The sequence below is a fragment of the Strix uralensis genome, chromosome 2 (assembly GCF_047716275.1).
Source record: "Strix uralensis isolate ZFMK-TIS-50842 chromosome 2, bStrUra1, whole genome shotgun sequence".
Lineage (NCBI taxonomy): Eukaryota > Metazoa > Chordata > Aves > Strigiformes > Strigidae > Strix > Strix uralensis.
In genome coordinates, this window is record NC_133973.1 from 66,596,786 (window position 1) to 66,862,604 (window position 265,819).

General features: G+C 40.3%; 7 protein-coding genes across 19 annotated transcripts; all 7 read left to right on the forward strand.

The window, feature by feature from the left end:
- The first annotated feature begins 6,406 nt into the window (after positions 1 to 6,406).
- IL1R1 (interleukin 1 receptor type 1) lies at positions 6,407 to 33,082 on the forward strand. Of its 4 annotated transcripts, none has more exons than XM_074859087.1 (14): positions 6,407 to 6,472; positions 7,826 to 7,907; positions 10,537 to 10,617; positions 11,810 to 11,950; positions 13,631 to 13,862; positions 15,932 to 16,121; positions 17,167 to 17,341; positions 18,546 to 18,611; positions 22,537 to 22,657; positions 25,620 to 25,765; positions 26,768 to 26,911; positions 27,982 to 28,146; positions 29,637 to 30,562; positions 31,813 to 33,082. In XM_074859087.1, the coding sequence occupies exons 4-13, from the start codon at positions 11,860 to 11,862 to the stop codon at positions 30,011 to 30,013; spliced, it is 1,707 nt and encodes a 568-aa protein (XP_074715188.1). In that variant the 5' UTR covers positions 6,407 to 6,472; positions 7,826 to 7,907; positions 10,537 to 10,617; positions 11,810 to 11,859; the 3' UTR covers positions 30,014 to 30,562; positions 31,813 to 33,082. The 4 variants fall into 4 exon arrangements, with proteins under 4 accessions (XP_074715188.1, XP_074715189.1, XP_074715190.1 ...); XM_074859088.1 differs by having other exon boundaries at positions 32,792 to 33,082; XM_074859089.1 differs by having other exon boundaries at positions 11,884 to 11,950.
- Positions 33,083 to 45,613: 12,531 nt separating this feature from the next.
- Positions 45,614 to 64,685, forward strand: LOC141939414 (interleukin-1 receptor type 1-like). Of its 3 annotated transcripts, none has more exons than XM_074859091.1 (12): positions 45,614 to 45,747; positions 46,633 to 46,819; positions 49,475 to 49,544; positions 52,839 to 53,082; positions 53,392 to 53,578; positions 54,398 to 54,560; positions 56,529 to 56,594; positions 57,140 to 57,260; positions 59,383 to 59,531; positions 59,829 to 59,972; positions 61,337 to 61,498; positions 61,996 to 64,685. In XM_074859091.1, the coding sequence occupies exons 2-12, from the start codon at positions 46,772 to 46,774 to the stop codon at positions 62,385 to 62,387; spliced, it is 1,746 nt and encodes a 581-aa protein (XP_074715192.1). In that variant the 5' UTR covers positions 45,614 to 45,747; positions 46,633 to 46,771; the 3' UTR covers positions 62,388 to 64,685. The 3 variants fall into 3 exon arrangements, with proteins under 3 accessions (XP_074715192.1, XP_074715193.1, XP_074715194.1); XM_074859092.1 differs by having other exon boundaries at positions 46,633 to 46,816; XM_074859093.1 differs by lacking the exon at positions 45,614 to 45,747 and having other exon boundaries at positions 46,782 to 47,214.
- A 5,739-nt stretch (positions 64,686 to 70,424) lies between these two features.
- Positions 70,425 to 113,808, forward strand: IL1RL1 (interleukin 1 receptor like 1). 8 transcript variants are annotated; one of them, XM_074859094.1, is made up of 13 exons: positions 70,425 to 70,549; positions 85,971 to 86,100; positions 90,512 to 90,607; positions 91,491 to 91,561; positions 93,805 to 94,006; positions 94,303 to 94,471; positions 94,559 to 94,721; positions 97,326 to 97,394; positions 99,234 to 99,366; positions 99,459 to 99,616; positions 106,142 to 106,285; positions 108,174 to 108,332; positions 112,182 to 113,808. In XM_074859094.1, the coding sequence occupies exons 4-13, from the start codon at positions 91,495 to 91,497 to the stop codon at positions 112,526 to 112,528; spliced, it is 1,611 nt and encodes a 536-aa protein (XP_074715195.1). In that variant the 5' UTR covers positions 70,425 to 70,549; positions 85,971 to 86,100; positions 90,512 to 90,607; positions 91,491 to 91,494; the 3' UTR covers positions 112,529 to 113,808. The 8 variants fall into 8 exon arrangements, with proteins under 8 accessions (XP_074715195.1, XP_074715199.1, XP_074715200.1 ...); XM_074859098.1 differs by having other exon boundaries at positions 99,459 to 99,610; XM_074859095.1 differs by lacking the exon at positions 70,425 to 70,549 and adding an exon at positions 85,763 to 85,882.
- A 6,088-nt stretch (positions 113,809 to 119,896) lies between these two features.
- IL18R1 (interleukin 18 receptor 1) lies at positions 119,897 to 145,225 on the forward strand. Its single transcript, XM_074859104.1, has 13 exons — positions 119,897 to 120,014; positions 120,952 to 121,162; positions 122,712 to 122,840; positions 123,799 to 123,916; positions 124,938 to 125,178; positions 131,732 to 131,909; positions 133,605 to 133,758; positions 134,272 to 134,334; positions 136,608 to 136,764; positions 136,939 to 137,072; positions 138,358 to 138,519; positions 140,104 to 140,262; positions 142,314 to 145,225. Exons 4-13 carry the CDS (start codon positions 123,868 to 123,870, stop codon positions 142,712 to 142,714), a joined length of 1,698 nt encoding a protein of 565 aa, XP_074715205.1. The 5' UTR covers positions 119,897 to 120,014; positions 120,952 to 121,162; positions 122,712 to 122,840; positions 123,799 to 123,867; the 3' UTR covers positions 142,715 to 145,225.
- A 4,985-nt stretch (positions 145,226 to 150,210) lies between these two features.
- IL18RAP (interleukin 18 receptor accessory protein) lies at positions 150,211 to 169,967 on the forward strand. The gene is made up of 11 exons (XM_074859103.1): positions 150,211 to 150,295; positions 155,667 to 155,798; positions 156,916 to 157,183; positions 157,284 to 157,458; positions 158,746 to 158,920; positions 161,169 to 161,237; positions 161,478 to 161,598; positions 163,331 to 163,485; positions 164,376 to 164,513; positions 168,356 to 168,526; positions 169,168 to 169,967. Exons 2-11 carry the CDS (start codon positions 155,675 to 155,677, stop codon positions 169,539 to 169,541), a joined length of 1,770 nt encoding a protein of 589 aa, XP_074715204.1. The 5' UTR covers positions 150,211 to 150,295; positions 155,667 to 155,674; the 3' UTR covers positions 169,542 to 169,967.
- Positions 169,968 to 171,768: 1,801 nt separating this feature from the next.
- SLC9A4 (solute carrier family 9 member A4) lies at positions 171,769 to 209,403 on the forward strand. The gene is made up of 12 exons (XM_074860962.1): positions 171,769 to 172,209; positions 175,307 to 175,770; positions 182,228 to 182,487; positions 185,607 to 185,824; positions 190,415 to 190,617; positions 191,731 to 191,817; positions 193,148 to 193,218; positions 195,527 to 195,688; positions 201,676 to 201,772; positions 203,734 to 203,865; positions 204,596 to 204,683; positions 207,150 to 209,403. The coding sequence occupies exons 1-12, from the start codon at positions 171,948 to 171,950 to the stop codon at positions 207,449 to 207,451; spliced, it is 2,346 nt and encodes a 781-aa protein (XP_074717063.1). The 5' UTR covers positions 171,769 to 171,947; the 3' UTR covers positions 207,452 to 209,403.
- Positions 209,404 to 230,183: 20,780 nt separating this feature from the next.
- Positions 230,184 to 262,897, forward strand: SLC9A2 (solute carrier family 9 member A2). The gene is made up of 12 exons (XM_074859105.1): positions 230,184 to 230,542; positions 236,011 to 236,474; positions 241,988 to 242,238; positions 246,965 to 247,182; positions 248,525 to 248,727; positions 251,541 to 251,630; positions 252,923 to 252,993; positions 254,455 to 254,616; positions 255,206 to 255,302; positions 256,214 to 256,345; positions 258,232 to 258,322; positions 260,423 to 262,897. The coding sequence occupies exons 1-12, from the start codon at positions 230,248 to 230,250 to the stop codon at positions 260,791 to 260,793; spliced, it is 2,445 nt and encodes an 814-aa protein (XP_074715206.1). The 5' UTR covers positions 230,184 to 230,247; the 3' UTR covers positions 260,794 to 262,897.
- The last annotated feature ends 2,922 nt before the right edge of the window (positions 262,898 to 265,819 follow it).

The window sequence follows — 265,819 nt, forward strand, 5'->3', positions numbered from 1 at the left end:
CCGAGGGTATCACAGAACCGTTGCGACTCCCTGAGCTCCCAGTCCTGTCATGACAAGAGGGGCACTCTGACACCTTGGCAGCAAGAAAGTTGGAGACTGTTTTAGCTTCTGCTGAGGGCTGTAAGACAAGGATAGGATGTAGGAGAAGCTGTTCTGCTGTAATTAGTTGGTCTCCTTAGGGTAAGACGAGAAAAATTGCAAGCTTATTCTTACAAAGTCTGAGCTAATGATTGTGTTTGAAGGACATGGGGAAGGAAAAGGAAAGAAGCAAAATTTATTGGGGTAGTGTTATGCGTTACAAATGCTGCTGATGACTAAAAGCCTACTGAGAAATTAGATGTGTCCCGATCAGTGTGCTACAATGAATGGCAGGGATGCTACAGGGTGGGTTCTGTCATAGGCAAACTTCTGTTTATATGTGGGAATGGCAACGAAAATCTGCCTCAAAAACTTTAAATCTGTCTGTTTTTAAGGTGGACCAATCTTAATTAGAGCTAATATGCCAGCACTGAGCAACAGCTATAGCATGACACAGCCATATCAGTCTTCTGTTTGAAGTATTTTTGTTCATTTCCCTCCACATGTACTGTTAAGTTGATGACTGAAGACCAGTTTCTACTTCTTATTTCTAATCTGACTCAGTTTCTACTGCCCTTCCTCTTTGCCTTTGGCTCCTTTTTTTGCAACTCAGGTTTACAGTAGGGTGGGTACACAGTGGTTGCAAAGAAAAATCACTGTGTCAAGAAATGCATTTTGGACTTTACATGTACTAAAGAATAATGGATAGGTGTTATTAATAGAGAAATAAAAATCTAGTAATAAGCATAATTTATGAGCCATTTTCTCCAAGTAGCCTGAGAGTATAAAATTTTTGAATGAGGCAGCATGTTGCAATTGCAGCTGTGTTCTCCATTCCAGATTACTAAGATTTCCTAAGATTTCCTTGAAATTAGGCTAGCATCGGATCCTTATTCAGTTTGTGCACACAGCTTCTGATGACTAATCAATTAAAAACTACTAACAATGGCACTACTGCTTATTTGTTATGACACTTCAGCAAAAACAAGGCGAGAAAATCAAAGCTTCTACAAGAACTCAGTGACAATGCCAGCACAGGACCCCTAAACATGCATGCAGCAGACAAAAACCCAACTGCTTGGCAAGATACTAAGCCGAGTATTCTGCCTCACCTTTGGATGCATTTGAGGCAGCAGTTAGCACAGTGATTTATGTTCAGCCAGTTAGAGCTCAGCCCTATGAAAGACAGTAAATTACTCTCCAAAGGGAAAGGGTTCATACTCCAGTCATGGGAAATCAATTGAAGTAGAGAATTAATTATCTTATTTTATCATGAGCATTATCTTCCACACATCTGCTGCTTTGATTTTCTTGCTTTTTTTGCTGCAAGGAATGTCATAGCTCAGGCAAAAGTAGCTCTGTATTTTGTTTCCTATGTCTTCTGCTGCTCTGAGGATGTAACTTGTACAGGTGGTAGGAGAAAGCAGCAGTACAGGAATTTCTATGTGCTTCTAAAGCAACTAATTCTTCCTTCTAATCTAGGGTGAAATCACCAACATTACCCTAGTGTCTCCTGGGACAGAGGTTTATTTTTCAAAGATCAATCCACTGCAAGTTACGTCTCCTAAAGATTCTTTCTTTTTCAATCACCATATTTCAGGGTCTGCTGTAATTATCTGCATCCTTTCAGTGCTCTCCTAGCAATTTAAAGAAGAATATTTTTGCATGGGTTTCCTCAGGCCACTTTGTTACTTCATTTTACTTGCTGCTTTTGTTCATGTAATTTTAATGGTATTCTAGCAAGGCATTGGATAATCTGATTATAGACATGAAGCCATTGTAGAGTTTGCCCAGATTTTTTTTGTGTACTGTCCCTTTCTGGCTGAGTGAGAAGGCTAAATCTAGGATTCCTTTGCTCACAGTTCTAGGTTCCTTCCCAGCACGTTGCCCTTTACTATACAGCACTGAAGAATACTTTCTGAGTGCACATTGTACACAGCAAATTGCAGCAGCAGAAGTTAGAGAGCTGCTCCATGATAACAGCAGACAGATCGTAGTCATTACAGATGAGGACATTTTAAACTCACACTAGCTATATATGAGGAATGAAATGCTGCACCCATCTTACAGACCTCACTGCAAATTAATTACAGCCATTTCAGTTGCACTTCTGTTGACTCCAAGAGCTCTAACCCACAAAACAGGATAAGATCTTGAGGTGGCTGCGTCAGGCAGAGATATGAAGTTGTTAAACTTGATTTTCATTCAAATGACTCACTTACTGGCTAGTGAAGCTGTCACTTGCTTTGGCTCTGATGAGTATTGTTAGTGCCAACATACTGTCTCCACCTCAAGGAAGTCCTAAGGAGACCAATAATAACCTTGAAGCCATTCCGGGATCTGCATTGAGAATTGCTTCAGTTCAAACCAGAACAACTAGTATCAAAAATATAAGCACAGCTGATTTACTTAAGTAGTAATGTGGTAAAGCCAAAAAAAGTGGGGTTTTGGACCTGCTTAGTCACATTGGAAATAAACAAGGCTATAGAGCTTCTGTGTGCTGAAGGCAAAACAGAAAAATCCCCAACAACTGTCAGCATTGCTCTCAGGAGGCATGGAAAAGAGTCACACAAAAGATAGAAGAGAAGCACTCTATGAAGAAATCCACAGTGATTCTGGGTGGACAGGAGGAGAAAGGTGCTTCTAGCATGCATTCCTGGTTAAGTGTTGCAGTAGCGGTCACATAACTGCAGAGACCTCCTCCGATTAAGATGCAGTTACTGCACATGGAAACATGTAGAACTGATGAAAGATCTTCTAGCTTTTTTAAAAAGAAAAATTAAACATCTATTTTTATTTTAAATGAGTTTCCAATTGCAAAAGCTGTCTTTTGAGGAAACTGGTATGTTCAGGTTTTTCACTTACTTAAAATGTCAATTTGAGATCAGTTGCTATATCCAGTATAAATTTGCTTTAAGTGTGGATGGGTATACCTGATCAAATAGGAACTCTCTCTCTTTTGTGTGGAAATGCTAGACAGTGTGAACAAGCCTCAATACATGAAAACATGTTTCAGGTTACTGCCATGTGTACGAAGTAAGTCTGACATGCCTTTGAAGGGGTAACTCTAAAAGCACTATCATGAGTACAATGTGATGCCTGTGTCTTTGTGTTTCAGTTGCTACCCTGTCCTCTCCGAGAAGAGTGAGGGCATTAAGGGAAGAGATCTAGTATCATATGTAGCTACTCAGTTTTGATTTAGACTTTGGACTTGGCCGACCAGAAAATCCACCATCTCTGCATTTATGATTTTCTGGAATGAGGATCTTGGTGGGCACAAGCTCTGTTGTGCTAAAACAGGTGTGTTCAGACTGTAGGAGACTCAGAACTGTTTTGTTTTCAAAGATCTGCAGCTTTTGGTGCTGCAGCAAGCTGTAGCAAGATTTAACTCGTGTAAATAGGTTCTCTGGAATAAATTTGTGTTTCTTGCTTGCTTTCCACATTGACCTATATTAAACTACAAGTCCAAAGAACCCTGTGGAGAATTTCAGTGGAATTACCAGACTGCCTTTGAATTAACTAGCGTGACATAGTCATCACTTCTAGCATCACTGATCGATGTGTCAGGAGCTGTACCTTTCAGGGCCAACTGGAACAGCTTACTGTGTTGCTCTGAAGTTCACTCTGACCAGTTACTCCAGGGTACTGAAGAACACAAACCTCTGTCTGGCTTCTTGGCGCTGACTGATTTCTGAACAATGCAGTCTGGCTAGCAGCAACCTGGCATCGGCCCAGAGGTTTGAGCCCTCAGAGGCCTGCAGTTGGAAGCAATGACAGGCTTTTCCCAATTACGTGTCAACTTGGCGCCTAGGTACACTCACGCAGTTGACTGTGTAACGGAGGTAACAGGTTGGGTTGTAAAACTCATTTGGGAAAACAGCTCTACAGTGGAACAAGAACAGAAATTCACAAAATTACTCCTCTCTAACTGGAGTCTTACCAGATGTTTCATGTTCAATTAATTCACAATGCTCTTAGGAAACTCTAGGAAACATCCTCTGCTTTGAGAAAAATGCATACTTTGCTCCTGAATCACAATTTGGCTGTGCTGACACTTGCGTGCGTTCTTTTGGAAGTGTACTTTTGGTTTGGAGTGATTAGTTTCTCTAAAATGAGTGCCAGAGACTTAGGGTTTTTATTTTAAAAGTGTGGTCATGACAGATATGGGATATCAGAATTATGGAAATAGTGATATGTGCCACATTCTACAAATGACCATTTTATCTTCAACACTTATCAAGTATTATATACATCCAATATGTGTGTTAACTCTTCCTTGAGACTGCTGGGGAGACTGCTGGGTTTCTAGCATGCTCCCTATTCCCCTGATACATGGTGGAGAGCTTTCCTGGTCATTGCTAGCTACTGGGAGACACTTCCTTCTCTGAACCCCCCTGTGTCACCAACTTTCAAACTTTGTGCAGCTTAATTGGAAGCAGTGCTGCTGTCCTTTGGATATTGTGGAACAAAGTATTGGGCAGATAAACACTTAGTGCACTCTAATATCTTTGTTCTTAAGATTGCTATGGCCTCTGAAGTACCCCCAATTTAGCCAGTCACTGTAACACTCAAAAACAGTGAAGGCAAAAGCAGATAAAAGCACTTTGCACAGCTAAAATAGACACGAGAGATTGCAAAGGCTTATAATCACATACAGCAACAGGAATAGAAATTTACCTATCCAGCTTATAAAGGGTTTTCTCCCCCTTTATATCACTGGATAAGCGGGTAAACATTTCACAGCTTGCCTCTCTGAGAGCACTGTGGCTCAAGCCAGCTCTTCATCCTATATTGTCAACATGGAAGAAGGCCAGTATGAGAATCCCTTCTTTCCTCTAATTAGTGTTAATGAAACCAAGAGGGAAGAAAACTAGCCCTTCTACCCAAGCTTCTTACTTGGGAAAGAGCAACGGTTCTGTGAGTCTGGAACAGAGGATCTCCTCTACCATTTAATAAGTCAAAACATGCCTTCCCACATTTTTCCAAACCCTTAACCAAGTTGACAGTCCCTTTACACTAGTTTGGAAATTGTTCAAACCCCAAGATGAAGCTTCTTCTTGCATTACGTTTTTGTAATTCATATTAAAATGTATTTTTACTTCAACTGGAATGTAAATGAAGTTAATGCATGTTGATCTTGAATAAAGGCAGAGATGGGGATAAGCAATTGCTCTGAGTACCCTACAGTCATGTCTTTGAGGAGTGACTAAAAGTAAGCTTATGGGAACCAAAATGAAGGCAGTGAAGGCAGACTCAAGGAGGAAAAGGTGCTGAATTGAAAACTATGGATGAGAAAACAATTCCAGAGAAACTTCTCCCTGTCCGGAAAAATTTGCCTTTCTATGTTTGAACACGTTTAATTTCACCATCAAACTAAAGAATGAGAACTATACAGAGCTACTACCCAAACCTTGAAGGAAGAAACTATTGTTTGAACCGAAAAAGTAATACCCTGGCATAGCGGAAGGGGCAGCTGACCAAACCAGATAAAAAGTAAACACTTACATGATGGAAAGCAAACAAAGCCCTGCTCCAAACAGAGAGGCTGAGCAACTTCAGGTGATGGAATACAGGAATGGTGGCACCAGGCACTGACACGTCTGTTCTGGTAAATACCAGTCATAAGTGAGAGTCCCTGCACTCACGAGTGGGGTGCCGAATTCGCCAAGGACTGGTTACACTTGTGCTACCACACGTCCCCAGGGCAGGTACTGCTACGTCCGGCATGCCCTGGATGCACCGTGGTGCGTGGGTAGAAACTGGTTATTTGAAGTTCATGACTTCATGTTTCGTGCACGTCTCCGCTCCCACCGGGTTGCCAAAGGGGCGTCAGCCCCACAGCGCGGCAAAGCCGGCACGCTGAGCTGGCCACAGGCCTCTGGCGCTTTCCAGGATCCGCCCGGCCAGGGCTTGCCGTGAGCCCCGGGGGCAGCCTGAGGGAACCCTGGTGTCCACACAGCCCTGCCCTGGGATCATGGCCTGAAGGGGAACGAAACCCAGGAGTGGCGGCTAAAGGAAGGGGGTTGATGCCAGAGAAAACGGGGTTAGCTCAAACGCCGGGGAGATGCCCCAAAGGAGGCCACAAAGGAGGCCACCACGGGGGCCAGCTCGCCTGCGCCTGCCCTCGGGGGTCGGCGGGGGCTGGCCGGCTCGCCGCTCCGCCACAGCCACTCGGCCCGCCCCGAGGCGGCCGGCCGGGCCCCACCCGCCGCCAGCGGGCAGCGGGCCGGGTCCCCGGGCGGCGCAGGCGGCGGGGCGGGCCGGGGGCGGCCGCTGGGAGGGGCGAGGCGCCGGCCGCGGCTCGGCGGGCGAGGCGGGGCCTGCTGCCCGCCCGCTATGTGGTGCGGGCCGGGCCGGGCTGGGGCGGCCGGCGAGGCGCGGGGAGCGGACGGAGGTGAGGAGGGGCGGCGGGGGGGCGGCTGCCTCGCTCCCCCCCGGGGCTCGGCTCGGCTTCCAGCGCCGCCGGCGCGACGGGGAGGGCAGCGGGGTGTCCGGCTGTGGCGGGGCGGCCGGGCTGCAGCGCGGCTTTTCCTTCCCCGCGTGTCTCCCGCCGCCCCGTGGCCCGTTTGACAGCGGCGGGAGGGATCCCCTCCCGCCCGGCGTCTCCCGGCCGAGCAGGGCGTCCGCGGGCTGCGGCCAAGGCGGGGAGCAGCTGCTCGGCAGGTAGCCTGCAGCGCTGGTGGTTTCCAAAAAACCAAACCCGTCGGTTTCTGTTAATTTCAGGCGTGTTTTGGGGCCGTTTTGATGCGCGGTGTGGTTGCATGATGCCTCTACTCCTGCGCGTGGCTGCTGGTTTTCCAGCTTTTAGTGGCCCCAAACAGCTTCCTTGGAAGTAATTTTTTATTTTGCGTTCGTGCCCGCTTCCCCGTTGTGTATCGCGTTATACAAACCCAGGTAGGAAGTACGGTAGAAAAATGAAGACTCTAGGAGTGCTGAACCCTGTCACATTTTTTAAAGTACTTGTAACAGGAAGCAGGATAAACCTTGGCGTAAATATTCTTGACCCGGTAAAACACTACAGCAACTATTTATTGCATAACCATGATCAAGGGGGGCACTTTTTAAACCCTTTGTAAAAGGATCAAAGAGCTGGCTGCAAAAATCAGTAGCAAACCTAGCGAGGAGCTGCGCTGGCAGCCCCGGACCCGGGCAGCCGCAGCTTGGTTGGAGGGAGCGAGCTACCCAAAAAGCTTCTGAGGTGAATCAAGGCTCCGGTTTGTTTTCAGCAGCAGCTCTTAAGTTTGGAGAGTTTTCATCAGGGACTCGAGCAAAATGCTGGATGTGTTTTGTTTTTCTTCTTCATAAACCTGGCCACTGCCCACTTGTTTGGCTTGGACCGTTTGTACGCGCTTGGATTCTCCAAAACCAGGCTGGAGTTGCTAAACGAACACTCTTGCCTTTCATATAGATTGTGAAATTGGAGTGCTGGAAAAGCTGAGAAATTGGCATAAAACTCTTGTACAAAAACTGTTTTATAATGCAGAATCCTTAATTCAGATATTTTAAATTAATCCTTAAATGAGAAATACCCATTACTTTTTGTTTGTAAACAATATTACTGATTTCCTCTCCTCCCCCCCCGAGAGTAATACATCAGTGTATTTTTGATACATACAGTTTTATCTGCATGAGCCCTTCTGAACCTTTTAAATGCCTCTTTAACTGTACTTTGAAAATTTTAGTGGAAAAGTAAGAACTTAAATAAGAAATATTCTACATTAAAATCTGCATTACTTTATATTAACAGGTATCAGGAGTTGAAACGACATAGAAAATTCTTTAAAACACTGATTGCGAAATGAGCTCGTTCCACTTGACGCTGAAAGGAGGTACTGTTTCCAATTTATTTAAATACTGATAAGATCGCTCATTTCAAGGTGATTTGGATGCTCTCATTGCCTACTGTTTGATGTGGGGTGGAAGTGGGTGAACAGGTAGCTCTTCACTGTATTGTACTAGAATTTTTTTCTTTCTTCCTCCCATGCTTTGGTGAAAGTTAAGGCAGTACCTGTAATAAACACTTTGTTCAGATTTAGAGTGGTTAATACTTTGTCTCAAAGTTGAACTGGAATTTAGCTTATACAGATTTACCTATTGCAGTCTTCTTTGTGAATATTATTCTTTGATATCCGTGACTTCATTTTGTTGTGTCTTCAACAGAATGTCTTGGATAATGGGTTTCCCTTAAAGGTATGATTTTTCTGTAGTCCTGCAACTTGTAGGATTGTCTGGAAAGGAGGCATTTAAGGACTAAAGTTTGTGGTCGTCATTTCAGTGTCAGAATACCACAGTGGATAACCAGATCCACTTCTAGAGGGTGCTTGTGCAGCACTTTGTGTGACTTAGCATTCATGCATGCCCCTGTAAAATGATAGCTGCATTTTGTTTATGTATTTAATATGTTAGACAGGAAAGTTGGGACCTCAGGGAAGTGGTAGACTGGAAACAAGGTACTAGTCTGTTAGAAGTTTTACCTTGCGTTGCTGTCGTGGTTTAACCCCAGTAGGCTGCTTAACAGCTTATCCCTGTTGACAGGAGTGAGTACAACAAGGAGCAGTGTGAACTGTATGAATTGTTGTAGTAAGTTGAATCTTGTCTTGGTGGCTGTACTTTGGAGCAAGTGGCCATACATAGGTTTGGGTCTCCACATCCTCCCCTCCGTTTCAGTCAAACTGTATTAAAGTTTTACTTTAAAAGTTAATGCAGTTCTTTCATATAGGTATGCCACTAAATTGGGACACTTTACACCTCTATGCTGTCATGTTGTTTGTGGAGATAATGAGGAGTTGCCTTTGAACCACAGTTTCTGTGTTCTTCTGTATGGCTCAAAGGCTAAGGATCTGTTGGTTGCCCTTGCTCTAATGAGTCCCCATAGACAGTGATCAACATTGAAAGCCACTTAAATTAACAGTGACATGCAGGTAGGTAATTGCGGGGCATAGATGCTTTCTATGCTACTGTCTTGAGCATTTTTTCATTCAGCCTTTGCAAGGATGTGCCATATCCATGCATTTATAAATTATTTGCAAGTAAAATATTTTAAAAATTGGAGACAGAAAATTCAGAAAACAAAGATACAGCTACGTGTTTTTGCACAGCTTCCTGAAGGACTAGTTTACCAATTCCACTGCATGGAGACTTAGGGACCAGTATGTCTTTAAACCTCTTCTTATGGCATTTAAAGTTGGCAGTGTGCCTAAGGCAAATAAGAGGACAAGTTCTGTGAAGACAGACATCCTGAAAAGAACAAAATGTCAGTATCTTAAATAAGGTCCATGTTTTCTATTTCTGTTTTCAAGATGGTAATTTTAGAAATTTGAAGGAGCAGTAGTAATTTGTGTTTTAACTATGGGAAGATAAATATTAGAAAGTAACTTGGAAATCAAACCTTTTATTTTTTAGTAGATTGAACCACAAACATCATTGCTTGGTGGTCTGGGGTTTTGTTTGTTGTGTTGTTTTTTTTTTTTTTTTCTCCTTATTTCAAAAGACTTCATGTACATTTTTCCTTTGAGCCCAGCAAGCTTTGAGCTGAAATAGTTTTCCAAACTAAGTATGTAGGTAGTATTATCAGTGAAATTGCCATTCCCTCTACATCAGTGAGATTTTTGAGCTTCTGTGGTTGTATCACAGGGGCATTTCATATTTCTGAGTGTGGGATAGAAGGCACTACAAGGCTAAAGTTGTTAGGTATGTGAATAAACGTGTACTTTTTAAACAAAGTTTGCTGTTTCACATTTGTGGATTTTTGGGTAGTGTTTCTCTGTATATTCTGCTTAAGAAAAAGTGTAAAAATCTTCTGTGGTCTCTTGAAGTTGTACTGGCCAGAATAGAAATGCTCCATATACTGTGAGGTATTGCAACTACAAAAGCTAGAGACTTCTTCCCTTCTTTCCAGAGTTTTTAAGCTTTACTGATGCAATATTTGAAAGGGGGGGGAGGGGGAGGGTGTGTGAAATTTGAAAGAATAGAATTTTAAAAGAGCTGAGCTTTAGCACACAATATTAGAAAGACATCCACCTTTGGTACAGGAGACCAGTACTGGGTGCAAAATGTAAAGCTTAACTTGTTGGATTGCTTAGTTATTCTTACCTTGCCCTAAATTAAAGTATTCTTTGTTTCCTTTTAGTGGTTAAATCTGTCTTGCAAAGTGGCTACTTATGTCTAGTTTTGTTGCTTGCTTGATACCTATGTAATGTTACCCTGTTTTTGACAGAGACTTTGTTTTCCAAAGCTCTTTGCTAGAATTCTTGATCAATCTTTACTGCAAGTTTTGTTGTTGCTCTTTTGTTTGAAGTCATCTATCTGGTGTAGGCAGAGGGATGCTCTTGCTTTTATATTTAGGATGTCTGTAGAAAATTTTAGGATGTCTGTAGAAATATATCTATGCTGCTGTCCAAATGATGTGTTTTGTAAAATCCTTTTTCCCTTCTCCGTCCTCTTCTCTACTCTTTACAGGTAAACTGAAACTCCAAGAATGATAAGCTCATTGGCAAGTTACAGGAAAACCACATACAAGGCAACTGAGTAAAGGCTATGGTATGAGAGTTTTGTCAGATAAACTGTCCAAAAGAAGTACATACTTGGAGGCTTTAATATAAAAGTGTTGAACTCTGCTCTGTGTGTCCCTCCCTACTACCCCAACACTTTGCACATGAAATGTTTCCAAAGACGGAGCTGGTATGGCTTATTTGTCACTAAAGAGAACTACATTGGATATAAAAATAAGTCAAGGCCATGTGTGTTTTTCAGGGAATGCCATCTCTTCTTCCCTCAGTTTCTAGCTGGGCTGAAGGCAAATATTAACTAGGACCTTTACAGTGAATGTTTTGCAACAGACTGCTGTGTGGGAAACCAGATTGCTTTAGAGTGAGAGGCAGCAGCATGCAAAATAGTCAGGAACTGAGGAAAGGCAAGATAGCTGAATGCAGACCTTAACCTACACGGAGCTGTCAGAAGAGAAGGGGGTTGTGTTTGCCAGCTGGCTGGCAGTAGAAGGCTTGGGAAGGGCTCTGATGACATCTTGTCAGGAAAAACCAGGCGCATCTGAGAGGGGGGCAGGACTTGGTTAAGGTGGTGAGGTTTAATGGAAGCTACTTGTGGGCCATGAGAGCAGTGGGTGTCTGTTCAGTCATGCCTTTGTTGGAGAAAGCTTCAAAGAAGACCTGAGGTGTGAAGTGAAACTACAAATCTTGAACACTTTGTTTTGTGTCTGGCCACAGCAATTCATATTAGCTGTGGTTTCCACACGTGTGGCTTTAGATGCCAATTTAAGTGCCACATCACACTGGAGTTAACAGTGTGCTTGTCCTCCTGCAAAGAACTACGAATTCATCTGCTCTTAAAAGCATTGCTGCCTCAACTGTACAAGAACAGTTCAAAGAATGAAACCTCATACATCTTGTGATTGTGTCTCTCATAAACATATGGAAGGAGGAGTAGCTTATTCAAGCCTGGTTTCAAAATTATACGATATAGCTTAAATCACTGTATGCTAGCATAACTTGTCTGTGCTAGAGGGTTGTTTTTTTTTTTTTCTTAACTATGCTAGCAGAAGAAAATTACACTTTATGCAAGAGTTATTCCAGGAGAAAGCTGAAAACTGAGCAGCCTTCTGTGGAGGCCGACAGTTGCTGTAGTTGAAATCTTCAGAGGCTGGGGCTCTGAAGAGCCCACTTTTCCCCTCCCCAAGATGACTAATATTTCTGATTTTTTTTTTTTTTTTTTTAAGGAGTAATGCAGGGTACAGAGGACAGTGCAGCTTGAACACTTACCACACTAATGGAAAAAAATTCTTCTTTGCAGCAAAAGATGACATCTATATTTTTGCTCATTGGTCATCTCATTCTACTGACACCTCTGTTCAGTGCTGGTAAGTTAAATACATTGTTGAAATTGCCATTTTAAAAAAGAAAACCTTCAAGAGACGAGTTGTGTGTTTTTAGTAGAAAGGAGTTACTGAGAGCAAATAGTGAATTTGGGGTTTGTTTTTGCTTCAGCATATTGACGATATGCTGAGTGCCTTTTTTTGGACTGAAGTTGCACTGGGGATGGAATGGATAAACTGGTATAAATTTATGTGGCTAGATTTAAAAATATTTAGGGTACTGAGGCTTTGATTAGTTGCTCCCTGATTCCTATGAAGAAAGTCCAAAGAGATTGCCTTCCTTGATTTAGCTGTTGAATGCCTTCTTTGAGACATGCTATAGCTCTAGTCCTGAAAGCAGTAGGGCTCAGTTTTCTTTACAATTAGTTAGTCATATTTTTACTGATAGATCCAATTTTTCAGTAAAGTTTAGAACTACATTAATTAATGATACTTGTCTTGCTGCTCTTGGCATAAGCAGTCTAATATTAATGTCTCTGAATTAGTTTAAGCTCCATAGGTACCTACTTGGAAGTCTTTAAATTAGATGATAGGAAGGTGGTGGGTCTGGAAAGATTACTGAAGACTTTTTTTATTTTTAAATTGTATACATTAGCTTTGTATTTATACAGTTATTCAGCAAGATCTGTAAAATCAGTTCAGTCATTTTGCAGTTTCATAGAAATTCAGTGTGGCACAGGTATGCAAAAGTTTGGAAGCTTTTAAAGTCTGCTTTATAGCCACATGGCCTCCTCTGTTCATGCTAAACTGGTATTCTCTAAGTAGTTTTCGCTTGCAGATTTGGGTTCTTGATGACTTCTTGCAGTATCTGTCCCTTCTTTGTGTTATTTTGGCTGATGTTTAAGAAACTTGCTTGCTAGGCTGCATGATTGTGTCTTGTCAACTTGTTACATAGCCATAATTATAAAAATTCTGTTTATGCTCACCGTTTATGTGATGTTCAGAATAATGTTGATAAATTAAAGGGCCTTCTGGATAAGAATGACAGAAACTGCAAATGTAGTAAGGAAATAATATGTTTTAGTCAAGACTTCTTAATTGAAATACTGTGCCTCTCCAAATGTCCTTTGTATTATGACATGTTGGTTCACCGACTTCTTTGTGTTGAGGTCTTGATCTCATTCCATATTGTCTTGTGCTTCAGGTCAAAAAACATCTTTCCCCCCCTCCCCCTCTTTTTTTTTCCTAATTTGTTTTTGGCCACACAGTCATAATGGCCAGAGTACTGTGAGGAGCTCTGCACTGCTACTGTCTGTGCCATGCTTTTTGTAGATAGTATCTAATTAAGTATCTGGTAATTCTGCAAAAGTACTAACATGCTTAAATAAGAAGGACACGACAGGAGAGTTGTGAAGCTCGTGTTGCCTGGTGAATGCTCATGTATCTTACACCCTGGTTTGCACTGGGGCTATTGGACTTACATGTGCTTCTTGCTGACAGCCTTAATACAAGGATGTTGTGACTTTAGCTTTGTAAAGCATGTGTTTTAGATCCTCAACTAGAAGGTGCTAACCAAACAAAAAATGGTAGCCTTGTGACATTTTAATGGTAAATTGTTACAGAAAGTTTGTTTTCTAATTTTGTGTAACTTGGAATGGATATTAATATTTCTAAAGCATAAAAGTATACAGATTAAAAGCATTTTTTCTTTTTTTTTTTTAATAGAAGAATGCATTATTTGTGATTACTTTGTGCTTGTTGGAGAGCCTATAGCTGTTAGTTGCCCAATAATTACATTGCCAGTGCTTCACTCTGATTACAATCTGACGTGGTATAAAAATGGTAGTACTACACCAGTAACCACAGAGAGAGATGTGAGGATCCATCAACGAGAGGGCTTGCTTTGGTTTATTCCTGCAATGCTGGAAGATGCTGGACTTTATGAATGTGATGTAAGGTAAGGAAGGGAGGAGGGAAGGAAGGAATGAAACAACTGGGTTGCTAATGCTTACAAGTGTGATATATATTCCTGGAACTGGAGTGTACAGAATTTTTTGTTTTAGGTAGAGAGCTTAAATCAGTTAAAAGCATGTCTTGACCATGCTTTTTGTTTCTGTGTGCTGCCTTTTTTTTCTTCTTCTCTTCCACTCATGTAGCATTGCAAAAGTGGTTCATACAGAAGACTCTTTATCTTAAAGCATGATAATATTAACAATATCCTGTGTGGGTTGGTTGTTTGTTGTGTGTGTTTGTTTTGGATGAAGCGTTAAAGTCACAGGGAAAAGTCTTAACTGCTTCAGCTTTTCCTGTGTTCAGATTGCTGTTTGATACTGACAAATCAGAAAAACATTTTGGTTTCTTCCTCGGGTGTAGTTAAATGAAAGAAGGATCTAAGAGGAGCAAACACTGCATGCTATCCAGTATCACCACATACAGACTTTCTGGAGAGCTTAGCAACTTTTTGTGAATCATTTAGAAATTTACAAATTAAAAGTCAGAAAACTATTCTTACATTTTATTTTAAAACATTACCAGATGTTACTGGTCAAGAACAAGAATGCATGTGAAGAGCAAAGCAATGTGCTAGACAGCTTTAGAGACAGTGAAAGTAATGAGTCCCCAGTACTGCTCAAAAGATCTGAGTGCACAGAGAAGACAAAAAAAGGAATAGATTCTTTTCAGCTCTTTGGTACTTTAAAGCTCTTGCCGTATTTACAACTCAAGATTAGTGCACTGGACTTCACCACTTCAGGTGGTCAAATCTCATTTATAATGGCTGAAATTCACTGTGTGCTGAACAGGAAATTAATTTTAGGACTGAACACAGAAATTGTTCTTTTCCTCGTGGTCTTGCCACAGCACATTGAGAACAGTCAATGCTGGCTTTTCCCATGACCCAAGATCTGGTTTAGTAGTTAATAGTTATGTGTACTGGTGTGCATACAGTACACCAGTTATGCTGAAGGCATTGGGGTTGTCAGTGATCAGCAGAAATTTCCAGTGTAGACAGTGGTCACAGGCCTTTGCACCTTCCTGGTCCAGGGTCAATAATGAAGCTAAAATTGGAAGTCTGAAGAAATGTAATCCTTTTAACTGGGTAGCTTTGAGGAATTTTAATTTAGTCTTTCCTGCTATGTTTCTAGTTACTCTAGAGATGTGTTCCCATGGGCACCTTGCATCCCCTGGCTTGCATAATAGCAGTGGGTCAAAAAAAACTTGCTAAAGTTCAGTTGTGTCAACTGTAAGCTACATTTTGTGCATCAGCCACTTAAACACTAATTACAGAGCTTGTTGAGGCGCAGTATAGAGAAGTTGAAGCCAGGACTGTCAAAACATGCAGTTTACTCTTCTGGAAGCTTCTCCCTTAACATAGCATTATGAAATGAAGAGTTGAACAATGAATTGACAGAGACTATTCCTTTACTCCTGGCATAGGCTTCTGGTTTCTAGTGCCATCTCTCCTCTGCAGAGCTACTGTACCACAGGTTTGTGAGCTCTTGGTTTGAAGTGGTTTCACATTGATATCACACCTTGATGTATATGCTATTCAAAAGCTCTGTCTCTCTTTTGCTGAGAGTTACAGTCTGGGTTTTTTTGGTGTGTCCCTCCAAGGAATGCTGAGGTGAACCTATCTTCTGTTCATTTGGCACCAAGGGTGTTCTAGTGCAGATACATTTTGGATTACCCTACACTACCGTGTGTTGGCAGATGTAGCGCTGAAAATGGCAAGGCTGGGTTGCTGCTGTGGGCTCCATGGGACTTCTCAGTTCTGGCATCCCCTCTGTTGCTTCCAGAGCAGACCCCACGTGTGCTCACAACACAGAATCAGAGCTTATTCCCATCTCTTGGTCTGGAACAGGGGTTGAGGAGCTGAGGGTGATGTTTAAGGGCTAGAGGGGCTGTAGCAGGGGTGTTAGAGGCAAGGCTGGTGGAGATGCTGAAGTCCCTCTCTGTAAACTTTCTGACTTGCTGGAAACAAGCAACCTTATTGTTAATGACCTGACTTGTCTGCTATTCTAATTACAGGAGCCTTAACCACTCTAACAAAAAAACTATAAATTTAACAGTTTTTAAAAACGATAACGGTTTGTGTTTTAACGGAAAAATGAAGTTTGAACAAAAAGTGATGAGCACAAATACTGGAAAGATTATATGCCCTGATCTAGAACATTTTAAAGATGAAGACAATAATCAGCCTGAAGTACACTGGTATAAGGTATTGTGGATGTGTGTTTTGGATATTCTGGAATATTCTATTTAAAATGTGTTAGGAAGTGACTGTGGAGAGAAGCTTTTGGAAGGGAAGGTTTATTTTCTCTACGATTTAAGTAAGGCACCTATCTTGCTACACTATTGGGGAGGTGTAAGGAGGTATGGGTGACATATTTTAAAAAAACAGTTGTCCATTTTTGGATTGCAAGTTTTTCCAGAGTCAAAAACATGTGTTTTAGTTTGTTGATTTGTGAAAATCTAGTTTATCCTTTGATTATTTTATGTAGATAAGATGTTTAAAAACTTAGATGTTTCCTTAAATGCAAGGATCTGCATAATTATTTCTGTTTCACAGAATATTAGGCTTGTCCTGTCTGTTGATCATGGTGTGATATTCTTTTGTTCCTTGCTCTGATTCTGTCAAAATGCTCTGTAGACTATGCAAGCTTAGAAACATTTATTTTGTCCGTGTTAAGGTAAAATTCTAAAGTAGTTCAAATCTTAATTCTGATGTTGGTATTAAAGTAGCTACGTGGGCCTGTACATGTAAAATAACCTTGGTGCTGCAGCTATACATCTTCTTTTGAGACAAAATGATTCTAAACTGCTTATCGGTCAGGGAAGAGAGAAGGAAGTTTTTCACTGTATTTGCATTGGCACAGAAACAGTAATACGCCCAATAGCATGAGGCACTGCTAGAGCAGCTCTCATTCATCTCGGTGAAGTAAGAATGCAGACATGTATTCTCAGAAACTCTGCTACATGTGTAATAACTTTTATTACACCTGAGATAGATAACTGTCAAGCTATTAAACGAAGGCAGCAAACTAAAACACAGCATTTGAAAACTTAAAGGATTGGCTGCAGTGCAAATGCAGCAAGACATCATCAGGATTCGTGTTAGAGTGTAGTGATGAGAGATAAGAACCCACATCGTGGCTTTCACAAAAATCAGTATTTGGCAAGTATTTTAATAATCACTGGAGTTCAGTAACTTATTTATCAGAGTATTAGTTCCCTTAAATCATGGGTACTTTTGATATGTTTAGGAATGTAAGCCTGGATTTCTTGAAGACAAGAGACTTCTTTTGGCAGAGGGTGAAAATGCTGTCTTCATTCACAACGTAACTCTACAAGACAGAGGAAACTACACATGTCATATGGTATACACATATATGGGAAAACAATATAATGTTTCACGAACCATGAGTCTAGAGGTTAAAGGTGAGTGCATTGAGGTTATTCTTGTCTCTTTTTGACTCTGCTGTAAATATTTGTATGCAGGCATAAGCTATTTGGCATGTTACTTTTCAGCTCTGTGAAATTAGAGTTGTAAATCTTCTTTATTTTTTTTGCTGAATGTAAAGTTAAAATACAATAATGCACGTTGCTATCCTTGAGCATTGCTTCTGAGGAAGAATTGTCATGGTGAAATGAGAAATGTGGGCTTAGGAATGAGAATTAGGAGGAGGCAGTGGTTAGTAGGGTGTGTGGGGGGTGTTTTTGCTAAAACAAATAATACACCATTAAATAAATCATTAAAAAAAAAAAAGGAATTTTTGCTGAGACCACAGCAAAACATGTGCTTCTGGCCCTGTTGGTGAGCTTGTTTACAAAGTTCACTTAAATATCAATTGATGGGAAAGGAGATGTGACAAGCTGTGTAAATACTACGAAGTTGTTCAGTCTTCCTCTGGAAAGGATTAGCTTACTGTTGGCACTTGGTTGAGCTTTTCTGCACACAGGACTCAGAATGGGCTGTTTCTCTCTCTCAGTACTGTCCTTTATTGCTGTGATCATTGTGATTGCATCTTTGTAGGCAGCATTGCTGACAGCCTGACCAGTACCATGATAGTGGCCCTATCAGAAAAGTGGGCTGGAGCTAGAGGGTCCATCTTTTCAGATTAAATAAAAATTCTGACTTTAGAGAGGTGATAGAAGAACAGTGGGTTGTTAGCAGTGAGTCTATACATCATGCAGAATGATACAGTTTCAGCCCAGTTTAAGTGTGTGCTTGTTTACTCTTTTACTTAAATAGATACTCACTTGATCTAGGAGGTCATTGATACAATCCCTCTTCCTCTTCCTTATCCATCTCTCTGACAAAGTTTATCACATTTTTTTGTTTTGTTTTCGTTTTCTGGTTTTGAGTTACTTTGATACCAACTGCCAGTAAATTTGAGATTTTTTTTTCTAAAGTATTTTTAAGGTAAGCTAAAGCTTTTTTTTTAACTTGGAAGCTAAAATAGAGTAACTTGGATAGAGTACAGCAAATCTTATATTTTCTGTTGTAAATTTGAAACTGGTAGTAAGTATGGCACTACAATAGTACCAAACAATAAAACAAAACCATTGTAAAACTATCAGTTGACGTATGTTGTGGAACTCTTCTTGCCTGAAGGTTTTATTTTTTCTTTGTTTCTGTTAGAAGGACCACTGCAGATGAGACCAGAGTTTATTTATCCGAAGAACAATACAATTGAAGTAGAACTTGGTAAGTAGTGACTATTTAAGACTTCATTAACATTCAGTAAAACAAATAAGCTCCTAGTCTTTCTGAGAGAACATGTGAACAGTTCCACTGACTTCAGCAAGACTGGGAGAAAGGCCCATGGATTGAGGATATCTGGAAGACAGATGGTAGAACATGATTCCCACAAGTAGTTTGCAGGGAGAATAACTGTGTGCCTAAGATTGGAGTCTCTTGACCAGCAGTGTTGGGTGGGATGCATTTGGTTTTGTTACTGTTGCCATCTGTCCTTGGTACTACTTCTAGGTGTCTGTGTCTTGAGGTATCCTCAGTATCAGTGGAAAAATGGTTACGTATATGTAACATGTTAAGATAGTTACTAGTTGACCACTTCAGGAGCTTTTCCTCCTCCTGTATGTTTCCTGTCTCCATTCCCTCTCCACAACCTGGATTTTATTTTTCATTATAGGGGATTAAAAGGTTTCAGATACTGATCTTCTGTGAAACAGTGAGCTGCTAGTTGATGGATATCCCAGATATTGTTTATCTTAGAAATCTCTTAAATAAGATTCTAGATAGAAGGAATAACTTCTTCCCAGTGAGGACAGACAGGCAATGCAGCAGGCTGCCCAGAGCAGGTGTGCAGTCTCTGTCCTTGGAGGTTTCGGAACCTGACTGGATAAAGCTCTGAGCAGCCTGGTCTGACCTCAGAGCTGGCCCTGCTTTGAGTAGGAAATTGGACTAGAGATCTCCCAAAGTCCCTTCCAACCTCAGTTATTCTGCAATTCTATGGGCCAAGTATATGGTATGCAAGTCTTTTTCTAAGCAAACCTATACATGTTTAGGCTGCACCGTGTGTCAGACAGAATTGTGTTCTACTGATGGAGTCCAGAAGAATGAGTTTTGGAGCTGCTTGAACTGTAACTTTTGTTCTCATTTTGCACCAAGGAGAACTGTTTCATACAAAGTATTTGACTAAAAAGGGCATCAACTGATTTTGGAGAAGTGTGATTGGCTGTCTACTAGAATTTCCCAGTACAGGACCTAAGCTGTTTTGTAATCTTTTGAGGAAGGATTATTACCAATTAGCTTGTGAGGGAAGCTCCGAGGAAAGGTTGCGTTGGGGCTCTGACACCATACAGCAGCTGAGGCCAGAGCCTTGTGGATTATTCTTACGTACGTCACACTGCTGGTAGTCTCAAGTAACACAGCTACTTTTGTTGCTGCTTTTTCTACATTGAGCTTGTAAATAATGTGTGTATCAGGTGTTCTTTTCTCATGTTGAGGCTTCATGCTTCTTTTCGCATCATGTGAAACACCTTGGCCCAAATTCTATCTGTGTATATGGTATTAAACTGAAGTGAACAACACTGAAATACTGGTGGGTTTTGTGGTTTTGTTTGTTTGGGGCTGGTTTTTGTTGCAGTTGTTTTGGTGCTTTGTGTTTTGGGTTTTTTTTTTTTTTCTTTTCATTTTGACCTCAACAGCTTGTGAAAGATATCTCATTCTGAAGTTGCCAGGTTCTGGTGAGGATCAGTAGATTTTGACCAGAATAATGAATGAGCTTTAATAGAAATGATGTTCCTCTGAAGTCCAGAAGGTCTTGTTTTAAACAGTGGGAATAATCAGGATCTGATACAAACAGTATTATTTTATAGATTTACAGTCCTGCAGTCTTCAGGTGGTTATTTAATTCTGTTGGAAATACTCTGAAATGGCTCAGCAGCCTCTTCTTTTCTGGTGATTACATCTTCTCTGGCTTCATTACAACTGAAAAGCTTGATTTGTACTCTTCCACTAATAAGGAAATCTGTTCACCAGATTTTAGACTGAAATAGGGAGACTTCCCACGGTCATTTTTTACCTTACGCAACCTTAATCTTTATGTGTGAAAACCTTCCTTTTCCTTTGTAATTGTAACTGTGGAAGAAACGAAGTAATATTACTATGAGGCTTCCCTGTACTGCCTCTCCCACCCATTAAAATATGTAAATCTCATCCCCAGTTCTGACTGGTAATTAGTTATGACTTCCCATTTAATTCAGAAAAATTCTTACCAATGCAGCCTCTACTCAGAAGGAGCCTGATCTGCATAGGCCCTTAAAAGTCTCTTTAATCTACTGAAGACATCCTATAGGATTTTCTTAATCCTTGATAGTACTTGCTGAGAAAATGGATAATTTAGCAATTATTAGTCCAGGGGCTGCCTGTGACTCTCAGCCTATATTAAGATGTGTTATGAGACATCTTGTTCAGACTCCTTATTTTAGAATAGCATTTGGTCCATGTTTGTTATGTCTTGGACACTCATTAATTAAAAGCTGCTGGTGTATTATTGGATGCCTTAGACCTGCTAAGATGAACAAACCTTGGTTGCCCTATAGACATTAGGAAAGCAGTCACACGTGAGACTAAAAGGAGACACAAAGCCTTCACCCACAAAGAGGGTTTATTGTGGCTACTGAACAACTACAAATGATTCCCTACTAGAGGGGGACCCTTTAAAAGAAGTTAGTGAAGGGGTTTTTTGGGTTTTTTTTTTGTTTTTTTTAAAAAGGCACTGCCATTCAAAAATAATATTCTCTGTCAGTACCTTTAATGGGATCTTGGGGAAAACAAATCTTTGCTGTTATTAAATGCCTGACTGTGGGGCAGAACCTGGAAACACCTGTATGCCTTTTGAATGACAAATGGCAGGAGAAGGATGTGTAGAAACTGAGCAGTACATTCATGAATATATGGAAATGGAGGGCATGGAACACTTGAGGAGTTTACTTCCTTTTGAAGAGCTGTGCAATGCACTGAACCACATCTTTAGAAAAATTTGTTATTGTGATGGAAGGACATGAGGGAAGACATTGGGGACCATCTGTGATTTCTATGTGACTTCTTGTTCAAGTAACTGCTTTGCATGTGAGCTAAAGGTTTATTCCATACTTTTGATAGAGATTATCCCTTGGTGGAAGCATCTAAATCTGATGTGGTTCTAGGAAGTGAAACACTAAGATCTTTACATAGGTGAACAGAGAGCCTACCTTCTCCTATCAAATCATAACTTCCATGGGTAAAATACAGAATGAAAGGACTCCAAGAAAGCTGCTTACCTTCCTGTAAATGGAGCTCTCTGAGGTACATAAATATATTCTGCAGCTTGTCTTGCTTTCTTAATACTGAGGTATTCTGTAAGATGTGGACTCTTGGTGGCAAAGGAGCTGAGTGACAGGTGATCTTGCTCTGGGAGCAGAGTGTGAGAGTATTCAGAAACCATCCCAGTGGACAGTGTTGGCCAAAAGACCCTGATCTGGGGTAAAGATATGCATGGTCACTACGAATGGGATTCTGCTCCAGGGTGTAGCTGTCTACGTGTGGGTATCTGAATATGAGCTAGCATCCTTAATTCATGCTATTATCAATGAGGAGGGGGAGGGGGCTCAATTCAGTTGCTTACACACAGATGACTAGTGCTGTTTTGGGTGGACTGGCTACTCTAGCAGTGCAGGTTTCTTGGAAGATCCGGAGTCCTGTCTGCCATCTCCAGACGGATGCCTCGGATGCTGGAGAGCATCTCAGATGTCACCATACTGTGTACGTGCAACTGATATGAGCTCTGGAGATCTTTCAGTGGAGTCCAGAGAGCCGTTCAGTTGATAAGGTCCAGGTGCCTACTTTAATGTGAGTGGATTTCAGCTGAGCTGAACTCTGTTACTAGCTTAAGCATCTAGCTTACATGTAGATGTGAACATTTAGACACCTACATTTAGAGTAGAATTTATATTCAGATTGGAGACACCCAAGGGTGGATTACAAATGGGTGAGTTTTAAGGACTCTGCTTTTCATGAGGTAAGTGGGCTTTTTGATATCCCTCCTTTTCCCAGCTGTTCCCATATCACTTGATCCTGCTTCTGTTACAAGACCTCCAATTGCCATGTTTAAATATTTTTTTTGTAGGCTCTCATGTAGTTATGGAATGTAATATATCAAGTGGCATAAATGGCTTGATTCCATTCTGGCAAGTTAATGATGAGGATGTTGATAGCTTTGATAGCACCTACAGGGAACAGTTTTATGAGTAAGTATCCTTATACATTGAATTGTAAGTGCATTTGTAGGTAAAGTAATCTGCAGTAATTTCCAGTGAATTCACCGTAAAGTTGACTCCTAGTCAAATGTCAGAAGTCACTGAAAGACTGATTAGAAGTCTGCATCAAGTACATTATATTCTTATTGCTTGGTTTTAAAAACAATAAACATTTATTATAAGTACTGATGTATCTGATACAAATGTAATGAAGCAGTCGTATGTAGGTTTTTATAATGCTGCTGTGAAACATATAATTTTATAAGGTTTATTTATGCATTTGTTCTTATGCAATCCTTTCTGCTAATACATTAAAGCCTGCCCTCTATCATTAATATGGAAAGGATAGATTGTTTGGAAACAAAAAATCACCCAACTTATTTTTATTTATGAAGTTGATCCTTTTCTAAGTACGGACACAGCTGCAAATCCTCAAGAACAGAAAGCAGAAGCTCTTGTTGCAGGATATTTTATGGGTTTTTTTATGGTCAGAAAATTTAAACACAAGCTGATAAAACCAGCAATTCTTTTGAGAGAGTAGGACCTTTGTTAGTGACTGTCTGTGCTGTAGCAGAGTGTGGATGTACTGTTTGCTTTCATTGTATCAATCACTGCTGTTAAATATAACCCTTAAAATGTAGTGCAAAGAAAGCAAAAAAAAAATCTCAGCTGATCAGTTCACACTCATGCAGAAGCATTGCTGTCTCCACCAAGTGCCACTATGGCTAGAGAGTTAGGCTTCAGACTGCTTTTAAAATAATATTTTAATTCATCTGTGTCTGGCCTCCAGAAGAAATCTTAGTTCTACTTTGTCCCCAAGCTCCTGTAGGGGAAATTACTACCTTCATTATAGATCTGTATACTTGGTTGTTTTGCCTATAAATATTAGGGCCCCAGCTTATCATCTCTTAAGGCATAACTAAGTCCATTATTCTTTAGGACATGAAATTCTCAGCTTTTACCGGTTAAGACACATGTGCAGCTCTGTATAGCTGTTTAAAGTTATAGTAACTTCAGCTTCTTCTGAAATCAACTTGATTCTGCTATTAAACACATCTCTGTGAAAAGCATTTAATATATTTAACTTAAAGCAATTCTCTGTTAAGATTTTTGGCTTGCTTGGAAGTGATCTCCATTTCTGATCACTACCTTGCCTGATAATCTCCCCATGCCAGAGATGGAGATGTGCAAAATACATCCTGTGCAAGTTCTAATTAGGGTTAATAGTTCAAAGTAAGTTATCCAGTATCAGAGAAATTAACCTAACTGCAATAATAATGTTTTATTTCAAAAGATAGTTGCAGTTTCTCAGCAATTAAATTTGTGAAGCATTTGCTATTAGCAAAGGACACTAGGAATGGCCAGCATTATGGGCTTGAGGGCTTACCCCTAGGAAGTAACTCTTTCCTCTGCTGGGAGGAAAGTTAAAACTGACTTGAACAATTCTGAACATGTTGTAAAATGATGGGCTTTGCATTGGTATCCCACGTCAGAAGTTGCTGGCAATTATTTATGTAATAGAAACCAGCTCTTCAGGGTGTTCTGCAAAATGAGCTCTTTCTCCTTGAGTACATAAGGTGACGTCACTTTGGTATATAGAGTAGGATACCAGTTTGTAGGTACCTTCTCACTGCGTCCCTTCCCACCTATACTGGTAAAAATCTACCTTAGAGCAGGATGGTATTTAGCAGGATAGCATATTATATGCCCAAGCCTCTTGTGACAATAAACACTGGACATAAAGGCAGTATCACCATGTTTGTTGTCATTCAACATGAGTCACCCAGCTTTTGTGAATTTTGTTCATAATTATTTCCTGTGTTGATTGGTGCCATTGACGATGGACACTGTGGGCTCAGGGAGTCTGTTAGTATGCTTAGACAGGTTTTGGCTTCATCATAGGTATAAAGAATCCTGGAAGATGATTTTTCTCTTGACACTTTTATTACTAGTTATTACTGGTTTGAATAGTCTTTCATTCACAAAATCATTTAGGTTGGAAGGGACCTCTTGAGGTTGCCTAGTCTAACCCCCCAGCTCAAGCAGGGTCAGACAGAGCAGGTTGCTCAGGGCTGTGTCCATCTGGGTTCTGAATATCTCCACAGGTGGAGACTTCACAACTTCTCTGGGCAACCTGTTCCAGTGTTTGACCACCCTGACAGTAAAAAAAGTGTTCAGATGGAATTTCAGACGGGAAAATGTTTGAGTTTGTGTTCATTGTCTCTTGTCCTGTCAGTGGGCACTACTGAAAGGAGCCTGGCTCCCTCTTTTCCACTCTCTCCCATCAGATACTTACATACATTGATAAGATCCAACCCCCTGCCCCTGAGTCTGCTCTTCTCCAGGCTGAACTCTCTCTCTGCTCTCTCATATGACAGATGCTTCACTCCCTTAATTGTTTTTATGGTCCTGCATGGTAAATCCCTGTCTCTCTTGTACTGGGGAGCCCAGAACTGGCCCACTGCTCCAGGTGTGACCTCACCAGTGCTGAGTAGAGAGGAAGGGTCATCTCCCTCAACCTGCTGACAGTGCTGCTCTTAATGCAGCCCAGGATGCCTGGGGACTGGTTATACCTCCTCAGGTGCAAGATTTGCATTTTGCTTTGAACTTCATGAGGTTCCTGTCAACCCATTTCTCCAGCCAGTCAGGGCAGCATGACCCTCTGGGGTTTTGAGTTTTGTATCATCTGCAAAACTGCTAATGGTGCACTTTGTCCCACCCAGCAAAAAAACCCCAACAACCCCACGTGTATGGAAAACGCCAAATCACCTCTGGTCATGAAGCTATTTGTTACAGGGTTGTGATACTTACTGTGCTTCAATGGCTTCTTAGATTTATAGAGGTAAAAAATGAATGCTCTTTTATTTGTGGATAGATGAATCTGTCTCATATTAAGCCCTGATACTTTAGTTTCTCTACAGGTGTTTCCTTTTTACCCTTTTTTTAATGACAGAGAGGGGATGCCTCATGGACTTGCTGTATCTGGAACAAAATTTAACATTTCAAAAGTGAAAGTAAAGGATTATGCTCATAAATTTTTCTGTCACTTCATATATGGTTCTCAACAATTTACAGCCTACATCAAATTGGAACGCCCAGGTAAGAGATCTCATCTTGATAAAATGGTGATCAATGATGCTTACTTCACAGTTAGTTTGTTATCACTGTCTTGATAGGCTCATGCACGTTGATAGGGAGCATCCTGCCACTTGTTGGAGTCTTGTGGCTAGAGGCAAGGATAAGTTTGACCTGTTGCTGGCTAGCATGAAGTTTTTTCTTTAGGAGATGAACTTAAAGGTAAAGTGAGCTTTAAAAACTCAGATGCAAGGTTGAAGAAACTAATGCTTTTCATTTAAAAACAGATACACAGAAAAGAAAATCAACAAATATAGTAAGTGCCCATTTTTTAAAAATTTACCTGCAGAAGAGCCTGAGAGCTTGTATGAGTTAGCTTTGTCAACCGTGAGCCAATCCTTTGACAAATATTCTCAAACTTACCTTTAACTAGCCACATTGTAAACAAATAATTGCTGAAGGTGGATCTGAGCTCTAGCTTGTTACATAAGTTCTTCATAAATATTGTCAGGGGATTTAATCTCAGAAATTCTTTAATATGCATGAACTAAAAGATGCAGTTTGGGGAGGGTGTGTGTTTGTTTTAAGGACAACAAATGTATTGAGGATAACAAATTAGTAGGTTCAATTACAGATTTTCCAAGAGGCTAGAGACAATGGAAAGCTGGTTGGTCTGGGGAGATTAGCATGGTCAGAAAATCGCCTCCCCACTAACTTTCTTGCTGACTGACAATATTTTCTACAAGAATTCTCACTCTACTGCTGCACTGGGATATATGTCAATATTTTGGTGTTTCAGCTGAAGAGTAGCCTCATTTGTCACATTACTAAGGTATCTTTTCTCTGAAAGATAGAAGTAGGCTTGTTAAATAACAGTATTTGCAGAAAGCATACATGAAAAACTTTGTTCTATTCATTCCTTTTTTTAAAAAAAATTTTAATGACTAAACACTTTTTTGAACACGTCTTTTGTCTTTCTCTGGTTCTAGTGTATAACTGTTTTCTTTGTTTTCTTTCATACTGCAGCTCAGAACATTCAGGGTTACTTAATTGGAGGAGGAGTTTCTTTGGTATTTTTAGTATTTTTCACTCTCTTTATCTACAAGATCTTCAAAATTGATATTGTACTTTGGTATCGGGACTCCTGCCATCCTTTCCTGGGTAAAAAAGGTATGTTTGTGTAACAGTCCCATGTGTCATAATGAGCCTCCACCTTCCTGTGCAAAGCAATGAGTTAACCTAATCACAGAATGTGATTGGTCTTCCTTGGGATTTTTGAAAGGGTAACATGTTCTTAGGATGTTTAGAATTAGTTCAGATAACAAAAGTATCTATGGGGGGAAAAAACAGCAACTTTCCAGGAATCCAGTACTATTATTCCTTTCTCTGAAGATCCACTTCAGTGGTTTGAATCCTGTTCTGACAGGAGTTGTTCAGATTTCTTTTAATTACCATTCTTACAGAAAGCAGTAATACAGTGGAATTGTTGGGTGTTTTTTATTTTCCATAGCCAAATCAGGACAAGTTTCACTTCTTTTGTTTTCTATTTGAAGGCACTTCTGATTATTTTACTTTCTGCAAATTCCTGGCATTCAGAAAAATGTTGATAGGGGTGCTGTCTATGAGAGTATGCTGAAGTATGGGTCACTTGCAAACATCTGAGAGTTGGTGCCTGGCTAGAGAAACAGAAAATATCTTCTAGAGGTATTGAGGTTCTGTTAGATTTTTTTGTGAAGTCTCTTAAATTTGGTCTTTCTGATAAGTTTGTTCCAAAATATCTAATACAATTCAGACCTTGAAATTTGTCAAATACTTAATTTTTGTTTTCATGTCTAAGTGGTTGCTGTGTTTTGAAACTCCAGGTTGCAAAAATGACCTGTGAGTTATATGGCAGCTGGAATTTTAAGTAGTCAGTTGTACTACTGGAACCACTATTTTCCAGATAATTCAGTGATAACATTTTTTTATTTAGAGTTCAAAAAAGAACATTCAAACCTACTTAATTTTGTAGGTCTTTTTTGCCTATTCAGATCCAGCATACTGAATTCTAGAAGGCCTAATTGTACAAATATTTCGGGCTTAGTATAATTATATATGCTTAGATGGTAGCGGGATTAGGACCTAAAACAATGATTCAAGTGGGGAACAAACAGGATTTAAAGGTTGGTTTGTTTGTTTGCTTGCTTGCTTTTGTGCCTTTAGAATCCATTTTTATATTACTCCTGTTGCTCACTTTTTAGTTTCAGATGGGAAGATCTATGATGCTTATGTTCTGTATCCAAAGAACAGAGAGAGCTGCTTGTATTCATCAGATATTTTTGCCCTGAAGATACTGCCAGAGGTCTTAGAAGGACAGTGTGGATATAACCTCTTCATATTTGGGAGGGATGATTTACCAGGAGAAGGTAAGCTATCTGAAGACAAGTTACACTTGAGTTTTCTCATTGGCAGCTGCAAATACAACTCAGAAACAGGCATTCATTCAGACGTGATTCTAAATATCTTCCACTATCTAATGAGTTATGATTTTCTTATTCTCTCTGAAAAATGAGAAATACAGCACTGGGTGCTGCCATGAAGTCTGTTTATCTCAGCCTCTCCCTTGTCATTATTTAGCTTTTCAGGTTTTTTTCAATGTCTGGCTAGCCTAGACATCTGGAGATGGAAGGATGCTGAGGGGCAGAGGTGTTGAAATTGTGGTTGTGAATGATGGATAATGGCAGGAAACATGGAAAAGTAGGTCTCGTGAGTGGTGTGAAAAGAGCCTGTTGCTTTGAGGTGCCATTTGACAGAATGGCCTCTCTACTGTTTCACTTGTTTGCTCTGAGAATTGCTGTCAAACCAGTGGGATGCTATAAAGGGTGTAATGAATGGTTAGACAGTGCAGGTGGAAAAAAAAGAACACAGAGCAACACTAAGTTATCAGGAACAACTGGCTGTATCAAAGACTACTTGTCCATGGTGGAAGTTCATACAAAGCATTGCCTTCCTTGCAAGGCTTTGAAATCATTGTGAAGGTTTCCTCTGTGTGCATATACACATTAAATTTAAGTTTCTAGCATCTGACACTGAAAATGACAATGTCTGTCCCACTGACCGCTTATGCGAGGTGACATGGTAAAAGTCTTCTGAATCCTTCCTGGTCTTATGATTTTAAAAAGATAATACTGAGACTGAATAAATTTGCAGAGTAGGCCTTAAATAGTAGTTTTTGTTTAAAAAACCAATTGGATGTGAACAAGCCTACATGAGGTGGTTCATGAATCACTTCTTTACATCTGAAGGCTTTTGGTAGTGGTTGGAGAAGGAAGGGTTCCCTGAAAAGTAGAATCTGACATGCTGCTTTATTTTTCTAGCTTGAAAAAACGCAATAATCTGTTCTCGGGGTTAACCTGTATGTGTTTGGGTTTTTTTGTGGAGTTTACCATATTTTGCTGTTTTAGAATTAATTGTCTGGAATGCCATTGAAGGGAGGATTCTTTGCTTTGTCTTCTGCTTACATGTAACAAAAACCAGTTAAGCATATCAGAACAAGCTGTTTAAAGAAAAAGGCCATAGTTTTATCTAGGCCTATATTTTTGGAACTTGTTTTTTTGCAATTGCACCTATGATGGTAATAAAATAGCATTAGAGAGATAAGTTGATAGGTCTTTTCTGTTTATGCAACACAAGAATATAGATATACAGTCTGATGGGGTCAGATTGTGTTGCATTGGCCCAATCTCAACTTGTTGGCTAATCCAATGTAACTGCTTGCATGCTCTTACCCTGTCCCTGTTTGTGAGCCAAAGTGTATTGGCTCAAGTATCAAACAGTGCGTGAACCAGCTGCAACATGTTGGTAACAAAAACTAGAAATGTACAGCCTTAATTTTGCACAACCTTTTTCTCTACAGCTGTGATCAGCATTGCTGATGAAAAAATCCGTCAAAGTAGAAGAGTGATAATTGTTTTAGTACCAGAACCTTCCTGTTACAGCATTCTAGAAGACATGTCTGAAAAGCATCTAGCCATGTATAATGCTCTTATCCAAGATGGCATTAAAGTAATTCTCATTGAACTTGAAAAAATACAAGATTATGCTACCATGCCAGAATCCATCAAATATGTTAAGCAAAAGCATGGGGTTATCCGATGGAAAGGGGACTTCTCAGAAAGGTCTCACTCAGCAAGTACCAGATTCTGGAAGAAAGTGCGCTACCACATGCCATCAAGAAAAAATGGATCTTCATCAGCATTGCATTTGGTACCAAAAAACCTTAATTCTCCCTAAATAACCAAAGAAAAATGACACTTGATGACTAATTCAGTTCACATAGCTGGTGATGGCTTGATTGAAGGTCACTTGTATCTGTTTTGTGCAGACAATCTTGTCCAAATTTTCTGGATTGAAGGTACTACAACTTCATCTACAGATGTGAATCATTTTTTCTTCTAACCAAATCAACAGAACACCTTGAAATGCTGTCAGCAGCACAGTGATGACATGGAAACTATGTAGGAAGTACATGAGGCCTTTTCCAAGAATTGCACTGTGATTTGATGGAATTCTTTTGGTATTAAAAATGGAAGGGGAAAACCATCAAAAAACCCAGAAAACTCATTTCTTGCAATTAAAGGCTGAATATGAAGGGAACTATATGAATTATAATTGTGATATTATATAATGGGCATGGATGCCAGTAAATGTTTTTATTTCAATTTTTAAAATGAAATGACACAAAACTTTTCTTTTGTTACAAGTTTATTTGCCTTGTTCAGTTTGCTGAAAGATAGATCCCTCTGTGTTACTGCATCAGTGTGTTATCGTCCAAGAGAAAAGGTAAGAGACAACCCCAGCTCCACAAAAGTGCTATTGAACCTGACAAAGCATAAATACTTTTCCCTGATCTTTTTTACATTCTAAATAACTGTACCATTTTTAGTCACTTGTCCCATGCAGACATCGTAAAAATACCATTGTAATGCTGTACTGAGTCAAAAAATTAATCTCCAGAGGATTTTTTTTTTCCTCAGTTAAGAGGCTTAATATATTTGTTCTTAGTTTTCTCAAGTGGAACAATTAGCTAATGACACAGACTCTCTCATGGGGAGTACAGGGTGGTTGGCTTCATCTGCCTTACCTTAAGGACCAGATCAAGGGGTTTCAGGGCACCCACTTTTCATGGGTCGCTGTTGCTGAAGGAGGGCAGGTCGTCCTTCCTGTTCCCAGCCAGGATGCTGGCTCTAGCATTTGTCAGCTCTGCAAGCTGAAGCTGGCTGAACAGACTAATGTGGCAGAAATTGTCTTTCCCTTGGGATAGTTTTGTTCCAGGTTAGTGAGTTTGTGGTTCCTGGAGGGTTCAGAATGCAATGGGAGAACAAAAGGGGTGGTGGGACCATGCTTTTTGGTTCCAGATATGTTTAGAAAACAGAGCTAAAATAGCATTGTTGTCCAGTGCTCCTTAAAGTGAGAGTTTGAGATGCCCTGCGTTACCCCCTGCAGCTGCTTGCTTTTCTCCTTTCCCTCTGCCCTGATGATGTAAGGAATCTGAGGTTGACTGTGTACTGAATTTGGCTGAGGCTGGATGAGTTGAGGCTGGATGAGTAGCTTCCAAACAGCTTGTTGGGAAAGGAGCTTGCTAAAACTTACTGTGTGTGTTGAATCCTTTATTTCCTTTTTTTTTTTTAAACAATATTATGTATGCCACAATTGTTAATTCTGAAGTTATGTTTGACTTGTGTGTAGGCAGTGATGTAGTTTGTAATGATCACTTCTTTATTGGGAGAGGAAATTGAGTTGATTGATTTTTAAAAAGTATCAAATCTGGTTTAATGCCATCTTTATAGCTACGAATTTTATAGGAGCGGGAGATGTGAGAGCCAAATTGTCTGTGTTTTTCAGTCCGTCCTTGAAAGTTACATTTTTAAGGTATGAGATCTAGTTGTATATGGAAGCTTCAGGATTTGACTGTTACTGCCTTTAACTGCTGCTTGCAACTCTGCATTCCTATGTGTGTCCTGTCAGCTTCTCTCTTGCAGCACCCTTTGTTCTCCTCTCATTCAAACTCCAGCCTGTCTTTTCCCTTGCAGCTCCCTTCTCTTGGAACAAGCAACTTACTGTTGTACTGCATCACTCTCCAAGATGTCCTTGAAGGCTGTTGCTAACACAGTATTAGGTGGAAATTTTCCCTTTGAGTTGGTCCTTTGATATTTCTACTTGTTCATCTGAAAATACTCATGTTCTGCATCCTTCAGAATTTGTCTATTCATTTTGACACTGTAGTAGTGGCTTTTTCTTTTTTCATGGCTCAAGCATTTATCTTCTTATGCCTCCATCCTCAACCAAACAAAACTGACAGTGTGAGGTGCCATCCCATGGAAGAATTTCTCAGTGAATGTGGGATGGTGTGAGCCTTGTGTTCTGCCTAATAAGTGACAAAACCAGTGGAAATAGGTTCCTAAAGTGCTTTGGTTACCTCAGTGTATGCTGGAAACTTGAACCTGTGCTTCTGAGAGACAGTGCCTTCTGAGCTTTGTGAATTGAGTGTGTGTTTGGCCAGAATGGAATAAGAATCTCTTCATTTCAGGATAGAAGGGAAAAAAGTGCATTTGAAACATCAGACTATTTCAAACTGTCATGGTACTGGAGTGTTTTATTGATGACTGTCATGTATGTATAGATCAATGTACATGCTTATATTCTGTTCTCATTCTGTGCTTTTGTCAAGACAGAAGTGTCAAGGGAGCATCAGTTCTGGTCATGAAGTGCCACATTCACTTAGCTGTTGCACACAGTCTGCTTTTAAATATGGTGTGTGTTCAGTGGCAGCTTATAGGGTAAAAGAGCCTTGAGATTCATCTGAAGTTACTGAGATCCATCTGAGCAAGGCTAATTGTTACAGTTCACATCGATAGAAGAACTTGGTAGGACAGAAGCAGTATGGTTTGGTCACAGAACTCTTCTGTAAGAAGATTCCTATATCAAATGTGAAGACTAGACACTGGAAGTATGGTATTTGTACTCTGAGGACTAGGGTATAATACTGACTTTGTGCTTCCACCTTGACAGCTCGCAGTATGCAGGCCAGCCAACAGAGTTCCAGCAACCTCGAGCCTCCTGAATTATTTTTGCTGACTGGAATAGATTGAATGAAAAACTGCAACTTGTGATCCCTACATTTAGGGATAGGAAAGTTACTTTACTGAGCCAAAATACTGTTTTTTTTAAAAAAAACCCTAATTGTTCCTTTTGATATATTTATACAAATGATGCTAAAGTTTTCATGTGTGTTATGTAAAGGCACTTTGAAGAAAGGTCCATTTTTTGATTCAATAAAGGCACTACATATTTTTTCTTACAGCACTGCTGTTTTTCTTACTCATTCTTCCACTAAAGCATGCTGAGAATGAGCGATGGGAAGCAGCAGGCTTGACTTGAAGTGTCTTGAACAAGACTGCTCTATTAGATCTTCATTCAGGCTGCTGAATGTGTGTGTGGGGAAGGGGTTTCGTTAGCCACTGTGTTAGTCTGGTCTTGGCACGACATTAGCACTAACCACCTCACACTGCCTGGGCAAACAGGAGCTGTGAGCTTGGTTCTGCTCTGTCCTGTACTCAGCTTGAAGTGGGGTGAAGCTAGAGCAGCCCCAAGGCTGCTGCCTTGCTCTGAGATCAGCATGGTCCCCAGCAGTGCCCCACTAAACAACGTTCTGCTGCACCTCCTCAAGAGCTGGGGAAATGCTGGAGACATCAAACAAAGGAAATGTGAGGGGCTTCTCAGCAGCGGTGGAGAGGCAGCCGTCTCTGCATGTCTCCTTGGACAAGCCCTGACTCTCTAATCTGCTCCAGGAAAGCCAGAGCCCTGGTCGTGGGGCTGCAGGGGCTGGCCTTGCACGAGACCTCATGTTGCTTTCAGAGGGGCTAATGTGCTTAGTATAGGGTTTACAGAGTAATTTTCAATCCTAATAGATAGAAGGAGCATATAAAAGTAGGAGTTTTAAATTTGGTCTGTACTTTTTGCATTCTGATTGTTTTGAACTTCTTGAAAGCTGTTGATGAATACCATTTCTGACCCTTTTTCTAGTACAAGTAATGCCAGCTCTGTTTACTTGCTAGTTTAATCCTGGGCTTATTTTTTCATGCAAGATAGATAAGCGGATATAAGGAAGCCATCAGAGGAGTTCTTCTGAAATGAGTTTTTATATACCTGTGTAACTCTCACAGAAGTTGTTTTCCAGAATCCAAGAACTTTTGTTAACTTCTGTATAACCAGCAGCAGTAAGTCTAATTTTATATTTAGTATAAAATGTATCAGCATTTTCATGTGAAATTTCCCAAATGAAATATTTTCAAGACCCACACTGATAATGCTTTTGCTTTTTATTAGGCCTAATCTATACTATACACCTGTCTAAAACGCAGGCAAGGGTTCAGGCTGTAAAGTAATGTGTGTTTGAAGGTCCCATGCAGTTGTTGCTTCCCTTAGGAAGGGGATCACTATAAGCATCAATTCCATGCTGACGGCAGCACAGCACAAATCCTTTTTAAATGGGAGGTGGTGGATGATTTGCTTCTGCTAAGGTGCTCTTTGTTCCCCACCTCTTCCAAGATACAGCACCTTTGAACTAAGTCTGTGTACATAGAGATTAAAAGATTGCTGTGGGCAGAGTCAAGTCGGAGAAAATCACTGTTCCCTGGTAACTGGACTCAGCATGGTTTATTGAGAGCTGAAGCCAGCCTGACCAGCAAGTTTCCTGCCTGGACTACAGGAACAGTAGGAATCCAGCCAGTACAGTGTCAAAGCCTTCCCATGTGAGCTTTTCAGGTCTTCTACATTAGTTTAGTCCTGTCCTCCTCAAAGCCATTGCAAGCACAGCTTTCCATTCAGTAAGGAGAATAAAGATCTCCACGTGAGGTGAGTAAAGCTAATGTAGTTCTTGGATGTCTTCACTGGTAATGAACTTAAAGGGAAGCAAGTTAACCAAACATGAAGCCCCTGGATGAAGGAAGAGAAAGAAAGTGGGGTGAAAAAAAAGAACGGTTGACTTCAGGAGGACACTAAAGCAGACATCCAGAGAATCAGTCTAATTTCTGCATGCAAAATGAACTCAGGAATAGGATTTTTAAAAAGAGGTTACAATGCTTATGATGTAAAATTTACAAGTTTTGTTTATTATATTTTGGGTTGTGTGCATTCATTGTTTGAATGTCTTGCAAGAGTATTAAAGATACTCTTCAGCAGCTACATATTTTTTTCTGTCGTTTTCTGCTTGCTCTTTTTAAAATTCTTGTTTGGTTTTGTTCCCATGAAATGGATCTTGCACTCTCTAAAAATATATAGAGAGATGATTTGAAGAAGGCATTGCATAATTCATGTTTACTGTTTGCAGAGAATGGGCAGTCTCTTCTTACTGATTGTGTATAAACATCAGAGCCCTGAGGGTGCTAATAAGCCTTACTGGCCCTCATCAGCCTCACCTTGGGCCCAGGAGGTCCATTTTTGCCTACCTTGCTGGGGATACTGGGATGGACCTTGGCTGGGAGGGAGCTGCCAGCCCATTTGGCGTCCTGACAGGTTGGTAGTGAAGTGTCTCTTTATCAAATGAGCTTTAGCTTGACTTGGTACAGAAGTAGAAGCCAAATGCCTGTGATGAGAGGGAGCCAGTCCAGAGTGCATCCCTGTGAGAAACTGCTTTGGTTTGTTCTTGCAGGTGCAGACTAGGGAACCTGTGAAAGTATCACACAGGCAGGAATGTCTCTTTCTCTCTGATTTGAATTTTGTTCTAAATGTGAGAAAGCAAAACCAAACCTACCCCTCCCAAACCCCCCAAAACAACAAAAGGAATTCTACCCAAAAGCCAAATGGATTTTATGGTGGTAATTCAGGAATACTTTTGTGTTTCTGTTCCTAAACACTGGTGGAGCCTTCTGTTCTAACAACCTTAGTTTTGCTGCGGCTGGTACCCGTCAGAGGTGAGCATCTCTAACTACCTTAAGAATTAAGCTAGCTCTATTGTGAGAGACATTTGAGCAAAGTTATGTTTCCAGCAAAATTTTTCAGATTAATGGTGATTTTATTTCTTTTTATTCCTGGCAAGTTCTCTATTTCCTGCGTTTTTAGAAAGCTAGGAAGAAGGTGATGACTCTTTTCTAAGCATTTAATTGCATACAGAAGGTTTGTGTCCCATTTTGTGAGCATGCAGCTTCCTGGAGATTCCTTGGGAGCTGGAGCTCTCTTAACTCTCAGTCTGCCATTTGATAGACTTACATGGTAAGCTTCAAATGAATATGATGGATGACCAGCAGACTTACCCAAAACACCCTCCAGTCATAACCATAAAGACCATCGTTCTACTGATGCAGGGGACTGTAGGCTCCAACTGACAGACCGGCAAGGACAAGCAACCTGGTGAGCTTGTCCTGGCCACCCGCCAGCTCAAGTCTTGCACAGGTTTATGCAGCCTGCATAGTGGCTCCAGTGCATCAATGCAGAGCTGTGCGAAGGAGAGTGCTGCACTATTTCTGCACCTGCCTGCTCTGCAGAGCGGTTTCGTTGCAAGATTCAGTTTTTCAGTGAGTATGAGTCGTTTGTCCCAAGTTATACCTGATCTTGTTTTTCTTTTTTTGTCTGAAGTTTCTCACATGATAGAAAAAAAAAAAAGGTAGTGAAATGAGAAAAATGATGTGAGGGAGGGGAGGATGGCAGGAATGGTAATTATTCTTTTTTTTATATGATTGCTTGTCTTGTTTTGGTACATCAGACAGGAGGAAATTTGCTTTTGAATGCATTGCTCCTTCCCTAACCTTGTGCACTGATTTAATGAGAAGTTGATGACAAGACAGTATTTAGAAAACAAGGCTGGAATAACATAAATGTGACATACCAGAATGCTTTCTCAATGGTTTTATTTTCATTACATGACAGGCTGTAACAAAATATGTTTAAATGTTGTAGTACTTAAAAATACTGCTAGCTTCTGTTATCATAATGGATTTTATTATGGTCAAGTGATACCAACACTGACAAGCTTGAATATTGTGTGTCCTTATCAGCACTGTTTCAGATATGAGAAAGAATACTTTGCCCGTTTATCAATATAGGGTGTAAGACATTACAATGACGGCCCCTACTTAATTTTTCATTAAAAAAATTTAATTTAATTTTAGTTTAAGAACTCAAAATGGGACAGAAGGGGAAATGAATAATCATATGATCTTTTTTATAAATAGTAGTGTAACTAAAATATTTTTAATTATTTAAATGCATTGTGATTAAATTGAAACTAAAGCCATTTTCTTTTCAGCTTCTGCTTAAATAGTAAATACATCCTGCCGTAAAAGACAAAGGTGTTACTTATGTAACAGGACTTCGTAAATCAAGGTGTTGTATCTCTGGTTGTTTTGATATGCTCAGTTATTTTCTCTGCTCCTCTTCACTCTTTAGATTACATTTGGAAAGGACACCTTAGTTTTACGTACATATATCCACACAAATGTGGGTGATAAAGTGATACTTCCCTTGGCTGGAATGGCTCTAGAAGCGAAGCCTGCTCAGTGCATCTGGGGCACATCAGTGAGCTCCAGTACCCTTTCCCGCATGCCTTGTCTTGATGGACTGCTCTGGCTTTGCAGAGTTTGTAGCAGGCTTGTCAGCACATCGTAGGCAAACCCAGCAGTTATCTGTGATATGCAAAGTGGAAAATAAAGAAGAGTTTTCAGAGATAATGTGAAAGGAATTATACTGTTACCAGCAAAATTACTTTCTGCATTCTTGAGAAGTAATATTATAGATTTTGAATTAAGTTCTTTTGTGTTATCTGTCCATGTTTTAATAATTATTACTGAATTTAGGAATGTAATCTGCTTAAAGACAAAAGGTTTCTTAGATTGAGAGAGGATCTTGCACTAACTGATATGACTGTAAAAGGAATTGAGGGAATTAACTTATGCAAAATCACATATAATCGCTTGGGAAAACAATATAACCTCTATGTAAAAGTTATTAGTCTACTTTTCAGTCTATTGTGTAACAAAGTCATGTGATTCTATGGATTTTCTATCATTTCTTTATCTAAATCCAAAAGTTTGACATGATGATTCTCTGTATTCATGAGGAATGTTGAATTGAAACACCCAAGAAAATGGTTTTCTTCAATTATAGTAACCCTTTCTAAAACAAAAAGTCTTAATAGAATTACTAACAATCTGTTAATAGTTTTGTGTTTTCTGTGTTTAGAAGCATATCCACTTTCAAATTCAAAGCCCAGGAACTCAGCCGTTACTCAGTTACTCTTTATTTGGTGCTCTTATTAGCAGCTACTTTTTCCTAGTCAAATTACATTGGTTATGAGTGGAGAGTGAAAATTTGAGGTGAAAATCACTGGCCTGGAAGTTCTATCAGCATGTGTTACGTTCTTGGAAGGCGAGTGTGCTGAGTATCAGGCAGGTTGCAGTATGAGGCAGTTCATCAGACTGTAGAGGGCGAATGTGGGCGGTTTGGACACCTTTCTAGCACAGCATAGCACCTTCATTGCCTCGGGAGTGGAAGAAATGCAAGTCTAGGCAAGTAAGTCTCTGGGGACAAGCGGAAGTGTAAATAAAACCTTAGAGAGCTCTCCAGGGCTATAGCTGTATTACAGGACATGTTAGTTCTTCAGTGCTGTTGAGTCTAGGTGAGCACCACAGCTGTATCCTGACCCCACACAAGGATGTAATGTGGATTCAAACCAGCTCTGTGGCTTTCCCTAGAAGAAAACCCTGTCTGCAGCTAGAAGGGAGTCATAAGCATGCTCTGCCCAGGTTTCCTCCAGTGGAGCCCCAGCATGCATCCAGGTGATGAACAGCCAGTCCTTTGAGAGGCTGAAATATGAGAAGTTCCAGTGCAAACACTTGATTAACATTGAGTTAAGGTTACCAGCCCCCATTTCCCACTGATCCCAAAGGAATAAGCAGCAAAGACCCATTCTGTCAGTTTGCTGGTGCTTCTTCTTTCAGTCCCTCTTTTCAGACTCAACTATTGCTTTATGCACTCAGGAGCTCTGAATGTTGTTCCTTCCCTGAGCAATCTCTGCTCTACCTAGGCTACCAGCATAAATATAAATATTGGTACAGTTCCAGGGTTGTGGATTTTTTCCAACAAACCACAATTTATGTGGAGACTTGGACAACTGAACCTCTAGAAAGAATATTAATGAGAACCAGAAAAATTTAAGGCATGTATTAAATAATTAAGTAGAACTAAAATAATTAATAAGTATAGAAAGAAAGAATTGAAGTTGTACCAAGCGCTTGTTTCTAAGTTTGTTTTTTTTTTTTTCCCAGTAAGTGAATCGAAATGCTCTCTTCCTTTGCTTGTACTGAAGATCACATGTTGTAATGACCTACAGTGAAGTTCTTACAAAGAAGCTGGAATAATTTCTTGAAAAAAACCCACCACAAGTGGGAGATTTGACTCTCTGTGAAATGCCCAGAGAACTCCCTGTAGGCAGCTTAAGGAGACCTAAATATCTGTGTTTTGTACTTGCTTGAAAGTTCCACTGACTGATGCAATACTTCCATTATGTCTTTGCTGGTTTAGCTCAAAATTCTTGTGGTTGCTTGGTTGCAGGACTCCTTGCACCAGCATTTTTAACTGTTGCAAGATGGAAGTGTTACTCTATGTATTTTTAAAGACTGATGCCGTGCCCTGGCATTAAACCCCCTGTCATCTTTGCCTCCAGATAGGGGATATGCTTGCATAATCATGCAGATAAAGTGCGTTATGCACTCCTAGGACTGCTAAGAACTCTTTAACAAAGTAGGCAGTTGTGAAGACTTGCAGTAAGTAAACAACTGGCCACGTGGCAATTTGCTACCGGTTAAGTTCAAACCACAACACCCTCCCATGCCTCCACCACCCAGCATCGGGATGGGGGAGAGAATTGGAAAAAAGAAAACTTGTGGGTTGAGATAAAGACAGTTTAATAGGTAAAGCAAAAGCTGTGAATGCAAGCAAAGCAAACCAAGGAATTGATTCACCGCTTCCCATCGGCAGGCAGGTGCTCAGCCATCTCCAGGGAAGCAGGGCATCACACGTAATGGTGACTTGGGAAGACAAATGTCATCACTCTGAACGTCCCCCCCTTCCTTCTTCTTCTCCAGCTTTATATGCTGAGCACGATGCCACATGGTATGAGACTGACCTCTGGTCAGCTGAGGTCAGCTCTCCCAGCTGTGTCCCCTCCCAACTTCTTGTGCAGCCCCAGTGTCCTTGCTGGTGGGGTGGTGTGAGAAGCAGAAAAGGCCTTGACTCTGTGAAAACACTGCTCAGCAGTAACAAAAACATCCTTGCATTTTGACACTGGTTTTAGCACAAATCCAAACCATGGCCCCATACAAGCTACTATGAAGAAAATTAACTCTCTCCTAGCCAAAACCAGGACAACATCGTTATGAGCCAGGCCTCTCAGTTACATACTTCTCTTCTAACTGTTGTGCCATTGATAAATTACATATGAAAACTTCAATTATTTTTTTTCTGCTGGCAGCACTGATGAAAACATAGATATGAAGGCAATGGCTGATCCCCTGGGGAGTTCCCTCCATGACAATTACTACTGCCACACCTTGACTCTTCCCTTTTCAAGCATCTGCTGTCATGCCTCATGAGCTGGCTTCCCACTCAGCCTTGCAATTCTGGTTTTGCAATATAACTCAGCTTTCTCCGCTCTGCCATGATAGTTGATTTCCAAGATGGTGATAAGCATATTGAAACAAAACAACAGACTAATGTGATGTAACCGAATGCTGCAACATTAGTTTTGCATTTTCCATTTCCAATTTTCCACTATTTTAACCTTTCTGGATCAAAAGTTCTTGCATACCCTGCCACTTACAGTTTGATTGGTTTTGAATATATCTTCCTCAATAGAAGAATTTCTGTTCTCCAATTGTATAATATATACATTTAAAAAAAAACTGTAGAATTTTTTTTCTGCAGAAAAGCTTGTCTGTTCCTCGAACTATTTTAGATGGCCCAAAGAAAGATATTACCTCTTGCAGTGGCTCTTGCCCTACTTCAAGATTACTACCTAACAGGCCTGCAACTTCATACACCAGTTACTCTGGAATTTAGGATAGAAACTGCTTGGCCTCCATGAATGAAATATGCTGAAAATTTAAGAATTTTGCTTTCTTTTTAGGTATTGTAATTTCCTGGATCATATCTTTATTTCTGTCAGTCTTGCTGCCCTCTCCTCCCATGGTTGCCATTGTGGCTCATTCTGATTGCACTGAATTCCTATTTCATTGGTCATTGTTATGCCTAAAGAACATTTAATAAAATGTCTTAATTTACCTTGTGAAACTACACTCCATCTGACTTTTGCCAGTGCTTGTGGTTATGACCTTTAGAACAGATCTTTGTTTACCAGTCAGTCCTGTGTCCCATTTCTCTAATGTTTCTTGCCAGGACAGATTCCCCCAGCTTTAAGCCTTCCGACATGCAGGTAAAGTAGGAGAAAGTAAATTTGTTGGAAGCGTGAAAACCGATGAATCATGTTCTTTGGGGGAAGGAAGGATAGATTTTGCCATAAAAAGTGTGCCTTCTACTAGAAACCTTCCAGAAGTACAAATTACTTCCTATGCTCTGCTGGTGAATAATTTGTAACTGCAAGATGCTTGATTACCACACTTACAAGTCCAGAGAAATCCTTGTAAGATGGATGTCTGCAAGGTGCAAATGCTAAGCTAGTTGCTCAGTGTTAAAACCAAAAGTGGGATTGCTCAGTAAAATGGAATTACACATTCTCAGCACTGCAAGCACATTTAGATGGCCTTGACATTCCTAGTATTCTGGTTAGGGATGATAGGTACCAGAACAGACTGTTTTATGCAGCTTTAACTGTATCTAACTAATCACCTGTAATTACATTTCTTGATATTTTTTCTTGTACCTTTAAAAGTTTTGTACATACAACAATATTCTTAATGTCTTTCTTAAAGTTATCTTGTGCAACAAAAATTAGAGTAGAAATGGCAGAAAAATATACATAAAGGGCTTTAAAATTTTGTTAGGTTTTTATTTGGCCTGTTCAGTTTCAGATGAGAAAGATATACAATCAATACATATTGCAGCCAAAACCAAAAAATAAGATTGTGGCTACAAACCACATAGTTTTGCCCTAAATATACTTCCGGATGTCTTAGAAACACACTGTGACTATAGTCTTTTTTCACGTAGAAGGGATGATTAACCAGGAGCAGGTAAAACACAAGATTACTGAATTCTATCATTTCCTTTTCAGAAGTAGCAATTATGTTTGCTTGTCATTGTCACTTGTCCTAAAAACAAATTAGGGCAATGCTTGCCCTGATTTTTGCAGATTGTCAGCTGGTGTGGAGGATCTGGTGTCCACACAATGCATGTTTCAAGAGCCTTTATTTCAGACAAACTGCTGTCAGGTACTGTTGACAGCATGCCCAAGTGGCTGGAGCTTGTGTTCAAGTTTTGCCTCTTCTGAAAAGAATTTGTTTCATGAGCTCCAGGATTGTTTGGTGATACACAGTGGGGGGCGGTGTGTGTGTGTGTGTGAGGCAGATGAGCTTTAAACACACGTTCCTGCTCCAAAAGAAAATGCTAATGCAGCCACACACATACACCTGAAGGAAATGAATACATGTGAAAAGGGAAAGTCATCAGTATTATAAATATAGGTGATCTTATAAAAAACTACTGAAGGATGCAGAAAACCAAGTTTGTGGTAATTAAAAGCAATGGTCTAAATTCATCCCAGGTACCTTCCATCCCATCCCTACCTAAGTGAATACTCTCAGTCTGATTTCTTTCTAACTCAAAAGGATTGAATTGTTTATTGCAGGTACCTTTCTCCCTTCATTGGTTATATAACATTTTTCAGATGAATAAAGCTGATGCGTGGGGCCATCTAGCAGAAAAAGGACTTCACAGAGATACCTTATTCAGCAAATACAACATTTTGGAAAAATGCAACATACCAAATGCTACCCCCAAGTCCAGCTGCTTCATCTGCACAGATGTAGCCTTCTTTCAACACCTCATCAGTTGCAGAAAAATAAGCCATGTCATGATCGTTGCTCTGCTGCAATCCATTTTCAAGGCTAGCACCGGTAAGTTGTGTTAGAGCCCTCCCTGTGTTAATTACAACAGATCATTCTATCTTGAAGCTTTATGAAACAAAATATTTCTGAAAGTTTGTATAGATTAAAAAAAAAAAAAAGAGGTAAATTCCACTGCCCAGATCTGATCAGGAGGGTGTTTGGAAAACTCTTTGCTTAGCATCACTTTCATTGCTGGAGCTGGTGGTTTTTGGTCTGCTTTGAAGTGTTCTTGGTGACCCCATCAAATATTCATTCAGGCTGGCATCAATGTCCGATTTCCTTGGACAACCCACGTCTCTGCTCCTTCCTGGAATCTTTCTCTTGTGACTGCCATGTTCTGTATATTTTGCTGTCTTGTGAAATCCAGCCATTTCAGCTGATATTCTGTCAGCTTTATTATAACATGTTTTTTCTAAATTCTGATTCACATTGATCACTGAATATTGGAATGACTGAATAGTTTTCATTTTACCTATTCATTCTGGTAATGTTTTAACTTCTTTTATACCAGAAAAATTTTTATTAGAAACATTTGTTCACTATTAATGGTATTATAATGAGATATGAGGAAAAAAAATACTGCATACAGCAGAACCTCTAGTGTGTATGTCTCAGAAATAATTCTTCAAAAATGTTTTTTTTCTAAATCAGTGCTTCTATAAAAATGTAGTAGATCAGAATAGGGAACACCTCACTTGCCTTTATGATATTCAGATTTAAGTCATAGATGTTTGTTGGTGGTGACAAATAACAATGCAGAGACTAGAAATCTTGTATAAAAATTATTTGACCCAATGCAGTGAGTTCATAAGAAACATTTCCAAAAAAAAATAGGCATATAATTGATGACCGAAGAGAGACTACCTGACTGAATAAATCCTGCTGTCTTTGCTGAGCCAGGAATGAACTCATTCCATGTTCCTCCCAACATTTTAATGTCTGGAGCTGTTACAACATGCCTCCAGCCAGCACCGCATACCTTGCATTGATGGAGGACAATATATGCAGGCATAGCAGGGTGTAATCTCTCATTTTTGCTTATCTGTGGCTACCACGTGGTGGGTGGGATGCTTGAACGTGTTTCTGTTTGGTAAATACAATAATACCAGAAAGTGGAATGAAAAATAAGGATGGAAGGAGCAGGACATGTCTGGATTATTCTCCACAGTTTTTGCAGAATACTTGTAATTTCCTTAGCAAAGGTGATAATGACGTATTTTAACAATAATGAGAACACCTACCTTGATAATTCTAAAAGGTCCATGATTGCTGCCTGCTTTGGAAGGAACCTAAGAAAGAGCTTTCCTCTACCTTACTATCTATTTTAGTAGTTAGTCAAGACAGTCAACACCTAAGTGACAATGCAGCCTTAAAAACGCCCATATCCGATTCTGTGTTCACCACGCTACATTTGAAGAACTTCTACTTTGAAGAACTCTGACGCCAGCATTGGTGTGCAAGTGAAACAAAGAACTAAGAAACACCAAAATGTAGTGAACATACTGTTCTCAGAACAGCCACAAGCTAAGTAACCTCTAGAAAAGGTCAGGGCTACTTAGTAGCTGTGAAGGTTGCAGGTAAACACTTAGGGGCTAAATGGGATTACAGAATCACAGAATCAGGTAGGTTGGAAAGGACCTTGAAGATCATCCAGTCCAACCATTAACCTAACACTGACAGTTCCCAACTACACCATATCTCTCAGCGCTATGTCAACCCGACTCTTAAACACCTCCAGGGATGGGGACTCCACCACCTCCCTGGGCAGCCCATTCCAACGCCTAACAACCCGTTCTGTAAAGACATGCTTCCTAACATCTAGTCTAAACCTTCCCTGGCGCAACTTGAGGCCATTCCCTCTTGTCCTATCGCTTATTACTTGGTTAAAGAGACTCATCCCCAGCTCTCTGCAACCTCCTTTCAGACAGCTGTAGAGGGCGATGAGGTCTCCCCTCAGCCTCCTCTTCTCCAGACTAAACAACCCCAGTTCCCTCAGCCGCTCCTCCTACGACATGTGCTCCAGACCCTTCACCAGCTTCGTTGCCCTTCTCTGGACACGCTCGAGTAATTCAATGTCCTTTTTGTAGTGAGGGGCCCAAAACTGAACACAGTAATCGAGGTGCGGCCTCACCAGTGCAGAGTACAGGGGTAAGATTAAACTTGTATGTTCAAGCTTCAGAGCCAAGTATCTCAGTGACATGTGGCAGTCTGGGGAACTGAGACCAAGCTGTCAAAGTAGCCTATTGAAGAAGCAAATAAAACATCTGAAATCTCTGAGATGCTCCTGCCAATAGCTCCACAGTCTTGAGGGGATCTTTCTCTTCCAGTGACATGGTCTCTTCAACTAGGGAAGCTGCAGCTGCCCGTACTACAGAGGAAAAAAAAAAAAAAAAAAGTCCGTCACCCCTGATCTTGCAGTCCTTCCTTGCAGGATTTCCTGCCGGCTCCCCCAGTGCCTGCCCTGGGGCGGAGGCCGAGCCCCGGCCGCGGCTGCGAAGGGCTGGGGGATGGCGGCTCAGGCGGTGGGTGAAGTGAAGCGGCCGCCTCGCCTGGCGCCGCCGCCTGCCTTTTTCAACAGAAAGCGGCTCTTGCTCAAACTCCTTGTTTTTCGCAGCCTGGGTTTAATCCGTGCGCCGGGACACTTGCCGCCCTGCGCCTGGGCGGGGAGGCGAGGCGAGGCAGCCCGGCCCGGCCCGGCCGTGACGCGGGGCACCGCGGCGCCGCGCGGGCACCCAGGTTTGCCAGCGGCAGGCGGGGGAGGGTGAGGCCTGGCCGGCAGGAGCTGCCCGTGCGACGGGGCGAGGGCCGGCAGCGGCGCCGCGGCTCACGGGCCGCCCGGGCTTTCTAGGAGACGGCGGCGGGAGCTGCCCCCGCCGGGCCGGGCCGCGCCGGCAGCCGCGCAGGAGGCAGGTAGGCAGCGGCGGGGATTCCCCGGGGCGTTGGCCAGTCCTGGGGGAAGCCGCCTGCCCTCAGCGCCGGCCGCCGGCCCGGGAGCGGGGCCACGGGGCTTCCCCGGGCTGGCGGCTGGGAGCGGGGTTCCTACAGCCCCTTTCACCTGAATGCTTCCGGGAATACGGAGAAATTTAAATGAAGACTATTGAAAAATGATTTCCTGCCGTACCTGGCGAGGGATGACAGCGAGTCACAGAAAAGCGACTACCGAGATAGTCTCAGTTCCATAACTACATCCCAGCGGCGGGGTAACCCGGCGCGTCGGCACCGGTTAGGTGTGCCCCAACAACCCAGGAATGTATGGATTTGGTGTAATCATTTTTTTCTAGATCAAAAGCGAGACACTTGAGTAAGTTCTCTTGAAGAGGTATGGCGTACCTTGCAGTTAATAGAGGCGTTTAAGGTAGTACGAATATATATATATATATTTATGATTTACAATGATCATGGATTTATGTAAAAGAAGTGGTGTGATACTCTGGCTTTTTGTCAGTTCTCTCAATTCTGAGAACAGGACTGTTGCATGCTTTAATCTGTTCGTGTTTTTGAATAAAACATTGAAAGAAAAAGTGCCACAAGTATGCAAAAAGTAGTGAAAGCCATGATTCTTCAAAGTTCTGATGAGACTAGTTTTTTAATTGAATAAGCTAACTTCGAAAGGACTAGAGAGCAGAGGAGAAGGTGGCTGTACTAATTTAATAACAGATTTGAATGGGAACTGTGCTTTACTATGTGCTGTCATGGATGCTGTGATTGTAATTCAGGTGCGTGTATCATTGAAGACCTTTCAGACGCTTGTCCTTTTTTTTTTAATCTTAAATTGATACAGATATTTCCTTTCAGGGTGAAACTTTATGGACATGGCCTCGGATACATGGAATTTTTTCCCCTCTGGAAAATTTGGGCAAAGTTAACTCCAGCTGAATTCTTTCCTGAGTGGTAAAGCTCCACAGGTCGATTGCAGGCTCAAGATGTGGACAAAATGGCTGAAAAAAGGGATAAATTTAGTTGTTTATCGTGGCGGAATGTGGTAGGAAAAACATTTGCATTTGACTTTGTAGTCATACATTTGTTATTTTCATCACAGTTTGTATGAATGCATATGCACAGAGCAGAGGCTAACTTTGCTATTGGGTATACCTTCTATAAAAATGGAAGTTTTTTCATCATGAAAAATTAGAGATAAGGAGGAGGCTCCTCAGAGCAGTTCCTGTGTCTGCTTTTACACAGGGCTATATATATTTGCGGGTCTTCCATGTTGGCAAAAGAGCAAGTTATAAATTTAAATAGAACGAACATTGAATTTATAGAGAAGCAGGATTCTGCAAGACTTTCCTTCAGAACATGGCAAAGTACTACTGCTGAATCTACTGATGGGGCAAAAAGCTGCTTGAGAGAGCACGTGTGAGACAACAGTAGACTAAGGTAACGCTGTAATGGAACAGAGCTTATGACAAAACAGTGATTCAGAGAGGTCATAAAGAAAATACCTGGTCATAAGTGGAGTCTATTCAGTCCCATTTTCTCTTTAAATGATTTTCATTATAATATTTGCATCTTTAAAATTTAAAACTGGAGATTTTAAGAGTTACTGTCCGTCACAATAGTGAAAAAAGTTAGAGCTTTTGTTCAAACACACATAAACCCCCTCTAGTGATTTTAAAGTTTTATATATTTATTTTTATACTCAGCATTCTTGTGGGGACTCATTCTTTCTTACAGCTAGGCAAGAAAAGACCTGCCCGGTAATTTGAGCGGAAATTTGCAATGAGGGAGGGGGGGAAGAGAAGGGGAAGGAGGAAGAAAGCAGGCACTGCAAGAAGTGTGGATGACTCAATATCTGGCACGTTTCTGAGTCAGTTTGGTGAAGGCAGACACAGCAGGCGGAAGTGTCATCTTTGACTACTGTAGAAATTGGTGATCAGCTAAAGATTCTTCACAACAGGGTGGGGTTCTCCTGCTCAGTTTGAATAATTGCATTTGTCCTTTCACAGTGCTGTAAAAACTGTGGTAGGCTGAATAGAAAAAAAGCAGTAAGGCAGGCCAAGTTAAGGAACAACCAGTCAGAGGCATGCAGCGAATCGATCCTTCTCCAAACACGTTAGGGATAAGAAGCCTACCAAAGAGTCCTGAGAGCAAATAGGTCATTCGGGTATAAAAAAATCCCCATGGGATGGGCTATGGGAAGATCCAAATATAGCAAGGGAAAAAAAAAATTTTTTTGCATTTGTGTTCATCTTGGAAGAGCATGGATTTCAGTGCCAGTACCTTTTCTTATGGCTAACCTTCCATGGAAGGATCTGACTCAAATTGAAAAGTCTGTAAAAGGCAGTTACAGAACGAACAAAGCACCATGACTGGTTGATACTAACTCTTGTGTTCTCTTGTTGTAAATGTCTCATTTAAAGCAGCTAAAAAAAGTGATAAATGTTTTTTTTTATCCTCCTTGGGTGATCAAAAGAGAGCCAGAAAAGTAGAGACTGGTGAGCCTGGTATCTGCAGCAGGTAGAAACTGATTTAAAGATTGGAACCAGTGGAAATAAAATAAATTGTGTACGGAAGGAGTCAACAGTGAGTTTTGTAAAGGGAAGTCATGGCTCTCAAATACTGGAATTGTGTTAGAATCGTACACGTGTATGTGAACACATTGGATACAGGGGACATGGCTCATACAATCTCCCTTAATTTCCAAAAGGCATTCAGCAGAGTCTCTCAATGAAGCCAGACTGCCATAATGTATTTATTCTCACATGTATAAATAAATAGGTAAAAGATAAATGATCAGTTCTTCAGGTGGAGGAAGATTACTACTGGAGTTCCAACAACTCTTGTGCTCAGCATATATATTTAATGATCTAGACAGAGAGAAACTGTTGCAGTGGCAGTATTTGCTAACAATACAAAGCTATTCAGGCTAGAACATGGAGGTGTTAATTGCAAAGATGGCAGAAGGATGTCATGATAGTGAATGACTGGGTAATAACAGCAGTTTTGTTGTAAAGAAAATCTAAAATGAAAACACACGGGCAAAATCCTAATGTCATGTGCTTAGTGGCTGACTGGGTTTACCTGATTTTTAACGATCAGTGATGAGATCTTGGGATTTTACTACATAGGCCCATGGAAAGATCAGGTCAATACTCAGTAGTACTCAAAGAACAAATAGATTGTTAGAAATTATTAGGAAAAAACACAGAAAAATTTATTGTTTTAGTTTATAAATCCATAGTGTACCTATGTTTTGAAGACTGTATGCAGAGTTCTTTTCTCTCCTCCCCACCTCAGACAGGCTGTGGCATAACTGGAAATGATACAGAAGAGGGTGGCAAAGATGGTCGGAAATATGAAATCAGATTTCATCTAAGGGACAGTTAGACTAAGACTGTAGCTTGGGAAAGCAAGAAGCGGGGAGGAGTGTGCTACAGATGTAAAAAAATCCTGAGTGCTTGACAGGCTGAATAGGAAACCTTTGCTCATTTTTTTCTTCTGGTATAATAATTAGGAGCTGTCAGGTAAAACAAGAAGGTAACATGCTCAAAATAAGCCAAAGACAATTCATTTATTTCCCGTGTCCTGTATTAACTCTGTAATTCCTGTATTAACTGTGTAATGCAAACATTGACTTTAAACTGTGGAAGTCTATATTGGAAACCATGAATTAAAGATTTTATTTCCATTTCTGCAGGGAAACATGACAGCAAGAACGTTGTTTTCATGTAATATCACGACAGCATTTCTGTCTTTAATTATTGCAGGTAAGTTTATTGGTGGCTATAGAAGGTCTTGTTCTAAAACGTACTTTTTCACACAAGTAATACTAATTTTCTGTGAAAATCACTGTAAAAGTCAAAGTTATGTGCATGCCAATGAGTTCTTTTAAACAGTCCTAAAAGCAGGAACCTATGAAACATGGAATATGTGATATTTTATGTACTACCTTATCACAGAATCATTTAGGTTGGAAGGGAACTCTTGAGATCATCTAGTCCAACCTCCCTGACCCCCCGCCAGGGTCAGCTAGATCTGGTTGCCCAGTACTGTGTCCAGTTGGATTTTGAATGTCTCCACAAATGGAGGCTCCACGACATCTCTGGGCAACTTGTTCCAGTGTTTGATCACCCTACAGTACAAAAGTATTTTCTTGTGTTCAGATGGAATTTTGTGTGTTTCAGTTTGTGCTCATTGCCTCTTGTCCTGTCAGTGGGCAATACTGGCAAAAGTCTGGCTCTTGGTTCTTCATTCCCTCCCGCCAGGTGTTTACACACATTGGTAAGATCCACCCATACGCTCCCCAAACCTTCTCTTTTCTAGGCTGGACAGTCTCTGCTCTTTCAGCCTCTCCTCATGTGAGAGATGCTCCACTCCCTTAATCATCTTTGTGGCCCTGTGCTGGACTTTCTCCAGTAAATCTGTGTCTCTCTTGCACTGGAGAGCCCAGAACTGGCCGCAGTACTCCAGATGTGGCCTCACCAGTGCTGAGCAGAGGGGAAGGATCACCTTCGACCAGGTCCTAATGCAGCCCAGGACATCATTAGCGACCTTTGCCGTGAGAGAGCCTTGGTTGCTTTGGCTCATGGTCAGTTTGTTGTCCACCAGGACCCCAGTGTTCTCTGCAGATCTGCTTTCCAGCTGAATGGTCTCCAGCATGTGCTGGTGCCTGGGATCAGTCCTCACCTGATGGAGGACTTCATGTTTCCCTTTGCTGAACTTCACAAGGTTCCTGTCATCCCACTTCTCCACCCTGTTGAGGTCCATCTGAATGGCTGCACGACTCTCTGGTGTATAAACTGATGAAATGAGTTGTAGTTTTAACTTTACGGAATGTGTCTCTAGGATTTTTTTCATATTGGAAAATATGGCCATTTGACAATAACATCTAGATTTTTGTAAAATTGCTAGGCTACTCAGTTGCAACTGCTTGTTTCTGCCCTGCAGCTGTCAACCAGCAATCCAGTTCATGTTTAAAATATTTCAGGTGGTACAAATGCTGTCGTAATCTTGTCATTCCATCTTGCAGCAGTGCCAGACTGTTTAAAAACTTCATGAATTTCCATTCCTTGAGTTTCTAGCAAGCCATTTGGTTGGAAATGATTCTGTTTTGGTTTGGTTTTTTTTGCCTATGGATGGACAAGCTGCAAGGTTCACAAATCCATTGGATAGTCTGGTTTTGGCTAAGTAATCATATGGAAAGGTGATTATTTGGCTGCCCTCCCCCCAGTAGCAGGGAGTTTTATTGTCTCTTTAGTTATGTGTGTACCTTGTAATTCTTTCCTGCTCCATGGAAATAATGGAAGGCATTGGGGGAGGGGGATTTCAGAGAAACTGAGGCAAGAAGTGTGTAAAAAAAATGACACTATTTCAGAATATTAGCATTTAGTGGCAGAAAAGGGTTATCAGTTCCTGTGGCCCCAGGATTTCATAACCATCAAAGTTATTTTGGGGCATTCAGTACAGATATCTGAGCAATTCAATATTTTGATAAGTAATTTGGAAAAGATTTGTAGTAAGGTGGTGAGAACTGTGGATGATACAAAATTATCCCTTGGTAGTTAAAACTAATGCTCACTATGAAGAGGATGTCTGGATATTGAATGGTTTAGAGATAGAATGTCAATAAGTAAAATCAAATGGATGTGGAGGGGCGTGGAGGGGTCATACATGTATAGCAGAAGGATGTATACTGTATGTGTGTGATGTGAGCATTAAGTTAGTTAATAACCACTTGGGAAAAATGCAACTTTGACATCTCTGGATGCTCTCTGGAAGGATTAGCTCTGTCATCAGCAGTGGTCTGAAAAGCAGAATTTTTGGGAAGAGGTAGAGTGGCAAGCAGGGCGTTTCAAATAACCCCATGGTGAATGTGCATCAGTTGAACTCTGCAATTCTCGTCATTCCATCTCGGAAAGACTGTATCAGAAGAGGTACAGGGATGAGTGACAGTGTTGTCTGATACGGGATGGCTTCCATATGAGAAGTCATTAAATGAATGAGGACTCTGAGGTAAAGAAAAGAGATGACTGAGGCATGATGTGATGGAGGTCTATAAAATTGTCAATACCATAGACTAGGCAGATGAGGGAAGTCTGCTTTCCCATTTTTCATAACAAGAAATACATGATACCCAGAGAAATGATAAAAGCCAATGAATGGTTTTTCATGCAGAACACAAGAGGAAAGAAAGGGGTCAAAAGCAAAGTATTACTCTACGTGTTGTGTCCGACTCTCTTCTTACATGCTTGACACTGGTTGTTATCAGAAACAAGGTTTTGGGCTAGACAGACACTTACATGACTCTGTGTGGCTGTTCTTACATTCTAAAGAAAAAAGGAATTTTAGATAAATATATTACTGACTCAGGGATGTGACCATGGTATCCAGAGTTGGTGCCTTTCTTGTCATATTGACAAAAAAATTTAAAAATCTCATGGTGGTGTTCTTTTCCTGTATGAATCTCCTTGGGTCAGGAGGAGAGAAAATGAGCTCATTGGTAAGTGCTTGTAATAATTCCTCTCTAAATGCTCATAAAATGAAGGATTAGTTGCAGTTTCCATAGCAAGCTTAATATTTGTGCAACAGCAGTTTTAACTCCAGTGTCCTCTTAGGACATTTGGGTATGGAAGGCATAGTCTGTCTTGAAGACTTACTTTGACTACAGTTAAGTGAAGTTAACAAAGACATTAAATGTGAAATTTGTGTGTGCATGTGTATGTTTGTGTACATCCACATGAAACACACTGGAGAAATACAAGTACTTTAGTAATTTGCATCTGAACTGAAACATACAAATGGTAGTCTGTTACAAACAAAGAGAGTCTACTGAGTGTAAATTTTGCATTAAAAATACAGCATTTCATTTCAGTGACATAACTATATCTGTATATCACTGAGTGGTACTCTCAACTGTAAAGTATTATAATTGTGTTCTTAATAGATGTCTTGAGAATGGAGATGAAAACTCCAATGAACTTTGTAAACGTTAACAAAAATTAGTTCAGTACATCCTTTTACAGTGTTTGAGGTTTTCTTTAATGTTTATCTCTTTCCTTTAGAGAAATGTGAAGCCTATAGTGTGATGTTGAGGCAAAGTCTTGTGCCTGACGGGCAGCCTCTTGCTATTAAATGTTCACTGGAAAAGAGCTTGAAAAGTGGAGACTACAACTTAACATGGTATAAAGTTGGTAACCAGACAGCTGTGCCTAGAGACAAACGTTCTAGAATTCATCAGCAGAAGAATTTAATTTGGTTTCTTCCTGCAATGTTAGAAGATTCTGGAGATTATGAATGTGTCATAAGGTGAAAGTTAAAACAAAATTATGTTGTTTTAGAAATGAGTTGCAAAGGGAATAACTTTTAGAAAGCAAGTAGAATTTGGGGGGTAAGAGAAATACTGATGAAGAAGGGAGAGTGTGTTCACAAAAACTAACTTTAGGTTGGGGAAAGTAAGTCTGATTTGGGGTTCTTTTTACTAGTAGACATAAGTAAATCTATTGGAGAAACTGTAAACTTCTCATCCTCTCTTTCTTCTCCAAAAAGAATTCCATATATTTTTGAGTGGGAAGACATTCCAAATAGTTTTATTTAATTACGTTACATTAATTGCAGGAATTTGACAAGCTGCAGGAAAATGTTTACAAAAGTAACAGTTTTTGAGAGGATTGATGGTTTATGCTTAAATGAAAAATTTGCTGTGGAGGAGGTGATATTCACATTATCATCTGCAAAGGTTGTGTGTCCACACTTGGATCATTTCAGGAATGAGAAGAATTTTCAGCCTGTTCATTGGTATAAGGTGAGAATGCTGTGTTCTGTACTGTCTTGTAACTGTCCATTATTTAAAATCTAAATCACTGATGTTTGTGAATTGTAGGAGAAAAACCAAAGGAGTTATTGTAAATGTGAGAAAAATGCTTTAAAAACATATTGGAAGAAGATGAAGACTTTTTATCTTTTAAAGGTGTATACAGGTTTTTTGATTAAGAAATTCAGTTTAGATGTAGGAGAGACGTTGACCCACGTATCCACCAGGTGGCATCTTTTAACCTGCTAGCAAACAGCACTGTCGAGAATTTCTTCTGTGCGGAAAGAGATTTAGTATGTCATTTGTGAGAGATGGCGTATCCATTATGTGCTCAATATTGTTACATTAAATAAATGCCATTTCATACTGTTCATGCTTATTTAAAGGTTCTTTCTGTTACAAGAATGTAGTGCCTTCTGCAGCGTTCCTGCCTCATGCCCCTGAAGTCCATATGGTACCAAGAGTATTTAAGTACTTGAAAAAATTAAGCCTAATTGTGGAGTGATTCATCATTAATGAATACTTTTACAAATCCTGACACTTGCATTTCACTTTTTTATTTCTCTAATATTGAAAGTTGGTTTGTATAGGAAATGAACTGGAGTGTCTTTGAATTAAAAACTCAGAGCCAAAATGTTTTGCCCTCGCTCTTCCTCAGCCTCTGCAAGGCATCCATTCTTTTGCTGTGGTCCATTGAAAGTTCAGATTGCATTAAAGAGAGATAAACCATGTTTCCATATGATAGTGACATGAATTCATATCACTATATGAGATAGTGATAAGAATTAACAGTTCTCTTCACACGTTTAGGACTGCCAGCTGCTGGAAGGGAAAAGGTTTGCCTTCTCAAACAGTGATCTTATAATTTTCAATGTGACTGTACATGATCGAGGAAACTATACATGTGAAACAACATATACCTACAATGGAAAACAATATAACATTTCACGAGACATCAGTCTGACCGTAGAAGGTAAGTAGGTGGTCTCATTGTGATTGTGTTCTTAATGATGACCAAATATTTGTCCAAGTTTCTAAAGACTAAAGCTAAAAGACGCCAATTTGTGGACAGACGAGCTTAGGGGTACTAGTTTTCACCTAAATATGAGGAAAAGAAATAATGACTGAGAGTTTATATATTTTGTCTGTTGTTGCCACCATGTTGAAGATCCATTCCCCTGTTCAAAGTTGTGGTATGTCAAAGCTTTGCTGCCAGACCAGCTGCCAAGGTCCCTAAACAGCTGCTCTCTAAGGCTTAGTAGGCACAATACTTCCTGCTGTAGCTGCACCCTCTATCCTGCCCATCTTACTTATCTTTCTTTTACATTATCCTCTTGATGTAAGAACAACAAACTAAACCAGCCCAAATTATAGTAGTATCTTGACTGTGTGTCCCATCTGTTTCCTTCAAACCTTTGTCTCTTTTTGGTTTTAAGCTCCTCAGCACAAGAACTGCTGATCTCTGATATTGTGTATCTAGCTCAGTTCACCCTGATTTATGTTGGGGGGCCACCAGCACAACAAAAACTGTAAAACTCCTTTGCTAGCACAGCATTATGAGATTGATAATGGATCACTGAAAAGGCTATGCTATATCAAGGTATGAAATACCAATACTGTTCTTACATTCCAGCTGATGAAAGATATTTTTAGGTTTACTAATAGATTGCATTGCTATTTAGTGATCTCTTTCTGTGCTTGCCTGTTTTGTCTGTGTGTGTGTTATATATATATATATATACACACACACATATTTATGTATATATGTGTATATATATGATATGAATTTGTATTTGTATAATGTCATATGTATATGATGTGGATAAACAAAGTATGAGGAACATAAGGTCAGATTAGATGAAATGATCATTCTGGTCTTAAAATCTCTCCCTAGAACTTCTCTCTTAGTGTAATTTCAGCTTCCACTACTCAGCAGAAGCAAAATCATATCACTCCTTTGCTGTAAATGACTGAAGGCAGCTCAACTATTTTTAAAGACTCCAGCTGAGCAAGTCTACACTAAAATGAGTAATTTGGGTCCAAACAATGGAGCAGACACAGTTTTCAGAAGGGGAGGGGAAGGATGTACCTGGGGCAATCCTGTGTGCTTTGCTAGGGAGTGCAAACTAGATGCTTTATGATTTCTTTTTGTTAATTTGGGCTCTTGGAGAAACTTCCTTGAACTTTGAATATCTGATAGGAAATACTGTAAAACATCCTACACCTGCCTGAGACAGCTGGAAATGGTATGTGTGTTCATTGAGGGACCCTCCAAGTTGGGATTTCTTTAGCCATACTGAGACATTTCTAATGTAGATGTCTAGATCTCCACCTGTTGGTTACTCTCCCTTTGTAGCCTGTGGAGAGAAATAAGCTTTTCAGAATGTCATCTATCTAGTCCTAATGTAAACATCTAAAAGGGGCCACTGGTGTTGTACTTCCTTGTAGTGGGAAGAATTGTAAGGCCTTTAACTACAGTACAGAAATTAAATTTCCCCCTTATAATAGTAAAAGCCTAAAATAGATGAATTGCACTTTGAAAGTATTTGGCTCCAGTTTGTATCTGTGGAATGCTGGGCAACAGGCTATCCCAAGCTGTAGAGGAGTAATACTGTAGATATTTACCCATACCCTTCTCAGCACCTGTACATGCAATATTACAGGATTTTTATGCCGTGAAACAGCCAGTCCACCAGGACTGTGTGGAGATATGTGGCGCTACATTTTGGAAGAGGTAGGGTGAAGAATAGTTTAGCTTCAAGTCAGAAGTAATGACTACTTGAGATACAATACTTTAAGTATTAAGTGATGTCTGTTATAAAATTGCTGACAACCTTGTCCATAGGACAGGGGTTTTTTAGGTTGTGCTTGGGTTGTAGAGCATAGAACGGACTGCAACTGCCTCAGGTTTTCTGAAAAGCACTTTCTTTCTTTTGGTTAGTGAGCCCACCAAAAAAGCCTCCCGAAATATCTTATCCAAGAAACAACTCCATTGAAGTGGAACTTGGTAAGTAGTTTTCTCTATAAGAAAATATGATTTTGTATTCTAGTGAAAATTTATACTTGAGGAGTGCCACATTCTGTGTTTTCTTGTTTTTGTTGTTTTGACAAAAACTAGTTCAGTGATCAACTCAGTTTCTCTGTGTTGATCTCCTGAAGGAGGAGTGTTTGGGGGTGAGAGGGAAAGAGACAAGGCATGTTGCTTACAAAGTTCTAGGGAAATTTCTCAGATGTGAAGAAAATTGTAGGGAACCCAAGTGTTTCTCTGTCACATCTGTTGCTTTCTGTCACTCTGGAAGAGATTCAAAGAACAGATCCATCTTTGAATCTGCAGGGAAAGTGATGCCCCTTCCTGGATTTAGCCTCTTCCATCCTACCACCTCTTTCTGAACCTGCAGATCACTGAGTATATAGACCCTCTGTTACAGTAACTTTTCTGAAAATGTATGGGACCATCCTTTGCTGGTCTGTGTGGGAGTCTGTGAACAGAATTGTATAGATTTTAATTAGATAACGGAAATTAACTTTTCACTTTGTAATACAATTTTATAGGCTCACAGGTTACAGTGGATTGCAATACAACAGGTGCTGATGGTTATGAGGTGTTTTGGACAGGCAACGGTGTGTATATTGATGTATTTTATATGAGCAGAATTTTTGCAAGTCCCTATGAGTAAGTATATTTTCAGATTAGAAAATACCATGTTGGCAACAAAAGTGGAACTTTCTCCCTTTGACATTAAAATATTTAGCAATGTTTTTCATGTGCTTAAATAGCTTTCTTTTTAAAAACTTTAATGTTTGCGTCCTCCAATTCACTTTCTGCTTTGAAGTAGAAACTTGAAACATACTAGATGCAGGGACTTCACATGTGATTGTGCTCTTTTTGGTCATTGTAAAAAACTGTCTTACTATCTGACCTTGAGAAAAGGTGTTTTGTAGACTTACAGTCTCATAATTGCAGTATAGTTTCTACTGAGCAGGCTCTGGCCTGGCAGAGACCTCTTTCCTTTGGATCAAGCATGTCCAGGCACACAGTCTTCACACTGTCTTTTTCTTCTGTGTTCTCCTTTCCCTTCACATCTGCCTCTGAAAGGTTGCAAGAGGTCAAACGTCAAACCTGTGCTTTACAGGAGAAATTGAGACTTCCAGGTTTGAGAGCCTTAAGTTAGAGAAATGTAACAGATCAGTGAAAGAGCTAATGGAAGACTTTGTTGAGGACATCTGTACTGAAGCTTAGTGGGGTGAGGAGAAAAGGGAGATAGATTTCCAGTGATGAGTTGGGGTTTGGGAGGAAAACAGACTTGGACTGACTAAAGCAAGAGAAGGGCAACTGGGAGATAAGGTGAGGGTGAAAAGTAGGTTAAATGGAGTTAGGAGAGAAGAAGTTAGACCTGACTTGAAAACGCAACTAAAATTGGAACAGAAGGCAATCTGAAAGTTTCTTAGGTATGACAGGTTGGGAACTAAAAATTGCAGGTTTTTTGTTAACCCTCGTCTCATGGTAGTACTATGAAGAAAAAATGTGATGATTTTTGTAAATTTCTCAAGCACTATCTATGACAAAGGAACTGATGAAGAAATGAGAATGGTATCTTCAAAGTAAGAATATAGGTGTGAGAAATAAGTCTCATCATAAAACAAAGGGGGAATTAAAATGCTGAATTCTTTGAGTGCTCACCAAGAGAAAACCCTATACAAAAGTTTTGTATTGTACTGTCATAAAGAATTGTAATGCCATAAACAATTCGGCCATAATGCAGAGGTACATGGTCACTGAATTGATATCACAAAAGCAATGTTATTTTGTGTACTTCTTAGCACTTCAATGGTCACCTTTGCAACCATTAGTCATTTGCATTAGTGATGTTGATTCATTCATTCCTTGTTACAGTATTCAAAGTAGTGTAACTTTTTGCTTAGAAAGTGAGTCATGTGGTCCTATATATGCCCTTTATGATATATTTCAAGCTTTTGTTTTGCATTTTAAATGGTAACTAGAATATGTTTTCAGGAAAGAATAGTGCTTGGCTAAGTAGACTAGTTAGTTAATTTTGCATTTGAGATCTACTGTTAACAAGGTAGTGGTATTCCTCATCTTGCTGGTGGTTAAAAAGTTGTTTAGTTTGCACATCAGTCACACATCACGGTACACATGACTAACTGAATGTGCGGCATAATGAGCGTTTTTGTGCCCTTGTACAACGTATGGGGATAATCTGTGTCTCCTAATGGTGCAGCCTGAAGCTTTAGCTCTTACAAGTCTGTTGTGATCCGTGGGGTGAAGCAGCAGTTTAGACTGTGCGCCCTGCAGCTGGCATTACACTGTGAGTTGGTGTTGTCTGCTGCAGGTCACCCACCACCTTTGGTGTCCTCCCTGTCCCAGCACTGCTTACCACAAGATGACACCCTTGTACCAGGGCCTCTTTTGTCATATCACGTTATGGAATTTCTCTCTCCACCTACCCTTAGGGGGGCTGGGAAGCCCGTAACAAGGGTTTGCTTAGGTTTGTAAGGTATATTTTTGTACTTCAGCCTATAGTAACCTTATATTCCTCTGGGGAAACACAGCTCCAGATACTATAAAGTCTTGATGTTTTCCAATGTCTATGCTAAATGTCACTAAGAAGCATGACTGTTGTTTGGGTTTCCTTCATATAATGTAATTGCTCATCTATTCTGAAGTGTTTCCATTTGCAGATGGAAACAACCGTTGTCATACCACAGCTGTTAGTGATGAAGCCATCCCAGAAATGGCTGTGGTTTTATTACTCTATTTGTCGCCTTTTGGATAGGGAGGAAACTTCTTACGACGGACGCCCTATGCATTCTGTGAAACTAATAATTTCGGAAGTGAATAGTGAAGATTATGAACAACCATTCATCTGTCAAGCTTCAAATGCCTTTGGGCAGGTTGCATCCTATATTATATTAAAACACAGAGGTAAGAAATACTGTTATTTTTGAGGCCTGTGTTTGTCTTGACTTCCCCAGAAGGGCTTTTGATACCAAATGCTCATATACCATGTTGACAGAAGACAGGTGGATTACAGTTTGCAATATGTGTACCTGTACCTGTGCATAGGGAAGGAGTCACTATAGTAGTGTATTTATCATTATTAAAAAAAGTAGGTAGATGGAAGTGAAAAAATGATACTCAAATTTGTATTACATTTGTGTGAAAGATCAGATTTGGACAAATTCAACACTTATAAGCCAATCTTTTTATATTTTTGTGCAGTTCCTGATATACAAAGGTGGCTGACTGGAGGGCTTGTCTCTTTGTTAATTTTAACATTTATTACTTTAATAATCTACAAGATTTTCAAGATTGACTTCGTACTTTGGTACCGTAATTCTATCTGTGCCTTTGCAAGTAAGGAAGGTATGTGAGTGTGACCAGGTATGTTAGTGTAACTAGCCTGTTGATTCTTTTCAGTTGCCATTTTTTCTAAGCAATAATGTGATTATTTAGAAGAATGTATGTGGAATTTCCTTGAGGAATTTGCAGATACACACAAATACAGTTTTGGAGGGATTTTTTTCAGTCATGTGGGTAAAATACATAATCATACTTGAGGTAGTAAGTACTGCATAATATTGAAGGCAGTTATGGTGAGATAGGTCAAAAAGAACTCGAGGTTATTTCCAAATTAGCATGTTGCTTTTTGCTTTTCTGTAGTTTCTTTATATGTGGATTTATGGTCACTCTGATGATGATCAATAGGTGTCAGCAGAGCTACATCCTGTAAACTAGCTGTTTAAAGACGTGCTTTAATATTTATATTGAAAATCGGACTCTCATTTTCTCAGAGATTAATTTTGTTGGTTTTTTTTTCCCCCCAACTTTTCTCTTTTACTTAATACTTTCCTTCTAAATCCTGTCAGTTATGATGTTTACATGCCAAAGATAAAAAATGCTACTAGTTCTCTATTCTGTGATTCTTCTTACGTGTTTTGATTGCTGTGATGTAGACAAATACATTGGACAGGTGTGAAAAAAGTGGAGTAAGTGCAACATTATAGATATATTGCATGGCAGCGCTCAGAATTAGACTGTCTGAAGTTCCCCATAGCTTGAAAGTAAATGGATTACGTGCATTGAGATAGTTAACATTTACTTGTGGCTGTTCTAAATGCTTTCACAGAAGAGTAATTTCAACTCCTGGTTAAAAGTTCAGTTTTCCCAGAACACTTTAATAGAGTTCTAATAAAAAAAAAAATCAAAGAAACTATGTTTTGTATCTTGTTGAGCTAAACCAGATTTTGGTTTGGTTTCTTTGTTACTGTTTATTATGCAATTTTAACTCTCAAAACCTCAGCTGCCTTCTGGCCTTTCCCCCCCCAGAATTATTACACAGAAGAATTGCCATTTTCCACCCTCTCTTGTGGTTAGTCAGAAGTGGACATAACTGCTGTTGAGTTTGTTTCAGGAGAGGTGGTGAAGAAAGTCGTGCAAGAGGACACTTCTTAATGTCCTGGCATCTCTGGGGTTGGGGGCTCCTTCCTGCACATCCCATGTCCTGCATCCAGCTCGCTTGCTGGCACATCTCTCCCCGTGATGGGAAAAGAAGTCAGGTTCTGTGGCTGATCATCTTTTGATTTGTAGAGCATTTTAGTGCTTTGACATTGTCTGATAGGTGAATCAGCCCCCCATTACTATTTTTAAACAGTCCAAAATGACACCTTGCTATAAGGGCATGTTGCTGATTTTTAATTTTTTCATAGAAACATTTGTGTTTGTTTTAGATGGGAAAATCTATGATGCATATGTCCTGTATGCAAAAAGCAGTGGAGACAGAAGTTTCTGTCGTCTGGAAACCTTTGTTCGTAGAATACTCCCTGATGTTTTAGAACAACAATGTGGATATAATCTCTTTATATTAGGAAGGGATGACTTACCAGGAGAAGGTATGCTTTAATTAGTAGAGTTAATAGGTTGTCTTTTGACACATTGTTCTCGGGTTAGAAGGTTATATATACAATATATCTATTTTTGGAAAAAAAAGCTGTATTTATTTATTTTTAATGGATAATTTTTCTATTTGTCCAATGGACAATTTTTTTTATTTTTAATTTTTTTGGTTTCTTACCAAAAATTCTATTCTGATGTTATGAGGGTCTGCACTTTCTTTTTAGTGATGAACAAATGAGGATTCATCAATGTTAATAATATTTTTGAGGTTTTTTTGAATCGTATCTGCTCCTGGGGACTGAAGAAAACAGTTTTTATCAGTAATTTCATGCAGTGGATCATGAATCACGAATGACAGTGTGGAGATCTTAAACCTACCAGTTGTCCTCTGAGCTAGCCACTGTTTCATATATATGCAATTTTAAAATTAAGAAATATTTTACATCAGTTAAAGTTTCTATGCAAATGTTGATTGTTCCTTCATTACTGACAGCTGTGATCAGTGTTGCTGATGAAACCCTTAAGCAAAGCAGAAGACTGATGATTATTCTGGGATCAGAAACATCAAGTTGCTGCCTGTTAGAAGACACCTCTGAACAACAACTAGCTATGTATAATGCTCTCATCCGTGATGGGATTCAAGTGATTCTTATAGAAATGGATGAAATACAGGACTACACAGGCATGCCAGAATCAGTCAGGTACATTAAGCAAAAACATGGAGCTATCCAATGGAAAGGGGACTTCTCAGAGAAATCTTGTTCAGCAAATACAAGATTCTGGAAAAATGTACGCTATCAAATGCCATCTAGGAAGAAGGTGTCTTATTCTGAAGTGTATTTGTTACCCCTAACTTTGAACAATTCTGCAGCAAAAGGAAGTTAAGGTGCACTTATTAAAATAATACTGAGAAGGTAATTCTGAAATGCGGGTTTTCTAACACAAATTCTTTATATTACAAAGTAAACGTTTTCTTCAGGGAGTAAAAACTACTGATCCCTTCCCCAAATTACACCCAAAAGAAAAATTCTGTGCAACTTTATTTGTGTTCTGGGTTTTGGATAGTGACACAATTTGTTGTGTTAGTCTCACACAGATATGAGACGTAAACATTACTGATGGTGGTAGGCTATTAAATAGTCGTGGTCCATATAAATGCAATATCCACTGAAGAAGCAGCTGTGAAGTCCATTTTTTAAAATTGAAAACTGCAGTTGATAAGTTAAAAATCTGTTTCTGTCGTCAGTATTTTCTTAGTCATTGTGTTTCTCTTTTTGTCACCTCTCTGTGATTGTTGGACTTCCTCATTACTGCAAGAGTCAGCACTGTGCAAGCTTTGGGGTCCCCTCCTGAGCAACAGGTCTTATCCTTGCTTCTTGAAGGAGTTGGGGAAATACATGACATAGCAGGTATATTTAAAACTCCTCACAACACTAAATATGTTTCAGCTGAACAGTTGGTACCAAATGTGTTCAGCAAATGGAATGGAATCCATGGCTTTTTAGACATTTGTTGAGTAATTCTGTGATACCTGGTCTCTGGGGTGTTTCTAAACTTAGTCTATTGAAATGGTCAGGAAACTGAAAATATTTCAGATTTCTTGTAAACGGGAAGCTTTTTAGACTGTGCTGCTACTCTGGAAATCAGATGTTCTCATTCCGTGTCTCAACTGTGCTATCTCCAAGCACAGAAGTTCACCGAGAATCTATCAAGGGACTGTGCTTGGGCTGCGTATCCTGGAGAGAGTGGAAAATGGCCAGTTCTGAAACACGACTAAGTGCTAATGACAAGAAATAATATCTTGTCGACTTGTGAAATTAAAAATTAGAGGCCTGTGGCTGTATCAGTCTGCTTGGGAGGAGCTTGGTATTCTGGACCCCAATCCATTGTTCTGTGTGCATCACCATGAGAAAACGACATGCTGCTTCCTTTTCAAGGTGGTCTGAAGTGGCAGGAGTTTTCATGCTCCAGCCTTGAAGAGCATCATCTGAATGCAAATGTGAATTCTGCTTGCTTTTTTTGTTCTTTTCTGAAGTAGGTTCTTACATTATCTTTATTGCCAGGATAGCATCTGTCACTGAATTCCTTTCAGCTGGTTCTCAGAAGTGTGTATGCTGTAGAATGTACTCTTTGTTGGGCTGTATTGATGGAAGAGAAAGCAAGGTCCAGGAGGTGAACATACGTTTAAAGTGAAAGATTTGCAATAGCATTACATGGTACCTTTTCTTGGAGAAGGTCTAGCAAATACTCCTTATGAGCAGTGTCTCATCCTCCTGGCTGTGTTCACAGCTGTGTAGTTTTCCACAGCCTCAACTGACTAGAGACTTCTGAGATGTTGCCATGAAAACCGAGAACAGGATAGATCCATCAGATGAGGTACCATTGTTCTAGTAGATGTTGACTCAGTCTTCTTTGGAAATGCATAACGTTTAGGCTGGAACCTTTAAAAATAAATTTAGGAACCCAGAGAGTTTAGATAATCATTATTGTCAAATTTTTACATTGTGTTTAGACTTGGACTTGCTCAGAAGGGTGTTGAAAAATTACACTTTCCTTCAGAGATTTTTTCACTTGTGTTTAAAAAGAGAACCCTCTTATTTTCCATGTAGAATGAGAGAAATAATAAAGAAAAGATGTTGAAACTGTGGTAGTTTTTTTTTCAACTTCCTAATTTCATATGCTTTGAAATAAAAATATACCCATGACTGTAGGATTTGCAGTATTACAGATAAGTAAGTTGTGCTGGTATTTTTTCTTTCTTCTGTGAATGTGCTATTATGATTTCTGGCCAATTTTTTCGTAGTTCATTTCAGAGGTTTGCTATAATACACAAAATAAGCATTTTCCCACTAAATGAAACTCCTAAAGACTCTTAAGTGACGACAGATGATTGTGAGTTAGCATTTATCTACCTGATACTTTCTTTTAAACACATTTAGTATGATTATGTAGGCATTTTAGTATTCTTGTGTGAAAATGAGTGTGGGAGAAACGTTTCAGTTATTGTGGTTAATTGTTAGCTAACTACTTGAATGCAGCATGAAGTGGCTTATCCTTTTATCATGGGACTTTATTTTGAAACTGAATTTTGTCTCTGTTTTCTCCCCTTGGAAACTTTTTTTTGCAAGTCGCGTAGGAAAACACACTGGTTTTTGTGGTACAATAAAAGAAATCTCATAGAGACAGATGTGCTGATTGCTCTTTATTAAAAAAAACCCCTCCACAAACAATTAGTTGGCCGGAGGTCTGCTTCTGGAAACTTGGTAGCTTCAGAAGGAAAAGACAAATGCAATGTAATCTGTGAAAAAAGTATTTGTTCACCACAATGCAGTAGATACATTTCAGTTTCTTGTCTGTCTATGGTGACAGAGAAGACAGTCGGAATGGTTTGTGGTGTAAGATACATTGAAAGCATTCTCTGCACCATTTTTTACTTTTCAACCATAAATATATTTCTTCTGTTGGCTTGTTCCTGTCAATTTATTTGGCACTCCAAATTGCCCCATCCCTTTCTTGTTTTGGGATTAACTTGTCTCAAATTTTCTAATTCCATTGCATTTTTCCATCCATACTGTGAGGCTAGTTTTTTTTCTGGGAGACACCTCCTTTCATAATTTTCCTCCCATATCCCAGTTTCTTACCTTTATGGCAGCTAGTGCTGAGATACGGCCTGTTTTACATTTTAATATACACATCTATGACTGTATTAATTAATGGATAGAGGCTTATGTGATGGGGAGGAGCATGTGCTCTGAGCCCAGTCCCACAATGAGTTGTTACAACCTGGTGGAGTCTATGCGATGGCCCCATACAGGACATCCCTGACTGACTTTTTCTTTTTTTCCTTTTAATTTACTTCTGTATTGCATCCTAGAAGGTAGAAGAGCACAAAGGTGATTTTACATTTCCCCTTTATCTTGGTTCCTTGACCTTCTGCTAGAGGGGGAAGGCCATTCTGCCTTTTGTTCAGAGGCTATGGTAGTTGTTTAACTACTCTACCTCCTTCCATAGCTGCAGTTAGCTTGAAGATGAAGCAGGCAGAATACAGTTAATGTTTATAAAACCTGGGCTAAGGAGAGACATTTTTTTTCCTAGAAATACTTGAGGATGTATTGCATTGTAGAGCTTCCGAATACGTGTAAGTAAAATCAATGGCTAGCAGCTTTACTCCAGAGTACTGCCAGTCTCTGGTTTAGTCATAGATGCTACAACGCACAAACACAGGAGCGTTTCATCCTCTCATCCCTACACTCATTATTCCTGAGAGTAAAGGCAAAGTACACCATTTGACTTGTATGCTTGTTCTCTTTTAAGATGGGATAATATTAACCAGGACTTGATGCATTTATTGAGACAAACTGAACATTAGTCACTAAAAGTGAACTAGAAAGTAGTACAAACCACTTGTGTCTGCAGCCCATTCTAAGATTGCTCGCCAAGTTGAAATTGATTGGAAAAAGGAGTCGTCTGACCTCTGGGCTTCAGGAGGCACAATTAAAAAGTACAGCTTGTGTGTGACTTCCTTTCAGAGAGCACCTGGGTTACTGTGGCTTTACAGCTGGAGTTAAAGCTCTGCTTGGCAATGACGGTGACTGTCAGGAGTTGGTATTTCACCCTGAAGAAAGGTAGGAAGCTCACTCAAGTCATTAAGGTGAATTTTCTGCCACAGAAAGGCTGGTTTTGAATTGCTGTTCCAGATCAGGTGATTTAGATGTGTAAATTCTTTTTCTGGCTCATTTTTGTCCCCAGCCACTCACTTGATCTTGCTGTAAATTTTTTTTGAGCACAGCAGTGGCTGTAGTAGAAGGGGAAATTTGAACACTGTCTCATTAGTTCATTAGATTTTTTATTTTTCACTAAGCAGTTTCCCTGATGGGCTTTATTTCTGTTGGCAGTTGTTAAAATCCATGTTCTCTCTTTCCCTTATCTCATCAGCAGTATGTATGAGGGGAGTGCTTCCTTTTCCTGCACTGGTAACACGCCCCAGTGCTGCCTCATCTCTCCTCCAATCTCTAATGTTTATTTTGATCTTTTGCACTTGCTCGGTTTATATACTGTGAATATATACAAATTCCCTGAAAGATAGGAAGGGGCACATTCAAGTCCTTAAAAACGTATTTTTTCTCTGAGTACATTGTTTCTAATATCCATATTGCTTGTTTGTTTGTTTTCTGTTTTTCAAATATGCATAACTAACTGTTTCTTGTGTGCCATGGAAGTGGGTGACTTGGACAAGCAGTTGAATTGGGAAAGAAATTCGAGTGATCTGCACATATCCTATCTCTCACTTGTGGGAAAGCACACTCAGACTGTATCAACAAGGTCTGTACTTTCTGGGTAAGGTGTGCCACGACCACATAATTTCAAATGGAGCATAGGAGAAGGGACAGGAGAAATGCATCTTTGTAGGAGTAAAGGAGTTACAGACAGGTAAAGGAGGTTATAAATTCTCCCACTTCTGAAATGGCAAATAAGCAGGGTATTTGGGAGTTAAAAAAATGAGATTCATCTGTCCCTTTAAAACAGAAAAAAAATTGGCAGTTAACTCCCCTACATATTGCCTACAGGAACAAATAGTGAAAAAGCTAAAGAGCTGTCTTGACAGGGACACTCACAGTGGGAAAGATCTTGTGTGCCATATGTCCCCCTACCATCTGTGTACGCTCTCTTCTGGGTCGTGACATCTGGTTCTGCTTCATATCTGGCTCCAATTCCTATATTTTTAGAGTAAATGGGACTTGATTCTCCTCAGAGACTGAAGAGAATAGACCACATGCTGACTTCTTCAAGAAAAGCCAAGTTTCTCATAAAAATATGGCTCCTCAGCGTAGATCTGAATGGCTTAGTACACGTATGTATTTAAATGAGCCAAGGATGTGCCAGCACCGTCTGCTGTCACTTCTTAAAAAACATCAACTTTGGCGTGTTTGACACTTACGGAGGGTTGGGCCATAAAGTTAGTTGGATACCTAAATTAGGAGATGAACTGGCTTATTATTGAGGAGAGGATCACATCCAAGAGAGCAGACAACTGAGGGTGGGAAAAGATCGGGGTCCCAGGGTGAGAGTTGGTGAGGGAGTAATAACATCTGCCATAGGAAGTGGCTGTGGGGATCCCGAAACCCCGCAGCAGTGAGCTGCACTGGCATTGCGCTGTGCAATGTCTCCACCTAGTGATGCCTCAGACTGAAGCTTGCCCTTTTTAAAAAAAGCCACTCTGTACATAAGATCATAACGAAGTTCTGTTGCTAATAATGCCAAGCCACAACACTATTAAAAAAAACACCAAGCGGGAGTCAAAAAAAGAAGATATTCTGATGACTGCTGTTCTGAATTATACTGTAATTATTATTTTTAGTACCTTCCCCATCCTTTGTAGGAACTAGCAGGGAATTTAGGGGAAAATGAGATTTTTGGCCTTTGAGTCTGTACATCTGTTAATTCAGTGCCCCAGAGTTAATTGCAAAATGGGGAGGAGTTGTTCTTCGTAGAACTGTGTTTCTTTATCAGCCTCCAGCATATGACTGCTTTATGTTGAGCAACACTTCCCATTGATTATTCCAAGAAAAACACTGTGAATGGAGACCACCTCATCTGGGATCTGCATTCCAGCAGATCAGCTGTGCATGATGGCTGGAGGACCATTACCAACCGTGTGCTCCCCAGGCAATTGAGAGTCCCACAGGTCACTTGACATGGAGAATTTGTGCCTAATTTAACTATCTAGCCCACAGAGCTGGGAACAAATGGATCCTGTGGTCACATGGTCAGAAAACCTTGGGAGTCTGGGATGGTGAAGTGTTTGTATAACCCAAGTTTGCAGATGACAGTAGGCAAGATTCAGTAGTCCTGGAGTCCCTGAAGAAAAATTGCCTCAGGGCTGCCATCAGAGAGGAGCGGTCAGGTGCATCATGAAGACTATCCGAATGTCACAATGTTCCTGTAGCAGGAAGCACTGTCCAGTTCTCCCTGGCTCTGATGATTTGGGAGTCCAATTTCACAGGCAGTCTCTCTGCCACCTGAAATGATCAGTCTCCAATCCTTGCCTTCGATGGTGTGCCCAGGCCCTAAGGGACCTTGCAAACCCTCTTTTCCCTGCTGGCATGTAGACTTTTTTTTGTACTTGGGTTAATGCCTGTCTTAATATTATCAATAATATTACTATTAATGTTAATAAGAAATGCAGCCAAATCAAAAATCCCACCATGGCTCAGGCAAACTGATTCTGAGTTCCAGAACTAATGGTGAAGATGAGACTGCAGAAAGTGATTAAAGCAATTAGCACAGGATAGCTGAGGCAGAGTGATTTGTAATGCTGTCATCAATTCAAGGAGCTCTCAGTAGTAGTTGGATTTTGTAGCCAGCACTCAGATGGCAATTCTTAAGTGTTGTAGGAGTATACGCATTAGGATACGTGAAGGTCATCTGATGACTGAAGGGTCCAAGAGCAGCCCCAGGTATGCTTTGTGTATAGGCCCTCAAATGTACAGTGCTGCTAAAGCTGAAATTTTCTGCTCCAGCTGTGGGAAGTCTATGAGCAGTCACTGGTATCCTGGGGGAGGCTGGGAGTAATGGGAGAGAGGGGTTCAGTGGGTTTGGTGGAGCTTCAGGAATCTGGGAGTCAGGCCATGCGCTTGTTTCTCTTCTTTTTCAACTTCTCTCTCTTTTCCTTGAAACCCACCAAAAGAGGCTGCCTCTTGCTTACCTCATACTCAGTGGCACACAGCTGCTTCTCACAAAAAATGACCACCTTACTCATAAGCCTGCACTTCTGACTTACAACAGGTTCTATCTGGAATTGGGCTAGAGTGCTTGAGAAGGGAGTCACTACATACACTACATATATCAAAGATGTGAATAATACAGGGTAGTGGCTATTTCCATTTACAGAGTAGTGTCCTGGTGGATAGTATGAGATGGTCTTTCATAGGAAATATAATGAGAATTCTTGACCATATCGTAATGGGAGTTAAATCAACGTCCATATTTTGCAAAAGAAAACATGCTATTTTTAAAAATAACCATATGACTTGTTCTTTGGCAGCTAAAAACCATCTCAACTGAGTAAGAGTCTAATTGGAAGAAAATTCCTTGTAATACTTTAAAAGTGTTTAGCCAATTTGACCTACACCTGGCAGCATTATAAAGTCTTTGTGGCCTGGCCTGGCCTGGGAGAGAAGGGAGGAAGTGAGGAGGAATAAATCCAGCAGCACCCTACGTAATTACTGATTAAGGTCATGTGTAGCATTTTGAGCTACTTATGGGACATGTGAAGTAGCAAAATACCGTTTTATCTTTGTATGTATCTCTCTCTAACCACAAATGTACTTACTATGAGCATATTTCACTGCTCTTGGCTTTTCTCTTTGAAGATAATTCCAATCAGCCTGATGATCTTCTTCTGATTTCCTGAGCAAGGCTACCTCCTGGATCACCATGTTTCTCTCACAAGACACAGTGTTGTGGAAATTCCCTTGTCTTAGATGCAGAGCAGAATTTTTCTTCCCCTAAAAGCTCCTGTTTTGTTGTCAGCAAAGTATTTTTAAGCAGTGAGTACAGAGCACTTTTAAGGGGACCTGTGGAAGCAGTTATTTTTGACCTACACTGAAAACTTGCACCTGTATTTCCTAACCCAGTGCTGGATGTACCCACTTGCAGGTGATCCTGAATGCCTCGGGGAGGAAAAAGAGGCTTTTGACATGCAATGAAATCTGGTTACAGATGCTGTGAGTCTCTGTGTTCCTCCAGTTAGGGGCTTGTAAGTGCTCAAGGGAGATGTGCTGGCTGCAATAGCTCCAGCTGACCTCAGGCCAAGAGCTGTCTCACAGCTAAAGGACCCAGTTTACTTATGAGGGCTGCTGGGAAAAAAGAGGAAAAACAAATGCTGGAGAAAAGCACAAGAAGTGCTCTGCAGAGTCAGGCCAGCAGCTGACCGAGCCAGGCGTTCTGTCTTCAACAGCGGTGAAAGGAGCTGCTGAAAATCAGACTGATATCTCAACAGCTGCCCCAAGCCGCTGGGCTGGCTCTCCAATTGCCGAGGCAGACGGGTAGGTTGCTGCTACCTTCTCGCTTCACTTCCCAGCCTCAGTGTGCTCCAGCTTCTAGCAGGATGCTCTGTCGTCATGGGAAAAGGGCGATGTTTCTGAGGGATCAAATGGGCGCCCAAGCTGAAGCCACCCTTGCTTTGGTGCTGCAGCTGCATGGACAGCCTCCCAAAGGTGCTGGCTCCAGTTGCACCTCTCATTTCTGTCAGCTCAAGCCAGCTTGGCTACCATGCCATGGTGGTGTCACTTCTGTACTGTGCCCACCCTGTAGCCTGCTTATGCAACGTCTCAGGTCTGATTCTGGGCCTGTCATCGTTATTGCTTCCTCATGCACTCCCTCAAGGCCAAAGAATGGAGCCAACAGCAGGCAGGCCCCTAAAAAGAGCCCTTCCTGTAGACCAGAGATGCTTCCACATGAAGTGCCTCTCCTCTTGCTTGATCCGACCTTACCAAGCTGCAGCACTGGTTGTAGAGACACCTTGTGCTGGCAGGCTAATGGGTTTTGTCCCCACTAGCTGGGGTGTTTTAGTGTCGCAAGTTTCAGAACGCAGTGGTGGTAGAGCAAAAGCAAGTGATGTCATATAAGCGCTTCTGGAGATCTTGGGGTGCTCTGAGCTCTTAGTGTGCTTTGGGGTCCCCATCTGCCTGTTTGCCTACAAATGTCAGCAGGGAGCTGTGCACATTTGCAGATGCTGGGCCATGGCTAATTCAGACTACGTGGATTTTATTTCCAACATTCAAGACGTGAAATGTCAGCTCCACTGAAACCCTGGGATCAGGATGACATTCTGGTGTCTGAACCCTGAAGTTTCTTTAGTATTTGTTTTCTTTCCCCCCCTGTAGCAACAAACAAAAACGGTGTGAAACCTGCTGGGTTTTGTGTAGCTTGTTTGGTCTGTGTTGCTCCAGTGTTTCATGGCATTTTGCCACTGTCTGTAGCACTAGGTGTCAAAAGAAGTTGTGCGTTTACAGTGAGATGCTTTTATCATGCTTACTCAGCAAATATTTAGACTTGGGCAGGCTGTTGACTTTCTCTCTTGAGATTGAAAAAGAGGTTTTTATGTTGCTATTGGTGGGAAAGAAAGTCCCCAGGGTGAAGTATCAGAACCCAAACACTGTTCTGTAAACCTTGAAAACTACACAGAGTGGAGGTGATTTCCATTCAGATACTATAATGCCGAGTTGATCTGTTGTTATTGCATTACATAATTAACCACATCCTCCCCCAGAAAAACAATAGAGCTGTCTTTCCTTATTAAGGTGACTTTGGACCCTGGAAAGTATTAAAAAAGTCAGCTTTTTGCTTGAAGAAAACAGCATTCTTCACTGGTTCTTGGTTAGCAAACACTCATGCAGCATCGAGTTACCGGAGAAATGTCTGCAGACATCATGCTGGTGCAGCCATCCATTGCAGCTGGATATCAGAAGAGTTGTGACACTTTTTTGCTGTTCTTCTGGCGTGGTCTTACAGGTGCTTATTCCCTGTCCTTACTAGTTTGGACTTTCCTGCTCCCTCTGTCTGCCCACACCTGCTCCAAGGCTGCCCTTTTGCCCACACCCACCCCAAGGCTGCCCTTTCTGTTATGCCAGCACAGCTGCCTGTCCATGAAACCTGCAGAAGAACCAGACCAGCTGAAAAATAAATGCTTTTGTTGTTCCTCTTGGCCAGTTATTTCTTAGGCAGATCTGTTTTCTGAACTGTCTGCCATCTAGGAACACAAAATATTTTTTTTTTCTTGCACGGAAGAGGCAGGGAAGGCAAGGGTGGATGATTAGGATGGTGTGAGAAGCACTGCTCCTAAAGAATAGCCTTGGTAGGTTTAAGCAGCTGTTTGCTGGCTTGTGTTCTTGTGGCTATACCATTTCCAGCACTCAAATATGGTCCTTTGGAGCCCCTTCTATAGATTGCAGTACCATGCCAGGAACACACTGAGGTAACATCTCTCTTCTTTGGCCACATGTTTGGGTTTAAGGGTTTTTTTCTATGCATTGCATCTGATAGACTTTCAGTTGCCCGGGTTAAGGGGTTGAGTGAAAAAGGTTGTATCCCACAGTAAGCAGCATGGTCTGAGACACCAGCTTCTGATGAGGGGTATTTTCTGAAACCAACACAATTTGTCTCATGGGATTAAAAAACCCATAAAAATGGGGTTTTACCCATTCCTTTATTAAGCTTCAGCACAGTCTCAGTGCCGGCCATCTGGCACATTAGAAAGAAAAATATGATGGATCTTCAGGAAAGAGATAGCAGTCCTGTGTAACTCCTTGCCAGAGGACTCAACAGAAATAAGAAGTCCACACGGGTTCCTGGGGAGACCAGACTTGGAAGAGATATCCAATAGGAGGTGAATAAACAGTCAAAACATACCAGACTCAGGAAATTCCTGGTGCTGAGAGCAATTGGAAGCTAGGAGAGTACTGAGGTGGAGTTATGGTATATGTTGGATGCGATCTTACTCTTAGTTTTGCTTAAAAGTCCTTACTACAGAAGAAGTACTAAGCTAGATGATCTGAACCAGCAGAGCTGTTGTCATGTTTCTATGACTTGAACTATAAAAGCAATACAAGGATGGAGCTATTCCACCAAAGTTTGCTACCACTGCTGTTGACAAGCATTCTTTCACGTCTTTTTTTCATGTATTTTGTTGATGGTTTAATTCCATATTTGGCAAGTCTTGGAAGGAATCATCTTGTCTGAATTGTAGACTCTTCGAAATTCATTGTCTACTTCTTTGGTCTATCACTGCCTGTTCCTTTGTGTCAACAAAGTTTGTCGTCATTGTCCATTACATTGCCTCAACAGGCTCCACAGTTGCTTTTTATCTTTCTGAGAGTTTGTCATTTTGCCATGATTTCAGTAACCCTAACCAGCTGTTTGTTGGTTCAAGATCTTGTATTTCCATTGTTCATTGCAGTGAATTTATTCTTTGTCTTTTCAAGCTTTAATGGACCATCTGAATGGACCCTCTTGGTGAAAACCACCTGGAAACATTTTGCTAGAGGAGGTTCTACTTCTTTTGTCATCACTATTATATTGTCTTAATCTTTGGAACATAAATATTTATTTTGCCCTGATTCATATGATACTTTTACTGCTTCCTATTGGATATTACATTTTGTTTGAAACTTCTGTGTGCTTCTTCCTTCTCATTAATTTACCTGGAATTTCAGTCATAAGAAGTTAGCTCCTTCTTTCCAGACATTGTTTGTCTCAGATGACCAAACCAGAAGAAATAGAAGGTAGTAATAATCGAGTACAAATGAGCACATTGATTTACAGTGAGTTCAGGTGACTTTGGCATATATAAAGAATGAAAAAAAAAGGTACCTGGAACTTCACAGACTCTTCTGATGGCATGGTTCAGGGAGATGCATGGACTACACATAAATGCAGTTATGAAAATGTGTTTGGAATTGAACTTCTAGAGTCAATATGAGCCGCTGAATAGTTATGACAAATGCTATTTACAATCTCCTTAAATTCCACCTTTTTACCTATGATGACTGGTAGAATTTTCCTTAACAATGATGTGCAGATGTTATTTAATGGTAGGATTTCCATTCTGGGCTTTCTGTTCTCCAGCTCAAAGGAGCAATGACAGCTACAAAAAAAAAAAAAAAAGAAAAAAAAAGAAAAAAAAAGATAATCAGAATTACTAATTTCCACTTTAGCTGAAACATAAGAAATATTTACTGGCAAATGGAATTTCCAGTAAAGAGTTAGAGGTAAAGTTGATGGAAAAAATGGTTACAGGTGGGAAGCTGATTGATTGACTGAAAGGAAACATAAGTGAAAGATATGCCCACTGAAGTATACAATCATCTCAGGGGTTTTTTTGCACATAATCTCATTCCTCTTCGTGCTGGCTAGAAGAGATTATGGTAATATTTGTTACAATACACAGTTGTGCATTTGAAGGTTTCTTATTCTGAAATGTGCAGACCTGCTTTCCTCATGATGTTTCTTGAAAATGTAGTTGAGGTGTGTTCTATTATGCTGGGTTGGTATGCTGATCTTCTGTTGTGATGATTATGCTGAAAAACTTGCCACAGTCTTGTTCGTTTTCTATTTCTTTTCCTAAGTGTATGTAGTTTCCATCTAGATTTAAAATGTTTAGAGAGAATTAATTTTTCTTTGATTTAGATTTTCTCATCAGACACATTCTTTTAGTGTAATTCAGTATTTTCTGAAATTTCATAGGCTACTCCAGAAAGACAACACAAACTGAACAGAATATTTTTAATAATAACTCAAGGACTTTACTATCTCCCAGCTATTGTTCAGAGAGTATATAAGTAGCAATTGCTTTACAGATATGTTTCCTTTATTGGCTTATCAGCCACAGAGTTGCTGTTCTACTTATGACTACTTTTAAACTGTGTCTTTCCACCCTTCAGCATATGAATTCATAGAAAAAGAGTGCTTTTGCTAGTGATATGGAGAGAGATTAAACCAATTTTCTGGTTTTATTTTGTATGATAGACTGCCATTTTTGCTGAGCTCTTAAAATGCAAACTTTGTGGCTACCCAAAGGTCAGATCTGACACCTGAGGTTTTGCTGGGGCAGAAAACGAACCTGACAGAAACTTTATGCTGGTTTAACAACATTGATAATCTTTGTGATAGCAGCAGGCGCAAAGTCTGTGGAAAGAGCTCTCCGCACAAGCACTCTTATTCAGAAAACTTCTGGTTGTCTGCAAAAATTAGTATAAATTAGTTTGCATGAACATAATATTGTTTCTGGGATATCCTGCAGAGCTAGAAATGTCAGTGCTTATGGCAATGTCTTTGACTGAATTTAGACACGCACGCTCCCCAAAGAGAAAGGAATGGTCTAATCTATTTAGTGGCAGAAGGTGAGGACCTCCAGGACCTTCTGAGGGAGCTCCACTTCCTAAATTGGCTACTCTTCACCCTTACTGTTGACTGTAGAAAGAACTAATAAGGAAATGCTAACTTCCACTCCCAGTCATGATGTAAGCTGGCTATGTGTCTTCTGAGAATAAACGCTAACAGAGCAGAAACAGCTCTGATGATACAAAAAATCTGAATGCATGGTGCACCTCCGCTCAGTTCTTCATTCTCATACTAGCCTTGTGGTTAGAGCAGTCGTCAGAAAACTGGTGACCTCTCTAGCCCTGAAGGAGAACGTGCTCCCTCAACTCCACCTGGGACACTTTCTGCTGCTTCTGACGTACCTGGGCCAATTTGTACCTGGTAGTGCAGTTTTGTGTGTTGAAAACAAATGTGAGGGAGCCCAACCCACTTAAGAGGAGTCAGAGCCTTGGAATAAAAATTTCTCATTAATATCCACCCACCAGGTGGCTAGAGCCAAATTTACTGTTGGCTGTTCTCTGTCTCACCCATGATTTATAAACCCCAACACATAGCATACTAATTTCAGTGGGCAGGGTGGAAGGTTCTTCCCGTGATGTAGAAGTCTCTGGAGACCTTAGAATCTGGGTCTTCTGGTTTCTTGACAAGTGTTCTGACTGAAAGCCTTGTCTGGGCATTGTGGATTGTTCTCAGTCTGAGTTGTAAATTATTTTACTTTGGAGAGAAATCCTTGTCCCTTCCAGAGGATGGGGTTCTGAGTGTGTAGAGTGCCTGTCTTAAGCACAGAAGAGACCTTGAATGAGTTCAGGCAATGCTGGACACCAGATATATGGGATTTTTGCCTGAGGTGTGGGTCAGTCCTATTTTCTAAATCCCAATTCAGGCAATATGTAGCTAGAAATACATGACAGCTGGAGCCTGAATGATAGACAATTTGTGGCCATGTCTACATTGTCTGGGCTTGAATAGCTTTTGGGAGTAGCAAACTGACTCTATCCTTTATAATGCACCAAAACAACCCTTTTTGTGGGTAATGGAAGTCAATACCAGAAAAGAAGTCTCCTGATAGTCTGCAACTTCTTTAAAGAAAACAGTAATTCTTATTACTGTCTGGATGTGCAGTGTCTGGACACAGGCTGTAGCACTCACTCGAGCAATTATCCAAACAAACCATGCAGGATGGCTGGCTCTTGCTTGGGAGTCCAGTACCTGACTCCGTGGAATCAAGAGTATGTGAGGACTTACATGCTATGATTTGTCAGTCTTTGCAGGGCAGATATTCACTGAACTCATACATTTTTAATAATTTTTTATTATTTTTATTATGTACTTCTGCATTAGGGATGTTTATGTACCCTGAGAGATTCCAACATGTTCAAATTTGGTAATAAAATTAAGAATTCTTGCATTTTCCTCCTTTTAGGCCTTCTTGTTTCAACTGCTCTTTTGTAAAGATAAAGGAAGTGGAATATGGTTTATCTTTGACACTAGTTTGACAAAGTTGTAGTTTCCCCAGCAACAGAGAGGCCCAGAAGTGCCCAAAGCAGCTGGTTTTGTACGCATGTTTTTTCCCAGATTCCCCACTTTAATGCAAATGAAGTCTGCAGTTAGATGGTGGCCCTGTCAATCTGTGTAATGTGTCTGCAGTCTAGACCTCACTTCTGTGGAACAATGTTCGCTTCATATTGCGATGGCAATTTGAACACAAGATAGGTTTTGTTTCCTATTGCACTCACAAAGTGCTGAGTGACCAGTTTAAAAAAAAAAAAAGGTGGAGTGATGGTCAGTGAGGCAATGCCTATAATGGAAGAGCATGGCTCCAGAACTGCTGAGCAGCATGCCCACAGGTCCTAATACCTAGCACAGATGAGTGAACTAGGTGAGGTTTCAACAGAGCTTAGTGCTGTGGTACTTAGTTGGCTAATAAGAAACACCAAAGAAGAGACTGTGCCAGAAAGTCCCTTCTTTGACACGTCACTGAAACTGGGATTTGGATCAGGGAACCATCTCTTGGCATAAAATAATAGGTTTCTTTCCTTAGAAATGCAAAAATTTGCTACCTTACATTTATTCTGAGTGCTCAAAATCCATCAGTTTCATTGGCTCCTCCCAGAGAAGCATTCTTCCATATAACTGCATTTCTCTCTATTTCTGAGCCACAAAGAATGGAAATTTGTTATTGTGAACTGCTTCTTTTCAGCAGATTTTTCTGCTCCGAAGCAAGAACAAAGGGGAGGAAAGGAACGAGACTTTTCAAGAAGCAAAACTTGAGACCTTATGGGAACAGATCTCCAGGCTCTGCAGGAATTCCTGGTTTCAGGGAAGGAAAATCACTCTTTTGGCTCTTAGCAGAATTATTAATCACAGTATTTGTGAGATGAAATGAAATAAATGACAAAAAAAAAATAACAGGAATTTAAACTCAATAAGTTACCTCCATTTTTGTATTTCTTCTGTTTCCCTATTAATATAAGAAAAAAACTATTACACCAGCTCGCACAAACGCCCCCAACTCCCATCCCCAGGTCTTTATCCTGTTGCTAACCAAAAGCACAAGCCATCAAAAACAGGCAAAGGAGAGGATGATGAACCCTGCCAGTGTCAATCATGAGGGATGGACATCCTCAGTTTAAAGTAGCTTTTCCAACAGCATCTTAAATGGTGATCAGTGTATCTCTCCTTAAATTTGAGTCATGCCTTTAGAACTCAGCTGTGCATCTACTTTTGACAACTTCATGTGGCAATTAGTTTCTGTTTTTATTTATGTGAAAGAGTACTGTTCTCTGCTTTAACTATGTGCCTGATAATGTCCCTATTTCTTTCATCATGAGTCATACTGAAAAATCGTTCTGTGTGTAATTTTTCCTAGTGCTGAAAGTCCTCCCTTTTCTCAGCTGCAGAGTGCTAGTCAATTTGGTTTATTCTTGTAGCAAAAGCTTTCTGTAACTCTGATATCCTTACTGCTCTTTTTAGTAACTTTTTTCATGCTGTTATATCCTTTTTGTCACTGGTGACCAGAATTACATCCAGTGCTCAAGATAAGGATATGTTGCATCAGTATAATAACATTTCCTGTTTTGTTCTCTGTTCTTTTGCTAAGAACTCCTCACAATCTGTTTGCCCTCTTGGCTGAACATAAGGCTGTTTTCAGAGAAAATCCAAAATGACCTCAAGATGTCCTTCCCAGGTAGTGAAACCTGATCTCTTTCTATGTGTTGGTAAGATTATTTCTCTGAGAATAGTGCTTTATGTAGATCAATGGCTAACAATAACAAACCAAATAAAGCTACAGCACACCTGATCTCATGGGATTTCTCATGAAAATTTATCCACTGTCCAAAAGCAATCATTCTGCTACAGCATTGACTGACTGGCCTTTGCATTTAAATTAGTTTCACAGGATCTAGGAAACTTCCAATATTTGGGTCCTATCCTAGAGCCCAGTCCTGGACTGGTATGTCTCGGAGCCACAGGTAGTTATTACGGCTGTTGGGCTCTGGCATGTGAGGCTGTGATGTGGTGAGAGGAGGACAGAGAGACGTACCTGCTCATGTTGTGCAATGCAGAGGACTCTCTTCACTGCTAATGTGGGAGGTCTCGGACAAGCTTGCTTCTGCAGGCTGTTAGCTGTAGAGCATAAGTCTCGGAACAGTTTGGCCTGTGGTCATGGACTCTGAGAACAATCAGGCAGGAGTGCTTGAATCCTGCAGCTCTTCAAGACACTGAGGCCCTCAGGAGCTGCTAGGAGACTGTGCAAGCTCTCCTGCTGGCCCTGTAAATGAGGTGGAACAGAGACGTTTCTAACTCAACACTTTTGGTTAAAAAACCAGACATGAACTGACCTCTATTTCTGGCTGAATCCATGCTGAGGACTCATATTTCTACTGTAGGCATTGATTACCTGTGGGTTAACCTCCTCACAGGGGTTCTGGGGGAACTTATGCTCCACTGCCTCAGAGAGCTGCCTCCCAGAAGTCATCCATGGACCCAAAATCCACAGAATAAATGGCTTTAAAAAAATGTTTGCCTAACATGAAATGACTCCACCCTTCAGCACTGAATTCCTGTGTAGTGGGTTGCCCGTAGTATACCGCTTACATCCTACAGGGAAAGCAGATGGGGTAGGGCTTCTCCTGTGTCTTCCCAGCAACTGTTTCTTATTGGCACCTGACAGGCCAAATTGTTGTACACAGATCTCTCAAATCTGTGAAGCAGCCCTGGTGAAGACCTGCTTGGGTTTGCAACAGGCCACAGTTATATACAGGTTGTTTTCCATGTAGAATCCTACATAATTAAAGAGTTTGACCTGGGGGACAATAGAAAGTTCAGCAACCAATACATCAACGCTGTGTAATGCAGGGCCTAGGCATGGTGACCATGGATGAGAACAAATAGCTCATTTTAGATTGATGGGAAAAGAAGCTTGGTTCTTGGAACGGGTCATCTCCCAAGAAGACTTGCAGGAAATCATGTGGAGAGCTGCAAGAATATTTTCCATAAACAGAGGAGTTTTGGTTAGTGAGGGGAGAGAAAAAAGGTTGTCTTGAGTCTATATTTTCATGGTGAAAGAAACAAGCCTGAAACCTCCAGTAATGAGTCTTGAAAGGAACTCTGCATGCCATTTGGTATCTCTACAGCTTACAGAGACAGACATCTGTCTATATTCCCAAAATTTCTTGCGGCTGGCCAAACTGGGTACATATAGTTCTACAATAAACAGTTCAATTGCTGACATACTCTGTCCTAGTTTCTATGTAACTAGCTCCTGGGAGCCAGGACCAGAGAAGGTTTTCATGCTCATAGCCCTCCCTGCTTTGACAGGTGCTCTAAGGTCTAAGGATTAGGTGCTCTAAGGATTTCTGAACTCTAGCAGGGGACTCCTTGGGATCTGGACATCTGGATGCTTCAACTATAGAAAAACTAACAATTTTTTATTCTAGAAAAAATAAGTGTCGTTTCCTTTTCATAGGAAAAGCTCAGAAGTTCTAGTTTTCATGAGAAGCTTTGTTTTTTCTTCCAAAATATTTTAAACTTTTAGGGAATGCAAACTCCAAGTTGCAGCCAGATCTGATAGTAAATACAATGAGATAATTATCACAAAAAATGTTCTTCTAAAAGCCTGGTACATAACCTATAGAAAAAATAAGTAATTTTTTAAAATAGTGATATTATTAAAAAAATATTTTTTACAACTAAAGCTCTGGTCCCATATGCTGTCACTATGTCATGACCCTCTTTTATCAGTAAGGCATTAACTTCCAGTAATTCATATACATCAAGGAACAAACAAGACCGTTTAGTAAGAAGTCATTATAAACAATATCTTTTCTTCAATTTTCTTCAATTATCTTCAATGACTTTCTAGAAAATCTCAATTCATTTTAGTTGTGTAAATTAATAAGAACTGTGTCTTTCAGATCCAAGATATGATTTCCAGAACGCCATGTATTTGTCGAAGTTTCTTCCTAAGAAATCATGTAGAAAAAACTCCTTATTCTCAGGGAAGAGGTCAGATAGAAACAACAGCAATGTGCTGAATAATATTCTGTTTCCACAGTAATGGGAAACAGAGTGGGTGCTGCACAAGAGGAGGTTAGCTTCCCGTGCACTCTGAGGGGAGGGTTGGCTGTAAGGGCCTGGGACTTCTGGAATTAATCTGTGCTGTTGCACCAAGCAATGACTTCTTGGATCTAATGCTCTTTGACTTAGCATTTGGAATATTTCACTCAGGCACATCTTGTCTGTGCCCTGAAGTTATTTAGACACAGGAGGGCTGCTTTATTCAGCTTTTCTTTTGTGGATAAACTTTGGATAGGTTTCTTGCCCAAAGATACTTGCCTGCTCAGACTCATTCTCATCTCTGTACTGTAAGGCATCCAAGGACAGGACCACCTGTGGGTATGGAAGATCCTGGAGAGTCAGCGGAGTATTTTTATTTCCATAAGAGCAACAGATGTACTGCACCGATACTCTCTCTGGTGGGCTTTGTGGTCTCCCCACAGGGATCCTGCTGGCTGCCTGGTGACATTCAGAACAGCTGCTGTTTTCTTCATTCTGGCTCGCTGTATCCTCTGTGGGATGGTGGCACAACTGCTTTCCTTTTGGGGAAGGCATGAAGCAGAGAAATTGAGAACTTCTTTAGAAAGGAAATCTGGTTTTAAGATACAAAGGCTTTGGTGATGACGTTAAGATTTTTGTTTGAATATCGTCCTTGGCCTGACAAACATAACTATCATTGTTCAGATGTTTTATAAACTGCTGGTGATCAAATAACTTCCCAAGTAATATATTAATGTGCAACCCTAAGGTGAATACATGCCAGCCACATTGAAAAGGGCAGTATAATTCTTGTCACTTTAGCCAGTTACTTCCTTTAAGATACCCTCACCTCCATTTTGCGTCCTTTGAACTTTAATGCACTAGTTGGCAACTATAGTGGAGCTGAAAACCTGATAAGAGATTTAATAGCTCTGCCTTGGTTGGGTGAAAGAGAAAGATGAGTATGATGAAAATACCAATGGCTTTGTAACACTTAAATTCTTCTTAACCCTTTTCTGTCCACATGCATGTCCTCATCTACTGTTGTGCAGGACCCTGCCATGTCAGTTGGCCTTAGTGGGCCACCAGGGGCCCACCAAACTGCTCTGTTCTTCCTCCTCCTCAACAGGAGAGGGGGAGGAAATACTATGAAAGCTCATGGGTTGAGATAATGACAGGGAGCTCACTTACCAATTACCGCCAAGGGCAAATCAGACTCAACTTAGGGAAGTTAATTTAATTTATTGCCAATAACAGAGTAGGATAGTGAGAAATAAAACAAAACTAAAACCACCTTCCCCACACCCCTCCCTTCTTCCCAGGCTCAACTTCACTCCCAACTCTTCCACCTCCTTCCCTGGAGGGGCGCAGGGGGATGGGGAATGGGGATAACAGTCAGTTCATACCATTTTGTTTCTGCTGCTCCTTCCTCCTCACATTCTTCCCCTGCTGCAGTGTGAGGTCCCTGCCATGGGAGACAGTCCTTCATGAACTTCTCCAATGTCAACTCTTCCCACAGGCTGCAGTTCTTCACAGACTGCTCCAGAGTGGATCCTTTCCATGGGGTGCAGTCCTTCAGGACCAGACTGCTTCAGTGTGGGTCCCCCACAGGTCACAGGCCCTGCCAGAAAACCTGCTCCAGCATGGGCTCCTCTCTGTGGCCTCAGCTGCTGCCAGGACCCTACTCCAGTGTGCGGTCTCCATGAGCTACAGCTTCCTTCAGGGCACATCCACCTGCTCCAGTGTGGGCTGCCCCATGGCTGCAGGTGGATATTTGCTACACTGTTAGCCTCCATGGGCTGCAGGGGAAGAGCCTGCCTAACCATGGTCTTCACCACAGACTGCAGGGGAATCTGCTATGGTGCCGGTGCCTGGAGCACCTCCTCCCCCTCCTTCTTCACTGATCTTGGTGTCTGCAGAATTGTTTCTCTCACATTGTCTCACTTCTCTCTTACAGTTCTGTACAGCAGTTTTTTCTCTTTCTTAAATACATTATCACAGAGATGCTACCAATATTGTTGATGGGCTCAGCTTTGGCCAGCAGTGGGTCTGTCTTGGAGGCAGCTGAAACTGGCTGTCTCACATGGGGGCAGCTCCTGGTGTCTTCTCACAGAAGCCACCCCTGCATCTCCCCAGGTCTTGCCACACAAACCCAATACACTCTGGTTAGGCATGTACCCCCCAACAGTGTCTTCTTGGGATAACTGTCTCAAACTTCTCAATGAAAGGAACCAGCAGAGCTATTTGAGGACTGGTCCATTCATCTTTATCACAATGTGGGTGGTAATAGGACTGCATGATTAGTGATAAAGACCAGGGGGAACTCTGAGCTTGGGCAAGAGGAGTCTATCCCCATCAGAGTACTATAACCTTTGAAAAATCTTTCTAATGTCTTTTTTGCACAAAGCATGAGATGCCTATCCTAGCCGCAAGTAAGGCACCACAACTTGGAGGAACAGGAAGGCCACTGAAACCTCATTAGGGTGGATCCCCACCAGCTAAAAAACGTTAGACCTGCCATGGGTATGGACACACCCAACAACAGCTTCCCCTGCCATCTGACCACTTGCTAACTCCACCAGTGCTCTCCCTAGGTTGGCCTCAGCAAATGTAGATAGCAAAAACTTCCCTGCCAGGTGTCCCCTACTGTGTGGAATGAGAGTCTGCAAGCAGGGTGCAAAAAATGTACACAGCAATTATTTCCTGGCTAATAGAGGTAGCTATTAGACAGCCAGGACTAATATGCTGCTAGACAGCACTGATTCTTGTAGCAGAGTGAACCCTGATGTTGCTGAGTTTCTGTTTTCTTATGTCTGTTTTTTATCTCAGGATTTTATCTTTTTTCTGTGTCACCATTTTTCCTCTTGAATGCTTGAACTCACAACTCTTACGATCTCAGTAAGTTAATTCAATCTGGGTTTTCCCTTTTTGTATCTAGCATGGCTTTAGCTAGCATAATTTCCACAGCTCAGGTGAAATTTTGCCAGCCCAACTGAGTTAAGTTCATATAGCCATGCTGCCTCAAAACCAGCCATTGAATCACAGACAGCTGAGTCTCTGGGCCATTGACTCCTAGTGCTGGTAAGGACCTGTGGGGCCAACTAGAGCATCTTGATACCAATACCAGATTTTTCTTTAAGGTCTGTCACCTAGTGGCAGCTCTACTAGGTTCCCAGCAAACTCTTCCAGTGCTTCACTACCTTTCCTGTTAAAAGATTTTTCCTGGTGTCTTGACTAACTATCCCTGCTTCAGTTTAAGCCCATTACTTCTTGAGCTCTGCTTGGAGAACAGATGATTCTCTTGCTTGCTGAAGTGCTATGCATACAAGATGCCGAGGCAGCATGATGCATCTAACTCCTCAAAGAAATTTATTGATATATTTCTGTAAGCACATTTTCCCATATACTTATCAAATAGGAATATTTTTAGAAGCTGTGCCAAAAGTTACAAAGCATTCAACATTGATTGTAGTTTCTTATGAAAGCTGCAAAATGGCTTTTGCTCAGCTGGCAACTATCCCCTTTAGCCAGGAGCTGTTTCCCACCTGTGTCATGATCTGGGAACAACCTGGGCATGGAGAATGGACAATAGGATGAAGGACTCTTCTGAGGTATGGAGCTACACAATGAGCATCTCTTATCTAAGTTTCAATTACCTCTATCATAGAAGAACTTACTCTGTATCCAGGCAATGGAAATTAGCTTGACCTGAATATATTTAACATTTCCCTAGAGTAACCTGACACGTCATGGTGAGAAGACACTCAATCTACCACTGAATGCAGATGGTTACTCCAGACTTTTGTCCGAGTCTCTAGAGTCAGGAAATGAGGATGGCCTTGATTCTGATGAAACTGCATGAACCTGAGCAGGGAGGGGTTTGTGAGATTTTCACGGTAAAATCTGAATTGACCCTGACCGGTTGACCAAAGCACTGTGAGATTTCATTGTTGCAGTTTGGGGTCTTCTATAGTTTCTGTGTCCTATGGGAAGTGCAATCCCCAGACCAGTTCAAAAAAATGCTATACCAAGCACTGGGGAAAGCATGGGTGTGACGTCAGTAAGATTTTTCCATACTGGCATATAATTGCTACATCTTCCTGTGTTGATGTGGAGTTGCTGCATCCTGACAGCACAGTCCAAGATATTCATAATTCTGCCGGGGAAAAGTAAGAGTTTGAAATACTGTAGTATAAAATCTTGTTTGGTTAAAGAAAGAATGAGCAGTTGATTCTCAAAATGGCTTTAGGGGTTATTCTGCTAAGATGTACAAGATGATTTTCCCCTGGAATTTGACTGATTTGGTACTGAAATTGCTGTTTTAGACTGGCTACTGCACAAGAAGGGGATAGTTTGGACCTTTGATCTGATGGGTCCAGGTTTAGTGCTGATGCTTGGAAGGCTGCTCAACAGTCTTAAACAGTGCTCCTTAAAAATGTCTTTCTGACATTTGGTGGCCCATAGGGTCTCCTGAATACCTGCTCTTGTTGGTCACTGTACACTGGGTCATGTCCACTGCTGTGGTGACTTCTCCCTCTCCCTCGTGCTCTCCCAGAGTTGCTTCTGGATTTCCTGTGGAACGGCTCTGCCCCTCCAGCCTTCTTTCCCTCGGAGACTTAGTTTAGCTGCTGGTGCAGACAACTGGTTTCTCAGCAGCCTTCTTTTATCAGCTTAGCTTCAGTGAAGCAGTTTCCTTCACCAAAACCTGCCCTTTTAGCGTTATTCTCTGGGAACTGCTGCCTGACTAGACCAGGCAAAGCTGTCACTTGTTTTCAAACAAAATCTGTTTCAAAGCACCCTCTGCCGGCTGACTGTCCCTTCTTTGTTCTCCCCAGGAAAAAGCCAAGAACCAGACAGCAGATTTGCATGCTATAACTGAGTAATTTGTGATTAAGGGAAAGGCTATGCTGTTGGTAAAAGATATCTGATTAATTGGAACTGTGAGATGTCATCTCTGATAGGTACTTAAGGTTACTACAGTAATTTGCATGTTCTGCTCTGTTCCGTGGGAGGTGAATCAAAATGAAGCTGTATATCTTGTTCCTACAGATATGAATTGCACAAGCCAGTTAAAAAGGGCTCCCAGTAATATCTGGTACAAACTACATCAGAGAAATCAGTGCAAAGGACCCAACCACGGAGAGCAAGCCACTTCTCTGCTTTCTGAATTTTCCAGATGGTAGGTCAAATTTTTATATTATCATTTAACCAAAACTAACTGAACTATTTTATACAAAACTTTATTTCAGTTCACTTACATGCTTCTTTATCTCAAGAAAAAATATTTGATTAAAATAGTGGATATGATTATGTGATAGAAAAATATTTTTAGGACCAAGATGAAGATTTACCTTATAATGAAGTAATTTTAGAAATTATTTTGCCCTCAGTTTTCTGGCAGATATTTTTACTAATTATTCAAAGACACAGAAAATATTTACTGTGGAATGGATTTTTCAGTTTAGTATATTTATGTACTTTCTTGCTTCAAAATGTTTTGTAAGAATAATATGTATATCAATTCTAGCATTTCCATACTTCAAATACCTAAATTTTACACTTACAACTGTAACTACTGTAGGTGTTAACCATTGTGAGTGCTGATTCTGGAATAAGTTCAGTGTTACTGTTGCTATTTTAATAGCCCATTTTCAGTCAGAATGGGTTTTCTGGTTTGGTAAAAGAATAAAAATAGCTTTCAATGAACAAATTCTATGTCTTAGTAAACAAAACTCACACAACTACTGTTTCATGGTATGTTTACGTTTTAAAGTCTTTTAAGCTTTTTAAAGCAGAAATTGCAATAATATTTCTAAGTTCTGTTAGTATGCAAGTTGTGGTACTTTTATAATGTTTGTTCACTTATATAAACAGTACTATAAACACTTTGTTGCCAAATACAATTTTGGAAAAAAAATCACAGCTGTCTTTAGAGAAGCAAGGAGTTAAGCCCTACAGATTACCGCTTCTGCAACATAAATAGGGTGTTCCCAGTTTTTTCATCTTCCTTTGATATTGGATCATTAGGGGTTAGGTTTTGACATACTCAGGTAGTTATCCAAAATCTGTATTTGGATCTAGTGCTTTTTCAGCATCATACTGAAGTTTTCCTTCACAGAAGTTAGACTTAAGTTCATAACATGCAGTTATTGTGAGCTACAGAAGGAAAGACATTTATGGAAAATGTCTCTTTATCTTTTTTCCACTGAATATTAACAATCTAAATTTATGGTATACTGATGGCCCAAAAATATGTTATTCAGGCGTCCTTCAGACAAATGCAATAAAACACAAGTTCTAAATAAATCTGCAAAAGCAGAAAGAAAACTCATAACCATCTCCAGAAATTAGGGACTTTGTCTCTCAGTGCTTTAAGCTACAGGAACATCTTCCTTTTGATTGCGGGACATGAGGTGTCTTAGTGCCTTTGTCTTATGCCTCATAATACCCTTTTTATTTGACCTAAGTATCACGGATGTGTGGATGCTTTCATTTTGCTTTGTACAGAGTAATGCCACAAGCTGTAAGACACTAGTGGACTAGTACTTCTCTTGTTATTTGCTGTCTAGAACTGCAACCTCTGCCTCTGTTTTTATTAAGGCAATTTGGCAGTTTGCTGCTAACTTTGCTAACTTTGGAAAATGCAAACAGAATTTAATTGCCTGAGCTCTTTGTATTTTCAGGGAACATTCCTCTTTAATTAAAGCCCCATATATTGCATGTATTCACACACACTAATCCCAAACTCTACTTAAGCTGCTGCCAATACTCAACAACTTAAAAATGGGGGGAAAAATCAATAAAGCAATCCTCAAATTTAGGCAAGGAGAATCTGTCCTTTCAGCACAACTATTTTGTACTGTTTTGGTGCAGGCTAGTAGCCCAGTATGTGTAAGATCTCTCAAAGACATACTTTTTCAAGAAACAGAAGACTAAATAAAACAATGGGCAAGTATGATGATAGGCAAATACAGATTTCTTACTCTTGGATCTTTTTGGCCCTTGTTAGAAGAGTTGATGAGGGCAAGTAATTGCCTGTCTCCATTCCCGGGAAAAGCTGTAGCTCAAAAACGGAGAAAGCACAACTCCCTGCAACTTTTTGTTAATCACCAGCCTTCCATTTCTAGGGCTGCAATAACACTGGCAATAAGGGACTCACCAATATCTCCAATAGTGGTATCAGCTGTGACCACATACAAAAGAGACACATATAAATAAAGTATCAAATGAGGAAGAACCTCATTTCAGACAGTCTCCAAATCTAGTCTATGAAACTGATTTTCCTTTAAAAATCAATTGGTTTACTTTTTGTCATCTTGCTGAAGTATCTGCCTGCTTAAACAAATATCTCTAAAAAGTAATAGGACAGTTAGTATAACTGCTGGTATACTTCATTGGGGGCAAGCAGGTTCATGGAACAGAACCAAACACTTGGAGGGAAAAGGCTCCAAGCAGAGAAGGAATATTCTGAATATTTTTTATGTCTATTTAATTACTTAGATAATCTAATCATATTAAATTCTATTTATTATTCAGCTTAGAGTTTTTCGCTTAGCTGATTCTTAGGGTCTGTTTGAAGACTTCACTGCAGAGAGTCAGTTGATATAGATGTATCTAATCTTGGTTGTATGAACTAGCCCTGCTGCAGCTAGTGTTCTGTGTATCATGTTAGCTTATGTGTATACACATACATGTATTTTGCACGTAGGAGGCATTCAGCATCTGATGGCACAGTGCTCTGGACGGCTGCATAAACTCCTTTTGGAGGGATTCACCTTCCCATGCTATGTTGCTAGTTTTGACTATGTATACACCCTGCCGCAGCCCCAGATGTGTCAGTCAGTCCCTCTCCAGGACAAGTGGGCCATGCCAAATGCATGTGGGTACCAAATAGTTTAAAGGCAGCTTGTAAAACTGGCCACCTGGCTGGAAAGAAGGACCTTTTAGGAAGAAAAGTTCTCTGCATAAGCCAATGCTCAGTCACAAAGTCACAAGAATATGGAGATGGTGAATTATTGTGAATGATCAGTAACGTTTCTTGTGAGCTGCAAGTGAAAACAGTCATTTCTGTGAGAAAAAATGAGTGAGACAGGCTAACCAAAGCCGATTTGAACCAGTAAGATTAGGTACAGTAACAGGTAATGAAAGACAGTTAACTAGAGTGGAAATCAGTGCAGAGAATGAAGTGGTGCTTTAGAACAGATACGTATCATGACAAGGCTCAGTGAAACCAAGTCAAGCAAAATCAGTTCTCAGACAGATTAGAGCTACATGGCAGTGTTTTGATTTTACCCAGAGAGACAGAAATGAAACTGGTAGGTATCTCATGAATTGTAGAAATGAGGTGCTCACTGCAGTATGCCAGAGAAACGTTCATCACTGGCTCCCAATGTGCTGTTCAGGAGATTGAGACACCATGTATCTATCAAATGTTGCTCATATCAGCTGAATAGTGAACTGATTTCCAAATATCAGGAGATATTTGGGCATTTCCACCTCCCTTTTCTTTCTCAGGAGAATATGGAGCCATGAGTCCCCATATAATTTTTCTGCTGTGATAGAAGTAGACCTTAGATGGTGGATGAAGTCAGCAGAGTTGCTGGCAAATACAAATCTGTTTAGGTCCTGAATTGGATTCAGGCCTCTAATAATTGGGATATGTGAAACTCAGGTCCTCATTCCCACTTGCCAATCTGCTTTGCTCCCTGGTAGTGTCAGAAATAAGTTCTAGGGACAAGCCTTCTGCTCTAAAGGATGAACAAAGACAAATGCTTTGCTGTGTTGATGCTGTGAATTTTGTTGTGTGCTGTTTTGCTCTGTATCTGTCTTCCCTGAGGACCTACCCTGTCCCAGGTCACTCCTGAATCCTCTTCTGGACCAGCTCATTCATTCCTTCCAGGACAAAACTCCCGATGTTTGTTGTATTGAAAAGTCCTTCTAAAAATCTATTAACCCGGTCTAAGGTTTCCTTAAAATTAGAGAAATCAATAGACTGCATGTGCTTGTACATGGTGCTTTTCTCCAGCTGTAATGAAAGTGAGCAGCTCCTCACATACATTGTTTCTAGGAGCTCCTGGCTGGTCATTTGCTTCTTGTAAAAGGCATGGTGTCAGCCTTGCTGTGATATTAATGTTGGGATGCTGCTTTTTCAGTCTAAACCCCATCTTTTCTGTGATTTGTGAGTATCCCTGCAAAATACCTACACTTAAATTCTCATGCTGTTCTCTTCCAACACTAAGTTTTGTTGTTATTTTTGAGTTTAAGAATAAGCCTCTGGATGTTATTAAACCTTCTAAAAGAAGAAACTTTCCATATCAATACAAAGCCGATGACATTTCTGAAAGCTCAAAATCAAGTTTGTTCTGAATTTCAGACTTGGCAGAAAAGTAGGTCTTGATAAGTGTTTGTTTAGTCTGGAAATCTTTGGCAGTGAAATAAGAATTCCCTGCAATAAGTATGACATCAGTACTTACCCTGCCTGTACATTTCTTGCCTATTTTTCACTACTCCTCTTGTGCTTGCTATCTGCAAGATAAATTATAATTTGTTTCTAACTTGATTTCTCTTGAAAACTTATCTGCCATCTGTAGTACCATGGGGCCTCTTCTTCCTCATACATGATAGTAGAACCCGCCGCTCTGTGATCTGCAGTGAAGGACAGCATTCAAGTGAAGGGTTTATTAACGGTAAGTAGAATGCTTACAGTTCTGTAATATAGCTGGATTGCATGTCTGCTGTCTCCTGAGATATTCCTAGATTAAGTCAACTTAATGTCCATGGACAAATAGCCAGTTTCTTTAATAAAGGGGTTTGCTGGAGAGTGCCTGAGCCACACAGTGAGGTGTGAGTTACAGCGAGTGCATATCAATTAGACACAAATGAAGACATCAGTGAGGCATAGGATCTGCCCTACTGCTGTTACACAAGTGTAATATATGTTCCTTTATCTACCTTTCCAATCCATTTCTTCAGTTCCCCTTCAGGTCAGCATTACTGATGGCACTCACCTGGTTTTGTTCTTACTGCTAAACACTTACCTAGAGAAGCTGTCACTGAAACTTCCACTTCCATAGAAAGCCAAAAAGGTGTTGTGCATCTAACCTAAGTTGGTTGGATGTAAGCTTAATTCAAAGCCAGCATATATGTTTTCAAATCCAGGATCTATCCTTTTCTAGACCAAGGTATAATTTTTTCTGCACTCGACTATGAAGAGAATGCAAATGTACATTTACCTTCACTAAAAAAAAGATCAACCAAACAAAACCAGGCTTTTGCCTGAGGCCCACCATGGGAGAGTAATTCCCCTACCCCCATTAAACTAATCCATAACATTAGTTTCAAAGGACCATCAACTATTGCATTAATTATAGAACAATGAGTATAATCTCAAAGCTGCAAAACCACTGCTACACACACACGCACGCTCTGTATAGAGCAGCTCACATGGTGTAGTTTATCCCTGCATGATACCGTTATCTGTTAGGAGATGTACATCAGTGCCATGGTAATAGCATGACTGATGCAGTCAGAGTACATTCTCAGATATCAATGTTTTTCTTTTTGGTTTAGAAATATGATGGAGTATGTACATTTAATCTTCCTATCTACCTTCCTCTCGGTTTCCATGACATCCGAAACATGTAAGTCACATTTTAAGAATACTTTCTGATGAGGTTTATTCTGTAGAAATGTGTAGGCTGTTCCCAAATTGGTGATTTTTTTTTAAACCTAAAATTAGCTAGTTTACCTCAAGCCACAAATCATGGTTTAAAAACTAGCTTTATGTGTTTTCTCTGTATATTAAAATGCACTGAGCACTCTCCACTTCTGTGACATTAAGTCTAGGTAGGTTCTACTTCTGCATCCTGGAATCTCTGTAAGCAGAAGGAAAAGGGTCTTTCTGAAAGGATTTGAGAGTAGCTGATGTTCCAGGCCCCAGCTGGGCAAAATCTTCAAGAGCATGTTTAAATTGCACTGAAGAGGGCATATGCATACGCACACCGCTGAACCAGGGATGTAACTGAGCGCTCTGCTCATTAAAAATGCTTTTTAATGTCCTGGTTTTGGGGGTGTTAACCCACATGTGCAATGTGACAATAACATTTCCCTGAAAATAGGGGAATATTGAAAACAGTAATCTCTTTCTGATGGATCAGCTCTGCTGGCTCAGCTATATAATGCTGACCAGTGCTGACCAGTGACACAGCATTACATAGCACTCACATAGTTCTAGTCTCCAGCTACACTGCTTATTTGTTTGAAAAATATTGTAAGATATGATCTCTAAATATTTCCCCATATTATCAATTTTACAATATGAATGCTAAGTTTCAAAGGAATTAGATTTATTAAGAGGCCAGATTCTGCTGAAGAATTTCCCAAGATAGTTTTCACTGATGTCACTGAGTTTAGATAAGGCCTCTCAGTTTCTATGTGTTCCCTTTTGTCCTCTGTTTTTCCCTGAAGAAAGCTGTATTTCCAATTGGTTCCTCCTTTCGTGGGGCAATGCCACCTTTCTTGACACCCCTGATACATCCCACTGGTTTTGGAAGGCTCATGGGTGGAATGCTGTTAAAATGATGGGGTTGGGGGGTACTCATACCTGATGTGGCTAATTTAGGTGTCTGAATTAGTAAGCAAGATGACATGTAATGTCAATGGAGATGGACCACTTCTTTAGAAAGCAGAGCAGAAGCCAAGTGTTCACTATGTAGAGAGACCCACCACCTGATTTGTGCACCTATGTGTCTAAAGCCAGGCGGTGGTAATACTCCATGAAGTGTCATTTTTGATAGGTATTCTCTATTTTGGTTAGCTATTTGTTACCCACTCCCGTTTTGATGCTCCTTTATCTACAGTAGCTCCTCTGCCAATCTCCATCTTTGTCCAGTCTCCATCCTTGCTTATTTTCTCATCTTTCTCTTCTCCAAAATGCAATTTAACTTTCAGATTAGCATTTCTGTTTTCAGCAGCCAGTTCACTACTCAGGTGCCTGTGCACTTAAATATCTGTCAAAATTGCTTGATTCAAGTTTCTCTGGACCAGTTTCAGTATTCAAAAGTAGAAATATAGTCAGATAAAAAAAAAAAAATAATTCAGTGTTTTACTCCCAACACATTCCTCTTTTTCCTCATGTGTGAGCATGTGTGTTTTGTTTTCCTAAGATTCTTATTTGTCTCATTGCTTTCTGGCATCTTTTCACCTTCCCATCAGATTCTTCCTTTTAGTAATTTTCTCTATTTTTTTTCACATTTTCATGAACTTCAAACAGAAGCTCTTCTGGATTTATTTTTTTTTTTTTAAATGTTCGTATCTACAGGCTTCCTCCTTCTACTATTTTTTCCTTCCATAAAAAAAAAAAAATTATTGATTTCCTTTTTCTGGATTAGAAAGGCAGAGCAAAAGCTCTTCTCTGTTGTATAAATAAATATTCATTATACTGTAAGCAAGGAAATCTAACATCATAGTACAGTATTAAAGTCAGTACTTTTTTTTGGTGTGTTAAATTCTTGTTTTGAATAAAACCTGGATTTCAAGCAAAGATTTGCATAAGAAGTTCATTTCAAGAAATCACTATTTCTTAGTTAAAGCCTTCTATTTTTTAGTGTATGTCTGGTTTGAATCTAGGGGTTTTTTTGTTTGTTTGTTTGTCCCACACATTAATTACTAGTTTTTCAAACGAGTGGCTCCATAACTCAAGGTAAACAAAATTTTATTGGAAAAAAATCTAGTGAGAATAAGTTTGCTATATATCATCTCTGAAAATCCAAGGAAGGTAGAGGGACATGACTGGCCTACTGATCCAGGAATGCCAAGTTCTCCTCTGTCTCAGCAGAGCTAAGGTTTAATTAATCTGAGATTTTTATCTTTTGCTCATTTGCAGTTGATGCAATGGAAGGTGAGGCTTTAGTTATAAAATGTCCCCGGTGGAGTTCAGCTGTGAATGTTGCCTGGTATCACACAGATACTAACAAAATAATTCCTGCAGAAGAAGAGGGATCACGAATATTTTCCTTAAAACGATTTCTTTGGTTTCTGCCAACTTCTAGAGAGGATTCTGGAAACTACACTTGTGTTACACGTTTGTAAGTGCAACATTGAAAAATGAAAGGTGTAAGACTGGAAAGAAACATACAAGCTTTAATAATACATTCTAATTATTATATGTGGAAATTATGACTTTTTTTCATGCGATACACCAATTCATGTAACTTTTCATCCTGCAATTGCTGTTTTTATGACAAGTCATTAAAATCAATCTGTGGCTGTAATGCAATAATCATCCATATGTTTATAAAACAAGATTCCCATTTGTTACAAATATTTAATATATTCCTTGTAAAAATACTATCATTGACATACCTTTATTTCATTTTTAAAGTTCAAGTAATAGCACAAAGTGGTTCAACATGAGTGTGCAGGTGCATCCATACAAGCAAGGAGTATGTTTCCCAAGTCAGATTCGTTACCCAAATGACACCGGAAGAGGAAAAATTGTTTGTCCTACAATTGACAATTATAAGAATGCTACTATCATCCAGTGGTATAAGGTAAATAAAACCCTGATAGTGCCAGTTGTAGATTAGATTACTGTGAGAAGCTATTTGCAGCCAAATAAAGAAAATTGTCTTTTCCAGGACTGCAAACCTCTTCAGGGACAGAGATACTTCAAGGGAGAAAAATATGTTTTTATTAACAACCCAAGACAGGATGATGATGGTTATTATACTTGTCAATTTATCTACACTCATAAAGGAAATGTGTTTAATGTATCAGCTACGAGGATTTTCGTAAGTAAGGGTAAGACAGTCATTTTGTAGCTTGCTAAGATAAAAAAGACTGATGTCCACGTAAAGCAAAGGAAGCTCCTTTTGTACATTAAAGAGAAAAAGAGTTTCTGTTGATTTGTTTTATCTTCTTAATGAAACTTTAGATCAGCTTCTTTAGGTGAATTTTGTGGATGAGGCTCCAAATGGAGCAAGGTGGTGGTAAATTCAGACCTGATCATATTCAGCTTTTTGCTAAAAGTCTCTGACAACTCTGGTTACATACTGTGGTTTGTAGATCTGTCTGGTAGTGCTTATTTCTGAAATGAAGGGTCTTCTCAGTGGGATGCCACAAAGCTCTGCTTTCTATTTCTTTGAGGGGACAAGAACTGGTAGGTAGTGAGGATCATCTGGTGATCACTGGATCACTGATGTGTTGATGGTCTACAACGCAATACCTTCTGGTCCCTCTCTATTATCTAGCATTAATTTGATAGTAGGGCTGAAAAACTTTTAGATTTGTCTTGAATGAGACAAAATGAGTGAGATATATATACATAGACAGAAAATGAGTGCTCAGTGATTACTGTGTCTTTGTTATTTTGAATGCTGCCAACATGGCTGAGGTGTGTGGACTTTGGGGTGCCTCTAGGATGCAGTCTCCTCAGGGAGGCCTTGTATTTGGATGGTGGTCAGGGGAAGAGCATGCAGCAATCAGCAATTCCAGATTGCATCAACTTGCAAAACTTCAAAATGTGTCTTCAGTTCTGCAATCAGATCAGTAGAAAAAGTCAGAAAGATGATCTGGGGGTGGGTAGAGGGTGGCGGTTGGATTTGCGTTCTGGGGTTTTTCGCTTTTTTTTTTCAAAAGTAGATAATGTTCATTTGCAGACTGACATCAGACTTTTTTGCTGTGGGGAGGCATCCAGCTTGTGGGCAGAATGCAGATTTGGAGCACAGGAGCCTTGATTCCGGTTTTTGCCGCTGCACCCAGACCTCAGTAGTGGAGTTTGTTCTGATTATTCTGAGCTGGACAGAAGACAGATTTGAGATGAGACCTAGTACAGTAGTTTAGGAGGTGTCATGCCTTTCCTCCCTCTTTTCTGTGTTGGTCTACATGACATTTCTCTGCCTAACACTTAATTTTTGTTTGAATGTGCTTTCATTAAAACTTCTCTAACTGGTCAGGAATATTTTTGTGTCTGTTTTATTTGGCACAAAGGCATCCAAATTTACAAAAGCTTTTGTTACATCCAAGCAGGTTTCTTAATTTTGAAGTTAATCCAACTTTTTTTTTTTTTTAAATCATTGCAGAAAGAAGGGATTGCAACATAACATGCGAAATCTAAGCTGGGTCTGTCATGTCTGCTCCAGTTTTTACTAAATTCAAAGTACTTAATGACAACTTCTTTGAGTTTTTATCAGCCTTTGAAATTAGTATGCTGATGGGGGGAGCTGTTATGTTTTGATAATATTGGCTTACAATGTACATTCCTGTTGCCTTGCAGATCCATGCTGACGCAGAGGACCTTCTGCCTCTGAATGCTGGCAGCTAAGAACTTAGCATAGTCAGATAGCTAGGAAGTTACTGACTTTCTCCTGACTTCTTTTTTAGCAGATGCAGCTTATGAAATTTAGAAACAGTTAGGATGGGTAAAGAGAATTCTTTTCTGGCAGCCTGGGAAGCAGGGGGTTAAATAAATTCCTGCAGATTTTTTAGGGAAATATGGTTATGGGTTTCACAGAAGTGCCTTGAGATAGAAAAGCCTAATGAGTGAAAGGATAGCAAGCGATGTGTTTGAAGTGGGAAATATGAGACATTATAAAGGGCAAGAAAAGAAGAAAAAAGGATCAAGGGAAAAAAATCTGAAAGATCTGAATGCCTAATTCAAGTCAAGCAGCTGGATGTAGTTTGGACCTGTCCATAACAATTATTAGTGGAGATGGAAAATAAATATGTCAAAGAAAAAGTAGTATTCCTTCTAGAAGGGTAATGATAAGGGATGCTCATTGTTATGGCAGACTGATGTAGTGGGAAGCAGTTGTGTGCAGCAGTGATGCGCAGACAACAGAGAGAGAGTCTTTGGAACCAGACACGCTCAGCTGTCAGGCTGCAGAGATGGAGGAAACAGAGGGGAACGTGGGCAGGCAGCTGTGTGCGAGAGGGTCCTCATTTCAGATACTGCATAAAAGTGCATATTAGCTATTTCATATCATAGATATGAGTAATTTCTCAAATGTTGGAAGGAATCGCTTTCTCTCTTTTTAAAAACAAAATAGGCAACTGAGAAAACACACAAATCTATAACTGCATTTGCTTTTTTTTGCCACTCAGCAGCTAAAACAGTACTTGAGAAACTAAAACTTTTCCTTGATCTTTATTTACAGAGGTAAAAAATTAAATAAATGGAGAGAAAATACTTAAACTACTAACACATATGGACTCTCCAGAAATATTTGGTTGCAGGAATAAAACCAGATGATCCCAACAGACATGTGAAATGCCATTGTAGTGTTAGTTTGCAATTTTGCTTTGGGATCTTAAAATATTAACTGTACAGATTCTAATAATAATCTTACAAAATGTATTTTCACAACTTTCTAATGTGTGCTTTCTTTCCCTCCTTAATTTCTAAAGTAAAACACTCACCTCTGCCACCTCAAATTTTATTTCCAAAGGATAAAGATGTAATAGAAGTGGAGCTTGGTAAGTACAGACCTTAAATTGTTTTTAAATTAACATCTTGCCATGGCCTAGTGAACATGCAGATTTTCAAGAAAATATAACAATGGAATTTTTCATTACAGTTTTGGACCATAATGTTTACCAGATTTAATTCACTCCAGGCATGTGATGTGAAGTTAGATGAAACTGATGGGTTATTTAGGCATTAAGCAGCAATTTAAGGGGATTTAAATAACCTATTCTACCTTCACTGGGATAGACTAGGATTATTCACACGGTCAATTTTAAGCCTCAACTGAAGGAGTGACAGCTTCTGTCCACTTCCAAGAGGGCTTTAGCTAAATCCCTTGGGACTGTTTGATGGTTCCCCTAAGAGAGAAGGATGGACTATTCTTGCAACTATAGATACTCCTTGTTACTTGCAGTCCCTTTATGGAGACAGTGGCTGTGTCTCTGTTGATGAATGAAGGAGAGTAAAGGACTGGTTGCTGACCGTGAGGCTGAGAAGCACTGCCTGTCTCGTGTCCGTGTTGGCTAGTGTTGGGCAGACCTGTCTGGCTGGGAGATACTGGGAAGGCTGAAAGACAGGACCAAGGAGTGGACTTCTTAGAAATAGCAGGTTGGAGAGCCCGTGATGCAGAGCTTGGCCCTTGTCTCCTTTTTGTTTAGGACCATAGATGTTCTCAGTGATTCAGATTCACCCTGTGTAACTTGCAGCATCAAAACAAGGTGCTTGTGGTAGGAGTGGGGTTTCTGTATAGTCCATAGAGAAAGGTAGACCTCTCCAGAAAGTGACTAAGCCCATCTGAAATGTAAATAGGTAGCCCAGGATGCCTGTCTCCCAGGGCAAGTGGGGTGAATCTGGGCTACTGGAAGAAGGGATCGCAATCACCACTCCACTGTTTCTGTCCTACAGCAAGGCTGCTCTGGTAGCAGGTACTGCAGGGGCCTGGGGCCCTGTCTGAAGTGCCATGTACTGTGACTCAGAGACTTGCCATGTGGGCTTGAGTCCCCATTCTTTTTTCCTCTTTCCCCCAGTTGCTTTGTCACTTAGAATTAGATGATCTGTGCTCCAGGATCACCTTTCTCTAATAACATGGTCAGTCTCTAGTGCTCTGTGGGCTCTGCCCACCCCTCTGGGACAAACCATTTGCTGTACTGGTTCTATTGTTTTCTGTTTGCAAAAATGAAGGGATTTCTCCATGATCCCTAATACCAATTCAGGATGTAAGTCATAAGATTTGTTAATTTTATTTAGGCCCTGCTTAGATACATATTTACATGGAAATAATTTAAAGTGTTTTAATTATACCTTCTTCTGGTGAAACGGTGACTTTTACTTTGGAATAAATATTTCCAAATGACAAATACTTAATAAGTAATTTCCTGTTTTAGTTTTGCTTGGACTGGTTTACTTCTGTCCAGCTTGAACAAAATCCAAGATAAGACTCTGCACAGAAGATTTATGCAAAATAATATATACTGAAATTTAATCATGTTATTACCACGTACACTTGTGTGTAAACCAGCATTTACTTTCCACGTTCCTCAGTAGTTGAATACATGAGTTAAGCATCACGAGTAAAGTCTACAATGCCTTCATTATAACAAATATAAATAATTCATTTTGTAATCCTTGGTGTTGTGTTAAAGCATTTGTTAAAAATCGCATTTTACTATTTCTTTTCAAGTCTTTTCTATGCATCATTTTGTCAGCAGTAGTTCAGAAAAATATATCAGAAGTGTTAAGACAAAACTCACAGGTGGTATGAAGATTTGTAGAAAAAGATGTTATGAGGAAAATAAAATTACACTTGTTTTTCATCAAGGTATGTTTACATCTCTCTGTATCTTGATTAGGTGCTGCTTTTTCTCTGAAATGTCAGGCTCGCCTGGGGATTAAGAAACAGCTGATGGCTGTTGTCACATGGGATGTGGATAACATCCCAGTGAAATACTTAGATTTTTCAAGATTTCATGAAGAAACTCATTTGTAAGTACATATAACACAGAATAATCTTTCTTCTATGCAAACTGTGCCTAGCCATTAAAGTCAATGGTACCAGCTCTTTCTCTCTCTATTAGTTTTGAAGGACGTGAGCAAGAGTATTACAGAGAGACCACTTTGCATATTACTGAAATAAAAAAGGAGGATCTGCAGGCAAATTTCACATGTGTAGCAGTGAATGAAATGTACAACACAAAAGCCACAGTGACCTTACAACTCAAAGCACAATGTAAGGGTAGGATTTTTTAATTTTGTTTTCTTAATGTTTGCACTCAGTTTGAAATATATTGGTGATTTTATTTTATTGTTTCTGTTAGTAAGAAGAAAAAACAGCCTGCTTTCTCACTACATATTCAAGCTGGTGGCAAAATTCTCTTGGCTTCATTAAGTCATGAAAGTCCTTGGGGTAACTTCTGCTGGGGGTGGGGGGCATTACTCAAATGGTATCAGAGAGAGAGTAAATATGCAGAGCACGACTGTATCATCAGCCCTGCGATAAGAATATCCTGTTTCTAAGATATTTCTGCCTTGAAGGCAGGCAGTGCCCTTGGATTTGAAGCACACTGGTATAGTGCAGTCTGCTTTACAAAATCCTCAGGCTGTAGAGGAGCCTCTGCAGATGAGAGCCAGGCAAGGAACTGTCCTCTCCTTTGGTCATCAGTGTTGCAGTGCATTGTGAGGAGCAGAGGTCATCTTCTTTTGAGAATCAAAATGTTGTTTCTAGTGTGGAACCATAGCAGAAGATAGGCAAACTTTAAAAAACAAGAGTCTGAGCTTCCAGATTGACAGTTTACTTGCCTTCTCTCCCATACGACATCCACTGTTGTGCCTTGGTTTTTGACTGAATGTTAAGTGGCGTGACTAACTTCTGTGATGTCTGGCTTTATCCTCTCTCCCTCTGAGCATCACTGTGTTCTGCCAGAGAAGGAAAATCCAGGGCAGTAAATGGTGGGGACTGGGATGGTCTTTAGATCCTATGGGAATTTTTTTTTTTATAGGGATAGCCAGATCCCTAAGCACTGTTGCCAGCACCAATGAGTTAGATTCTTATGGCAGAAAATGCTATTGTGTCTGTGAAGGCACAATGAGAAGCTGTGGTCCTTTCTTATACCTTCAGATATGCTGAACCGCCAAAGACCTTGAGAAGAAATCCCAAGGCCTTTAGCGGGGATTAGTTTTCTATAAGAGAATGGTGGGAAGAGTAAAATCAAGTGTATAGTGAACACAGGGTGTGCACAGGTCCTGGTCCTGCAGTATTCTTGACTGTTCATAACTTCCTACAGGATCATGGCCTCAAAGAATAGATATATTTCCTTGCCATCACCTAGACTAGAAGGGATGTAGGTGAATTATAACAGAGGATAGGGCATCATCCAGCAGGGTAGCACTGATTCCCCCCAGAGGAAGGTGGCAGGAGAGGTTTTGGTTGGATATTACTAAGTGAGTGTGAGTGTAGCATCAGTCAGGAAGCTGGAAGCACATCAGCTCTGCACTGAAGTATCTGAGTGTGGGAGCATACTTGCAGTGAGAGGGAATGAAACTGAGTAAAAGTTCCAGCTTGCTCTAGTTCAAGCAATGCAAGTCCTTTATTTGCCCCATATTAAAAACTATATGAAGAAAAGACTATATTTAATATTCTGTATTCATCAAGTGATTAATCGAATCTGATTTATGTTGTAGACAAATCTTATTTTGTTTTTTATCCATAGGTCTTCAGTAAATGTTCATGAAAGCTCTTGACTGTGAGCCCTCCTTTGCTGCTGCCTGTTTTGTGTGGATATCTGTCTCCTTCTCCTTGTTGCTGCTATTGTCAAGATGCCTGCTTCTGGTCCTCAGCACTGCTGGTGTAAGCAGTGCTATGTCCAGAAATGGTTGTGCTCTGCCTTAGTTTTCTTCACTCGCTCCTCACACAGCTGAGCAATATTTATGCTAAAACAATGACAACTTGCCTCTAAGTATAATAAAAATGCTGTAGGGTTTGCTTGTGCCTCTCATCTTGTAAATGTGTAATAAAAATGTGTACTCTCCTTCTTTTTTGTGTTTTATTTGCTTGTTTATTTTTAATCAGAAAAAACGGTCGTGTGGTAATTTTTTTTAATATATGCTTGTTCCTTAGTGTTTCCCACAGCACAGCTTGTGTCTGCCAGTTACTCTGCTATTAATATTCTTTTTACACAAGTTCATGCTCTGTGTTCTGTTGTTTTGTTGTTGGTTTTTTTTTTTTTTTTTTTTTTTTTTTTTCCAGGGCGTTCAGTATGGGTTACATTATCATTATTTGTAGCACAGATCTGTGATAGGAAGTAAGAGGTGAATAGGTGTTGTGCCACTTACTACTAAACTAGTCCATTCTGGAGGCATTTAATGAACTAGATGAATATTGTTTAGCAGCACAGGTTACAGATTAAGGGAGGAAGCAAAGATGCTGTAAGCAATTGCATTAAAGCTCCTCTGCATTAGTACCTGTTCAGTCTTACAGCAATAGCCTCTGTCTTCAAAAGCCTGCTGAATAAATGATTTGGCTCACCGCATGGAAATTTTCCATGGGAACCAGAGATTAAATTTATTTTTCTGAGTCATAACCAAATACTTTAAGTCCTAGTTCACTGTTAGCAATATCATTATAATTAACCCTAACAATTTGCTTTGATAACAATTGTAATCCACATAGGAATAAAAATTGACAGAGAGGAGTGGTGAGAAAAGGAGGAGTTTCTTTCACAGTCAAGAGTGGTGAGAGCTGTTTGTTTTTGTCTCCATGGAAAACAAAAATACGCCCTTAATACTGGCAGAAACGGATGTCATTGGCAAAGCTGCTTAACATTTCACAGGGAAAAAAGTATATTTTCCAGTTTAGGATATATGCTGTGCACACATGTATGCATTCAAATATCTGTGTGAAGAAAAGTGCTGTATTGTGAAAAAAGTATCTGCCTCAAGTTTCACTTATATTTTTACATGGGAAATAAATGCTGCTAAGAGAAGCTGATCAGCTCTTTATCAGGAGTAACGCAATGAAGTCAGCTCCTTTTGGTGTGATTTGGTGGTATCCAGATTACGCATGCTATGTCTTTTAGACACAGGGAAATCAGGCAAATTCTTTCTTTGTTTTAACAGAATTTAATGAGGATTTGGCTATGAATTTTGACAGTCTCTGCAGCTATGTCCTTGCCTCTGTTAGGAGGTGCTAATGTCCCTACATGGTTCAGTTGCTGCTGCTGCTACCTTCAGAGGTTGCTTCTCCTGCTGAGGAGGATCTTTCACCATTTTTTTCTCACCCACGCCCTGTCTAAACTTTGATCACCCCTAGTCAATATAGAACCCTTCCTTCCACACTATTGCCCATCCTTTCTCTTCCCACTTTGCCTGAAGCTGTTTGGTATCTTCTGACTCCCTCACCAACACTTGTTCATAAACACATTCTTCATGTCTCATAATATCACTTTACAGAAAATTTAGGCTGTCTTATTTTCTCCAGATCTTTCAGTCCTATATCTCTCTTTTTAATTTCAGAGATGGTGATCATCCCAGATTTTACATTCCCTCTCTGCCACAAGACATATCCTCTCATGTGCTCTGAGATCACCTGCGTAACTTATTGTGTGGTGTGCCTCAAGTCACTGTAAGGCTAAGGAATCTGTGACAACTTTTAATTCCCTTCCACCTTTTGTGACAAAGATGTGACTAGTCTTGCTGGATATCTGGCAGCAGCTGCCCTCCACAGCTGCCTGGTATCTCTGATGCTGGAAGATGCCACCTCTCAAGAATGAGAAAACTTACTGGCTACGCTGTTCATGCCAGTTCAGCCCATTGACAACTGCAGTGAATCAGTGCTCACAAAAGTAGCTCTGCTGGCAGAGGGAGGGAAGCTGTTAGCTCCTGAGGCAGAGGCAAGGACAAGTAATTGGAGAAACACTGAGAGTGTTAACTCCTTCTACCAACAGAGCTGGGGCAGGACAGGCACAGGCCTTCAGCATTCCCTTTAACCTGTCTGCTAGAGAATACATGGACTGTCTGAATAACTTTCAAATCTTTCTCTTTTTATTAATGCATAAGCTGCCACTGGCTTTTTGTTCCTCATCTTGATTCAGGGCTGGTTAAATAACTGGAGGTGGCTTTTCATGTGTCTGACCCACAAGCATCATCTTATTTCTCCCTGAGCACTCCTCAATTCTCATTCACAAGGAAGTCTAAAATGCCCAGAGGACCACAAATCTTTCTGGTCTGAACTCTCTTCTCTGGAGAATGCCAGAAATTCCAGTCATTTGGAGCAGAGATAAAGTTCAGCCCAGAACATCAGCTCTGTTCTTCCTCAAAGATATTTAATGGCAAACCTAATCTTTTGGCTTATCTTTGGTAGACGGATGTGGACAGGAATTCCAGACCCAGATCTCTGCCTTTACTATCTGGAAGTACGTCCACCTTAGAAGCCAGAGAAGTTACAGAAAACTGCTGTTCTTCCACAGTTTGTCAGGAAATCCTTCAAATGCTGCTTTCTGACTTGTTTTCTCTGGCCTCTCCAATATTGTTTCTTGTGAGCTGATAGTTCTGTATTCTCATTGCATTTGAATATAAATAAACAGAATTAGAAGGCAATCTGCTCATGAACTCTCTGCTGCTAAATGATGAAGCAAAGTCAAATGAAACAACAGGATCTGTTTAACCTTGTTCAGGGCCTCCAAAAGTGGCTTCTGGCCCTTGCCCCCATTGTGCTGAAGATAGCTGGTTTATTCCAGAGAAATGAGAGGCTGAGTCAGCCTTACTGGGAACTGAACCTGCCCTTCCAGGAAGACCCCCCATGATGTCCTTGTCTGACACTTTATAAGCTGTATAAGCACAGGAAATTTATTACTTCTTTTCCAGTCTTGGTCTAATCAGTGCAAAACCAGATGTAAACAGCATTTTTTAGGTTCGTAATTGCAGGAGTTGTTGGAACCTGTTTCTTCTCTAGATGTTTTATAGATACTTACTCAATGCATTACAACAGTATTTGTAATGTCGTGGTAAGCACACTGTCAACAAATGAAGCAAAAAGAAATAGTGGCAATCTCTGATGCTTGAGTCATCTTCACCAGGTAGTGGAAGGGGTTTCCTGATTTTGTCTGCGTGTGTGTGTATGTATTGACCAGGAAAATGGATCAAATAATAAAATTTGAAGGGGTACACAAAGACAAAGTTTCTTCGTGGGCATCATGTGACACTTAAAACTACAAAATATAAAAGAAACTGGTTCTTTTCTTGCCCACTTCAATATTATTGGAAGGTGGTTTCCCCAGATCTCCTAGTTCTGGTGAGGTATGCTTCATCATATGCCTGATGTTTCTTTCTCCCTTTAAATGGCAAATAAAGAAACAGAAAGAGTGTGAAAATCATGTCAAATTTGCTTTGCATCCTACCAGAGGAAAGGGAAAATGTACTTGTAAACTCTTTATGAGACAATTGCCACTAATCTTCCCTCCAAGGGAATAATGAATCCTCTTTGTGTAACCGCTGTGTAAAGCCTTTTAATTTCAAACTTGGCTATCTGGAATTCATAGTGTGTCCAGTACTGAATCTTGGGTGAATTCAATATGTCCAGGACATAGGTCAAAATGATCTTCTTCAGCTTTGTGGCTGTAACAGTCTGTGGATTAAGCTTCCATCTTTCTAGTTTGGAGAGTATGAAATGACCTTGTTTTTACCTCCCATTGTCTCTTGCTGCAGCAGAACTAGATGACATCTAGAGCATGCACATATCTATATTGACTTCTGCTCTGTGAATCACAGAACAACAGGAAAAATGGAATGCTACAGAAACGCACCTATCTGGGTTGTGATAGAAACATAGCTCTCCCCTAGAAGAGTGATTATCACAATCCTGCACTAGACTTATCTGCGTGCATACGACAGCACAGAGCTGGTGACCGCCATCGTTATGGAATCATAGAATCACAGAATGGTTTGAGCTGGAAGGTCATCTAGTTGGGTTGTCAAGGTCATCTAGTTCAACCCCCTGCAATGGGCAGGGACATCTTCAACTTGCTCAGTTGCTCAGAGCCCTGTACAGCCTGACCTTGAATATTTCCAGGATGGGGCATCTACCAGCTCTCTGGGCAACCTGTTCCAGTGTTTCATCATCCTCATCATAAAAAATTTCTTCCTTATATCTAGTCTGAATCTATCCTTGATAAGTCTTCATCTCTGAGGTGGAAGTGGTCAGATTCAAGAGCTCTTCCATGAGGGAAGCTTGAACTAAAGTGGGTGGCTGCTTTCTTTCCCTGTTTTCCTTACGTGTCATTGCTATTTTATGCTCCTTGACCTTCTTCAAAGGAAAAGGCAGGGGAGAGCATCATCTGCCTCCAGCATAGTTTATTTTTGTGACCAGGACACGTTCTGTTTTCCTGCTTGTTCTGTGTACTTTGTTCTTATCTTGCAGATTTTATTATTTGCACATGTTTCTCTGTACCCTGTTTGTGCAACAATGCCAGAAGCCTCCGCTTGTCCTTTTTGTGGACACTTAACGGTTGTCATGCATAGGCTTAGAATCCTTACAAAATGCTTGAACATTGTTGCTGGTTGTGTTATTAACAGTTTTACAATGTTACAAAATACTTAAACATCATTGTCAGCTGTGGTATTTAGTGTAGGTAGCTCTGGATTCAATGGAAGTAAATATTAATTACATACTGCTTAGTATGCTTCTAGTTTATGGGTCTCTGTTGGCTACAGCAGCTGGAGAAGGTTAACTTCTCTAGGGCTAACAATATATTCCTCTTCTTTACAGTGGGTCTTCCTAACGTCCTCTTGATCGTAGGATCTCTAGTTCTGCTAGTTGCAATAGCAGTCTCTGTTATACTTTATCAGTCCTTCCGAGTTGATATCGTCCTATTGTATCGGGAGATATTTCAGCCCGACTCAGTCAAGGACGGTGAGTAAGAATTGAGCAAGAAAGTTTGAAAAAAGAAAAAAGGCAAATCATATGGAAATGCATTTATCTGATAGTTGCTTACTAACTCATATGACACCTGAGCCTGATCCTTCGCTTTCTCACGCCTTTTGAAATTGTTTAGATAGGAGGGGACATACACAGCTCTGTTAGTGCTTTACATTCCCTTGTTTCCTGGGTTCTGTAATGACGTATTACATAAAAGAGGGATTCAGTCCTGGTTTTGTATTTTTTTAACAGAAGTATTTGCCATGAAACAGTGAATGACAGTGAAAACCCAATTTACAGAGCTATTAACTGTACTTGTTACGTGCTCTCTAAAGAAAAGGAACCAGCCTGCTGGCTAATGTGTTAACAGGCATGTGTTAGAGCACTACAGTTTTTATAAGCCAAAAAGAAAGATACCAATATTGTGCAAGACACTTTTGGGAGGAATACATCCATCCAACTTTAGGGGTGCACTTCAGCTCAAGGTTAAGACATCTACATTTAGTTGCGTGCAATGAAGGTGCACACATGCAAGTTCCCATCCATGAAACCTGGAGACGGGTTCGGCTGTCAAACCATAAGCAGCTAGTGCTGTTGGAGCCCCTTTAGGACTTGAGGGAGACCTGAACTCCTCTGCAGTGCCAGCTGAAGGGCAGGCAGTGACTAATGACACTATGTGGCACATGTTTTTAGGTGACCAAATCAGATCCTCATCAATAAAATTAACAGAGCTAGCCAGGCACTGGGACGTTGCCTCAGTGTTCTAAACATGGGCATCTAGAAGCATCTGGGATGGCCAAAAAACTGGACACATAACAGATATGCTGGATGTTGCAGACTTCTGGACCAGGGTCGGGAGATCAGGCAGGGTACCATAGGAAGACTCAAATGGCACAAGATGTCATATGTTTAGGCAACCCAGCTGGGCCCCTGGCATTTACATGAGAGTATTCTGAATCACTCTAGAATTCACTAATTGTGATGGCCAGTTCTTCACTGATTGTAGCAGGAGTTTAGACATCTAGCTTTCATGTAGACACTGGCATTTACATTTTTTAAATCTGAAGCTGGCTTCTACCACAGATGTCTGCATGGTAGGTATTTACACCTGATCTAGTTACTTATGTTCTCTTTAAAGAGGGAAGAAGAATGCTTTTTAGGGCAGTTTTCATTTAAGTATATTTTGTGATAAAATGAATCAGACTCTGGAAATGTCTGGACCATCCAGGATGGTCTGGACAAAAACCTCAGATAGCGACAAAAGAAGAGGTATGATCATCTCCACTGGAAAAAAAGAAACGAAACATTTGGGATTAGAAAACAAATGCTGTAATAGAAAACATATTTGAGAAATGAAGAGCGAAAGAAGTATTTGACTTTATACTTGGTTCTGATTGTAAGACTACTTCCTGAGTAACGGAGCTTTTCACTCAGAAACATGATATGTCATGGGAATGATAAGTAATTTCTTCAAGGTGGAAGAATTTAAGTGGCATGTCTTGTCCTGAAAGACAAAGGCTGTTAACAGGCTATTCTGTCACTGAAATAACAAATGCTGAGCTTCATCTCTATTTCATGCTAATACACATTGATCAATTGGATTCTTACTCCATATACTCTGGGATAGAGCTTTAACAGTACAAATGCCAGGTTCTCCAAAGTTACAAACACACAGGACATAACAATTGAGCAGGAAAAACACCAGATATGCAGAGTGTCTAATTTTCAGACATGCATGCAACCATATACTTTATTCAGATTAGCAGGAACTTCTACTTAATCTATTTCAAAGACAGGTATTTTTATTTCTCGTCTAGCTTTTGCAATAGACAGCTGTAATTCATGTTAACACAAAACACTTTCCTCTTGTTTTGCCTTACAGATGGGAAGATATATGATGCATATGTTATCTACCCAAAAAGCCACACCAATGAAGCTAATTTTGTGGAATATTTTGTTTACCAAATCATGCCAGATATTCTAGAAAATAAATGTGGATACAAACTGTGTATTTATGGGAGAGATATATATCCTGGAGAAGGTAAGTTTCAGATCAGATAATGCACTGAATGACTTGTCAAAGTTGAGCAAATTGTGGTTCTATCCCTTTTAGGTGTATAGGAAGTCCCCATATGTTCCTGAGCTTGCTGCTCCTCTCTTTAGTAGCTGTGTGTCTGCTCTTTCAGGCAGGGTGACACTATGGCACTCTCTGCTTGGTGGTGTGCTAAGAAAAGCAAGCTGCAGAGCAGGGGCATAGATTGCTTACCATCTTAGTGGGTCATGCAGGAAATGTGACCCCAAGTGTGACTCTTTTAAACACACACCTGCTCTTTGGGTAGTGTAACTCTGCACAGCCATTATCTGGGCAAAGCCACAACCAAACCATGTGTGAGTAGTTCTACAAGACACGGAAGAGGAGAAAACCACAAGCTAAGTTGAGGAATTAACCTTGCTGTTATCACTCAGGGTTTTTCAACCTGTTACAAGGATGTCAGAGTCACAGGAAGTTCAGCTTCTGTTCACATGACCTACTTTCACTTCACATGATTCCCAGCACTAATTCAGGAGAGAACTGATATTCTTTATTCTCGCTTCCTTGTCTTCCAGAATGGAATCATGTTAATTAATCTGTGCTAATTTCCATATGGACACCTCTACACTATCTCTTATGATTGCTGTCATCTAGGTGATATTTGTTTTCTTCCAGAGCTGACTTGTCTGTTTATCTTGTGCTCTGGTTATTGTGTGGTCCAGATCTCTCCCTGTCAGTAAGTAATCATGAAGCCAAAGCTGGCACATTTTCTGTTACACATTTCTGAAATTATCTGCATTGGGCCAGTTGTCACTCTGAGATCTCTGATGTCCTCTTCTGGGGAGTAGCAAAACTGCTGCCTGGCCTCGGGAAAAGCCACTGCAACAAGAAGGTAAAAAAAGCTGCAAGACTTGCTGAGCCAGACCGTTCCCAGATGCAGAACAAGGAACTAACAGTAGCTCACAAAACTGTCAATGATAAAAAATTATACCACCTCTTCAGGTGATTAGGGTCAGGGCAATATTTTGTTATGGGACACTACTCTCAAACTGTGGTTTATGGATGTCAATCCTGAAGAAAACTGAGCATGGCATGCAACTGAGGTGAAGACTGTAGGACTAACAAGGGCTCTAATAAGTTGGATGAAATTAAAGACATTTTCACTGTATGAAGGCATGAATGGATGCCTGTAGCCCAGGAGTGATGGACAGAAAACTCACCAAGCCAGGCTTGGACAGTGAGTTACTTTTGTTTGTCTTTTTCGGTCTGATTTAATCAAAACTCTAGAAATGTCATGAGCATTGACCATTGTCCTTCTTTTTCTCTTCCTGCCTACTTTCCCAGCCTTCTGATTTTCTCTTCCTTGTCCACTTTCATGCCCCAAAATGCTTTCACTTGTGTGGAAAAGCTATTCTAAATCTGCCAGGCACTGGGAGCACTTAAAAGTTCTCTGCTTCCAGGCAGATGGACTTTACCCATATGCTCCCCACTCTTGTTTATCTTCTGATCTCGAGCCTTTAATTACCAGCTTTCCATATCCAAAACCTTACAGTTAAAATATACTAAGCAGAGTAAAACAGGAAATGCCACTTGGAGTTATTGTGATCCTTCCTGAACATGTATCATAGCATTTGATGAATCATATTTTTCACTGTAAAACTCCATGTATTTCCATGGAAAAAAAAATTGCAGTGAGGATATAAAATGGAATTATTATTTCAAGATATGCTTATCATTCCTGGTTCCAGAGCAAAGCTTTGTTACTTGCAACTTGTGTTCTTCCAGTAAAAAGGGAAGTTAAACAGAATGATTCAAGTGATAAACAGCACTGCAGAGCTGTTGGACTTCCATTATGCTTCCCTAAACTAGCATTCTTTTTGTTTCCTGGTCTTCCTGATTAATGGCATTTTCTACAACCTAACAGTTGCTTGAAGAGGTGCAAAGGCGAGTATTACCCAGCAAACCAAGAGTTTTCACCAACATCACCTTCTACTCCGTTCTTCTCATGGTCTCATTGTCCTGCCAACTGCAATCCTTACTGCAGAATCTAACCAAACACTGCTGGAGCTGCTGTATCTGTAACACACAAAAACATGAGCAAAAAACAGAGGAATGATTATACTTCACTGGAGCAATGTTCTGTGTAGCCAAGTGTCCTATCTTCAGCAGTAGCCATGGGCAAAGAATTGGAAAAGACTTTAAGAACAGGACAAGCTTATATTATACTTCCACTAATGTACTCTCCCAGCAGTATGTAGACTTCAGATGCTTGAATTTTTATGTGTAATAGTTGCTGGTGGATTTTTTTTTCACAACATTTCCTGTCACTTTCTGAACTCAAATAAACTTCTAACATTCACAAAACATGTTGCAATGAATCCCTTGGTTGAAGTATTTGCAGCATGCAGCCCCGTCTTTCCTCTTGCCACAAGTATGGCATCAGAAACCCAAATGGAGAAGTGCATGCCTTCCCAGGTCCATGGTCTTTCAATCCTGAGCACAATGGACTGCACCTCAAAACTAAGAAAGATGTTTTTTTAAAAGTGTTTTTATTATGGAAACTAAACGTTTGACAGTAGCTGCTTACCTAAATTTTTCTCACCTTCCAAGGGATCCATTCTCCTAACATCAGGAAAATTTAATGAAAAAGAAGAAAATGAAAGGAGTTTGAATTGGTGGACATGACAGAAAGGTATTTGTTTTCTCAGAATACTCTTAGAGCCAAGAAATAAGACAGAGAAGTCATTGAAAAGGTTCTCTTCCTGACTCAAGAGCTGAAAAACTGGGCCTCTCTGAGACTGAGAAGACCCTTGCAATGGGCTGGCAGACCCCAGCAAAGGAAAAGAGGATGCATACGCATCTGGCTGATGACATCTGCAAATCACTGGCTTTGTTAAATAATTGTGACATTGGATTTCCTTAGCTTGGCTCTCACCTTCTTTCTTTAGGCCCAGGGCATTACATGCTCCCACCAAAACAACTCCAGCTTTCATTCCACAGACCACAGGAATGTCTTCTAACTGGGATGAGCATTTCACTGGACAGACATTCATCTACAGTCTTCCTCCCATAGATATCACAGCAGATCATCAAGAAAAGCAGATCCTGGAGGCTTGATGTAGAACGTTCCAAGCTGGCCCAGAAGTTTCTCCCCATAGCATGCTGGCTTTTGAGTTTCCCAGGTTTAACACCTCCAACATCACAGTCCCAGTTGAGGTTGATCAGCTCTCCCTAACATGGCAGTGGGAAAGAGAAACACCTTTAATCGTGCTGACATAGAGATGCCCTGCAAGTCTGTATCCACCCCTGCAGGGCAGACACCAACTCAATGCACAGGTTAGCTTATAAATTAGCAGGTTATAGCTCAGGAGAATCAACACTCCCTCTGTCGGTAAGTAAGCCTCTTAGAAGCAAGTCACCCAAAAGTCTCCAAAATGACTAGTTTTCATGGGTAAGTATTGCAGGATCAGTCTGTAAAGCACCAAACTCGTTAGAACACAATTGCCTACATGGAAATTATTGATCGAGCACAAATTTGATGCAGTCTAGATCTACTGAACTTGACCGTAGGTTGTTGGATTAGAAATTCTTAACAATTCTTAAGAGCAGTGAAATTTTAACGTTTCAACCAAACAAAACATTTGAAAGGAAAGGAAAGCTTTGGTTTGGTGGGTTTTAAATTTTTTTTGGATGTTTTTAGTTTTTGGTTTTGTTTTTTAAAACTCTTTTTCTTACGAATGGACTGAAGTGAGACAGAAGTTATTTTCTGGTTAAAAAGCAATGAAAATGAAGTGCCTAAACACAGAAGAGTTTACAGAAGAAATTTAAGGGTCTCATAATTTTCTTGTACATTCCTAGATACAGCCAGTGCGATTGAGAAGAGGATGCAAAAGAGCAGACGGCTGATCATCCTTCTAACATGCCAGCTGATTAATTGTAACGAACATGCTTATGATCAACACATTGCTTTATACAATGCTCTCATTCAAAATGATACAAAGGTGATCCTGCTGGAAATGGAGACAATTGGGACTTACGAGAAGCTTCAGGAATCTCTTAGGTTTATTATTAAGAGGCAAGGTACCGTCAAATGGAAAGAGCAGCACACTGTGCACCCACAGTCATCCAATTCTAAGTTCTGGAAACAGGTGAGGTACCACATGCCATGGACACTCAGGTCCTCATACTCAGCTAATGCCAGGTGAACAGTCTATGAAAATACTGCTACACTACTAGGGATGGACCACATGCCTGCAGCTCTTTTTCATTTCAGTAGGTACATGATTTTACAGTCTGGAAGTCTGGCTGTATTTCTGAACTTTTTTCAGTCCTTCAACTGAGTAGATACAGTAAACTGATGGAAGAGGTCTGGGGAACTGAGAGAAGTTTTTATAGGTATGGTTCTGTCAATAAATCATTCTAGGCTGTGTGCAGAATTTTGCATGTCACAGGAAACAAAATGTACCTATGCTCTTAGTACATATAGTTGTACATACAGCTGAAAGTTATGATTCTGAATAGCTGAATGCCCTGCAGGTTTGCTTTACCTGTCTAATGTAGTTGATCAAACATAAATGCCTTCTGTATTATTTGACTAGAAAGCATAATGTGTATTCTGCAACTAGAAAGTATAATGTTGTGCTTTTGTTATTTTTTTCACCACTTATTCTTTTTTGATTCAATAATAATAATACTCATACCATAAGATTTTATTTTTCCTTAGTATGGATGCCTCAGTAAGTGCTCTTTGGAGACTGATTTGAATACAGCATTAAAAAAAAAAAAAAGAAGTAGTGTTAAGGGGAATAAATACACTGATATATATTTATAAGCGTTTTTTAATATTTTACATTTATATATTAAAATGAATCTCACACAAAGGGGAAAGTTTAAATCTTTCAGGTACAACAGATCATGGTATTGCTCTTGTTATTATCTCCAGATAGAAATAACATTTTAAAATTTAGGGTGTTTTTTGTACACTGATAGCATTCCTTTAAGCTAACTGAAAAAAGAGACTACATTTTTATAACAGGCACTATCCACTTTTTTTTTTCCCCTGCCTTGACCTTATGCCTAGTTATACTTTCTTCTTATAGGGAATACCTTGAGATGAGAGGTCAGAGCCAAATCTCCTCGTAGTTCAGGGGAGTATGAACAAAATGTGTTCTAGTACAGATATCCTTGCAAACTTTAATCTTTTCAGGTTTTTAAAACCAGGGATTTTCTTCTGTCAGAGAAGGCTTGGTTTTGAGCTTTAGGCTTGCTGCAGAATGGACTTAAAAAGTGAAAATTAAATGCAGAACATGTAATGTTACCAAATCCAGGCTTACAGAACAGGCAAGTCCTTTCCTTTTACTGTAAATTTTTATTGAATGTGGATCTTCAGACTTATGGATAACTATCTGGAGTAGGAAAAATGTGTATGCAATATCTGTATAGATTTTTTTTCAACATTAAATTAAAAGATCTATGGCAAACTAAACAGCTTTTCACTGATGAGTTATATTTTCAAGTGTTCATGTACTCATCGCTCACTTCACCACAACTATAAGACATCTAATGTTGCATTTTATTATTGCCTCATTAGATTGCGTGCAGTGTTGGGTCCTGTTCCTAAAGATCCCTCTAGATACACCTCACTATCTCTGTGGAAGCTCCACAGAATGGATTCATGCCAATGTAAGAGACTAGGTTATTCCTCCAGTACCATTTCTTCCCACAGAAAGAATATTAATACTAAGGCATGTTTAAAGGCAGGAAAGCCTGTTGCTTTACACTATGAAGATTTTTCACAGCAGCTTCTGAGCAAGACAGAATATTCACTTCTGAGATTATTACAAGATCAACTTTTAGTAGGGTTTGAGTCCTGGGCACTTAATGAGACAGAAAGGATGATAACTGAGCATCTTGGAAACAAAAGTCTAGGACAAATTTTGAAGCTGGAGAGGGATGAGAAGGTACAACGAGGAAGTACATGGGGTCAGCAATGAACCAAATTACTCTGAAACGTACTGATAGCTCATTGACTTCTGTTAGCTAGGCTCTTGCGGTGACACTCCTTTTGTATCAAGGCTCATGGTCAACCAAGAAAAAAAGAGGAGAAAAATATCAAGCAAAATCTGACAACTCTTACTGTGGTTTACCAGCAGTGAACAGTATGGCCTTCACAGAAAGAAAAGGGGCAATTTCTGAGAGTGACAAAGAAATTTTACAGAACCAGGGGGTGCGTATGTGACTGTAATAATGACAAAAAAATACTGAAGTGGTCACTTCTTTTTGTATTCCTTGGTGGCTAGTAAAGAAATCTGAGATATGCATTAAAATTAATGTTTTTCTACAGATGTTATCACATTTGTAGTGTTAGAAAGAAGTCATGAAAAGAACTGTGGAATACTTCTACAACATTAGCACCACTGAGGCCACACCTAAAGTCCTGTGTCCAATTTTGAGCTCCTCAGTAGAAGAGAGACATGGACGTACTGGAGAGAGTCCAACAAAAGGCCATGAGTTTGGTGAAGGGACTGGAGCATCTCTCCTACGAAGAAAAGCTGAGAGAGCTGGGACTATTCAGCCTGGAGAAAAGAAGGCTCCCATCTGAAGGGAGGGTGCAAAGAAGGTGGAGTGAGGCTCTTCTCAACAATGCCTAGTGACAAGAGCAGAGGCAAGGGGCACAAACTGAAACAGAGGAGGTGCCCTCTGAACATCACAGAACACTTTTTTATGGTGAGGGTGACCCAGTACTGGCACAGGTTGCTCAGGGAAGTTGTGGAGATTGCATCCTTAAGGATACTCAAAAGCTGCCTGGACACAATTCTGGGAAACTGGCTCTAGGTGGCCCTGCTTGATCAGGGGGATTGGACTAGACAACCTCCAGAGGTCTGCCAACCTCAACCATTCTGTGATTCTGTGATATGGGACTTACAAAGAATCTAAATTTTTGAAAACACGTTTTTAAGGAAAATTGGCAATTTTTGCACTCGGCAATCTACCTTAGTGGAATAACAGAAGGACAGTCTGCCCTGTGCAAATAGTCTCTCCTTTCACCATAGAAAGCTCATAGAAAAATCAGTTTGGATGCCTAAAGCTTAAACTACACAGAATAAAGGTAATTTTGTTGCTGAATTAGAACTTCCACGTAGAGATTTAATGCCCTTTAATTACTGCCCTGTGCTTCCCTGGTTTTAGTACCCTCAAGGGACTCCGGAGAGCAGATTTGCTCTCACTTGTTAATAGAGCAGTGTCACCTTGCCATCTAGTGGATGAACAGGCATCAAGAGATTCTGAGCAACTAGAAATCGGTCTAATAGCATTAGTAAGTAAAGACAGTGAAATTTTCGTGGTGTGCATACGGCTGTAATCTCCCGAAACCCATACTGCATTACTTGTAAACAGCAGCTCAAGATCTGGCATTGAGAATACAGTGCTGAATCTCTTATAATAACATATTTCGAAGGAACAGATGTGTCTCCCTGCCATATAACTGCAGTCATACATAGTTGTATGTTCCCACTGTAAAATCTTATCTCTGGATATTTCATATCTGAAAAGTATATGCTGCATTGCTGGCAATAAATAAATAAATAACAAAGAGACAGGAATAAGGATTGACTTAACTGACACTGATGCCTATGTTGAAGCTCCTGGTGACTTCCAAGGTATGAAAACCAGCTCCTGCTAATATGAAGTAGGATAACTGCAGACAGCACGTAGAATGTACTGCCCTCCCCACATATGCATTTAATATACACCAGCCCTTTGTATGAACATATTTAATGGTTTGGCCTTGAGGTCTCCTACACTGTTGAGATTTGATGTTCCCACAGCTCAATGAATCATGACCCCTGCTGGCTTCTTCACCTCAATCACAGTCCTGAAAAGCCAGCCTAGCTATCGCTACTGATGCATGCAGGGAGAGAGTTTTACCTATATTTGCTTCACATGGTTGTGAAGCCCAAGAGACTGACCACTAGAAAGAAGTTTTTAGAAGTTTTTGTAGCAAGCTATTATTTGTAGTTTATGCAACATTAATTTCTTACAGCATTGGACAAAGGTTATGTTTGGAAGATAATATGCAAAACTGATAGTATATTCTATTGAAAAACTGTACATGTACAACTGTATGTGCTTGACTCTTTCAAGGATTAAAAAAACTACAGCTGTTGTGTTAGAAACACGTGCTCATGTGTTCCGTTTTCCCACTTTAAAGTGTGAGGTACATGCCTAATTTTATATGAAAGATAGAATTTCTTATATAGCAATTTATTATTTAAAACTGTTTCTAGTCTTTATAGAGCTCCTGGGAAGATTATGAAGCAATCCTCCTTGAAGACACTTCAAAGTACACAAAGGAGAAGATGGTGACTGGATTTACAAAAGGCATATCATGCACATACAGCTGTGCTGTGGACGATGGGAGAACACTGGATGCTGCATACCTTGAATTGAGCAAGGCCTTTGACACAGTCTCTGTTGGTGAGACATAGATAAGTAGACAAAGGTGAGTGGAAAAACAGTGGGACTGAAGTTTATGGGGGAGCAACATGTTGTGATCAGCATAGAAACATCAGCTCACAGCAAATAACTAGTGACATCCCTCAGGGACTGATATTGGTACCACTACTGTTTAACATCCTTATTAGTGACCTTGGCAATGGGACAGGCTGCACAAACCAAACTGGGTAGGTATATTTGGCAGACTGGAGCACAGGGCTGCTGTTTTGGACAGCAACAGGCTGAAGAAATGGACTTATGGGAAACTCACAAGGTTCAATCCAAGGCATATGCAAAGTGCTGCATCTGGGGTGGAATAAACCCATTCAACAACAGAGCCTAGAGGTCAACACGAAATAGCTTTGAAGAAAGAGACTGGATGTCCTGGTTGACACTAAGGTCAACCTGACCTCAGTTGACACTGAGTCAGTAGTGTGTCTTTGTGACAAAGGCAAGCAACGGAACCCTGCACCTTACTAGTGAGAGTGTAGTTGAGGAAAATAATTATTCCCCTGTATTCAGCATTTCCAAAATCACCTCTGGATTACTATGTCAACCTTTGGGCTCCCCAGTACAAGTGAGGCACTGACATACTGGAGTGAGTCCAGGGAAAGACCACTAAGAGCACAGGACACAGAGGGAGAAGACAAGAGGTCCTATTTCTCTCTACAAGAATCTAATAGAAAGATAGAGAGAATGGATGGAGCCAGGCTCTTCTCAAAGGAGCGCAGCGATAGGACAAAAAAGCAACTGGCACAAATTAGAACATGGGAAATATGAATTACATATTAGGAAAAAAATTTTCACCATATGGATGGTCAAATGCTGGAAAATGTGCCCAGAGAGGCTGTGGGTTCTCCATCCTTGGAGGTGTTCTGGTCTCAGCTGTACATGCCCTAAGCAGGGGCTGGACCTGATGACCTCCAGAGGTCCCTTCCAGCCTGAATTATTCTGTGATGCTATGATGTGGAGGTAAGTTTGAAAATGTGCAGCTTTGATATTTGAAAACTTATGAGAAATATATGAGGCTCTAATAGACATGTTATCAGTCTGGAATCTGCTTTTTGACATCAAAGGCAGATAATGGTGAAAAAACTATGGAACATAACTTAACCTCTGCTAAGAATTAATATAACTGTTATACAGAGACGACAGAGGTAGATTAAAAAGGACTATTACCCGCTAGAAGCAAACAGGCTTAGACTGTGGTTACAAGAGTTGGATGTGTTGCTGTTACAAGAGTTGGATGTGTTGCTGTTTATAATGGAAATAGTTTCACAGTTTAGGTTTTCAGTTAGCACCTCTGTGTAGTGTATGTTGGATGAAAAGGAAGATGTGAAAAACTGTGAGAAGTAACTGGTCTTCTCTGGTCAGGTGGACAGAGATTCACACAACAATCTGTTTTTCAATATTAGTGCAAACTTTCATTTTCATCATGGCATTTTCATAATGAAAATTTGAGCTGTAGTTATTTTCAGTTGTTTCTTCCCTATTACGAGGCTATGACTTCTCCATTAGAATTGTATTAGTCTGCAGACTGAAAAGTGTAACCTTTATTCTCCTTTCATACACCCATATCTCAGAGCTAGCTATGACATTAGTTGAAAGGACTAATTGAACACAGCGTTTTCTACAACACAGTTCAGAAACTTGAGAGTATTTCAAAAGGATATGAAAGCAAATGAATGTGAGAACAGCTCACGGAAAATGTTGTAAAGAGTGAATTTAAAAAAAAAGGGAGATGTTTCCAAACTGTCACTATCAAGATTAGCCTGTCAAAGTAAAAAGCTGGTGATATTTTACTTTACCATTTTATTTGTTGCCTGTTAGATTGGTTTTGGACTCTCATGTAAAATCATTATCCTCTTTATGATATATGCTTTCTTTTAAGTTTTAAAATCAGACACTGCATCATAAAACCAAAAACCACTGCAAAGTACCTTGTATACTTTTTAGAAGTAGTCATACTGGATTAGATTCTTAGCTGGCTTTCCTGAAGTTGTGCTGATTTACATTACCTAATGATCTGATTGCTTTTATATAGAATTGTTTCAATCTGTGATGAGGAAAACAAATGAGGTGAGACAATAAAACTCTCCCGGGTTTCTTTGCTTTGCCTCAGCAGTAAAATATGCAAAATAGCCAGCTCTGTGAAATCTCTCCTTTTTTAGTGTAACCTGCTTGTTTTACCTCTGAAGTGACAGCTCCTGTTGCTATTGGGAACGTCTACATTCCCAGCTGTCCTGGGTAAAAAAAAAAGGTAGATGTCACCAAACAAGTATCTGAACATGAAAAGGGTGATATGAAAATAAAAGAAATCCTGAGGGGATGATTCTTTTCCTGCTGCTATCAAAATAACTTTATTTAGAAATACAGTGAATCATTGCAAAGTACATATCGAATAAACCATTCACGTGAAATAAACAGTGGCAAGCATTCTCAGGAACAGTACTTAAACGGGAAATACAGCTGTCAGAAATCCCTGATGAAACTACAGTTCCAATATATCAACATTTAGCTAAAAAGCAGGCTCAGCTACTGCCATGAGGGCTTATTTAGAAGCGAATCCATACACTCCCTTTGCAGTAATGGAGCTATAAAATGTTTCATGTCTCGAAAGCTTGCATTACTCTCTCCCCAAAGGGAATGCTCTCACAGAAAAAATAGCACTGAAATCGGGACATTTCTGATCTAAGTATTGTAGGGTCACGTGTTTTGCCTTGTGTCTTTTCCTGCAGACCGTATTTTGTAACGCTTTAGGGGTATTTATTTATTTATTTATTGATTTTTATTTTGAGGTCTTTGCAGAGTATCAGCCTTTCAGGATACAGTTTATCTCTTTGCACATCTTCATTCTCAAAATGACGCGAGGGGCAGAGGAAGCTGTAGCAGAGATAGAGGTTGCTATATTCAGCTCAATATACACGTTCCCAAACCTCCATCCTACTTCCATCGCACTTCTTGGAAAAGAGTCCTGCAATGGGCATTCAGCAGAAAAGCGGAGGAAGAGGCGTTTCGACCACCGATAACCGAAGACATCACCTCCTTACGCTTTTTTCCCCCCCGGAAGGTTGTGAGAGGGAAGACCCCCCCGTCTCCTCAAAAAGTTGACCTTCACCCCCTTTGCTCGCGGGGTGTGGGTGTGGGGGGGGCACCTCTGGGTTTCACCCACCACCGGGTGACAGCCCAGCACCCTTGGTAAGCCTCGGAATGCTTCGAGCGGCCGTCTCCGCGCTGCTGCCCGGCCCCGGCCCCGGCCGCGGCACCGCTCGGCTCCGGGCAGCGCTTCTTTCCCGCGAAACCGGGAAGCGGCGCCGCCGGGCCCCGCCGGGCCCCGCCGCCCGGCGCAGGACGGGCCAGCGCGGACCTTCCGCCGAGCGCCGCGGGGGCAGGGCCCGGGGCAGCGGGGCGGGCAGGGGAGGGCTGGCGGGCCGGGGAGGCGAGGGCGGGCCGCGGGCAGCTTCTGCCTCCCTCCCTCGGAGGAGCCGAGCGCCTGCCTCTGACCAGGGCATCTCTGCGGGGGTATTTGGGGGGTCCCTCGCGTCGCCCCGCCATCCCCGTCCCTCCGGCCGCGCTCCGGCAGCGGGTTGGGGGGCGGCTGTGGCTGCCCGGGGCCGTGCGCGGCGCCGGGGGACGCGGCTCCGTCTCCGGGGCACCCTGCCTGTCCCTCAATCCTGCCTGTCCCTCAATCCTGCCTGTCCCCCAACCCTGCCTGTCCCCAGCGCTGTCTCTCAACCCTGCCTGTCCCCAACCCTGCCTGTGCCCCCAACCTTCCCTGCGCCCCCCTCTCTCCTGGGTCTATGATAGACTTTTTCCTTATTACAGAGATGTCATAAATAATTTAGCTCTGATAAGGGTTTATTCCAACACGCCGCCCCTCACTGGCACGGCAAAGTCGCCCTCCCCGGGGCTGCCCCCGGCTCTTTTTCTCACACCGAGGTGGCTTTGGGGCAAGACGGGCTCTTGAAGTGCTGTTGTAGATGGTAGCAGCAAAAGATGATGCTAAAACCTTTGTGTATCAGCCCTCAAATGCCTCATTTAGGAAAGTTAATATTTGTAATTTGCTATTACCTTTCCATTAATGCTAGTAAAAACGAATTTCTCACATCTACCTTTTCCGGTTTCCTCCTTGCAGTCAACAGTTCTTAAAGTGAGAAATTCCACTCTTCCTTTTTCAGGAGGTTTTTCAGATTGAGCTGTCTCTGTATTGACTCACTGAGAGAGGTTAATCTCTTGTTTCTGTTATGAAAGAGGTTCAGAAGAGTTATAAGTACAAATTGTAACTTTCTGGGGCTTGAAAGACTGACTACCTCTGTGTCTGCTTTCTGCCTGGCAAGACTTGCACAGTAAGTAAACTTACGTTATTTGAAATGAAGTTGGATTTTAATTTTCACCAATAACTTGCAGTCCTGGCAGAACGGTGCTTGGACCTAGTGCAGTTAAGGCAACTGTTTGCTAGATCCTTTTGTTTTCTTCATGAATCCTAGGCAAATTATGGCACTTATGGTAATATTTGAAAAAAACTTAAATTCCACAAGATGCCATTTTTAAAGAGGTAAGATAGTGCTTTCCTACCTTGACGCCAAAATGTTTGTTCAAACAGTCTGACATTCAGAAGAATCTGTTGGTTTTAAAACAAGGAAGTCACAACACTTTAGGACTAAATTCAGGTTTCCAAAAGTGTTGATCAAAATGAGTTACTTGACCAAAATTGAGGATCACTTTGATGTATCAGTCCCCTTCCGTTGCAAAATCTTCTGGTGATTCAAGGAAAATTAAGAATAATTATAATAATGCTTAAATACACACAATTGGCTAGTTCATGAGGTATCCTTAATGCACTTTACAGAACTTAAACCTTCAGTTTGTTTAAAGATTTTGTTGGCTTCACAATGGCACAATGATTTTTAAAAACCATTTTTTATTATTAAAATTCCATCAGTGGCTTTAAGCATGTATGAAATTTGAAAAACATGCTTAAAGCTATTACTGCTTTGGGCCTTACAGGCAACTGTTTGTTTTTATACTTTTTCAGTGAAATGGTCATTCCTCGCTATTGCCTTAGCATTTTGCCCATTGAGTATTTCTGTACTCATTTATTAGGCAGAGAATCTTTGGCTTTACTTTAAAATAACTCTCAATTTCTCTCTGAAAATTAAAAACCTTATTCTGTTCCTTGAAGAATGTTTTTATATTAGCTGACTTTCACCAAAAGCATTTATCTATCTTTTCCCCTCTCTTTCCCCCTCCTACCATTTCATCAAAGAGAAAACTTTCAAACCATGCAAACCATATGGCTCAAATGTAAATACTGTTAGCCTAGAGCAGAACAATTTCAGACAAAATGATCAGGTTCAACAGCAATGTGAGATTAAGGACCTGTGTTTTGCTTGTTAATAGTAGCCAGTAATCTCAAACCTGTTTATTACTAAGTAGCTTGCATTATACTGTGTTCTTTAATCCCTGTTGAAAGAGTGAAGGTCTCTGCTCTGCATTCAACAAAACTTCCACTGTGTGCTGATGTGATGTGCCAACAAACAATGGGATTTAGAATTAAAAATCTGGTGATAAGTGTTTTTATCTTTATGTAGTGGATCATAGTTTCATGGTCTGTAACAGCTGTATTTCTTCTGGATGTGATAGGGTGAAAAATGAAAAGTAAATTCAAGAAATGAAAATAGAGAGGCCCTTCTTTTCTTGTAAAGTGTAGCGGTTTGAAACTGAATGTGTAGAAGGGAAATGAAACCAGGTCTGATGAGTTTACTCTATGACCCTTCCAAGTTGCTTGTTGCAGTACTCAGCATCCAGCTTCTTCTAGCTGCTTTCTAAATGTGGATTTGCCTACCAGTCAGTTTGAAAAAAGGGATGTGAAACACTTCTTTCATCTCCTTACAGTGATCTATGGGATGATGGCATACTTGTAAAGAACTGGGCAGAACGATAAGAGAGCAGCTCCAGAGTTTGATGTCATTCTGGAATATTGCTGGAAATGCAGTAGTCTGTCTCTGGCCGCTTTATATCACGGTAAGTATGTGCTTTCTCAAATTGCAACAGGTTTAGGGAATAAAACCAAAGAAGTGGAATGCTAACGAGATTTCTTTTTTCAGTGCTCAATAAAATATATCCTCTGTGTGTGTGTGTGTGTGTGTGTGTGTCTCATTTGTCCATGCATGTTTGGGTCAGTGACTAAGCAAGGTTGTCTGTCGTGGCTGCAGAGCTTGAACTGAGCTTATTATGCACCTAATCTGTCTGTTTTTTAAGCAAAACTGAAGCACAGTCTTAGGACTGTCTCTGCCTTTGGTTGTCAGTTAATCCACTGTCCTAAGGAATCTCAGAGAAGATACAGGGCACTGGTATTGTTTAGTGGTGTTTGCCTTTGAAAGCGCAGTTGACCACATATGAAGCAATTGAATATGAACTTCTTCATCTCCTCCCCCTCAGTGGAAACGTTAGCATTCTCAGCTGGTGCTTGCTGGTTCCATAGACAAAATTGTAAGGCAAAATTGTAGATCTGATTGTTTTCCAACAGGCTCAAAATTAATCGAGATGTCCAATCTATCAACATTGTGCTGTTCTCATTGAAGGCAGGGGAAGTTTCTACTAGCTGTTTCTACAAGGTCCAGTCTTACAAAGTTTATACTCTTTGTGGAGAAAAAAAGCACTGTCCTACCCTGTGGTAGTTGTCTGCTGACTTGGGATCTAAGTTTGAGTGTTTCTGTAAGATTGTCAGTTTAATCAGAAATGTGAAATACATCAAGTGAACAAGAAAATGGAGGAAGAAAACCTTGTAGTGCTTTCTGAATTTAAAATAAACTTGCCAAGAAAAATCTAGATACATTACTTGATGTATGAAAACAGCTGTTATGATAAAAATGTGCAACTTTCCATTTGGAAAGCCCTCTTCAGTACCAGGCAATAGTTACATGCTCAAATGAATCTGTTTCACTGCGCTTGTGATGAATCGTGAATCTATTTTTCTTAGGCTTTCAGAACAAGCAAGAACAATTCAGTTTCATTTTTCTGGAGAAGAAGTGAGAAGTAACTGAAGAAAATGACTCTGATGATTTTTTTTCTAATGTTTATCATTGAATCTGCCACTGGTAAGTATAAATCTTCATTTCAATAGTAGAACCTTCAAAATATTTGTTGAACATGTGGCATCTTCTTGACAGTTGCTTGGAGTGGGGCACGTTTTGTATTTTGCAGCTAAGATCAAAATCTTAAAGATTTTGGCAATTTCAGCCCAGCTCCAGACTGGTCCAAAATACCAAAATTATGAAATAAAAAGTGCAGAACCAGGAGACATCTGATGATGTTGTATGAGAGCATGGCTGTATGAAGAACCACAGCAAGAAAGAGAATGAGTCTGCTTCTTTTTGTGCCATTCAGAAGTATGGTCGCAATAGTTGCTAAACAATGGTAATTTCGGGAGAAATAGATACCGAAGGCTTATTTTATTCGTGACTGTTAATGCTAGACCATGGTCCCTTTTCTGTATTTTTTATGACTTCTGTATGCAAAGGTAAATTTGAGAAATTTGATTGGAAAAGCAGACTTTGAGACTAAATTTTACACACATAGTCTCATTCCAAGGCAACTTTCCTAAAGATATCTGAAGTTTTTAAGAAATCTAGCTACATAATGATTTAGTTTTAAATAAGAAGATTAAGAAAATGCAAATGTTAATTCATAGGATCCCTGCTTTTATGGCAGTTGGCCGGTTCTGAGGATTAGCCATATTTGTCAAGTCAAACCGTATGTGAAGAATTTCTCCTTTCCCGTTTCATTTGTGGCAGCTGCTGTAATGTAGAGTGAGGCCAGATTCTGCTATTTGTACCCATTTGATTCTGACACTGTTGGACCCACATGAAAGGATCTTAGGGAAAGTTCCTTTTTTTTTAACCCTCCTTTTCCTTCTGGTTTTGCTTGGGTGAGGTAGAATAAAGACTTGGAAAACTGAGTTTTCCAGTAACTATTGCTGGAATAAATAAATACTTCCAAACCACTCTGCTGAGAGAAAGTTGCTTTATAAAAGACCAGCAGCACAGCAAATCACTTTAAAGTCAGGCTAATTTTCTGAAAGAAGCTTACTAATGTATCTCTTTTCCTCTTTCTCTGAAGAGAAGCTGTGTCCTCTTCGCGCCTCCATTGACGTGTTAGAAGGGGAATATTTTTTCCTTTGTTATCTTGAGTCAATGCAAGAACATTTTCAGGAAGAAGCATACACAATAAACTGGTACAAGGAAAGTGCTGGCAAGCAGCAACTGATAAAGGAAACACAGAGAATTGTCTCTCAAATGAATTTTCTGGAGTTTTGGCCAGCTGAGCTCAGTGACTCTGGGAATTACTCTGTCACTCACAGGTGGGTACACAAGCCGGTGGGTGAACATCTTGCCTTTGCACTTGTCTATGAAGAAGCTAATTTCTTTGTCTTTGTATTGCTAGTGGCATCTGTACAAAGAAGGTGCAGGGAACTACATTAACTGTGGTGTCATTTTCCACCTTGTTTCACAATAACCGTCCAGGCAGACTTGTAATATTTACAAATAGCTATAGGCAGTTGCAGCCTTTTAAAGGTTCTGTAAACCTTTTGATAAGGCAGGTAGCATTTCTGCTGGTTTGTGTTTAATTACATAAGCAAAAATGAGTGATAGGCAACCCTTCTGTCCATTGCCAAGTAAAAGGAAACATTTGCTTGTCTTCTCCACCAGACTTGTTCTTCCTTACTATGTTGAGTGGATCTCACGCTATGAGGCCTGCCAAGTGTCTAATTGTATAGTAAAGTAACAAAGAGTGGCATGGCTGAACTCTGGTTTCTGTGCAAACCTTTGCATGCTTGGAGCCATTCAAAGAACAAATGAAATAATTGGATTTGATTTCTTAGGCTGTAGAACTTTCTGAGTCAAAAGGAGAAATAAGTGTGGGCCTCAATTATTTGGTGGTAATCTTTGTTAGGCCACCATGAAAAACTGAAGGACTAAATCAAAGGTTTGCTGCATGGAGTTCTCATGACTAACTTGTACCAAAAGTGTAATTCAGCATTTACAATTGAAGCAATAATTAATTTTAAGCAGATTATTTTATATGTGATGATTTGTGATGTTCTCCAGGTAATATTTTTAAGGTTCTTGCCTGGTTTGTAAAGGTTATGAGACTGCAGATACTGAAAAATGCTCTCCACATTTTTTCAGTAACATTGCAGACAGGTTCGATAGTTTACAGTTTTAAGCTAGACTTCAATTGTTAACTTCCAAGATAACTTGAAAGCTGAAAACTTCATGTTTTATTTTTCCATTTAACATTATTGTTATCATCTTACTGCTATTATTTTAAAAAGTACTGAGTCACAGTATCTAAATGCTAAATATTACAAATGAAAAGTCAACTGGTAGAATATTTGTTTTGGGTTTATGTGATTTCTTTTTAATTGCAGGGTATTCCTTATCCAAATAGTAGGTAAAGATTGAGACAAATTTTACTCATGTATGTTGAACCCAGTCTTAAGAGAATTGTCTTTAGGGGTGATGAGTATGGTAGTTTAGTTACTTTGCTGTGCAAGGTCATGCAGAGGTGGTGTATTATTGAGTACAGATGTTTGTCTGAAGTAGCACAAGTGAAGCCAGCTGCTCGGTTTTGGTGTGTAGGGGTTAACATTAGATAATACCTGACATAGGCTTGCCTGTTGTCATGGACCTGTACTTTTCATATCAAGTCTGAATTTGTCTTTAAGTTTTGGCTTTGTTGATGGCCTTGATCAGTCATCTATACAGTCATTTCACTAAATATGGTGCTAAAAAGTTATTAAATCTAACAACTCACTCTACTGCCAGCATCTAACCAGTGGTATGAAATGCATGCTCTGACTTTCTTTGGCATGGGGAAGGATAGGCAGAGAGCATATCTGAATTGCCAGGCTACTGAGGGAGGTTGTCATAAGGACCCTAAAATAAAGGACAAAAGAGAGGAAAGCTGTGATAACCCCAGCCTTAATTCACGATCCCCATGGTTTTGTGATTATTTTAAGGACTTGGAGTAATGACAGTGAATCCACAGTAAATTACAAGAACTCTGTAAAACGAATATGAAAAAAATGTAAATTTCAAAACTGAGGTATAGAAGAAGATGACCTTAAGTAAAACTATTAGGATGAAGTTTGTTAATATATATGTGTTGGAAAACACAAAAAAGTCTGAGTCCTCTGTGAAACATCTTCACTTGCTGATTTGCTTAAGCAAGAAACTAGGAAGAAAGGTTTTGATTACATCAAAGCATTCATTTGGAATTAAGAGATTTGATTTTCTGCTTTTTTGTTTAATTTTCTAGGACTATATTATGCTACTACATTTTAAAACTCAGTTTTGAAAGAAAACATTTTATTTGGGAAAAAAGTTTCTTAATTAAAAGTATATTTGACCACTCTGAAAAAACTAAAAAACTTTTTTTTTTTCTTTTTTTTTTTCAAAATTTCTTTCTGTTAGGCCCATACAGCTACTCATTTTTTCTGTTAGGATCAGAATCAAGGCACATGCCAGAATCTTGCAATCCCCATGCAGAACTCTTCACAGGTCTTACCACTGGAACAATAAGCATAAGGGGATTTTTTTCATAGGATTTTAACATGATCTTGGGTTTAGTTTATATGATGGTTCTCACTGTTAGCAAGCATATTAAAGCAGTTACACTTCAGCAAATACAGATTTTTTGCAGAAATGGTTTTCTGCAGAGACAGAGGACTTAGTAGCCTCTATTGATAGGGAAAATGGTGGGCTATTGTGGACTACTGAATTGGTTTAAGATTTAGCAGGAATTGCAAATAGAATGGAATTAATTTAATTTCAGAGCATTTATAGTAGGTTAAAGTTTTGGTTTTGAAGGCAGACATTCTAAATATATTTTTATTTATCTTTTTTATTTTCAACTATTTGATTTAGAGATGGATATTTGTAAGCTATATGGGAAATGATTTTTAGAGTGCTTATAACTGCTTAGGCAGTTTTAGTGAACAAAGTGACAATTAAATGTACTGCAGATTTCTGAGAAAAGTAAGACAACACATGTTGACAGATTTTGCAAACTAATTAAATTCAGGCATTTTTTTGTGATATGTTACAGCTGACAATAGACAAGAAGTGAAAGGTGAAAATGATGTGACAATGTATTTATGGTGTATTATCCATTTATTTTTGACTTAAAGAAGAAGTTTTCCAGTTAAAGAAGTGTCCTGCTGAGACATAACGTAGATAGCTAAAGTATGTGTGTGTGTTGATGTGTTCCCGTGTGTTTGTTAGTATAGGAGACTTAGGATATAAATTCAGGAATTAATAGATGTCACCTGTAAGCCTGAGTGTGTCCATCTTCGGCAACATTTCTTGAAAATAAAGGATTTCATATACACTTGTAGAGGGAGTGGTAAGCAGAAAAACTGTCACACATCTTTGGCAGGATTTCTAATCTGTGTGTTTTTTCATAGCCTATATCCTGTGGTTATCAAAGAAAAAAAACAGAATACAAAAAAGCAGGTTATCTGGTTGCTCTGTGTTGGTGACCTTGAAACTGAAGGAATTTACAGGTTCCTGAAAAAAACGAAAGTACAGAGATCCATGATAAACACATGGTACATTTTAAGATCCTAATACTACTCACTTTTTTCAATGTGTTTAGAACAGTTGAAAGCAGTGGGAACACACACATTTAGAGTTAATATTATAGTTTGGAAGGCAGAGTGACAGTTTCTTGCAGCAGATTGAACTATTGAGATAACACTGTGTTGTGGTTTAACCCCAACTGGCAACTAAGTACCATGCAGCCGCTTGCTCACTCCTTTCCCCTCCCCCCCACCCCCCTTCCCACCCCTGGTTGGATGGTGAGGAAAATCGGAAAGAAAAAAAAGGTAAAACTCATGGGTCAAGATAAGAACAGTTTAATAATTGAAATAAAATAAAATAAAATAAAATAATAGTTATAATAATTATAAAAATAAAAGGAAGATAGCAAAAAGAGAGAGAAATAAAACCCAAGAAAGACAGGTGATGGACAGTGCAATTGCTCACCACCCCCTGACCGATGCTCAGCCAGTTCCTGAGCAGTGATCCCCACTCCCGGCCAACTCCCCCCAGTTTATATACTGGGCATCATGTCATATAGTATGGAAAATTCCTTTGGCCAGTTGGTGTCAGCTGTCCTGGCTGTGCCCCTCCAGTTTTCTTGCTGGTAGGGCGTGAGAAGCTGAAAAATCCTTTATTTAGGATAAGCACTACTTAGCAACTAAAAACATCAGTGTGTTATCAACTTTATTCTCAAACTAAATCCAAATCATAACACTATACCAGCTACTAGGAACAAAATTAACTCTATCCCAGCTGAAACCAGGACACACTGGCTTGTTGCGGTGAAATAGCTAAGGGATAACTTAGAGTTGGCTATGTATCCAGTTGGTTTATATTCTCTAAGGGCTTTCACTTCCTTGTATCCTCTCCTGAGTCAATCTAGTTTTTGTTATTCTATCTTGGTGGGTTTGGTGGGGGGAGTTGAAAGGCTGTTAAGCCAAAAATGGTTTTGTTCCCCACAAATTATCACTAAGGAATCTCAGCAAGTGAAAACCAGGATAGAAATATAACAGCTCAGACACTAGCAGTTTAAACAATACAACTTAATTTATTTTTTTGTTGAAAATCATGTATATGGCAGCCAACTAGAAATTATGTAAGCCAAATTCATCTTAATTTGCATAGGTATGATTTTATCACCTTCCAGGGAGCTGGTCCTTGTCAGATTTTGGCTCATCAGGTAGAGTATCTTGATCTACTTCAGGTGAAATCCTCATATTTGTTGAAGTGATTTCACCAAATATGATCACAGAAGAAGACCTTTGTAAAGTGACAGTGCTGAGGAGAACATGTTTTTTTTCATTTACTGATCCTTTTCTTCCATCTGCTGAATCTAGATAGTAAATTCATATGTGTTTTATGGTTAGATCCGTAACTGTCTCTCCAGCAGTATTCAGATACTAGTGTGATGCCTAAAGAAACACACAAACTTGGTGGAATTAATTGGAACTAATGTTTATGTCTACACCTAAACTTATCTTGGGTACCTTTACTGTCAGGGAGAGAGAGAGGCCTCTCTGGGGCATAGATTATCTTGTCCTAAACCAAACAGATAAAATAGGTCATGTAAATTGCACTCTAAAACGGTGACTCTTGCCTGTGGTCCCACTGCTGACTGTGATCAGTAGCTCTGATTTAAATGTGTAAATGTGATGTTGAAGAATAGGAGGACTCCACCCAGTGTGAATACCATGAGAGTACACCTCTGATGGAGTTTTGGTAAGTTTTTTCCTGTTTATGACACCATAGTTAACTGATTGAGAAACCAAACCACTATGTTTTGATTTAGATAGTAAACTGCAATTATGAGTAATTACTATCTCAAGTGAGTAAGGAGAACAAGGAGAACCTGTGTAGACTGAAAAAAGGCTAAAATGCAAAGAGGGTAAGCAAAACACATAAATATATCTGTTTGGGGAGCTTAAAAAGGGGAAAAAAAAACAACAAACCAAAACTTGGTCTAAATTCATCATGTAAATGATGTCCTAATAGTTCTTCTGAATCTTGTAACAGTAAAAGGCATGTCAGTCAAGAATGGTATTTAAGCTGATACACTTGTCAGGCTTGCTTCTCCATTTCAACTGCTTTGTCCCCTTAGCCCTTCTCATCAAGATGATTCTTGACTAGTTTCAGTTCTCCTGGGAATGATTCCTTTTTCTTTTCTTGGAAACAGAAAGATATTTTTGAAGATGTGACTGACACTGGAGGGAAGTGCTCTATAATTGCTGCTTTTACTTTGTCAGACCTTACTTGTTCAGTAAAAAATGAGAGGTTTGTGCACTAATTGCAAAATCTCACCTATTAATTTACAGCAGCATACAACTTCCTCTTAAGCCCTAACTTTGCCAAAGTTAGGCCAACTTTGCCAAGCTTAAGGCTAAAGCCCTCCAGCTTCTTTTCCTGTGGTAGTCATGTATTTGGACATATCCGGCAATGAAATAACTCACAGCTATAACCTGATTCTTTAGAGAAATATGTGCATAGAACATAGTAGATATCTGAATGACAATGGTCAGCTCCTAGATATTCAAAAGAAGCATTTTTAGAGCATATTCACCTGTTCTTTTATAGATACTGCATGGGATGTGATGACTGTGCTTTAGAAGTGGTAGTTCCTGGCTCTTCCAGTCAGTCTGGGCTGGCCAGCTACTGTGGACCTCTGATCAGTGCAGAATGAAAGACAAAGAGATTAATCCTTTCCAAAAGGCTTTGTTTGCAGACATGCTTGAATCCATAAGTGATTCTGTATTATTATGTCTATATTATTCTGTATATTTCCAAAATAGCAGTGACTATCTGCGCAGTATCAAACAGTGAATAATGTTGCTTTGTGAACAATAGCAAAGTTGCCTACCTTATTTTTGACATATTTTACAAATATATTCTTCAGTTACTGCTTTAAACCTTAGCAATGCACAGGAGTTTAAACCTGCAAAATCACTAGCTGATTCAAGGTCCTAAAACTCTTTTATGCAAACATGTAACTATACATGATGCCGCAGATTGTTGCATCCTTGTGGTCACGATAGCATATATTGTCATATTTCATAAATACAATTGTATTGTGAAATGTTTTGTGATAGATGATTTAGTTGAGATAACCTCTTTTTTTTTTTTTTTTTTTTTAATGGGAAATAGCATATATTTGGGGGTGGAAAAGGGGAATATCAAGAATTAGTTCACTGTAAATGTACTTTTTACCTACCAGATGTATTAGAGAAATTATTTGTATTTTGTTGTGTAACTCACCAAGCTACATTCCTTTAAAAAGCTCCTAAAACTGATTTTGCTATTTTTTTTTTTTCATAGCAATGGAAAAGAAAATTTCACAGTTCAGAAGTGGACCTTGAATGTACTTGAAAGAAATAAAAGCAGCTGTTTCAACAAAAATCATTTAACTACAGAAATTAAAAATGCTGGAACTGGTCATTCACTGAAATGCAATGATTTGTCTGTCAATGAAAATGACAGCATAACATGGTACAAGGTAATTACTGAAACAGTATCACTCAGATCATTTGCTATAGAAACGAAACATTTGATTACAGGAAAAATTAATTACAAACAATTTTTTAGAAACATCTACAAAGCTCGTAAAGCTTTAATTTCTCAAGTTATTAGGGAAAAAACCTTTAGACGGATATACAAAAGAAAGTTTTTTTCTGCTCTCAGATTTGTTAGAAAAATATACCTGTAATCAGAAATTATTAATAAACTGGTAGTTTGGAATGGTAAAAGATCTGATGCACATATCTGCTGATTTAGCCAACAGCTGGTTTAGCCAGCTGCTACTTTGCTGATATAGATATTATCCTGACACTAAATGAGGTGCCAAGGTATTTGTTTTACAGTTGGCATGTGCTTGTAAAGTAATTGCAAACTTTTCAATTTTGCTGTTTCTGAACACTTTTTACAAAATGTGTAACAGATCTAGTTCTATTCATTTTAGGCAAATCATCGGTCTTCTCTCTACCAGCTTTTGTCAGATCATAGATGATAGTTGTGAAGCACCTGTAACTGTTGGGTGTTGTGCTCAACCATTGGATGAAGCACCCTAATTAGGTTTCTGCCACCCTGTTCCTATGCATCGCCTTGAGCAGTGCTCCTATTTCTCTCAGGTGTCCTGGCTGGAGTAACAGACCCTGTTCACTCCATGTTGAATCAGTTTCAGGAAGGGATCTTGGCCGCTTAAGTATGGGCATCTGGATTCTGCCTGGCAGAATGAGCCATGGCCCTGCTTTCTTGTCCTTTGGGGCCTGGGAGGATAGGACCATTGATGGGTAGGGCCATAGGTGGATATGTTTTCCTCAGAAAAGTACTGTACCCCAGACTGACCTCTCTCATAGCTAAACGGAGTATACCGATGACTAATATTTTAATGCCTAATACTGTGTGAGACAGTGAGGCTGTGAAGCAACCTTCCTTGTGTCTAAATATCTTTTGGTGCTCAATTGGGTGAAAATTTTCAAAGCCTTCCTATCACACCCTAAGCTGAGATAAAACAGTGATAGTCACACGTGCCTTTTGTATAAGAGCCTGGTAGTAAGCATATGCATCCAGGAAATGTCTGTTCCCTGGACAGTTTCCAGCAGTGATCATTTACCTTCTTGATCTAAGGTAATTCAGACCAGAACCAAATACTGATGCGTTGTCACAGGACATTTCACTTACAGGACATTTCACTTAGCATGTGCTATGAATTAAAAAACCCCAGCAAATCAGAGTTTGTTTTGGGGGATAGGGAGGGTAAACAAATGTGAGTCCAACTCTTGTCACCCTCTGAGATGGTCAGTTTCCCTATCGTTGAGGCATTTTACTTTAGCATGATAGCTCCTCATAAGTCCAGACAACTTTTGGCCACAAGCAGGTGACCCCTACGGACCAAGCCATCATTTGGAAAAAAATAGATGAATGCATTTGAATTCCTGATACAATATTTTTATACTCAGATGCTTACTTGGAATTGCAGTGCTGTCAACTTCTAAGGGGTTAAACATTCAAATCTTGCATTTAAATGACCATGACAGAAAATTGAGCTCCCACCTCTTTTGGGTCAGATAAATGTCATTGAGATAGCGAAAGAGTGATGGTGACACTTCATTTCAAAATTAATTTTTAACTTCTTTAAGATTTTGAATGTATGTTTGCTACAGAATAGAATTTTCTGTCTTTATTGATGCAGGACTGTAAGAACTATGAAAATGAAACAGAGCGGGAACTGGATTTTAAAACCTTAACAGTACAGCACTCTGGGATATATACCTGTAAAATTTTAATCAGTCATGAAGGAAAGATATATCACAGCACAAATACAATTAAGCTGGTAGTAGAAGGTGGTAAGAAAGCTTTCTAAAATTTTGAAGCATGCTTTTTGGTTCTCTTTACTATGGAGATTTTTGATTACAGTTCTCACTTGATAAATATGTACAAGGGTGATCAAATCTGGTAATCTGAACTATTTCACAATAATTTCAAAAATAAAAAAGCCGATGAAGAAGTTTAAATGATGTATTACCAATTCTGGAAAATTTATTTAGCATGTTTTCCCTAAAGTTTTATTTTTTTCAAAATTAGCTGCTCTAAGGAAGTCATACAAACTTACTAAGAGTTAAGGGGAAGAGCCTTTCCAACCATTGTAAATTGTGTACTGGATATATATGCATGTGAGAAAAATTCAACAGGACATACTGTGTTTTAAACTACTCAGTAACACCAGAGTCCAGATATTGTTCTTTGAATTAAATGGACTGTATGTGATTAGTTTTAGAAATGAAGCAAATGTGTAATTTTTACTGTGGTAGAACGTAAGCAAGCCATTACTTCAATAGCTATGCTTCTTTGTATTTTAGATGCACCAGAGACTGTAACTTTGGAGATAGTTGGACGTGATGAAGAAATTGAAACAGAAATGGGTATGAAATTGTATGCTTTGGTTCTGATCTCTTTATGGTTGATGGTCTGGTTAAATCTAATCACATTAAGAACTGTCTGTGCACCCTCCTGGTTCTGATCCATCCTCACATCTGGTTATGTTTTGCTTAGTATATTCCGTGATTGATATACAGGTACACTAAATGTACCCTTTTACAGATGCAGAAGCTGAGGTTGCTGCTATGACCAGCGAAAGAAAGTCGTGGTGATAATAAACCATCTCTCCATGGCTTTCTTTGGTAGATAGCAAGCCCCACGGAGTGATGTGTGAAGGATGTCTGGTTTGTTCAGCGAACAGCAATGATGACGAGCAACCTGATGCAGTTGAGGATGTTATTCTGAGAGGAAATGAGAGGTGTGAGGGCTGACAGTCCTGGCAATGCAAGCATGAAGATCTGTCACTGCTACAAAGAATTGGTTTTATTGTCAATAGCCAAGACCTTAACTGTGCTTCTAGCTGGGAGTAGGTTAGATAACATGGTCTGCAGGCTTCACACAGTGTTGGACAGGATCCAGGATTTTGTGATTGAGGCTGTAATTAATTTTCTATAAATAGAAATTTACCTGTCTTTTTTCTCTCCTGTGCCTGAGGGTTTCTCCATTTGGTTACCTAGTCCTTCCTTTCCAAGTCTGAAAATTCATATTTACCTCCTCTGTTGCTCATATGTGTATCTCATTTGCTCAGCTAATTTTCCTTCCTTCCTACAAATACCAGTTGCTATGTCCTTTTTCCAATAGTAGTACCCCAATCCTATGATGCCTCTTGTCTCCCAGCCTCCCAGTACACCCTTCCTGCACATTTCTTCCCCCTTGCTGTGCTTGTCCCAACCCTTCAAAGGTAGCAGGGTTCAGCATCAAATGATTATGAGCCACCTGTCTTCCATCCCTTATCTGCCTTGATAAGATCATTTGATAAGGTCATTGAACTACCTGCTGCGTGATGAAACATATGACATGGTGGAGAGTGAAGGGAATTTTGGGTGAGCTAGGTCCATGGTCTTTCAAACCTGTCATTGTTTAGATGGTGTTCTGTAATATTTCCCCAAAAGTAGCTGTTGTCTATACTGAAAAAGCTATAGAGTTGCAGGTAGATGATACTAGAATTTTAAGTCTGTGTTTCAATCTTTGCAACTGTGATTTGGATTTCTAAGGTCCAAATCTAAGATGGGCAGATTTTCAGCTGGATCCTGCTTTAAAGGTTCTTAAGCAGTTCCACTGGAAACATCCACTCTGATAAATCTTGAGAAGTCAGTTTATAATGTATGCCCTTAGAAAATCCCTGGGCAGGCCTTGCTTACTGGAAAACATTTGTACCTGATGGCTTGAACAAGAACTAGCATGCATCTTTTGTGGCTTAATAAAGGGTGTTCTGGATGTGTTCCCTGGAAATGATGCTGGCATAGCCTAGAAATCGTGGTGTAAAGTTGCAGCTAACCTCAGGTCAAGCTTCCCATGTTTAAAATATGTTTAAAATAAAATGCCTTGCAAATCATCAAATCTCACACTCCAGATCTTCAGCCTTCTGCTTTTATTTTCCCAAGTGTACACTTGTCTGTTTAGTTTTGCTTTCTTATAATTAACTGGACTCTTTGGGGTGGTTCCTGTCACTTCCAATTAGTGCTTTGAAATGGTACAAAGTAGCTGACTAAGTGACTTGTTCACATATTCACAGTTATGCTGATTTCCAGGTGTGGTGCTGGGATGAGAATTTCTTCTGTGAGACTTCAGCAGGGTCTCCAACAGGTTTTGGTTTTATTGAGTAATAGTGTATAGTTTATCTATTATAATCAATTGGTTGTAATTCCCCTTACCAGTTACTTCCTTTTACCTGGCATTGGGGCACTGATGATAGGTTGTCCTCTCCTGTTCTCTGCCTGAAGAACACGGTCCAGTTCACAGAATCATAGAGTATCTCGAGTTGGAAGGGACCCACAAGGATCATTGAATCCAAGTCCCTTTAGTTCTATAAAGACTGAAGTTCTCTGGACTATTTAAATTCTTCTGTGTGTGACAGTTTATCTGAGAGAAAGCAGTGGATGACTATCCGTCTGCGACAGGGTGCAACAGAGCCCTGTGCATGGTTGCTGAAGCCACACCAGTGCAGGTGGAACACCTATGAAACATCATGCAGGGCTATGAGGTCCAGAAAGGAGCACAGCTCATGGGATACATTGCCCAGAAAGTTGATTTTTTACTGCACTGTGAACATGAATGCTACTTCTGACTAGATCTTCTCATGTTATGCTTTGTTTAGGTAAAGAAGAGATACTCAATTGCACAGGTTTCTTGGGTTATTATATGAGAGAAGATGTCAGCCTCTACTGGTTAATTAATCAAACGTTTCCAGAAAAATGTACAGGTATCCCCAAGAATGAACCTTCAATTTGTGAAGAAGAGTTCAAAAAATTACAGTAGGTTTCCTGAAAATACTGCACTTTTATTTGTATGTGATAATGTCCTGCACTTTGTGGAACTGCAAATTCAGTAAAACCTCAGTCTGAGGTTTAGAACCTTTTCCTCAAAATCTGTCTCTCAGCTCGTTGTAGGTTTCTGTATAGTGTTGCTAACAACATTCTTTGTTACAGGTTGGGAAACAAGTTCTACATCACAAGGCTACTACGGATTAAAAAAGTAACAGATGAGGACATGCGTCATAATTTCACCTGCATGTTGCAAACTGATGAAAGAACACTAATGAAAATAGTGAAACTGAAGAAAGGTATGGTATAATCTATGAATCATACTCCTCAGATGTAATTATTAATCATGCCAGCCTTCTCAATCCTGAGGACAGGGTACTGATTTCAGAACATCTCTCCAAATATGTCTGTCTGTTTATGAAGGCCCTGGCCCATCTAGCGCTGGACCTACCAACCCCCTGGGTGGTTCCTCCTGCTCTGAGACAGGGACAGCAGGGATTGCTGCTATGTCTGCTAGAGAAGCTGTGTGGGGGCTCCATAGTTCAACTGCTGCTGCTGTGGACACAGCTGGGGAGGCTGAGCTATGCTCTGGCTGACAGGTCCCTGGGCAGCACTTCGTTAGATCCCACAACAGAGTGTTACCTGTGCCCTCCTACTCATCAGATTGGTGGGAACATGGGGCTTAACTACCCAAAGCTTGGTGCAGCCCAGTGTCTGCTGTTTGGATAATGCCTGAAACATTCTGGTCAGCAGTTTATCTCTTGTCAGGGACTCTGTCCTCCTATCTATGGAAAGATGACTTCTAGCGTATAGTAGTACTTTACATTTATAGTCCTGACAATCTGGAGATTCATGGCAAATGGGCATTCCATTCTTGTTTTCCATCTCCCTCAGACCTTTCCAAGCCTTACTAGAAGGAAGTACGTGAAAATAGACTAGTCAAAAGATGATGCATATAATGAAGCAAATGAAATAAAGACTACAATGAGCATGACTTGACAGTGCCTTCATAAATACTTCACAAAGATTTAAGGGTTAAAAATTGTATTTGGAACTAAAAAGGCAAAGATAACAAAATTATATTTAAGGGTTAAAAAAAAAACTGAAAGAGACTAGAGGCAGAAGAAAGAAAAAAAAAGATCTTGGCTAAAGATATTAAAGTGGCCATTAAGGACTGTTATGGATGGACTGAGAGAGGGGTGAAAGGTAAAGCATAACAGGCAATAATAAAGAACCTGAAGAAAGCTCATCATAAAAGTGGGTGACCACCAGTTTGGGATGCTGTACATCTACAAGGATCTCTAGTGTCAGTCTTGATCCCACAAACAGTTCATTTATGTGTGTGGAGGGTGTGTGAATGTGTGCAAGATTGTTTCTCCAGTTTTTAGAGTAATTCATGTTCTGTCGTTCTCCATCTCAGGACAAACGGCATGCATATATGCTTGAAGTATTATCAGGACAGGATTCACATCAACACAGTGATTTTTTAGTGGGATTTGAAGATGCCATCAGTACTGAATACATTAATCTTGTCATATAATACTCCTTGTTAAGGCTATAATTTCCTGGGTTTCTGTTTTACAGGGAACACCCGAGATCTGCCTGTGCACATATTTACAACTGGAATGGTCCTTGCTGTACTATTTCCATGTGTTGCTGTAGCTGCGGTGTTTGTCTGTGTGATGTTTAGAGTTGACTTAGTTCTTTTTTACAGGAACATATGCAGAAGAGACGACACTGCTGGAGGTATGACTTGGCTAATGCTGACATTGAAATAAGTGTATTGATTAAAAAATAGTTTATGGTAGGTTCTATAAAACTATCATCTTTGAGGAAGAGACAAAATAAATCCAGGAGTTTTGTGAGTAGAAACAGCAAAGAATATGTAAGAGAACTTGATGGTCGGGTGGTAAAGTGAGTTTCTTATACACCTAGGGCAGTAATAGCAGATAAACACGGTGAAGAAGCTGCCTCTGGAGCAGGTAGTGGAAGGGACATGGTTAGATGCTGTTCAGATGCGCTCTGTTCTGCCATATTCTTCATCACAAAAGTTGATGAAGGTGGAGAAGTTTACAATTATCTATCTGTAGAGAGGATGAGCACTCTGGAGTTGTCAGACAGACAGATTGACAGAAATTTGTTTTCACGTCACTGATGCCCTTCAGTGAGGTGAAGGTTAAAATGCTTCCTTGACTGTAGAGGCCATTGCAATGTTTATAGGTTTGTCCCTAAATGCACTTAAGGAGAGCAGGAGAGCACACTACCAGTATCTTACCCAGCAGGATTGCTGTGACCTTCATTTAAGGAGCAAGCCTGACAGTTACCCAATTCTGGGAATAATTTTTCTGAAAATCATGGTGAAAGAACTTGCTGTATATATGTACCTGATTTTCCTAGCTCTTCTTAGTGTCTAAATCAGCTTGAATATAGCTTGAATAAATTGCAGTGGTTGGAGATTTCTCAGTAATGAGTGGATGTCATTTATGCCTGCCAGCATTATTTATCTTATCTGTTGATGTTAACTATCACTGTGTACACTGGCTTACAGGGAGGATCTCCAAGAACCTGGCTTAGGCCATCCTGGAGGAACTGATTGTCTGAAACCAGGCAATGGATTTCCTACTCCTAGAGCTCTTGCATGTGTAGAGTTCCATGGGCTGTAGTTTGTGCTCTCTCTTATGAACTACATGTAGTAAAGTATCTGGAAAGGAAAGCAAAGAAGTACAGTTTAAGATGCAAAGCTATGTGCACTGCTGTATCAATCCAGATAGCTGTTTTGTGGCAGGGTTCAATTATATGGCTCAGTGTGGTAGACCTGGCCTCTGAATTGGTCTTGGATTTTGTGTTTGTAAATTACTGCCCAAAGCATGACCAGACATGGTATACTCTTAAAATTAAAATAATAAATTGGTTTATTCTCTTTTGCCAGTACCCATTCTGCAGAGTAAAATAAATGTGGAAATCTATAATATCACTTAAATAACATTTTTATCAGGTTGCAGACACATTTTTTGCTTCCCTTCATTTTCTTGATCATCACAGATGCGACATTAACTGGTCAAATTAATCTGATTTTTTTTTTAAATACCTTAATGTAGAAAGGATATGTTATTTTCAAATATTTGCTAAGTGCAATCAGAATCTTTTGTATGAAATTTAAATTGATTCAGGATTTTTTTTGTTTGAAGACCATTCGAGGTATCAAAGGAAAGAGTAGGAGTTTCTAGATGCTTTGCTACTGAGACAATAACTTTGAAAGCCAGAATGGTGGATCAGATACTGTATTTCTAATGGTTGCTAACAAGACAACAATTGATGGTTTCTTTCCAGATGGAAAAGAATATGATGCATTTGTGTCATACCTGAAAGACTGTGTTTCTCCTACTGAAGAAGAGAGAGAATTTGCTTTGAAGATATTACCCATGGTATTAGAAGAAAACTTTGGGTACAAGTTATGTATATTTGAGAGGGATGTATCCCCTGGAGGAGGTAAGTGTATTGAATATTTTTGTCATTAAATAGGCACATCATTTTCACACAAAGGTAAAAGTCTGTAATTAGAAGGAATTCTGTCAAATGTGTTGTGCGTTGAAATGCTACATTTTTCATTTAATCTAGACTATGTGCATGCAAAGTTAGCATGCACACATTTTACGTATTTTACAGATATATTTATGGATTCATATACACCTGCACACATACACACATGTCTTTAATTACACAGAACCAAAATGAACAGATGAAAAAGGTAGCATGGAGAAAGTTAGGGTGAGAACACAGAAGATATCAGATGTTTCACAGTACTTGTGCTCTTGCTCTGCTTTTGCTGAAAGCAGGTGCCTATGAATGAATTCATACTTACTGCACAGAGCGGCTGGTGTCTCTGGTGCTAGTTATTCTCAGGTAACTTGTATGTTTGCTATATCTTTAATGTAATGGGTGCCATAACAAAATAGAAATGAGAACATGGAATTTTGTTTCTCTAAATGGCCTATGGATAGATGGTCTTTTTCAGATGCTTGGAAAAAAAGATACTGGGGGATTCCATTTAGTCCAAAGATCTAGCTGAGGAATAGGATTTCATTGCTAAAAGCACAGGACAATAAGGACAGTCAGCCTCCTTCACAAGGCAGGCTCTTGTCTCCTTGTATCCATTCCTGACATATTTTTCTAACCTGAGAGGTGCCACAGCTCTCCCAAGCCATTTATTTTGGGTTATTCTCTCTCCTTAAGTATTAAAAAGCCTTTCTGAAGTGTTTGGTCTGATTCTTTCAATAGTTTTAGCTTATTTCCTTGCAATAGTTTTAGATAATTTCTTTTTCTCTGGTCTGATCCATTGTGAATATGGAAAACAGTATTTTCTTCTATTTACAAGAGCCTTTGTTCTGTTGTAATACCGTTGTCAACCTCCTCTTTAGGTTACTCCTGCAGTTTGCTTTGCCTTTCCCTACAAGGCACGTTTTGTAGATCTCTGATCTCTGTAGACCTTGTCCCATGGTGCTGAAGCGAGCACAGGAAGTTGTGCATGAGTATTCAATTTGGTGCATGGGTGTTTGAAGGGTATGACCATTCATTCATCGCTTGTCATGACAAAAGTCGTGGATCTAAAACACAGTTGGAACTCATTCTGTCATCACATGCTAATCTTCTCAACCTTGGATTACTGGCAATAAGTTGGGATATTCAGTGAGGTAAAGGAAGGAGTAACCTGAGGATTACTGAATATTTGGAGAGAGGTTGTTGTTGACTTTCTGTGGAATCACTTCAATGGTATCTATTTTGAAAGAGCAAGAGATGTCTGCTTGGAGGAAGAATAAATTTTGCTGTCACCTTCTATCTCTGTGACTACTGACAGACAGCTGGAGAGCGTCTGTAGGTTTTTGTCTGCTCCAGAGAACAAGCTTTGGCCACATCTGAGCTCATTTTCACAAACTCTTAATCTATAATGTGTGTCCAATGAAGGGCAACGAAGCTGGTGAAGGGTCTAGAACACAAGTCCTGTGAGGAGCAGCTGAGGGAACTGGGGTGTTTAGCCTGGAGAAAAGGAGGCCCGGGAGACCTTATTGCTCTCTACAGCTACCTGAAAGGAGGTTGTAGCGAGGTGGGTGTCAGTCTCTTCTCTGAAGTAACAAGTGATAGAACAACAGGAAATGGACTCAAGTTGCGTCAGGGGAGGTTTAGATTGGATATTTTCTTCGCCGAAAGGGTTGTCAAGCATTGGAACAGGCTGCCCAGGGAAGTGGTTGAGTCACCATCACTGGAGATATTTAAAAGTCATGTAGATGTGGCGCTTAGGGACATGGTTTAGTGGTGGACTTGGCAGTGCTAGATTAGCGGTTGGACTTGATGATTTTAAAGGGTTTTTCCAACCTAAATGATTTTATTATTCTATATTAATCTCTTCACAGGGACAGGATGCTTACATGCTGTTACTTTATAAGGGGAACATTTTTGGTATATGTGTGATTGTTAAAGGATAAATCAATTCAGTGCCTATCCTTTCAATTTAGTTTAATAACAAACTTATCTTTAATTTGCAGCAGTTGTTGATGATATCCATTCATTCATTGACAAAAGCCGAAGACTAATTATTATACTGAGCCAGAACTACATTTCTGACAGAGCTATATATGAACTTGAGAGTGGACTGCATAAAGCCCTAGTTGAAAGAAAAACTAAGATCATATTAATTGAATATATGCCTATAAGTGACTATAATTTCTTACCAGAATCATTGTCTCTTTTACCATCAAAGAGGGTTGTGAAGTGGAAAAAGGATAAATCTCTTCCCATGAATTCCAGATTTTGGAAGAACCTTCGGTACCTGATGCCAGCAAAACCTACCAAGATGAACACCAAAGGGCACTATAATAATCTTGACCTAGGCTCGGAAGGGAGTCCACCATGGACTGAAGGCTGTGATTTTAATGCAGTTGTATAACAATTCTGGAGACAGAAGATGCTGCAGAAAATTGCATTTTGCTAACTAATAGAAAACACAACCTGCACACTTTGGGAAGATAGTGTTCATAAGAGGCCAAGTCTGAGATCTGAGAAGAATGTAGAAATTGTTACAGTGGCTAGGATGATGTTAATCCCAATGCTAAATGCTGTCGCAGAGAAAGTTTCCTCAGCAATCTGCACAAGGAGCAGAAAGTTCATTCTGCTTAGGACTTACCACGTAGCACGAAGCACAATGCAAAACATTTTGATTTCACATTTTCTGGTAACATAGAATGATATTAGTTATACTTGCATACTTTTTGAGGCCCTCAATAAATATAAACATATTTGCAAAGTATTATTATTTAAAGGCTCTTGGGTTTGTATTTTGGTATTTCCTAAGGGTTCTGCTTGGGAGTAGACCGAAACGCTCCTGCTGTAGTTAGCTTGGCATGCAGGCTTTGGGCAATGTCAAGCAGAAAAATCAAGTGAAAACAGGGAAAAGAGAGGTTAGAAAGAGTAGGTCAGATATGGTCAGGCTAACAGTATTCATTACTGAGTTGTACGTGGTCTAGATGAGCCAAGTGGGAGTGATTTGGAGGAATGATAAAGACTTTCCATCCTCCTGTTTCACTAAGAATACTGTAAATGCTCATTTTGGCAGGGAGAAGAGGGGGATGGGATAGAGATAATAGTATTTTGTTTATGGACACTGATATCTACATTATACCCTGACCTGCCTTCAGCTGAGGGATATAGGGGATTTACTTGAAAATGAGATCTTTAGTATGTACATGTACTCCTAACCCTTTGGAACACTTGTACTTAGTATTTTTTTTTTTAAAACAAACTTAGTAATGCCATTCAAACCCATGGTAATCCTCCCTTATCATTAGCTGCCTGGCAGAAGATACCAATCTGACATAAATTCCTGGATAAAATGGAACCGTATTTCCTCCTAGTACCAGTGGGGAGAAATCAATGGAGAAGCTTTTGGAAGATCTTCTGTCAGTTTGCTAGGGGACCGTCAAGACTCTACCCACTAGCATCATTGTCTTACATTCAACTAATGCTAATTCTGAGGACACATCTCTTTGACACTGACACTTAATTCATGCAGCTGTAGTTGAGGAGCTCTGTTACCTTCTCAGTGCACTTGAGAACATAATTGGAGTGCTGGGTGTCATGGCAATGTCTCAGGATTCATGAGAATGAAATACCTTGTTGTTTGTCAATGATTCTGTAATCAAGCATAGTTTCTGACATGTTCAGGTAAAAGTGAAGGCTAAATGTGACTTTACAAAATGGAGACAACACAGTTGCCAGGTTAACATACAGATGAAAAGGAACAAAAGAATAAGGCACACATTTGTGGTGTCCTTCAGATTAGCTCCAAGAGGTCTCCTTCCTTCTGTCAGGCAACTAAAGAGCTATTGAAATGTTGCACTTTAGGCAAAAGGCATTCTCTGGTTTAAGCTTTTACTGAAGAGTATTTCTGCTTTGTAGATATGTATGTCTTTACATTTCCAAATCTTTCCCAAGATTCAGTTCTTCCGTACCAGTGTTTCCTGTGATTTGTAATCACAGATCAGTTCTCCTGCAGGACTAATGATTGCCCCTACTTCAGAAATGCCATCAGGCATACTGGGCACATCCATTTCTTGGCCAAATAGCTGACAGAAAAGTTAGTAACTTTCCTGGTACTTATCTGACACATAATTTTTCATATGCTCTCATCAGTGCATTGCCTAACATAAAGTGTCAAATGTGTTATACTATGCATGTGAATATGGATAGTGCACATGGTTTGTTAAAAGCTCTGGACTGACCCTACTCTCTATGAGAATTTAGCTATTATAAATTGAGATTGAATTTACCATGAACACCCCCTCACCTCAGCTTGGAGAGATGTGACTGCATATACCTGCTATACCTCATGAAGCTGTACCCTTAAGATTGTGAGACCATACAGAGTTTGACAGCACTGAGGTTTTGCAGAATAACAGAGGATTGTATATAAGGAAGGTTGAAAGCTAAATGGCATTAACTTCAAAGTTGTTTGAGTGACAGCAAAACAGACATTCAAATATAATACAATGAACTACTCAGTATCTGTAAAAGGGCAAGTATTTTTGCACAGAATGGTATTGTGACACAGTCATTTAATCTCTATAGCTGATCCTCACTGCCCATGGAGTGGTAAAGGGAGACAAGGGAAATTAAGGATACGCATCCTCATATTAACACCAGATGTTCTTCTTATTGCTCTTATAACCTGAATTACTGACTTTAATCAGGGCTTTGGAATGCCTGCTTTCTGTTACCAGTCCCTAGAGGAATGCTAATATGACTTTTATAGACTAGTTGTGTTGATTTGCCTGACCATGTATATGTCAATTTATAAGTGAATCCACATGATATTTGGTTTGAGGTAACGGGTAATTTCAGTGATTTATATTGCATTTTTTGTTTCATTTTGTACTTAATAAAACTTATTTCCCTCTCTCCACATCTGTGGCTTCCATTTTTGCTGCAGTTAGTCAGCAGTAAGTGTCAAAAATTAAAACTTAAAATAAGAAGAAAAAATGCAAGAAGAAGCAAGAGTGGTTAAACCTGCTCTCCACAAGCAATAAATGCCTCATTTGTACTGTAGATCAATTTAAACAAAGCCAAATCCGAACAAGTGATTGGAATACATAATTTCCCAGAGGAGGATGCAGATGGGATCAGTCAGGAGACAGCTGTTGTAAGTCACCAGTCCTGAAAATTCTTGTCTCTTTTGCATGTACTACAACATAGTACTGACTGTGAGAGTATAATCTGTGTCTGCATTTTTTTAGTGTTCCTAGTTGACCACTTTCTACCACACACAATGCAGGCTAGAATAAAAAGAGTATGAAAGAAGTCTTCTTGTCTATTGATAGTTTGAACATAAATGTTAGGAAGAGTTGGGACTACTGTATATAGTATCAGTACTATAGTGTAGTACCATATAAGGGCTTGAGGAGGTTGTGGAGATAGGGGTTGTGGAGATAGGGGAATGTCCCAGAAGACTGGAAGAAGGCTAATATCACTACCATCTACAAGAAGGGATTAAAGGAGGATCCAGGAAATTATGGGCCCATCAGCCTTACTTCAGTCGATGGGAAAGTTATGGAACAAACCCTCCTGGGGGCTATCACAAGTCAAATGAAGCATGTGATTGGAAAAAGACGGCATGGACTCACCAAGCGCAAATCTTGCTTAACAAACCTGATGTCTTCTACAACAAAGTAATCTGCTCAGTTGATGTGGGGCAAGTGGTGGACATTGTCTACCTAGATTTCTCCAAGGCTTTCGATACGGTTCCTCACAGCCTCCTCCTAGAGAAACTGATGAGTTACAGTCTGATGCGTACTGTGGTGGGGAACAGACAGCACCCAGAGCATGGTGGTAAATAGCTCCTTTTCAAACTGGCAATGTGTCACAGGTGGGGTCCCCCAGGGATCGATATTGGGCCTAACGCTATTTAATATCTTAAGTGAACTGGATGATGGGATCAAGTGTACCCTGATGAAATCTGATGATGATACCAAACTGAGTGGGGAAGTGGACACTTTGGAAGGGAGGGCCACTCTGCAGGAAGACCTGGATAGGCTGAAGGAGTGGCCTTACAAGAACCTTATGAATTTCATCAAGGACAAGTGTAAGGTCTTGCACCTGGGAAAACATAATCCAGGAGTGCAGCACAGACTGGGATCTACCTGCCTGGGGAGCAGCTCTGTGGAAAGGGACCTGAGGGTCCTGGTGGACAACAAGCTCCTTACGAGTGAACTGTGTGTTGCAGCGGCAAAAAAAAGCTAACAGGATTCTGGGTTTCATCATCAAGGGCATCACCCACCAGCAGAGATAAAGAAGTCATTATCCCACCCTAGTCAGCACTTGTCAGGCCACACCTGGAATAGTGTGTTCAGTTTTGGTCCCCGCTACACAAAAAAGATGTGAACAAGCTGGAGAGGGTCCAGAGGAGAGCCACAAAGATGATCAAGGGACTGGGAAGCCTGCCATGTGAGGAAAGGCTGAGAGAACTGGGCTTGTTCAGCTTGGAGAAAAGGCGGCTATGGGGAGACCTTATCACCATGTTCCAGTATTTAAGGGGTGGCTACAAAGAAGATGGAGACATCCTTTTTACAAGGAGTCATATGGAAAAGACAAGGGGTAATGGGTACAGGTTACTCCTGGGGAAATTCCAATTGGACACAAGAGGAAAATTTTTCACAATGAGAACAATCAGCCACTGGAATAATCTCCCCAGGGAAGTGATGGATTCCCCAACATTGGACAATTTTAAGAATCAGCTGGACAGGGTGCTAAGCCACCTTGTTTAAACTGTAATTTTGCCAAGAAAGGTTGGACCAGATGATCCTTGAGGTCCCTTCCAATCTGGTATTCTACAATTCTATGATTCTATGAAGGTTTGGGAATTACAGTTGTCCATGTGCCCTGTCCTGTGTGTCCACCTTCAGTGTCTGCACCAATTCTGGATAGGCTCTTTGAGTGAAGGGGTCCCTCCAAATGGACACCATGTCTAGATCCATATCTATAATTTCTTGCCACTATAAGCTCTTCTATTCCTCCATTACCATCTGCATTCTTTACAGAGATATGAGGAGAGGTCAAACTTGTGAAACAGGAGTAAATGGCCCTCCCAAGCAGCTGTGTCATTCCATATCCAGGCTTAAGGACAAATCCTACCTCTTCCACCACTCTCTAGGCTGTAAAGAAATCAGGAGATTTGCAGAAGGGCTGGAGGACAGAGGAAACTGTAAGATTTGGTGGTTATGTTGCAGGGCAACTGAAGATGCTTGCACAAGCAAGTTGTTAGTAGCGTGTTTACTGAACTAGAAGTTAAACGTAACTGTTGCAGTCAGCACAAAAAAGAGAGCTCCAACAGGGATGCACCTTGGGCACATGACTACTGTGTAGAGCAAGGTTATATTGTATGCTGGACATGTCGGACCTAAAGGAAGTACACAGCTGATTTGCACAGGATGGTCCAGAATGCTGTGTCACATCCAGAAGTCAGTAGATTGATGCCTCAGGTCATTAAATGTTGTTCAAATATGGCAAGAAAAAAAAAGATCAGCAGGTATGAAGATAGATGTGTGAGTCTGGCCTGGAAGGTTACTCTAGAACTGTGGTTATATATTAAAGTTGTTCTTTTCTATCTTGATTTCTCAGAGAAAGTAAAAATAATTGGCTTTCTCTTTAGAGATGACTATGGTCTGGCTTGCACAGAAGAGGTAACTTTTACATCATTAATTCCTACATATGTTTAATAAAATGTTTGAAATGTTGCCTTTCCTAGTGCGATGCTTGTGATGTAGTTGAAAAGTATTCAGTGTTTTGAAAAAGAAAATGTGATTGCATTTTTGGGAAATAGTTTTCTGACTTGGTAGCTATAATTAGATAAAGTGCCTGAGTGAAACAGTAGTTACTAAGCTTTCTGCAGCAGCCACAAGTTACGTAAAATACAAAATGGAAAAAAGGCTCCACAAGAATCTATTTCAGTTTTGATCAACTCATGACAGCTTCCTGTGGTTCAACAATCCAAATTTCGTGAACTTCAGGGAAAGCAGCTGCAGATAGACCACAATAGTCTCATTATTTAGTTTCATTGTCAGCTAAATATATTAAGAACTCATCGCGGGGATTTGTCTCATATTGCATTGTTTGATCCTCCATCTGGCCTCTGTTGGTGAGATATAGTATGTACATCAGCAAGTTATACCACAGTGCAGTGTAATATATTTGTTGATTATTACCTATCAAATACAAAAATAATAGAGTTCAGTACACTTATGGTTTAAGGTATTTCTGAAAGATAATCAAATAGATTCATGGCTTATTGCTCTAATTCTTTTGACCACTACCATAGTTAAGCCAATTTCAGTCATGTGCTGGAGACCTCATTTCGGTATGCGGTTACAAAACTGTTTACTGTGCATTGCAGGGAAATTGTAGCTGTTTGAGGGTTTTTGACTATGGTGAAGGAATGCTGTTCCATAAGAGGTTCCAAAACTATTTGTATTGCCTTATGAATCTGACTTTTTAGAAACAATTAGGCAAATTCAGAAGTGACTGTGTCTGTTTGTGAAGAGCTGTCGGTACATACTAGGAGTAATCTGAATATCCCTAGCAAAGAGATCTCCTGAGAGACTTCATTATGAGATACACCTCATTTCTGAATGCAAGCATTCAGTTGGACACTCAAGCCTAAATATTAATCTCAGCTGTGATAGAGATGTCTTTATCTGTGTATAGCGGCTTAATATTTAGTATATTAAGAATATCTATTTATGTGGTACTTAAGGAAGATACCGCCTTTGGGAACTAGCAGCAAAAATTCAGCTAGAAGGAAGGAACACATACTTTGGAAATGAAAACTTTTGAGAACATCAAGATTGTTGCCAATTGCCAGCATGATGAAGGAAATTCAAACAATACAGTACAAACACCAATGAAATGCTGTCAGTGAAGTGAGACCTTGAAACCTGCAAGGCAGAGCCATGAGGATCACCAGGAGAATTGTGTGAAGGCATCCGAGAAGAGTTTAAATTGTTTAGGCTGGTAAAATGAACAGCGAAAGGAGTAGGAGCATTGTCAACAAATGCATACAGGAGAAGAAAAAGCACTAGAAAGAAGAGCTGTTTAAGCTAAGGAATGGTATCCACACAAGGGCACGTGGCCATGAATAAATTTATGATGGACATTAAAGCCATTAGAACAGTAAGGTCTCCTATGGGAATAACGGGGAAACTGTTCTGACCTACTTTTGTGCTTGAGTGTAGTAAGTTTCTGAAAGAAAACCCATAATACAACAGTGGCCACCCTTGTCAGTTTTATATTTCTTGGACTGCAGTAAGCACCCTAGAGGAGGGCAAGGAGGGCAAGAAGGGCAAGAAGGGTTTGCCATGGAATTTGAGGTGCCAGAGAATCTTTTCTAATTAATTGCTAAAGATTGTGAAAGTGAAAATGTTTTCAAGGCCTGGTCATGAGTATTTGCTTTACTCTTTATCTGTTGGCAAGTGATCTATTCAGTCATTAGTAGATCCAAAGTACTTTTGTGGCACTAGCCATATTACACCCCGATGTCCAAGGCAGAATGCACTGTAGTGCAGCAAAGTTGTACTAAATAACACCACCTTCCCTGATTTCACAGAGGAGTAATAGATGAGTTACCCCACTGCTACATAAGCTGCCCTTGACCTTATGTCATTACACTGACTGTATAACCTAGTACAAAATGGACAGAGGTTCTTGTTTAGTTATTGTTCAGACACCTGTGACAGGATAACCATCACCACACACAGTGTAGAAGATAATAGGAGTGGAAAATTTCTTACTCACTCAGTGTTAACCATAGCTGAGCTGAGGAGGAGGTGATGTGTAAATGTGTCAAGCCAGAATAGCACCAGAATACTAAAGACATGTACTCCTCCCAGCACTATAAGACTACACTACATACACACTGAGATGGTGCATTCTTCCCCCTGCTTCTTGGCTGTCAAAATGCTTGAGCAAAAGTGAGATGGACAAGGTAAGATATGGACCCCCACCTTGACTTTCCACAGGGGTGGGCAGGCACAATTTCCTGGAGCTATAGCATAAAACGTGCTAAATGTGTGAGTGGGAGGGTAAGCGAGTGAGCGGGAGGAGAGGGAGGAGAGAGAGAGGAAGCAGAGAGGGTATTCTGGAACCGTCCTTTACCCTCTCCTTTATAAACTTGGCTCTAGCAGCAAAGGATAAATATGAACCTGAGAAGTACAAGTGTGTGAGGCTTTTTTAGCATATACATTGCTTTTACAAAAGAGGAAGGGGTGAATTGGAGCAGAGGCTCAGCCAAATATTTGGCCCTGTTTGACAAGATTTTCATCCAGTGTGGTAATCAGTGTGACATACCTCTCAGTCTTCTGGCAGCATGGCATTCAAAACTATGTGACTGGTCCTTGTATTTCTAAGATATGCTCTAACAGTTAGACTGCTCTACTTAATTTTTTGAATGTAATAAACCTATTACTTGGAGAGTATGACAATTAGTACTTAAAATGAAGGAAGTATATTTTGTGTCTGTAAGATGCGTCTTTGGGAAAGAACCATCTTCTCTTTCTGATAGTCTCAGCAATGGCTTGAAAGGAGCATGGGCTTGATTTTATGTGTTTTGCGCTCCGTAATTCCTTCAAGGGAAGAGGAAAGTAAAATGTTTTTTTTCTAGTCAGAAAGGACACCTTCAAAAAGCTTAACTCTTTATACTGATCTACAGAGATACATTGGAGCCTTTTGTAACTTATAAATCAAACATATATTTTGTATTGGGGCAAAACACTGAAAATATTTTAGGAGACAATCAGCAAACTTGATCATCTCTGGTCTCTGTTCTGCAAGGAGTAGAGAGTTAAATACATAGTGGAAGCTGAGAATACAAACCCTGTATCTCCAAATGCTCAGAACCCAAGAGAATCAAGTGTTAATACTTGTCACCGCATAAAGAAATGTGTATATAAACAGAAACAACATTGAAATCCCCTGTTGCACAGCAAAAGCCTTTTTTAGATTCTTATTGTGGAAAGAGAGTAATTGACCCAGCCTGCAGTAAAGAGAGTAAACTTCACACAAGAAAAGAAGAAACAAGTCCTACTGTTCTTGAAATAAGTCTGGTGCAAGCTGATGAACCTATATATTTACATAACTTCTACTGAAATAGGGAGAACTGGTGTCTGAACTGATGACAAAGTGCTCTCAGATGCTTTTATGTAGTTTGAGTCACTATGCAGCCTGTCTTTTATGGGTTTCGCATCCATACAGGAAGCCTGGAAGAGGGGCTGGACCATGTGGAACTGTGTATGCTGAAGTGCTCTGCCTGCCTAGCAGGTCTAAGGGGAAAGTCACAGATAGCTCAGATTCATCAGAGCTTCTCTTTTCTCTTTTTGCCAAAGCTGCATTTGGGTAACCAGCAAAGCTTAACTGGGAGCACACAGATAGAAAGTAATAGTGTGTCACAGACCCCTTATAGGGTCTGCTTGCAGTGGGTGTGGAAGGTAGTTGAGGAGGGTTAGGAGAACTCGGCTCTTATACTGAATATTATTCAGTATCGGGTTCTCTTGTAGGTTTTAGATTGCATTTTTGCATTTTTGCACACAATGCAAAAGGAAGATTTTAGAACCCAGAAGTCTTTGATCTTTTACTAGCGACAAAGTTTTTTCCCCTGTTCTTTTTACAAGAAAATGACCCGGAAATTTTGAACCTAACACAACTAAGCTGAGAAAGGAAGGATGATGACAGTGAGGTAGAGGAAATTCCTGTAAAGGAAACAGACTCAACACAGTGCACAGCTAGAACTAACCACAATTCTTATCATGTAGTGTAGGATGTGCAGGTAAGATTTTCAGATTTTTTTTTTTTAATTATAGATTTTAGCTTCAGATTTTAGCCCTCCCTACCCCATCTGCTTGACAGGTGAGTTGGTTTTATTTTCTCTGAATGTGCATTTTAAAGTAAATTGCTTTCAATTGATTGGTGAGACAAAACAGTAGTGTCTTAGTAAGTAGCTTCATTAGATTTTATTTTTTTTCTTTATAGGTATGGTGAAGCTTTTTTCTTCTCCTGTGTGATTATTACTAATCTTACTCCTAGAATCAGATTATGTTTGCCTTTTCATTGACATAAATCCAATACAAGACACGGGAATTTATTGCTCTGCTGCTGAAGTGATTTTCATCAGAATCAGAATAATAGATTGTAAGATTGTGGCATGCCACTGTTTACTAGACTTCAGAGATATCATGAAACTTGGTGTAGCTCTCAAGAAAATGATTTTGGTTTCTTTTGCTTATGTTTTATATAAATACACACAAAATGATATGAAATAGGGAATTAGTTTTCTTGTGAGAGTTCTTTAGAATTTGAAACATAGTCAAATAATACAGTTCTTATTCTTCTCTCTTACATTTTTTTATCACAGGAAATTATGTTAAGACCACATTAGTTTCCTTTGTATACAAGTTACTTTCCAATTAAAAGGCATCCTAAATCCCTAGACTAAGGTTATGATAATACAGATGTGTACATGGCAGGAGAAAGCGGAGAGACTCTTGATAATACATTGACCAGAGTAGAGTGCTTTCTTTTTCTGGCAGATACTGACCAAGATAAAATGAGTCACTGAATATATTGAGTCACTGAATCACCTTGAGTCTACCTGCAGTGCAAATACACCTGAATGGTCAGTTTAAGATTATCCTGTTTCAGGTACCCCCCCTCCTTTGGTAACTGCTGTCTACTTCTGCTGTGAATGTCTCTCTTCCTGTTAAGCACACTTGCAAGATGGCACTTTTTAATTTCACATTCTACCATACTTTTTAAGCACTATAGAGATGCAAAGTTTCCAAGGTTCTCTAATAACAGTATTATCGGTTAGCAAAAAAAATGGCAGTAGTGCATTTTCCCATGGCTAACAAAAGACAACAGAAAATTATAGATTGCTAACCAAAGCTATAACTTTCATTAGCTGAGCTTGAAGAGGGCATTGTTAGCACAGCAGTAAACTGGAGAGCAGAGAAATCTGCTCTCGTCACTGGAATTATTAAGTGCTTTGTGAATGGTCACTTGATGGTCACTTGTGAGTGGTCACATGTAGCCTGAGTGTCCCTGATTACAGACAAACAGGCAGATGGGAAGTAAATGCTTCCACTGCTTATCTTCTGCCAGGTCAGGCACTCCTCAGGTAGCTTCTGATGGCTTAACAGATTGAATGAGTCACCAGAAAGGACCAGAGCTGTCACAGGACAGAGGTTTGACCATTTGCCTGAAATCAAGGGAGAGGAGGGTTGGGAGGATGGAGAAGTAGATGAGACCTTCCCCTTTTGACAACAGTGACCCATTACATCAGCTCACCTGCTCAAGGGTCTGCAGCACTGAATCACACACAAGGCCCTTGGGTCCTGCTTGCTGCTGGCACGAGTATGCCTTTGCCACGTGGGCTGTTGAGTGACATAACTCAAAGCATCATCCTTTGTTTTATACAGTATTAATAGGGCTAGAGATGCAGCCCTAATGAATGCCTTGAGAGAGGTCTTTATGATTGCCATAAACCCAGATTCAAGAGTTGTGATCCATTGATCCTTTTGCAGTGGGTAAGACAGTCTTCTTAAAGCTTAGGAGGGCTTTTGCCCAGTGCTGGTAGGAAACTGTTTCTTTATTCAGACATACGCTTGGAGTTTCAGGATGATTATAAAAGATGTATAGGGCAATGAGAGCTGGCAGCAGCCAATCTGTAACAAAGCACCAGGATGGGTTAAGACAAATGAGTTATTCTACTCCATATGACCTCTGAGCGTAAAAACAGATAGTTCCGTTCACTTGCAAGGAATAGAGACATGCTGAGGAGAATGGTGACTAAAGTGCTTCTCTCTACACAGAATAGCTGTCTGAAAAAGTGCAGAGTGGGAGTTCTCTTTACCTCTCTTGCTAGCTCAGTGCACTCTTGCTGCCTCAGATGCTCTCTTGCTGCCTGTGTGTATGAGTCGTGTCTGATTTGCATGAGGTGCCAACAGACAAGGGACTAGCCTTTGCCAGACCTTTATTTTTTCTTCCCTAGGGCTGACACAGTGCCTCTCTGGCAGCTGTGCAAATGCAGAGTCACTCTGTGGCCAAACGAGCAAAGAAAAAAGCTCCTTGAAGTCTCAGTTGCACAGTGTGAATATCAGCAAAGCACATGGCCTTTACTCACCGAGATCCTGAATCAGGCACTCCAGACATGTCAATCACAGGCGTTGGATATGTTCTTACTAAATACCCCAATTAAGGCATGGCTGTTGAATATGCATTCTTGACAGCTTGCCTTCCCTCTAGCTCTGTGGCTGAGAGGGCTGTGGGACACAGATCAAACCTCTTAGTAGGAGAGGCAAAACACTTCATGCAATAGGGTTTGGGGTTTCATCTTGGACAAGATGCTGTAATATAGGGGTCTGGGTGCTGAGTTCTTTGTGGAATGCTCCCAAATCCCCTGGGTGTTCCTAGTCTCAGCTCACAGATGGCACACCACAAAGCTGATACCTTACAATAGTGTGGATGTCACCCTGTTGAGCCAGTCTCTGCTAGAATCATTCAATCAGTGCAGCACAGCATTTGGTGCAGAAGTGAGGCCTGATGCTGCCCATGCTGGTAAGTCATGGAGAAGAAGGGTTTTTCAGGTTGCTCTGCTGATCCTAACAGACATCTTAGGGTACATCTGGTTTAGCTGGTAATAAAGTCCAATAGCCGCATGTCTCTTGGGTGAAAGAGTTAGAACCAAAGACTTGCTATCCACACAGTACATGCTTTGAGGGTTTTACTTCTGCATAGTTCTACAGTCCCATGGACTCAATGAAATTTGCAGCTGCACCACATCTTCAGATTTGGTTTAATCCCAAAGGAATCCAGTTTACACACTCTAGGCCTGTTGGCCTTCAAGACACAACAGAGCTTCATGGATTTTGGTGCCAGTTATGCCTTTCTCAGTCTGTTGCTGATACCTGTCATTAGCTAAAGGCTGATTTTGTTATTTGGCATCTTAACCTCTCATCTTAGAGGACAGGTTCCTCTTCTAAAAGCAACAGCTGATGAAAGACTTGCATTTCCACTCCAGATGTGGAGTTCTGCATTGCTGTAGGTATAACTTGGAAATCCATTTGTAAGCAACTCTATGCAAGATGTGTTTAAAGAGATTGTTGGATATTCTTGATTATCGTCTAACCTGCATTTTGTGAAATAGTATGAGCAGGAAGAGTCCTGCAAACTCCATTTTTAAAAAGCACAATATCTAGGAAATACTGTCTACTAAGTTTTATAGAGCTACATAATAAAATATGTAATTACCTATCTATGTTATTTGAAAATCATTTGAAAAAAAAATCTGTTTTCCTCTTTTACAGAAAGCAAGATGATTCTTAAAGAAAATGTCTCAGAATATCAACTAAAATTGATAAAGAAAATCATGCTCACTTTGTGCTGGATCCTAGCATTGTTTATCAGTGGGGCAGAAGTTAGAGAGACTAACTTGCTAGGTAAGTGTCTCCTTTGGTGAGGTTTGGTGTTCATAGTGCTTTCTGACAGCTGAGAAAAGTGGATCTGCATTTTGCCATGCCTTCATGAGTTTTTCCCGCACCTGTTAATGCTTGTGTCAGGCAAACAGCTGTCTCTAGCCATTCTGAAAGCTTTTTCAGTATTTGTAATACAGTTTACCCTAAATATGATTCAAAATTCAGTTCCCTAATGAAAAGAAAAGAGCAAATGTAAAGAAGAATTTCTGAGAAGCGAATGGAGCAAATTAATTGCTTCTGTGACTCCCTGAAGTCTCCAACAGATGGTCCAAGCCTGTCGGGGGGGAGAAGGAAGAGAAAGGCAGGGTGAGACTGATATATCAAAGTCCTCCACCCACACGAGGTGGAGTGGGTGGAAGGAGGAGCTTGTTCCAATTCATTTTGCAGACAGAAACTGAAACTGCGAAGAGTGTCCCAGGTGGGCAGGCAAGGAACTGAAGATTTCATGCCGTCCCTTCTGCCGAAGTGAAATCCTGCCATACTTTCAAGGGTTACCACATCCTGACTGGCAGGAGGGGTTACACAGCAAGATCGGTCAGCCTTTAGAAAATTCGGGGTTAGGATGGGTAACCACAGTTTTCAGAATCCAAAAACTTGTGTAATTTTAGTGACAGTAACTGAAACATAAGAGGGAAAAGATTTGAAAGCAGTGACACAATAATGCTTGTCAATCTTACCCTAAACAGGGAGTGTGGTGGGCAGGCTCTGCTTCTTCAGGTCCCTTCTCCATTAATATGAGGAGAGCTATCTCCTCATCTGCTTTTCTATGAAGTTGAGTTTTAACAGATTTAGCACCCATGTGAAAATCTTCAGTTCACTAAAAATTGTAAGCTATTTTCACATTAGGCTTTTGAAAAAGGCCTAATAAACCTCTGGACACCTTTGAATAAACTTTTGAGTACATTGGCAAATTCCATGTTTAAGGAAATCAATTCTCTATTAGCCCAGCATCTGGTCACATAAAAAATTATTTAACACAAGGAAAGGTGAAGTTTTATTTTTGTAGTTTTCCTATTTTTTAAAATATGATGACTGTGTGTTCTTTCAGGTAGTAGTCATATCTCATTGTCCTGCTTTTCAGGATGTTCCCATGTTGAACCTCAAGTATGGTATCGTGCAATTAGTGATGAAGAGTTTGTTTTACAATGCGCTTTACCAGATAGAGATGCTACCTATATTTATAACAACTCACTTCTAACACAACATAAGGTGAAATGGTTCTGGCATCAGAAAGATAAAGAGCCGCTGAAGATGATCAAGGAAAGCTCTAATCTTGCTCTCCAAGGGGATGCACTTTGGTTTAAACCAGTAAGGCACAGTTCTTCCGGAGTGTACATCTGTATGATATGGTATGTAACGGAGCAGAAGTCTTATATTTCCATACAAGAATTAATTGTTTTGTTTTGTTTTGTGTATTAAATATTTAACTTCTTTTCCTGCATCACTCAGGGAAAAAATTCCATGTCTCAAAATTGTTTTGGAGGTTCAAACAAAGAAGGTGGCAAAATGTTCAGGTTATGACACAAATGTGCCATATCTTCTTGCTGGCAGTGGGAATTCAATAACTTGTCCTGGGACAAAATGCTACAACCATATAAAGAAGGCAGATGTAAAATGGTACAAGGTAAGAGTCACTCTCTTGAGCATGCAGAAAAGCTCACTTGAGTATAGCTTTAGGTCTAGTCAATGCTCATGTGCCGTAGGTTCTTGAACTCTTCTTTGGCAGACAATGCAGCCTGGGAAATTCAACCCAAAAGCTGACTCATAAATCGCTATATATCAAGTCTGTAAGTAAGAGTTTTGAAGAAATGTGCCACACCCAAAATATTATTCCATGAAATAGAAGCCTAGGAATGCTTTCTCTTCAGCTAAGAAATTGAAGTAATTGACAATCAAAATAAGCTTGTTACAAAGTGATGTATGATTGAAATTTAAGAGTTTTGCTTTGACATTTTAAATTCTGAAAATATCAAATATACAAAAAAAAAGGGGCTTTGTTAGAAAAAAAATTATTTTAAAATTAATGTTTCAAATTGTTCTTTCCAAGACTTCTGTTTTTAACAAATCATTATTCTACTGAAACATTATTGACTACCTCTTTTTCAAATGACCACTAATAATATAATAAAATACTTGCAAGCTAAAATTTATTCCTGTTGTGTTTGTAAGGATTGTAATTCACCATCTAAACCTGTACAAATGAGCAAATGAAAATGACTGAAATTTCAATTGTGCATTTTACTGCCTGGTATTATTTACATTATTTATTCTATCAAGTAGAATCACAATCTAGTCAAACTTTCAAACTTTAAATTAGGTCTATTTACCTATATTTTGATCTGAAGCTCACTGAATTCAAGGAGATTCCATTTTGCGTTAATAGATTTTTGTCAGGAATTTGAGTTAAGGAAAATTCTTAGTGGTCTTAGAGAATATGAATACACTAAGCTGAAAAATAGAGGTGCTTTTCAAAAAATGGTTGGTTTTCATCCTTTTAAAAGTAGTGACAGAGTTGTCAATCTCAGACAGCGCAAACCCACGATTTACTTCTCATAAAAGAAAATGAAAATGTTTTCAAAATAATTTATTTACAAAATAAAAAATACTCAGTCCATTAAAAAAGTGATCCTTTTTGTTGCTCTTTCGTAATAGTTTAATTTAGGTTAGGTTCATGATTTCACATTTCTCTCGGCAACTACAAATTTTAAATAATTTTTTAAAAAGATAATGGTATTCACAAATTTTTTAATATAACTGTCAAATGTCCTCAGACTCCTAATAAATCTTTTTTAGGTTTTAGTGGAAAGAGTTTGTCTTGGCCCTACTGCCATGGAAATCCTATCCAAATATCTTAAAATATAATTTAATAACAGCAACAAGTAAAGGACTTGATATTCTTTCTTTTCATTAGGATGGCCATCAGATAAAACGTAGGAAAAGCAGACAAAGCCTAAAGCTTAAGCATAATGAAATCTATTTGAATCCAACCTATCACCAAGATGCTGGAATATATGTCTGTGATTACACTCTATATGACAACACTACAAAGTGGACAATGAGAACAGCAGTAGCAGTAGAAGTCATTGGTGAGTATTATAATAACTCAGAATAAAATACCTGAAGTAAAGTATGTTTTCTCTATTCTTTCCTACACTATTTATGTCTTTGGTTCAGGCTCTTCTTCTGAACAACCAACAGACTGAATTAGCTACACTGTCATTAAAATCTTCTTCCAAGTATTCTGATGATGTCTTGGGACATTGTCTAGAACCTTCAATGTTTGGTAATAACATGTAGCATACAATGCCATCATTTTCAAGATCTAATTCCACCTTGGATTTATTATAGTTCCTAATAGTGGGGATCAAATCTGCAAAAGGATTTACATCTCTTGATCTGGGAGTAGAATTAATGAAACTCCAACTGGTGCCAGTATTCTCCATGTACTGTATGAGGAGTGTTAGGAAGATATTCACACACTAGGAGGAAGGAGTGCTAATTCAGCATGGGAAAAGTGGACAAAAGCAGTGTACCTCAATCCTAACTCTGTCACTGCAGTGGAGGCTTATGTGAAGTAGGAGTTAGATAAAAAATTATTCCTTGTGGCATGGATGAGACCTTCATTTTTTTCACTTGACAGTGATGAGGAAGGTGATGTTGGTGGGATCACTGCCCATCTTCCACATAACTTTTTAAAAGCAGAGGAAACAGGACACCTGTGATCAATCTAACTAACAAACAAGCCATTTGTTGTTGCATGTGCTGTTTGGAGAAAAGCATCACTGCCTGCATGACCTGTTCTTTTAGGCTTTGTATGGATTACTAAATATAACTGGCCAGAACTCTATGGCACTGTGATGTGGCATGGCCTTATATTATCCTTCAAATCATGGTGATCTTTTCAGTAATATTTACTGTCCTCTGCTGCCCTTCAGGCGAAGCCCAGATACTGCCTGTCAGAGTGCTATTAGACAATGTCAACACTGTGCAAGGGAGCATGCTAGCAACTCAGGATCAGGAACAAGGGAGATTTTAGTTTGCTGAAAAAGAGTTGTGGTTATGCTTTTCTCCAGATATCTGTGGTTGAATGCTATAAGGCACTCTTGTCAGACACTCCAGTCAATCACAGGTCCCAGAGGAAAGCATAGATAAATCTATTCTATATCCTGTGCTGGATGGACCCAGTACAGCTGTTTCTGTATGACAACAGCACAGGACCTATTCTCAGCATCCTGGTGGAAAGTTGGCCACTCCGTGGGAGGGAGATCTGGGGAGCGAAAGAAACGTGTCCGTTGAAGCAACCTGGTTCTATGGTCTAGTGAGGACAGCACTCCTCTGAAGTAGCTGTTCCCTTTTTTGCAGATGTTTGATGCATTTGGTACTAAGAAGTCATGGGAAAAATACATACATCCCATCAGGACAGGGACTGGAAACCACATCTCCTCCAACTTTTGAGACCTCTATGTGCTGGGTTACAATGTCTGGTGCTCTTTCACTCTTCTCTCTGGCTATAGTCCTACAGTATTTTCCAGGCAGGCATGGACTAGCTCTGCTTTTATTCTGATCTGGCTGAACCTGAGCTAATGCACTGTGCTTCTGGGTTCTTTTCCCTCACCTCACAGCACAGTCAGAAAAACACTTGAAAGGTGCCATATATATATATACTCTCCCTGAATCTTGCATACATATCTCTGCTGTGGCTTGTTAAAAAAAAAAAAAAAAAAAAAAAGCTGTTGTGTGGCACCATTTCCTGCAGTATGGGGCTTTCCTAGAATATCAGAGCTGTGGGTTTTAGCCCCTTCAGGCTGTTTTTCCGGAGCCTGGGTAATTGCTTAATAGATTGTATGAACTGTGGTTGTCATTATCTGTGCCCTTTGGCAGCCCTTGTTTTGAAAAATTTTAATGCAAGTATGCTTGTGAATGAGGTGTGTGTGCTGTATGTGTGCTTACTGAGCTTGAAAGGGGGCTTGGCAGGGAACTGGTATGAGAATTGTGTCCTTCAGGGGGTTTTGCAAGGGGGGGGGGGGGCCCTAATTTCTGAATCCTAAATAACCTTAAGTGCAGGATAGACACTGAGCTCCTCAGCTCATGTAAGGTGGCAGAGCCTCAGAGTAATTGAGATAGCAGGTCTTTAAGTAGCTATGTAAGTTTTGTGGTCAAAACTCCCTTATCTGTGCACTCTCAGGCACCTCAACAACTGTAAATCATCCTCTTGGACTTAGATGTCTAAATTCCACCTAACATTGGAAAAAGAAAATGCTGTAAGATATTTTCTCTGGTCTCCTGCACTGATGATAGCATTATAGTTGTTAACAGTATTCCTGTTAATTGCAGCAGAAAACACTATCCATCCACCAAACTTCTTGTATCCCAATGGTGTGGTGATCCTCGAAGCAGAGCTTGGTAAGTTTCAATTCCTCATCTGAAAGTGAGAGAAAATGTTTAAATGAGGTATTGATAGATAATGATAGATGTCAATAAAGCAAAATATCTTTGCGCTCTAGGAGTATGTAGTTTCTTTCTTGATATATATCTTTGTGGATATTAAAGGAAGCATTATGTGTTATACAGATCCCAGGCTATTTAAGAGAAAATTATTCTGGTGACCTCCATGTATGGTTTTCCTGTGCTAATTTGTTCCAGGAAAGCCACTTGAATTGGAATGCCGTGTACAGTTTGGGTTTGAAAGAGTTTCTCTGATGAGGGTAACATGGAAAAGAAACAACAAAGAAAATATAAATGAGAAATTAAATCAGGAAACAAGGTAAGGAAAAATCTAGTAGTCTGATTACTACTACAGTCAGCAACTGTAAAAATCCTTCTACAACAGCTTTACTGAATACATTCTACTGAAAGAAACTCAGACAGCTCTGTTCTTCAACATATTAAAGTGTATGGCCATGAGTATGTGACAGGCATGTGCACTTCACATACAGAAGCACATATTGATGGCCATAAAGCCAAGAACTCACACTTTCTGTGAAATCTTAACTCTTCCTAAAGCTTTAGCTCACAGACAGCTTCAACATGAATGGTGCTTGGTTGCCTGTGCCTGCAGCAGCTGTTTTCAAGTGTTCCCTCTGTTGTTCCTTGCTGGAAACTCACACATTCTGTCTTTGGAAGCTGTCTCCAAGTGGGGAATAAACCAGATCAGTAAAACAGTGTTTTGGACACTGAAAGGATTTTGGGTGCCTCAGACGTTGAGGTGTGTTTATTGAGTCAGTCTGAGGAATTGCAGCACTGAATTTTAGGACACTGAATTGCAGGAGTCTTCCCTGGCAAGAATTAACCAGACCCTGCAGAGAAGCAATGTGTGGGGGAAAGGTTTCCTGTGACTTGGGGACAACTCAAATAGTCACCACCCTTCCCTTTCCTTCCTGTACTTCCTTGTCTCATTCACTTATGCAGTGTCCAACTTCAGCAAGAAACATAGTGGAGGCAAAACAGACAAGCATGTCTTTCACTACACAGCCCTGAGTCATCATTATGGGAAAACTGTTCTGTATGCTGGGGGAAGAAAAATCCCTGCTGTCACTGCTAAAATCAAGTTCTTAATAGGAGTCATATTGGAAAAAGATAACAAATGATGATATCACACATGCACATGCACACACACACTCACTCATGAGGTAGATTGGAAATCGGATTTTCCTAACTTTCGAACGTTTAGCTCTGTAATGTTCTTCTTATCAAGTTTTTAGCTTTGTTCGTACATAAAATTTGTTTGTTTATTTTTTTTAATCAAAATGAATAAAACATTCCCAACACTCTTTCAGTACAGGTTGAATCCTTGCCCATGCTCATGCCTGTGTATCCTGAGTTAGCAGAAGCACAACCTGTCATTTTGCAGTGACATGATGTGAGGCACCTTCAGGACCACCCAGAGATGCCTGTACTTGTGGTTTTCAAAGAGAAATGCTGAGACTTAGAAACCCAGGGTATTCTCAAGTGGTTGCAGACACAGATCTGTTCTCCCCAAGCCTCGCCCAGCCACAGAGGGATTCCTCTGTTACCTCTTCATTTCCTATACTTCTGTCCCTTATATCTGTCTTATTCTGTTTGCCTATCCTGTCCTTGGGCTTTTTACCCCTGTGCAAGAGGCTATGCTGCTCAGTCTTTTTGCCCAGCTAATCCTTTCTTAGGGCTCCTTTTTTAAGTTTCATTTCCCCCAGGGGAATTTTTTACGTCTTCTAAAAACACAAATAATTTATAGAAGTCAAAGGGGGCTATATATTTTAAACTAGGCAAGTGCTTAAGAATTTTGTTGAGTTGGTGAATTAAGAATAAACCTTACAGTCTGCAAACCTTTGATGTTAGTATTTTCTTACAATGTAAAAACCAAACGGAAGTTCCAAACCAGAATATTGCATTGCTGTTAAAAGTTCAAGCTGAACGTTAAGAAGTTGCAAGCTCCTCTTTCTTTGTATTTAAGACATTTGGGGTTTGTGTGAATGAACAGCAAAGATACCACACAATATGTATTTTTTCCTCTTTAGAGTTTATCCAAAAGGTTTAAAGGGGCACACACTTCTTCAGGTTGCAAAACTGAAAGAAGTTACTGAAAGGGACCTCAGAAGCAACTTCACATGTTTTGCTGAGAATTCGGTGGGGAATGCAACCGCTGTGATCCAGCTGAAAAGAAAGCAGAAAGGTAAAACTATCGATGGATGACTGTTTGCCCTTGAAGACACATTTTGATTTACTCACTGCTACAAATTAATTCCCAATTGAGACTGGCTTTTTAGCCAGCTGCAGAAGTTTCTTGAAGCTAGATGGGAAAAGTTTGATTTGTCAGATGCCTAGCAAGATACATTATTCTGAGGACTACTCAGAAGGACAGCGGTATCTGGGGACTTACTGAAGGTAGGTGGGCCAGGTGGAAGCTGGAGAGTAACTGAGAGGAGGAAGAGGAGAGTATCATCTCTGAACATTAGTAAGCAATCTACTAAACTGAAGCAGAGCAGCTGCTGAAAGCAGTAGTATTCCTTGATTTTCATAGGACACTTCTGTTTGTTTCCTCAGTCCTTAGCATGCACGTTTCCGAGAAGTTACCATAACTGATATGACTGTGGCAGCCTTTTGAGCAAAGGCCAAAGCCAGAATCAGTGTGGAAATTAAACACTGAACCATAGTTCACAGTGGAGATTCATCATTGCAGTGGCACAGGAAGTCTCCCGCAGGGCCCTGTGTGCAGCTGTGTGTGTTCTGATGTGACTTTTCCATCTCAAGCGATGACTACTGAGTGTACCACAGACTCAGCCCTGCTGAATGTACCACAGACAATTTTCTCTGTGCCTTCCATCACAGATTGGCTTTTCATACCATCAAAGAGATACCATTCAAAAAAGGTCCCTGATGGTAGACTGAAACTTTGTGTTAAGGTTTGCAGCTAAATGAATTCCTGACTTCCCTAAAGTTTGCCAGGGGACAAGAATGAAGATTGTGAGATGGCTTGCCCCTATTTCTGGACTGAGTTTTCCATCTAAGTGTCAACATTATTTTGGAAAGCCTGAGTTATGATAGACTCTTTTCTTTCTACAGTGTTTCTCTTACACGTACTATGCAGTGCCATTTCTACTCTATTTGCATTGCTTTTGTGCACTGCCTTTGTTTACCAGCACTGGATTGAAATAGTGCTGATGTACCGAAGCTATCTGGTCCACAAAGAAACTACAGGAGGTAAGAAACATTGTATAATATTAATTTTCTCCAGTCCTTCTACTGCCTTTTGCCATCTGGGTTAATCTGGTGTGAATTAACCATTTAATTAAATTATCTTAATGACCTTGTTCTCTTTCAGCTGATACAAAGGCTGTTCAAGCTAGCAAGATGCTCAGTGGATTCAGATGGCAAAAAAGTCAGGCAGCATGGAGGAAATATCTAACGCCAACTGAAATGTCAGTTAGTCTTTTACAAGATCTCTAATTTATCCATGGAAGATTAGAGTAAGAAGTTGAATTTTGGCAATCCATTTGCAGGGAATAATAGAGCATCTCCAATGTTTTAACCTCATTCTCCCAAAGTACTCAACAGAACCTGTGAACAAGAATCAAATGTCCTTGCAGAAGTAAGTGAAGGACTCCGGAGTCTATTGCATTTTTCACTTGAAGCCAAATAATGTTTCAGAAGAATAAAAAAGGAGAGTAATAATATGATATAGGACACCAATTGGGAAGTGTACGTTTGGGAAATATTCATATTTCCTTTCTAAAAATTATGTTGACCATCTTGACATTTACACCAGAGTGATCAGCTTCCAATATTTCAAATCTGCATAGTGGCATTGCCCCATCATCTCAGCTAAAACAGGCCTTCAACAAAGGCAGTGTAAAATTGTATCAGAAATTACTGTGCCTCCTTCAAAGAACTTAACATATAATTTTCTTAGGTGGCTTGAAAGAAATCGGATAGTATGTGCCCAAGGAAATTTTTCTAAAAGTTCTTGAATCTTGATGCAGCTTGAGATATAGGCATCTGTGTCTGCTTTGTGTCAATTATATGTGAGTGTGAAATAACTGTATCTAGGTATCTATAAATACATATTCAATGAGACAGTTAACTGCCCTTTTGAAAAGTGATTTTGTGACCCCTAAGGCAGCTGGCAAAAGCAATTTGGGAAATCACTCAAAATTTCCCCTCTATTTGGTAACAAATTGATTTAAGAACCTCTGGAAAGTCCCCTTAGAGTTCACCCCATATGTCAGTAGGACAGAGACAGACCTGCCAAGATTTGTGCATTGAAGTTCAAGATACCGTTGGGTTCCACCGTGGCAGCCTCTGTCCTGCTCTGTGACTCTCACATGCCGCATGCATACAGCACCATTTGCAGCATGGGGGCATGGAGTGTGCAGACCAATGATGCCTACCTAGATAGTTTTCTGCCTAAGGTGACTGGCCATAAAATGTGTTCTCACCTGCAAGATCGTGTCCTTCTCACTTCATGTGGATGCGTATCAAGTCACCTGAGGTCTGAAAGGGCTTGCTCATAGAGCAGCAAAGCAGCAGTTATGACTTAATTTTGCCATTTCTTCTTTTCTATCATCTCTTCTGTCCCTTTTAGCACAGAATCAGAGAATTTCAGAATCCCACAAGGTTGGAAAGGACCCCTGGGACTCATCTGATCCCACACCCTGCTCAAAGCAGACCCAACCTAGGCCAGGTTGCTCAGGACCTTGTGGACAGAGAATCCACAGCCTCTCTGGACAATGTGCTTCAATGTTTGACCACTCTCATAGTGCAAACTTTTTCACTAATGAGAATTTTCCTTGTTGCAACTTGTGTTTGTTGCCTCCTCTCCTATTACTGTGCACATCAAAGAAGAGTCTGTCTCCATCATCTCTGTACCCTCCCATTTGGTAGTTGAAGACAGCAGTAAGGTCACCTTTTTTCTCATGTCTCTCTAACCCTTGGGCTTCTTCCTTAGCCAATTCAGATATATCTCTTAAAAATCTGGCATTTTTTCACAAGAGAAAGTAATAATGTAGAAGCTGTGATACTAACATTTATAAACCACATATGCAGTTGCTTTGCTTAACTTGGGTGTTCTTCATTTCCTACCCTTTGGGCATCTTACATGTTTGTGCCAAAAGTTCCTCAAGTTGTAACTGCCCTTCTGTATCGTTCTGAGAAAAAAAAAAATCATCCTAGTGGTGCTTACTGTGCATTTGCTTTTAACTTACTATTGTAATAATAATATTATAAAGGAAAATGGTGATGTATTTATTACTAGTCATTGTCTAATAAGATTGCAGTGACCTCTGTGGGTGAAATGAGGAATATCTGGCTTGTAGTGCAATTTATTGTCATTTAAAAACCATTTTCAAAGGAGCTTCGATTCAGGGTGTAGATGAATTGAAGTTCAGCTAAATCAGTGACCCGCTGCTTCACCTTCAAATCCCACACTAATGCTGTGTGCCTGCTGTTGATGATTCACTCATGTGTGCCTAAATTGGCTCAACTTGGCAGAAAAATAACTCAGTAAAAGACAGTGAGTAGCTAGCAACATGAAACAGCTTCCTCTGCTACCACAAGAGCTTCAGCACCCGTAGAAGGAAGTGGTGGAAGCTTGTGGCCAGGAGCAGAGGGGAGGAGTGGAGATGTAATGTGTATTGTCTAGTAACACCGTTGGCCTCCAAACCTAATCTGCACACCTATGTTTTATTTTACTTTCTGCTACATGCTGGTTCTGAATGTAGGTGTTGAACTCCAGCTTATGTATGTCATTAGTTTTCCATTTGTATTTCCTTTACTCCCTGGAATTCATATGGTCTCTTCTAGATCCTGTGGGAACCTGATGGTTCTAGCTCAGGTTTGTGATCCTAATCTTACATCTAAAGATAGAAATCAGGAGGTTGACACTGAAACGCAGTGTGATACTCAACACCATTACTTAGGTGTCTGTGCTGGCTGTAGGTGTTTCGGTTCCCATGCAGTGAAGATGTAGTCAGTATGGTAAAATCTAGAGAGCACCACCCTGCAGTAGGACCCTGCACTAAGCAACTGAATTTCCTTCTGGTTTCTATTAACTGTATTGACATATGATACAACTCAGCTGATTGAACATAGGTGTCTGATGTCATTTGGGCTGCCTGAGGATGTCCTGTCATTTCAAAAGATTTGAATCTCCAATAGATCTCACGTCAAATTTGGCAGTCCCGTCAACATTAAGACACTTTAAATGGCATCAAGCAACTACATATGGAGAATTGGACTGAGTCCGCCGTGCCTTTAGCTTTCACCAGAAATTATTTTTGTTTTCCTTCTTCCTCTCTCAAGTGCAGTTAAAATTTTATTCAGCAAATAGATAAGTTTGGTTTTGCCTTGCAGTTAAGAATGGGCCTAACTCAGGTCATTGGTAGCAGGGTGTTTCAAAGATGAGAAAATTTCTTTATATATTTTTCATCTACACCTCACAAACATATTCTTTTAATGAGACTGAAGCAAAGTTCAGGAACTGGTCAGTACTCTGTGTCTGAGCTGATACTTGGATCAGACTTAGGCTTTGCTACTTGCACCAGTATCTCTGATTACAAACTTAACAGTGTATGAAAATAATGCATCTTTTGCAAGCAGCTAATATTTAAGAACATTTTTCCTTTAAAATTCACTATATTTTCAAAGTAGGTTGGGCATTGATGAGTATTTTTGGAATCAGTGTTGGGGCAAATGAGAGAAAAGATCATTCCCTACAACATGGATTTTGCCTGGAAGGGGCCAGATCTTCCACTGGTGAAAACTGTATGTTTGTGAAAATGCAGAAAATTTCTTGCTTTAAACTTCCTTGCACTAATCATCTGTAGCTTCCTCATTTGCTTTGGTAGTGTACATCTACAAAATTTGCAAGACAGTGAGGAGTAAGGGTTGGCTTTGGGTAACTGGATGGCTGTACTTCATGAACAGGTGACAATTTTAGGTTTGTGTTGTGCCTACTTAAATAGATATAAATGGAAACAGCATTAAGAAAGAAACTGAATGCTTCAGACTTGTTAATGTGTACAGTGTTAGTTATTTTTTTATTTTAGATGGCAAAGAATTTGATGCGTTTGTATCCTATGCAAAACTAGACTCTTTTGAAAGTGACTCTACTTTAATTAGTGAGGAAAAATTTGCCCTGGAGCTTCTACCAGATATGCTGGAAAATAAATACGGATACAAACTATGCATTCTTGAAAGAGATATTCTTCCAGGAGGAGGTAAGGTCCCTGAGGATGGTAGAAAATCTTCAGTTTATAAAATTGTTTTTCACTTTCCAAAAAAGCCCTATGCACCAGATCAGCAAATGGTATAGTTTGGTACTGGAGTTTTTGCTCAAATCTCATTGTCTTTTCATCTTTATATCTGGCCCCTGCACCTGAGGTATATGTATGTTGGAGTGTGGTCGCTGGGAGATACTAGGCTAAGACAGTTTCTTGTCTAAGAATTTCTTTGCAAGCAGACTCCACTCCCTGAAAAGAAGACCCCAAATATTTCAGTGGTCACTTTCTGAGCAATTTTATTCAGTGCTACCTGCAGTAATTAGAAAGCCCTCAGTACCTGTCCCTGAGAGAGACAAGAACAAGTCCAAGTGTCCCTTGAGACCCCATTTGAGTAGCAACAAAGTGTGTTGAGGTCTCAGCTGTGCCCTCCACCTTCTGAGCAGCAAGTTGTATTCTCTGGGCTACATAAGAATGGCCATGGTATCCTCTGATAGCAAACGCATTTCTAGGGGTTATGTGATTGCTCAGCATCCCTATTTTTGGTTTTCCTTATTTCTGGGTTTTAGCTGTTGATAAAGGAACTGATAAGATAAAAAGTCCATTATAGAATGCAGTAACGATTGCCATTTCTTCTCCAGCATACACAGATGAAGTTGTTACAGCTATTAAAAAAAGCAGACGAGCAATAATTATTTTGAGCCCAGCCTACATCAGCGGACCAAGCATCTTTGAACTGCAGGCAGCAGTGAACTGTGCGTTGGAAGACAAAAAGATCAAACTGGTATTAATAAAGTTCCAGGCTTTCCAGGAGCCAGACACTTTGCCTCCAGTAGTGAAGAAAGCTCTTCGGATTTTACCAGTTGTTACCTGGAAGTCTTCTATTTCTGCTGCTCCAAACAAGAAATTCTGGAAATATATGCATTACCACATGCCAGTGAAAGCTACAAAGATGTTGGGAAGCTGCAACCTAAAGGGTTTTTTCCAGAGGTTATTCAGCCTGGTATGTCGATAGCAGAAATTTCGCAGAGGGACGACAGCAGGCTCAGGAATGGTGACATGATTGTAAAAGACTGTCACTGCAGTCAGCAATAGCTCACTCCAAAACCATGCAGTGTGACAGTGCTGCAGCCCCACAGTAAAACTAAGTGGCACTGCACACAGCTGTAAATGTGAGCTATCTTTCATAAATTATTATTTTATTATTATTTTTGTTATATTTATTATATTATTTTGCTGTGATGTTGAGAAATACATGTAAATTTTTTGTTCTTTAAGTTGTATTTCTTCTGGAATCTTTTTATACCTGTTTTCTAGAAAAAGATTAAAAAAGGGAAATCCAGAGGAAACTTGAAGTTTAATTTTCCTGTGCAGTCCAGTGGGACAAATTCAAGCTCTTTAAATGAGTTATGTCCTCCTGTGGGAGCACCAAGGAAGTACCATGGGAGACTGCTACAACTGGATATGCTAAAGGCATTGAAAAAAGAAGCAGCACTGCATCAGCATCTGATCCCAGGCATCTCCATCCTTCCTGCAGTGGGAGAAAGCATTCCTACCAGTTGTGAAACATTTCACACTCGGAGACATCTGTACATTGCTGATCCTGTCTGCTGCTGGTCACTCATGAGTCCCACTGAACTTGTTGGTGTGACGGGTGTGTTGCAGTTGTAAATCAAAGTCCTGGTTATAACAGCTAGTAGGCTGCCAGGGACTCTGAAGTCTTTCCCTTGCAGTCCTTTGGCTGCTCTCTCTCCAGGGTTCATATAGCTTATTCTCAAAGCATCTTGCACTCTGTGTGTGTATGGCTGTAGCTAAGTGAAATGCAATGGTTAGTGTTAAGAAAATCTGAGCAGGAGAGACACTGATCTAGTGTTCTGCTGACTTTGTATGGCTTTCAAGTTAACAAATCTGCTAGGACCAGTATACTGAAAAAAAGAACAACTGTCTTGCAAGCAGGCTGAGTATTATCTACCTAATTTTGTATTTTGTTCAAAGCCTTCAGTAGGAGGACAGGTGGTGGTGCTGTGGGGCAGAAACAGAAGATAGTGCCTCATGTAGAAACAGGACATCAAACAGCATCACTGTCTGTACCACAGAAAATTTTGGCACTGCAGTTGCACCTGCATTGGGGATTTAGTTCAGATCATGATAAGCTTTTGAAGCAAATTTCCCAGTTGTCACCACTTATTGCCTTTTGCTTTGCATGACAGAGCATCACAGGTGCACACACTGGATCCCTTTCCACAGAAAGTCAAGTGGAAGATATTCTCCACCCATGAAGGGACCAGTTGGCCTGAAGGAATCCCCTCCCAAACACATGCATTGTGGGTGTGGGGTCCTCAGTGCTAGTTGTTTTGGGGTATGTCTCTGTTCTCACTGGTCTGCACTGTTTTCCAACACAACAAAATTTGAATCATTTGAGCAATTTGAATAATTTGTCAGTAAATTAAATTTACTCAATTCTAATGTATGTAATACAGGCTTTAGCAGCTTCTAATCAACATTACTGTGTTTGCACACTTTGTTATCCTAACACTAAACATGGTAGTTTTCGTGGAGGAGAGAAGAGGCTGAACTTTTAGAAAAATGTTCCATAAGGGTGAATGTGGTGTTGGAGGAGGATAATATGGTTGTCCAGTACACACCTTGCTGGCATGAGTAAAACAAATGTCAAATACAAGACAACTCAAGATCCAGTTTTAGGCACGTGATGTGACTCAGACATTCCTCTCTGTTGTTACAATGTGCTAAGTAACGTACATGCATTTAAGCGAGGGAGCACATTTCTAAACGAGAAAGTAATTTGCATGGTCCTCCACCAGATGTCCCTACTGTAAATCCTGCAGAGTCCCATTTATTTACACACCAAGTAGTTTTGTTCCCAAGTGAGACGGGACCAGTAAGCAGTGCCAAGTGTGGTACCTGAGGTGCCAGTTGTGCTGGGGAGGCAGACAGGGAGTGAGGGAAGGAGAGGAAGGTCTGGAGCAGGCTCTCCTGCCTGCCAGGCTGCCACCATCTCTCCCACCTGATGCTATTTACTCTTGCTGCGCTTGCTGCCTGAATGGTGTGCATTGCAGCTTATTTTTTTGACAGTGGGAAGAAAATCAGAGTGGCTAGATAAATAATGGAATTGGAAAGGGTTTTTTATTCCTTAACAGGGTGATGCTGTGGCCAAGATTTATCTGGGTCGGAGGAACCTGCAGAACCGGTATCTTCATACAAACTCCAGGTCTGTCTGTAATACAAGGAACAGGACAGGCACATTAGGGCTTTTAAAATGACCTCTAATAGGCAAAAGAACCAGCCCTGAGGAAGAAGCGGCCGTGACTATGAGCAGCGCAAATCAACAAGAGTGAGTGTTGCACACCTTCATGTACCCACTGTGTGCTATATCTGTAATAAAATAGTCACAGCCCCAGACATGGGCTCTGCCGTGCTTGCACATGCAAAGCTTTTGAACTTATTGCTGTCACTGTTGAGTCTGGTATACTGTTCTGCTGCTGCTTATGTGGATAAGCCCAACCTGAGCAAGAGTTTCTTGCCTCGCTATGAACCTGATCATGGGGGTGCTGTTGGCTCTTCACAAGATACAAGGCTACATGTTTTCACAGTGGACTATGACTATGTGCAAATTCCCTATGAAGTTACTCTTTGGATCCTCCTTGCCTCTCTTGCAAAAATAGGTAAGTAGAAAATGGGATCTTGGGTCCTCCTACCTTGGCAAGAAGTTAAAAACATACCATGTAACCGAGTATCTTCCATGCATTTTTGTAGCTGGGATTGTTTTTACAGCTTCTGTTCTCAAAAAAACAGGTGTGTTCGTTATCATGACAATGATAGAATTCCACCTCTGAATGCTTCCAGCTTACTTAAGTAAATGTATGACCTCTAACCCTCATGTTTCTTGGGTTGTCTGTGCTAGTGAGTGGCAATGGAGCTCCCCTACACAGTGATGTCCATCGCTTTTTCTAGTCTTTAAACATCACAAGATATCAGAACTTGCAACCTGCCACAGCTGTAGAAAACAGTAACACCAGACAGACTTCAAATGTATTGAATTTGGGGGAGAAAAGTGGGAAGAATTCTTCCATTGTGGAATAATAGGAAACATTTCCCTATGAGTCTTTGTTTTACATGTTTGCTCTTTAAAGTCACTCAGAAAGTGATACCAGAGGAGAGGGGTTGACAGTCAAAGAGACTGTAGGTCATTGGAGATGTAGGGTGCCTTTTGAATACATACCAATACATCTAGCTTCTATTAGAGCTCCATATAGGTATCTGAATGAAGACAGACAACTCATGGAGAAGCAGGAACTGCAATTAATATAGCAAAAATGACTCACCATGTGTCTTACATGTTTACATGCCTGGGCTCCAATTATTTTGACCACTCAGAATTAATGAAGCAATATCAAATAAATGAAGAAGATGGTAATAATGTGAAGAGCTGCACACATGTGATCTCTCTGTTATTTTGATCTTTCCATGGGGTTTTCAAACATTACTATAGAACAGGCTGGTGGCTGGGACCGATGATTTTCTGGAGGTGGCCTGAAGATAAACATGTTTCATTCATAGTGACACAATTGACAAAAATTGTTACCACTGATCATGATTTGCCAGTTTCAATCCAACTCCTATAAACAAATGTCTTCACTGCCTACATAATAACAAAAATTTTCAGAAATCAAATTTGTTATGTCATCAGCAGGTATATTAGTAGTGAGCATATTATTCATTCATAATAATTTTTTTATTCATCATCCATAAAAGCACAGGACTTGCCATATGGCACATCTACTCAATATTCTTGTTTTGACCAAGAAATAGATACTTTGGAAGAACCGTGTTATGCCTCCTAAGCAGTCCTGCTCCTTAGCTGGCAGTTTTCAAATAATACTCTTCGTGATTAAAAGTGTGGAGGTGCTGATTTCAAATCTGCTTGGAAGAAAGATCCAGTCTGAATAATCTGGTTATCCATGGAAGAAGATTTCCAATGTGTTAAAAACGATCAGTGTTTTATTCAGGTATTATCTTCTTTCTGGATTTCAAGAGTTCAGGGTGGGAAAGATTTCTGAGATCTTGAAAGACAAAACAATCTCCTTATTCTGTAAAACTGACAGAAGATTTCAACATTTTTTTTTAATTAAAAACAGAGATGAGTAGAGTTATGATCTTAACATACTTTTTGGTAAAAACAAATAGTGTCCTAAATAAATATATAAAGTTTCATTAAAATATTTTTCTTTTCCTATACTTTGAATGTTGATAAGTTAAGGGTCACAGAAATGCAGTCATGGCATTAGCTTCTAGAGTTACAGCATGAAGGTTGACCTAGCTTCAGTCATGGATACACAGCCATTGGATTTATAGGTTTCTTAGTCTGCCTCATTCCCATTCTTGTAAATTCTGAAAAATTCCTTACATTTCTAGTAGAGGCACCTCTCATTCACAATATGATTACACAGTTCTTGGTATAGTGACTAGATGAGCCTTTGTTAGATATTATCTTAGTATTGGTATCATTATTCGTGTCAAATGGTATGAACCCAGTTGCAGCAGCAGTGTATCAAGGTGGGCAGGACAAGATTCCCACTCACAACTTTTATATGGTAAGTGTGGCCCTTTCTCTGTAAAACAGTTTGGCTACATCTATGCTTGTAAACTAAAAAGCACGCTGTCAGGAAGCTGTGTCTGACTGTCCATACCATACCAGTGCTGATGTGCTCCCTGGCTCTGGCCCATGTTGACAAGCCTTCTTCTCCCAGGCAGTGCCTGGGCAGACTGTGGGCCAGGATCTGTTCCCACATGCAGTTTGGATGTCACCACTTCTTGCTGAGGCAGGGATTTGAATTTGGCTGTATGGATGCAAGCTGAACCTTTCTGCTTGGAAAAGTCTTTGGACTGCTTAATTTGCTAGTGTAGACTCAGCCTTTACTCTAGTGAGTAAAAAAAAAATCCCTTAGGACGCGTTCTTTTCTCAGATATTTGATGGCTGCTGGTAGTCCTTCCAACTCTGCTGAAATCACTGGTTTTGTTTCAGTAAACTACTGCATACGGTTCTTTACAAAATATTGTTTACCTTATGTAGGAACAGTACTTTTCCCAGAAAAGCAAGTTTAATCAGCTTGTACAAAACCTTATGTTACTGTGGCTTGATTTCTGATGCTTTGGATATTTTGTTGTTCATGACTACACAGACCTTCTGTCTGTGGATCACCTGGAGTCCATGCAATGCTGGAAGTGGACAGAGCTGAGCAGACTGTGGCATCTGAGCTGCTCCATGCTCCCTTGGGGGTCTCCAGGTTCCTGGTTGGCCCAAATCCAGCGGGAGCTCTCCAGCCAGGGACCCTCCTCAGCATTTGAAGCCAGGGATAGGGGTCTCTTAGATGGAGGGACAATACTGTGCCTCCGAGGTTTGGCAGTAACAGTTGGGCAGCAAGGATTCTTAAAGAATATTTTCTTTCCAAATTGTGGAGTACCGTTTCAAAGAGGTTTCTGCTTTCTTTGAAGTGGAGCTTAGACTCAGGCACACTTGCTCAGAAATTGAGAGCTGGGAGTGGAAAGAGAAGAGATTCATGACCAAACTCTTGCCCTGCTTTAAGAGATACAAGTCTGGGAATGTTTAATTTTGAAGGGAACAGTACTGCCTGTTTTTATATTCGTAATCCTAAGAGCAAAACCTGGCTGTCTGAAGACAAAGTATTCAAAGGCAGACAAAACATCTGTCTGACATCAGGTTAATTTAAACTTGAATAATACCCTAATGTTTTATTCAAGGTTTCCATCTCTATCACCGATTACCAAGACTCATGCCTGAAAGCTGCATCCTGATTGCCATTGGAGCGCTAGTAGGAGCAATCATCTTTGCCTCTGATCACAAATCTCCACCGGTGATGAACACAAGTATTTACTTTTTGTATCTCCTTCCACCCATTGTCTTGGAGGAGGGTTATTTCATGCCAACTCGCCCATTTTTTGAAAACTTTGGGTCCATCCTGTGGTGGTCTGTGCTGGGATCTCTGCTAAACTCCTTTGCGATTGGCTTCTCCCTCTACGGAGTCTGCCAGATCGAAGCCTTCGGCCTGACAGACCTGAACCTGCTGCAGAACCTGCTCTTTGGCAGCATGATTTCAGCCGTGGATCCTGTGGCAGCTCTGGTAGTTTTTGAAGAAGCCTCTGTTAATGAGCAGCTTTACATGATGATTTTCGGAGAGTCATTGCTAAATGATGGCATAACTGTGGTGAGTTTCTTTCTACTCCTTGTCTTCCCCTCTTTGGGCTCTTGTGACTTGTAGGGTTATTTGGCACAGGACAAGAGCAGCACTAGGGACATCCTAGATACTTTATTTATTTTATGGATACTGCACTCCATTATGCACAAGCAATTTTAATGTATGTAAAGATTACATCTTATATTAACTTCTTCAAAACCAAATTGTTTCAGAGCTGCTGGAAGAGGGAAGCATACACATACACATTAGACATCACATCTTGGTCTTCCTTTCACTGAAGTGAATGGAAAAGCTACAGCTGATTTTTCTGGTAGGATCAGTGTGAGACCTAAGAATGTTCTTGACATTGTGCAAGCAAATAAACAGAAAATTTGTACTGCTTAAAGACTGAAAGCAGCAGGGATACCAATACAGGAGACCCTGCCTTGTCACATGCCTTAGAGAGAGCCAGCCAGATGTGGAAAATCTCTGGAGGTGGCACTCCTTCCTCCAGCCCCTTCTAGGAAGTTCCCCAGAGACCTTAGACAGGAATTCCAAAAGCCACTAATAATTTTGCATAACTCTGTTTCTATCAGTAAAATAATTGACACCTGACAAATGTTCACCTTTCTTGGCTGTCTTATCTCAAGTGTCCAGAAACAATGCTTCTGGAATAAGAGAGATTTTGTTGGGTTTTTTTGTTTTTTAAATGAGAAGAAGTGTTTTAACAGAGCTCCTTTTGCTAATTCTTTTCCCTTTTCCTCATTAGTTCTACTAAAACTTGGAGCAACCTGAAATTCTAGCTGTAAACCACAATTGAAAAAATCACTTAGAACACACATGTTTTTCAAGGAAGAAATTTCAAGCAGGAAATTCATTGCTCAGAAACCAACAGGACTGCTCACGTGCTGCAAGTTAACTGCAGGTTAAGGAGTTTTGCTAGATAAGATCTTTACAGAATTTAAATCACAAGAATCTAAACCACATAAAACTATTCAAATACTGTTATACAGGAGGTACAGCACAACTTGGACTTGTAAAATCTGTACAGAGTTCATTGCTGAAAGGCTTCATGGGAGAAGTGCAGTTTATGAGTAATGTGAAAGGGAAAAGAAATGAAGTAATTTCTTGCTGCCACAACCTATTGATCGTAAATCCTTCCTCTTGGTGAATCAGATGTAGGGCTGATGTAGAACTAAGGGGCGAATGTTACTTTACATGCAAACTGCTTAACTGTTATAGTTGTAATGAAAAAATCCCCAATGTATCTATCATTTCCACTTATCTTTTTGGTTCTTCAAGTGCAGACCTCAAAAAAGTAATACTGCTTCCTCATTCTGGAAGAGCTTGTTTCATCCTTTTCGTGACTGGCTCTCTACCTTCCCTCCCCTTTGTTTCCAGCTGTTATTTATGATGTGTGTCCAACTCACGATGGTATTTACATGAGCTTTCAGCCAGAATCCTGTTACAGCATAAATGTGTAGTGACAGAAAGCCTTTAAAAACAGTGGTATTTAGGCATTCCTCAGCAGCACTAGGTGTGTTAGCAAGAGAGATGAAAGGGCTATACATGGGGAGTGCTGGCTATGCCGCTGTGAGTTCCCTTTGCCCCATGCACCCTCATCTGTGAGGCTTTTCTCATAGCAGCTATGTTGTAATCAGTTTCTCAGGTCCTGCTGATGCATCTCTGCATCACTCACCTCTCATCCATTTTTTGGGCATTTAAGTTTTCAGAATCTCTATCTGGCTTCATGTTTGAGAAGATTGAAGTATTTCTCACCTGGATGGGGCCCAATAGATGGCTTTCTCCTCTCTGATACCCCACTTGCTTTTTAAAAGGCTTTAAAACTGTTTATCTCAGGTGTCTTATCTTACCATTTCCTCCCAGTTTCTCTCTTAACAGTTTCCTTTGAGTTAACTCTATGTGTTTAAAAAGATAATATCACTAAGATATATTAAGCATACGTATTTTTGATTGTTTAAATACAAATATCCCCTGGTTCTCTCCAGTCAGCTTATCAGCTTGAACATTTTTTCCCCCAGCAGGAAACACTGGTATGAATTTTGCAGAACTTCTGTATTGCATTTTAGGCAACACTAACTCCCTCTCCTATATTTAGCTCAATATCTTGGTATAAAACATTCACAAAATAACAGACTGTGGAATTAGAATGATGATTTAGGAGTTATGCCTTTGACCTAAGGGACCGGGACAAAAGTAGATAATTTATTCTTTTTACCTACTTCCCATTCTCCCCAGTAGGACCATGTCCATGGATGAAACAAGAAGGTTCCAGGTCCTGTTAACTGCTTCTTTTCCCAGTTGCTTCTGAGCAGACTGTTAGCATCAGAATAACGCAGACAGCAACAGGACTGGCCCTAGCATGTATCACACATTAAAGGAGTTTCAAAGCCCTGTTCAAAACAGTGATGTTGGTAAATCCAGTGCATTTTTCATTCAAACCTGAACACAGGTGGAGGACCCAGATTCTGCTGCAAAGTGTTTCAGGCACCTGAAACTCCTCTCCCGCATACAGACAGACCATTTCTGTCTCAGCAGGAGCTAAGCACCTGTGTGCATCAGGAAACAGAATATTCCCCTGACTACTTCATCTCTGAAGCTTGATTTTAGAAACACTGAGAACACCTGTACATTATGCTGTACTCAAAATGAGGTGGCAGTGACTATTTTCTCTAACGGTGCCCTCTCTTCTTTGTATGCAGTAGCAGAGTAGTTAAAGAAATCTACCGTATAATGGAGATCCAAGTAAAATTAATTTCTTTATTTAAGGGCATCTGATGTTGCTGAGGAAGGCTTTGACCACTGGGCTGTATGGATGTTAGGAAGGAGGATGGAGATATTCTCTGCTCCTGCTGTTCAAGCTGACCCACTGCGTTTAGAGTAAAATTAAATGGATGTGGTCAGAAAGAGTTACCAGGGTGGAAAGAAAGAGTTATCAAGGCTGCCTGTGTTGGTGGTTAAGGCAGTCACTTGAAAATCTTTTTTCTAATGCTTCTGATGTGTATGGTATGTGCAATGTTTGTATGACATAGACAGCTGAAGCAGGGACCGGTCCCAGGGGAGGTCCCCTGTGGGCGACTGTGTCACAGTCTTTTCCTCTCCCTGGCTCTAACAGACACCCAGTGGTACAGCACTACACAGTAGTGTCCTCTCCAAAAAACCCAAAGCATGACATGCTCAGAGTTGTTAAATGAGGCCATCCATCCCTTCTTTTTTAGTGAACAAAGGCATCCTAAGCTGATTTAGGCTTTTCTACCATATAAAGAATTATAGTACTCCATTTACTGGCATAAACACTGCAATGTAACTTAGCTGAGCAGCAGTTACATGGAGCCTTGTATGACGCAGTGCAGGATGTTGTACAGAACAGTTTACTCCCACAAAGCACATTGCAAAAAAACTGATATTATGTCATATTTCCATAATTTCTATTTTAATGCCAAACCAGTATATACCAGACACTTTAGGAAGTCAGAAAGGAGATAAAAACTTATGAAGCCATTTGCTGAGGATGATTTGCTTTATTCATAAGTCAGCATAGATTCATGCCTTGGTATCATTTATAAAGAATCACAAGTCTTAGGAAGAGGTTGAAGTCTGCAAGAAAGTGGGAACAGAGAGAAAACAGGCTTTGTAATTAAAAGCTATATGGTAGGTACAGTAAGGTTTACTTACTGTGGAGACATGAACCCTCTTTTCCTTATCTGCCACATTTCATACATAGTCATCAGGAAAAAGCATCTCTGGGTGTTTTTTCACATAAAACATTTTGTTGTGCTTTGTCTGTCCCCCAGAAATATTAGCAATGAGCCTCCTGGAGAACAGGCTGCGTGACAGCTCAAGGTCGTATGTTCCTAGCAGCAATTTAAGATTAGATAGTAGCTGGGGAATAATTATTATCCTAATGAGCTTGACTCTTCTACCTGCAAATATCTGCTTTAATCTTCTTAATAGCCTTCTGGATTTAACTATATGAAGAAGAAAGACCAAAGAAAACCAGATAAGACAAAAGATTTTGGTCCGTTTTGCACTAATGCTTTGGTGCAACAGCTTTGGAGAGCTGGTGTCTTTAGATGTTCCCCAAATTCTCTTGAAAACTGAAAGGTGACTTTCATGTGTTACACACTCCCTGTAAACAAATTTGACAGGACTTAATGTTAACTGACTCTCAGCAACCTCTAAGACCTTTTTATTACTACACCACTCATCACTGTGTAAACCTTCTATTAGTTTCTAAAAGATGGATGAAAGTGGAATATACTGAAGATTTTTCATCACAAATTTCTGTAGAAAATAAATTATTGATAATGTAAGTATGGTAAATTTATCTGCTCTAAAATAAATTATCTTTACAGACCAAATTATGGAACAATGTAGCAAATTCAGTCTTTCTTCTAATCTGACATTGTTTTCTTTTTATTTTTGTAATTTCAAGCTTTCTAGTCAAAATATATGTGTGAAGGGTCTTTAGGCCAGTTAGAGTGCCACAGCTTTTGGTTCCCACTTTGAGACTGACAGAGAGTTCTTGGGAAGGAGATTAGGTGGCATCAACCCCAAAACATGTGGGGATAGACAGGCTGTATTTAGCTAGAGACATTATGACACTGAGGCTACCATTTTCCCTTCCCTTCCCTTCCCTTCCCTTCCCTTCCCTTCCCTTCCCTTCCCTTCCCTTCCCTTCCCTTCCCTTCCCTTCCCTTCCCTTCCCTTCCCTTCCCTTCCCTTCCCTTCCCTTCCCTTCCCTTCCCTTCCCTTCCCTTCCCTTCCCTTCCCTTCCCTTCCCTTCCCTTCCCTTCCCTTCCCTTCCCTTCCCTTCCCTTCCCTTCCCTTCCCTTCCCTGAATCACAGAATCATCTAGGTTGGAAAAGACCTTGAAGATCATCCAGTCCAACCATTAACCTAACACTGACAGTTCCCAACTACACCATATCCTTCAGTGCTATGTCAACCCAACTCTTAAACACCTCCAGGGATGGGGACTCCACCACCTCCCTGGGCAGCCCATTCCAACACCTAACAACCTGGTCTGTAAAAAAATACTTCCTAATATCCAGTCTAAACCTTTCCTGGTGCAACTCGAGGCCATTACCTCTTGTCCTATCGCTTGTTACTTGGTTAAAGAGACTCATCCCCAGCTCTCTGCAACCTCCTTTCAGGTAGCTGTAGAGGGCGATGAGGTCTCCCCTCAGCCTCCTCTTCTCCAGACTAAACAACCCCAGTTCCCTCAGCCGCTCCTCGTACGACATGTGCTCCAGACCCTTCACCAGCTTCGTTGCCCTTCTCTGGACGCTCTCAAGTAATTCAATGTCCTTTTTGTAGTGAGGGGCCCAAAACTGAACACAGTAATTGAGGTGTGGCCTCACCAGTGCCGAGTACATGGGTAAGATCACTTCCCTGTCCCTGCTGGCCATGCTATTTCTGATACAAGCCAGGATACCATTGGCCTTCTTGGCCACCTGGGCACACTGCTGGCTCATGTTCAGCCGGCTGTCAATCAACACCCCCAGGTCCCTCTCTGACTGGCAGCTCTCCAGCCACTCCTCCCCAAGCCTGTAGCGCTACTGGGGGTTGTTGTGGCCAAAGTGCAGAACCCGGCACTTGGCCTTATTGAAACTCCTACAGTTGGCCTGTTAGTGACTATTATGATTGCTTCAAACACAAGTGTAGTGAAGACAGGGTGGAGTGTCTTTGCATTAGAATCAGGGGGAAGGCCAACAGGGCAGATGTTGTACTGGGAGTCTATTATAGGCCACCCAACTAGGACAGAGAGGTACATTAAAGATTCTATAGGCACTTAGGAGAAATCTCACAATCGCTTGCCCTTGTTCTTGTGGGAGACTTTAATTTCCCTTCCCCTTCCCCTTTCTGTCCCTTCCCTCTCCTACTTCCTTTCCCATTGCCAGTGATATTTCATGTTTTTTATGTATCAAGTACTATTGAAAAACATTTAACATTCCAGAGTCCACCTAATAAAGTGTGTCCAGTCTACTGATCATACATACAACCTAAGTGTGATTTGACTCAAAAGTGTGATTTTTAGTGGCTGCCCTGTCCCATCCTGAGTTAGAAAGAGAACATGGAGGGGAGAGCCTGGGGTTGGTAAGGTACCCAGATGGGCTTTCAACATCTGCTACAGAGACCAATAATTAAGTTTACCTTCAGAAAACAAAAAAGCATGAGCATTTTTCAGTTATTTCAATTGCATTTGATCCCCCAGAATTTTAGTCTTATTACACAACTATCTACCCTGCTTTTTTTTTTTTTTTTGCTATCTTTCGGGACACTTAACAGACCCTTAATTCTGAGACTTGTTAAGAACCAGCTGAGTTTTCAACTGTTACTTTGCTGATCTGTCTAAAGCAATTTCAGGCATATATATACCCCCCCCCCCCCCCCCCAATGAAATGAGTAGACCTTCCAGGTTCAGAAAGACACTTGACTGCTGTCTCCTTATTTTCACACATAGGTTTTATATAACATCTTCATCGCCTTCACCCAGATGCACAGGTATGAAGAAATTGAATCCATCGATGTCTTTGCTGGCTTTGCTCGCTTCTTCGTCGTGGGGCTGGGTGGCGTGTTGTTTGGCATCGTCTTTGGATTTGTTTCGGCGTTCATGACTCGATTCACCCACAACGTTTCTGCTATTGAACCCTTGCTGGTCTTCATGTTCAGCTACCTGTCATACTTGTCTGCTGAAACCCTTTACATTTCCGGCATTTTGGCGTGAGTATCCCTTATGGCTTTTTGGATGCACTCTCAAGGGAAGTGGTATTGTTTTGAGGAGGTAGTTTGCTTAAGGTTGGTACAATACAGGCATTTTCAGTCTCTGGCCTCTGACTGCAGTCTCTGCAGTGGACAGCTTCTAAGGGACCTATAAAATGCAATGGTAACTAGGAAAAGCAAACCCACAGTTAGCATAGGCATAGAAGTACTACTGAGGAGTGCATATCTGCTTTGAAATCTTTTTAGATTTTTGCCCATTGGAAAAAATACTTCAAGCTGTGCGTAAAATGACTAGTGCTGCCACCATCTGGCTGCTACCTCTGATAAGATCAGCAGAATGAGAGAATGATTTGATAATAAATCAGTGTATCTGTATTTATTTCTAAGCAGAATCACCATCAGATTATAAGAGAGATGAAAAGTAACAAGTATGGAAAACATAATAAAGAATGTCTTGAGTTCTTGCTTTTGTATACAGCTGTGAACATCAGTTCTAACACAATTTATTGGAATTACATTACATTTGAACAGCATCACTGGAACCAAAACTGGGCAAAATCAGACAAGTGAGAACATCAAGGACATATGCATACATATACTCATGTGTATGAATATTGACATTTGTATTTTGATGTGATCAGGACTGCCTGATATTGTTGTAATGTTGGGGACTGCTTCCTTAAAGTGCTGTGATGGCACGGGTGCCCAGTGCAGAGAGAAAGCTGGCAGGTCTATCAACCGCAGTAAATGTGGAGAGAGTGAGTATTGTGGGAATAGGGATGAAAGGGAGAGACTTTACAATAAAACTACTGGTAGATGAATTTCAAAGATACTACACCAAACAGCCTCTCAGCAGGGTAGCGTGTAAAGAAATGGGAACCTGATGGTGGTAAATGCTCCAGCTAGTGCTGCTGGCTGCTGCGGGCTCAGTGCCCAGCTGGTGGGTGGTAGCAGCCTTGCATGGCCTTCGTTGGCTCTGAGCTTGCATGCTGGGTCTTGTGGGCCCTGGTGCTCCAGAAGGGAGTTCTCTTTATTGAGGACAAACCAGTTTAAACTCCACAAAAACAAGCTTGTGGCTGTTATGTCCACACAGGTGCATTTACCTTCACTTGTCAAACCCTGATTTCATAGAATCATAGAATGATAGAATAGTTTGGGTTGGAAGGGGCATTTAAAGGTCACCTAGTCCAACTCCCCTGCATTAAGTAGGAACATCTTCAACTAGACCAGGTTGCTCAGATCCCTGTTCAGCCTGACCTGGAATGTTTCCAGGGATGGGGCATTTACAACCACTCTGGACAACCTGTTCCAGTATTTCACCACCCTCATTGTAAAAAATTTATTCCTTATATCTACTCTAAATCTACTCTCTTCTAGTTTAAAACCTTTAGCCCTTGTCCTATTGCAACAGGTGCTACTAAAAGTTTTGTCCCCATCTTTCTTATAAGCCCCCTTTAAGTATTGAAAGGCCGCAATGAGGTCTCCCCAAAGCCTTCTCTTGCCCGGACTGAACAACCCCAATTTGTTCAGCTTCAGAGCAGAACTGGCTTTGTAAAAAAACACCTTTGCAGGATGGCCCCAAGGAAGCAATATTTCAATATTTAACCATACTAAATAAGTAGTTAGACAGGAGATATGTTTTTCTGAGCAATTAGACAAAGCAGGTGAGTCTTGTACTATGTTTTGCATATCCAACACATTTGCTGTGATTGAGGTGACTGGAGACTGTAGTTGAGCAGGGTTAGATCTACTATGTAGTGAGCACTAATACCATATGGACATTTTCCTACCTGCATTGCCCAAAATACTGCTTCCCTGCCTATTCATTACACCAGACTACATAGCTCTTTATTTCTTTTGCTTCTTATTTTCATTGCAGTGCTAAAATTATTAGCAATAAAAGAATGTTAATGTAATTGGGATTTATTATTCTTACTGCTTCATTAAGGAAATTATTGCTTGTCTTAAGGATGGGAACTTATTGTCACCTTTCTGAATTATTGAGGAATTCATTCATTTTTCACTTGGATCATGAAAAGTCTATTATGCATGTGTCTCTGAAAGTCAACAGTATTAAACATTAATGCCTAATGGCCTTGTCTTAGAGTGTCCTTGGACCTGCTAAATATCTCAGCTCCACCAGAATACCCTTGAGATTTCTTCAGGGGAAATTAAATGAGCAGAAACTAGATGAAGGGTTATTTAATGGACAGTCAGCATTCTCTGAATTCACAAGTTTGGAAAAATATCATCACAAGAAGCCCCCAAAGACTAAAATAATATCAGTAGAAACTAGATAAATGATGGAATATGTTACTAGCATAGCACTCTATCTATTACCTATGGCTATGGAAAATGAAGGGGGCAAGAGAAAACCCCCTTCAGTAGACTACTGCTCTATGTGATTGTTACCAGTATCTGTGCTGGGTGGCAGCTGATGCCTCCAAAACAGGCTCTAGTCTTCACAAACTGCGAAGAGGTGGAAAACATCCCTTTGCTTCCTTTGGCACATTCGTTACCACCTGGGTGACTAAAATGGGGGAAGGACACCTTTGTAAGGTAACTGAATTTCCCCCTGCTGTACAGCAATGGGCTACTGTGGGTAGAGAGTCACTGAAGCTTACCCTGGCCCTGTGATCTGACAGCCAGCTGTCAGGGTCCTGCCAGGAGCTTTGGCCCTGGCATAGGACTACCACCATGTCCTCCCACCAGCACCTCAAAGGAGAAGATCACTAAGAGGAAGATTATGTCCCTCTAACTGATCTGTCTGTAGGCTGGTACAAAACCGACTTGCCCTTTGTTTTTGGTGTTTGGTGGCTGTGTGTTAGGCATTGAAGATAAAACGGACTTTGAACTGGAATGTGATACCTTCACTTCCGCATCAGGAAAGCTGACTGGCTTGCTTCCTTTTTCCTGTATGCAAAATGGATTTCTAAAGCTGAATGAAAATGCTCTTCTATCTAATGAAGTAGCTAATGTTATTGAAGAAATAAAATGCTTTTCGATATTAGGAAGGTCACAGGCTGGTGATGGAAAGTGCAGGTAATAAAGGCTGAGTTTGTTCTTAAACAAAAAGAAAACCAGATTGTGGCTGATCTCTAATGTTTTGCCTGGTGCAGGATGACAGCATGTGCAGTGACGATGAAAAAATACGTGGAGGAGAATGTTTCCCAGAATTCCTATACCACAATAAAATATTTCATGAAGATGCTGAGCAGCGTCAGTGAGACTCTGATTTTCATGTTCATGGGAGTGTCTACAGTGGGGAAAAACCATGAGTGGAACTGGGCCTTCATTTGCTTCACTCTGCTCTTCTGCCTTGTTTGGCGGACACTGAGTAAGTTAGCTTTTGGGGGCAACTTGCTCTCCATCTCTGAGAGAAACCCTTTGGTGCAAAGGTATGTTAGAAAAGTCTGTGCAGACTGGTATAACCGGTTTAATAATTAATTTACTAGGGTCATTTTACTGAGAAGTTAATTTCACAAATGTAGACATGGAGAAAAAGGGGGAAAAAACCTCCAAACAAATCTGAATACCAGTCTCCAAGCACAGACTTCATGATTAGGTGAGAATGGAATATCTTAAGCAAAATTAAAATATTACCGTAATTATGCCTATATAGATGCTGATATCTTAGTTAACTATATGCCCTTGGGTAAGTGGGCTTCATAACAATTTCATTGCACAGTGTAATTAACTAATTAGATAATGTACATTACCACACTGCTGGTGCTATAACACTACGGGTCCTGGGCCAGGAGTGCCAGAGGCATTGAAAAAGAGGAAAGGTGAAAATTAGCACTGAGAGATAACTGAACAGGGACTCTATTTCCTTCCTTATGCCACATCTAGGCCAACCACACTATGCTACTGCTCCTCACAAGTCAACTGTGAAATTTTAAAATGCTAGCAAAGAATGCCTGTTTGGAGTTACTCCATTTCTACACACAGTATCTCCCCATTCCTGAAAAGGTCTCCTACTCTCTAATTTGCAAGACTGGGATTCCTCCAGCATGGGTAGGGCAGTTTATAGATGATGTCACACAAGCTGTGGGACACAATTTCTCATCTTCTCCTGATGTCCAGGATGGGTTGAAAGTAACGTTGAAAAAGGAGAGGCAATAAGAAGACTGGTAGTTTTTCTGGAGGTGGTAGCAGTCCTGGCACTGACTTCTTGTACAAACTGCTCTTGTGCCTGTTAGTCAATTTACAGCAACTATGGAAGCGCAGAGGCAAAGAATTGCCATCTTCTCCCTCATCTACTAGTACCGTCCAGCCAAACACTCTAAGAAAGAATGACCTACTGGGTCAGACCAACCCTCTAGTGGTGTCTTCAAAGGACCCTCCAGAAATGCTAATTAGGGAAGGCTTGAAAGACTGGCCACTTTCTGAGCTTTGCTCATCCCCTTCAGCATCTACAGTAACTGTGTTTGGGATGGGAGAGGGAATTGCTCCTTGTCCACACTATATAGGGGTCTGTGTTGGTCCTGTTGCCCGTGAATTATGCCATCCTTTTTTTGAACTTGAATACTCTATTCGGCATCAGGTTAAGTTACAACTGCTGCAACAGAAAGCAAACGTATTTACTCCTGGAGAGGTGATGAATTATGGAACACACCCAATATGAGTGAACAATGCTTTTGTAATGAAAAATGTTTTGGAAGTACTACACACGAGAGGGCCAAAAATACAATTATGCAGGCAACTTTATTTCTGGCATTTTTAAACTTCTGAGTACATGAATTGGTCATCTTAATAACATTCTTTTTGTTTTTCAGTAGGATTTTTCAGAGTAATTTATATTTTTAAAGAAAATGAGAAATCCAAATATTCCATCAGGTGGCCTTGGAGGAGATCCTCTGAGCACTGAAATTCAGGCACCTACCTTGGCTATCTAAGTTAGTAGGTTAGATTCCTCATGCTTCATTTACAATCAAAGGAGGCTTCTCTGGAGCATCCTGTGGGGCAGAAATCTACATTGGCACCTGCCACCACCTCTTCCAGCCTTCAGACCTTGACTATATTCCCTTTACATAAAGAGCCCAGGCTTGAACTCTAGGCATTGGCCCTGCATCATCTGCTGTAGTATTGAAGAGGAACAAGACCTGTCATGTGATTCATGAGGGCCAGCTGTGCCCTGAAGGGGAAGGCAAAAAGGGATTGAGAGGAAAAGGCAAGTAATAGTTGCTAGAGACTGGTTGATGAATCAACTGGAAAATATGTTTCGTCTTCTCTACTACTTACAAAGAAGGAAGAAATGTCTGAAGATCTGAAGATTGAGGGCAGCCTTAACTGCAGTGACCATGAGACTGTGGATGCTAAGATTCTGAGAGGAGTGAGGAAGCCTACAAGCAGCAGAATTATGACCCTGGACTTCAAAGAGCAGATTTTGGCCAGTTGAAGTGGTTGATAATGTGGGAAGAGAATTGGCTGGACCGCTGGGTTCAAAATTCTGGTCTAGCTGGTGGCTAATGGCATCCCTCAGGGCACAGCACAGGGATCAGTATTGTTTTAATGTCTTCATTAATGACCTGGAGGATGGAATGGAGTGCACACTGAGCAAGTTTGTGGTTGACACCAAATTGCAGGGAGCAGTCAATATTCTGGATGGCTTCCTTCCATTTAAAGGGACTTGGACAGGCTGGAGAACTGGGCTGACTGAAAGCTCATGAAGTTCAAGAAGAACACATGCAAGGACTTACATGTGTGTTGAAATAACTCCATGAACCAGTACAGGCTTGGAATCTATTACGCAACTCTATAGAAAAGAACCTAGCCCAGTAGACAACAGGTTGAGCACAAACCAGAACTATGTCCTGGTGACAAAGAAGGCCAACTGTGTCCTGGGCTACATTAGCAAGTGTGCAGCCAGCAGGTCCAGCAAAGTGTTTCCTCCCCTTTCTTCAGCACTGGTGGAAGTATGTGCTGTCTCCAGAGTGCTGTCTCCAATTCTGAGCTCCCCAGTATAGGAAGGCCATGGAGGTTATGGATCAAGTGCAATAGAGGCCACCAGCCTGGTCAGAGGCTAAAGCACTGCATATACAAGGAGAGTCTGAGAATGTTGGGTCTATGTGGCCTGGGAAAGATACAGCACAGGAGAGACCTTATAATTTTCTACAAGTATCTGATCAGAGGAGAGAGAGAAGATGGAGCCGGACACTTCTCAGAGGTGCACAGCAATAGGACAAGAGGCAAGAGACACAAACTGGAACACGGGAAATTCTGCTTAGACAGAAGGAACCCATTTGTTAACATGAGTGTGATCCAATATTTTAACAGTGGCCCAGCTCTTCATTCTTAAAGGTATTCCCAGACTTGACTGGAGCTTTGAGCAACCTGACCCAATTAGCTCTGCTTTGAGTAGGGGCTTGGCCTAGATGACCTCCAAAGGTCCCTTCCAGCCTACAGTACTCTGAGTCTAACATTTGGGACCACGTGAGTGTTGGCATCAAACATCTGAGATTAAGGTGCTATTTCTTAAATCTCTCAGGTGGCTTATCTCCCAGTCAAAAAGAATACCAGACCAGAAGGAAGATGTTAGCTTGACCCTCAAAGCCCATACACATTTCAAGACTTTTGACTTTTAAGCCTGGAAACCCTGGAGAAAGGCATTTAAGCAGAGGAAAAAGAGGAAAGGGGAAACCTGTGAAGGTTCACGTACATTCATCTGAACGACTCTGTTATATAGGGATGATACAAGTACTCAACAGTAGAATTGATATGATTCTTGTGGGTTGACAGCAAAAAGAAAGTAATTAAATATTTGCTTGCTAATCCTGGACCAAGTATGTTCTCTAAGTTTTTTAAGGCTTACTTTCAGAGTCTGTACCGGAATACTCTTCCAACTGAGACAGAAAAAGAGGTCTCCTGATATAAAAGCTATTTTGCTGCCACATGTCCATCCTTCTCTCAGACACCAAGGGGAGTGCTAGAGCTTTCCAGAGGAAGGACAAAAGATTTTCTATTAAAGTTGTTTGCTAAAATGATTACATCATTTTCTCTGAAGCTTGAATAAAGTAAAGAAAATTGGCCTGAAGATGATAACTCACATATGCAGTTTCAGTCTGAGTAGTTGATGTCTAGCATAGTTATAAGTAGCCAAATAAGGTCTTATATAAAGTGGTATCCATCAGCCTACAAAACAGGGTACTGCCACTGGTTTTATGTATAATAATCCACTGAATTTATCAGTGACAGCTGTGTAAAATAGCACCGGTAATTATCTGCATTTGTCAGCTTTTACTTCAGTAATGTAACAGTATCCATACAAAACACAGGATACATGTTTCTTATGGAAGATGAAGAAGCTTAAGAAGAAATCAAGCAAATTGTTAAACGTAGTCTATGAAGAAAAGCTTCAGTCTTTACACAGCCACAGGCTGTCTGATTAATTTTAACTTTTATTAAAAGCAAAATTAAATTTGAGAAATAAACAGAGAATTAGAGACACAATAAACCAGAGGATTAAAAATTAAAATGCTATTACTCTTTGCCTGTCAGTGAACCTGTCCACAGGACTTGTTGGTAAAGCACTGTTCAAACACTTTGGGCAGATACCGTGCAGAAAGCAGGAAACATTGCAAGGGAAGGCACAGGAAAAACTCTCATCTAGTGGTTTGTCTTGTCTCCAGGACACTTCAGAAAAGAACTGTGTAACATAAATATAGAAAGTAAATCTTTTCCCCTAATCTCACTTCTAAACCACATAAGTGAGTTTAAATCCTGAAGCAGTTAGGAACCACAATCTTTTCTAAGAGATTATTTCACACAAACCAGATTCAGTAATTGGTCAAAGAGAAGCTACAAGAACCCAAAATTGAAAACAAAGGTCTGTCAACAGCTGCCTGACCCAAGTGGTTGTTTTGATTTAAATATTTTCTTTTTCTCCTTCCTTAATAACAGTTGTGGGTTTTTTTTCCCTTCCTAGGTGTATTTGCTCTCTTCTACATCAGTAACAAGTTTCGAACATACCCCTTCACCTTCAAAGACCAACTCATTATTTCCTACAGTGGCCTTCGAGGGGCCAGCAGCTTCTCTCTTGCATTCTTGCTTCCAGTGAATCTCTTCCCAAGAAAAAAATTGTTCATTACTGCTACTCTTGTAGTTATATATTTCACTGTGTTCATCCAAGTAAGTGTATTTAATGGATTGCTTTCATGTGCTAAAGGTGACTGAAGATTGCATTGAATTTACTCCTAAACTAGGACAATATGTCATATGTCCAGATTTAGCACTGCACTGTGTAATTAGCCTTTCAGGGCTTTTCAGGTGTTATTAAATAACTTTTTCAAAAAGTATTGAAAACTTACGCTTTCTAAAACATTCAGGGAAAAGGGTACTTTGTGTCCAAAATCTGTTCTGTTTGTTCCACATGTGCTTCCTAATGCTTCCAAAATAAGAAGCATTTTAACTTACACTTCAGCATGGAATCATTGGCTGCTAGGCGTGCATCTCAAACTGAACAGAAAATAGTATCGCTGTTTTATGAGGGATTTTGAATTTTTTACTTTTATCTTCATTACTCTTGGAGACCAAATGAGAACATTTTGAAATCCTTTGTAAAAGATTATTAAAGACAAATGATGTAAGTAATTCAGATTTGTAAGAATAGGTGTCTGGTGTTACTTTAGATGTTGGGCTATTCCACTTGGCCTACACTGCTGTACCTGGAAGAACTGGATCTTCTGGAGGTCTTGCACCCCATGTTCTATATTTTCTCATACAAATATCTCAGATACCCTAGGATGCCAATGGTGCTTGTGGTTAGGCACTTAGATTCCATCAGAATGTTTCAGAAAAAATAGTTTCTATTTCCTCTTTTTAAATGCTATTCTGTAGCAGTGCAGTAAAGAATAGGAAACAGCTGAAAATTATTTTTAAGTGAAAAAACTCCAAAATATTTAATTCTGAAAATGTTGAAGTAAGAGGTTTCAAGATTGTAAGAACCTCATGAAGATGTTTTCTTTCAATTGAGTGCTGTTTTGAAGAAGGTTAGCAATGAGTCAATTACTTTACACAGTTAAAACGTGTTGATAAACACAATCTCACTTAAAAAAACCCTGATGCTTATTTTTTTTTTAAGTTTTGGCGTTTTAATTCTCTTCTGTAGTTCTCCATACAAGTAACAGATCATTCTAGTGTCTAAGACACAGCTTTCCTTTTTAATTAAAAATAAATCCTTTTGCTTTCTTTATGTTTTTCCTAAAAGATAATTAACATTTCAACTCATTATTCCAAATGCAGGGAATCACAATTGGACCATTGGTCAGATATCTAGATGTTAAAAAGACCAATAAAAAGGAGTCCATCAATGAAGAAATTCATGTCCGAGTAAGTTTTTTATATCAGTAGCTGGGATCCTAAAAAGAAGAAGAGAAAGGGTATTCTAAAAGAGCTGGACAGAGGGAGGCATTTGGTAGCACCGGTATTCAATGGATTTGTACACTGAATGCTTTTAACAACATTTGGAGGAAATCCTAGGCATAATTTTCTAAAATATATCTCACTTGTATTCATAATGACTGTCACATTATAATATTGTATCACAACTGTCATGGTGTAGCAAGGCCCTTACTTCTTGATACTTGTGACCATGGGAGGACAGAAGTATAAAGGCAGCATTTACAAAATGTACTCGTCATCCTTCCCAGCTAGATTAGTCAGATAGCAACTTTTGTTGCCATCTTTTGACCGGTTCTAGACACACTGACACCTTAAAAGTCTTTAATCAAGTTTTATTGAACTGAAATGAGTTGAACCATTGGTCTGCAAATTTAATTTCAAGTTATTCTGAGTAATAATCTTCTTCCCTCTCAAACATTTGCTTTGCCTCTCAAATTACCATTATATAAAATAACAGAAAGCTGCTAAAACTGACTTAGCAAGACTATACAAAACATACATACATGCTTTCATTTTCACAATAGGGAATATATTTGAAATTGATAGACATATTGTGCCTTAAAATAAAGCACATGCAGAGACATTAGCAAAATTAGAGTGTCTCAACTGATGTGATTTTGAAGTGAGTTTCATTCTTACTATTCCAACTTTTACACTTAACCTTGAAATGAATTTATATTTAAAAGTACCACTTACACCAATATGTAAGAATTGGCCATTTCTCTGTCTGTTTGTATAATACTGGAAACACACAAAATATGACTGGAAATTCTGATAGTTGGTAGTAATGAATTTACCACTCTCGTGACAATTTGCATAATCCACAGAGGATTTGTTGGTCAAGATAATGATTAAGGTGTGTAGTACCTGGCCCTGTGCCCCTCTCAGGGACGTCACACATGCAGAAATGAAACTTGGTTAATAGAACCAAGAATTTAGTTTTTGGTCTCAGAAGACAAAGAGGACCAAACAATTGGACACAGTCCTTTACTTGGGTATATATGTTGCTGGGTGATGGTGAGGTGATAGCAGACTGACAGACTTGTTGCCTCCATCAAAATATTGCCACTGCAGCCAAGCATGGGAACTGCCAGAGTGGGATATTTGCCTTGATTTTTAGAGAAATGTAGACACTTTCAGAATTAAGTCAAACTCTCCAATTAAAAAAATATCAAAATCCTGTCAACAATTCTGTATTTGTGGTGACATTATTTTCTCATAATGGCCACTTAAAAATTTTCCATGTTTGTTTCTCTAGTTGATGGATCACTTGAAGGCTGGTATTGAAGACATATGTGGACATTGGAGTCATTATCAGCTGAGAGATAAGTAAGCACCTCTTACTGCAGTCTACTATAATAAAATAGCCTATCTATCATGTAAAATACAATAGGTAAATAGAATAGGAAATCAATCTTGTACCCCATAAAGCTAAAATAGCATGAAAATATTGGAGACGTGTGCAATATCTCTCTTTAAAAAGTGAACTCCGGAGTAACCATTATCTCTCGGGAGTGCAGTGCTTGTATATTGCCTGCTAAATTGCTTCTGCACAAACAAGCAGAAGATAAGCCTTCTGAAAGAAAAACATCACATGAACTCAAGCTGCAGGCATCAGCCTGTGCACATAGCTTTGGCTTAAATCTTAGATCCATGGCAGTGATTCTTTAGGTCTGGATTTAGAACAGAAGCTACATAAGGTGTCAGTGTTACAGTAAGTTTTGGTGTAAGCCTCCAGAGCAAATATGATCCCTTGTTGGTGAGTACAGATTCAATATTAGTCACCTGTCTTTACAGGTCTTTGTATTCAGTAATATTTAAAATAACAGTACTGAAGGCAATGGTTGAATTTAAATATTCTGTAGCATAAACAGATACTTTCAAGCTGGTCTTCACTTAGAAATGCAGGACCTGTGCTGCAGGTCCAGAAGCAGAATGAGGTGGTTTTGTGAAGCTTTGTGGCTCTTCCAGGCACTGCTCAGAAGAGATGGATCTGTCATTCTGAGCTTCCGTTCCCTTTACCTTTTCCCTAAGGAACCCTGTGATCATGTTGGACATCACCACAGTATGTGAAGGGAAGTGTGGGAAGACACTAATCTTCCTTTTCTGCAAACACTGCATTATGATGCCATGGGCTAAAAGCCATTAGGCTATGCCTAGACTTCTGTGCTGGAGTCCTCTGTCTCACCTCTTAGCACTGCACCCCAGTAAACCAGCTAGGAGTCTGCTGGGACATGTGGCAACACCTTTCATGACCAAGTTTGTCCCTATGGAAAGCAGGAATTAGGAGTGGGAAGAAGGCAGCTGGTTTGAACCCAGTTCTTGTCTCAACAGGGAATAAAGATGTATCTAGGGCACATACTTGGACCAAGAAGCTAAAACGTCCTCTTGTCTCTCACAGTACAGAGATAGCTTTAGGATGTCCGTTGGGACCACACCACTGCCTGTGCAGTCAGTAAACTAAACAAATCTCTCTTGGAGCTGTAGTTCCATTGAAAGAGCCGCATTTCCACATATCAGTGAGAAAATGTTATTTCCTCCTATCTCACATCTACCCAACAGCTATGTAAAGGGAATTTTGTCCAAACTAGTATAAACATAGTGTTTCAGTTCAGGGACAGATTCAGACAACACACTGTATGTGAAAACATCTAATGTAAAAAGATTGCATTAAAAGGTATTCCCTAGACTTATCTTCACAACTTTAAAGACGTTTAGCAGATGTATATAAGAATTAATTACCTAAATGATGACACTCCAGGAGGCTTTCTGTTCCACAGAAAAACATAAAGAGCTCTAATCCCAGTGGAAACATCTGTGTACCTATCTCTGCTATTAATGTATAAAAAACTAGCCTTTGTTAAGAAAAAATGTACAAATTCTGTAGTGCTTTTCCTAGTATTGTGGCGCATGTTACCTTGCTGTGGTAAACTGTTCCTTTGAAAGAAACATATAAGAAGATCTGCTGTCATTCTGCTAAATGTCTGCCTGAAAGCACATACCTGATCCAAAGTGTGCACACACACATTCACATTCAAATTATGCCACACATTAGTGATATTTTACAATCTCCAGCAGGCGAGCACATAGTATTTTGTGGTCCATTCAATTTCTCTGTTATTCAGAATACAAAGAAATGTATTTTCTTTAATTGTCAGGATACAAAATTATCAGCAACATAATGGGCCCAAACTACTGTAACTGCTGGGACATTTAGAGCCTCATTGGTGGCTGGCTGAATAGGCCAGGATTACTGTAAGAGCAGCTGCTGCTGTTATGCCCTACTAGAATACAACATTTGTACAAAAGCGTGGAGACTGGCTATATTCTTTTCTGACAAATGTGGCAGTGTTATATGCAAACACACATCCAGCCCTCTTTTTTGCTCTGATTGCGGCTTGTTTCTTTCTTTTGTCTGGTGGGCTTTGCAATCTCTGTAGACCAGTAGACCATGCCAAATGTCTCCCTAAAGGTCTCTGCTCACTAGGCCTTCAGGAGTCCACAGGTGCCTCCAATTTGGATTCAGTTTCCACCACTGAATTATATAAGTGTGCATTTGAATGAAGATCAGCTTGTACCACAGCAATAAAACCACATTTCCTTTTTTTACACTTTGATTTTAATATGTCTTTTGCAGATTTAAGAAGTTTGACAATAAGTATTTGAAGAAAATCTTAATTCGGGAACACCAGCCCAAATCCAGTATTGTGTCATTGTACAAAAAGATGGAGATAAAACTGGCCATCGAGATGGCTGAGAGTGGCATGAAAATTTCAAAATCATCCACAGCTTCTTTACAGTGAGTACTGACCTCCTGACCTTTTGCAGAGTAGGACAGGAAGGAAGGGGACAAAAATGACTAAATACCCAAGGGATTTTATGACTTCAATAGAAAGGTAAGAAAAAAGAGTTATGACAAGAGAAGTTGCTGTTTTGTGCTGACAATTTGGTGGTCATCATATTTGCACTTTGGCTCTTTGTTCACAGAGTAAAAATTAAAGTCAGGGATATTTTCCCTGTTTCTCTTCAATGATAGGCAGTTTTGAAGAGGAATCATGAGTCATGAGCAGGAGTCACTCTGACTGCTTTAAATCACAGCAGTGGTTCAAGGTGGCCATACTTGCCACTTATCTGGCCTGTGGGTTTTGCTCATCACTGCTAGGTACTGAGAGACCTGCAGGAAAGCTTAGAGCGCAGGTCCCGACTCCATTATCCCAATCACAAATTTTTGCTGAGAGCAGATTTCCTTCTAACATTTGCAATTTTTGCTACTGCAGTTTGCAGTCCCTCAAAGTGTCTTGACATATTTTGGTACTTCCGTACCAAATTCATCCAATTAAACGTTAAGAGCAACCTTGCGAAGAAGGACTTGGGGGTGCTGGTGGATGAAAAGGTGGACGTGGGCCATCAGTGTGCACTCACAGCCCAGAAAGCCAGCTGCATCCTGGGCAGCATCAAAAGAAGTGTGGCCAGCAGGTCGAGGGAGGTGATTCTGCCCCTCTACTCCGGTCTGGTGAGACCCCACCTGGAGTACTGTGTCCAGCTCTGGAGTTCTCAGCACAGGAAAGACATGGACCTATTGGAGTGGGTCCAGAGGAGGGCCACAAAGATGATCAGAGGGATGGAACACCTCCCCTTGTGAGGACAGCCTGAGAAAACTGGGGTTGTTCAGCCTGGAGAAGGCTCTGGGGAGACCTTATAGTGGCCTTTCAATACTTAAAGGGGGCTTATAAGAAAGATGGGAACAGACTTTTTAATAACCCCTGTAAAAACAGGACAAGGGGTAATGGTTTTAAACTAGAAGAGGGTAGATTCAGACTAGATATAAGGAAGACATTTTTTATGATGAGGGTGGTGAAACACTGGAACAGGTTGCCTAGAGAAGTTGTGGATGCCACCTCCTTGAAAGTGTTTAAGGTCAGGTTGAACAGGGCTCTGAGCAACCCGATCTAGTTGAATATGTCCCTGCTCATTGCAGGGGGATTGGGCTAGATGACCTTGAAATGTCCCTTCCGGCCTAAACCATTCTGTGATTCTATGACTATGAAACAGTAATGCAACATGGCATCACACAGACCAGGGAAGAAAACTGGTCGGATCTCCAGAGGTATCACTGAGGAAACTACCCTATAGGAGAGAAGTCTGTACAAATCTTTACTCCTGCATACTTTAACTGCTGTACATGTATTTATCCTTACCTTGAAAGCCACTGTCCAGAGTCTGGGTATTGCTAATGACACTTGCTCCCACAGATTGTCTCCTGGGCTCCTGCTGGCCACTGTTGCTGCTACTGCCTGCTCTCTGCTGCTGCATCCTTCAGCCCCCTATCCATTTTGCAGTAGCCTTTGGCAGGGCCCAGCATATTTTCTTTTTTAAATTATTATCTCAACCCATACCAGAAAGTCCAAATACCAACTGGACGTTAAATTAAAAACTTTCTTGAAACTTTGACTTAATCATGTAAAGAATCTTCTGCTTTCTTGAAACTGATGTCAGCATGCAGCATAAGACCTAGTCCTTTTCTTTCTAAATCATTCTTTGTTGAACGGATGATATTAAAAAAGATTGCGTATCTGTCAGGCTCCTTCCTGTCTGCTGTATTCCCTTAACTGTTCTGAGCCAAGAGGAAATGTGCAAGGTTGGTAGACAATCTATGGCAATCAAACCACATTTCTCTTCCTTTCTTGAGGAAAAGAGAAAATAAGACAAATTGCTCCAGTGTAGTTCAGAAATTCTCTCCTGAGCAGAGAATTTAGATTGAAAAATATTCTATAATAAACAGCTGATATGATGGACTAAATTTTGCCATCTCTACTCTGGCTGTAATTGGATTTTACTGTGCATCAACCTCTGATGCACAGGTTGTCCTACTGAGACAGCCTGTTTAAAAATGAAATATCAACTTCAGAAAACAAAATGCAGCCTGTTGCTCAGAAACATTCTGATTCTTGGAGGCTGCAAGAGTGTTCTAGGAAAATATATGTTTTCTCAGCTCTGCTCATTGATAGGTATCCACTGTTGAGCACTAGAGGAGACAGGATAGTTGGATCTTTGGTCTGAGCCAATACAGCAGTTTTTATATCTCCATTCTCTTGAGCAATTAAGCAAACCTACTTAAGCCTAAAAGGTTTCCAAATGTGTTTGTAAATTGTTTGATTGTTATCACTGCGATAGCTTATACCTAAACTCCCTGTCTTCGGTGAGGATGCAAAAATCTGGCCACGAGCAAGTGGAGATTTGAAATAAAATTTCAATGTATGGCATGTAAAGCAACATTTGCAGTGCCAGAGCAGTGAGAAAACTGTCTCATTAGCACTTCTGATAAGTTCTGCAGCCTTTAGACACACGAGGGAAAATGCAGATCTCCATCACTGTGAATTAGCATTATCCTCAGAAATTGCATTCATGCTGGTGTGATTCCTGCAGGTGGAGTGGGTGTCCAATATGCAGTAAGTATTTCCAGTGCAGACTGGAGAAATTTGCCTATGGACTGTGCAAAAAAGAATCCACATTTGAATGAAAATAGAGCATTTTGTTATGATGTTTTGAAGAATATGAGCCTTAGAAATAAGGATAGAAATGGCAAAAGCAGAGCCAAGCAGATATTATCAAAACTGTGTTTGTATGGCTGTTTTTTGAAGGAAATATGCCCATTAGAGTTGATTTGATGCTGAGCTTACTTAAGGTCAGCTTCATATTACTGCAATACCGACTTTGGTAAGAGTAAATCTTAGAATATATTGATACAGTACAGATCAGAATCAAGTGCAATGTTGTCATTTGTGGTGGTACAGTTGTTCAAGAGCTGTGCCTGATGAATGTTATTTCCTTCACGGGACAAGTGAAAATTGGTGGAGAGTTCACAAGGTTCAAAATTTTACATATAATATACAAAAAATAATCTTACAAAGTTTCTGGAAGGCATTTTATATCCTCCACATATCAACTATCTTCATGTCTAAAGAAGAAAGAGATACTGTCATGGTATTCATTACAGAGAGACAGTTTTCATAGCATATTATCATTTCAGTATTTTCTTCACAAATATACCTCCCTGTGCTGTGCTTTGTTGTAACATGCTGGAAGTTTCAATAAGAACAAAGAAACAGTTTCTATAAGGATTGCTTTATGGGTTTGGTAACATACCAAACTTGTTTGGGTTTTTTTGAAAGTTCTTTTTTAATGTACTGTTTATTGCAAAATGTAAAAGCAATCTGTTCCTTATTACAATTCCTGTGCATTGTTATCAGCTGAGTAGGTTAATATCTAATCCTATAAAAAGAATACACATTTTTTATTTATGCTCCAGAACAATACAGACTATCTTCATGCTATTTGTTCTCTTGCTATCCCAGCTCAGCTGAAACTCAGGGAACTTTATTTATTTTATTTGTCACTTTAAGAGCAAAATGATAAGCCTTTAAATTACTTAGGACTGGCCACTTCTGTGCAGGCATGTGGAGGGTGTCAGGTATGCATCTGGAAAAGTAGAGATGATCTGATGTTTTCCCAGTGGAGCTCTGCTTTCCCCTGTTTAGCTGCTTTCCCTGTTTATTCCCTGTGGAGACATTCTGTGACATGCAGACCAGAGAGACAGTTATTCCCTATGATCTCAAAGCTGCTTGCATCAACTATGTCAGTTCAATTTGGTTTCAGAAATGAGCCAAGCCTGCATTTTATAGGCCACTAGATTGCCATTAGTCCCCATGGGTTGTGCCTGTGTTTGCTTTCCCAGGTGTACCTAGGGTCTCTGTGTTGTCCAAAGGGACGGCAGCTAGGGGCTGCTGACAGCAAAAAGACTGATTTCCTTGCTGTGGAAAGTAGCATACACAGGCTGTCCCACAGATGTGGGACCCAATGCAGATGCCAGACCCTGTATGGAATAAAGGTGCATTACACCTAAGCCTGGAAACTTCATGGCATCCCTAGATCCTCTCAGTGTTCTCCCTGAGAGCTGAAAGCAAGTGAAAAACCAACCGGTCAACAAGTGAACACACCCAGCTGGCCTGGAATTGGGTGGTGGTGATGGTCTTTTTTTCTCTGCTGGTAAAAACCTAGCTTTGTTGTTGTTGCTGTTGTTGAGAACTGATGAATGTCAATTAGACGTTTGTTGGGAAGGATTTATCAGGGCCGGGATAAGATTTTTGTTCGATCCAGAAATGGAGTCCTTTTCTGTCACTTTGGCTTGCCAATAGCTGAGCGGTAGACTCATGGGTCTCTCATGCCTCAAGAAGATCCTTAACCTACTGGTTACCCCAGACCTACCTCTAACACTACCCCTTAACCTATTGTCAATTTCTCTTTCTTTTTACTTCATGAAAAATTTGGCAGATCTCAGTTTTGGTCTGATGCAGAATGAAAACACATTCCTAAACCTTGAAATATATCAGGAATTAATTCCAGGGACTTTGGACCAGTGCTCACTGTCTACTTGATGGTAAGAGGCAGTAAAATATAGAATCCAGGCAGCTCGTGATGGTCCTGCAAGTCTTCAAGATCAAAGAATGATAGAATCACAGAATGGTTTAGGTTGGAAGGGACCTTAAAAGATCATCTAGTTCCAACCCCCCTGCCATGGGCAGGGACACCTTCCACTAGATCAGATTGCTTAAAGCCCCGTCCAACCTGGCCTTGAACACTGCCAGAGAGGGGGCAATGATGTTCGTATTAGATTATAACACAAAACAGTGGTAACCTTGTTAAACTAGCTGCAATTGCAAATTCCAACCTTTTCCCTATGTTTACAGCATAAGCTCAGTTTAGCTTGAATCCACCTTCCTTCGCTGTTAAAAATTTTAAAATTATTTTAGATTGAGTACAAAATAAATGTACACAAAACTTTGGCAATACTGTACATTGATCATAATCCATTCTTGTATAGCACAATTTACAGGTATCATTTAAGGACACCACTTAGCTGAGAACAATGATTTGCAATTACTTTTTTTTTTTTTTAAAAAAAAAGAGACAAGAAAGCAAAATAGAGAAAGGAAAAAGAAACAGAAACAAGATGAACTCAGACTGATTCATCCTGGAAGATCACTATCTAGTTCCCTTTCTTTTCTTGGGAATTCAGCCAAACTCTCTTACAGAGATTGACCGATTTAGCAAAACCAGTTAACATTTCACAGCAGCCCTCCTTCATTGTTATGCTACTGAAAAAGCCAGGCAGCTACATATGACTGTGGGCTTTTTGTCACAGTTTGTTAAAAATACGAAGATGATTATCGTTTAAGTATTTTTTTTCATTTTAAATGGAGAAACAGGCTCAGTAGCAAGAAAACCCAATACATTCTCCTCACCATAGGACAGGTCTCTCAGACTCCTTAATTGGCATGTGCTTTAGTTCTTAAGGATGTGCTGCACTTTCTCAAAGGAGTTAAAACCAGTAGTACAGTAAAGCCCGTACTACTAGACCATGCTGAAGAATGTATTCAGACAGAGGAGGAAACTTGCAGCACCTTCCTGGATGTACAGCAGGTTGTTGCCCAATCTAATCCTTAAATATGAATTTATGAAGCTTTGAGAAAGAAAAAGATTTTCTGCTGCCAGTTGTATGAGGATTTACAGCCCATTCTGACTACTTGGTATATTGATAAAAGCTGGGAAAGAGAAAAATCTGACATTTTTTACTCATCTTTGGATGATTTTGTGGTGTCACTGGTCACTGAAAGGCTCCTTCATAGCCTTCTGTTTTAGCACTAAAAATAGGTCATGCATCATTTCATGGGAATAGTATTTAACCAACTCGTTAATATCATATTTAAACTTCTCTTTTATTTACAGGAGGGGTAGAAACCGGCGTGTGCATCGGCTCTCCCCCGCAGAGGTGGAGTCCATGAGAGATGTCCTGGCACATAATCTATATCAAGTGCGACAACGGGTGCGTAAGCGCCCTGCTATCGCGGGGTATTTGCAGACTCAAAGCTCTTGTTTGCCCTCCCCGTGTCGGAGCCAGGGCGGGTGGTAGCACCAGGACCGGCCCTGGGGTCACGCCGGGGGGAGACGTGGAGCTGCGCGGGGAAGGGAAGGCGGGAAGGAGCCCTGGCTGCGGGCTCGCTGCGGGCGGGCGGGGAGGGGGGAAGGAAAGCAGGGTTTTTTCCATCAGCTTTTACACCCTGCCGGCAGCGGGAAAAGCCGGGAAAATCTGCGAGCGAGCTGTAGAGGTCAGGCTTCCCTCGCTGCACAGCTACCTGTGACTCCAAGCGCCTTCCCGAGGCTGCCAGACATCCCCCGGGGGGGTCTGAGGTGCCAGGCCCTCTCCCGGGGTGCAGGGGGCCGGGCCGAGGCCGGGCCCATGGGTGCCCGGCACCAGGGGAGGGATGCAGGGCTGCGTGGGAGCCGGCGGGCTGGCAGGTCGCCAGCAGCAGTGAAACTCGCCTGTGGAGGTGGGTGGATCAGCGGCGGTAAACATTGCGTAGCCCAAAGTCAGCAGGGAGTCAGGCTGGTAAATCCTTGGACTGTGTGGGAGCAAGTTTTACCCTTGCTACAGGAGGAGAAAGGAAAAAAAAATAAAATTCTACCTCCTCTGGAGCTTCGCTTTGCACGTTTGGGGTTTTTTTTGCCCATAAAATGGGGTGATAATACCTCAACAGGGATTTGTTCTGCAGAAATCTGTACTGATCCTGATGCAGCCCAGTGTATAATATCTACTTAATCCAATCTTGGGCCCAGAATATACAGCCGAGTGTTCTCCTCCAGCAGTGAGTGGTAGAGGATATATTACAGTAACCTTGAAATTACACAGCTAAATGGGGCTAACTTGTGTAACACACATTTGCTAGAAAATGCTAGGCCCTGCTCATTTAAATGTGTCATTATTAATATGATATTCATTCCTAATACTGTTTGATTTGCCATGGCCAATTATCCTTATGATATTAATTTCTTATCTTACTAGCAACAATTTGCATATGTGGCTGCCTCTTGGATTACTGAAATGAACTCTCTCTCTTCAAAATCAATTACAGTAATGACTACTTGAGCCAGTCACTTCCTATGCGGTATTCAGAACTGTGTGCTTTTGGAAATGAAAGATTGGAAGTAAAGTAATTCCACTTCTAACACCTCACTTCCAACTCTGATGGCCTGGTAATGCTCTGGCTCACCAAACCAGCTTTACAAGGAACCTTGCAAGTGAGACTGAGATCAGATTCTACTTTTTAAGAGGATTTATGAACTTCAGTGATTTTTTCTCTTTAAGGCAGATAATTATTTTCGTCATTTCACTAGATGTATGCGATAAATTAAAATGCTTGTACGAAAAAATGCTCAGTTTTAGGGTAATATTTGGTGAGTTTGTCCAAGTATGGAAAGGAAACTCAGCTGTGTATCTCATTCTGGAGATGTACTCTTTTGAACATAGTCTTTTGCTCCAGGTACACCTGCAACTTGCTTCTGGCTTGGTAATATTAGTACCAAGGCTCAGGGGTGGGTTAACCAGATACGTCTCTCTTGGGACCTGCCTCAGGTCTGTAGCTCCCAATTATGTGATGAGAAGAGGGATGACAAAGGGAGGACAAGCCCAGAGATGTTAACAGCCTTGCGTAGGTAGCTATATTTTTATGCTGCACTTTGAGCAGGTAGGAGTCTATCAAAAATGCCATCAAAATGTAGCCCTTGAGGTCTGAGACTTAAGCTGTGTTCGTGCTTCCTCCCGTCTTGGTCTGCAGCAGTGAGGTTAGTGCAAAGCTGCATTTTTCCACGTGATACCAAAGAGATCTGTGGTGAGTTGGTGGCTGAGCCGGGGCAGGTGTCCCTTTTGCACCATGACTGACCAGACCACACAAGGTTATTAACATTGCAAGCACAAAGAAAATCACCTGGGTGCATTTTCTGTTTCAGGCACCAACATACAGCCGACACAACCTGCCCACCAACACAAATGAGAAACAAGCCCAAGAAATCCTCATCCGTCGGCAGCACAGCCTGCGGCAGAGTTGCAGGAAGGGAAACAGCTTACCTTGGGGTAGACCGGTACCTGTTCTGTAAAATACTATTCATGTAAAAAATGCCTCTGCTTCTCTGTAAATAAAAGACACCCATTTTTATATGCTTTTTGCAATAACTAAAATGGATACTTTTCCCAGTGTCCTCATGCAACACCTAAGAAGAAAGAGCTCCATGTAGCATGTGGACAACGTTTTTATGTCCTACCTCTATACATTGGTCAGAAATCAGCTACTATGGGTGTAAGTAGTAAAATAATGTAACTTGCATTGTTTTGGCACGTGCAAAACAGTATAATCACGAAAGGCCTGATGCAAAGCCCTTGACACCTTGCACTGACAGTTTGGGCTCTTGATCAGTAAGAATAAAATTTGTCTGATCAAATGTAGGCATTACAGAGGAGATAATCACAGTTAAGGAAGAGCAATAAGTTCTTGCTGGGTATATTAATTTTATTTAAAGTTGTCACCTGAAATAGGAAAGATGAATCTTAGAAGAACATATTTCTCTTTGCTGACTGTAAAAAAAACCCCTAGGGCTATTATATCAGACACAGCTATTTTCACTGGAGCTGACGTTGAGTTCAACCAAATTCAAGCCAAGCGCTGATCTTATTCACACCTCTCTAAATTCGGCTGTAAAGGTACAGAGGCACAACAGAAAAGGCATATAACCATCCCTCTTTACCGTCCCACCGAAGAAGTGCAAATTGTAGAGGCAGTCATGGGCACTGAACATATTTCTGTCTCATACACAGGCTAGAACCACGGAAGTACGCTACCTCTCTTTGCCTCAGGGCCCCAGCCAGCACACTAGACAGAAAGCCAGGCGTGTTACTTTCACAGGTAATGGAAGTGCTTTACTCTCTATCCTACTCCAGCAGTGAAAGAAACTTGGCCAGTCGCTCAGGGGATTTAACAGTACTAAATGAATACTCCCATGGAAGTCCCTGGCCTCTTTAAATGAGCTACACCCTTCTCTCCTTTCTTTTTTATCTGTTTTTTATATGGTCATTACTGCAGCAGTTTCTACGTCATTCCAGCACTACCTAGTTTCCTCTTTTCCCTCTTGCACAAATGCAGACCCATCCTCACTTACACTCTAAGTAAGGAGACAGAAGTTAGCAACACTGAATTGCCCAGTGTCAGAGAAAACATGGAATGTAGGACACCTGAATGTTTTCATTGTCTCCGTCTGTAATCTTCCTGACTCCTTTCTGAGTTTATTTACGTGAACCTGAAATGCATATGGGTTCCTTAGAGAAATTCATTTTAATTTCTGGCAAAATCAGCTATAGCGATTGAAACCATATTTTTAATCTTTGTCTTTGTATCAAAAACTTGGACAACAAAGTTTGTTTCCTGCAGGTGCAAAGTTACGTTCTTTCTTCCCTCTCTGTTTTACTTTGAAAGAGATGAAAGCAAAAGAGATCAGTGTGGGCAAACCATCTCCTTGAGGCTGGATACTCACACGTGACGGCAGCAGAACAGAAACCCATAGGATCTATTCAGAGGGGAAAATTTGAGTTGCTTAAGGGGATTTTTTTTTTTCTATACAGCCAGTTCTTTTTTGTTCTGTTAGTCAGGCCATCATGGTGGGGCATATGTGTCTTTCTAAAAGAGTCAAACTGTTCTACACAGCAGCCTCAGACCTAAAAAGCATTTCAGACACTTTCAGGAGACCAAGTCCTGCTATAGCAGACAGGCACATTATTTCAATTGGGAGAGGAGTAAATCTTGAAACGGTGAATGCAGATACATTTTTTACTAATAGATAGGCCTGAATTTGAGCCCTACCTTGTGATCTATCCAAATAATTAGACTTCTTGGTCTGGCTTCTGGCCCCATTTTAGGTCTCAGGCATAGCATTCACACCACTTTAAATGTCTGAAGCAGGAGGAAGCCACCCTAAACACCTCTCATAAACTGGGTTAGGATGAGATTAATTTCGCTTGGGAAGCAAGAAGAGAAATACTCATTATGTAGGAAATTAGAATGACAACCTCATATATCCACATAGACATTTACAGAGATAAATGCCACCTTTTCTGACTATGCCTGGAAGCCCTCCTGTAGCAAGCATCCTCCACAAAGCTTGGTTCCGCTCTTATATATAACATATGTAGAAAGTTTAGTAACTAAGAGATCAGAAATGACCACAAATAGATCCTTAAACCACCTATCAGCTCTTTCTGCCACTCATACAAATGCATGATTTCTTTGATAGATTATATCATTCATACTTTGTGGCAGTGATGCCCCCAAAGGGCTAAATAGAAGCCCTTCAAATCTGAAAATACCTATCCTATTTTATTGCTAATGGTGTAGTATGCCCACATGGCCTAGCAGAAGCAGGTTCTGTTGTTAAAGACATTTGTGCCCCTGTTTGGTGGTGTTAAGTGCTGGCACATGTGCTCTTACTTTGTGCCAACTGTGAAGTAAACATTAGCATAATTAATTTAATAGTTATTAAGTTGCAATAACTTGGTAAATTTGACTGTGTGACTATACCTAATACATCTACTTTAAATAATTTTATTATTCGTAGACCTTTGTGTTTATCTCCCAAAACCTTCTAGCTTGTTATGAGCTGTTTCTTTAACTAATTTGCTAGTGCATAGTCAGACTACAACTGGCTTTAAGAAAAGTGAAAGGTATATTCTGTAAACTGAACAGAATGAAAAAGCCAGCTATTGTCCTATTGCAGGCAAATTTTTATTGTGTATTTGTGGCAAAGAAAGCTGGTAGGAGCAGGTCTGACACACCCAATGTAATCAAAGCGCCCTAGAGTCAAACTCCTGGTTTCAGGTGAAACTGTTTTCTTCCCAGTTGTTAATCACAGGTGACTATTAAACTTGATTTTCAGTGGCACTAGTGTCTTCTCCTTGGTCAATTTCTGTCTTCTGCTGGCGGTTTTATAATGCTTTTCAACCATGGTACTAGGTACACTTGTGAAATTTGTAGAAAATTGAAAGCTACATAAAGGAGCACTCTTGCCTGGTGAAGGCATTGAGCAGCTCTGTGAGGCACTAAAAGACAGCTGAATGTGCTTATTTGCTGGGGTTTCAGGGTAGAGGCAACATCAATAAAATCTTTTAAACAACAGCTTTGGAATGAAGATAAAAAATTAGGGTTATTCTTATTTCTTGACTGCTCTCTTTTTCTGTAGCAATTCTTTAAAATGTTTCAGTTCCAGGGTTTAAAACCATCATGCTGTATTGTATTGAATACCCTTTAACTGTCCCTGCCAATACTATGGTGTTTCTCTTTTCTCTTTTTCAAAATATGATTTTTTTGTCTGTTTTCCTTCAGATTACCACAGTAGTGGCTCTGATGCTGCATTCCCGGTAACGTTGAGACCCCAGCCCCGACTACGGCCACTTGAAACAAAGCACCGCCCGGAAGAGCTGATGCCGATGGCACGCTTGGATAGACGAGCAGGCCCATCCAATCTTTCAGGTCGAAGAGGAAATTCAATCAGCCAGCATCGTTTCACGAGAGCAGGCAATCTAGCTCTAATGCCAAAGTCTCGATTCACTGTGGGAGAAGTAGAGAGGTATGAGTCAGAAGAAGAGACAGAAACGATGGCACCAGTCAGGTCATTAGTCATATGAGGAGCAGAGAAGAGCAATGTTTGCATCTCTAGGGCCCTTTGTATGCTGCTCCAGAGAAAATAACAAAGCTCTTATATGAACCAAACCACAATTTTCCTTCTGGGACCAGTGCACTTGTTCTCGCATCACTTTCAAGCGCTGTATCAACGTACTTAGTGGCTCAGAGAAGACTTAAATTCTTGTATGTTTATATCAAGATTTCTTTCCAGCAGAACACTGCAGAAAAGAGGGCAACACGATCTTTGTAGAGGTTTAGACATGGATTTAAACAACAGTAGTTGGGCACATGCAGTGCTATGGGTGACTGATACTGCTTTCTTCTGTTCTGTACTATGGCCTGCATCCAGAAGAAAGAAACACTGAAGGACATGCTTGGCACATGAGTGCCCAGATCGGTAACTTCAACTTGCCTAAAGCTTTTGACCTCAGAGTAGCTGAGATATTCTAGGAAAGAGTTAAAAAACAGGCCTTTTTAGGGCACCTGAATGTCGCTGAAGATGCCTAAACAAATACTTAAGTCAAAAGGATTTTTAGTGGATGTTTTCAGCACTTGGATATCTCTTGGTATCTCACATTTTGGCTCTGCAAAAGTGCCTAAAATCAGTTGCTGTGATGGTCCATGACTCCTGCTACTTCAACCAGTTTCAACACGTAGGCACCTATCACCCACCTACAATTGTTTTGGATGAATAAAGGAGGCATTCTAGTACGTACAAATGCAGAAGACTCTTCAGGCAGGGGTGCTGTCAGGATGCCTTTTATTTACAAATGTAGGATAGTAAGAATGCACATAATATTCTTGTGGTTCAGCAAGTGGGAGGCTTCATTGTAGAGCATCTTAACTCCATGCCCCACTCCCACCTTGCCAGAGGGTGCCCAAATCGGTGGACCACTCTTCGTACTAAAGCTGGACCTGTAGACAGGAAGCAAGAAACTGTGATAAAAGGTAAAGGGAGCCAAACTTTGTAGCTTGCTGGCTAGCAGGAAAGAGAGGCCCTGTGTTTTGCTCCCAGCTTTTTATAGGGTGTCTGCCTATATGTTGCAGAGAGAAGCATTTGCTAAAAAAAAAAAGCAGAAATAACCAGGGGGACATGCACTGGAGCCCATGATCTCCCAACCTTCCTACGGAGCTCCCTTCCAACTCACTCTGTGCGCCCGTGCTCCAGTCTCAATGGTGGGTCTCTCTAGTGAGAAGTGAGAAGCTCTATGGTCTTGAGTAGTTTTGGATAAAGTCTAAAATCCCAGACACCCAGTTCCTCTGATGGAACTCTTTTCTGCAAAATGGAAGCAGCGTTACCACTATCTTGAAACTGTAGGTGAGCTGATTTTATCCAAAGAGATGATTTGTGTCCAAAAGTTCATAAACCCACCCTTACAGCTGCACTAAAATGAAATCTACAGCTGAGAAATACTCCAAGTTCAGTCATGTTTTCTTCAAGTTTCCCTCTCTCCTCCACTCAGAGCTTGCTTAGATGCCCAACTCAAGGTCCGTAAATGCTACTGCAAGACTCAGAGAGGTAAGAATTAGATAGCAGTGCAACCTTTATGTTTCACTTTTTTATATTATTATTAAGTGCTTATATGTCCTGGTCCAGAAAAAACTTTTAAGTGTAAGTTATGACTTCACATTTCTTACAATGGATTTCTGAATCAGGACAGGTAGCATCCAAACTAATGAATTTGAAAAGCGCTATCAGAGATAAAAAATAAAAGCCTTTTTTTTCCCCTTTTCTCATGTTTGCAGCATTTATGTTTAATAGGTTATAATGAATTGTCTGTACTGAAATTGTACAAAGCTTTGTGGAACTTAAGTTCTGTTTGCATTTCCTCATTGTGCCAGAGAAATTATACAACTCCCTTTTATGAAAGCAGCGGCATGTTATTGAAAGAGAGTAGGATTTGGCTTTTGTACCAACAATGAATAAGCAAATAAATACAGTTCTGTACCTGAAAATCAACAAATAAACCCAGCTCCACCAAAAGAGGAAGTTCTCCATGTAGTTTTTAAACAAAAGCCTTGTGCCAGATCTCAATCCTATAGCAAGTTATACTGACATATCATAAATATCAATGAAACATTATTTTAAGAAAAAGAATTATCATACAAAATCAGGTCTTAGATTGCATTGTGAGCCACCCAGCTGCCACATGAACTTTAATTGAGGGCAAAATCAGGCCGCAGAGCTGACATAGGTGCATGGAGTAGAGTGACGAAGGTGTGGGACTTGCTTCTGCATCAGAGAGTCAGGAGGGGCTGGGATCTCCAAAACTGGCTGGTGGGTGATGTAGACTGCAGGCAATCCTTGGGGACAGCGATGAAGAGAAAGCGGAAATCTGAGAGGAGGGTGAAGAAGGGATAGCATCTCATCTTCAAAGGGAGGCTCAGGAGAGAGATTAAACAGAGGAATTATTGTGAGCTGCAAATTCAGCATTTCCCCTTTAAGAAGATTTATCAATAGGTTATCTGGGGGAACTGAACAGATACAAACTGTGTGAGATGAGGAGGGTTAGTAGGATGCCTGGAGTGGCATGGAAAGGGACTAGATGAACATAATGAAAAAGAGGAATCTGTGCAATTTGGTCAGGGTATGTTTGAAAGGCATGCTTAACATTGATTCCCAAATTCTTTATTAAACATAAAAGTCATAGAGCATTTATATAATTACCCATTGTAAGTAGGGGGCAAAGCATTCAATTTCTATTGACCATTTATCTTAGCACTAGAGAAAAATAATTAAGTCTTTCTAAAATACAAATAAAACTAGTGCACAGCTGGAGTTGAATCTCCCTGTTTTGCTTCATTCCTAATCCTTCCTCTGTTGAAATCAGTGAGCCATATCTTCAGAGAGTGTAAAGCCATAGAGCATGTAGAAGTTAATAGAGCTCTCCCAGCTTTTGCAGTCTGGCCCCCAAACTTGAAGAGTCTAGTCTATTTTTAGTTTTCTTTCCTAGCAATTAGAAAATAGGACTGGAAGGAAATTTTCTTCTGTGCCATTAGTTGCTGTTAATGGTTTTGCTGGCCATCAGCCAAGAAGCAATGCTGCAGATGCCTGTATAAAATATGTTTTAATATATAAAGTTGCACTGTTTATTTGTTTTCATGGGTATTTCATATTTGTAGACAAATGAGTTCTTAAAGAAGCACATTGCTTATGTTTTAAATAGCAATAACTACAGCAGCTTTTAATGAGTAACTTACTCTGTGTCTATAGGCTCTCAGGCCTGGTCCGTAAAGAAAACTGAAGTGGTTTGGGACATGAATTTAATTGTACTGTGTGTGGGCATTCTTAAACTCTTTAACCTGGGTCACATCCAGGAAACTTGTGCTGATAATTATTTAATTTTAAATTGATTTAAGGTGAACTGGCACAGGAAACTCATGACCAGAAGACGAAGAATTATTATTCAAAATCCAGAAAGGAAATAGGAACTCAGAGAATTAAGACTATTTCCTTGGGGCAGGAGGATAGTGCAGGACAGATCAGTGTGAGGAAGGAATAATAATGAATAGCCTGTACTTTTGATAGTAGAGAAAATAGGAGATACACCTTGTCGTGGTTTAACCCCAACTGGCAACTAAGCACCACGCAGCTGCTCACTCACCCCTTCCCCTGTGGGATGGGGGAGAGAATCGGAAGAATAAAAGTGAGAAAACTTGTATGTTGAGATAGACAGTGTAATAGATAAAGCAAAAGCCATGTGTGCAAGCAAAACAAAACAAGGAATTCATTCACCGTTTCCCATTGCCAGGGAGGTGCTCAGCCATTTCCAGGGAAGCAGGGCTCCATCATGTGTAATGGTGACTTGGGAAGACAAACACCACCACTCCGAATGGCCCCTCCTTCCTTCTTCTTCCCCCAGCTTTTATTGCTGAGCACAACATCACATGGTATGGGATATCCCTCTGGTCAGCTGTCCCGGCTGTGTCCCCTCCCAACTTCTCGTGTACCCCCAGCCTCCTCGCTGGTGGTGTGGTATGACACGCAGAAAAGGCCTTGACTCTGTGTAAACACTGCTCAGCAATAACAAAAACATACCTGTGTTATCAATCAACACCATTTTCAGCACAAATCCAAAACATAGTCCCATATGAGCTACTATGAAGAAAATTAACTCTACCCCAGCCAAAACCAGCACACACTGGAACACAACTTGCTAACCAGTGAGAAAAATAAAAAAATAATGAGAACAGTCATAATGAGAAAATATTTTAATAGTAAAAGCAACTATGGTCAAACAGAATATTGCAGAAAAAGGGAGGGAGTTATCAAGGTCAATAGTACATTGTGAGCAACCGACAATACTTTCATGTTTATTGCATGGTGTGATTAACTGTTAGATCTTGTTCTTGCTGTAGCTGTTACTCTTCAAATAATATCCCAGGCAAGTAGGAACGTGTAATAAAAGGAGAATCTCTTCCTCAGAGAGCTTACCATCAAGGACAGAGCAGTGAGGGGAGCGCTGGCAATCGGGACATGATAGCAGCTAGCACAGGCCGCGCTCAAGCTGTGACCTCCAGAAATACCAGCTAACAGAGTGTACTGGCAGAAGGCATTGCTGTGGTCCCTCTTCCAGGAGGAATGGTGCCCACTGGGAGTGTCTGCAACTGTGTAATCAGGGCTGCCTCTGCTGTCTGTATGGCACCTGGGGAAATAACATGCTGGCTACGTGGTAATGCCAGCGAGTGGGACAGGGAGGACTTAAAAGCAGTTTGTGTGTCACACTAAGGGAGGACTCTGGTGAAGGAGTGCAGAAGCAGGGGGATAATTTACCTTTTAGCATGGCTCAAAACTCAAGTGAGTGGAGCAGGCGTGTGTCCATCAAAGCCAGAGGGGAGAAGCTGTAACAGATGGAAAACAGCAAATGTTTCAGTGGGAACTCTAGATGGACTGACTTACTGCTCTGTGTGTGGGCCAAGAAAGTAGGCCAACTTAAAAGTCAAAAGTTAGTTCAGATGTGTGTAGAGCAATTACAGAAGGTTATATGAGATTCAGAAAAGTAGGCCAGGGTTTCAGGCTGGAGAGACTGGTAAAGAAGTAACCATGACCATCTTCAGTCCATTTTTACGAGTGTAGTCAGAGAAAGAGGGCCAGTGTTATCTGCAGGCAAAATCAAATTGCTGTGGATGAAAGATTCGACTTTTACATAACAGAAGGTGAAAATAGTTGTGAAGTGATATTATTTTCTTGCTGGTATGTTGGTTTTGAGAACTGACACTTTAAGGTTTTTTCTGCAGCCATTAGACCCTGAAAATTCATGTTTATTGTTATGTATGAATGGAAACTACTATTTAAAAGCCTGTGGGAGACTCTGGAAAATATAACAAATATTTCCAATCTTTCTTTCTTCATAGGTAGTTTTTCTAATTTTCTATCTACATATATGGATAAAACACAAACATTAAGAGTGGAAAAACAGATTACCTTATCTTTATATTTTGTTTGCTTTTTAGGTAGGACAATTACGTTTATGGCTTTGCCAAGCTCACTGTACTTAAGAACCTTAAAATTAGAAGTGTAAGGTAACATGAATAATATTCTGAACCAGTTGAGAGGACAGGAAATCTATTGAGATCATTTACCTAATATATTTCCTTTTGAGAATCTGTCTCAATGTTAATCACAAGTGAAACTCCTTTTTCTTTCCTGCTTTGGTTTCACGGGTGTGAAATTTCAAAAGCTAATATCGGTTCTTGTTTATTTCTAGTCCACCCTTTCTCCTGGAAAAATTCAAGTTTCTACTACCTTTCAGTTATAAGGAATGAGACATGGACTGAAGGAAAACATGCCAAGCTCTTATTTTCAGTGTTTTCTTTCTTTGGCAAGGTAAATTGAAGCCACACCAATAGTGAACAGCTGGTCAGGAGTAGACACCAAACTGAACATCACCCCTGAATTTTTCTACTGTCCTTGGGGGAGCAAGCTAGGAAAAAAGAAGTATCTGTCAAGAATAGGCACAGTAAGCTAGGGGCACAGGTATTAGTCATCTGCAACATCACTATTATGCATACAAACACAGGTTGGATCATTGGACATCTGGTCAGCACTTTCCCATCAGTAACTTATTCTGCTAAATACAAAATTATCATAAAAGAAGCTTGAAGTTAAACCGCTTTTTTTCCCTGGCATGTATGTCAGGTATTAATTTAGACTCATTAGTTGGTACTGGGCCTAACACCATTTGCTCCTTGCTCTACTGTATTATCAACAGTGATAAGGGGTGAAAATAGTGAGTTATGCACAAATGTGAAAATAAAATGGCTCTTATTTTTTTAAGATATCTTGGAATAAAACCTATAGCACTCTAGCTAACTTTATTCATGCCTTCATTTAAGGGTAAATTTCCCATCACAGAAGCTTGCACTGGGTGAGAAAACAATATATAAATGGAAGTCAGCTGCCCAAATATATTCAGCTTCAATATTACAATGATGATATATATTGATAATACATGCAGGTGCACACTGTCTTCCAGGTGCTGTGTGAACACAAGGCACAGACAGAGGCAGGGCATCCTGAGAATTATGCCAGAGTTAAAAGCCCATGTTAAAGGTGGAGAAACTTGCACAAAGCAAATGAGCTGTGTGTACACGTAACACAGGAACAGTGCCAGGAACAGAACATGAGACCCCGGTCCCTTGACCCCAAGTCTACTTTTACTTCCCTTAGGCTTTCATATGACTGAAACCAACAGAAAGGAACAAAAGAACAGTCTGAAACTGTTCATTGAGATCTCACCACAAAAAAGGAACAATTCGCACAGAAATAACATGGTTTGTGCACTGCTTCAAGCCAGGCATCAGGACCTGCTGTTTTCAAATACTTGGTGTCCTAAAAGACATCATAAAATTTTGTCATATTTAAGGTATATGTATAAAATGTGTAATGTAAAAAGTTGTAATTCTTCACTTATTTTTCCCTAGTACATTCACTGTTGTTTATTTCAAAAATCTACATATCTTCTGCACGTTTTGCATAGTTACAAAAACTTGGTAACATTGAAGGGGCTTGTAAAAACTGAATATACTATGGCAAGTATGCTTTTTCCTTGGAACGTGGAACAGAAACTCTTGGAAGTTGCTTCTCATTCTCCATTTTGGTCCAATGAGGAAGGGGGGCTGTGGATGTTTAGCACAGGTGTTAGACCTAGGACAAATCTTTTAGGGCTAAAGACACTCAGGGCTAAGTCATATGCAGGTGCCTTAAGCCACCTGAGTTGCCAGATTTGGCACGGGAGCCACAGGACCCGTGGGAGCCCTTTGCTCCCTGCATCAGCAGCCAGAGGCCAGGGAGGCCCCCTTGGGGCACCTTTACAGCAGCTGGACTGCACCCCTGGGGCTGGAGTTGTTGGGGATCTGCACAAGGCAGCCAACAGCACTTAGGGCATAAATCAGTTGAACACATGTGGATGGTTACCTTGCAGTGATCTGATGAACAGTTCAGCCTCCACTGAGTCCAGTGGGAGCTGACACCTAACCCACAGGTAGACACCTCCATGGTGAACATCTAAATGCAGTTTACTGAGTCTGAAGTGGAATTCCACTGTCCTGATCCTTCAAGCGATTTTGGCACCTATGAGTGAAAATCATCTTTTCAAAGCTAAGCATTATGACTGCTTTAGCTTTGAGATGAATCTTCTTTTCTTCCACAATAAACTAAGCAATTTCTGCATGTGCACAGAAGGAGGTAATATATATATAGTTCTTAACAGTGCCTCACTGTGTACACCTCCTATATTCTATTTATTTCTAAAGGACTCTCTGTCTGCAGGCGTATTTGGCTCAGTCTGCTGTAATGGGTTTAGCAATAGAAAATTGCAAGGCTCACATTACTGCTGGCTCAAATGGACCCTTTGGCTTGAAGTCCTCTTAATGATAAATATCCCAAAATCTTTCCCCATCATTTTCATAAGTATGCAAACATGGATTCAAATGACAGTGATGACTGCTGACAAATTTGTTAATCAAGTCTTAGCCTTTTTCTTATTTTTCCCTAATGCAAAAATGCCTGATACTGATTTACCAAGAGTTGCAGAGCAGATATAACAGCTGGTGCCAAGACCAGATTTGCAGGTCTTGTTCCTAGGTAATGAAAAGAAAGATAGATATAGTGACAAAGCTCAAAACATCACTATAAACAAGTTTGCATGAATTAGGTTAAGTTCCAAAGCTCAAAAGAGCTCTCTTTATTTTTTCCCCCCCCCAGCCTCCCACTATGTGTAAATTTTCTTGTACCAGTCTCTAATGAATAAACTATAACTCTGCTAGATGAGAGCGTTAATTCTGCTTTATCTGCTGGAAAAGGCATGCTTTCACCAAAGAGGAAAAGAGCTGCAGTGACCTCTGTTGATGGAATTAAGCAATGTATTTAAAGAGCCAAAAAGGAAAGGTGACACTTTCAAATCCTCTGCTAGGATTAAACAGTACCAGAAGTAAACTGTGCTAAGAGGGAGAGGCTTTCAGGTTGGATATGAAAAAGACTGTTTCCCAACACCCACTGAAGTCAGAATCCTTATCAGGATGGTTGCCTTTTAAAAACTATTTTTAGACAATTTGTTCCTTTTTTAGTGTGGAATTAAAAACTATTGGCATGAAGACAGAGGACATAACACAACTAGGGGAGATGTGGTTTTCTGAAGTGCTATACTGCATTCCAGGAGTTTATATCACCAAAGGAAAACATCATGCCTGTATATATTACGTGATCTGAATTTAGTGACCAGTTTCCTCTGCCAGCCTGACACACGGTATTCTTGAAGTTTTGAGGCAAAGAAGCTTTTCAGTTGGCGGGCTGCCTGTGGCAGAGACAAGTATCTAGGAACTGTCATGCCTTTGTGACCAAGAATTTGGAACATGTCTTTATGGGCTAGTTCTGATCCAGGAAAATAATTAAACAAGTAAATACCCACAAGGATCTGGACCTTAATGCTTAACTTCAAGGTTGGGTGTAGTCTCAGTAAAGCCAAGCATTTAAGGATTGATCCTGTATGATTAAAGTCATTGAAATCAATAAGAAAACTTCCATTAAGAGCTAAGTAGTTTGTGGAAAAAGGGGTATTATGTCCTTATTTTTTTGGACTTATGTCTTTGCTAAGGACTACTCAGTATTAAACAGAGGCATAAATGAGGGTCAGGGCTTCATACTGTTAAAGATATTTTATGTTTCTGAGCTGTCCAGTAAACAATTGGTACCCACACTGTTTGGCTCTTCTGGGAGCCACATCAATATAGTTTAGTATTTTTTCCCTTCTATGAACAGTGTTATGGCAGATTGGATGAGAGTTCAATGATGAGATAAGAGTTTTCCCAGTTCAGGTATTTTAATTTGTTAATGCCTCCACCAGAGCCTGAAAAGTTTTATTTTTAGTTTAATTTCCAGAACCACTGCTGTCCCTCTGATCCTAAAACGTCCTTCTCACAAGAGACAAATGGATATTGGTGATGACACTTTACTAGTATCCACTATGGTATCCTCATTCAGTTTTTGTAGAGAATAATTTCTGCAAGTGTAAGGAAGGAAAAACCCAAGTTCATTCTGTTTTTAATAAAAAGTATGAAAAGAAATATCTTATTTTGATATAGATAAAATCAGAAAATGAAATAATAGATCAATGCACTATATCAGCTAGATATTAGAGGTGTACTTGCTCTGCCAGTTAAGGAACATCAAGATACACTAAATGTAAAGTATTAAAATCAATCCTAGTTTACATGTGTTATAGATGCCGTAAATGTTATGATATCTTATACAAATTTCACAATAAACCCAAATATTGTAGCTACCTATTTGAGAATGTCACGCTGTCAGGCATGAAGGAAGTATTGATGTATCTTCCATATATAATTAATGATCCTGGCAAAGATCTTCATTGACTTCTGGGAAATCACGTCTGTTTTTTTTCACTCTGTATGAGTCTGACAAAGTTTTGTGGAGAGTGGTCAGGATGGGCAGTACAGTTGGGTGGTAGGTTGGATCAAAGATTTCTTTGCCTCAATATATTTAGCATCCTACAAAGACCTCTACATGTTAAAGGACTCCAGTTACTCACTCACTCTTCTAAAGATTACCCAAGAAAAGGCTTTATTCCTGGGAGAGTTTGTACATTAGGTAAATTAATTCTATGTTAGAGTAGCACATAAAACCATTCTATATAAAAAATAATTGTTTTCTGCCAAGCTTACCTTGTGATAGGACAATTATTTTTTTTAGGTTGTTTGACATAATCCTAAAATGAAAATTTTTAATATTGTATATAACTACAATTTTTGCACTGAAGGCTGAAATCATTCATGCTTGAACATCTGTGCTGAAGCTGAGCCCCAATTCCACATGTATTAGTTTTGCTACCTCAGGTATGGTTTAGGAAGCAGGTTGTGACTCAAAAGGAATCAAAATATCTTATAGTCATTTTTCTGCTGTGCATTCTTATTACCCAGCATTCAGACTTTATAATTTAGTTCTTTTCCAGTTTAATCTTACAGTTCATTTATGAACAAGTTCCTGAGCGGTTATTTATGTACCAGTCTTCAGAGGTCAGCTCTTTTGGCTTATCTTATAGAAGAGAAAGGAAAAAGTCAGCAGTCATCTTTTTTTTACATCTGGAAAAGTATCTTTTTTCATACAATTATAACTGTTTGACAGGAATTTGCTCAAAGTTAAAGAATATCTTTGGATAGAGATTAAAAATGGAAAATTACATCTTCAGAGATGTACTTTTCTTTAAATTACTAGTATGTGAAAACTGTTTTGGAACTTTAATTGCTGCTACAGACTTACTACAAAATAAACTTTGCAATAAACCCTGGCTGATCCTTATCTATAACCAAAAATCTCCACACTGGCAAGAGTATAATATAGGGTGAAATCATATTTGGATTTGGATTTTTTTGCAACTGAGTTCAACAAGGCAGGATTTTCTCTTTCAAACAGCCCCAAACTTCTCCTCCTCTGTGTATGTGGAGATTATCTGGATCCTGCAGTAATTGCTGGTTGGGTCAATTGCTTGATTTTTTACAGTGAGGAGACTTACATATTTTCTGGTTTTGGCCTCACACAGAAGCATTTGGGCATGATTTCTTAGGGTAAACTGGACAGTCCAAACCCAGAGTTTGAGTGACCTCCTGAGTTAGAAGCCAACTTCTCTGCTCAGCGCCAGCTCTGAACCCTAACAATTATGCCTGTTTCCAAAAACTGCATCTGAACCTGCCATTCTTTTGACCATTGTGATTTTGGCAATTTGCATCTCTCTGCTCATCCTGTTTTAGCATGCTGCAGGTGGGACAAATCTGAGGCTCAATCCCAACACAGAAGGCTTTGTCAAAAGCTCCCCGAGTAGCAACCACTGCAAAGTTGATAGGTAAAATCCCTTTTCATCACAGAATCACAGAATGGTTGGGAAGGGACCTCTGGAGGTCATCTAGTGCAACCCCTCATCAATGGCTCCTTTCCCCTCTTGTGAGCAGTCACTTGGAGAATATCTGGACAATCCACGCAGCTACAAGCATCTTAGCAATGGCCAAAACTCATATTCCAACCCAGCACTGTAAGAAAAAATAATGAAAAGAGGTACATGCAGTGAACAATGAGGGGAGAGGCACCTTGCTTTAGCTTGGCCTGTGATTTTAATGGCAGAAGCAGGAAAAATGAGGGGTTGAAATCCACTACATCTGGCTTCAGCCTATCAACCCGGGGCTCAACCAGCATCTAAAGGCAGTGATTGATGAGCCTGTACTGGGAAGCAACAAGGAGGCCCTTTTGAAGTGCCTGCTCCTTTCCAGGAACTCTAAGTAGAGCCCAGGGAGCCCTAAATAGAGCCCAGGGTGACAACCTGGGACATAGATGCCATTGCTAAAGGACAGATGAGCCACCCTGGAAATAAAATTCTGACTACCTTTTACTGAGTTGTTGAAGACGTTTTAATAGATTTTGGTCTCTATGAGCATCATCTGTACACATTTTATGTAATGGTGGGGCTGAAGTTGTGAGCAGTTGTTAAAAGCATACTGATACTTGTTATTGTAGTTCTGTTCCTGGATACTTGCATTAGCTCTAAAAAAACAATTTCCAGAACAGCTGTATCAACATCTGTACCATGAGCCCTGTGCCCATGTTCATCTAAGAACCCCAGCTATTTTGCCCTAGGAACACATCTGACCACATGTGTATTGTCCTGAGCTAGTCTGAATCCCACTGCCAGGGCTGGGCTACATGTAGGATCAAAAATTTTAGTCCTTCACTGCTGGATTTCATGCATCTTCAAGTTTTAAGGCATTTGACTTCTACAATAGAAAACACAGGTCAGACAGATTCCTCTTTCCTCTCTGAGGTTTTTCAGATAACTAGCTGCTCTGGTTTATTTCAAACACTGTGGGATGGTTTTTGCTACCATTACAGGACTGGCACCAACATGCTGGTCTAGCTGAGATGAGAACCTAACTGCTTATGTGACAAACTTACTTCACCACAAGACAAGCAGAAGTTGATTGCACAGGACAGATATGTAGCCTCTGCTCCTCTCCGCAGAACTGGCATTATTGTTTTCCTGTCATTTTCCAAGGTACCTGCAAATGGAGAAGGGGATTTACTTATCTCTGTATATCAAGAGATGATAACACCTTTTGCCAATTCTGTTATAAATTTTTCTAATTCTGGTTTTTGGCAGTACATAACTTCCTCAGGAGGTATAGATGGAGCGTCACGCAGGAGGAGTTAAAAAAAATACCAGTAGTTAATGACTATGAACATAATTGCGCCACCTTTTTTTTTTTCCATGATGTAATGTTCCAAGAAAAACTGTTGCACAAGAAAGCAATCAGAGGCTGGTTAAAATACAAGGAAATGGATATAATCTTCTCAATAAACTATCCTGATATGGCTTCTGTGAATAGGTTTGTTTGTTGTAGGCATTGAAAGGCACTTTACTATTCCTCCACACTTCCCTGCTATGCTTATTAAAATGGTTTTCTTGAGGTTTTTTTGTTTGTGTGTTTTTTTCCTTGTGCGGCCTTTTCTCTGATTAAAAGGTATGCTCACATTTTGATCCCCATATGTAATTGTGGGATCAAATCCTACTGCTTTTTTTTATAACTTGTAAATGCTTGGGATTAAGTTGGGAACTCAAACATTTAAGTCTCTATGCCTAGCTGAAGTGATTTAAAAATACAGGAGCAGATTCCAGTTGCAATATCTGCATTCATGAAGAAAGGGAGAAATAATTTAAAATGTAGGACTGTTGATCAGAGCTAATTACATGAAGGATATATAAAATATAAATAAAATTATACACACATATATATGTGTGTGTGTAAATGTATAGATACAGATATTAAAAAAAAATATATATAAAAGGAAAAGAGGCTGGCTGTTAGATCATGCAGAAGCAGTAAATTTGTTCTCTACTGAAATATTAGTATTGCAATATAATCAAACCCAGAATATAGACAGATACAGAGGGTATGGGAGTCAAAGTGATACTGATTACCAAAGGATTGTGACCACTGAAAAGCTTCATCAGATCTTTCCAGTGGTACAAGTTACATATATCTTGCATTTCAAAAGTTTATCAAATGCTGTTCAAGTTAACTGAAGTCATTTCACTGAGACAAAGAAAATTTACCATCTTCCTCATGATGCCAACATGTCCCGTTTGTTTCTATAGCAGCCAGCAACCATTAGTTTGTTAACCAAAGTTTTCACTCGTCTGGAATCTTTCCAAAGAATTGTCCACATTTTTGATTCCTGAAAGCTTCCGTATCCATCTTCCCAACTTAAAATGCCATTAAAATGCTTTGAAAAGTTTTATAATATTAGTAATTCATCCTATTACTCTTCATTTTTTATTTGGAAAACTCTGATAATGAAAATATTGTGCATTTTTCTTTATGCTCTTTTGGAAGGTTAAATGAGGCATGGGATTCAACCATATCATCTCTGAGATCAACTGAAAGCTCTTTCTATAAAACAAAGGATTTTGATGCTTGGCTGCTGCTCACTCTAACCACTGCAACTTTGAATATTTTAGTCTGAGGCTCTGTTAACCCCATGTACTGATGCTATTCCACTTAGGAAGTGCTAAAAAAAACAGGCTACGGGTTAGGGAGGGTTTTGTATGCAGCGGAACACCATACCCTTTATCTCTGGAGTGATGAGACAGAGTTTAACAGTCACAGTCCTTTTGATTCTATGTTTATGGTGCCTACAGGGAACTTCAAACCAAAGGCTTTCTTTTAACTCTCACATCCTCACTGTCTGTATTCTCCCAAACACACTTTATCTTTATGCAGCACTGGGGAGGGTGGACTTTCCCATGATATTTCTTCTTGAATGAATGAATGATTTTCATTAATTTCTTACCTGATTGTTCTGTGCTAACTTTCCCAAGGACAGGATTATGTGAAGAGGTGAGGAAGGTTTATTTTCACACGTAACTTTGGAATAACAATGAACCAGACTAGTTTATACTGAAAATAAGCCATATATAATATTCTGTGTAAAATTTAAAGCTGGACTTCCACCAAGTCAGGTGGAAGACTTATGTTCACACCAGCTGTCTACTGGTCATAAAGCCAAGCAGTTGAGATCAACAGTTAAAGATTCTGCAAGGGTTTATTAACTTTCTGCAATGAAAATAAGGTGACATAAGAGATGCAAGCAATGACTAATTAACTTTAATGAGTAGGCTGGATAAAGAGAAATAAGAAATAAGGAAAACTGGGGAGAGATAATCAAAACATAAACTCAAACCACCAAAAAGTAAGAGTTCATCAACTCCTGAAATGTGTATTTCTGAACCGTAACAGAAAGTTTATAGAAAATATCACCTACTCTAGGTTTCTTCTTTTTCTAGATAACATATGCTCACTATTTAACTCCTGCATAGATGTTAGTATACAGGCAGTTAGTTCTTTGGCTGACCACTGCAGCAATTCACAAGCTACCTTTTAGTGCAGCTCGAACGGTGAAACACCTTCTCTGTATTGGGGCTGCTTCTGCTTCAGCTGCCAGGAACACTTCCCTGGCTTCCGTGGGATACATATACATACCCAGGACAGAGAGTCAGCTTTGAGGATTGTGGAGGATCTAAGGTAGTTTTTTTTGCCATTGTGAAGGGATGGTTCCTCTTGGCTCAGTGATGACTAGCGCAGGTCAGCTCTGACTGAGCAAGCATAGGGTGCGTGTGTTCACATTTTGCAGGTGGGTTCTTGGTGTAAAGGGGAGAGACAAGAGCGTGTCAGAAGCAAAGGGGCAGGTGAGAAAGGTGCCATGGGGTGAACAGCTCCCTGTACTACCCACATATGGATAGCAATTCCAGCAATTGGTTATAAACTGACCTGCATCACTGACTACAGGATGATGTTCTTGTAAGGAACCCCAGTAACCATTTCTAGACTCCTCCTGAAGATCTGAGTCCTCTTAGGAAAGCACTTATCAAGGGCCTGAATCTAACCTGCTATACCTATACAAACCAGCTCGTGTTGGTGAAGGGGGAAGCAGACTTTAGGCTGTGCTTATGAGCTGAGTGCAAGCACAGAGAAGAAAGCTCCTGGGCCAGAGGAATGGGTCATGGTAGGACAGTCTGAGAATAAGGTGGCTGTTGATTTGATTCAAGACAGCACAGACTGGACACATTTTTTCTTGCTTCAGAACTGCTCGAAAAATGTAACATTTCTTTTTAAATGAAATATTCTTTAGGAAAAGAAAAAAAAACAAGACCTCACCATTTTTGAAAGCAACATTTGTTCAACATGCTTGTGCCATTAATCTACTGACAAAAAGCCAGTAGGAAAAGTTAGCTTAGCAGAAGGCCTCCCAGGACTATAGGACTATACGACTATAGCCCTTACCTTGCCCTTTGCAAGCATACATTACTCCTCTTTGCTTTAAAAGTTGCCAGAGTTGTAAATATAGGCTGTAGCAATAAAGGAATCACTTCAGTCACTAACCTCAACACTTGAACTCATGGGAAAGCATTCAAAAACATGTTTATAAACCTATCAAACTCTGCTTTCAAAGGAAAATTCTCGTTGTTGGTTATGATGCCACTGTAAGGCTGAAACTGGAGGCATTCTTTCAGTCATTAACTTTTTTCCCCCAAAAGTTAAACATTTAAATTAGTATTTCTGTATTCATGGCAGTGACAGGTGCTAGGCTTAAGAACAGTGGCTACTTTTGACAGCCAGCGTGGGGACACAGCCTCAGAAATCATTCAACGACTAAGTGTCCTGGTGCAGAATAAGCTAAAGAGGGAATTTACAGTTTAAACATTAAACATGTTGCTTAGCTATTAAACAATTAGATTGTTCTAATCCTTAAGAGATGGAGACCAGTCTGTTATCTCCAGTTCTGGGTTTTCAGCAAATGTGCTCAACAATGTCATTTACCAGTGATACCCAGGTCACCTGGAACACAAGTAATGAAAGAAATGTAAGACAGCACAATCCCCCTCTGGGCAGCTCATCTTGATTTTGCCTGTCTTATGAACAGAAGAAGTGCACTTTACTTTCAAGTAATGGCAAAAATTAACTTCATGGCTTATTAGCCTTCCTGGTCTATAAGTGTCCCTCTAGAGCTAGAAACATCATTTAACCCTCCTGCAGTAGCTGATGTTGGCTCTCTTTTGTGTTCTTTGGGATAATATTTAATGCTGATGACCTGCAGCACTGCAAAAACCTTTCCGTTATTTGGTATGAGGCACAAAATGCTCTCCCAGCGCTTTCTGTCTGAACCTGCTAGAGATGCTTACTCATGGTGAGTAGAACTGCCTGTGTACACACCAGCTGGCTGGGGAAGGCCTCAGGAGAAGTCTTTGGGAGAGTGTTCACACGGGTGCAATTACTCTGATACCCATATTAGCTCTGACTCTGGTGAGGTGGTTGCCCATAATCAGCAGAAGCAGCAGCACGTTGCTCCCTCAGGGCTTCATGCTGGAATAACTGTGACTGGTGCTGCGGGGCAGCAGCTCCTGCATGCACCCTCAGGGGACCCCAAAGAAGCAGAATTCATCACTCTGAGTTCAGCACTGGCCATCTCCGCTCTGTGCCACAAACTCATGCTCAGCTTTGCTGCTGCTTTGTTCACGGGGCTGCTTTTGAAGATTAAAAAAACAGCTATGCTCTTCCTTGGTGCTCTGTGCCTGTAGTCATGTAGCCTCCTGCTCCTGCCACTCCTTGGGTTCTGGAAAATTAGGTGGCTGCCAATACCTGTGCCCTTTCTCAGCTCTTTCCAATTTAAAAACAGAGTTGTGCAGACACAACAGTTAACATCGTAAGGGCCTTAAAATGGCTTACCAAAGTTCAGACCTGCATAACTAAATTGCTGCCATTAAAGTGCCCATATGAGGAAGGTATAATGCCTCTGGTGGACCTGGTTTATGGGGACGGTTGCTAAGCAGCCCTGGAAAAGTCTGTGGAAAAACACATCCTCAATGGACTATTGATTTCATATAATAAATCACTCGACAGCTGAGATATTCTTTCACTAATTAATGGATTTAGAGACAAAATTACTGGTCAAGGCCCTGATGCTATAGCCTTCATAAAAAGAGCCTAACCCCTACTGGAAGAGAGATTTTGAGAAATGTTTGTTAACATAATGCACGGAGTTGAGCGACCAGATCCCCTCCCAAACAAAACAACTCTCAGTCAAGCACATTTGTATTTTATAACCCTTAAATCTCCACTGAAGCTATTTCTGAATTACTAAAAAGATCTATGTCACCTCTTTGGTGTCTGTTCTCCCTTAACTCTTTGAACATCCCGGTTGCATGTACTGCAGGCACAGGTTTTCCCTGTGTTACTGTGCTTCCCATGTAGCTGCAGATGTCAAGAAGAACCACCTTTTTACCTGAGGTAATCCAAAAACTTCCTTCCTTGTTCTAATGGAAATACTAGAATTTTTAACAACTTTATTTTAGTAACACACTAATGTATTTCAGCAAGATGGTCCATGTTTAAGTCTCCTGTACTACACTTTTGGGAAAAATTGGAGAAAATCTTTGTCTGTTTTAGAGAAGTGGCTAGGAAGAAGGGTGAAATTTATACTTTTCTTCTGAACCAGAACACAAATTTTACAATACTGCTATCTAGACTGTGTCAGGGAAAATTTAAGAACTATGCAACCTAAAAGCTCTGCTGCAGAGAGTTGATTTCCATCAAAATAAAATATCAGCAGTAGAAAATAACATTTTTTTTTTATCTGCTGAAAATGTCTGTCAAACTAAAACAGCAATGAAAATTGTGGACAAATATTTATTAATGAAGTTATGATTTTTCCCCCAACCATTTTGATATTTTTATCATATTTACTAGGCAACACATGTAAGATTGCTCGTAGGAGATCCAATTATTAAAATAGTCACAGTAACATTGTCCAGAAATGCTGCCTTGATATCAAAGAGAGGTCACAAAATTAAGTATGAAAATATGACCTCATGATTTTTAGGGATTCCCTGAAAATGGAGCTAAATTTATGATACAGTGAGAATTCTCATTTTTCAAATCAGCATTTTTTTTCATTGTGAAAGCAGAATTTTGTTAATATCAGTAAAGCTAGATCTTTTCCTACTATATAGATAAAGTTGGATCAATAGTAACAGATGACGTAAAACCCTGTAACTCAAAGCCGTATCTACAATGAAAAAGTCCCAATGCCTGCTATAGCAAAAGTAAAACTAAACTGTCATAACACCTGTAAGAACCACCTGAGCTATTGCAAACCTGTGTGGTGTGACTGTCAATGCCTCTTTCCCAAACAGCACGCTGTGGATAGCCTGAGCGGTTCCTTGCTCTGGTAGTAATTTCCAGTAGTAATCAATAAATGGATTAAAAGGTAAACAAACTGAATTATGTGAGCTACAGTCTTGATGTATAAAATAGCATGCACTTTGTCACGTGAAAAGCTGTTAGCACTGTATCTGGTAAAACAGACAATGCCTGTGAGCAGAATTAAAGAGATGAAAGTACACCCGGGTGCAGATGGCGCGGCACGGCACGGGCAATGAGGCATTGGTGGGGGCATTGCGGGAAGGTCCTCTATGGATCAGTTACAATCAGGCAAGTGCGGCGTACGTGCTTTCTGTTTGTGCTATCATTGAAATGGTGCGGAGTGACCCGACAGAAAATTGTTCTGAAGTGGGAGCAGATGCATTGAGCTGTCAGGGGCAGAGCCATGACGAGACACCGCGGCGCCAGGGACACACCTTCACGTCTCCTCTATATCACTCTCCCTGGCTGAGGGGAGCCCCCTCCCTCCACTCCCCGGGCAGCTTTGAGACTTGGGAATATTTTTCTCCCTATGGCAATGTCCCCAGCCATGCCCTCCAGAGGAGCTGCTTATTGTACAGATACCAGCAGGGCTGGGCGCAGTGCAAGGGGTGGTGGACTGGGGCGAAGCTGTTGCTGCTGTCTCATACAGCCTGGGTGAAGCAGAGAAAATGGGAATATCATACCCCACTCTGCACTCTCAGGCAAATCTCTGCCTGCATTTAAAGACCTTCCACCAGCGGTGAAACCCTTCAGCATCTGTGGGACCTGCTGCACGGGACTGATGGCAATGAAAAGCCTCATGTGCTGCAAATACTGAGAGAAACTCCACAAGACCTTCAATACCTTATATGGTACTGAGCTGCACTGCATCTACTTCAACAAGCTCCAAAGTCAAATATGGGCCACTTCCCTGCTGTATCACACTGTCTTGTAAAGGCAATTCCTATCCAGATGTTGGATATTCTCATCTATACAATCCATCCATAAAACGGAATATTTTGGGTCTCAATAGACATTATCAATTTGAGTAATCTCAACTCCAGTTTTCTTCGCTCTCCCAGTTTTTTGGGGTCTGTGTCTATATATTATTCCCTTTTTTATTACTGGCATGTAAGTCACCAGCCTCAGGATTAATGACATCTTTCCCTCATTTTTTTTTTTTCCTTCCCAGTTACCAACTTCTCATTTTCATAATATTATTTTAAAAAGAGGTAGAAAATTAGCCTAGTACCCAGACCCACAGCAGTGTCAGAGCTAGAAGGGTTTCTGTTGTGTGTGCCCTATTATTTTTGGAAAGAAGAAAAGTAAGAGGAGAAATACTGCAAATATGTGGATGATGCCTGAAGAAAGGTTCCATATATCTGTGCCTGGGAGAAACTTTGTGACTGTAAAGGCATGACCTGGGTGCCAAAGCATCTGTCTGTCTCTGCCAGTCTGCAGCAGCCGAGCTCTGTCATCCTCACTGCCTGAATGAAAAGGGCAGCAATGATGAACATTTTCCATGAGAAGGGACCTTCCTCCAACTTCTCATGCCTCAACATTTTCCCACCAAAAGTCTTCCTTCACCTCTTGTGGCAAACTGAAAATCTTCAATCCTCAGTTCATGATTTCCACTGCCTGCAGGGCTACGCTATGGTGGTCTGGTTCCCTGCTTTATGGCATATTTCTGCTGTGACTATTGAATGGGCATATGAATCCCAGTGTAGAGGGGGATTATGAGGTGATATTAGAGAAAAGGGTCAATGGGGCAGTATATAAATAACCATACTTCCAATTGCCTTGGCCAGCTTGCTCTTGCCAATGCTTTTTCATTGACATTATTGAAGATATTTCTCAGTCCAATGCAATATCCTGCAGGCAGAGATGATCTGTGACACTGCTCCTAGGAGAGCCAGGTATTGACACTTTCATAACTGTATTTTTCAGAAAGGCTTCCTTCAGCTGCAGGAAAGGTCATAAAAGGAGACATACAAGTATAATTACAGATCTTATGATTTTAGACTGAATTTGTGATTTACAGTCTGATTTGCATGTGTGACATAATGCTATCTCCTTCACCTGGGGGTTAGACTTCTCTTGTGATGGATGGTCGGTCTTTTGACAGGGACCAGGAGATTCAGGAATGACAGAACATTTACTTTTTGTATTTTTTTTTTTTCATATAAAGGAAATGTCCTCAGAATTGGCAATATTTATCTGTTTCTCTTATTTCAGAGAATCTAATATAACAAATAAAAGGACCTGTAAAAATATCACATGCAGCTAGAGGGTTAGATGGTGCATACACTGGTTTGATATTCAAATATGTTTTCCTGGCTGACTTGTAGATAAAATGAAGAAAAACCTTTTATTAGTGTCATTTTTTAAAATTTTTCATTAAAACCATAGGCTTTGTGCCCTGTTTACAGGTTCCGAGGGTAAATGACAGCTACAGATACTCAGCTAATTGGTTCTGAGCTTTAACTCCCTACAGAAATGGTAGCCACTGGTTACTTTTTCTGTATGTGGGGGAAAAAGGAGAGCTCTTACTACCTGCTTTAATTTGAAGTCAGGAAAGGCATGCTTTGCTATAGAGGCACGCAGAACAGTGCGCCATAAAGATTTTATGAGTTTGAGCTTTGGAATACTGTCTTACTCATAAGTGGTGAAGTCACGAGTAAATTGTGGGTGAGATTCCATTCTTTCAGGAAATACAGAAAGCCGGTGCTCAGCAGTATCTGACAGAACCAGACCCCAGTGCCTTCAGGAACAGGATTTTGCCATGTTCAATATTGGCAACACACACACACACGTAAATATATTATTGGTTATATATTTATATACATATATATGATAATATATGTATGAACACTCATATATGTTTATACAGTGTGTTCTTTTAACTCTCTGAATTAGCAGAATGTAACACTCTTCATGAGCAGGAACCGGATTTTGCCTATCACGTGTTTGATAGGGGGCAACATATAGATAATATATATTCATATACTATATATTCTTATAATTATAGAATGTACTTTATATACTATATATCATATATTGTACAACATATATAATATACATATGGCGTGTATATACATATATATATGAACCTATATTAATCTCTGTATACAGAGCGTGTTCTTCAAATCTCTAAATGAACAGAATTTAAGCCTTAATTAGTGGGAACAGAATGTTGTCTTTCACGTATTTGGTAGAAGCACCTTTCCTGTATTTGGCAATGGCAACATGCGTATGTACACATACATGTACATATGTACGCATACATATGTAAAAATTACTTTTCTAAAACACACACTTATACACATCCATATGTGTATATGTGTTCAGACATAGGTGTATACCTGTTTGAACATATGCATCTATATATACATCCATACATAGGTCGTCTCTACATGTATCTAGAAGTCACTTACTAAATTCTTGAATACTTACTAAACCCAAAATACTTTTAGATGTATGTAGAGACGACCTATGTATGGATGTATATGTACACATAGGCGTGTACCTGCCCATATCGAGTGTGTTAACGCTCGGAGCCAGTTTGCAGGGACAGGTGCACCGGTACCGTTCGACTGCACGCCCGTCTCTTTCCGAGGGACCGGTACCCGAGGGACCCACCCCGGCCGCGCCTCTGCCTTCGCGGTCCCGTTCGTCTCGGCGCGTCCCGGGGGCAGCCACCGGTGCGCGGGTCCCGGGGCACGCTCCTGCGCGGGAGCACCGCACACCGCTGCAGCCGGGCCCGCACCCAGCCCCGGCACCTGGCGGCGGCCGCCCGGGCCCGGGGGTGGCGGGGGGCGGCGGCGGGGCCGGCCCCGCGGCTTGGCCCCGCGGGGGCGGCCCGGGGGGGGAGCGGGGCGCCCGCGGCCGGCCGGCGGCGCCGGGCCGGGACTCGCCCAGTCACCGGGGAGGGGGCGGAGCCGGCGGGGCCGCGGCGGCGGCAGGTGCCCGCGGCGGCGGGATGGTGGCGGCGGCGGCGGCCGGCGCGGGGCCGTAGGGCCGTAGGGCAGCGGCGCGCCGGGCCGGGAGCGGGGACGCCATGGGCAGCGGCGGCGGCCCCCCGCGCCCTGCCGCGCCTCTGCCGCCGGTGCCGGTGCCGGTGCTGGTGCTGGCGCCGGTGCTGGCGGTGCTGGCGGCCGGGGCGGCGGAGGCGCGGGCTACCTCGGAGAGCCAGCTGCCCGGCGCCTCGGCGATGGGCACCGGCACCCCGCCGAGCCCCAGCGGCACCGCCTTCGAGGAGACGCGGCTCCACGTCTTCACCCTGGACTACCCCCACGTGCAAATCCCCTTCGAGATCACCCTCTGGATCCTGCTGGCCTCCCTCGCCAAGATCGGTGAGCGGGGCCGTCGGGCGACCCTCTCCCCTTCCCCCCTCCCCGGGCCCGGAGCCCGGCCGGGGCCCTCCGCGCCCGGCGGCGGGGGGCGCGGGTGCGGGTGCGGGGCTGCCGGCGGCGGCTGCTCCTTGGCGGGGCGGGGTGCCCGGCCGTGACTGGGCTGGCGGAGATGGGGTTTTCTAGGTTAGGAAAGGTGCGGAGGGGGAAAGAGGTTCCCTCCAGCCCTCTGCAGCAACGCGTAAACCCCGGGCTACGAGGACTGTAAAACGCAGAGCTGAGCCGGTGCGCCGCTGGCTTTTCCTTCGTCACCCGGCTGTCGCTTGAGCACTACCTTCTTTTTCTTAAAATAACGCCGGGTGTAATGACAGTTTCAGAACAGAACAACGGATCGATGGAAAGCAAATATTTATGAGGGTAGAGTAAGCCTCCTCTGTACTTTCCCACCATTCACTTATGTCCCGAGAAAGGCAAAAAAGCCGGCACTGAATGAGTAAGAAAGGCCACCTCTTCCCTCATGTGGAAAATATTTGTATTGCATAGCTTCACGGTGTTTTGTGCATCTTATATATAAAGTTTTTTAATTAGCTTTCTAAGTTCCAAACAGAAACATGAGTACAGTATTATAATCTAAGGAATATCAGATAAAGGTGTACTACAGAGCCATTTAAAAATCAGTAAATCTCCGCAAATGATGAACTTTGTATCTTCTTGACTACAAGATAATGTAAGGAATAAAGCCATGGGAACAAAAAACCCAAAAAGGTTTACTCATACTCCAACTGTTTGATGCAGAACTCTGCTTTTGCAGCGCAGATTTCCATAAAAAACTACAATCATACTCATTCTGATAAAATATTTTGATAAAACCTAAAACTTTGACTTCTGCTTGGGACATTGAAATAGACTGTGTCACATTCTGGTTAGTGATCAGGTGATTAGGATTCTGCAAAAACAAAAATTTGTATTCACCTCCTGCCACAGCTAGCGTTGTAGTTGGGGGCCTGATCCTCTACCCAAGCAACTTGCTATGGCTTCTTTCCTTTCGGCAGAAATATTGTATGTTGCATCCATTAAAGATGCAGATACCATGATGCGTGTATCTTAATGCATTAAAGATGCATGCTTAGTCTTGAGTGTGTATTTAGGTGTAGAATCAGGACAGAGTTCAAATATGATACACTCAAGTATATAATGAACCGTAATAGCCAGAAAATAGGGAGTCTGGTAAAGAGTTTAACCAGTTGAGTATTGTAAAATTGCTCTGGCTTCTGAGTTTAGGCACAACAAGAACTGTTGAATAAGCTAAGACTAGTGAAAAAGTTTCTGTTTTATTAAAGGTTACAGGGAAGCCATTTGAAACATGTAAACACACATATATACACAATAATATATAATTTCTGTAGGACTGTACACTCTATCCTAATATTTTGCTAGTGCATAGGCATCTAAAAAGTAAAAAAAAAAAAGTTACCTGACTACTTTGCCAATCTGACTGCAGTACAGTAAACAAACAGCATAGATGAGGAGAAATACATATAACTTTTAAATCCCTGCAGTTACACCAAATGAAAGCTAGTGTGGCTAATCTAGGGCATCACCTCTGCTGTTACAAGTGTGTGTGTGCTAAGCAATGAGGGCCAGGAGAGGCCCTAGGTGTGGCAGTGCTCAACTTCACCACGCCTATCTGCCGGCGCCCTGACTCCAGGACTGGAATTAGGAACATCCAGTTCTTGCTCCTGGATCTCCGTCTGTGCTTCCTTATCCAGCGAGTGCATCAGGTAAACCTTCCCAGGACAGACCCATCACTGAATTTATATTCCCACGGCATCAATTTTTCACTTGCTTGTGCCTTCTTTTGTACTGAAGGTAGTGTGGATGGGCAGTTCTCTAACCACCAAGATATAGAAATGTCGGCTCTGCCACCTCCTACTGGGTTACTAAGAGTGGGCCATGTGTGTCTCAGTTCAGAGGGATGAAGAGGGGTTTTCCAGCCAGTCTCGCTGCCTGTAGCCCTGAGAGCAGCCCTGCAAGAGAGGAGGCTCTCTGGTGCATCCCTTCCCCAGCATTTCCTGGCGGGCAGCACAGGCATCTCGCCCCTGTCATGCCAGGTGGCGTGGAATCCACCTCGAGACTCACGCACTGCCCAGGAAACTTCGGTGCTTAATCTGGCATCGCAAATTCCTTTCTGGGGCTAGGCGCTGAATGCTTACGCTTGGCACTGCCGAGTAGCAAACCTTTATGAACGGAGCCCTAAGGTCTTTTCAGCTGCAAGGAGCTCAGAAGATAGAGTCTCATTTAATAACAGCTCTCACAGTGTGAAGGGTCCCAAAGACAGCTGTATTGCAGCACCTGCTTATTGCCCGGCTGGAGCCTTTTTGAACAAATATGTTTTCGCAGAAGTCCGGTTTCACTGGAGCTTAAAGGTTCCAGCATTTGCTAATATTTGTAGGGGATTTACCTGAAAGGTTTCTCAGATCCTGTCTGTGATTGTGTCATTGTAGGCTAGATTTAGAGGGAGCAAGAAAGACAGCATGAGAAGGGAAAACCTGGAGCTGTCAAGCAGAACAAGCAGAACATTTTGACAAGCTGCATTTTCACAAAGACATTAGAAACATGGTGTTTTTTATTCCAGCATAGAACAAAGACACACTTTGAAATTTAAGAAATTGCCTTGAACAGAATTGTAATCTACTGGCTACCTCTACTTATTTCTTATCTTGTGGGATGATACCATATAGGAGGTATGTTACATGCCAATGGACTCCATGAGTATATTAAGTAGGACCCAGTGCACTCAAAGTATACTGCAGTCTCTAGGCAGTGAAAGTAGTCTACCTGTCTCCCAGTTTTGCTTAATTCTTATGGTACTAAACCTACAAAATATGGTCTAACTGATCCAGATTCCCATTACTTCTATGTTTAATCACAAATGCATGATTAGAAGTGTTTCTTCTGGGAACTGAGCTGATATCCTTCCATTTACCTCCTGAAAAAAGGTTTAAGCTGTTCAGAGGGCCCTTGGAAAACTTGCGTGTAATCAGTACACATCTCGGTGGCATTTCCAGCATCAGAGATCACTGGATTTCACCCAAGTAGGAAACCAGGGCTCTTAGGACCTTTATCTTGAAGAGTACTGAACTTACACTTTAGGCAAGTGTCCTACTGCCCAAAGGCCTGAGGGTAAACATCTTCCAGGCTGTTGAAACTGGGTCGATGCATAGTCAGGAGCCCAAGAACAGGGTCAGAGGAGGAGAAAGTAGCTGTAGTCCTGTGTTCAACTTAAAAGTCTGAGTATTCATGTACTGCAGGGGATACGCTCTCAGAACGTTCCTGACCATGTGGCTGTGGATCCATCTGAGCAGGGAAGACGTCCCTCATCCTGCAGGCACCTGTGCCAGACTTGATGTGCACTGGATTCTAAATCCTAGCTCTCTGCTCTTAAATGCCTGTCTCTGATCACCTTTGAACGTTTTGCATGGAGGCAGGAAGTCTTTCAGGAGTTTTGATGCTGTTTACATGGATAAAAACCACATTTAACTTAGTGGGATCCTTTCCATTACCTTTAAGGATGAGGTGGAGTCCCAAAAGCTCTGAGACGGTATGAACTGTCCAAAGTGACTTGTAAAGAAGAAAAGGAAAATATTTTTATTTTTATATTCACAATAGACATTTCATTGCCATTTCATTACAACTAGTTGACATGTATTTTGTTTTCATTAAAAGCTGCATTTACAAAAATTCTCTCCTCTTCACTTTTTATTGAGAAAATGATTTAAGATACTTCTAAAGGGCTTAAAAAAACTTTTAGCAAAATTTGCTTACTCAGGGGAAACTTCAGTCACTGTATTGGAAATTTTGGCATCCTGCCACTGCAGAAACTAAGGCAAACCATAAAATGTTTATGTGGAAGCTGCTGAAAGGTGAAGAGTCAAGTCTCCAACCGCAAATTTTTCTGTTTCCAGGGTCACTACCTGTTCTGCCAATATAGGATATTGGTGATTCCGGTTTCAAAAAATGGCAGTGAATTTGGCAGTCCTTCTAACAAGTCGCATAGGCTGTGTTTCTAAATATTAAAAAGCAGTCTTGTGTTCATCCAGAAAGGAAAAAAATGCAGCCTAAACTGCTTGTGTTTTAAAAATAGCTTTAATAATTATAGAATATGTAAGTAAAAAATCTATAGATTGAAACAGCTTTCCCTTTGGTCCTTCCTAACCATTTGTTCTTCCTAATTTTAAGGTCAGGCTTTCTTTTACCTGGAAAAAATCTGTGATGAAAGGAGAATTAACAAAATAGGTGTTACAAGATACAGAACCCTGAAACTGGGAAACTGGATGTGAACTATATCAAGCTTGCACTAGTTTAACTGTTTCGACTACAGGTGTGATTTTTACTGAAATAGTTTTACTGAAATAGACGCCCGTTATTACCACACCCAGTGTTTCCGTGCAGCTCTCATTTAAAATAATTTAAATGCTTTTTAGTTAGGCAGGAATTGTGGGATCTTGTGGGTGTGGATAGTTTTCTATATAATTATATGGGCCAAATATAGATAAGGAGGAGCCTGAAAAAGATTGGCATCTCCAGGACCTGGAATGTGACCTTGGTGCATAAGGTTGATTGTTCCATTAGACCGGCCAGAGTAAGTTCCTTCAAAATTTTTCCCATTCATTACCAAAATTATCCTTACAACAGCCACCTTCTACAAGTAATGGTAATCTTTATATCAAAACTGCATGTCTTCGAGAGTTTCAGTAGGCTAAGGAACATTCAACCATTAAGTCATCATTCAGAACCTTTTTTTAATTCATTTTTTCAGTACTTTGCACAGATTTTTATGAGAGACTCCTGACACTTCCACAATTCATATAATACAGCGTAATAGTACAGGTTACAACTTATTGTCACTTTATGGAAAACGTGTTGTTTCTTGTGAAATTAAGTTGAAGGCTCCGCTAAAATTAAAAGAACGATTCTGTCTGTAAATGCTTCCCCATGGTGGCTGGGGAGGTGACCATGGGTGACTGGTAAAAGACTTCCAAAAATGTAATGAAAGTACTCCTTAAACTCCTTTGTAAAGATGTGCATGGAGAAGGGGGCGGTTATTATGTTGGGTTTTTTTTCTCTATCGGGATGTAATTTTCCCTATAAAAGTGTTTGGATTGTTTTTCTGGAGGATTCCATATTACCAAAAATTCCACACTTTCACAAACAGAACCCTTGCACACAGTTGCTCCAGTCAGCCTGTTAACTGGAGTGTCTCCCACCAAATTAACTGAATTAACTACTCTAGCTGACAGATTTACCTTGACCTGTTGTGGTGGTCCAGTTCAGTCTTTGCAATGAAAATGGAATTTCCCTGCGATTGCTGTTTGTTTGCTATAGAAACTAAGATATCAGAATCCAGAATAATCTTTTGGATTCTGTACAAATAACCATTTCACTTTCTTGTGTTTGAATTTCATTTGAAGGCTTTCATCTCTATCACAAGTTGCCCTCAATAGTACCTGAAAGCTGTCTCCTTATTCTGGTTGGATTGCTTCTTGGTGGGATTATTTTTGGAGCAGAGGAGAAGTCCCCACCTGTAATGAACAGTGATGTTTTTTTCTTGTATCTTTTACCACCCATTGTACTCGACGCTGGATATTTTATGCCAACTCGTCTTTTCTTTGAGAACTTTGGTACCATATTCTGGTATGCCGTGGTGGGCACACTCTGGAATGCCATCGGCATTGGAATTTCACTTTATGGAATTTGCCAGATCAGTGCATTTGGTTTGACTGATATCACATTGCTGCAGAATTTGCTCTTTGGCAGCCTCATTTCAGCTGTGGATCCTGTGGCGGTGTTAGCAGTTTTTGAAAATATTCATGTCAATGAGCAGCTTTACATCCTGGTGTTTGGAGAGTCTTTGCTGAATGATGCTATAACTGTGGTAAGTTACTTGATAAATGATTAGTTAATGAAAATGATAAAGATTGTTCATGCCACTCCATTATATCTCTTTCTATCTAGTTGTTACGGTTTGCTAATAGATGGAAGTCAAGGAGTGCTGATGTGTTTATGTAATTCTCTAAACTTTAGATTTAGAAACTACGGTAGTCTTACTACACCAGAGTAATGTGTAATGGTAGCATATTTGCACTAGGGATTTTGCTACTTGCTCTCTTTAGTTTCTGTATCTTTGAATTCTGTTACCTCTGTAATCTAAAACTGGAGGTTTTCCTCACCTGCAGAAATGACCTTGGACAGGAGAGGCCAATGTGGGGTGTCCCCGCATGTTCACAGAGAGAATGGGCAAATCATGGGACAGGAGACGGCCCGGGACCTGGCTGATGCTAGCCTTTTGCATGTGCCCATCCAGTTGGAAATGCCCTGAGGCCACCAATACGTTTCTCCCAGGCTACAGATGAGATATGACAGCCATTTGGAGGCAGTAATTTCTAATCATTAACTAGCTTTACTGGGTTTGTGGTGCTGACCTGACGACAGCGATCTGCAAATTCCATTAACACCCCTAATGCCCCTTGTTTGTACCTGATGATACCATGTCTGGGACATTACTCCCATTTATCCATGCCTTACTTGAAATCCTGCCTGTGTCAACTATGTCCTGGCATGTTTTCTGTTTTGTGAGACATGGAGGTCCAGTTTTTCATATGCCAGAAGGATCAGAAAGATTCATGAATTGGGTCAGCACCTTCCCTGTCTCTGTCACTGGCTTCTTATTCCTCTCCCAGTCTATGCACAATTGTCCTTCAGTGTTTCCTTTTTCTAGGACTTTGCCTCACCTGCTTAACACATGTATAACTGATAATTTAATCTGAGCCTTGGTACTGACCACTTCTTGTGTGTCTGTGGGAGTACCATTGTTTTTTTCACTTATGCTTCTTGCTTTACCTGATTCTGTTGCTATCCAGTCAGCTGAATCTCATCCTCTCTTATGGGCTTGCCTTGAAGCCTAACTTTTCTCATAAGAACTTGTAGAGTAGAGCTGATGGTTGGACTCGATGATCCCAAAGGTCTTTTCCAACCTGAATGATTCTGTGATTCTGTGATTTTGTGAAACTGCCTGCCATTACTAAACTGGTACTTAAGACAGTCCTGAAAATAAGTGGGTGTAAATACTGAGTTTCGAAAGGCTCAGCAGTTCAGCTGTGTCTGTGTCTGTCTCCATTCTTAATGACCACTCATGCAGTGGAATTCTTTTCATACAAGCTTTTCTGGGGGAAAAAGGTCTGTTTTTATGTTAATGTAAACCCTTTTTTTTTTTTGTGGATTTTTCCAACCAAAATCACTTTTCCAGTCACAAAATCAATCACCTTTCCACTGGAGCAGCAGTTAGTCCAGCAAGATTTGCTAGGAAACAACTGCATCCTGATGATGGAAGTATTCATGCGTGCCATTGCCTAATGGCAAATTATGCCAGAACACCATTTTTATAGGCACTGGCATGGCAATTTAATAACTGTGATGCATGGCTTTCCTGGAGGCGTCATTATTGCCTTCTTTGGAGGTAGTTCTTTCTCAGGGCATGCCAGCCCAGATGTCCTAACACAGGGGAGATACTCCCAGGAGTCTGTAGGGTCAGCCCAGTAACGCACTGGCCGTACATATATTCATGAAGGAGTGAAAGGAATTTAGAGTACCTTTGGTCTTACTTCCTAGCTATCGCTTCAAGGCAGCACTTGGCTGGAGATCAAGTTGTTTCCACATGCTAAGCATTGGTCTGCTAATGGTTCCTTGTTATGGTTTTGCACACCTGCAATCGTGATTATGCTTAAAACGTGACCCAGGCCATCACACAGATCCCCATGGGGTGCCCTTAGAGGACCTTGCCTCCCCTGCCCATAGTGGTGCTGCTGGACAAGTTCTCGCTGTGGTGCTGCTGGGGTTATGCAGCTATCTGCTCAAAGGAGATGATGTTTTGTAAATACTATTTCTTCCTCTGCCCTTGTTGGGTTACCAGGAGAGCTGATAAAACCAGCTATCAGGCAGAGCTCAGCACCCTCCAGATTTCATCTGCTGGAGCCCTTGAGTCCCACCTACCCTGGCAGGTGCCTCTGGTGGAGTGTGGGGACGAAGCAGGAGGGGAGTTCAACGTAGGCTGGCTGTCCTCAGAAGCTGCCTAATTCCTACGGCCACTGCAGTATCAAAAAACCCAGGGGCCTCACAGATGGGCTGTGCAGAACAGAATGGCTTTACTAAACATGCTTTCTAAATACTTTAAGCCCTTCTTCCTGCTATCCCACTTGCACTGCCTGGCTGCTCCTAATAAAAGGTTTTATTAGGATAGCAGGGTCATCTATGCTTTCCCTTTTCAGAAAACGTGCTACTACACCTTCATTTTAGATACAAAGCGAGGTGTTCTTTCTCAAGAATCTCAGCTCTGCTGCATTTCTCAGGTGGTCTTTCATGCCTGATAGTTTTTCCAATATGTCCGTGCATTTGGATGATACTTTTCCCCCACTGATGGAATTTTGGAGCTTGAATTTGGCTGAGGACAATATTTGCCATTTGGCTTCTGGTTCAGAGTTGGTGCTTTACCAAAAGACTGGGTCAGTGATGACTAGCACAGTGATATTAAATGGCAAGATCACAGTTGAAGTTGAGTTAGCAGTTCAAATTCCAATTCTGGGCTTAAAATCACAAAGAAAGAACCAGTGTCATTACAATAATATTATTCCCATGTTAGAAAACATTACAGCAGTGCTCTGTATTCTGCCTCTGCTGAAAACATTACTTTAGAGTGCTTTAATTTCAGAATTAAAAACTAATAACTAAGAACTGATGAAAATAAGCAATTAGTGTCTAGAAAGAGCAGAGATGGTCTGAGATAAGATTAAAAAGCAATTGGTGACTGATATTCCTTGGTGTAACCTTCAGCAAGTTCAGCTGAAGGATGTTTAGTAAATGCAAATCTTGAACTTGAAAAAAACCGCTGTTCTCATACCAGATGCATTACAAAATGTGACCAGGATTGATGTTATTTAACTCACCTGAAAGTTTAGAGAGAGCTGTAAAACTGAACTGCTTTAGAGTAAAAGGGAAGTGAACCTGATTTTGATCTCATTTACAGAAGTGTAAATAAAGAACAATGAGAACAATATTAAAATCATGTTCATGACATTCCGTAGTCCTAGCTGCTGCTTCTACAATGGTGGTCTGGTTTTGATCTGAGGTAGAAAGGAGAACATTTGGTTTTCGTCTTTCAAATAACTTATGGCAACAGACTTGAGATTTGTGGGGATGTCTGTATGTGGAAACAACAGGCTCCATTCTGTTTGCAGGGTGAATACTTTGCCGTGAGAATGAGGTGATGTTATGGAAAGGCTACTGCTTGAGTAGATCAAAATTATATGCTTCTTTACAAGCAGCTCTCAATGGCCTTTACTTTGGAGACTTGCTTGATATATATTTATGTAGTTACATTTTAAAATATAAAAAAAGGCTATTTAAAACTCCAATTAAAGAAAATAACCATCTTCCCTAATACATGCCAAGGGAGTATTCTGCCAGGTCAAATTCTGTAGGTGTCTTGAAGAATAACACAACTCTCGGGTAGTCCCAAGTTTCAACAAGTGACTCAGGAAAACTCCTCTCAAACAACACAAGTCAACAGTATTTTTGTTTCAGTCTGTGATTCACGGAGTCCTGGGAGTCTGTGGACTGAGAAGTCCTTGTAAAATGACTATCAAAGGCACTCCTATTGTCAATAGGCTTAATTCTGATATGCTTCTCTTCATGGAAATCCATAAGGTCCATAAATCAAAACAGGTGGAAAAACAGTGGAGCCTATGACATTACTTTCCTGTCCTGCACAGTCCATAAGGACAAGGAACAGGGCAAAAAGGCTGGGAGTCTGCCTCAGAGCAGCAAGATGAAGGGGTGTGTCCAGGTGAAAAAGGACACTTCTCCCAGGTGGATTCATCCTGAGGGCATCACTGTTATCAAATAAATAGTTCATGCTCCTGCTCTTGTCCTGTTTGTTGCTTTGTAATGAAAATTACCGGTGATCATGCTAGGTTTGATTTAACCTTCTTTTTTCATGCTTGCTTTGGAATATATTTTTTTCTTTTCTCTTTCTGTTCTTTCCTTTCACTTAGCCCAAAGGACCCATAATAGTCCATGTCTTTGCATTAGACTATAGTGAGAACTTTTACCTCTGTATGACCTATCAAATTTTGGCCAAGAAGAGATGAACAACTTTTTGTCATGTGAGAGAGAACAAGACTGCAAACATGACAAAACCCTCCCAGTCACTATTCAAACACCTACATTGTTGGCAAATGCAAGTGCTGATAAAAAATTGTTCTCTCAAATAGCATTTCTGATAGAGAAACCTGTTTGATATACTAAGAAGTCCAGAAAGCAAGCAGAGGTTTAACTCCTGCAAGCTGTCCAAGATGACTAGTCAGGTGTTTGTTATGACTATGGTGGCTTAGCCTGTGAACCCACTGTGATAGTAATATGACCAAGTCACAGTATCGCATGGCTGGGAGCATATGTGCAGCACCAGGCAATGCTTAAATCTCCCAAGTAAGTCTGCAAAAGGGGAGACCCTTTGAGGTTTCTTTAACAGTAACTGATTCCATTGTTGTCAGTTTTGTAGTAACTAAAATACTGGATATTAGAAAAATGTAAACTTTACATCATTCTGTTTCCTGTGTAAAACAAAAAGGCTCTTTTGCTAAGAAAATGTGGTAATCCTGTTGACCCAGTTTGTTTTGGAGGATGGTTATAAACACTTTGAAAATTAAACTGGGCAAACACATGGTAACAGGTCTTTTAATGGGAATGAAATCCAAACCTCTGGAAATAATCTAAAGTTTGAAAAGTCTTTAAACCATTGGATTCGTAATGGTTAATAAGTCAGAGAAAGAGCACTCCATGGATGTCATGTTTCTTGTACTCCTTGGGGGAGTGTGTCATTTTCCATACCCTCTTCCCCCTGCCCCCCATGCCAGATTAATTTATGGTCTAATTCAGTACTTGAGCTCTTGGTATCTTACGTAAATCAAACACATTTGAAAATAACCTGATTTTTCACTGATTATGAAACTGTATTTTTTTTCCTCCCCCTTTTTTATTTCTTTGATTCTGGGGAAAATCTGAAATGGCCACTTGTAGAGAAATTAGAAGCTCTGCAAATACATGAATTTAAAGAAAGATTAGATAGATCTATGCTGCTGGCCTGCAGAATGGCATGGATTAATAAACCTGTCCCATTTGCAAAAATGGGAATAGTGATGTTTATCCTTCTTTGTATATCTCCCTGATATTTATGGATGACAAGTAATATGCCAGAGGTAAACAACAGCATATCTCAAAAGTGAGTTCAAGGTAGATAGAGAAATTCAAAGTTCAGCATTGAAGCAGAGGAACATAATGATGTTAAGGGAAATTAAGAAGAGTTCAAAAACATAATGTGCTTTCTTTTTCTCATAGGTCCTGTACAATTTGTTCAAGTCTTTCTGCCAGATGCGCACAATTAAGGTTATTGACATATTCGCTGGGATTGCTAACTTCTTTATAGTGGGGATCGGTGGAGTATTGATTGGAATCCTTTTGGGATTTGTAGCAGCCTTTACCACCCGTTTCACCCATAAAATCCGAGTGATTGAGCCACTCTTTGTCTTCCTGTACAGTTACTTGTCATACATAACAGCTGAAATGTTTCATCTCTCGGGCATCATGGCGTAAGTACCCCAAACTTCAATAACAATAGCACCTACGTAAAAATGCTGAAGGAAATTGCAGAGGCGACCAGATTTTGCAAACTTTGCCATATGGCATCATTCCACTATGCATGGCAGCGATGCTGGCTTGTGGATTTCCGGCTTCTCCCCTCCCGCTTCCATCCTATTCTCTCAGCTTGCCACCACACCAGCTGTGTCACTAAAACTGTTCATGGCATCACACCATAAACCATATCTTTGATGTGTTCCAAGTTAAAAATAATCCCTTGTATTTTCAGTGGGGTTATTTTTAACCCAGGTCAGTTTGGTGACCTGTGTCCTCATGTGACCCTACAACTAGTCATAAGGACATGGCTGAGGGGTGGCCCACAGTGATGTAGGGGCAGCAGTGGCTAGGAGAGAGTGGGAGCAGTAGCTGAGAACTTCATGAACTGGCTTCACTTCTAATGCCAATGTATTGTGAAACTACGTCTTCCCTTAGCCATGTGAGCAGCCAGTAAGTACCATTCAAGGAAAACAATGTATATATCATTAAGACAAAGTCCTGATGGACTGCAAGCACAGTAAGGATCGGGTGAATGTAAAATTTGCAGAATCTAGTCCTATGGTGATATAACCATTTAGTTTAGTATCTTGATATGTGTGCTTGTGTGTTACAGTGCTCTCTGTATACATCATTATATATAAAATAATGTTATTCTTCCCCCTGACAACAGATAAAAATATTTTCACTTCTGGCTTTTCACTCCTGGGCTTCAGTAAAGTGAGAACACAGCCTCTCGCTTGATGCTGTTTATACTGTAACAACCTCAACTTTAGAAAGAGCCTTTATGACATTTGATATGCTTAAATGGTTTGCTCTTGTTCCAAGTAATATTTTTAAAGGCCAACCTTCTTTAATGACTTTGTATTGTTCCAGTGGCAAATATGAGTCATTCAGACATTAGGAGCATAGCTTTTTATGAAAGCTCAGATGTTATGTCTGAGTATCACTAATACTTGATAACACCTCATCTGATGATTATCTTTAAGGAAAGTGAAGATAGTTTTGATATCACAGTCATGCCAGTATAAGGTTTTATGGGGCTGGGAAGCAATTTATATGGAAACTTACAGCTGATGATTTCAGTAGTATAAAAATAGAAATATGCTATGAAATGAGAGGTGTTAATACTTTAATAGAAGTAAAGAGTGAAAGATTGCATGGGTTTCTTTCTCTGATATGAGCCTAAATAAAGTAACATATGCATCCACTTTGACCGAGTTCATAAATGTGCCATCTCTTTCCCTAGCTTCTATTCATAGCATTTGTGTGGTTTCTAGTTTCCTCCACTCCTTAGGTCAAATGTCCTTGATGTCCTATGATCAAATACTTAAAGGGCTTCTAAACCAAAGACGTGTGGCTAAACTGTACATGAAAAAAATTGTAGCAGTATGCATGAAAATACTGATTTGGACATGCTGCATCTGGCATACATTGCAAAGGGCACGGCGGGTCACTGGACCCACCACATGCCAGTGCCTGCCACCAGCACACCAGTGCTTCCCATGGCACTAACAACACATTCCTTTTCATTTGTAACACTGGTCCCTCAGTGGGTGCAAAACAGAAGAGGAGACACAAAGTATTTTTTCCCTCCAACAGCACAATAGAAAATAAGCTGTCCTTAAAATGTCCTGTATGTTTTTTGACTCTAAATGCATTTTTTAGTAGCTAACAGAACTGAATTCATCAGTAACACCCAGGAGGAGCAGGAAGGGCTCACTGCAGCCATGTGGTGTCTCAGCTGCCACGAGATGTAAAGTATGCCCCCTTCCCAGCAGTGCTGCTGAGGGCCTTAAGTGCTCTTGTAATCTCCGCATCCCCTTGGAGTAAATCTACCCAGTGCTTTTCACATCTCATTGGGATTTGAACTACAGAGAGTATTTTGCTCTGTGTCACAATGTGACATGCACTGTATTTTGTTCCCTGTCATTTTCTGCAGGGAATGACTCATGGCAGGATTGCTTGGGTCTGACTTCAAAGTCAGACCTCCTTTGAGCATGTAGTTGGACCAAATGACCTTGGAGTGTCCCTTACAACCTGGATTGTTGATTCATTATATGCTTCTGTGGCCATTTATAGTTCAGCCTATAGGGAATAATTGCCTGATCTCCCCTTTTTCACCTATACCCACGTGAGTCTGTTAAGCTACTGATTCCCACTTCCTTCATAACCAGATTTGTAAAGATACTCAGTAAGACTTTGTGGTTACATGCTGTACAATCCTTTAGGGGGAGGACATGAGCAGGAATGTACAGTGTTATCAAATACATAGGATACATACACAGAGTGCCTCATTTCTGTGCAAGCAGGAATTCGCTGGCAGAGGAATAGAAGGGAATGAAAGGTGCTTGTCCCTATTCTGATAAGTCTGTGTACTCATTCTGAGGACAAATGATTCTTGAAGCATCTGTGTATAACCCCTGCACCAGGTTACCTGGCTGAAATAGCGAAGGGACTGAACCGTGTCCCTGTGAGCTGGAGAGAGAAAGTCCTCTTCAGGAGAGGAAAGAGCTGTAATTAGAACCAGGCTTGAATCAGGGTCATGGGTGTAAAACATACAGATATGAATCTGAACTTTATTTGCTTGGTTCCACTTCTAATTATATGCATTTTCTGCTTACTAATTTCTCATAAAGGCTGTGAAGCGGCAGAACTGTTAATATATGTTTCTTTTTTTGTTTGCAAACAGTGAATTAGCAGGCTGTAAGGAACAAACATTGAAACTACTGTAAATTTAGTAGGTCAAGGAAATTTGAGGATTGAACCCAGTGGCCTAGTTTGTTGCAGTCATGACAGAAACTGTACTGTTCGTACAGGAGGACTTTTATTCTTCAGAAGCACAGAAGGTTGCAGGTTGATTGCAATTAGCTGTTTTTTTCCTCCCCTTCTTGACGAAGGCAACTACCTCAGGTCACAGAAATGGAATCCAGAATTAATATATGTGGATAAGAAATGTAAAATAAAACACACCTAAGCTTTTGCTTTGATTATTGTGACAGTAAAAATTTACTTTGGGAAGAACATATTATAATCATGTACATAAAATCTTGCATATTTAAAGAAATCTGTTTTATATTAAATTATAACACTATATTACTCTATTATTTTCAAATTAAAGAGACTTCAACAGGTTTTTTCTAACATAAGTAAGTACTCTGAAGAGATACCAAATTCATAAAGTAAGCAGTGATTAGCTGTGGAATATTACTTACCTGAAGAGTAACAAATAATGTACAGCACTATTTGTTATCCTGGTGAACCAACTCATCAGTTAGCTGACACTAATTGAATGAATGCAAAATATTACTGAATATAATATTGTATGTATGAGACTGTTGTCCCTTTAAATTCTAGTGGTTAAGCATGGTAGGTGTTTTAAGTTACAGCTTGCAAAGATCCTGATTAATCTGGTGACAGATTCTTATCAGACATCTATTTACAGTGTCTCCATTACCTCAGGATCCAAAACCAAACCATGTCCAGAGCATGCTTCCCCGCCTTTCCAAGCTGCAGGGCTTTCCTAAGTGACTATAATCATGAGAACTATTTATTTTAAGAAGGTAATAAATATTACTGAGTGTTTTCTTGTGTCTTTGATGCAGACCTGACAGCCCTAATGCTTCGGGCAGTAAGCTGCAGCTTTGAGACCCTGAAACGACCGCGGGTCTGGAAGTGGCTGTTGTACAGCCTGCCCACTGCATTCTTGCTATATTGCATTTGCTGCCCCTGCACTTGCCAGCTCCACTGGCCCACCCTGATAATTATTAGGCAATTCAGGCTGCGCTTCCCTACACTGAGGCACCACTTTGAGGTTATCCTCCAGCCAGCTCTGCTAACAAACCTGTAAACTTTATAGCTGAGTGGTTCTCAGCCATGCCTGCACCATGGGCAACCATACTGAGCAAGCGATGTACATCCAGTAATGTCATTCTTTGCTCTTCCTGCTGATTGAGAAACTCTGTTTACTGACACAAGCTCAGAGCATGGACACATAGGCATACTTACAGTAAGCCCTGTCCTTTTATGTATCAGCAGAGATGCCCATTTCATTCATTTGTAAGTGCTTTAAATGTGCAACCACACCTGTGTGATTTCTGGTGGTGTTTTTCTCCTATTCAGCCCTGTGCAAAGGCAAAGCAAGCAGTGGCTTAAAGTGGTGGAGAATGACAAATTGTCTGTAGCCTTGCTACTTACTTTGCCTGGAGAGAGGAGCTGACTACCGTCACTGACAATGGGGAGGGGAATGGTTTGGTGGGACAACTGCGGGTGGGAAGGGAGGGAAGCCCTGCCCCAGGACATCCAGTTGCCATTCTGTCTGATGTCCCTCAGCAGCAATAGAAGCAGCAATCCCTGTTTTCCAGGGCTACCCCTGGCTCTCCTCAGCTCTGTCTCTTCCGAAACACAGAGTTTGAGTGACCCCTTCACAGATCATGTGGATTTAGTATATGGAAAAAACTCTCCATATACTGATGTCTCCTCAGAAAACTCCCCACTGTGGAAAAAAAATCTTGTGCCCAAAACTGTAGGTTCACCAAGTCTATAAATTTGATATTGGTTATGCAATAAGTTATGGTTTGTATTTTAAAGAGGACTATGGAGAAGTGAATAATATCCTGTAGAAATGGGAGAGGCTAAAAAAAATTCAAGCCAATGAAATACAGGATAATGTTTGCCTTTCAGGATTACAGCTTGTGCCATGACCATGAATAAATATGTGGAGGAAAATGTTTCTCAAAAATCCTATACGACAATAAAGTATTTTATGAAGATGCTGAGCAGTGTCAGTGAGACCTTAATCTTCATCTTCATGGGAGTTTCTACAGTTGGGAAGAACCATGAGTGGAACTGGGCTTTTGTTAGCTTCACCCTCCTTTTCTGTTTAATTTGGAGGGCACTGGGTAAGCAAGTCTCAGACTACACTTCAGTATTCTTTGCAAGTGAAGTTTTTTAGCTCTTCTCAAGTAGAAAATGCCAAAATTTAGACAAAGTCCTATCAGCTTGTAGAATGGTCTTCTTATTTGTGATGTGTCCTAGATCGCAGGGTCAACTTCCACCTTCCCCCAAAATGGAACCCAAAAATCAGTTTGGTCCTGATCCTGCCCATCTAAAGTCAGAGACTGTCTGCTTGTTAATCAGAGTACATGTATTTAAGTAAACATTTATTTAGAAATAAGCAACTTTTGCTTAAAAGAATTAGCAATTGTACAACAATTAAACAGGTTGTGAGGGGTTTTTTTATTTATGTTTACTAGCTTTGGGATTTTCCCTGTCATTGGCATAAATAGCATCAAAACAGGAAATGCTGCAGTTGTTCAGGTTGTGTTCAGGTATATATTGTGAAGAAAAAATTCCTATAAGAAACTGCTTGAGCTCTCCTAAGTTTGTAGCACTAGCTCTCTTTCCTTGAGACCTAAGCACAGGTCATGCTTGTAGGTCTTAAACCTAGCCCCCACCCCAGCTTCATCTGCAATGATTTGGTCCCTCCAGGTGTAAATGCAGCTCATGCTCTGATCTGCCTTTACACCCCTACTTCCAGCTCCCAAGTCTCCCTCCAGTTCAGAAATCTGGACTATTTTCCCTCCTACACCTGCAACCCCACAATTAATACCTTATGCTGAAAAGCAGCCAAGCAGCCTGACTGTCCCCCAGCTCCTGGCCCCCATACTTGTTCCCTTCACCTGTCTTTATACCTTTACTCCAGTCTGCCACATCCCTGGAGCCTTTGTCCTCGATACACCAGCATGCACTCTCATCCTCCATCCCCAGTCCTGCATCCTTCCTGTCTGTCTGAGTAAAATTAGTGAGTGAGTAGGATTTTGCAGGATTCAAAGCACAGATTGATGGAGGTGACAAGCCAAAGTGTTCAAAAGCACCTCAAATCCTATTAAAAAAAATTAGGAGTCCTGGTCTGTACTGAGACAAAGAATTACTGCTGTTTTAGAGGTGTGGAGTCTAGCAGATAGCTGTCTTGTGGAGATCAATTAGCTGCCTCAGGACCTAAATCCAGCTGACCTGAGGTGATGAACTCATTAAATATATTTAAGATGATGCTCCTTAGGCATTTTAAAATTTTATTCCATGGTGTTTTCAATCTGCTAAATAACATTTTATTTCTTCAGTAATATATAGGTAAGAAGAAAATGAAAGTGTTTTAAAACAAATATTAGCATTGTGGGGATTTCTGTGTAATTTAATTTCACTTTTTTCCGTCCTCCCTGTATTTCTGTTTTTTTCCCTCAGGTGTTTTTGTTCTGACTCAGATCATTAATGTGTTCCGGACAATTCCTCTCACTTTTAAGGACCAATTTATTATTGCCTATGGAGGCCTCCGAGGAGCTATTTGTTTTTCACTTGTATTTCTGCTTCCTCCTGCTGTGTTTCCCAGGAAGAAATTGTTCATAACTGCTGTTATCGTGGTGATATTCTTTACCGTTTTCATTCAGGTAATGCCTGTCCTCTTCTGGACTTCTTTTTTTCTCAAACAGGTTGTAAATAAGCAGTGGGTAGAACAACAAATGTCCTAACTTACTGGAAGGAACATACTTGAAGGTACTCTCCATGGTCATAGTTTTAAAAAAAATACTATGCAGACTGCAGACAGGTAGCAAAAGTATGCCAGATATTAAGTACTTATGCTAACATATAAGTAGTATTAAGCATTTAATACCTAGTGAGGTTGGAGTAGAGATAAAGGATAATCTGGGTACAGCCCCAGCACTAATTCCGTGTTAGAATATTTAAAGTTGTGCATTCTCTCAGGAGTTTGGTGGAGGACAGGCTACACAGTGAGCAAGGGATGGAAGACACTGGGGGCACTGGGAGGTAAACTGGAGTGCTTGAGTCTGGGTGTTAGGCAGTGATGCTGCAAACCAGCTGGACATCCAAAAACACCAGGTGTGTGGGAGAACGTGAAGAACTTGTCTCCAGTGTCAACCTGGCCATGGAAGCCTGGTCAAGAGTGAGCAAGAGAGAGGGAAATGACTGAAACCAGCAAAACGTAGAGGAGGCTAAGTCCCTCAAATAATTGTCATTATCCAGAGCAGTGAGAGAGATGCGAGAGGCTCGTACATGGAATTTCAGGTCTGTGGGAAAAAATGTGGTTTTTTAGCTTGCCTTTTACATGGATAAAGGTGCCGTGGGAAGTAGCAAGTATCTGTGCTCATGCTTGGGAAAGGAGAAAAGGTGGCTGGAACAGCTAGAGGTCGGTTAGTTGACCATAGCAGGTAAACTGTGAAAACTTATTTTGAAGGATAGAATAATTTAAAATATGGAGGTAAACAGAATGTGTTATGACATGCAACATCATTTACCAAAGGGAAACTTGGTATCGTTCTTTGATAAGGCAATTTATTTTCTAGAGTAATCTCATCTAACTGACTATTGTAAAATCTTTGGAGGAGGGGTCTGCATAGGAGATTGCTAGCTTAACTATTTGTTAAACTGAGGTTTAGATTGACATTAGGGTGACTGTAAAGTGAATGAGGAAGGAGCTGACAGTTTCCTCTATACAGGGAAATAGAAGCATATAGTCCTTTGATGTCAGAAAGGATCTCTGGGGGTCTGCAGTCCAACCCCATGCCCAAAGCAAGGACACTTTCAAAGCTAGATCATGTTGTTCAGGGCCATGTCAAGCTGAGTGCAGAATATCTCTGTGGATGGAGATACCCCAGCCTCTCTGGGCACCTCTCCAGTGTTCGACCACCCTGGTCAAATAATAGGCTGATGAGGTGTTATTAATGGAATTCCTCAAGGATGGTTCCTGGGGATGGTTTTGTTTAATATTCTTGTTATTGACCATGGCATAAACGTAGGAGTTTTTTGTTGCCGATATTTCTTTATGACAGGCTTTGGAAGGTGTTCTCAGAGTGACAGCAAGATGGGGTATCATGTGGAAAGAAGAGAATAATGGAGGGCCAATATGATAAGAAACAGAATGAAATTTAACAGCAATAAGTGAAAATGTGTTCTTGCTTGGACTTTCTTACTAGGGATTTCTCTTATGAAATGGGAACCTTTTGTTTGGAAAAAAATAGAAAGGGAAAAAAACACAGGTGTACTGGTTGATAACAGGGTGGAGTTTAAGCCACCAATGCAGTGCGGACAGAAGAAAGGCAAATCTGATCTTAAGACATACTGAGACAGGTATTTCCATCAGAGAATAGTGTCATGTTCTAGAGTGATCATGGAACTGGTAAGCCTGTCATGTGAAAGACCAGGATGCCTTGGTCTTAGCAAAATGAAGGAGAAGAGGGAATATAATTACTGTTTATATGAGGGAGTGAACACCAGAGGAGGAACATTGTTTAAACTGAAAAGACAAATGTTGGCACAAGAACAAAGTGGTACAAAGTGACCATGATGCAATTAAGAAGCAGCTTTCTAATTATCAGAACAATGAGGTTCAGGATGAGTGTTCCAGTATGAGCAATGGGGCAAAGAAACCTAACTACTTTTACGATAAAGCTTGATTCATTTATGAAAAGAAATACGTGACCTGGTTGTCTGGGATAGTAGGGATTGATCTCAACACCATGAGAGAGTCATTCTTCTCCCCTGTGCCAGTGCGCCTATACAATTAAGCAAATTATGTCAATTCTTACAGAAATAATTGTTCAAAACCATTATATCATTCTGGGATAGCCAAAACTTTTTGTTCCTTCTCTGAAAATACTCAGGCAAGGACACATATTTACAAAACATCTTAGTGTCATGATCTTGAATAGCAATTTTAGTGCTACTGTTGACACATCTTTGAGTACCTGTTTTGGAATTAATCACTAAAAAAGAGGACTTTTAATATTTGCTTTGGAATGATGGGGTATCTGTTTATTAATTCAGAAAACAAGTGAGGGTTTTTCTAATGCATAACAGGACTGAAGAAAAAGTTAAAAAATACTATGGATGGGGTAAGTGACATATTCCTGATGGGGTCTGCCAGGCTGTGCCTCTTGCACCTCTTAGCTCTAGGGATCCCCTTCCTTCCTTCTGTTGCATTAGTGGAGTCTGTGTGCTGATAAGGACTTCATAGCTAAGTGCAACACCTGCTAATCACAAGAGTGAATTCACTATTATAGTTATTGTGTCAGGCTGGATTTTGGGGTTAGGAAGGTGAAAGGGTATCCAGAGCTAAGAAGGTGTGTACAGCCATTTTCAATGCTCTGACAGAGATGGAAAAGACTGAAAGGCTTTGTTTTTTCTTTATGTTTATGGAAAAAAGCCCAGAACTATTTGCCTTTCTTTTTTTTTTTCTTCACAGGGAATAACAATTCGCCCACTGGTGGAGTTTCTTGATGTCAAAAGGTCAAATAAAAAGCAGCCTGCTGTCAGTGAAGAAATTTATAACAGGGTATGTTGCAGCTTCAGTGTCATAGATGAAACCCTCATATAGATGAAATTCCTAGTGGCTTTCAGTAAGACAAGGATTCAGCATATGGTATTACAGAGAGGCACACACTCTTAGATTTCTTTTTGACAGCTGTTATAAGCACAATAACTGTAAAGCTTATATTTAACCTTTGGTAAGTACCAAAATTGGTATTATTATGTATCATTATTTTGGAATCTTCACTTTCTTAATTGTTCACCTCTTGAGGTAAATTAACTTTCTGTAGTTTGTTTCACATATGAGATATGTTTTTAGAACTTTGCTACATTAGGAAACATTTGCCAATTTAATTACATTACACTGCATTTGAGTTAGTCTAATTAAACAAATGCAAACTCTTCTTAAACTTACTTAACTCTCACATCATCAGCTTCTTTATGGATTTGTATTTGGTATGTGCATGTCTCCAGTTATTGCAGTTTATTATTCTTGACTGTATTTCTCCTTGCATCACACCTGTGGCAGGTGGTTTTAAATTCAAAAAAAGAGGAATAATAAGGGCCACATTCAGCAAAGAAGTCTATCTAGGCATCTGAAAGTCTATCCTTTTAGAGTTTATCCTTTGGACATATCTAGCAGGATTTCCCCCTGAGTTTGAGAGACCCCTACTATGGTACTTGAATTAAGAGCAAACAAGCTGCCTCTGGGGATCAAGCGAGATCTTAGCTGAACTGATTTACTCTTTCATAATTCATAATATGATGAGGAAGAGTGTGTTTCTAGTATTAGGTGATCAGGATGCTTTGAGGTGAGGCTATACCAGAGTTTCCTAAAATAGGAGCTCAGGACCTGATTCTCTACATATATCAGCTCTGTCCTGTGCATCACAAGGGGCTGTTGTGGGGAACTGCTGCCCACTCAGGTTCTCTCCTCCACAAAGTCATACCTGTTTCACTGTGAGGCCTGGGGAAGTTCCTGGAGAAGTCCCAGGCATAGCCCTGAGTGGTTAGGGAACTTAAAAAAAGTGAAAATATCTGAAAAATCTTTAGATTCAGGCAGAAGCTGTGCAAGATTGACACTGAGGAAATTAGCAACTAACTTCTGTCTTCTTGGGGCTGTGAGCTAAGGAAGCTCCAGGGGAACAAAACAGAGTCTGAATCACTTTGGTTAGACTGCATTTAGTTAAACCAAAGCATCGCCCTGAATTCTGACTAGACGTTTCTGGTTTGAAATAAGTTAGAAACTAATAATGCCTAAGGGCAAGCCAAGTGATGTCTTTAAGTTTATGTAATGAACCAATGTTTTCCCTTTAGTTCTTTGACCATGTGAAGACTGGAATTGAAGATGTGTGTGGACACTGGGGTCACAACTTCTGGAGAGATAAGTAAGAATGGCATTTAAAACTCTTTGTTATACAGGAGTGGCTGAACTGGCTCAACAGCAACAAAGGAAGGCTGTTGGGCATCATATTTCATTTTCAGCATTTTATTCTTGAAAGCAGATAGTTGTTTTTAGAATGTGTGCGTTACAAAGGGAAAGCAGCAAAACAATGTCTTTTTACTAAACCACAAGCAAGTAGAACAAAATCTCCAGCTGGGAAGAAAGGCAGCCCTCTGATCCCAGGGTAAAGTATGGTACCTTCTGAGGGTGCTTGTTGTCTCCCTGTTTCTGACTGTTTCAGAGCATTTCCTATATGTCTGCTGAGCCTTTCATCCCATCCAGCTTTCCTCTTGCAAATTGCATGTCTCTGCAGTGTTAAGTGAGGGGTTAGTTCCCTATTTGATGGGAAACATACAAAAGCTTTGGGGCTTTCTCTAGAAAGATCAAGGCGCTGGCTGGTATGAGGAGCATGAGAGATCCTAATGGCAGGCAGCTCCACAGTTCTTGACGGTATTATTTAAGACTTAGTGTCAGTTAAGAAGATTACCACTGGCAATACCTGAATAATTCATGTTTTCACTTCAGCTGCTGAATCATCATCACTGGTTTGGATCTAACTCCCTTTTCTCAGAAGCACACTCATTAACACCCAAATCCTTTAGACCCAAAGGGTGGGCATTGCTCATTCAAGAAGAATTTAAGTGTTTTATACAAAGAGGAGTATCACCTGCAGAAAGGGCTGAGAAGAGCCCTCTCCAAATGTCTTGAGGGCAACACAGTAAGGACACTCTCCTGACAGGTGCATGGCATGGGTACAACTTTCCTTTACTCAGCCTGGTTCTCCAGTCTGTGTGAGATCTTTAATTAATAGATTATGGAGCAAAGGAGGGTCCCACCCCTTCATGACCTTCAGACCCAAATTCAAGAATAATTTCAGAATGGCTGGAGGGCAAAATATTTTCTGACAAACAAAATAACCCCAGCTGTAATCAATATTTTTTCAATAAGCATCCAAGAGGGTTGCAGTTGCTTTAGAGGAAGGGAGAACTTCCAGAGGTTTACAAGAGCAGGCTAAAATTTCAAAGAAAAAGCAGTCGGTGCAAATGTAGACCTTTTGTTTGTTATTACAGTAAATATTTAATGTTCTCTTTGTCTCAGTGAAAATGGACAATTAAAAATAATATTGCCCAATAACACAGAATACCTAAAAGTTAAAAGTTGCTGCTAGGGAGACTGTCCATTAACGTATTAACCAAAACACAGGTTAAGACAGGTTAAGACTATCTATCTGAAGCAAAGATGAACTTGACCCTTTGTTATGTTACTCAGCAGTAGGTTGTTAATATGAACAGACACATTCCCAGGGAATAAACGCCTTCACAATTTCATTAACTATGGTATATTGGCTTTCCTTAACTATGCACAGTAAAAATTAACTGGTTGGGTTGGTTTGCCTCACGTACAGGTTTAAAAAGTTTGACAATAAATACCTGCGAAGACTTCTAATCCGGGAGAACCAGCCCAAATCCAGCATTGTTTCTTTATACAAGAAGCTGGAAATCAAACATGCTATTGAGATGGCAGAGAGTGGAATGATAAGCAAGGTCCCATCGTCGGTGTCTCTCAGGTAAGGAAGTGATGCCAGCGTGGCCAAGCATTTCAGCTGGGTCACGTAATTTATTTCACAGCCCAGTCTGTAGGCAAGATAATCACTTCGACTTAGGACGCTCTGTGTCCAAATGTCACCTGAACAGTAAGTGGATACAAAACAAGAGTGTTTTGCCTTCAGCTCACACACAAAGCACTTGGTGAGCTGCGCTCGTCTGGAGCGTGTAGTTTCACAAGGGCAGCTGCTTATGGGAACATTGATTTGCCATGTAGACTGGAGATGTATTTGAACCAGTGCCTGCCCATCTGCTGCGAATAGCTACAGGGGAAGCCTGAGGGACATTTTGAAAAGTACCTTAATCAAATTTACAATTTTGTGTAATTTATATCAAATTTCGGAGACTGAGTTTTGAGCCTTACCACTGACTCAGATGAGATCAAGATTTCATTCCTACATGTTACATTTTCACCTGTTCTTTGGTTGTTTTAAAATGTTGTTTCCAACACTAACAAAGGAAATAGTACAAATGTAATTCCCAATCATAAAAATAAAAACATTCTTCCTCGCTCTCTCTTTCCTCTATTTTCCTTTCTTTATCTTGCCACAGTGACTATCATGAAGGAAAGATAAAGCCGCTTTCTCCCACTGAAATGGAAAACATGCGGGAAATATTAACAAAGAATCTCTACCAAATACGACATCGAGTAAGGATGAAGTTTTGCATACTTAAATATCCCACTACTCTTTGAATATACTGATTACCTCCCTAATGTATCTTTGGGCTAGTATATCTGCTGTACCATAGAATAATAATCAATGCTGTTATTTACTTCTATTGCCTATGAATCCATGTCCTATCATACATACAGCAACATATTCATACTCCTTTATGTAAATAGCTTAGTTGATCTTATACTATTGATAAAGCTTAATGTTTTTGTCATATTACCTGAAACTTATTTATATTATTTAAAAAGGATCGTAGGTGCACACTCAACCCAGCATTGTCCACTTATATCAGTATTTTGGTCGCTTCATGATATGGGATTAGATTTCCCATTTGCCTCCAGTTGTGAAGTTGTTTGTATTAACAGCAGAGGTGATGACCTGGAAAAATAGTGAAATAAAAGCAAAAGGACATTTCACATTTACCCTCCTGTGGCTAAGTAGTTTGAATGCCCGAGCCCTTGGAAAACATTCAAAAGTGGAGCAAGCTTCAGCTTGCTGGAGGTAAAAATTACTTCCTCCTAGGTGACTCATTTTACTGCTTTCAAATGTATGCCCTCTCTTGACATATTGACTGAGGTAGTACAATGTGGGGGTAAGCACTGTATTAACCCAGCTTTTTCTAATTTCTCTTCTATTACAAATATCAGCAGGTTAAAAACAAACAAACAAACAAACAAACAAACAGGTGCTTGTGAAGCAGATGACTGAAGAAATCCTGGCATAATTTCTGTTCTTGTTCTTAATCATCTGCGATATGATTTTGTTCTCAAGGATTTATGATGCTTATTAAAACGTTAAAGCAAAAAGGCTGTTTTGCACTGTGCATACAGTTCAACACATTTGACATTATGATTTTCAGAATGTGACCATTGCTTTTATATTTCAGACAACGTCATATAACCGACATAGCCTGGCTGCAGATGCAAATGAAAAGCAGGCCAAAGAAATTCTGATCCGTCGCCGGCACAGCCTTAGGGAGAGCCTGAGGAAAACGAACAGCCTGTCAAGAGAAAGACCGGTACTTGCATTTTGGTTGTTTTATAGAAAGCAGTTCTTTGTAGCTAAATGTCATGCAGAAAAAATTCTGAAATGTAAAAACAAAAATCCTGAATTTGAAAGACAACTGCACATATAATGTCACTTACACCTTCCGTTGCACACAGGGGCCCCTTAATTTGTGTTGACCCTTTCAGCAAAGCTTCAGTCTTGTAGAACGTGATATGGGAGTGGGATCTACTGCTATAATTTTATCTCAGAGGAACTGAACAGGCTGTACACAGTATATATCTGAGGGATGGTCAGTATTCTCTATCAGTATTTTGATGAAGCATGGATGGTTGGATTGAAAATGACTTTCAGGTAGACAAAATACTTACAGTATGCTCCAAAATATGGGAAAGAGAACTTCTAATTGAGTCAGTCAGAGTGAGACCTTCATTTGAAAAATGTTGTGGGCTCTTTAGTATTTATAAAATGTAGTCAGGATTTTAGGTTTTGACACAGAATAGGAAAACCCCTTCCACCTACAAGAAATGCTGTGGTATGATCATATTTGGCTCTTTGAGGCAATCCTGCAGTATTTTCACTGTAAACTTCAGACCATGAACAGAGCACACTGATTCAGCAGGGAAGCTGATCCCCCAAATCACCTTCCCATTTTAGGTATCAGGGAAATTAATTATTCTATAAATATGTATTTTCATATTACAAGAACACTTAGTGACTGTTGTCTTCATTGATACAGTTGTCCTTCAGCAGCTGAGGCTGGAATGATGTCTCCAATACGTACTATGTCTTATTTGTGATCATTACCAGGGCTACTGTGGTGTTAATTGTGACAATAAGTTTGTTTCTGAATGATTTTTCCCCTCTCAATCACAGTTATATATGTTGTCTTTGTCATACAAATAAGTGATTTACTAGGTGGAATAATAAAGAGATTCAGCAGGATTGAGACATTGTCGGGGCAGGGAGAGAAACGGGGTGTCTTGACAGTTTTTTAAAATGCACAGGCTCTAATTTTAAAAACAATTATCCTTGGATGAATCCACCACAGACGGAAGCATAGTGGTCCTGAGCAGCACAACAATATCCAAAGAGGAAAAATCTCTTATGGAAAATAGATTTCCTTTCAGGTTCCCTTTGAGTGTGCAATAAGCAGAGGAGAGCTGATAGACTATATGAGTTTTAAAAAATCTTTCTATCAAATGTAAGAAAGGATGCCCTTGAGAAACTTTTGAATTTTAAAAAAAAGCAACCTGTCCTGGAAAGTACCTCTCATGTTCCAGGAAGTATGAGGTGTGCTTTGCTCCCAGGGCCTTTAGAGCTTAGTCTTGGGAAAACAAGGATTTTATGCCCTGAACTGGTAAATGATCACGCTGGTGCCTAACTTCCCCGTCCACTTCAGTGTGACTAGTCAACTGTATAAAGTCATTTATATGTATAAAGTGCTTGCAGGATCAGAATACAGATTAGTTCTTGTGCCCAAGCTTTGGTCTCAACCTAATTTTTGCATCTGACTAATAAAAAGTTTCAAATGGGAGTTGCATGAAGTGATGCCATGCTTGCAACATTTACCTTCCTTAGGAAAACCTGTACAGGTAAGGTTGAGGTTAGAGCACATACATTTATTAACTTTGATCTCAGAGGGCATATCGCTAGGCTTTCCTTTGATTAAGCTGCTTGAGATTACTCAGTCTTTACCTTAGTTAGCACAGACCTCAACCAGCAATCAGCGTTAACTTGAGAGTGTAGCAAAAGATCACATATTAGCTAATCTCAAACTACTCTCCAGCCCTTTAGCTACATAAACTCGTTCAAGCCTCAGTCATGTACCTTAACATACATTATGCAGGTACTTCAGTCTGCAGTAACCTAACATTTCTTATATTTCTTTGCACGCAGGCTGCTGCAAATACAAAAAGATTCCTTTCACTTCCTAAAAACACAAAACTCCCAGAGAAACTACGAGTGAGAAATAAAACATCTTCCAAAGGTAATGAAAAATTTTCTGCTGTCTCTTACTGTGCTGCAGTCATTTTACCTACATAGAAGGAAAGTTTTTCCAGGGATGATGTAGAGAAATCAGCATGTTAATTTTCAAATAAATATTAAATGTTTTACATGCACATGCTTTAATTCTAGAGTTAATACCTTCATAGCACATTTCTAGGTGTTGGATATTTAGCAGGGGTCTTAGAGCATTAAAAGTGATGGGTACTAATGCAGGTATCTGAGTATAAAGAAATGCCACATCAAGCAGAGTCTTGTGGGGCTTTCTCAGTTCAAATGTCATAGTGGTGTCGTCCTCCCAGCACATCTCCTTATGTGAGCGAGCAGCAGCCTGAAACACTTCTGCACCAGAAACACTGCCATGACTCATTCTCCTTGTATTTATTCCATAATGTCCAGATCTCCCTCTTGGATTATAAGCCTGTTTGGTTTCTTTTCTCACTGGGGTCAGAGTAGAGGACACTGCTCTGAGAACCAAGTCAGGGAGGAGAATGAGGACATGAGGTCTGGTTTATAGTTCTCATGAAGAACTTCTCAAAATGCTGTGGTTTACAACCAAAATGTCTTTTTTTTTTTTTTTTTTCCCCTGCCAAAACTCATAAATGTTTTATGTTGGAGTTGAATTCTAACAAAAAAAATAATCTGGAAGAAGACAACCATTTGATGTGAGAACTTTGCCCAATTCTATATATTACTTTTGCTTATTACCGGTTGCATTACCATGCTTATACCATGCATTTCCTTTCATGACAAGCAACCATCAAGATCTCTTGCTGGGAAGATGAAATCTCTGCACAGTTATTAAAATGTCCTGATCCCCACCCCAATTAGTTTCCCACTCTTCCAAATTAATTTAGCAATAGACCATGTTTTTGTTAATAATTACATCTTTGGTCTCCTGAATGTATAAGAGGATGCCTTTTATTCTGTACTTATGTCTGCAGAGGTCACCTACTGTCACCTAGAATTAAAGAGGAAATGTGCCTCCAGATTATTCAATTGTCAAAAAATATATTATTTGACATATTAAAGGGGGAAAAAGCCTGCAAACACAGTCTGATGAAGACCTTCCTTGATACATATTTATCTGGGTGAATGGACAATTATGTGGTGATATATTTTGTTGACTCCTTCCTCACCTTTTTAAAACAAATAACATGTAGGCTACTAATGGAAGTTGTTCTTATGACAGTTGCACAATACACAATTCTTTGCTTTGATATAGTTAAAACACCATATCTGAATTAAGTTTAAGAACAAATCTGAGGCATTCATAAATGGTTAAAATGATTACCAAATGACTGAAGCATCAATTTAAAAGACGTCTGCTGGGGAAAATATACGCACATGTACACATCCAGAAAGCTTCTGGCTTGGTTTATCTGGTAGCAATTACTTAAGAGCATTTCCTGGGTGATTATGCCAGCCTTCTCTTGACCATTTTCTACACTGCTGTGAGAGGGTGAAGGAGTCTGCAGCACTTGTAACCTATGAGATTTGCCCTGTGCATTTTCTTTGATATCTTACATTTAGGCATATTAAGGACAGGATGTTTCCTCCCATCTGTATGTTGACCTTGGGAGATCCTTTGTTCAGTGGAGTACTGGTGCTTCTTTTCCAAAGTCAGGTTTCCGGAGTCCCTGTACATATTGTGCTCTGAAAATGCCTCTCAGATTAGATTTCATGGGATGTGAGAGTGAGAAATCTCATTTTTGTATCCTGCTTGGACGTGAGCAAGGACTAGACCCCAAGTAGCTCAGAGGGAGAGAGGTTTTTCCCTGTCCAGAGCCAGAACTGGGGAAATGTCAACTCAAACTGGGGGGCACTTGGCAGTTAAGGAGCAGCTGAGTGAGGGCTTTCTAAAAATCACAGTTTTGAGGGGAGGGATGTTTGTAAGTCAAATTTATCCTCTGTCCTGAGAGAGTTAAGTGTCTATTACAGGGTCTAATCAGAAAACATCGAATTTAGGAAACATGAGGAATCTTTCTTCTATGGCTGCTAGTGCTCAGTGTGCTGTTATTTGAATATTCCTGAAACAGTAATGTTATTCACCTAAAATTTTAATTTTGTTTTCAAATAACAGTGGGTGACAGCAGTGACTCCGAGATGGATGCCGCTACCACAGTGCTCAATCTAAGACCCAGAGCAGGGAAAATCTTGAGAGAGCAGAGACTGAGACAGCAGAGGCCACCGCCTGATTTTAGGGTGGAGTGGAAGAACGAAGTTGATGGGAGCCAGGGTGGACGAGGAGAGCCACAGGAGCCAAGTGCCTTGCCTCAGCCATCCATTGGGTTCAGACAGCCATTGCTGACGAGACCAAGATTTGGCACTTTGAGCAGGGAAGATATGACTGCAGACCATGGATCAGCAAGACCTACGCCACCACCACGGTTAGTTAGGCAGGCATCGCAAGGGGAAAGGCAGAGAAATAAGCCTGAGAACCAGCCGTACTGAACATAGCAAAAAGAGAACTATTGGTAATAAACCATGGACATACTGAATTAGGATTCTAAACTATCTGATCAGACTATGGGATCCATTAAAAAAAAAAGCCTCAATGTGGATCTAACCACTTCCATTTGGGCAAAGTCAATGCCATTAACTAAGTGAAAGGAATACTGGCAATTGCAAAGCTGAAGACATAAAAAAAAAAAAATCTTTTATAAATAACTTATGTCAATGCTTTAATCACATTATTTCCACTATTAAGATAGGATGGAAATGTGCCTTATCACATCATCTCTTGTGGAACCAAGTCATGCAGGTTTAATACCCAGTTATCCATTGAAAATCATTGTTGAAAATCCAGTGATGAATGGATTCGTAAAAAGAAAATTGTATCATTTCAGCTTTTATTTATAATCAAATAATACTTGTTTTAACCAGAGCTTTAATATGAGTAACACTGAAAATTGCACAATGCACCTATCATATAGACTTTGTAAGAAGAATAAGTATATTCCTGAAGCCCAGTTTGTTCGAAGAACTGTGATGCAGAAAAAGAGGACAAAGAGAAGGAACAAGCTGTAGGAGGAGAACTGCAAATACAGTTTATAGAAAGGAGTTGTAATAGAGACAAGACCTGAATAGCTTGAATTTTTACTTTCTGAATTTTTGGCAATATGTTACCTTTGAAAGGTACTGAGGATCACCAAAGGAAATCTGAATTACCTTGACTTTCACTAATGTCAACAAGATCTGTGAGCACCTAGCAGGACACCAGAAACCCTAAAAAGAAAAAACTTCAAGTGGATAAATAATGCTCTTATTCAAAATTGCTCTTTGCACCTTAGTTTCTTGGATGCAGTGCAAACACAGCGGTAGAATAGTTGCAGAGCGCTGCACACAGATGAAGCGAGCAGTCTCCTGTTTGAGTCAGGGACCACTGAGACTCGAAAGCTCGTTCACTCACAGTTGTGACCATGGTCAACTTGCTTTACTTTTTGTTTCCTCATCTGTAAAAGGGGAAAGATAATCTTTTCTTTGTCTGAGCTATGCACTCCAAGGAACAAATATGTTCCATCTTATTTGTTTGTACAGAAAAGTAGCACAGCGGGGCCCTGGAATCAGTTGAAGTCACTGTGCACCTTAATAATACTCGTAAGAAACACTCACTTCTTCATCCTAGCATAAATGGCTGCCATTTGAGTGCATATGGGAAGGGAGGGTGCATTAAAATAAATGATACTTAACTGTAGCTCTCAGGAATTTGCACTTTCTGTCCCACGTAATCTGTCTTAAGTTTTGAGCTTGCTGCAGCACAGATACACATTTCAGTGCAGTGCAGAAATAATTTTCATTCTACTTGTTACAAGATTGATGACGTTCATTGAAGAATGTACACTGTGAAATCATAACTTTTCTTTTTCATTAGTACATTTCTAAATCTGTGGGCAATAAGATTTTTTTTTTTTTAATTTAAACTTGATTTGAAAGAACTATTAAAAATCAGAATTTCCTTTTAAAATCACAGGGTAGATTTCTTTCAGAGGTTCGTGGACAAGGTTGATAAATTAGTTTTATAAATGGGGATTTAAGACTTTCCTTCTTCTAACAGCTTTTCCAAAATATTTATTTCCCGTATGTATTTGAAATGTTAAACCTTCCTAAACTCTTTTATTGGCACAGGTCTTTTAGTCTTTTTCTTCTGTTTCAGCTATGGAGATTTCGCTGTGTGTCAAATGCAAAATCTAAGCTGCAGAGGGATGGCTATGTGAACCTTAGAAATCTCGGTCAAATGGTCATGGCTATTCTCAACAGATGATTTTTGTGGAATCCTTAGGACTTAGCTATCCTTTAATGATCATCTCCTGTAGATTCAAACAAAGCCAGCAAGCTTTAAAAACAAGTTTGAATTTGTCTTTCAACAGGAAAATATGTTTCAACAGTAAAATTGTCAGTGAGTACTCTGTCACTGCATTATTGGGATCATGTTTGAATAAGAAAGAATCCCCAGTTTGATTTTAGTTTTGAAACCACATCCTCTTGCAGATCAGCCTGCTTAGATTAGGTGTTTTATATCTGACCAAATAAATAAATGTGAAGTGTTGCACATCAACATTTAGTTTACTCCCTGTGGAGCTTTCTCATTCATGTGCCGGTAATGACCAAGTAATGGGCTTGTATCTGGGGAGAGCTGCCTTTTTTTTCAAATGATTGTAATTTTTTGTGGCACAATTTTAAATAATGCAGCTTTCAGGAACCTTAATGCCTTTCTGGTTGTGCATTAGTACAGTGCATGTTCAAATCATTGGTACTTAAAGTGGGTGCCCCATAGTACAAGCACATTGAATTGAAGGTTGTTTTTATGAAATATGGTCTTAAGCTCTTGGTGCTTCAGAAGATGCTAGCACATTGTTACCTTTCCAGAGCACTTTGAGATCCACAGAATACAAGCATCAAGCCAGATCTCCAGCATGGTTACACTAGGAAGCAGAATCACAAATCTCGTGGGACTCTGTCTCCTTGCAAACGCTCTCTCCCTTCCTCCCTCCTGCTCCTCCCACCCCTTTCAGGCTCTTTTCCCCTACTGCTGGGTCAGACCCTCATCATCTCTGGGAACTGCTTTCCTCGGTGTTCTCCTTTTCAGTAGCAATGACAGCAGCAGGTGACACAGGCTATGTCCGAGGTAGCCCTTCTCCTACAACTCTTGCTCTGGTTGGGGTCAGAGGTCTGCCTTTTCCTATCTTTTTTTTTTTTTTTTTTTTTTACCTTTTCCTGCAAAGGGAAAACACGTTCAATAGCACCTTTGATCTTTCTAAAAGGCCCATCTAACTTAGCTTGCTGAGACTTCTTTCATGTTGTATCAAAGTTTGCTGGAGAACGAAGTGCCCAGTAAATCTGTCCTCGAGCACCATCTGATGGGGAAAGTCATGTATTGGCGGGACACGTTTTTCACTTTTTCAGGAAACCACATCTTCAGCAGTGACTGGGATACTCGCCAAATCCACACATAAATTTTTTGTTTCCAGATGGACTCCCTAGTACACTCTGTAGTGTTGATATTTTACTGCCTTGGTGAGGAAGCACAATGCCCAGTTTTAGGGACAGTAGGGAAATATTTATGTTACACTCTGAATTATGGTTTTCTGAGAATTTCCCCCTTCAGCTGCTGAGAGACCTATAAATTGGAAGTAAATAGGATAAGAAAGTAGGTATAGCAAGGGCTAGAGAGTAGATAGACATCCAGGTATCTGTTTTAAGCAGGTATTTGAAAGAGAAAACAAGAATAATTTGCTGTAAGAGGCAAAATGTAAGGGCTGTCCTACTTGCTACTAAAGTATAATGCAAGCTCCACTGAAACTACAGGTGTTCAACAAAAGAAAACCATGCTGCAAAACAATTCAGAAACTTGAGAATGTCCTTCTCTGCTGAAGCCACATAGAAATCACATAGAGAAACAAAGTTAAAAATTTGGCCAGAATAACATGCATGCTGTTACAGAGTATCTTGAGGTCTCTGGGAGCAAACACACTGCACCCTGCACCACCTTTTTCAAGAGATGCCAAGTCCACCAATTCCAGACACCAGCAACATTTTAAGGCCAACACTGCAAGAAATGCTTCAGCTGGTCACCATTTCCAAAATTGTTTTAAGTTCTGACAACATCCCCCAGCTCCTGCAGAAAAAATGAAGGATTTTAAAATTGGCTGGAGGAATGCTTCTTGTATACAAGAGCTCTGATCCTATAAAAATATCCTTGTGAATATGCTTAAAACATGGCATCTGCAATACACAGCCCCAGCCAGGCCAACAATAGATTGGAGGCTCAGGCCAGAAAACATGATGGAAGGGGTATCAAGTCCAAGCATGAGAAGGAGGAACAGCTTTAGGATGCAGTAGAGAGAGAAGTCATGGACTACCTGATTCAGGTGCTATTTAAATCTGGGAGAGACAGGAGGACTAACAGTCCTTTTTTTTTTATTAGCCCACATTTTAGCAGATCATGATATAACTTGCCCTTTCTCAATAAACCTGCAGCTGTGCTTGACACTGTCAGTTGTGGGAACAGCAGTGGCAGCTGTCACAACTTTCAACTCAGAGAGTTTCATCTCCCTCTTGGCCTATTTATTAGACAGCCAGCTAAATGGGGAGCTACTTAAAAAATAAAAAAATGCATGGCAGCTTAATTCTCTGAACAAAAACCTTAGCATTTGGGAGTGTTGCATTTAAGGTGACGAATTAATTTGGTAAGAGATGAATCCCCTTGTGTTCTAGCCAGTCCTCAGAGAGTAGAGGGGCTAGGGGTGGCTGGATCCCTCTTGGATACCGTGCTGAGCTACTTGAGAATCTTACCATCAGAAGATTTCTTCTTGCAGGTGCTAGACAGATCTAGTAGGACAATGCGGTGGGAGACTGGGTTAGCACCATTCCTCTCCCAAGTCTGCAAATACTGATGTGGTTCCCGCACAGCACTGATGTGCTTTGGAAGTCTTTTTGTCCTGTGAGGTTTGACAGAATATGAGGAACTAAGATTGCAGAAGGGAAGGCAATGGTCACATTGGCTGCTCTGATGAGTCTCACCGGTTCATGATCTGAAATGTGCGCAGGTTTAAATTTGTGAGTTACAACAGCACCCTAATTGCCACAGGGTTTGTTTCAAAAAGTAATTTTTTGCCACAAAAAGGAAAAGCCATTTTAAATACCCCAGTTTACTTAATTTATTTTTTCATATCTAAGATCTCCTATTTGTTACAAATTTGACCGAACAGAAGAGCAGTTCCTATTGTGTCGCACATCACAAAAGTAGTTCTGCGATGCTAATTAAGGATTTAAAATAACTAGAAATTTTGGCTTCATTTCTCCTTGTAAGTTAACACAGAAGTTTTTAAAGACTTCCCTTTAAAACAAGCTCTACAAACTTTAATTTTTATGAGAAAAAAGTCCGAGCTCCACTCACAGTCATTTGATTCTCAAAGTTCAGGCTCCAATATACTTCCTTACAAGATTCATGATCAGCTCTTTGTGAATGAGTCTTCAA

Bases quoted from the DNA above. Each gene is read 5' to 3' on its own strand.
- IL1R1 (XM_074859087.1), top strand. From the start codon at position 11,860: ATGGAAAAAAATTCTTCTTTGCAGCAAAAGATGACATCTATATTTTTG. The intron at 13,863-15,931 runs GTAAGGAAGGGA...TTCTAATTACAG, and splicing joins CTTTATGAATGTGATGTAAG to GAGCCTTAACCACTCTAACA. The intron at 16,122-17,166 runs GTATTGTGGATG...TGATATGTTTAG, and splicing joins CTGAAGTACACTGGTATAAG to GAATGTAAGCCTGGATTTCT.
- SLC9A2 (XM_074859105.1), top strand. From the start codon at position 230,248: ATGGGCAGCGGCGGCGGCCCCCCGCGCCCTGCCGCGCCTCTGCCGCCG. The intron at 251,631-252,922 runs GTATGTTGCAGC...TTTTCCCTTTAG, and splicing joins GTGAAGAAATTTATAACAGG to TTCTTTGACCATGTGAAGAC. The intron at 252,994-254,454 runs GTAAGAATGGCA...CCTCACGTACAG, and splicing joins CACAACTTCTGGAGAGATAA to GTTTAAAAAGTTTGACAATA.
- IL18R1 (XM_074859104.1), top strand. From the start codon at position 123,868: ATGACTCTGATGATTTTTTTTCTAATGTTTATCATTGAATCTGCCACT. The intron at 134,335-136,607 runs GTATGAAATTGT...TGCTTTGTTTAG, and splicing joins AGAAATTGAAACAGAAATGG to GTAAAGAAGAGATACTCAAT. The intron at 136,765-136,938 runs GTAGGTTTCCTG...TCTTTGTTACAG, and splicing joins GAAGAGTTCAAAAAATTACA to GTTGGGAAACAAGTTCTACA.
- LOC141939414 (XM_074859091.1), top strand. From the start codon at position 46,772: ATGGCTGAAAAAAGGGATAAATTTAGTTGTTTATCGTGGCGGAATGTG. The intron at 54,561-56,528 runs GTAAGTAGGTGG...TCTTTTGGTTAG, and splicing joins CATCAGTCTGACCGTAGAAG to TGAGCCCACCAAAAAAGCCT. The intron at 56,595-57,139 runs GTAAGTAGTTTT...ACAATTTTATAG, and splicing joins CTCCATTGAAGTGGAACTTG to GCTCACAGGTTACAGTGGAT.
- SLC9A4 (XM_074860962.1), top strand. From the start codon at position 171,948: ATGGGCTCTGCCGTGCTTGCACATGCAAAGCTTTTGAACTTATTGCTG. The intron at 195,689-201,675 runs GTGAGTACTGAC...TTTTATTTACAG, and splicing joins TCATCCACAGCTTCTTTACA to GAGGGGTAGAAACCGGCGTG. The intron at 204,684-207,149 runs GTAATGGAAGTG...GTTTTCCTTCAG, and splicing joins CAGGCGTGTTACTTTCACAG to ATTACCACAGTAGTGGCTCT.
- IL1RL1 (XM_074859094.1), top strand. From the start codon at position 91,495: ATGATGGAGTATGTACATTTAATCTTCCTATCTACCTTCCTCTCGGTT. The intron at 94,472-94,558 runs GTAAATAAAACC...TGTCTTTTCCAG, and splicing joins CTATCATCCAGTGGTATAAG to GACTGCAAACCTCTTCAGGG. The intron at 94,722-97,325 runs GTAAGACAGTCA...TAATTTCTAAAG, and splicing joins GAGGATTTTCGTAAGTAAGG to TAAAACACTCACCTCTGCCA.
- IL18RAP (XM_074859103.1), top strand. From the start codon at position 155,675: ATGATTCTTAAAGAAAATGTCTCAGAATATCAACTAAAATTGATAAAG. The intron at 157,184-157,283 runs GTATGTAACGGA...TGCATCACTCAG, and splicing joins GTGTACATCTGTATGATATG to GGAAAAAATTCCATGTCTCA. The intron at 158,921-161,168 runs GTGAGTATTATA...TGTTAATTGCAG, and splicing joins AGTAGCAGTAGAAGTCATTG to CAGAAAACACTATCCATCCA.